The sequence below is a fragment of the Ceratotherium simum genome, chromosome 11 (genome assembly GCF_057802395.1).
Source record: "Ceratotherium simum simum isolate JZ-2026a chromosome 11, ASM5780239v1, whole genome shotgun sequence".
NCBI classification, from domain to species: domain Eukaryota; kingdom Metazoa; phylum Chordata; class Mammalia; order Perissodactyla; family Rhinocerotidae; genus Ceratotherium; species Ceratotherium simum.
The window spans coordinates 1,462,275-1,691,784 of NC_141910.1; the positions used below are offsets into that span (position 1 = coordinate 1,462,275).

Genomic DNA, 229,510 nt, shown 5'->3' on the forward strand with positions numbered 1-229,510 from the left:
TAATATTTTGAAATACTTAACTCTTTTATTCTCCATGAATTTTCCCTGTTCCCTTTCCTCTGTGAAAGCCCCCACTCCCACACCATTGAACTCAGAAGCAACATATGTTGGCTGAAGTGAAGCGGATTACTTTGAAGTAGAAGCTTTAAGAACCAGCATTTGATTCTCCACATTTCCTTTTCCTCTGCCACGGTGACTAACAATATTCCATATGGGGCTGCTCCATCAGCATGGGTCCTGAAGTGAAAACAACATGGAATAGAGACATAGCTTACTCCTCAAAGAACATGTAGCATGAGGGAGAAAAAAAACTTTGCTGCTGTAAACTATTGAGATTTGAGGGTCATTTGTTACCACAGCATAATCTAACTTATCCTGACTGATACACTCACCTAAGGACATATCACTAATAAGCAGGGTTGCAGGGATTCTGGGGCTCAAACCCAGGCAGTCTGGCTGCAGTTATGTACCTGTAGCAATATGTAACACTGCCTCTTTATACACAAGAGTTGCAGCATCCGGCAACTCAGGTGAGCAACAGGTATTAACTTTTTTGATAATTCAACCTTATTCCTGTTTCAAGCCTCTACTCCATCAGGATGCTGTAAACTTCAGTGTAGGATTGCATCTATAACACTATACCGTGGACATACTTATAAGATACTAGATACAAAGTTACAGAGTGATCTTCCTAATTCACATTACTGCCTGTTTAGACTTCTCCAGTGACTTCCATTGTATTCAGAATAAAACCCAAACTCTCAGCATGGCATGCACATCATCTCGCACTGGCCCTGCCACACCTCTGGTCTCTTCTCTCACTACCTGGCACCATCCACACAGGCCTTTAGCCACTTCGTAGGCTCACTAGGCTGGTTTCTACCTAGGACCATGCCAGTTGCAGTCAAGTCTGGAACTTTCTTCTGCCAGATCTTCCCAAGACTGGCTTCCCCTACTCATGCAGGTCTCAACTCAGCATTTATTTCTTTAAAGGGGCCTTCCCTGACAAGCCCCTCTCTGCACTGCCTCCCCTTTCCTCCCTGCCCCCACGAACATGTTTGTTTCTGGAATTTATCATACCTGAAATTATCCTGTTGATTTATTTACCTGTTTATTATCCATCTCCACCCTCCTTCACACACCAAAGAGAGAAGAAATGTGTGTCTTGTTAACTGCAGGAAATCTGGCCAAAAACCCTGAAGAAAAAAGGCCTGGCACATGGTAAATGTTCAGTTGTGGAAATATTATTAACATTTTAGAGTCTTGATATATATTGTCAAAATACTTTCCAAAAAATTGGATAACTTACATTCTTTCCCTGCACTCTTGATAGTATTGGATAAGATTTACAAATTCTGTCTTTGCTAATTTGCTAGTAACCAAATTTGAATCTGGTTGTCCAAAATTTGCTTTTTTTGATTACTAATAAGGTTAAATATTTCTTGCCCTTTTTCTAAAAATCGTTTATTCATATCCTTTGTCCATTGATCAGTTAGGGAGTCAGTGTTTGTCTTACTGACGTATATGCCTTCTTGATAATGACAAGTAGAATTTTAAAGATCAGTAACCTTCTGGGAGCTTGAAATCTATTTTAAAACATCTCACTGGAAACCCAGGATAAACACATGCTCGCAAAGATAATTTGTTTTGTTCTTCTATTTAATGTTTATTAATTCATTTAAATCGTGCTTATTAACTCGGTACACGCGAGCTGTTTTAATGAAAAGTTGATTTGCTGGCCATTTTGTATCTGCTCCTCTAGGTTTGCCCTTCTCCTGTCTGTGTGCCCCAGGAGGCTGACCCTCCCATTGGATAGGAGATTGGAGGGTGGGAGGAGAGAGAGATTGGTGTGTTTATTCTCCAGCCTCTTCTTTCCCTGCTGGGCCCTGGGTTAACCTCATTCCTTTAGTGGGGTCACAGCTCCTGCTGGGTGGCGCTCTCCTACATCCACAGCCACTCCTTCCAGGCCCCAGTAGCCCCTTTCTCCTCTTGCCCCTTGAGGGGAGGGGCGGTGATGGCTCCACATTGCTGCTAGCCTTGGAGTACTGCACTATCCCTGTACTTAACCTTAACCTTGCTCCTCAGTTATCTTACTTGAGCATGCAGTTTGCTGCCAGGACCCTAACTGATCAAGTGATATTCCTTATTAAAAAGAAGGAAGGAAGGAAGGAAAGGAGGGAGGGAGGAAGAAAGGAAGAGGTACAAATTTAACTGTCACCTGGCTAGTGTGGTACTAGTACCAATTGGTGGAATCATCAAGTATCTAAAGAAGAAATAATCGCTTAACAATCAAACTTACAAACCTCAGTAATGATGAACCTAATGACATATCCTCCTTTTTTCCTTGCACAGCTCTCTACTTGTACTGTGTCCCTGTAATGTAATGTGCCTTTCTTTGTCATATATGTTGGCAGAGACAGCTAGTTGTCTCTGCATATCCATTATCCTGTCTTTTAGTAATGAATCCCCAAGTTTTAGCTGGGCCCATAGTGATCCAGCTCAAGATTACATTTCCAAGCCTTCTCTGTAACTAAATGTGGCCATGTGACTGAGTGTTGGCTAGTGGGATATGAGTGGAAATAATAGGTGCACCTCCAGGTCATGCTTTTAGGGAAGGCATGACCTCCACTGCCTCCTCTCCCCCTCCTGCTGGAGAGAATGTTATAGTGTGACCAACGGCTCTGGTTTGTATTGGTTCCTGATATGCAGGACTTTCTGAGCTAAAACTGGGAAAATCTAAGGCAAACTGGGACGAGTTGGTCACCCTAAATGTGGATGTGATGGCAGAGACTAGAGTAGCCATTTTGGAAGCTGTTAAAGACAGAAGAATGCTGGGCCCTGGCCCCATGACTCTTACATATTTTAAAACAAACTCTTATTTTGTTCAGGCTATTGTTATTTTGGCTTCTTTTATAGCAACTAAACTTGTATCCCAAAAATGCATCTTTTTTCCTTCTATAGTTTTTCTCTTTCATCTTCTCTTCTTTCTCTTTTCTTTCATCATCTTCTCCTTGAGAGCTCTTACTTCTTACTGGAATATGATGTTTTTTGTTGAATTTACTTAAGTTTTATTTATGTTGTATTTTTAAAAGATGGCCCATTAAACATGTAATTACTGTATGACCCTGCATTTCCCCTCCTAGGTGTATACCCAAAAGAATTCAAAGCAGGTATTCAAACAAAAACTTGTAGATAAATGGTCATAGCAGTATTACTTGCAATAGCCAAAAGTTGGAAACAATCCAAATGTCCATCAACTGATGAATGGATAAACAACTGTGGTATGTCTATACACTTGGATATTATTTGACCACAAAAAGTAATGTAGTACTGAGACATGCTACAACATGGATGGACCTTGAAAATATGCTAAGTGAAAAAAGCCAGACACAAAAGGCCATATGTTGTGTTCCATTTATATGAAATATCTAGAATATAACATTCTATAGAGACAGAAAGTAGATTAGTGGTTGCCAAGGGTTGGAGGAGGGGGAAATGGGGCATCACTATTGAATGGGTACAGGTTTTCTTTTGTGGTGATGAAAATGTGGTGATGGAAATTGTGGATGTTGAACAGCATTGTACATGTACTAATGCCACTGAATTGTACACTTTAAGATGGATAAGATGGTGAATTTTTGGGTATGTGAATTTTACTACACTTACACATGCACACAAACACACACACACACACACACACGAGTCTATGTAAGTGGAGCTGAGAAAGTATAGGAAGCTAGTTGAATTTTCTTCTTCCTTCGAATGGATTCTTCTCTCCACTTTACCTTTCTTGTGACGTCGTGGAGAGCTGGGGCAGTAACATGCCCAGGGCTCCACTCTTCCATCCCTTTTTGGGGAAGGTTCTCTGTTTGCCACTGGGCTGAGTGCTGGGCCCCACTTTGATAGGTCAAAGGTCAGGGGCAGCATTCTCAAAGACACGTCAGGCAGAGGTCTGACATGTGCCATGGTCCTCTGAGCCAGATCCAAATAATTTGCCCATAGTAAGAGTTAGGGTACCTTAGCATGGATACTAGGCCAATCCTTTTAGGGGATATGGTAAACAGAATAATGACCTCCTAAAGATGTCCATGTCCTAATCCCCAGAACCTGTGAATATGTTACCTCACGTGGCAAAGGGATTTCGCAGATATGATTAAATTAAGGATTTTGAGACAAGGAGATTATCCTGGATTATCCAAGTGGGCCTGTTGTAATCACAAGAGTCCTTATATAAGAGCAGGGCAGGAGGGTCAGAGAAGACGTGATGACAGAAATGAGAGAGACAGAGAGAGAGAGGTTTGAAGATGCTATCCTGCTGGTTTTGAAGATGGAGGAGGAAGGGGCCACAAGCCAAGGTAGCCTCTAGAAGCTGGAAAAAGTGAGTGAACAGATTCTCCCCTACAGCCTCCAGAAAGAATTTAGCTCTGCTGACATATTGATTTTAGGACTTCTGAGCTCCAGAACTGTAATATAATAAGTCTGTGTTGTTTTAAGCCAAAAAAAAAAAAAAAAAAAAAAAAAAGATGGTGTCATTGAACCTTTTCTGGTTCTCCCTCAAGAAAATCCTAACACCTTAAAGTTTTTCTTTTTCCTGTATAGCTGTAAATGGAAATGGATTCTTTTCCCTAGTGAGTTAATAATAAAAGCTATTCTTTATTGATTGCTTGTAACATAATTTGTAAGCTTTATCTTGTGGAGTCTTCCAAATAGCCTTGTAAGGTCTGTATATTATTCCTACTTTTCTCGTGAGAAACTTGAGGCATAGAAAGGTTAGGAAGCTTGCCTAAGAGCACGTAGCTAAGAAGGGTGAGTTGGTGTGTCTTCAAAGCTGGTGTGTCCATTTACCCCTGTCCTATACTGCTTGTGACCCTCGGTGTAAAAGCTGCCTGACTCTGCCATGGCCCATTATTGACTGCTGCAGCTGCGACTGGGCACATGCGAGGGGTGAGAGGGGCCTCCTGGCAGCTCGGTTGGTTGGACGGATTTGGCTGCCAGCTGCTTATTATTGCAGTGTGGTTCCTGCCCTGGAGCAGCCTTTGAGGGGCTCCTGCAAGGGGCTGGGGGGCAGAGGACAGGGGTCCTGCTCGCTTTCTCTGACCCCACCCTGGACCCTCTTTTACCTCCCTGTGGGGCTGCTTCAGCCCTAAATTCCTTCTTAAACACTCACCCTTGACTATTTTTCATGAGTATATTTTTCCCTTATTAAGGATTTAGTCTGAAATATTTTTACCTTTGTACTTTTGTATTGTCTTAGTATGTTTTTTATTCTGATTTATGTTGCTTTGAATTATTTTAAATGATATTATCTTACTTTTTCACCTTTCAAGTCTTTATCAGTTTTCTAATCTTTTTAATCTTTTCATATTTGTTTTGCTTTAAATGTTTCCTTGTTAAACTTTTATTTTGTAAGCAATTTAAAAAATATTTTGTTTTTCTATGACCATTCTTAAAGGTCTTTTGGTACTTTTTGTTGATATTCATTTCCATATTTTACATTATTTTAAATTCCTTTAAAAAATTTATATTTAAGCTGTGCCATTAATTTCATGACATGAATTATTAAGCTGTTTTTGTCTGTTTTGGATTTATTTCATGCATTTGAACCATGATTCTTTTCCTCTCCTTTTCATTTTATTCCTTTATCTTCTTAAAAATATAACTTCATCTTAATAGTTTTATCTATTTCTTCTTATTCTTAACTTCTACTTTTTACTGTTTGTTTTCATAATGGTTATCAGGAAGTTGGTGGGAGGTTGAAAGCTTCAGCAAAAACTCTCACCATAAAATGTGGAGGTTTCTTTTCAGCTCTGGCTACAGCTGTCCCTTCTCCTGGTAGATTTCACATGCTCCTGGGCATTACTCGAAAGATTAAAAAAATAACAGTAAGAGAAACAAATCACCCTCCTGAAATGAACGCCTTTCTGGTCGCAGAGAGCTTGCTGTGCATCAGCTGAGGGCCATGGATTTAACAGACACTGTTACCGAGCTTGGGGAGCAGCGTGTCAGGATGAAGGCAAGGAAGGAGGCAGTACCAGAACTACATATGGAGGCAGGTGGTGGGAGCGCACCAGGGATTATTTTGTGCTGATGTTCACGTTCTTGGTCCTTATGCTCCTGAAAAAAATGCCTTCAGTAAGCAAGTAGGTGTGAATCTTAGTCAATAAATACAGGTATGTAAGAAATCTAAGCTTGTTTACTTCATATAACTCACCTTAAATTTCGTGTCTGGCCTAGCAGAAGAATCTAACTTGAATCCTGGCTGGGGTCCCCATCTGTAAGGTTGTGTCGTGGTTTGGGGACCTTCTGCTGGTCCAAGAAATGGGTATGCAGGGAGCCTATCTGGTCATCTTGTCATCTGAGCCGGGGCTCTGCTGCTCTCCTGCTCCGTGCCTGTTAAAGACACAGGCATCTTTTTGGATCTGACAAACAAACAGGGTACCCGTTCCTTCAAAACCCACAGATCCACTCTCTCCCCAGCCCTCACTTCTCCTCCTCACCCTCCTTCTCCATGGTCTTTCTGGGTTTGGGGATGATCCTTCTCTCATTTGAAATTTCTTCAAGGTCCTGTGTTTCTGCCCATGAGTTTCTGTTCCTGTTAGAATTCACTGCAGACCTGTGGGCTGCTTCTGGTTCTTCTCCAGAGCAAGACAAGGAAGTGAATCACTCAATACCTCTACACCTAAGTTTTCTCATTTGTAAATTGGGAATAATAACAGTATTCATCTAAAAGGTTGCTGTAAGAACAAACTACGAACTGTTAAGACTGTGCCTGGTACATATGTAGTAAACACACGACCCATGAGCTGAGAGTAGCTTGTACACTTTCAAATGGTTGGAAAAAATCAAAGGAAGAATAACCTTTTATGACATATGAAAATTACATGAAATTCTAATTTCAGTGCCCATAAATAAAGTTTTATTGGAACGTGGCCATGTTCATTTGTTTACATACTGTCTCTTGCTGCTCTTGCATTACAACAGCACAGTTGAGTAGTTGTCACAGGGGTGGTGTAGCCCACAAAGCCTAAAATATTTACTATCTGGCCTTTTATAGAAATAGTTTGCTGACCTCTATGTAGACTGAAGCCAGAGAAGGACTACCTGAGGGCAGGCAGAGCAAAGCTTACCTCATGTAGGAGCCTGCCTTCTGTGGGGCCTGGGCCAGAGAGGGTGACCCGGGAGTCCACATTCTGTTCAGAGATTAGACCATGAAGCAGGTTCTGAGAATGGAGAACCCCTAGAGACAGAAACATGATGCCCGCCCATATCCACCCCATGCTGGCGGTCCAGGAATATCGGCTTAGCATGCTACCCGGTACCTGGTTTGAGGCACCAGAAAGAGGTTTGGGGCCAGATGGCCTATCTGCTGTGCAAACCAAGTCCATCTTTAGTCATATATTAAAGCAAAGTCAGAAATCTGCATTCTGGAATTTTAGTATTGTGTTCTTCTCAATTTCTTAGTGTAGTTTTTTTGGTACAATCTGGAGGTTTTTTCTCCAAGGGGTACAACTGACCTTTTGAGTAGGGTAATTCTTGGATGCATAGATTGTTCCTGCTCACTAAATGCCAGTGGCCTTCTCAGTCTTACTGACAAGCAGAACAAAAACAAAAATGAAAAACAACTCTCCCGTATTTCTCAATGCCTCCTAAGAATCAAGAATAGGAGAAGGATTGGGTCCCGGTGTCTTGACCTGCAAATTATTCTGGTATCAGGATGACGGACATTTCTAGAGCCCGGGAAGAGCTTGAGCTGCTGGAATATGTACCCAGAAGGGAAGACACTTTTCTGGCCTGTGACTTGTTTTGACTTTGAATGTTTGAATGCTGTAGAAGTGACACAGTGTGACTTCCAAGGTCAGGTTTTAAGGGCATTGTCACTTTTATTTTCAATGGAATGCTGGCTTGAGTCCACTGTGCACCGAGCAGCCTGATCATGCAGGGACCTCTACAGCATGAATTGTACCACAGTGCTGGTCTTACTTTGAGGCAGGGAGCTGGCTTTTTAAAAAAAAAAAAAAAAACAGCTTTATTGAGATATAATTCACATACCATACAATTCACACATTTAAAGGGTATAATTCAATGGTTTTTAGTATATCCATAGATAGGTGCAACCATCACCACAGTCAATTTTAGAATGCTTTAGTCACATCGGAAAGAAACTTTGCACCCTTTAGTTATCACCTCCCTATGCTCCATCCCTGCCCGCTGCCTTAATCAACCACTAATCTACTTTCTGTCTCTATACATTTCCTTACTATGAATATTTCATATAAGTGAAATCATACAATGTGTGGTCTTTTGTGACTGACTTCTTTCACTTAGCATAATGTTTTCAAGATTCATCCATGTTGTAGCATGTGTAAATACTTCATTCCTTTTTATTGATGAGTAATACTCCATTGTATGGATATACCACATTTTGTTTATTCATTCACCAGTTGATAGAAATTTGGGTATTTTACATCTTCTGGCTATTATGAATAATGTTGCTGTGAACATTTGTGTATAAGTTTTTGTCTAGACATCTGTTTTCATTTCTCTTGGATATATACCTAGACATAGAATTGCTGGGTCCGATGGTAACTCTGTGTATAATTGTTTGGAGAACTGCCAAACTTTATTTCAAAGTGGCTGTACCATTTTACATCCCCACAAGTAGTGTATGAGGGTTCTGATTTCTGAGAATCCTCCACAACACTTGATATTCTCCGACTTTTTGATCCTAGCCATCCTATTGGGTGTGAAGCGGTATCTTACTGTGATTTTGATTTGCATTTTCCTGGTAACTAATGATATTGAGCATCTTTCCAAGTGCTTATTGGCCATTTGTATATTTTCTTTGGAGAAATGTGTATTCAAATCCATTGCCCATTTTATAATTGGATTATTTGTCTTTTTATTATTATTATTTTTTTTAAAGATTTTATTTATTTATTTTTCCCCCCAAAGCCCCAGTAGATAGTTGTATGTCATAGCTGCACATCCTTCCAGTTGCTGTACGTGGGACTCGACCTCAGGATGGACGGAGAAGTGGTGCCTCGGTGCGCGCCTGGGATCCGAACCCGGGCCACCAGCATCGGAGCGCACGCACTTAACCACCAAGCCACGGGGCCGGCCCTGTCTTTTTATTATTGAGTTATATTAATTCTTTGTACATTCTAGTATAAGTCCCTTATCAGATATATGATTTGCAAATATTTTCCCCCATTCTATGGGTTTTCTTTTTACTTTGTTTATTTATTTTTTTGGTGAGGAAGATTGGCCTTGAGTTAACACCTATTGCCTATCCTCCTCTTTTTGCTTGGAAAAGACTGGCCCTGAGCTAACACCTGTGCCCATCAGCCTCTATTTTGTATGTGGGACACCCCCGCAGCATGGCTTGATGAGCGGTGTGTAGGTTTGCCCCTGGGATCCGAACCAGTGAACCCCAGGCTGCCAAAGCAGAGTGCGTGAACTTAACCATTATACCACTGAGCCAGCCCTTTCTTTTCACTTTATTGATGGTGTCCTTTGAAGCACAAAAGTTTTAAATTTTAGTGAAGTCCAATTTATCTATTTTTTCTTTTATTGCTCACACTTTAGGTGTCATAACTAAGAGTTTGCTGCCAAATCCAAGGTCATGAAGATTTACTCCTGTGTTTTTTCCTAAAATTTTTATAGTTTTAGCTCTTATATTTAGGTCTTTGATCCATTTTGAGTTAATTTTGGTATATGTGGAAGTTAGGGTCCAACTTCATTCTTTTGCATGTGGCTATACAGTTGTCCTGGCACCATTTGTTGAAAAGATTGTTCTTCTCTCATTGAATGATCTTGGTATTCTTGTCAAAAATCAGTTGACAAAAGACACGTAATTTTATTTCTGGACTCTCAATTCTGTTTCATTGATCTCTCTGTCTATCCATATGCCAGTACCAACTATCTTTATTACTGTTGTTTTGTAGTAAGTTTTGAAATTTGGAAATTTGAGTCTTCCTACTTGGGTCTTCTTTTTCAATATTGTTTTGGCTATTCTGAGTCCCTTGCAGTGTCATATGAATTTTAAAATCAGCTTGTCAATTTCTACAAAGAAGTCCACTGCATTGAATCTATAGATACATTTGGGGAGTATTGCCATCTTAACAATGTTAAGTCTTCCAATCCATGAACATGGGATGTTTTTCCATTTATTTAGATCTTTGATTTCTTCAACAATATTTTTATAGTTTTTAGGGTATAAGTTTTGCACTTCTTTTGTTAAATTTATTCCTACATGTTTTATTCTTTTTGATGCTATTGTAAGTGGATTTGTTTTATTAATTTCATTTTTGGGTTGTTCATTGCAAGTATATAAAAATATAATTGATTTTTTATACTGATCTTATATGTTGCAACCATGCTGAATTTGTCTATTAGTTCTAAAAGTTTTTTTAGTGGATTCCTTAGGATTTTCTATATACAAGATCATGTCATCTGTAAATAGAGATAATTTTACGTTCTTTACAATCTGGATGCATTTTATTTCTTTTTCTTGCCTAATTGCCCTGACTAGAATCTCCAGTAACAATGCTGACTAGAAGTGGTGAAAGTGGGCTTCCTTATCTTGTTTCTTATCTTAGGGGGAAAGCATCTTGTGTTTCATCATTAAATACGATGTTACCAGTAGGTTTTTTTGTAGACACACTTTATCACATTGAGGAAGTTGCCTTCTATTTCTAGTTTATTTATTGTTTTTACCATGAAAGAGTGTTGGAATTTTGTCAAATACTTCTTCTGTGTCTATTGAGGCAATCACGTGATTTTTGTTTTTTTTCTATTAATATGGTATATTACATTAATTGGTTTTTGGATGTTAAGCCAACATTTCATTCCTGGAATAAATCCTACTTGGTCATGATGTGTAATTCCTTTTGTATGTTGATGGATTCTGTCTGGTAATATTTTGTTGAGAAATTTTGTGTCCATTTTCATAAGAGATATTGGTCTATAGTTTTCTTTTCTTGTGATGTCTTTGTCTGGTTTTGGTGTCAGATTAATACTGGTCTCATAGAATGAGTTGGAAAGTGTTCCCTCCTCTTGTACTTTTTGAAAGAGTTTGTGAAGAATTGGTACTAATTCTTTTTTAAATGTTGGGTAGAATTTAACAGAGATGCTATCTGGGCCTGGGCTTTTCTTTGTGTGTAGTTTTTTATTATGAATTCAATCTCTTTACTTGTTATAGGCATATTCAGGTTGTCTATTTCTTCTTGAGTCAGTTTTGGTAGTTTGTATCTTTCTAGAAATTTATCCATTTCATCTAAGTCATCTAATTTATTGACATACAATTGTTCATAATGTTTCTTTATAATCCTTTTTATTTCTGTATGGTGAGTAATAATGTCCCCTCTTTAATTTTGGATTCTGGTAATTTTAACCTTCTCTCTCTCTTTTTTTTTTTTTTTTGGTGAATATAGCTAAAGATTTGTCAATTTGTTGAGCTTTTATAGAACCAACTGTTGGTTTAATTAATTTTCTATATTATTGTCCTATTCTTTATTATTTTCTGCTCTAATCTTCAATATTTCCTTCCTCCTGATTGCTTTAGGTTTAGTCTGATCTTCCTTTTCCAATGTCTTAAGATGGAAGATGAGGTTACGATTTGAGACCTTTTTTCTTTCTTAGTATAGGTATTTACAACTATAAATTTCCCTCTAAGCACTACTTTAGCTGCATCTCATAAGTTTTGGAATATTGTGTCTTCATTTTTATTCATCTCAAAGTATTGTCTAATTTCCCTTTTGATTTCTTCTTTGACCCATTGGTTATTTAGGAATGAGTTCTTTAATTTTCACATATTTGTGAGTTTCCCAAATTTCTTTCTGTTTTTTATTTCTAATGTTATTTCATTGTAGTTGGAGAACATATACTTTGTATTATTTCTATTCTTATAAATTTATTAGGGTTTGTTTTATGGCCTAGCATAAGGTCTCTCCTGGAGAATGTTTCATGTGCTCTTGAGAAGAATGTATATTATGGTGTTGTTGGGTGGAGTGTTACATAAATGCCTCTTAGGTTTCTAGTGTTGTTCAGGTCTTCTGTTTCCTTCTTGATCTTCTGTCTAGTCATTCTGTCCATAATTGTAAGTGGAGTATTGAAGTCTTCAACTGTTATTGTTGAATTGCCCATTTCTTTCTTTATTTCTGTCAGCTTTTGCTTCATGTATTTTGGTGCTCTGTTTTTATGTGCATGTATGTTCATAGTTGTTATATCTTCCTGATGGACTGACCCTTTTATCATTATTAAATGTCCTTTTTTATCTCTAGTAGCATTTTTTGTTTTAAAGTCTATTTTGTCTGATAGCAATATAGCTATTCCAGCTTTCTTGTGGTTGCTCCTTGCATGCTATTTTTCCATCCTTCTACTTTCAATCTTTTTGTATCTTTGACTCTAAAACATTTCTCCTCTAGATAGCATGTAGTTTACATCTAGTTTACATTGTTTTTTTTTTAAATCCAGTCTGACAATCTCTGCCTTTTGATTGGATTGTTTCATTCATTTACATTTAATATTTTTATTGATATAGTTGGATTTACATCTGCCATTTTACTTTTTTGTTTTCTATATTTCTTATGTCTCTTTTGTTTCTCTATTCCTCCTTTACTGCTTTCTTTTGCTTTAAGTAAGTATTTTCTAATGTAGCATTTTAATTACTGTAATGACTTTTTGCTTTTTTTTTTTTTTTTGAGGTATTTCCTTATTGGTTGTTCTGGGCTTACCATATACATCTTAACTTATCAGAAACAGCTTCAGATTTATACTAACTTAATTCCAATGAGATATATAGAAACATTACACCTATATAGCTCTACTCTCTTTTATACCTTTTTGTGGTATTGTTATATATATTACATCTATAAATGTTAAAAACCCAACAATATGTTGTTATAATGATTACTTTATATAATTTTATGTGTTTTACAGAAACTGAGAGCAGAAAGGAGAGTAAGTATATATTAATAGATTTTGTTATATTAACCTTCTTAATTATTATTTCTGGTTTCTTCTTTTTTGTGTGTGTGGATTTCAGTTACCATCTGGAGTCATTTCCTTAGCCCAGTACAGCTTTGCTCCCACCCACCTCCTTTGTGCTGTTACTGGCAAATATATTACATTTCTATATGTTACAGACCAAACAAGACATTATATACATATTACTTATTTTATTGCTTTTTAAATCAGTTGAGGAAAAAGATGAAAGAATATGCATTTGTATCATCTTTTTAAATTACTTATCTTTGCTGGCACTCTTTCCCCCCAACCACTACCCTTCACCTTGTGGATTCAAATTACTGTCTGGAGTCACTTGCTTTCCGCCTGAAGAACTTCCTTTAGTATGGCTTATAAGGCAGGTCTGATAGCAACAAATTTGCTCAGTTTTTTCTTATCTGGGAATGTTTGTATTTTGCCTTCATGTTTGAAAGATAGCTTTGCTGGATATAGGATTCTTGGTTGAGAGCTTATTTCTTTGAGAACTTTGAATATATTAGTCCACTGACTTCTAGCCTTTATTGTTTCTGTTGAGAAGTCAGCTATTAATTTTATTGGGTTCCCTTTTGAGTGACACATCATTTTTCTCTTGCTGCTTTCAAGATTTTCTCACCTTTGACTTTCAGCATTTTTATTATGATGTATCTGTTTGTAGAAATTTTTGTGTTTATCCTACTTGGGATTCATTTAGCTTCCTGGATGTGTAGATTATTGTTTTTGAATAAATATGAGAGATTTTCAGCCATTATTTTTTCAAAAATTTTTTTACTCCTTTCTCTCTCTCTTCTCCTTCTGATACTCCCATTACATGTATATGGGTGCTAATAACATGCCACATTTCTCTGAGGCTTTGTTCATTTTCTTCATTCTTTTTTTCTCTCTGTTCTTCTGATTGCATAATCTCTATTGACATAGTTTCAAGTCCTTTAACTCTTTCTTCTGCCAGTTCAAATCTACTATTGAGTCCCTCTAGCAAATTTTTCATGTCAGTTATTATACTTCTAAACTTCAGAATTCCCATTTGCTTGTCACAATTTATATCTCTTTATTGATACTGTCAATTTGATGCAACACTAATCATACTTTACTTCTTTAATCATGCTTTCCTTTGGTTCATTGAACATATTTATAATGGCTACTTTGAAAGCTTTGTGAAATGTGGCATTGGGTCACTCTCACAGGTGGTTTCTATTGCCTGCTTTCTTCTCAGTGTATGGGTCATACTTTCCTGGAGTTTTTTTGGTTTTGCATGTCTCATAATTTTTTGTCAGAAACTGGACATTTTAGATAATATATTGTAGCAACTCTGGGTACTGGGCCCACCCTCTGGGGCTTGTTATTATTATTTGCTTATTTATTTGTTTAGTGACTGGCTGGATTATTTTAGTGGTGTCTATTCCCCCTCTGCCCCCCAATGTTTAGCTTCTGATGTTGCTTCTTAGAGGATGCAGGTTCAGGTCTGCCTATAAAGTTACCCAAGGATGACAGTAGTTTTGGCTCTCTTTGACTGTCTCTTTTCCTGACCACACAGCTGTTAAACTCCACTAATTGTCAGCTGATTTCTCTATTGTTTTCAACAATTTCCTGGGGCATAAATTGTTTCACAGACTAAGCCAATAAAATTGAGCTCCTTTGAAGGGATAGTCCCCAAAGGTCACTTTTTGAGATTTGTTCTGATACCAGGAAAGCTCCTCCCAGTTGTCTTTCTCTCTAGTTCTTTTGGTAAAACAAGCTGGCCTCTAGTTTAGCCTCTATGTCCAATGAGTCCACCAGTCTCCTCCTAAGTGCCTTTCACCACAACCTCCATTGTTTTTTAGAGTGCCCTTAGGCTTGAAATTCTTAACACTCTGTTGCAAATAAAGTCAGTTCCTTGAGAAGAGATTAGGAGCTATCTGTTTTATGGCCAGCTTTTCCTCCCAGGCAAAAATCTCTGAGCCAAAGCTCTGGATCTCCGGGTAAAGACCATGGCCCTTTTCTCTCTGAGTGACACTAGGAGTTCAGCATTTGGGAGGGGCGGCAGAAGCCTCAGATCTCCTTCGCTCATCTCTTTTGGAATGAAATCACTGCCTTATGAGCTGGGACAAGGGCAATTGGGGTCCCAGTATTCTCACTGGCATCACATCCAAGGTAGAGCTTCCTCCTCATGAGTTGGGGCTGGGTGGAAGGTGGTAGCCCCCACCAGTCAGCCACACTTACTTAGGACAGGTAGCTAAGGGCCAGATGAGAAATGCTGATGTCCTGCCCCTCTCAGGAAGATAGCTCTCCAACTGGGAGCTAGGGAAGAGGGGAAGGAGCCCCATGTTCTTGGCTGAGCCAGTTTGGAGTGGAGTTTCCATCTTGCTGAATCAGGAAGCCAGAGGCAGGGAGAACATCTGGGCTCTAATACCACAGACTCTTGCTATTCATACTGAATTTTAGTAGGTTTTCTTGAACAGATATTTTTTGCTGTAAGTCTTTGGGACCATTTCCAGAGGCTTTAAGTGTTTTTTTAAAAAATAATTTTCACCAGTTTCCTTGGGGAGTGGGTCCACAGAGCTCAAGTTCCTCTTTCAAGATTTCTCTTTTTGTATCCCCAAGTCAGTAAACATTTAGTTGTGGGCTGCCTTTTGATGGGGAGTGGGAAGGGGGCATAATATCCCAAATGAGATAGCTCCCATTTGGCTGAGGGCAATTCTCTGGAGAAAGAGTCTGCTGTGAGCTGTTAGCAGCTAACTCCACAGCAGCTAGGACATGAATGTCCTATCCATATAAAGGGGTTCTGAGGAAGCAACAACAGAATTCCACTACATTACTCAGGACCAGGCCTAGCGTGAGGTGATTGAAGCACCTAGGATGCAAAATTTACAGAGGCACTCACTCTCAGGGTCATGCAATTGCAGGCCCAACACCTGAGCATGAGAGCCTCTTTAAATTTTGTCCCCTCTGTGCCTCACCCTACCCTGGCCCTGACACTACTCATCCTTTGCTTCCCCTGTTACACCTACCTGTGCCTTTCATCCCACCAATGACTCCTTCTTGAGGCATAACCAATTCCTCATCCTTCTGTGTATCAGTATTACCCTGTAAACGCTTGTGTGGCAATGCATATGGCACTATATCATTTTATTTTTGTATTAGAATTTTTTCTTCATATCTTGCTCACTCACTGGACCATTGCTCCACACAGTCAGGAATAGGGTCTGATTTTTCCTAGCATCTTTAGCCCTGAGGAATAGTAGGCATTCAATAAATGTTGGTTAATTAAACAAATGAATAAATGAATGGATGTTGAGTGAATCTAATCGGTCACTCAGCTTGCACTTCATAGTAAATCTATAAAATAGATGTTAGAGCTGGAGCCTCCCTTCAAAAGCATCTAATCCAGTGTTCTCAAACTTGAATTATATTTACAAATGTTTTAAACAGAAAAAACCTCACAAACTCCTGAGACTATTCTTGTGGACCCACAGGTTCCTTGTTCCTCAGTTTGACAAAAATTCACATAGAAAGTCTTTTTAAAGAACATTTCAGTGATTGTTTGGGGCAAATAGGAAGATATGTCTTTAGAAATGGTTAAAGGATTTTCTTGAGATTATTACCAAAATGAAACCAGAAAATTAAAAATTGCCCTTGGCACTCAGCCTCCTACACGTACCCCCAGATCTCACCAAGCCCCTCATTTTAACTGAGCTTCATGGAGCAGAGGAGTTGGAGTCTACAGTTTAGCTCTGCCAATTTTTAGCTTTTTGGAGATGAGTAAGTCACTTGACCTATCAGAGCCTCAGTTTCTCCATCCGTAAGGTAGTAATAATAATATTGATGTCATAGTGGTGTCATGGGCATTGAGTTAGAAAATCTGGGAAAGTGCTCTGGACACCACATTGGGCTATACACACTGTAGTTTGTTATTGTTTAGTGAAAACTCAATCTTCCTCCTGTGTCTCCTTCACTCTCACACTGATACCAGGCTCACAACACTTCTGACACCAAATGTGTATGGGGTTTCCCCCACAACAAGCAATTCTTTGCAACACTAGCTGAGTGTCCTACAGTTCAACTCAATTCTTACACTAGCTACCTGGAGATAGTGTCAGATCCCATGGGTTAAGGGTTCAGTCCTACAAGACTGCCCTGCTCCCAACTTCAGGCAAAAGTCCAGGTTGCCACTTGCCCTTCTGATCAATTAGCTGTATATTGGAGGTTCCTACGACCCCCTCCTCAGGTTAGATTAATTTGCTAGAGCAGCTCACAGAACTCAGGAAAACAGTTCACTTACTGTTTACCAGTTTATTATACAAGGATATGATAAATGATACAGATGAACATCCAGATGGAAGTGATGCATAAAGCAAGGTATATGGGAAGGAATGTGGAGCTTCCCATGCCCTCTCCAGGTACACCACTTTCCCAGCACCTCCAAATGTTCACCAACCTGGAAGATCTCCACACCCTGTACTTTTGGGATTTTTTATGGCAGCTTCATCATGTAGGCATGATGAACCGTTAACTCCATTTCCAGTCCCTCTCCGCTCTTTGGAGAATGGGAAGTGGGGCTGAAAATTTCAAGTTTCTAATCATGCCTTGGTTTTTCTGGTGACTAGCCTCCATCCAGGAGCCAGCAAGAATCACCTCATTAGAACAAAAGACACTGCTATCACCCAGGAAATTCCAAGGGATTTAGAAACTCTGTCAGGACCTGGGGCCAAGGACCAAATATTAGAACAAAAGATATTCCTAGTGCTCTTATCACTTAGGAAATTACAAGGGTTTTAGGAGCCCTGTGCCAGGAACCGGGGGCAGAGATCAATATATATGTTTTCTGTTATCTCACGTTAATTATTCCTCATGGGTGAAGCATGGCACAGAAAGCTTCAAACCTTTCCATTAGCACTTTGCCAGGCATTATAGAGGTGGGGGTGAGGCCCAACACATGAAATGAAGAGGACAGAGGATCTGCTGTCCCTGTCTTATGTTGCTGGCAAGTCAAGATGGTACTACTTCCTTAGTCAGGAAGGATAGAGGCTTTCCCATGGTGAGGTTCTCGTCTCTACTTTGTTCACTGCCTTCTGTGAACACTTCAGTGGGGCAGCATGTTCTCACGTGTCCAGAGGGCCTGGGGTGCTGGCCTTGGCACTTACAGCACAGCATCGCATTTATCTCCAGACTCCATTGTGAGCCTGGCCCCAGCTCACAGCATAGTTTTCTTGGACAGTGATTCCAAACCTCAGTTATACCATAGACCAAAAAACTCTTCTCCAGGAGAACTGGACCCTTAGGAGTGGGAAAAGAAGAGCCAGGCTATTCCCAGTACCTCTTGCCCGTGTTGGCTGCCCTTGTCTAGCTCCAACATCTTTTTAGTGGCAAACTATAGCTAACTGTTGTTGCCTCCTACTCCCACCACCCCAGGCTCTGGGTTCCAGTCACAGCTGCTGCAGGACTCTGAAAAAGAGGGAGTCTCAAACCAACCCAGCCTTGAAATCCTCAGAAGGGAAATGTTGTACGAAGTTAGGGGATCTCAAAAAAGGCCTGTCAGCCTATTGGGAGGATTTCCCTTTACCCTTGTCTTTCAGACTTGCTCCTGAGGGAAGATGTAAAACAGCAGCTGTTCACTTGTGGCCATGTCATACAGACCCAGCTGCAAACTAAGCCTTCACTTTTTCTTCCTCTGTCAACTGTTCATAATTCCCCATGAAGCCATAGATGTGGGTTGAGAGAGAGATGGTAAAACAGTCAGAGCAAGAACCGTAGTCGTGTGAGTCACCTGCTCATACAATTTTCTTTAGCTTTTAGACCTGTTGAGCCTTGTCATGTATACACCATTTCCGTTGTATGCTGAGTGCTGCTTCAACTTTAGGACTCAGTGAATCAAATAACACCTAGTTCATGGTGGACCGTTTGGGTTGCCTAGTGTTCTGTGTTCAAGATTCAGTCTCTATCAGGGCCCAAACTCAGCCTTGTTCTGAGAATTGGTGCCCAGAGATTTGTGATTTCATGGAGGTTTCTAGACTCTTCTCTAAAGAGGGCACAGGGCTTCCTGTGTTCAAGAGGCTCCCATACGAAAGGTTAATTGAAAATCTCCCTCCCTAATATGGTTTTGTTGCTGCATAAACCAGGATAATAATGACTAACATGGTTTTCACTTCTACTATCTTAGTTAAACTTCATAACAATTTGGTGAAGTGATTTTATGATCTCTGTTTAATCAGAGAGGAAAAGTGACATGCTTTGCTCAAGCTAACACGACTCAAAAGTGGTGACAGCTAGATTCAGACTGCCAACTGCAACACCATCCCTTTGCCCACCTAAAGTAGCTGCCTAAAGTCATGTTTACTTCACAATAGCCACTGGAGTCTTCTCAATGCATGGAGCTAAATTAGATTTACCTAGCTTTGGCCAAGGGGAGGGGCACAGAGTTGGGTGGTTAAAGGTAGGATATTGGTGGGTTTTGGTAGAGGCTGATTTTGTTAACTCCAAAGGACCACATTCTCAAAGGTAATTATTGCATTGTAATATATATTGAAGTATTTATGGATAAAATGATATCGTGTCTAAAATTTGCTTTTAAATGACCAGGAGAATTCACTGATGAAATAAGATTGGCCGTATGTTGATAATTGTTGAAGCTGAGTGATGAAAATATAACTCATTATACTATTTTCTCCACATAATAAAAAGTAAAAAAATGTATCATAATCACCAAGATAGACTGCATTCTGGGCCATAAAACATACCTTAACAGGTTAAAAGGAGTAGAAACCATACAGTGTCTGCTCTCAGACCATAGTGGAATTAAACTAGAAATCGATAACCCAAAGATAGCTGGAAAATTCCAAAACACTTAGAGATTAAACAACACACTTCTAACTAACACATGGGTCAAAAAAGGAATCTCAAGATACATTAAAAATATTTTGAACTAAAGAAATGATAAGCTAGACTTCATTAAAATCTAAAAACTTCCTTTTGGTTAAAGACAATGTGAAGAGAATGATAAGACAAGCCACAGATTGGGAGAAAATATTTTCAAAAGACACATCAAATAAAGGAGTATAATCTAAAATATACACATAAGAGAATGAAGCCAATTAAAAAATGGGCCAAAGACCTGAACAGATACATCACCAAAAGAGATACACAGATGGCAACTAAGCATATGAAAGAATGTTCAACATCGCTTCATTAGGGAATTGCAAACTAAAACAACAACGAGATACCACTCCACATCTATTAGAATGGCCAAAATCCAAAACACTCACGACACCTAATCCTGGCGAGGATGTGGACCAATAGGATGTCTCATTCATTTCTGGTAGGAATGCAAAATGGTACAGCCACTTTGCAAGACAGTTTGGTGGTTTCTTACAAAACTAAACATACTCTTACCATATAATCTAGCAAGCATGTCCCTTGGTATTTACCCAAAGGAATTGAAAACTTATGGTCACGCAAAAACATACACACAGATGTTTATAACAGTTTTATTCATAATTGCCAAAACTTGGAAGCAACCAAGATATCCTTTAGTAGGTGAATGGATAAATAAAGTGTGGTACATTCAGACAATGGAATATTATTTAACACTAAAAAGAAATGAGTTATCAACCTTAAAAAGACATGGAAAGACCTTAAATGCATATTACTAAGTGAAAGAAGCCAATCTGAAAAGGTTACATACTGTATGATTTCAACTATATGACATTCTGCAGAAAGTAAAACTATGGGGACAATAAAAAGATTAGTGGTTGCAGGGATTGAGGACAGTGTGGGGAGGGACGAATAGGCAGAGCACATAGGACTTTCAGGGCATTGAAACTTCTGTATGATACTACAACAGTGGATATATGTCATTATACATATGTTGAACCCATAGAGTGTACAACATCAAGAGTGAACCCTAATGTAAACCATAGACTTTGGGTGATAATGACGAGTCAATGTAGGTTCATCGATTGTAACAAATGGACCACTCTGGTGCGGGATGTGGAGAGCAAAGGAGGCTGTGCGTGCATGGGGACAGAGGGTATATGGGAACTCTATGCACTTTCTGCTCAATTTTGCTGTGAATTTAAAAGTGCTCTAAAAAATAAAATTATTAATTAGAAAATACATATATATATCTAATATATATACACTAGCTTATACAAATGATAATCCACTTTTAAGATGGCTGAGGTAGGAAAGAGGAAGCTACACAATCAAGCAAATATAATGTGTATGAATCTCAGTCTGCTAAATTTATTTTCTTTAAATCAATTTAATTCTGACTCCAAGACCTAGCCCTTCCTACAGGATCCATCACAGGCACTGTTGGGCCCTGCCCCTGCTGGGGTGTCCTGGTGCTCTAGAATGCTGATTCGGAGCCCTGAGAATCAGCCACAGGTCTCTACTCTCCAGTTTATCACAGTTGGCACTGTCCTCCTCATTGTTCAGGCCTGTGGTGTTTCCAGGTATGGTGCCTTCTGGTTTTGAGGTCACTGTGGGACCCAGGGATCTTTTCTGAAGTTGTGAATGCCCTCCTGGGGTCTCAGCCTCCCTCTTTTCCATACTCAATCGTCCTCCTGAGGCCTGGCTACCATCTCAGGGAACCTGGAGCAAAGTGAGAGTGACTACAGCTCACAGGCCCCCAGACTTCCTTCCCATTCAGTTTGAGTGGGGTGGGGAGGGGGTCCCTTCCTGCTTGTCAAAGGCACTGCCCCTCATGCACACTCATCATAATCCCTCCAATGGTGACCTATGCTGTGACAGCAGACAGGCCTCTCTCTTTTTTTAAGTACATTTTTTGTGTGTGTGTGAGGAAGATCAGCCCTGAGCTGACATTCATGCCAATCCTCCTCTTTTTGCTGAGGAAGACTGGCCCTGAGCTAACATCCATGCCCATCTTCCTTCACTTTATGTGGGACGCGGCCTCAGCATGGCTTGACAAGCAGTGCGTGGGTGCACGCCCGGGATCTGAACCCGGGCCGCCAGCAGCGGAGCACGTGCACTTAACCGCTAAGCCACGGGGTCGGCCCCCAGGGCTCTCCCTTAAGGCTGCTTGGTGCTCTGCTTCAAGAAAAGTGCAGATGGGAGGGACCTCTCATCTTGGCCACCTGCGAAAACTAGGAACAAACAAGAGGGAAAAGGGTGTGGGGGAGAAGGGAAGAAAGAGAAACAGTCACTTCTACTTTTTTAGTAGATGCTAGTGCAGATGAGAACCAGGATGAGCCCCAGGGTGCTGCAGGTTCCTTCATCTCCTCGTCTCCCTCTATATCTCAGCTCGTGTCAGTTCTGGGAGGGCTCTCACCACACAGGGCTGCCTCTCAACAAGGACCCTCCTGTCTGTGCCTCACAGCCCTGGCTGGGGCCTCTGTTCTTCTTCCTTTGCCTTAAGGTATAATTATCACTTACCTGCTACCTCTGCCTCTAGACTGTGCACTCCTATGGGCATCTCAGGGATCCAGGGAGCCAAGCCTGGTACCTGGCATGTAGAAAATGATGAAAACAGCTGTGTGGGAAAGGCATCCTGCCTCTTTTTATCCAGCACTGCCGTGAGAGCCAGGGGAGCAAACCCAATCTGCCTCTTCTCAAATTTCCTCACCTTGCAGCTGCCCGGGAGGGCTTGGGCGCAGAGGGTGGTTCCTCTGGCACTGCTGCTCTGCCAGCCTCTTTTTTTTGACCCACTCTGTGAAATTCCATATTCCCACCCCTCCCACACACACCCAGAGCAGCAGGAGCCATGGGCTACAGAGAAAGGGGTGTCCCCAGGCTACTAAAACTCCAGCCTCCCTGAGCTTTCTACAGCCAGACCTACCCGAAGATGCACTGCAGCTGGTGGCTCACCTGGGGCTGCCAGGAGAGTGTGGCCCCATCAGCGCTCAGGGTGCACTGAAACCTCAGACCTCACCCACTCCTTTGCAGAGTTCCTGTGCCTGGCATTCCTAAAGGCCTCCTGAGTGTGTGGCCCCAGGCCTGCAGCCATGGGGACACAGACATGGAGAGGTATGCATTCTGCCCTCAAGGAGACTTTACTCAGATTCTGGGGACTAGACCTGGTATGAAAGAGTTATATACACATTAACTGCTTGGTTACTAATTCCTGGGTCAATGGGACCAGCCTGAACTGCTCAGCCCATCCCAGCTGTGACACCTTTATAGCCTCCACAGGATGGTCCAGGGTAGCTCTCCTGTGACATCTCCCAAGAGTCACCTGCTCCTCTATCTCTTCACTCTGATACTCACTCCCAATGATTATGTTGCGTTTGAAATAGGAATGTGGAAGGTTATAATGCAGAGTTTCTTGTGCATGCACCACCTCTATGATTTTTCCCATACGTGCCTTCCTATGATTTGCTAATTTTTCTTTACCAGGCCTTACTTTTATTTCTTTTTACTTATAATAAACAGAAGAACTATAAAAATAAATATATAGGGGCCGGCCCCGTGGCTTAGCGGTTACGTGCCCGCGCTCCGCTACTGGCGGCCCGGGTTCGGATCCCGGGGGCGCACCGACGCACCGCTTCTCCGGCCATGCTGAGGCCGCGTCCCACATACGGCAACTAGAAGGATGTGCAGCTATGACATGCAACTATCTGCTGGGGCTTTGGGGGAAAAAATAAATAAATAAAATTATAAAAATAAATAAATAAATAAATAAATAAATAAATAAATAAATATATACCTGGCAGTGCCACCATCTTGAATGCAGATCTGCCAAAGTCACTAAGGGTGGAGAAGAGAGAACTGAGATGGCACATAGGTGGTATTTTAGGCCAAGCAGGCAGGTCTGGAAGTGGTGACACCACTTCTGTCTTCAGTCCATTGTCCAGAACTCGGTCACAAGGCTCCAAATCATGGGCAAGTGGCCTGGGAAATGTAGTTTAGTTGTGTGCCCAGGAGCAAAAGGCAACTCTATTGGTGGCCACTTAGCCAGACTCTGCCTCCCTAATGAGTTTAAAAGCATTAGGGTGATGTCAGAAGTTCTGGGTTAGAATCATTCTTTTAGTATTCACAGTTCTCCAGGCCTCAATTCCCTCATTTGGAGGATGGGAAAAATTATACCGCCTTGCCTGTCTCACCAGGTATTTTCAGAGACAAGTAGCATCAGGATGTAGTCTATAAAAATTCTTGTTAAATTGAACTCCAAAGGGCTAAGCCAGGGGTTACTGCTGCTTCTACTAAGTATTCAGGGGAATCTGAGCATTCAAAATTCTCAACTCTGTCTACCTAAATATCCCCATCTTAAGTCTCAGAATCCCACTCCTTTGCTTTTAGGCCTTTGGCTATGGAAGGCCATATAGAAGGCCATCAGGGCTGAGAATTCAGGATTCTCGGATGTTCCATGATTATGATTAAGACCTGAGCTTGAGTCTGGTCCTCTGCTCTGTCTGCCCTCTGGCTGCAGGAGATTAGAGTCTCCTTAAATACTGCCAAGGAGGCCCTCTGGCTTTCACAGTTTGCCTTGAATTGGTGAGTGACCCCCAGTGCTGGCCTTTATCTCTCTTTAGTGATTCAATTGCTCTTAGCAATGGTCAGCCAATTCCGTAGTCCTTCCAAGTCACCATCTCCCTCATACCTCTCCAGTGCTGGGATATTGTACCTGCCAGTGTGTCCCCTTCTACTGGGATCCCATCCCAGTTCACCACCAATGAAAGTTTTAACAATTGCTACAGCATGCCAGGGGCTGTCTATATTCCACCAGCCACCAGTTATGGAGTCCTCATTGCCAGATAGCCAACAAATGATCCACTTCCCAAATCCCTTTTTAGAATTGGCTTCCGGGGCCACTCCTAGCACTGACTATCTTAGAATGGGTTCCCATTCCGAGATGGAGAATTGCACACTGTCCAACCATACAGAGTGTTTATTGGAAAGTGTTTGAAGGAGATGTACCTGTAAGGGAATGAGGAAGGCAGAACTGGGCAGACAGAGAAGCCGGCCTTTAACGTGGTTGCAAGTGAGGCTCAGCACATCCTAGGAAGAGCTCTGGAGTTGGAATGACCCTTTAAAATTGTCCCAAATTGAAAACTGGACAGCCACATGCAAAAGAATGAAAGTAGACCATTATCTTTCGCCACACACAAAAATTAACTCAAAATGGATCAAAGACTTGAAGGTAACATGTGAAATCATGAAACTCCTAGAAGAAAATATAGGCAGAACACTCTTTGACATCAGTCTTAGAAGGATCTTTTCAAATACCATGTCTACTCAGACAAGGGAAACAAAAGAAAAAATAAACAAATGGGACTTTATCAGACTAAAGAGCCTCTGCAAGGCAAAAGAAACCATGAACAAAACAAAAAGACAACCCACCAACTGGGAGAAAATATTTGCAAATCATATGTCCAACAAGGGGTTAATCTCCAAAATATATACAGAACTCATACAACTCAACAACAAAAAAAACAAACAACCTGATCAACAAATGGGCAGAGGATATGAAGAGATTTTTCCAAAGAAGATATATGGATGGCCAACAGACACATGAAAAGATATTTAACACGACTAATCATCAGGGAAATGCAAATCAAAACTACAATGAGATATCACCTTACACCTGTTAGAATGGCTACAATTATCAAGACGGAAAACAACAAATGTTGGAGAGGATGTGGAGAAAAGGGAAGCCTCATACACTGCTGGTGGGAATGCAAACTGGTGCAGCCTCTATGGAAAACAGTATGGAGAGTTCTCAAAAAATTAAAAATAGAAATACTCTATGACCCACCTATCCCACTACTGGGTATTTATCCAAAGAACTTGAAATCAACAATTCAAAGAGACTTATGCACCCCTATGTTCATCGCAGCATTATTCACAATAGCCAAGACATGGAAGAAACCCAAGTGCCCACTGACTGATGAATGGATAGAGAAGATGTGATATATATATACAATAGAATACTACTCCGCCATAAAAAAGACCAAATCAGCCCATTTGCAACAACATGGATGGATCTTGAGGGTATTATGTTAAGCAAAATAAGCTAGACAGAGAAAGACAAACACCACATGATTTCATTCATATGTGGAAGATAAATAAATACATGGACAAAGAGAACAGATTAGTGGTTACTGAGGGGAAGAGGGTTGGGGGTGGGCATAAGGGGTAAAGAGGCACGTTTATATGGTGACCGACAAATAATAATGTACAACTGAAATTTCACAATGTTATAAACTATTATGACCTCAATAACATAAAAAATAAAGAATAAATTATCCAAAATTGAAGCAAGGGAGGCTGGCCTTTGGATCCCTACATCAGGCAGGCACTAGCTGTGGGCTGCTCCCACCCATGGGGCAGTGTCCCACAGCCAGGGCAATTCCCACTGAATACTGGTCAGCCACCAGCATTCCCAGCAGCTAGGGGATGCGTTTGTCCCGCAGAGAGGAATATGGGGGGAGCACCACAGTGTCCACTGTGGCGAGGCTTCAGCTCTTGGTCCATGTCCTCGTACTGCCACAGTCGTAGAGCTCATGCCACTGTCTATGGCAGCATCCCCTCCTATGACCAAGAGACCCTGGAGGTCAGCGTTTTTCTCTTTTCATCTAACTTCTGTACCTCCCAAGGGAGAAGGGCTCAGGAAAATGTGGTTGGCTCTTCCCCCACACTACTTCAGAGCCATGGGAAGTTAGGTGAGGCTGTCCCAGGACCTCTGTGTCCCTGGCATCCCATCCAGCCATTTTTACTCCATGGCTCCCACTGCATAAGGATATAAGAAACTCCTGTGAGGTACCAGAGTCTAGAGAGAAAGAGAGAACAGGGCTCCTCTGCTCTCAGATCTCCAAACTCACTACATCTCTTTCTGTGCTGCTCAAATGGTACCCACTAGCCACATCTAGGTATTTTAATTTAAATTAATTTAAATTAAATAAAATTCAAAACTCAGTTCCTCAGTTGCACTAGCCACATTTCAGGGGCTCAACAGCCACATGTGTCTAGTGGCTACTGCATTGGATGGTGCAGACATAGAACATTTCCATCATCACAGAAAGTTCCAGTGGACAGTGCTAGAATATTGTTTTCCATTCCATTTGGATCTGACCTGGGTAGGAAATGACACCCTCTTCTCTGAGACCCCCACCAGTCTCCAGTTCTCTTGCTTTTTCTCCGGCTGTCTTCTGTTCCACAGGCCGGAGAGAATTTTCATCTCCCCTTGAGAGTGTGTGTGTGTGTGTGTGTGTGTGTGTGTGTGTGTGTGTGTGTGTTGGAGGGGCATGTTGGTTAATGGTTTCAACCCCCCTCCCCTCAGCTTTCCCATTACTCTTCCTCTCCCGTTACTTCCTCAGTGATATCTGTCATTAAATTGCTGATCTCTCCTCAGATTCATCAGAAGAGGAAGGGGTTGGTCACACAGTGATTTATTAAAAGTGTCCTATGAAAATGCAATTCCTTTTATTATATAGGAAGCTATTAAAATGGATATTGATTAATATTCTTTATTATTTGGTGTGAACATTAGATTTTATTGTTATGTTGCATGCATTTCTTTACTATAAATGAGTTCTATTAAAAAACAGGATTCTGTAATGCTGATCTGGCAAGTGAAAATCTGAGAAAAAGGAATCTCATCTTATCCCGGTGATTGTTTCAGAGAGAACATCGGATACAAATGAATTGGTAAATATCTAGCAGAGCAGGAGGGAGGTTTTGAGGGAGGGGGAGGGAGGGAGGTTCTGCAGTCAGTAAATAAACCATGGGATGCTCTGCGGTCGGCTGTCAGGAGAAGAGTTTTATGAAGACCGTGTTATCACACTGCTGCATGTTTTTGTTCTCTCTCTCCTCTTGCACAAAGAGAGGAAAGATTCAAGAGAGATATGAAGAGGAAATGAGAAGGCAGAAATAGACCCCCACCCCCACCCCAGTGGAGCTGTAAATAGGCAGTTAAATGTCTGTGCTCCTGGAGAGAAATCAGCTCTTGAATGTAAGCACCCAGAAGGAATTGTGAAGTCAAGCTTCCCTCCTGCTACTGAGTGCTGGAGATGTGCTTATTTCTTAAAATGAATCATACATTTTAATTATAAAAGTAACAGATAGTCGAGGAAATATAGAAAATACATTTAAATATGAAGAAGAAAAATTAATCACTATCTGGAGATAAATACTCATAATTTCCTTCTGTTTCATTATGCACATATACTCACACCCTTTTTATTTTAACTTAATTGGGAATATACTATAGATACATTATTTTGCTCCTTTTTCCCCTTCTTACATTATATCATGAATATTTTCCCATTTCATTAAAAACTGTTTTAAAATATTTTTAATGACCAAATAATATTCCATCTTGTAAACACACCATAATTTATTTAACCATTCTCCTGTTGTCAGACTTTCCAGTACCTTTTCTTTCTTTTATAAATAGCATGGCAATGAACATTTGTTTGCATTTCCTTATCATGGGTCTTTAGGAGTGGAAATTCTAGATCAAAGAACATGAATTTTCATACAGTTTTTGATGCACACGTGGCCAGGTGCCCATCAGACTCACCTCTACCTGCCGAAACTCTGATCGTAGACAAGATTAAGCTGTTTTCTATAGGTAATGTGAGGCCCATGCTATCAAAGGATACTGTTTTTCAATGTCCTGAATATTCTAAGATAGTAATAGAGTGTCCTGGTTACTAATTTATTGCTTTTCAGCTCCAAAGCTGCCCTTTTTGACTGCTCTGTGAAAATGGCACTGGGACCTTTTAACATTTTTCCTTTCCCAAGTGGTATTAAAGCTCTGCCAGTAGAGGGCACTGGAGAGACACTGCAGAAGGAAAGAGTTTTGCCTCCTGGTTCCAGTGTGCCTGTTCAGCGGGTTCCTGCAGCAGGCACAGCGTCTCCAGCCCCAGGCCCCCGCAGCACCCAGAGGCCAGCAGCTACCTCTGCCACCTCACTTCTGGCAGTTTTGTGGCGGAGTGCCTCCAGTGACACCTCTCCATGAGCAGCTTTCCCCAGTACCCTGGAGGGCTGATTCCCAGCAAGTTCTGTTGCTGCAGCATCTCAGCAACCCTGCCATCCTAGGCACCATGGCAGCCCTGGGGAGAGCAGCTGCTCCTCGTATCTGCTATTCCTATATTCTTGAGAACTCTCTCTGCTTCTTACTAGCCAATCCCTTGTTACTCCAGTCCACTATTATAGTTACTAGTTCTTTATATTAAACTTTCCCTGTTCAAAGTGCTGTGTGGTTTCTCTTTTCTGATCGGACTCCGACTGATCCAGGAGCTGAACTGCCCTGATCTCTCTCATGGTTGATGCAGCCTGACTCCTCAAGCCCGCCTGGATCTCAGCTCTGACCCAGCTCCAAATATTCTATGCTTCAGTATTAAATAATTGAAACTCTGACTTAAATTTCTTTTTAAGCTTTCAGGTTGAGCCTTACTGACATTTAATTTAGGAGGCAAAGTATAGGCGCTACTGAACTATTGCTTCTTCCTCTTTTCTGATGGCTTCTACTCAGCAAGCAGCCACCAAGTTCAGTCAATTCCTCTTCCATTTCTTCTCTCCTCTCTGTTGATGTCTCTCCATTCCCCTCTCCTCCTTCAGGCACCTAACCGTCTACACACAGCAATGCATTCTTGCTGTCACCAGGTAATTCTCCTTTCTGCATATTGCTCCCCTACTCAAAACCAGTGGCAGCTGAGTTAACAGGCCCCAGCCATGACCTTGGGTGATTACTGACCTTGTGAACTAATGAAGATCATTTATTTTCCCTCTCCTGTTATCATCCAGAGCCACCAGCAAATGAGGCTGCCTGACATGTTGGGTAAATGAGATACCAATGGTAACAGCTATTCTGCTCTGTTGAGCACAAAAGAAAACGTTCAGTTTAAGGATGTTTGAACTGCTATTAAGTAATAATAAATTCCTCCTTCTCTGCTTGCTGGAAATCGCACACATCCTTCAAGATCCAAATCACGGGTCACTGTTTTCATTAATGCTTTCCCTCAGCTTATCAGTGGGAATGAATCCCTTCTTTTCTCTGTGCCCTTGTTGTATTTATCCCTTGGCTGTAGAGCAGATCATAGTTTGTCTGGGTTAAAATCAAGTTTCCCAGCAGATTGTGAGTTCCTGCTGAGAAGGTACCATGTCTTGTTCATTTTCGTGTGGACTCCTAAGTGCCTAATTAATGATGCTGTGTTGTTATATTTACAGTAATAAAATCGGTACTATGTAATAAGCATATAGAGGATAAGAACAACCAGCATAAGATGAACTCTAGACAAGTGGTTCTCAGTCTTTAGCTTGCATCAGAATCCCCCGGCCGGGGTGAGGGGGTTGGAGGAGTGGGGTGGCGCCGCCGGGGGGAGGGAGGCTTGTTAAAACACAGATTCCTGGGCCCCACCCATAGTTTCTAATTCTGTAGGTTTGGGCTGGGGTCCCCAAATCTGCATCTTTAACAACCTCCCAGGTGATGCCGAAGCTGCTGGTTGGGGACCACATTTTGAGAACCCCTAGGCTAGTCCAGTGTCTGTGTCCCTGTCCCCCTCCCCACCATGGGGGAGGGCTTGGTGCGGAGAGGCTGAGTTTGACCTGGGTTTGAGCTTGGATTTAACTTGGGCACTTCACTGAATTGCCGTCCCTGGCGAAGAGCCGAGCGCTTGGTGAAGACAGCGGGGTCTTCCGAGCCTCGCCCGCCTCCCCGCCCGCCGCTGTTGCTTTGTTCCGGCCCTCCCTGCCGGCTCCCCCAGGGGGCGCGCCCGCCCCGGACCAGGCCGGGAGGAGTCCGCTTCTCCTCCGAGAACGCGGGCCTCGCTGGGCGTCGCTCGCGCTGGCTTCTCAGTGGGGCCGATGGTGGGGTGCAGGCACTGGAGAGTGGCCCTCTGCTTGGGCTTGCGAGTCAGATTCTGGGTCCTGCTCTGACACTGGGTTCCTGCGTGACCTCCGGCAAGTTACTCACCCTCTCTGAAACTTCGGGACATTGCAGCGTTAGTGTGAGGATTTAACAAGAAAAAGCATTTAAAGCACTTGCCACCAGCCGATATATAACAGTGTTCTAAATGTTAGCTGCTGTTATTAAGTTTGGATCTACTGACTTCCATCTGAGTTGAGTATTTTCTCATCTCGTGCCGGGATGTTTGCAGGAAGGAGCTGGGGCCAGGATTCTACAATTAGAGGGAAGGTGGGTGTAGATGAGGAGCTGCCTTAGCAGGCTGGGGGCAGGGGGAGGAAGCAACAAGAATTTAGTGAATACTGTGTGCCGCTTGCTTTATAGACACTGATATAATCCTCTGAGTAAAGCAAAGGAAATACGAGAGAACCATCCCTATTTTACAGATGGAGGGTGAGGGGTAGGGGTTAAATTACTTGCCTATAGTCAGCACAGGGCAGAGCTGGGGTTTGAAGCCAGGAGTTGGAAAGCTGTGCTGCTCTTCATACCAGCATCCAGTGGAAGCCAGGGCACAGAGGAAGCTCAGGCTAAGGGGCACCTGGGGAAGGGCAAAGGGGACTCAGCAAGGGGGCTTGGGGCTTGGAGGACACCGTCCCCAGTGGGCTGCTTCACAGACAAAGGCAGCCCCAAGTCTGCCTGTCCCACACACAGCCCAGCAAGCCACCTCCCTCTGCCCCTGAAATTGTTGCCAGCCCTCCTGATTACAAACGGATATGTCACTTGATTGAGGCAAAGTTTAATAATCTGTTGCCAGGATCCCTGGGTTTGTATCCCAGCTCTGCCACTAACCAGCTCTGAGCCCTCAGGCAAGTTACTTAACTGTTCTGGGCCTCAGTTTCCTTATCTGTAAAGTGGGAGAATAATAATACTCACCTCCTAGGATGGTCATGAGCTTCAGTGTGATATTTGTGAGGCCCGTAGCACAGTGTCAGGCATAGAGGAAGCGTCAGTCAGGGTTATGGGAGTGCATCCAACCTGTCAAAGATTGGTTTGGCTTGGCTTTGCTACGAGCCAGCCTGGCAACCTCAAGGAGTCATTTCCTGTCTCTGGTCTATACACAGGAGTTTCCTCCTCAATAAGGCAGCAGTAGCATCCTTTTGCTAGTACTCAGTGTCATCACTGTTCTATGCTCCTGACCATGCTGGGAGATAGGTGCTAGTGGTATCTTCATTTCACAACGGGGACACTGAGGGTCAGAGAGGTGAAGAGATGTGCCCAACATCACAGGGCTAGGCGGGGCAAAGCTGGGAATCAGAGTCATTTTTTCAGACATAATCCCATGATGAAGTTCTGTGGGTCAAACAGCTCAACAGCGTTTGGTTCAGGGTGGGGGAGGTAGGGAATGGCCTGGGATCTGTGACATCTGCCTTCTACTCATCCCTCTCCCAGCAACTCCAAGGACCCTGTGGCTCAGGAGACTGTGGAACACTTTCCCAATGACTTTTGTTTTATTTAGCCCTGTATATATCTGTTTTCTTCTTCTCCATGCTCAGCGTAGACACCTGGCTCCAGAATAAAATACACCCGCTCCTGAATCTCCACTTCTCTTTAGATAATCTTTCCATCTTGAAGGCTCTGGCTCTCTGCCCCACCCATTTTAATAATAATTAAAATACCTAATATTTACTGAGAGCTTACTCTATGCTAGACAGTTCAGAAAAAAATCCTTTGAAACGAGCTCATTTGGGCTTCAAAACAACCTTATGAGGTTGGAACTATTTTTGTCTCTATTTTACAGATGTTTCTACAGATTTTTCTGTGTGTCACTTCTCTTGCTAAATCGTATCCTCAGCACATGCTATCTTCAGCTCTGTTGTTTCTTCCTTTCTTTCCTTTTATGGGCCCGTGTCTTATCTGCCCTTTGCTGTGTCTTGCTAGCTTTTTGACCTTGGGCACATTATTTACGTCAAAAGGCCTGATGTGAGGCTAAAATGAGACAATGCTCATAAAGTGCTCAGCACAGTGCCTGGCATGCTAAGTGCTCAATAAATGATAGTTTTTACCATTACATTATTAATAAGAACTGGATCATAACCTCCAAATGGTTTTGCCTCCTTGTTGTCTCCCCAGCACCCAGCCTTGCCTAGCTTTAGCAAAATTCTGCTCATTCACTACTATTACCTGCACACCAGGGCCATATTATTATCTCTCCTATAGAGAGGGGGCAACTGAGATGTGCAGTGCATCCTGGCCCCAGGCCCAAGCCTGGGCTTTGCACAGGGCTGTTTTCAGAGGGCTGCCCTGTGGCTGGCTGTCACAAACTCACGGCCCTGGATGCTTTGCTCATATGATTCCCATCCTGGGCCCTGCAGGTGATGCAGGAAGAGCCCAGACCACAGAGAAAGTGGGGAAAAAAAGGCAGCTCCCTGGGGATTCTGAAGGCAGCCGCCTCTATTAGTTTCCTAGAGCTGCCATAACAAATTACCACAAACTGGGCGGCTTGAAACACCGTAAATATATTCTCTCACAGTTCTGGAGGCCAGAAGTCTGAAATCAAGGTGTTGGCAGGTTGGTTCCTTCTGGAGACTCTGAAGGAGAATCTGTCCCATGCTTCCCTTCCAGCTTCTGGTGGTGGCCGGCGGTCCTTGGCTTGTAGACACATCACTCCAGTCCCTGTGTCCATCATCATGTGGCCTTCTCCCCTGTGTGTCTCTGCGTGTCCTCTCCTCTTCTTCTAAGGACAGCAGTCATTGGAGTTAGGGCCCAGCCTAATCCAGTATGACCTCATCTTAACTGCTTATAGCTACAGGCCTTCTTTCCAAATAAGGTCACATTCGGAGGTCCCAGGTAGATATGAATTCTGGGGACATTATTCATCCCACTACACTCCCTCACTTCCCCATCCCACCAGTGGGCTTGCTGCTGTTCCTAGGGTGTGGTCCTGGGTCCTCACAGACAGAAAGATACATGATCTGCAAAGCTGAGACTGCACTTCGATTCAAAGAAACACAGACAGACTCTCTATTAATTGGGGCATCTTTGCTGGGCTAGAACATCATGTTTGAATTGATCTAATTCTATCATTTACTAAAGGAGGGGAGAGTGGTATTAGGGATGAAATGGAAAAAAAACAGTATAATGTGACAAATTTGGCCTTCACTTCAGATGTTTCTGCACAAATCTCACAGTGCTGGCAGGAAGGCCGCCCAATGATCTTCAGGAAAATGCTGGATAGTATTTAAGGATAAAGTTCACTAAAGACGGATCTAGAGGGAACCTGTTTAAATTCATTCAGGTGCAGGATTTGGATAAAATGTAAAGAAGGCTGTCTTGGCTTGAAAGATGTCAAAAAACTGGGTTTTTGAGATGCTGCCTGAATGTTTGAGGTTTATAACTACGGCCTCTCTGCCTCTTGTGTTTTCTGAGACAATCCCCATTTCAAATATTCCACCCGTTATCCAACACAACATATATATATTTGTCACACTGCTGTCCCAATTTGGGGGCATGAAAAAAAAGTTACCCTGCCCTTAGCACATAGTGAGTACTTCATTCAACACATTGGGCACCTACTATGTGCAGGCACCGGGGAGCCAGTGGAGCTGTTTGGAATGCATATTGTCCCCATCCCAGGGAGCTCGTCAATATCACAAATACATAATCATCAGTGAGGAGCAGACAATGCAGGAGGCTTCCAGAGCTCGGAGGGTGTCCGAGGGACAGGAGCACTGCTCTGATCTGAAGGTTGCAGAGGCTCTCCTGAGGAGAGAATGGCCAATCCAGGAAGAAGAAACAACATGAGTAGACATGGTCTGTGGGCAGTCCTTCAAACTAACCCAGTTCCCCACCAACCAGGCGCTGGCAGGGGTGTGACAGAGCAGACTCCTGCTTAACCAGGAGGAAGATTAACTGTGGCCAAGTTGCCGCAGAGGCTGTGGCTGAGCTTCCTCCGCCACCCGCCCCCCCGCCCCCACACTTTCCAGGGGTAGGGAACCCAAAAACTAAGCTTTGAGGCTGGGCCATGGGGAGGGTTTGGGGCAGAGAGGAGGGGGTGGCCAGCGTCCAGGCCCAGCAGGCCTGGCTTTGCCATACGCTCCCCCCACCCCACCCCCATCCTGGAATGTTGTAGAATAACTGTGCCACACCCTAAAATGATACACAGTCTGGTTGTATCTGTCTGCCCAGATGATCCTCTAACACCTCACCCCCCTCAAGCCCATTCCATTCCCCAAAACCACTGCCACCTGAACTAGGGTGGCAAAACCGTGGTGCATCAGAATCACTTGGCAGGGCTGGTTAGAATGCAGATTTCAGACACTACCCTTCAAGGCTATCTTTTTTTTTTTTTCATAAGAAAGAGGTCAGTTTTTTTTTCTTGTTTTTTTTTTTACAGGGAAAGATTCACCCTGATCTAACATCTGTTGCCAATCTTCCTCTTTTTAAATTTTTCCTCCCCAAAGCCCCAGTACTTGATTGCATATCCTAGTTGTAAGTCCTTCTAGTTCTTCTATGTGAGCCACCTCCACATCATGGCAACTGACAGGTGGGTGGTGTGGTTCTGTGACCTGGAAGCAAACCCGGGCCGCCGAAGCAGTGAGCGCTGAACTTTAACCACTAGGCCATCAGTGCTGGCTCTTAAGGCCATCTTTTGACTGTTGTGGGCCCTGGGCATGTCTACCTTCCTCCGTAAAAAATAGTAAAAATTATATCGTACCACTGTGTTGGTAGAAAGAACATAATCCAGGCTAAATTATGTTCATTTATTTCTTCTCTTTTTTAAAGAATTTAAAACCTTCTCATGGGCCCCTAAAATATCAGGGGCCCTTGGTACTATGCCTACTGTGCTTGGGGGATATGTCAGCTCTGCCACCCCTGGACAGTTTGACTGGGAGGAGCTGGGGAATTTGCATTTTAACATTATGATGCTGATCACAGGTAGAGGAAGAAAGAGATCTGCATCTTTTGAAATGGTCCTAAGTATAAAGAAGCAAGAACAGGTCCCCGGAAATGGCTCTAGAGGAGACTCCCAGGTGGCTGAGAGAGTCTTTGACCTCAGGACCCCCACCTCCTGATAGGGAGGTAAGCAGGGGTCTGTGTGTGGTGGGACGTGCTGCCATGAGGAGAGTCGTCAGGAGGGGGAGATAGAAGCAGAACAGAAGGTGAGAGGGAACCAGACACACACCTGGCTTATTTCAGAACATGGACTAGGACAAGGGTCTCTAACCTTTTGGGGGTGGGGAATAGGCAGAGTTGTCAGTGACACCTCTGAGAGTCATGTGAAAGATTTGGATCCACTCCCTGGAACAATGCATGGATACACATATAAACCAACATTTACACAAACTTTCTGGGGTCAACAAAGGGTGTGCGTGTCCCAGGTTAACACCCTCAGGTCCAGGGCAGCAACCTGTATCCTAGAAAAGAGAAGCAATGCACCAGGACCATCTCCCTCCCACCCCGCAGGCTCCCTGCTCCCAGGTTCCAGAATTCAGGCTGGAACACTGGGCAGCTTTGTGGGTTAATCAGAAGGCCCTGCTGTTTGGGACGCAACTGCTACTGGGCAGCACAGTTTCCATGGGGAAATGCAGGCTCCCCTCCACAACAGACTTCTAAAGGGCAGCACAACAGAGTTTGTCATTTGGGGGTTGGTTGTCCTGATGGTAATCCACTTTAATGAGCTTAACAGTGAGAACAGACAAAGCAGCCTTTTCTGGGCCTTTTCTTGTGGCCCTGGCTCTGAGTTTAAATGCTTCCCACCTCCAAATCCAAGTGTCCCGCAAGCATCGCCCTCCAGTGCCATGGCTTGTCGGTGCTCATCACAACAACGGGACTCTGGGTGGATTAATTAGAGTTTATGGTGGTAATTCACCAGCTTCCACAGAACCTGCTTCTGCCTGGAGAGAAGAAGAAAAGGCTTTATTAATTCTGAATTAAAATTACTGGAAAAAGATCTCTCCAGTCTACCCATCAGAGACAGCAAACTGCAAATGAAGCTAACCGTAGAAGGCAGAACTTTGAGTTTCAGACACCCAGCTGGCTCAAATTATTAATGTTGATCTCATATTTGAAGTAACCTTGTAAACCACATCAATTAAATATAGGAGCAAAAGGTTATTTTGTTAAAATAATAGTACCTGGTCATTGAATGAAAAGAACATAAATATCCGGAATAAATGTGTGTGTGTGTGTGTGTGTGTGTGTGTGTGTATACTCATTTAAGCTGTCATTTATGGATTTTCATTCTCCAATGCACAGGGATAGAGGCTGGTGATGGCAGAGAAGCAGCTGAAATTTATTAGAGAGTGCTTCCTTTGTATCTGTCCTAGTTTGTTACCTGCTTCGTATGTTTTACTTTATTTAATTTTATTTTATCCTGTAAACAACCCTGTGGATCCATTTTGTGAATAAGAAACTGAGGTTCCAAAAGCTACAGTTATTATTATTATTTCTACTGAGGTAGACTCTTCTTTGCTGGATAGCCTAAATGTTATGTTTCCTGAGGGCGGGGGATGAACCAGATTTCTTTCGGTCTGAAAAGTCTCCCCTGTACAATCCGCACAGTTCTCACTTCTGGAGTGAGAGTTGCTTGTTTTCCGGACTCGTCAGCAAGGTCTCCTGGAACAATGGCATTGCAGAGAAGGATGACCTTCCTTCACCTTTCTCAGTGGAACATTACCCTGAAATCTAATCAGCTCACTCAGGGGATCCTGGAGCCTTGGGAAAGGAGGGGTCTGCAGTGGGCTCTACTCAGCCTTTGTCCAGCCCAGCTGTCTTAGTCCATTAGGGCCTCTATAACAAAACACCATAGACTGGGTGTCTTAAAAAACAAACATTTATTTCTCACATTTCTGGAGGCTGGGAAGTCTGAGATCAAGACGCCGGCAGATTCCAAGTCTGGTGAGGATCTGCTTCCTGGTTCATAGTTGGCCGTCTTTTTGCTGTGTCCTCACATGGCAGAAGGGTTGGGGGATCTCTCTGAGATCTCTTGTGTAAGGACACAAATCCTATTCATGTGGGCTCCACCCTCATGGCCTAATCACCTCCCAAAGACCCCACTTCCAAGTACCATCACACTGGGGATTGGTTTCAACATACAAATTTATTGGGGGCGGGGGACACAAACATTCAGTCTACAGCACCAGCTTTGTGGAGTAATAAATGAACTTCTTAGATGCTCACCAGCGAGACTGTAGACACACTTGAAAGATGTCAGGAAGCTAAAGAGGTTGGATAGAGGCTGGGGGTGGGGAGAGAAGACTGATCAGCCTCTTCTCTGGGCTTAATATATATACCTGCAGGAATAGAGGTTCTCTTTCTTCTGGGGCTGCCAACCTGTGGGGATGTAAGTCTGAAGCTGCTGGGGCCATCTGTCTTCAGCCCTCTCTGTGGCCACCACCTCCGTGCAGACACACATAAGAAAGGCAGAGTGAGACACGGCTAAATGGGGTTGATTTGGGTAGAAAAATCCAGCTCTAGTGAAGTAGCCTGGGAGTTTGTCTGGTGTTTTGCATTCATTCATTAATTCATCATACAACAAACTTATATGTAACAACTGCCATATGCCTACCACAGGGCCGTGAGCCAAGGAGCCGGAAACCATCAATGAATAAGCCAGGCTATGCTCTCTCGGATCTCCCAGTCTACTGGGATTGAAAGATGTGTCATCAACACAAGCCATTTCAGCATTCCCTGTTAGGTGTGAACAAAACTTCAGGAGAAACAAATTAGAGAGTGATTAGGTTTGCTCCAGACAGGATCTTTGTGTGAAGGCCAGGGAGATGAGGAAGGGTCTTCCTGACACTGAGCACAGCCAGGATAAGTACTTGGTGGACTCTGTTATGCTCTGTGGTGTGGGGAAAAAGCCAGTGATGGGGGAAGCAATAACAAAATCCACTACAGGAATGCGTGTGCTGTGGACTCAAGCCCCACTCCTCCCCTTCCCACTCACTCATTCCACGAGAATTCATTGAGTGCTTGCTCTGTATTAGGCACTGTTCTAGGTACCAGAGATGCAGCAATGAACACAACAGATTGAATAAAAAAGGACAAAAATCTCTGTCCTTGTGAGCTTACATTCTAAGAGGGAGAAAGACAGCAAATAAAATAAATTAACAAGGTACAGTCAATTTTCTTTATTCGTGGTAGTTTTAGAAAGTCGCCACAAACACTGAATTGGTAAATACTGAGCTGCTGCTCCTAGGAAAAATACAGGGTTAGGTTCCTGTGAACCTCTCGTCACAACTTTTCATCAACCCATCAATACATAACCTTGTTTTATGTGTGTTTCTGTTGAAAGACACCTTGTTTAATATACACTGCTGATTCATGGACATGGAACCCACACAGCCAACAGCACTAGAACTCATGCCCGAATGAAGCTCATCTAAGACACATATCTTCTCCATCAGGCACATCACAGCCTCTTGTCCTTAGGAACACTAGACAGCACTGCAGTACTGCACTTGGGGGCCATTTTAAACAGTGAAATCACCAACAAAAAGCACAAAACCTCAACAAATAAAATGGCACTATTTATAGGCCACAGAAAGCATACTTGTCTACAGTACAAGAACTAAAACAAAAAGGCAAAGCATTGCCTTCTTTTTCTTTTTCTTTTGTGAGGAAGATCAGCCCTGAGCTAACATCTGTGCTAATCCTCCTCTTTTTGCTGAGGAAGACTGGCTCTGAGCTAACATCTATTGTCAATCCTCCTTTCTTTTTTTTTTTTTTTTTCCCCAAAGCCCCAGTAAATAGCTGTATATCATAGTTGCACATCCTTCTAGTTGCTGTATGTGAGACGCGGCCTCAGCATGGCCGGAGAAGCGGTGCGTCGGTGCGCGCCCGGGATCCGAACCCGGGCCACCAGTAGCAGAGTGCGCGCACTTAACCGCTAAGCCACCAGGCCGGCCCCAACGCGTTGCCTTCTTTGACCTCAGTTGGGAATGTGTGCTCAGGGCAACTCAATTTTTCACCACTCTGTACATGTCCACAAATGACGATGAAAGTGCTGCGTGTATTGATTTGGGGGTTACAGGTAAATTTTAGCAAGTAGATGATTCGCAAATACAGAATCTACAAATAATGAAGATGGACTGTGTGTAATATACTAAAAGGTAACAAGTTATGAAGGAAAATAAAGCTCTCTTGAGTGGTTGTCTGAGCTGTGGGGGTTTGGGGGTCTGGGCCGTGGGTGTGGGCATCAGGGTTCCTGTCAGAGAACTGGCACTAGGGGCTTGCCACGCCTATAGCTGGCTGTTGGTGAATATCCCTTAACCTCCAGGGGTCCCCAGCGGTCAGAAAGCCTTTGATGGGAACAGTTGGCCCTTTGCATACCTTTATGTCCACGTGTGATCCTGTTTTCCTTTCCACTCCAGGAGTGAATAAACTTGGGAGTAAAAGGAATTGTTTTAGGACTTTACAGAGCATCCCTTGAGCCTCACAACAACCTCATGAGGTAAGCAGGGCAAAGGTCATTTCCCTACTTTGCAGGTGGGAAATAAAACCTGAAGCTCAGACAGGTTGTAATTTGTTCCAAGGTCAATAGCTCATTTGTTGTGGAGGCAGAACTCTGAAAATTCTGATTTCCAGGACAGTCCACTTGGCTTAATCCACATTGCTTCTCCAGCATGTGTCTTGCCATGTGTGTTAGTAGCTAAACTTGTGTGAAATGAGTTCAGGGGCCTCAGAGGACCCATAGACTCTGAGCAGTTATCCCCAAAGAGCTTCCTTCCATGACTGAGTTGAAGTTTTTGTCTCCAGATAGCCCTTCTTTAAATGCAGGGCTCCTACCTTGAAGACCTTGAAGCTTGGACTGCTATAACAAAAATACCATCAACTGGGTGCTTAAAAGACAGGAATTTATTTCTCACAGTTTTGGAGGCTGGGAAGTCCAAGATTGGGGTGCTGGCTGATTCAGTTCCTGGTGAGGATTCTCTTCCTAGTTTGCACCGGCCACCTTCTTGTTGTGTCCTCGCACGGTGGAGAGAGAGAGAGAGCCCTCTGGTGTCTCTTCTTACAAATCCCATATGAAGACCCCACTCTCATGACCTCATTTAAACCTAGTTATCTCCCAAAGGCCCCATCTCCAAATACCATCACGTTGGGGGTTGGGGCTTCAACATACTAATTATGGGGGAACACAGTTCAGTCCATAACAACCTAATATGTGAGATATTAGCATTTATTAACACAATCTGAATTAGCTGATCAATTTAGCCAGATGTCACCATGGAGAGTAGAATGCAGGATGCTGAGGGAATGGGACACTAGATAGGTCAGTTTTGCCTTCTAACAGATAAGAGGAGAATAGTAGAAGTATGGGCATTATCAGGCAGGAGGAAATGGAGTAGGTTATAGCAAGTGGGGGGTCCTGATATGATAGTGATAGTTATTTCTAGCTTCTTGCCTTGGGTCCTATGATAGGATTGTATTTCTTAGCTCCTCTGTGGTAAGGTGCAGCCATGTGAATAGGCCTGGTCCATGAGACGTGAGCTCAGTGGGCTGATGTCATTTTTGGGCTAGAGAATTTAATCGCCAGTATGAGACTCTCCAGAGTTCTCCTTCCTGAGCAACATTTCAGTGGTGCCTTTTCTGTCAGCCTCAGTCCCAGAGTGAAGAGACATGGAGTAGAGCCCCCAGCCAGCCTGTAATTGTCATATAGTGACAAGTGAGAAGTAACTTTGTGGAAAAGCCATGGAGAGTTTGGGGGTTTTTGTTACTGTGGCACAAGATAGCCTCTCTTAATTGATACATCTGGATCCATAAAACAGTAGGAGGCTACCTTAGGCATCCTGGTGGGAGATAATAAGGCTGTATCTCCATGCTCAGTAGTCGAACACCACTGGAATCGCACCATTCAGGCACATAACTCAGTCCTGCTGACTCAGCGTTCAGGTGGAGGGCCCTTCTCAACGAAGCTTTTGAATTCCTTAAGATTTGTTTTTCTTTTATGGAAACGGACTGTAACTCAATGCTATATGATGACCATGATGATTCTGGAACATTGCTGATATTTAGAAGCCTTAGGCTGGAGGGAGTGTGTGGAGGGTGTCCCACTTCAGACATCCAGGGATGTCTTGTTAGGTTAAACAAGAGTGTATCCAAAGCTCTTTTGTGATGTGAGGAATATCCATTTCTGATTCCTCTTAGAACATTTATTCATTCATTCAACAAATGCTTATTGAGCACCTGCTGTATGCCTGTCACTGTTTTAGGTTCTGAGGCTACAGCAGTGAACAAAATGAACGAAAATCCTTGTTTTCATGGAGCTTACATTTTAGTAATGAGACAGACGATAAACAAGAAAATTAAGTGAAAAAGAGTATGTTGTAGCAGCCGCCTCTTTAGGTCCCCTATAACTCATGTTTGTTGAAGGTAGCCTGGTCTAGAGGAAAGAGCATGGAAGGCTGTCCTGGGTCCCATTGCTGCCCCTTGCTGGCTGGGTGACCTTGAGTCTCAGTTGCCACATCTATGATTCAACATGAGTACAGGCCATAGAGCTCAGGGACAGGTGTAACCAACATTGTTAACTATTATCAAACATTTCAGACATACAAAAATATATAGAGAATAACATAATGAAAAATGAAGTACCTACCTGCCAGCTTTACGACATGAAACCACAAATTCAAATTGGCTTTGTAATGTGTCATCTTGTCTGGGCTAAACTACATTTCCCAGAATCCCCTTCCCTGCAAGTTTCTTCTTAAGGTGGGCCACAAGAGACTTTTTCTGAGATATTGAGGATAGAGCTGAAGCAGCAGCCATATTGTTTTTCACAATGGAAGGTCGGGGAAGTTGTTTTTATTGCACATTGTTGCTTCTCTGGTCACCTTGTTGGCTGGAGCAACATCTAGGCCTGCAATGCTCCACCTTGCCCTGCTTCTTTCTTCAGTTTCTCTCACTGCTGAGCCATATGTGTGCTTAGGTCCATGACAAAGGGTGCCAGCTTCTCCCCCAGGACACTCTTCCTCAAGGTTGGAGGGGGTGAGTGACCGACACAGCTTCCTGTCCATCCTTGTGGGTTTCAGTTCATGCTGTGGTTTCCATCTTGTTCTCATTCTTCCCCACTTCCTAACTGCCTGCCCTGTAGAATTCCAGCTACAGCATCAGAGAAGAAACAGCCTCTCAGAGACTATTTAAGCAGCCCCCACAATTGCACAAGGTCAAATCCTGTAACAAAGAACGTATAGAGATAGAAGTGTAGGTAGGTAGGTAGATAGATAGATAGACAGAAATGGATAGGTATCTTCTTGAGGTTTTGCCTCTCTAACTGATACACCTTGTATGCTTCTACCTGACTACATCCCCCTCCATCCTCTGCCCAGAAGTAACCAGGATCTCAAATTTAGTATTTTTCATTTCTGTTTTTACTCTATATGTGTATATCCATAAATAATATGCAGCATCAATTATTGGATTCTCATTAACTTTAATGTTCAATAAACAAGCACTCAAGCCCTCCACTGCTTTGATTATTGATTCTCAGATCCTCCTATCCACATAAGGTGTCTCCTTCATTATCTCTGGGGTCCCCAAAGGAGCACCTCACATGTGCCCACAAACCTCTCTGACCACTAAGTTCCCATATAGCATCTGCCATGTCCTTCCTTCCCTGTTCCAAAGACCTTAGGGAGTGTCACCATGGCCACTGCCAATGATGCCCTTGGAGATCATGAGCATCATACCAAAAGAGCTTCCTCCCTGGCTCTTGGCTCATTCATCCACAAAGCAGATCTGGGTTCTGTCTGAAGAGGTCAAGGATGTCCTTTCTGGATGTTAGCCCAGGGCCAGCCTTCCTCAACAAAAAGAGGAGGATTGGCAGATGTTAGCTCAGGGCTGATCTTCTTCACAAAAAAAAATAAAATAAAATATATTAGAAAAAAAAAAAGAAAAAAGGATGCCCTTTCTTCCCTCCCCAACACCACACATCTTCACCTGGGTCCCAAAGCAGCCCAGTTTGTGTTTAGAGTCCCACACAGTCTCATTAAATCGAGCCCTTCCTCTTGTCCCATCCACTCCTTGGATCCCACAAGCCACACCCCCCCATACAAAACCAAACCAAAACCCCACCCCCATCACCACAGCAAGAGGCAACCTCTCAAGGAGAGTGTCTTCTAGTTTCATTCACAGCCAAATAACATTTACTCACACACATGCCTTAAAATAAAAGATATACAGAGAGACAGAGAGAAGGCTGGATACTTCCCATAGCTACAGGGTACAAGAACACACAATTTCACATTCTCAACCAGGGCTCTCAAAGCCTGGATCCATATAACAGTAATGCCTGCATCTTCACCAAGAACAAAGAATGCGCACTTGCTTTACCTTTAGGAAATGTAAGAGCCTATCCTGGTCGTTTTTATCAAGACAAAGAAACAGTGTGCCCCAAAGGTTCATTCATTCAATACATGTTAAATGAGTTCCAACCAAGTGTCAGGTACTAATTGACGGATGCTTGGGATCCATCATGGAGCAAAGCCAACCAGGAGCCCTGTCCACTTGTGGTTTCCATTCCAGAATAGAGCTCTAGAGACAGACAACTTCTTGCAAATATTAAATAGTAGTTTACTCCTCCATCCCACATTTGTGTCTTCCCTTCAGAATTCCAAAGATGTTTTTTAAATCAAGTTTCAGGGCCGGCCCGGTGGCTTAGCGGTTAAGTGCACGCGCTCCGCTACGTGCGGAGCCAGGGTTCGGATCCCAGGCGCGCACCGACGCACCGCTTCTCCGGCCAACCTGAGGCCGCGTCCCACATACAGCAACTAGGAGGATGTGCAACTATGACATACAACTATATACTGGGGCTTTGGGGAAGAAAAAAAAAAGGAGGAGGATTGGCAATGGATGTTAGCTCAGAGTCGGTCTTCCTCAGCAAAAAGAGGAGGATTAGCATGGATGTTAGCTCAGGGCTGATCCTCCTCACAAAAAATAAATAAATAAATAAAATATTAATAAATAAATAAATAAATAAATCAAGTTTCAGCCAGAGCATTATATTATATACAAATAGGGAGATCTTTTTTTTTTTTTTTTTAAGATTTTATTTATTTATTTTTTCCCCCCAAAGCCCCAGTAGATAGTTGTATGTCATAGCTGCACATCCCTCTAGTTGCTGTATGTGAGACTCGGCCTCAGGATGGACGGAGAAGTGGTGCCTCGGTGCGCGCCCGGGATCCGAACCCAGGCCACCAGCATCGGAGCGCGCACACTTAACCACCAAGCCACGGGGCCAGCCCAAGGGAGATCTTTTAAAAAATCAACTTTATTGAGGTATAATTTCCATATAATAATATTCATACATTAGTTGTACAGTTTGCTGAGTTTTTAAAAATGTATTTACTATGCAGCCTCCACCACAGTGAAGATATAGAACATTTCCATTATCCCCAGAAATTCCCATGTGTCCCTTCCTAGTCAATCTTTTCCCTCCACCCTATACAAATACAATCTACTTCCTGTCACTCTAGATTAGATTTGTCTTTCCTAGAATTATTCTTCCTATAAATGAATCAGAGTATGCACTCTTTTGTAACTGGTTGTTTTTTTTTTTTGCTCAGCATAAAGTTTTTTTGAGATTCATGCATGCTGTTGCATGTAGCAGTAGTTCATTAGTTCATTCCTTTTTATTGCTGAGTAGTACTCCATTTTATGGATATGCCACATTTTGTTTATCCATTCATCTGTTGATGGCCATTTGGGTTGTTTACTTTTTTAGCTGCTACAAATAATCCTACTATGAACATTCATGTACAAGTCTTTGTGTGATCATATATTTTTATTTCTCTTAGGTAAATACCAGTAGCAGAGTTGTTGGGCCACGTGGTAAATATACATTTTTTTTGTAAAGACTTATGCAGTTTTTCATATTTATAAATTTTGTGTGCATTTTTCATTCATAAGAAACTACCAACCTGTTTTCCAAGGTAGTTATATCATTCTACATTCCCATCAACAATGTATAACAGTTCCACTTATTCCTCATGCTTGCCAGCGCTTGGTACTGTCAGTCTTTTTAATTTTAGACATTCTCATGGGTGGGGCTTCTCATCGTGGTTTTAAATTGCCTTTCCCAGGCACTGTTTTAAGTGCTTTATTAACTTCTCCCAACAACCTTTTGAAGTATGTACTATTATTATTATCCCCATTTTACCTATGGGGAAACAGAGGCACAGAAAGGTTAAGTATTTTGCCCCAGGTCACGAACATACCTAGTAAGTGGCAGAGCCGGGGTTCAATCCAGGCACTCTGACTCCAGAGGTCAAACTCGGAACCTCTCTGCGGCACTAGACTCCCAAGAGGTTCTTGGGCTCCATATGGGTGGTCCTTTATGAAGAGGGCTGGAAAGAGCAGCCAGTCACCTGAAGAGAAGGGGTGTTGCATAAGATAAAGCTTTACAGCCTAAAGATAGGTGTCTGAAGAGCCATGCACCAGGAAACAGAAGCTGCAGCTGCCAGCCTACAGTTGGGGTCTGGGCCAGGATGAGGGCCAAGGGCCCCTGATCTCAATCACTGCCTTTCCCTACTGAGCCCTGCCAAAGGGCAACGTGGCAGCTCTGCCTTCAACAGATAGCGTAATGTCATCCTTCACCTACTACCTTCTGCTGTTTGAATCCTGTCAGCGCCTGGGGAAGGGCCCCGTCTGACTCAGTAACTGTTACAAGAATCTGGGGTGTGCCAGGGGAAACACTATCCTGCTGCCTTGAATCCTTTTTGGAAACAAGTGGGGTATAAATTATAAATGAACACGTATGCTAGTCCTATAAGGAAGTAGGGAACAACCAAAGAAAACTCAACACTCTACAACAGTGTCAAGTTTCCAAGGTATCCACCTCTGATTCTATGATACTCAAGGAATAGCACAGAGCAGTGGCTCCTGGACTTTCACATTTCAAACATCAGTGAAGTTTAAAAAAAAAGTAACTGAAAGGAATGACGTAAGTTTGGTAGTTTTTTACTTTGCCAAGAAAGACATTAATAAAACAATAATCACTAATTGCTATCACCATTGTCATAAAAGAAAGGACATATTGATAACCCTAAAGGTAGAAAAGACAATCTCAGGATGAGAGATGGTTTTTAAATGTAATACATTAGGGCCGGCTCCGTGGCTTAGCGGTTAAGTGCGCGCGCTCTGATGCTGGCGGCCCGGGTTCGGATCCCGGGCGCGCCCCGAGGCACCACATCTCCGTCCAACCCGAGGCCGAGTCCCGCGTACAGCAACTAGAAGGATGTGAACCTACGACATACAACTATCTACTGGGGCTTTGGGGGGAAAAAAATGAATAAATAAAATCTTTAAATGTAATACATTAGCTTTATGAAAAATTGGTTACATTATCCTGATATTTCTCACTGAAAATGCTATCATTGCCTGGTGCTGGTTCGCAGGAACTACTGGTGAAGTGGGAAGTTCATGGTCTAGAGAATCAGAGAAATAAGCTCAAATACCTATTTACTATACCTGGACCTTTACATGGCATTCTGGTCATCAGTCTATTGCTGTGTAACAAACTACCCCAAAACTTAGTCCCTAATACAACTACCATTTTATTATACTTCTGTATTCTGTGGGTCAGGAATTTGGACAGGGCACAGTGGGATGGGCTTATCTCTGCTCCAGTCTATATGGAAACTCAGCTGGGAAGACTCAAAAGGTGGGGATGACTCTAATGACTAGGGGCTAGAATCATCTGGAGGCCTCTCTGCTCACATGTCTGGTGCCTGGGCTGGGATGACTTGAAGGCTGGGCTCAGCTGGGACTGTCACCTGGAGCACCACGTGGCCTCTCCACGTGACTTGGACTTCATCATAGCATGTTGGCCTCACGGTAGTCACACTTCTTTTATGAGCCTAGTGGCTCAGTGCTCCAAGAATGAATAGTAGATAAGACAGAAACTACATGGACTTTTAAGACCTGGCATTGGAAGTCATCTGGGTCTCTTATTCTGAAAAATATTGGTCAAGTTAGTCACATCCTCCCCCAGATTCAACAGGGTGGGACATAGACCCCACCTCTTGATGGGCGGCATGTCAAAGTATTTGCAGCCATTTTTCAGAACCACCACATCAAGGTTATTGCATTTAATCTTCGTAGCAACAGCAACAAAAGTTATGTATCATTATCTCCATTTTATAGATGAAAAAAATGAGTCTCATAAAGGCCAAGAAATTCACCCCAAACTAGTAAAGTGCTGAGCTGATATCTGACTCCCTGCATTCTCCTGTGCTCGTGGACTCTCATCCTGAACCTTTAAGCCAGCAGACCGCACCTTGTCATCTCGCAGGTGAAGGAGCTGCGGATGCCTAACACCGCGTGAAGAGAGGCCAGGGACCTGCCTTCTGCCTTGGCTCATCTATTCCCATGTCAGCTTTCCAGGACCCCAGCTCTGCCTCCCGTTCCTGGGCTCCCAGGCTGCTCTTTGGACTTGGTGTTGGGCTTTGCCTTTCTGAGTTTTAACTATATGTTTGTCTTCAAGGACTTTGCCCTTACTTGTCCCTCTGCCTTCAGCAGGTTGCAGCATGTGTATTGACTCACTTGGCTGGCAGTAGTGTCTACACTGGCCTTGCCCGTGGCCAGGGGATTGAGACAACCTGAGACATTCAATAGCCGTGATACAGGTACGATGAGTTAGCAGTGACAGCTGGGCCATTCCTCACTGAGGTCCCTCAGGAGGTGGGCTGGTCAGGGGCCCAGAGCTCTATAGTCGGGGAATACATTTATTTCTCAGGACTCTTGCTGCAAGTGCCAGAAGCCCACCCTATGCCCAGAGAGGGATGTGTGGTAAAGATACTTACACAACACAGGAAGGGCAGGGATGAGGCTGGACCCCGAGCTGGAACCAGGAACTACTGGTGAAGTGGGAAGTTCATGATCTGGAGAATCAGGGAGATAAGTTCAAATACCTATTTACTATACCTATACATTTACTTTACATGGCATTCTGGTCATGTGTCTGTTCTGTCTAGGTTTAAATGCTGCTGACAACTTTCTTCCTTTCTCTTGTTTTTGTATGTCAGCTTAAATTCCTCCTAATCCTGGTGATCTTCTTCTACACAAAGTGGAAAATGAGGGCAACAGCTTCTGATGCATCCTTCATCAGAGCAGGATTATTACATTTCCCTTATTCCAGCTTAAAAAATCTCAAGGAAGTGTTCTGATTGGCCTGTCTTGAGTCAGGTACACACCTCTGGAACAATCAACTATGGCCAGAGAGGAGGTGTCAACAGCCCAGACTTGACCTCTTGGACCCTACCTTCCCATATCTGGATATTTCCCCATGAGTTAAGCAGCCACCCTATGTGTTGTGTACCTCAGTAGGACATGACCAAAATCCATGGGTATCCTGAGGCAGAGACCACTGACCCTGGCTTAAAATATCAGGCTGAGTATTAAGGAAATGTTGACCATTTCTCATTTCATACCATAGTTATCTTCCTGGTGTCCAGAGCTTCTGGACACAACCTCTGGACAGTGTGAATGGAGTTAGTGACCCTATGATCTACACCTTACATGGACCTCTGTTCTACACAGTCATATCAGCAGGAGTCCATTAACAGAATGAGAGAAAGTCCCACAGCGTGTTTGGGGTGGTATAGAAAGCGCCATCTATTGGATGCCCAGAAATATTCCCACTTTCCAACCCACTAGTCAGAGGCTCCAAATTGCCTTCTCACTTAGTTCCAAAGTGCTGAGAGGAACTTGCTGCCCACATTCACAAGGTTGATCTGCGAGCAACTGTTTTGTTGTCGCTGCTGCCTCATTCTCTGAGCTCAGAACCAAGGGGGGCCTATGGAAGATGGTGCTGAAGTTGCCACGGTCTCCTGGGCTCAGGTGGGTCCAGAGTTGCCCTGGTATAGCCTGGGGACAAAGGCTAGTGTTGGCTATGAGAGTATTGAGGGCACACTCAGTAGGAGGTGATTGAGCTCTTTATATGCTCAATCAGGATACTGGGAAGATGAGATGTGGGTCAAGCAGGCCAGGTGGACTTCAGAGATGTCTCAACCAGGTCTAGGGCTCAAGCTTAAGTTTGTTTCTCCTTTCCTTTCCCCACCAGACCCCTGAGATTGCCCCAGTGCTTAATGCCTTGGTGTGGGTTTTTCTAGATATAGCTGGGAACCCAATGAGTAGCTGAGACCATTGTTTGAAGCCTGTCTTTCTCAGTCCCAATTTTGGCACCACTCTCTTTTTATTATATCTTTCTTCCATTCCTTTCTCTATTTTCCTTTCCTTTTTTTTTTTTTTGGTTATGCTCACCCAGACTGTTTATATTTCCTTCCTCTCCCTTCTTCCTTTTCCTCCTAACCTCCCTCCTTCCTTTCTTCCTCCTAAAGCTGTCAGTAGCCCCCAAAGAAGCTACTTTGACCTAATGGTTTATCTGAGCTTGGAGGAGAGAATTGGCAGATAGGGTGGGGTTATTTGAAGGAAGTTTAAGAATTGCCATTGGATGAGTAAGCTGACAGGAGCTAAGCCATGTGACACATAGGTAAGTCAAATGCTCTAGAGTGGGCTCTAGGAAAGGCTGGAGGCTGGGAGACTGGCACTAACAGAGATTCTTTCGGGAAAACAGAGAGTTTTTAGAACATAAGTTATCAAGACTGCCGTAATGTGGAATAGGACACCTGACTATTACAGCTGAGGCCGCTGGAAGTGTGTGCGGAGGGTCTGTCCTAGGTTCTGTTCTCTCAGTGTTACGTCAGAGATTTGGACATAGGCGTAGACGGTGATTGCTGAGGATTGAATTGTGTTCCGCCAAAAGATATCTTGAAGTCCTAACCCTCAGTTCCTATGAATGTGACCTGATTTGAAAACAGGGTCTTGGGCTGGCCCCGTGGCTTAGCTGTTAAGTGCACGCGCTCAGCTGCTGGGGGCCCGGGTTCAGATCCAGGGCGTGCACCAACGCACCACTTCTCGGGCCATGCTGAGGCAGCGTCCCACATACAGCAACTAGAAAGATGTGCAGCTATGACATACAACTATCTACTGGGGCTTTGGAGGGGAAAATAGATAAATAAATAAAATTTAAAAAAAAGAAAACAGGGTCTTTGCAGAAATAATTAGTTAAGATGAGGTCATATTGGATTAGGGTGGGCCTTAAATTCAATGACTGGTGTCCTTATAAGAAGGCCACATGAAGACACACAGATAGACACAAAGAGAAGATGGCCACATGAAGACAGAGGCAGAAATTGGAGTGATGCGTTACAAGCCAAGGAACACCAAGGACTGCAGCAACCACCTAGGAAGAGGCAGGGAAGGATTCTTCCCTGGAGCCTTCAGAAGGTGTGTGGCCTTGCGAACACCTTGGTTTCAGACTTCCAGCCTCTAGAACTGTGACAGAGTACATTTTTGTTGTATTAAGCCACTTAGTTTGTGATAATTTGTTATGGAGGCTGAAGCAAACTAATACAGTGATATTACGAATCTTGTAGATAAGACACTGCTGGTTGCCCATGGAACTGCCATTCACCATTCCTTCTGACTATCCTACCCCCAATTTTGTTCAATATCAGACAGCAACACGCTCAGGGAAGATGACCCAGCCCCTGTGAAAAAAAATCATAAATGGGTCAAGCCAGTCAGAGTACATTCCTTCCCCCTTGCCAGGGATTGGTTGGGGTGACCATTTGACCCTGCTCTGGCCTCTGAAATATAAGATGAAGTCTGTGGGGTGGTGTTGGGGGGCGTGCTTCTGGGAAGTATTTCCTCCTTATTAAAAATGTGCGAGTCCCCTGCACCTTCCTTCCTGCCTTTGAACATGGTTGTGTGAGGACCTCTTATCTGATGCTGCTGCAGCCCTCTCCTCGCCATGAGAGAAAGGCCAAGTGTATTACAGAGAGGCTGACGCAAGGCCCAGATATCACTGAGCTGTTATACCCACAATCTCTCGTGTATTTCTTGTTACGTGAGAAAAATGAACTATTGTTTGGTTGGGTGTTCTACTTGCAGCTGAAAGCAATCTCATAGATACACTGGCTATAATACTTAATACCACTGATAACAAGATTAATCGTAATTTGATAGGACTGGAACACTTGCCACAAACGACAAAGACAAAATAGAACAGGAATAAATGTAAACTTTCTCCATTAGGGATAAAGATTAGTTGCTGTATTAGGATAAAACATAAATGAATATATATTTTTTAAATCCTGTATGTCAAAAATACCTTAGGTAAATTTAAACAGCAAAAGAAGAGTGGAAAAATTCTAACATACATAACAGACAAGAGGTTTGTATCCTTATACAAAGAACTCTTGCAAACCAATAAGAACATAGCAAAAACACTCCAAGAGAAAAATGGTGAAGAATAAGAAAAGGCAATTCTCAAAAGAAGAAACAGAAATGGCTAATTAACAGACGAAATTCAATCTCACTGACCACAGTAGGGAATACGAATTAAATACGGTACAATAAAATATGCAGGGGCATATACAGCCTTCTGAGGCCTGAAACATAAAAGAATTTGGGAGCTGGTTCCCTCAAAACTATGAATGCAAAATTAAGTATGAATGTGAATATTTTTTAGAATGGAAAAATAAATCACAACAAATTACAAATTTTAAAAAGCTGAAAAGAATCACAAATGTCACTAAAGCCAGTAAAAATAACATAGTATTTTTATTAATTGTCTAATACTCCCTTATAATATTTTTTTCTGTATCTTTTCTGGTTGCATATTCTTTCATCATTTCCTCATTTAACAACAATTTTGTATTAGCATTTTCTATGGAGAGGATAGAAATATAATTTAGTATTTATCCTAGCATGGTTGATTGAAATGTTTTTTATTTACAGTTGGAATTCATAAAATATGTAACTTCACACAGATTTACTCCCTCTTTGTAATACTGCTATAGGTTTGTACTGCTATAAGTTTGTACTATACCATATTTAAGCCATAAAATTTTCAAAAACTGTATAAATACAGGAATCGTGATACATCTATTTCTCATCATGCCCATCACAAAAGTAAAAAATAGATATAGTATATTTATAATTGTATACATTGTATTACTGAGTATATTCCTGAAAGAAGAGAACTGTTTTGACTAGGCAGTTCAGTAAGAACTGAATCCTCCTCTTACAGTTTTATATACCTGATGATTGGAAAAATAGTCATAGACCAGATTTTGGCTCTGTACATTTCAAAACTTGTTCTCTTCCACTATCCAAACATTTCCAGGGCCAAGCCTGCAGGACACATTCACCCCATGCTACAATCTTTAGCTCTGCACCTTTGTGTCACGAAGCTGGGCACAGTGGGCAGTAGGAGTGTTTTTGGAAGCCATTCCTCTACTGGAGAGTAGCCATAACTTAACTAGACATGGAAATGACTGCAACCCTGTAAATATATCTCTCCAAACCCTAATAAAATGTATTCCCGACTCAATTTCACCTTAGTCAGCTCCCCAAAATGCCTTTGGCCACTTGGATAATACTCTGCACAAAAAGAAGTATGCTTGAGAGTTAGAGTGGGAAAAACAGCTGCCTTAACAGATTTTAATTAAAATATTTTACTTTTGCACATATAATCATATGACTATATTACTAGGGTCCTGCTCAGAGCCTTAAAAGAGAAAAATGAGAGGTCCTAAAAATGAAGTTTTATCTTCATGGTAAACCACTTCTGGTGTATCTGTACCTTATGTTAAGTTTCCATATCGATATCAAAGTTTAAAGCAAAAAATTGTATATGGTAAAAAATTACTTATATGGTCTATAATGGTCTAACACAAGTAGCTTTTCCTCAAGTATCAGATCACTTTATACTTGTGTTCATTTCCAGTTGAAGCATTGGAAGTGCTTAGCATCATGTTGTATGAAAAACATGGATGTATGAACATTAGAATCACATACCAGATGGTCATGCTCACATACAAGAGTCCCATAGGAACTGAGATCTACTGAGGAAACAGCAGAGCCACATCTCCCATGTCATCACGATAGGGCACCCTCTCATGAGCTCATGAAGTGGAATGACAGGCAGAATCCCCTGCACAATTTCTCAGTCTTTCTCTCACACACACATAAAATTTAATTCGAGTATGTTATTGATTGTATAATGAGACTTTACTATACCATATTTAAGCCATAAAATTTTCAAAAACTGGAACAAACTTTTTTGGAACTTAATTTAGCATTATGCATCAAAAGCCATAAAATTCAATTTCTGGGAATTTATCCTAACAAAATCATCATGGGCATATTAAAATATGTAGCAATGTGTTCATTGCTAGGTTATTTTGTGTGCGTGTGTGTAAGGAAGATCAGCCCTGAGCTAACATCTGCCAATCCTCTTCTTTTTGCTGAGGAAGACTGGCCTTGGGCTAACATCCATGCCCATCTTCCTCCACTTTATATGGGACGCCGCCACAGCATGGCTTGACAAGTGGTGCGTCGGTACACGCCGGTGAACCGAACCAGCGAACCCCGGGCCGCCGTAGCGGAGCGCGTGCACTTAACCGCTTGTGCCACCAGGCTGGCCCTGCTAGGTTATTTTTAATCAGTAAAAATTAGAAACCATCTATATGTCCAATGATAGGAGATTGATTAAATGAATTATGATATATTTACACAATGGAATATAATGCATTAGTTAAAATGGCAATGTAAAGAAATGTGCAAGATCTACTTAAAGAAAAAATTTAAATGCCATTAAGGACAATAAAAGAAAATTTGAATAAATGGAAAGAAATTCTTGCTTTTGGACAGGAAGACTAAATAGTGTAATGATGGCAATTCTCACTGAATTAATTGACAAATTTTATCTCCTTCTAATTAAAAATAACTGGAAGTTTTTGAAATGAGATAATATGACCCTAAAGTCTTATGAAAGTATAAATGGCAAGAATAACAAGAAAAATTCTGAAAAGAAGTGGAAGGACTATCCCTGCCTAATAGTAAAACATACTACAAAAAGCTATTGTAATTAAAACTGTTTAGTAGTAACTCATGAGTGAATGGACAGAACAGAATAGAGTCCAGAAATAGACTCTTGCATAATAAAAAATACAGTATATGATAGCAATGACCTTTCAAATTAAGGGAGAAATGGTAGATTGTTCAATAAATAGTGTTAGGACAACCAGCTAACCCACACACTAAAATAAATTCCAGGTACACTGTAATATAAAAGGTATGAAATTAAAACCAGAAAACATGGGGAGTTTTTTAAAATTTTTTAATTAAAAATTTTTAATATGTAATTTTTGTGTGTGTGTGTGAGGAAAGTCAGCCCTGAGCTAACATCCATGCCAATCCTCCTCTTTTTGCTGAGGAAGACCAGCCCTGAGCTAACATCCGTGCCTATCTTCCTCCACTTTACGTAGGACACCACCACAGCATGGCTGGACAAGCAGTGCATCAGTGCGCGCCCAGGATCTGAACCTGGGCTGTCAGCAGCGGAGTGCACGCACTTAACCGCTATGCCATAGGGCCTGGCGCCTTTAATATGTAATTTTAATGTAAAATTAACCTATCTAAGCAAAATACAAACCTCAGAAGCCACAAAAAATACATAAATATGACCATATAAAGTTTTGAACACTCTGAAAAGAAAAAAATTACCATGAACAATGTCTAAATAAAAAAGTGAGAAACTGGGAAAAAACATTTTCAGTGTGGATTGACAGGCTTGTTTTCTTAATATACAAAATTTTTAAATCAATCAATAGGAAAAAAGACCAATAAAAAACATGATTACCCAAAACTACTGAGCTTCACATAGCACATGAAAAATTTTTTTTCTAATTTTTAAAATTAGCTTCACTGAGATATAATTTAGATACAATAAAATTCACTAATTTTAAGTGTAAAGTTTGGTGAGTTTTGACAGATGCCTGTGGTTGGTAATTACCGCCACAATCAGGATATAGAATTTTTCCACTACCCAAAAATTCCCTCTGGCCCTTTTAGAGTCAATTCCCTTTCCCATTCCCGGCACCTGGGAACCTCTGAGATACTTTCTGTCACTCTGATAGAGTTCAGGGAGGCAGAAGCACCTAGAATTTGTAGAGCAAAAGGTTTTCTCTTGTCTAGAATTTCATATAAATGGATGGAAGTGGAAGTCTCTTTTTCCTATTTTTAATTTTCAAAATCCGAGGGGAGAACTTGGGCCCAGCTTATGTCCAGTAATTACCCATGAACCAATCAAGGTAGCAAGGACCTGTGAGAAAATAACACTTAGAAGATTGGAGTGTGGGCAGAATCATTCCCCAATACAAAATGGAGAGGTCTTCCCAGAAGAAAGGGGAAGGGTGCGGGGCAAACACAGATAATATGCATTGGCCATAACAGCAGTTCTTGTGAAAAAGGACTTCAAGTGGACCAGCTGATAGGGCTGTAAGAGTCCCATTGTCTAGGAGGCTGTGTCCATTCCCTAGCCTCTTGTTTTCCAGAGTCAAGGACATGCTGGAGGGGTCTAGGATGGAGAGATGTGATACATAATGTAACAATTACACTGAAAGAGATTGAATGAAGTAAAAAAGCAACTTGCTTCTCTCCCTTCATCTACCCGTTGAAGCTTGCTTTGTCAAACACGTTTTTTCCCAACCCTTGAGTGAAATCTGGGGTTGGTCCCACTAGTTTTCTGGTCCTCTTCAGGTAATAGAAAGACCTCCAGACATTTAATCCCATCAATAGTCTCATTTCTTTAATTAAAATATCCAGGTCTGTGGAGTAGTCAAACCTGAGAATTCCATTTACAGGAATAGAGAGCATGCTCCAAGAGGAAAACAGCATGTGATCTGCTTCTCCTCTATCTTCACACCAAAAGGATCTCTGAACCACAATATTCCACCCCTCTCCACCCACAAGATCGCCAACAGAAATTTCTGACCTCTCCAGGGAGTGGCAGGAGGGGCATGGATGGAAGGGAGGAGAGGTCTCAGGAAGGTCCTATTTGCCAGATACTGTCCTGATTTTTCTAGTGGATATTCCAAGCTCTTTCCTGTGGGGGTATTGTTTTGACCATATTACCTTGGGTAAGGTGTGGTGAGGCTAGACATAGATCAAGAGTGAGAAACCAGAAAGTCGTAATTTTGTTACACCCACCGTTCCCTGGACAGAACACGGCATGCCATGCAGGGTCACTCAGGGTCAACACTGGGGTGGCCTACAAGTTCAGAGGGAGACAGGGGAACTGAGGTTTCCTTCTGTGGAAGGAAAAGGCAAGGCAGGACAAGCAGGTTTAGGATTGCTAATTTGAATAATTTCAGTGGGCTCTAGGGCAGAGGAGCTGTCCCTGGTTGTCTGGGTACCTTGCTCTGGGGTAATTAAGGCAGGTGTATAGTTGTCTGATGTGTGAGAGCCTGATACGGGAGTGGTTGGGGGTGTGGACTTAACTGTTGCCTAAGAAGGGGAACTGACCAACCTCTAGCCAGGACCTCAAAACTGGGTCAAGACAGCATTAAAACGAAACAAAACAAAACTATATTATAGGGCCGGCCCGGTGGCTTAGTGGTTAAGTGTGCATGCTCCGCTGCTGGCCGCCCGGGTTCGGATCCCGGTCGCGCACCGACGCACCACTTCTCTGGCCATCCTGAGGCCGGGTCCCACATACAGCAACCAGAAGGATGTGCAGCAATGACATACAACTATCTACTGGGGCTTTGGGGGGAAAAATAAATAAATAAAATTAAAAAAAAAACTATATTACAGGTATTTTATAGGTTCTTTGGAGACCCCTTATCATAGAGGATATCTCATCTGCAGTCCCCTTATTGTGGGCAAGGTGTTTCTTCTGCTTCTCTCTCTCTCTCTCTTTCGCTCTCTCTCTCTCACACACACACACACACACACACACACAGTCTCATTCTACTGGTACATGTAAGCCCCTTTCTGCCAAGGTCTGAATTCTTGTCTCTGCTAGGAAGCCCTCTTGGGCAGGGTTTCTTTAAAGATGGCTTCAAGCTAGCTGTCTCCTGTGCCTCTCACATCTGACACTTAATTATATATGACATGAGCACCAGCAAAGGGGCGTAGTGCTCTGAGAGAGCACCACGGAGGGGGGCGAGGAAGGCAGCAACAGCAGAGCCAAGGAGCAGGGGACAAAGGTTTTCCAAGCAACAAAATAACATGCCAGGACTTACATGATAAGGACCAGGACTAGGGTGAGAAGAGTGAGGCACTGGCCTCAGTGGGAAAATTTAAGGGAGTGCTATAAAATGCAGTAATCAAGGTAAATAATATTTAATGCAATATTTAAAAAATACACAAAAATGTGTATAGGATACATCCATATGTATCCATACATACATATGAAAAGCCTTAGCCTTTGCCTAAGGCTCCAACATGGCTCAGCAGGGCACTGGTGGTAGGCAGCAGCGGCTTCTAGCTTCCTCCTGGCAAGATTGTAGCCCTGAGCCACTTCTACACAGAAATGCTGGAGTGGCCCCCTAGGAAAGGCCTTCCTTAGGAAATAATCTTTATCTGAGTCTTGAAGAAGGAGGTGAGGCATGGAGGGTATGAACAGGGGAGAGGGAACAGCACATCTGTAAGTCCAAAATGCCTGAGGTGAAAGAGCTAGAGGGATATTTGGGGAATGGTGGTGGCAATGAGTTGGGAGGCAGGGACCAGATCACGTAGGGACTCTTTAGAATCTGAACTAGGGGAGACAAGCGCCCAGGTTTGCTTCTTATGCAGATAATGCCGTGTGGGGGACAGATTGGAGGGGTCAGGTCTGGACACAGGTAAGTCCCTTCTGAGGGTAGCGCATTATCCGAGTCAGGGATGACTGTATCCCAATCAGAACAGGTCTAGACAGGTTCCAAAGGTCCAGGTCCAGGCCTCAGTTTCCCCACCATAACACTGAGGGTGGGGCGGCACCCGGGTCTCTGCTCTGCCAATTGGGCCTTCTCTGGGTTCCACCTGTGCCGCCCGAGCATCAGGGCGCGCGGAGGAACCACCCCAATTGAGCCTTGGGCCGGGGCCATCGGGGCGGGGCGGGTCCCGCTGGTGCCCGACCGCCTCGCCGCCCAATCGCCGCGGGCCCGCCGAGCCCCGCGGGGCTGGGGCCGCCGCCGCCGCCGGAACGTGCCGCGGCTGCGCCGACGCTCGAGCGCCGGGCAGGGCAGCGGGCGCGCTCAGTCTGGCGGCGGGGGCCGTGCGCGGACGGACGTGCCTGGAGCGCCGCAGCCGCCCGCAGCTCAGCAGCCCGCCCGGGCCGCGCCCGCCCGCCCGCCATGGTGTCATGGATCATCTCCAGGCTGGTGGTGTAAGTGGCCTTCTTCCCTGCTTGCCTTCCTCCCCCTGCTTCTCCGCCCCCGGCCCCCGGCTGCGCGCCGCCCCTGCAGCACCCGGCCCCGTTCTCTCCGGCTATTAATACCCCGCGGCCGCTAAATTTAGCAGGTACAGTAGCTGCCGCGGACGCCGGCGAGCGGGCGGCACAGGGCGCGGCGGCCGCTGCCCTGCGGGGCCGGGCCCGGGCGCATCGGGGCTCCGGGGGCGCTGCGTCTCGCCGCGCCCGGGCCGCTTTGTTCCCCCGGGGTGGGATTTGCGGAGGCCCCGAATGGGCGCGCCGCGAGGACGCGCGTCTCTCTCCCTTGGGAGAAACGCTGGCTGGGGTCGCCCGCGCCGCCGCGCTTTTGTCGGGTGAAAATGACAGACCGAGCCCAGCGAGCCTGGGGCGCTGCCTGGAGGGGTCAGCGCGGAGAAGGGTGGCCAGATGGAGGCGGGGCTCCTCATGGAGTTGAATAAATACTCCTTTTTGGGTTTTTCAAATTGACAGCGGCAAAGGCAAGTGAAGGACCTAGGAGGACATATATGAATCTTGGGGTAGACGCCTCGCGTCCACATGTCTGATTCCTTTGGCGGGGGTTTGAGGGAGAGATAGGGGCAGGCATCTCCAGGAATTCACGAGAAATTTCCAAGTGACAGACAGCCACCCGGATGGTGGTGATGACACCTCCCAGGCCTTGCTGGAGAGCGCAGAGTCATCTCGGGTGAGGCCTGTATGAAGTCATTGCGGGTGGGCGTGGGGGGCGTTTTTCTCTGTCAAGCCCCAGAGCTGAGAAGACCTTGAAGAGCTCCTTCCCTCGTGGATTTATTTGCCTTTGGAGATAGGCGTGGCTGTCCCAGTTCCTCTTCTTCACTAACCTTTCTTGCCAGAGTCAGGACAGGTTTGCCACCTGCTCAGGGGAGCCGGGGCTGAAATTGGTCTGGGGACCAGACCAATGGTGCACCTCAGGTTTTTTCTTTGTCTGACAAAGAGAAATTCTGGACTCTGGTTGATTGTGCACCATCACGCCCCACGTTTTGAAACATCTCCCATCTCCTATCCTTTACTGATTTCCAAAGAAGCAGTCAGAGGCAGCCTTCTGAAGTCGTTCTCAGCATTGTATCCTGCCCACCGTTCTGGGCTTTCCTCCCAAAGCCAGTGTATATGCCTCTCAGCCCCCAAGTTCATTCCATGCAGACTGCTGGAGGTTTGTGCTGTACCTCAGGGTGGCATGTTAAATATTTTAGAAGACTTCTGCGGGCAGAGCTGGTATGATAATGCAGGGAAGCAGCTGACACGCCTTGCCCCACCCCAGGCCTGACTGAAGCCTTCAGGGTGGTATTTTCTCCCCTGAAGTATTGCTCTGATTTTCACATTCGCAAGTGGCTTCTGGGGGGCCTCAGGGTGGGGCCGGAGAGTTTAATTGACCTGGCTGGAGGGCTTACTCTGTATAGATCCTCCTGGGCTGGGGCAGGAGCACTGGGTAGTGAGGGCTTCTGGTCTGGGGTCCATGTGACCATCAGTAATTTTATTAGCACCCTCTCCCTTATATACAAGGCAGCTGAGGGGGTTGGAGAGGAGAGGCATATATTTGGGAGGGGCCTCAGGGACTTGCTGTTACTTTCTAAAACAACCATACTCCCCAGAAGTGGGGCTTCAGAGAACTTAAATGACCATAAGAACTACCCCTTAGGTCAGCTGGGGACCCTCTGCCCCAAGGGAGAGTTTGTGGAATATGGAGTTGTTATTCCCACTGTCAACTCCAAAAGGTCAAAGATACCGCCTATCCCCCCAATCCCTAATTCTCTATAGAAACCCAACATGGAAGTGTCGGTTGTGAATTATTAAAACCACTCTAATAAGCACTACCTGTTTCATGTAAATAATACCTTGTTCATTATAGGAAAATTAGAAAATATGGATAAATAGACTGAAAATCATCCACATTATTAACACACAGAGATAGCAAATGATAATTTTGAGAGGCATATTCTTCAAGATGTTTTTCCCAATGCATTTATGCACATATATTTACCATTCAGGGAAATTATCAGTTCAGCCCAAATTCCCACAAACCTCTTAGCAAAGAGTAAGAATACCACATTTGGAGTCAGAAAGCGCTTGGTTCAAGTCCCAGTTCTGCCTCTTGCCAGCAGATCCCAGTTCACAGCTCAGATCACAAGGGATCCTAGTTCACAAGCTAGTTAACCTCACGTTGCTATTGCAAAGATTTCAATGACACATGATACATAAATTGCCAAGCAGCATGGAGTGCATCAAATCAATGATGATTTCCTCCTTTTGTCCTCCAAGGTACTTAAGAGAGGGTGTAAGAGCTCTAGAAGGGGCCCTCAGACTTTATCTACTCCTGCAGTTTTCGAACTGCCTTCCCTGAGGGCCGCCCAGCCTAACTGGTTGGGCTCTGGGCTCCCCAGCCCTGATTCAACATGAGCAACTCCCCTTTTGTTTGTTTTATATATTGGGGTTCTATATATTTGGAAAATATATGGGTTTTACTGCTAATGAAAACCACTGATCCAGCAGTCCCCTCATCTGTAAAACTGCAGAGGGTGTGTGCCTTGCCCAAGGACACGAGATGAGCTGGTGAAGAAAACAGGCTCTGGATTTTTGGTCCAATGCCCTTTCCACCTCTGCCTGTCCTTGACAGTTGTCCTAAATGAATCTCTTTCAAGCTCCCAAGACCTCTGATATGGTGTCCTACAATTTTGTCCACAAGTCCCATTTCCTATAAGCAATCTTTTCATGGTTTTGTAAGCGTCACATTAAAGGAGATTTAAGGAAGACCTATCACTGTGTTCTGAGGATGGAGAGAGAGTGTCTTCCTTCCAGCCAGAGGCCTCAAGACAAGCCAATGGCGTCTAGAGACAGCCAGCCAGTGATTATAGATGTCTGTGTCGCCATCAGCTCTGAGTGTTTTTAGGGCAGTGGTTGTGGCTTATTTCCCTCTCCAACCTCTCGTGCCCTCTCAAGGCTCTTTTTGCAGTACCTGGCACCTGAGTGCGCTCAGTAAAGGTGGGTTGTGTTGAAGGAGATCAGAGGCACTGGGATAAGCGGGGGAGCCAGCCAGTGTTATCCCCTGGGGATGGAGGTTAGTGGGCATCAGGACAGGCTTGGACCCACAGCGCAAAGCTGGTGGAGTGAGGGCCAACTTGAGACGCTGCTGTCTTGCCAGCTGTCTTCCTTCTAACTCCCTTGGCTCAGCCTAGGAAGAATTAAGGAGGAGATACTTCGTGCAGTAGCAAGGTTGGCCTTGTTAGGGCCTGGTTGATATTTACATGGAACATGGTAGGTCATTTAGGACTGGCCTGCTTGCCTCCTTTAAAATACCGTGTCTTTACGAACAACTCAAGGCCTAGGCACGAATGAATTTCAGAATGGGGGGAGTATGTTCATGTGCCCTGGAGGGGACACACACAGGTTGCTCTGTGGCTTCTTGAGGGGAATGTAGTCTCTTGAGGCATTTATTCCAAGGAGCAGGTATTGCCTCATTTTCTCTGGACAGAATTTTGGCCGAGGCCCAGAATGTTGGCTAAATGGATCCAGAGCTTCTCACCACTCTTGGGGTTAGTACCAAAACTCCAATTCACTGCATGGGGAAAAAGAGAGTCCTAATTCAACAAATTTTCTAAATAACTGATAGCTATGCAAGGAAAAAAAAACCCTTTTTTTCCACATTGCACATCTTCTAAAAATGTTAGTTTTTAGAAAGTACAGTCTGATGTTGAGAACAGAGTCTTACTTTGATGGCTGAAGGTCCGACTATGTCCTAAGACTGTGATTTGGAGCCTGAAGTCTGTGTGCCCTGTGTCAGGGATGTTCAAGTAGAGGAGACTTTAAGGAATGTGAGTTGTCCTCAAGATGTTCCCCAACAGTTGCAAAACAAATGGAAAAAAAAGAAAAGACCATAAATTCTTAAACATAGCTTGCTTTTCTTTGGAGCCTGCTTTTAAAAAGTGGAATGCAGAAAAATGATCCCGTTAATGGAGGGTTCAGGTTGGTTGAGGATTTATTTGCTGGCACTGTGGCGTGGTACAGGGTAGGAGCTGGGTAAATATTGCAGTTGAGTTGTGAGAGGAAAGATGTTGGGCTGGAAGTCAGCAAACTTGGGTTCTAGTCCCAGTGCTGGTCTCACCCACCATCAGAGCCCTCAGAGCAACTCCCCCTGGGGCCCCACTCCTGGTCTCTGAGACAGGGGTGTTGGCCAGGCTCACCCTGGAGGTCTTAACAGTTCTTAACAGCCAGTGCTGCCCTAGGCCCCTTCCTTCCCCCCACCTCCCCCAGCTGACTCAAGAGACCATGTTTATTTATAAACAAGAGAAGTCTCCTCAAGGAAGTGAAAAATACCAGCTTAGATTTCACTGCTGTTCTGCTGCCCTGTTTTTGTTGATTAATCCTGCCTGCCTGCTGGGAAGGAGCTTTTGTGCACTTCTCCCCACTGTGTCTTATTTGAAGGTGAGCTGACAAGTGAGGGTCTCACCTGGTTATTACTGACTCAGTCCTCCCCTTCCTTCTGAAGTGAGCCATCTTCTTTGGAGAGTGTATTATTTCAGGGGAGGAAGAGCGCTGGGAAGAACGAGAGAAAGGGAAGTCAGGCCCTCAGTGGACACCTAGGGAGGCTGCCATTTTGTATTGTGTAGGTGTGTTGTGTGTGTATGTTTTCCAAGGGGGCTTCAAGAGCTGGGGGAAGGAGAAGACTTGGCCGTGCAGTAGTCACTGCATATGGCACCTTTGGAATTTCATTGCCAAGGGTGAGCCACACACATGCCCAATCAGTTACCAGGATTTTTGGTGTCTGTGGGAATTTTTCTGAGAACCGACAAGAGCTAAGGAGGGTTACATATGGGCTATGAGTATATTTTCTTCTCACTTCTCTGCCTTGGGAAGGCCTTGATGGATTGGAAGATGAATAGTTATATACATATTGTTTGTTCTGAACTTTCAAATCTTATCTGTCTTCACACAGAAGCACATTGTTTTCCCTTTGCATTTTTTTAGTCACACCCGGGGGCTTTCTTGGGATTATAGAGAAAAAGGAAATATAGATAAAGGACCAAATATTTGGCATACAGGAGGGGTGTCTGAAGGAATCTTGACAGACAGTCTGGTATGGGCTTCAAGCATGGCGTGCGTACCTAGACCAGGGATGGCAAATGAGTTGCATCTCTTATGATTGATAGGAGGCTGCCTTGGGACACTGTCTTGAGGAGAGTTTGAAGCTGAGTTGGGCTCAGTGGAGAAAGTCCCCTCAGTGATTCGTGCAGGGAGGATGGTAATGGGGGCACACACGTTGGTTCAGTATTTACTCTACCAGACTTAGCCCATTCCTGATCAGAAAGGCCTGTCCCACTGTCAGAGTTTTACGTGCTTCCCTAAATTAGTAAACAGAGAGCAGCATCCTTTACCTGAGTTGACATCCGCTCCTGATATCCTGCCCTGCACCAGGCCTTGTCAGTCACCTGAAAAATGTTGGCCAAAAGTGTCTTCTTGTTGCCAGCATAGGGAGCTGTCCAGCCTAGTGGCTCTCTAGTCTGCCTCTTTCCTCTCAGGACCATCACACATATACCACATTTTCCCTTTTTTCTTTGCCTTTCACCAGTCACAGCTCAGTTAAATTCTGCCTTTTCCTTCTCTTGTGACTTATGCTTTCACACCTTATCTACTTCCTTATAGGGGTCTGTGGACGTTACCTTGGGCTTCAAAATGAGTTTCCCATTCCCTTCTGGTGCCATACCCCATCCTTAGCCAAAGGAGTGGCCATGTGACCCAAGCCTAGCTACACCTTTCCCTGGGCACAAAAATTGGTCCAGAGGTGAGTGTGTGACCCAAACTGAGCCACCAGATCTTTCCCCAGGGTTTCTTGATTTGAAGCTGGGAGAGGAGAGCCTTGCCTATGGGGCCCAGAGCTGGAAAGATATGAAGGTGAGTGTACTGGTGGCTAAACTCCCTGGCACATGGAGAAGGTCTATTGGCAAAAGGGGGAATATGGCAAAGCAGAGATAAACAGAGATGAGACATGGGCAGAGAGAGAAGCAAGCTGGCACAAGAGTCTTGATTCTAGTTACTCGGGCACCAGTTCCCACTGCTTCTCCTTGAGCTGGTCTGTATCCTAGAATGAAAGCTTTGAATAGTTCCTGTGTTAATTAAACATTTATTGAAGTGGTGAGGATGGACTGCGCTGTGCTGCAGTAACAACTCCCAAATCCCAGTGGCTGAAGACAACAGAGGTTTATTTCTTGCTTTATGCTGCCTATTCACCGTGAGTTGGCAGAGGCGCTCTGCTCATTGTAATCACCAGAGGTCCAGGCTGACTCAGTCTCCTTTGTCTTAGGGGCTGTCGTTGCACATAAGGCACCAGGATTCACTGTGGCAGGGAAAGAAAGATGGAGAATCAGGCACTGTCTCTTAAGTACCTCTAACCAGAAGTGACATGTGTCACTCACATTTCATTGTCCGAAGAAAATCACATGGCCAAGCCTGTAGGTGGAGAAGTATAATCCTACTGAACATCTGTGGCCAGCCCCGATGACCACCATATATGTTGAGTGGATGAATCCTAACCTGCTTTGCAAACCTCTAAATGTCCTTTTTTGCTAAAGTTGGTGTAAGATGGAATTTTTTTTCCCTCTTGCAACTGGGAGAATCTTAACACACTCCTGTACCTCCTTATATTAGAAAAATCTCTCACTCCCCTTTTGATCCCTTTTCTTTATTCTGTTTGTGAGTTTAAAAGGAGGTCTTAATTTTGAGGAGAAATTAGCAATTGTAGAGAACCGACGCTGTTCCGTGGCTAAAGCCCTTGAAGGTGCCCTGTGATTTTCATTACACTCTCCATGTTTGTCCCGATCTACTTTCCTCCATGAAACCTCCCTTGGGTCTCCTAACTGAAGAAATATTTCTGTCCTCTGGGTCCCCAGAGTGGCACTGTTACTTTGTACCTTGTGATGTGGTGGTTTGTACATTTCCCTCCCCTTAAGGACCACGTCTGTTTCTTAGTCTCCCTCATGGCTCTTCATGTGTAGTAGATACCCGATGAGTTGGATCATGAATGCGTCAGGATCTCACTACTTAAAGAGTGGTCTGTGCATCAGCAGCCTTGGTATCACCAGGAGCTAGTTAGGAATGCAGAATCCCGGGCCCCACCCATGACCTGGTGAATCTGCATTTTAACAAGACCCCCACAAAGCTTGAGAAGCACTGAGTCAGGAGACAGGGTACCATCATCTCCCCTGTGAAATGAAAAGAAATGGACTTACCTAAGGTGCCTGTTTTTGGCTGTAAACCAGAATTTAATCCCAAGTCATCCATTTGTGCTAGACTGTGGTTCATCCTTTCCTGTCTGACAGGTCCCAACTCTGACTTTTTATGAGTTCTGAATGGCATAATTGGAGTCTACCAACCCAGTGCCCAGCTACAAACCTTTCGCAGATGGGCTGCTTAATTGTGATCTGTGTAAAATGTAGTTTTGCCACAACTGGGGTTTAGACTGCCGAGGCAATGCTTGTCAGACAGTATATGGAGCTGAGTGGCTCATGCTACTCAGAGGCGAGTGGGATACGACCCACCTGGAGAAAGAGGCGTGGTGAAACACAGCTGATGCCGGGCAGTCACGGTGGATTTACAGGGACACGCAAGGACTTCTTCTCATGACCACATGAGGCTGAGAACCACTGGTTCCCATGTGTCCCTCCTGAGGAAGTTGCAGGATCCAGCGGGATCTGTAAATGCTTCAGGCCAGGCCCCATGAGCTGTGGAATCCAGTCTTATCAGCGAGTCCTCTCGGCTCTACCTTCAAAATACTCTCCCATCCAACTGACTCCCACCTCCACTGCTACCACCCTGTTCCAGCTCAAAATGATTGCTCTCCCAGATCATTTCAAAACCCTCCTAATTGTTTTCCCTGCTTCTAGTCCAGTCCCTCCAATGATTTGTTTAAGATGTAAGATAGGTCGTATCTTTCCCCTGCTGTTTAAAAACTGTCTAAAGACCTCCTATCACCCTAGGAGTAAAATTGACTCCTTACCGTTCTCCACAAGACTCAGCAAGGCCTGGCCCCTGCCCGCTGCCCCGACCTCACCTTGTACTGCTCTCCCTGTACTCACTCAGCTCCAGCCTCCTCACTGTTCCTGGAAGGTGGCAAGCTTGTCCCATCCAAGGTCCTTTGCACTTGCTGTTACCTCTGCCTGGACACCCTCCCCTAGGTCGTCCATGACCTTCTCCCTCTCTCCATTTAGGTCTCTGCTCACATGTCTCCTCTTCTGACCCCTTTTACCAAAATACACCCCCCACACCGGTCTATCCCCTTATCGCTCCCTGAAACTAGGCTTTTTTATTTATTTATTTTTTTATTTTATTTTATTTTTTATTGATGTTTTAATGGTTTCTAACATTGTGAAATTTTGGGTTGTACATTTTTGTTTGTCCATCACCACATATATGACTCCCTTCACCCCTTGTGCCCACCCCCCACCCCCACTGCCCTGGTAACCACAGTCCAGTTTTCTCTGTCCATGTGTTGGTTTATATTCCACATATGAGTGAGATCATACAGTGTTTGTCTTTCTCTTTCTGGCTTATTTCACTTAACATAATACGCTCCAGGCCCATCCATGTTGTTGCAAATGGGACGATTTTGTCTTTTTTTTATGGCTGAGTAGTATTCCATTGTATATATATACCACATTTTCTTAATCCAGTCGTCAGTCGAGGGACACTTAGGTTGCTTCCACTTCTTGGCTATAGTGAATAATGCTGCAATGAACATAGGGGTGCATAAGCCTCTTTGGATTGTTGATTTCAGGTGCGTTGGATAGATTCCCAGTAGTGGGATGGCTGGTGAAACTAGGCTTTTAATTCATTTGTTTACTTTTTTATGGTCTCTCTCCACTAGGATTTGATCTCCATGACTTTTGAGACTTTTATCGTGTTCACAGCTGTTTTGCCAGTGCCTAGGGCAGTTCTAAGCTCATAGTAGGTGTTTAAAAAATATATGCATGATTACTTAGTGTTCCCTTTGGGGTTAGAAGATCCTTTTTAAAACCTAGGTTTGTAGAACCTTGATTTGTGACTGTGGCAGGTAACTTAACCTCTCTAAGCGGTCAGTTTTCTCATATGTAAAATGAAGGATTTGATTTCTGTTTCTGGCAATATGGAAAACTAAATAGTTTGAAACCCCTCCAGTAATAAAACTGAATAAAAAATTTTGGATAAAATATAACATCGATCTCCTTCAAAGCATAGCTGAGCTTTTAAGTAAGAGAGGGAATTTCCCAGGAGACAAGACAGAGAGGGAAACATTTTGCAAGGGTGTAAGCTAGTACTGTAGCAGGTATATAACAGACCACCGTGAAATTTAGCTTAAAACCACAGCTGTTTTGTTATCATCTCCCCTGGCTCTGCGGGCCAGGAGTTAGGCAGAACACAGGACACAATACTTATCTCTGCTTCGTGATATCTGTGTCTAAACTGGGGGATGCAAATGGCAGTGGCAGCCTGGGCATCTTTCTTTTCATGTGTTCCGAGGCCTCCCCATGGTCTTTCCACATGACTTCTCCAGCATGCCGGCCTCAGGATAGTCAAGTTTCTTATGCGGTGGCTCGGGGCTCCAAGAGTGAGTGTCCAAGAAGCATTAGTAGAAACTGCAAGACTCTTTGTGACCTGGTCTCAGAAGTCCCAGGATGACACTTCTGGTGCATTCTGTTGGCCAAGTAAGTCACTAAGGCCATCTTAGATTTGAAGAGGGGGGATTAAACTCCATCTCTCAATAGGAAGGGTGGCAAATAATTTGTAGCCATCTTTAATATACCAACTTGAGGATTGGCCCAACTTGATTTTAATATCTCCATAGAGAAAAGAGGGACCTTGAGTCTGTGAAGGTAATAAGTCAGAGCTGGACATTTGTGTAAAGCTGAGACTTGAAGGGCTATTCTTCAGTCTAGTCCTGAGTGGAAGGATGGACCCATCAGGACAGGGAGATGACAGTGGAGCTTATCTGTCGTGCTCTGGGTTCGTGTAGGGGGAAAATCTCCCTTGGGAATTTGAAACCATCCATGGACCTGTCCTCATATGGATTTGGAGTTTAGATTAACACACCCTGCATGGTCTCAGTACCCCCTGCTGAGAGCTTAACATAAAAATTGGTCCTGGGCCAGTGTTACTCTTGGGCATCTGGCAGAAATTAATCCAGTCTCTAAGAGCTCTCAATACTCCTTATACAGAATTATTTGAATTCACACTCCAAAATTACAAAACACGTGAGGCAACAACCTCCCTAAGCAGGAGTTAACAGCCACTACAAGCAGCAGGATTAGCCCTCCAGAAATAAACAAACAAATAAGTAAGTAAATAGGTAAATAAATATTAGTTATTATTCATATAAAATAAATATTACTTAGAGACCTTAGAATAAGTCTTTCTAAAGTGAAAAAATAAGTAAAGAGTTGAAAATATAAAAAAGCAGCAGATACTGGGGTGGAACGAGGAGAGGACTGGGCCCACAGGAAAAGTAGAAAATAAAGTATTGAAATTAAAAACCCAACGGATAGTTTAGAATGATGAGGGATTGAACACCAAGGGGGTGATGTTTTCTACACTGCATCTTGGAGCTAGAAGGGATCTTAGTGATCTCAGGCTATTGTTTGCCAGATAAGGATGATGGGACTGGAGGGGTCATTCATCAAGGTCAGTAGCCTGATTGGCTCGGCCAAGACTTGAGGCCAGGTGTCCAGTTTCTGAAAGTGTTTTGATGTGGAAGAAAGGAGGTTTGTTTTATGTGGTTAGAGAGTTGGACTAGGACCAGTGGGTGACTAGAAGACAAATTTTTGGCTTGATAGAAGGAAAAGATATCTAGTAATTGGTGCTAATGTGAGGCAATGAGCTCCAGGCTTCCAACCCTAAGACCTTCCAACTCTAAAACTCTATGATTTTAATCTTTTCCCTTATAGTTGTGGAGGAAGAGAGGTAAGAGTTATTGGAAAGATTTTCTTTTCCAGTGGGTAGTCCTTCCATCCTTGTTCAAGATTGATTGATTGATTCATTGGTTGATTGATTCACTGCCCATTTATTGACTCTTTGCTTTGTGCCAAGCACTATACCAGAAACCAGGGATATAAAGATGAATGAGTTCCATCTTTGAGAAGTTTATGAGGTCACATAGCCAGTCAGTGGGAAACTTGGATTTGAATTCAGATGTCCCTCCTGCCTGCCAGTACTCTTTCCATTGGGTGGATATTTTGTGGGTATATGTGAAAGACTTTTCTGGCTTTGCTTGGAAATTGTAGGGAGGAGCCCTTTGAGCAGGGGAAGTGGTGCATCTGATATATGAAGGGATTAAACCACTGTTGTATCTCTCTGCCTGGGAGACAATGTGACATTCAATGTTGAGAGAGAAGGCAGAGGAGAGGGTGTGCTGAGTGAAAACAATCTGGGACAAGGAGATGAGTGAGGTTGAGCATCCTTACCCACTGTATTAGTCCACTATAACAGATTGCTGCTGTAATAGATGACCACAAACAGTGGCTTACAACAACAAAAATTTAGTCTTTTACAGTCTGGAGGCATTAAGTCTGAAATGAGTCTTTCAGGACTAAAATCATGGTGTTGGCATGACTGTTTCCTTCTGGGTGCTCCAGAGGTGAGTCCATCCCTTGCTTCTTCCAGCGTCTTGTGCTCTTGGCATTCCTTGGCTTGTGGCTGCGTTACTGCAGTCTCCACTTCTGTAGTCACATTGCCTTCTCTTCTGTCTGTATATCTTTCTCTGCCTCCCTCTTAGGACACTTGTGGTTACATTTAGTGTCCACTTGAATAATCCAGGATAATCTCTCCTTCTCAAAATCCGTAATCACATCTGCAGTCTCTTTTGCCATATAGTGTAACATTCATAGGTTCCAGGGGTTAGGACTTGGATATCTTTGGGGGCCATTATTCAGCCACCAAACCCATAACTGCTGGCCTGGCTGCCACCAAGCTGAGGGGAGTTCATTTAAGAACAGCCTACAGAAAGGAGGACACTTTGGTGTTCTGACATCTTATTTTGTCTCCATTTTTGGACTCCCTTTGATTTGTAAAAATTATTGAGAAATGGTTAGGATATAATGGATAACAAAACAATAAATACTCCTTTACTCACCACCCACTTTGAAGAATAGAATTGATACACCTTCATTGTATCAATATACCACTGTTTAGGGACATTTGGGTTCTTTCTAGATTTTTGTTTTTCTCTTTTGCTCTTGAAAAGAATTCTGCAATGAACATTCTTATAGGTGTGGTGAACCTGTGCACAAATTTCTTTAGGGATGGAATGGCTGAGGCATAGGGTATATGCATCTTTCACTTGACCAAGTAACATAAATTGTTTCCATAGATGTATGGGTCTGTTTCTGGGCTCTTTATTCTGTTCCATTAGTCAGTTTGTCTGACCCTGCACCAGGACCACATTGTCTTAATTACTATAACTTTATGAAAATTCTTTTTTTTTTTTTTAATTTTTATTTATTTATTTTTTCCCCCAAAGCCCCAGTAGATAGTTGTATGTCATAGTTGCACAGCCTTCTAGTTGCTGTATGTGGGTCACGACCTCAGCCTGGCCGGAGAGGCGGTGCGTCAGTGCGCGCGCCCGGGGATCCAAACCCAGGCCGCCAGCAGCAGAGCGCATGCACTTAACCGCTAAGCCACGGGGCCAGCCCGAAAATTCTTGATATCTGGCCTGGCAAGTCCCTTCCACATTTTGTTCTTCACAAATTGTTTCCCAAAGTGGTTTTCCCTTCAGCAAAATACACAATTTCAGTTGAGCCATATCTTTACCATCACTTGATATTGTCACACTTTAGAATTTTTGCCAGTCTGGTGGGTATAAAATGGAATCTCATTATGGTTTTAATTTGCATTTCTCTGAATACTAATAAGATTGAGCATCTTTTCATATGTTTATTGCCCATTCATGTTCTCCCTTCTGTGAAGAGCTTGTTCGAATCTTGCCAGTTTTTCTCTTGTCCTTATCTTACTGATTTGCAGGAGTTTTTAAAATATTCTGGATGCTAATCCTCTGTCACTTATGTCTTACAAATGTCTTCTCCCAGTCAGTGGTTTATTTTTTCATTTTTTATGATGTATTTTGATGAACAGGAGTTCTTAATATTAATGCAATGGGTTTATCAATTTTTTCATTTATAGTGTATACTTTTTGTGTCCTGGGAAAACCTTACCAACCTGAAATCATGAAGATATTCTCCTATATTGCTCCTAGCAGTTTTATAGTTTTGCCATTCACATTTGATTTCTTAATCCATCTTGAGATTTTTTTTTGTATATGATATGAAGTAGGACTCCAGAATTTTTTTTACCATAAGAAAAACCAGGGGCCGGCCCGGTGGTGCAGTGGTTAAGTGTGTGCGCTCCGCTTCCGTGGCCCGGGGTTCGCAGATGCGGATCCTAGGCACACACCGACACACTGCTTGTTAAGCCATGCTGTGGGGGCGTCCCATTATAAAGTAGAGGAAGATGAGCATGGATGTTAGCCCAGGGCCAGTCTTCCCCAGCAAAACAGAGGAGCATTGGCATCGGATGTTAGCTCAGGACTAGTCCTCACGAAAGAGAGAGAGAGAGAGAGAGGGAAAGAAAAGACCAATTGTGCACTATTTATTATAAAGGTTGTCTTTTCTCTTTAGATCTGCAATGCCCAACCGCATCACAAATTAAGTTTCTATAGATGTTTGAGTCTGTTTCTGGGCTCTTTATTCTGTTCCATTGAGCAGTTTGGCCCTGCACCAGTACCACTGTCTTAATTACTACAGCTTTATGAACATTCTTGATATCTGACATGGCAGGTCCCCCCACCTTCCAAAGTGCCTTAGCACTCTTCTCTTCCATATACATATTTAGAATTATCTTAGAATTATGTGTTGTGTACAACACACACACACACACACACACACACACTCACTCACTCAAAAATCTGTTAGGAGTTTGTTTAGAATAACATTGAATGTATGAGACAATAGAAAATTGATGTTCTTAAGATATTGAGCGTTCCAAACCATAAACATGGTACCTATCTATATTTATTTAGGTCTTCTTTAATGATTTTCAATAAAATTTTATAATTTTTGCTGTGAATGTCTTGTGCATCACTTGTTAGATTTATTCCCAGGTACTTGATATTTGTTGATGCCAGTGTATCTAGTATCTTATTAAAATTTTCATCTTCCAACTGTTTGTTAGAAGAATACAACCTTACTAAACTGTAGATTCTTTTGGGCTTTCCAGATAAATAATCATGTCGTCTGAGAATAACAGTGTTGTGTCTTTCCAGTAATTATTCCTTTTTTTTTGCTTCCTGGTTTTATTGTCCTGGTTAAGATCTCTAGTGCAAGATGACTAAAAGTGGTGAAGGCAGACATTCCTGGCTTGTTTCTAATTTAAAAAAGAATGCTTCGACATTTTCCCATAAAGTATTGTGCTGGTTGTAGGGTTTTCAGAAATATCCTTTATCATTCTACATTTTCTTCTCTTCTGACTTTGCTAAGAGTTTTTATAATGAATGGTATTGTATTTTATCTAATGTTTCTATTGAGATGATAATATATTTTTTTTGCCTTTAATCTGTTAAGTGGCAAATTGTATTAATTAGTTTTACCATTAACCAACTTTGCCTTCCTGGATAAACCCAATTTGGTCATAAAGTTGTTTTTCTTTTTGGTTGTTGTTAGAACAATCCTAGAGTCAATTTGTTAATATTTAGGTTTTTTTTTTTTTTTTTTGAGCTGTGTTTATGATGGATATTGGCTGTATTGTCCTTGTTTGGTTTTGCTATCAAGATTATGCTAGACTCATGAACTAAATTGGGGCTAATATACTCTGGAATAGTCTGTGTAAGATTGGGTTTCCTTCTTGCATATAAAATAGGTGAACTTGCCAGTAAAATCATCAAGGCCAGGTGCTTTTTCTGTGGGAAGATTTTAAACTACTTATTCGATTTCTTTAATTGTTATAGATTTTCTGTATTTTCTTGAGTCAATATTAGGTTAGAACTTCATTCATTTTAGTAATTTTTCAAATTTATTGACAGTTAACAACATTGCTTCTGCACCCCATTCCTTCTTCCCTCTCATGCCAGCACTCTCATTAGACATATCTTAGATGTTCTTACTCTGTCTTCCCTATCTCTTCATTTCTTATTTCTGGTTCTTTTTCCTGTCTCTGCTGCATTATGAATAATATTCTTCATGTCTGTCTCCTCAGCCATATCTAATCAGCTGCTGAATGTATTCATTGACTTTTACATTATTTTAGAAGTTCTATTTAGTTCTGTTTCAAATTGTTTGGTCATATTTTAAGGTCTCTGTTCCTCCCTTGTATTTTAAATTCACTTTTATTCCTTTAAACATATTAAACATTTATTTTATATTCTGAGTCTGATAATTCTAGCATCTAAACTCTTTTTGAAGGTCTGAATCAACTATCTCTTGCTTCTCTTGGCTCTCAATCAAGGTACATTGTATGTTTTCCAATTTTAAAAGTATTTATTTATTTATTTATTTATTTGCTGAGGAAGATTGGCCTTGAGCTAACATCTGTGCCCTTCTAGCTCTATTTTGCATGTGGGTTGCCACGAGAGCAGGGCTGCCGACGAGTGGTGTAGGTCTGCCCCCGGGAAGCAAACCCAGGCTGCTGAAGTGGAGCACACCAAACTTAACCACTACGCCACCAGGGCTGGCCCCTACTTATTTATTTATTTTGCTGTGGGCTTGTATTCTTTGAGACTTCACCTGTGGGAATTCTTTGAGACCTGGTTGAAGGCAGATTCCTCTGGAGATTTACATATGCTTCTGCTAGGTGGTCTGGGACACTACCAACATTAGACCACTAGAAAGTAAATTCTTGAGATTTTTTATTTGACCACTCAGGTACTGTAAATTTGGGCTGCTTACTTGTGTGAGGGCAGGCTAGTGGTTACAGATTCCCAGGGGAAATAATTGTTTTCTCTCTACCCACTGCCATGGCTAAAGAATGGGCATATTCCTTTTCTGTACCTTTGGGCATGGTAGTAGGCTTATCTCTAGTTCACCCTTTTACTGATGGTGTATTTCTTTGGGGTCTGTATTAGTTTCCTAGGGCTGCTGTAACCAAGTACCACAAACTGGGTGGCTTAAAACAACAGAAATGTATTTTCTTACGGTTCTGGAAGCTGTGTGTTATGTGCCATCAAGTTGGCTCTGACTCCTGGTGACTTTATGAATGAGTGATGTCCACAGTGTCCTGTCCTCAACAGCCCTACTCAGCTTCTGTAGACTCATGCATATGGCTGCCTTTATGGAGTCAATCCATCTCATATTTGGTGTTCTTTTTTTCCTGCTGCCTTCTACTTTTCTTGGCGTTATTGTCTTTTCCCAAGACTCTTGTCTTCTCATGATGTGCTCAAAGTAGGACAGCCTCAGTTTTATCATTTTTGCCTCCAGCGATAGCTCAGGCTTAATTTGCTCCAGGACCCACTTGTTTGCCTTTCTGGCAGTCCAGGGCATCTGGAGAGCTCTCCTCCAACCCCATATTTCAAATGAATCAGATTTGTTTCCTGTCACCCTCCTTCACTGTCCAGTGTTCACACCCGTACCTAGTAATCCAGAACACAAGGGTGTGGGTAATTTTGGCCTTCGTCTCTAATGACACTTCCTTACACTTGATGATCTTTCCTAATTCTTTCATTGCTGCCCTTCTGAGTCTCAGTCTTCTCTTGATTTCTTGGCTGCAGTCTCCATTTAAATTGATGAATGAACCAAGGTAAACAAAATCTTTAACAATTTCAGTGTTTTCATTGTCTGCGTTAAAGCTGTATAGTTCTTCTGTATCATAATTTTTGTCTTCTTGGTGTTCGAATGCAGTCCTGCTTTGCCACTTTCTTCTTTCACTTTCATAGAAGTCGTTTCAAGTCATTGCTGCTTTCGGCCAGTAAGATGGTGTCATCTGCATATCTTAGGTTGTTGATATTTCTTCCACTGATTTTCAGTCCTTCTTTGTCTGAGTCTAGCATAGTTTTTCGTATGATATGTTCTGTGTATAGATTAAACAGATAGGGAGATAAAAAGCCCCCTGTATGACACCTTTGGCTATAGCTGTCCGAATTGAGTGCCTTTGCAGGGCCATACTCTCTCTGTAAGGCCCTACGGGAGAATCTGTCCATGCCTTTCTCTTAGCTTCTGGTGGTTGTCAGCGATCCTTGGCCTTCCTTGGCTTGTAGATGCATCACTCCAATCTCTGCCTCTGTTGTCACACGGCTTTCTCCTGGTGTCTGTGTCTCTTTTCTCCTTCTTATAAGGACACTAGTCATATCGTATTAGGGCCCAGCCTAATGACCTCATCTTAACTTGATTACATCTGCAAAGACCGTATTCTAGTAAGGTCACATTCACAGGTACCAAGGGTTTGCCCTTCAGTATATCTTCTTGAGGGACACAATTCAATCCATAACAGGATCCAAGCTCTGTAGAGGGATGCCCTAGGGCAGTGTTACTTAGAATGTAGTCTGAAGACCCACAGCATCACCTCACCTGGTGATTTATTAGAACTGTACGTTTTCAGGCTCCCCAGACCTACTGAATGAGAATACCTGAGGGGGGCCCAGGAATCTGTGTATTAATAAGCTCTCTAGCCTTTCTGATGCAGGCTGAAGTTTCAAAAGCACTGCCCTAGACTTGGGCTCCTGCAGCTGACACCCTGGCAAGCCTTATAATCTGAAGTTCATTACAATGTAATGAACACCTATATTATTCTTACCTTGGCACGCCCACTCCATCTCTTTCTATACAAATACACACTTTCCCCTCTTGCTTAACCATCTGAAAGTGGGTTGCAGACTTCATGCCCCTTCACCCCTAGTACTTTAGCATGTCACTCAAGGACAAGATTATTCCCCTACAGCAGTGGTTCTCAAACTTGTTGGTTTCAGGACCCCTTTACACTCTTTTTTTTGTTTGTTTTTTGTGAGGAAGATCAGCCCTGAGCTAACATCCATGCTAATCCTCCTCTTTTTGCTGAGGAAGACCGGCTCTGAGCTAACATCTATTGCCAATCCTCCTCCTTTTTTTTCCCTCAAAGCCCCGGTAGATAGTTGTATGTCATAGTTGCACATCTTCTAGTTGCTGTATGTGGGACGCAGCCTCAGCATGGCCGGAGAAGCAGTGTGTTGGTGCGCGCCAGGGATCCGCACCCGGGCTGCCAGTAGCGGAGCGCGTGTGCTTAACCACTAAGCCATGGGGCTGGCCCTTACACTCTTAAAAAATTGAGGATCCCCAAAAGCTTTGTCTCTGTGGCTTACATCTTTCTATATTTGCCATATTAAATATTGAAATGGAGGCATTTTGAAATATGTATGTATTAATTAAGGTAACAATAAAAATCCATTATATGTTAAAATAAATAACATATTTTTACTAAAAATAACTATATTTTCCAGAACAAAAAAAAAATGGTGAGAAGAGAGCATTGTAGAGTTTTGCAAGTCTCCTTCATGTCAAGGTTAATTGCAATGAGGAATCTGAAACCTTATGAATAAAGGTTGATCTCTCTCATACTTTGAATAGGTCTTTTATCCATTCATAATTTGTAACATCATGCATTGCTTCACCAAGTTAGATGCAGATCTTCTAAATGTTTGACACATTTTATTATACCATATCCAAAAATCATATTCATTAATATCACCATCGGTCTCATCAGAAAAGTCTAAGTATCGAGATGCTATCAGGTTCACGGTGAGGAGCTGTTGAGGACAAGAGATCAAGGAGGAAAAAGGCAGGACCCTCAGGAACTGCCTCCCCACCACCCCAACACACACTGGGGGAGACAAGAGCAGGTGAGGAGTGCAGGAGTGGCTGGTGAGTTGTTAGTGTGGTTCCGCCCACTTAAACCCAACAGAATCAATTTAAGAAGCTCTTGTCCATCTTCCTTTGTAACAGTTTAGCCCAGTTGCTGGGGTTGCTGTCCTGGTGGGCTCGGCCCCGCCCACCTGCTCACCCCACCTGGGCCTGCCTCATCTCAGAAGAGGTTGACATCCAAATTCTGAGGTTATCCCAGGCCAGCCCTGCCCTGAAGTATCTTCTGGGCCATGACTGAGGCTCAGCACTTCCCTTGAGGCAGCTCATCCAGCTTAATGAGGTGCTGGGTGGGGAGGTGGTTTCCCTGCAGGGCATGGGCAAATTCCCCTGCTGACATGGATACCTAGGCAGCCAGGCAGCCGAGCTGCCACCACTGGGCTAGCAGGCTGGCGGCAAGATGAGGTCGGCTGTGGTTGCAGCATGCCTGGCACCAGGCAAGGAGCTGTGGGGCTGGGTGATGTCACTCAGGATGGGAGCTCTGATCTCGGGATGAGAATTTGGAGACAGTTCCTGGGTAGATGGACCATACCAGTCACTGTGGGTCAGTCCTTCCTTTACACCAGTATGCTACTTGGCAGTTTGCAAACTGCTTTCACTTCTATTCTTGGATCCAGGTCACAAACATGGTCACTCCTAGGCTTAGACCAGCCTGCAGGTGCTTGTTTGCCTTGTGGTTTTTAAGATTTAAACCAGTTGCCAACACTTAAAATTAAGAGATATGACACTGAAATCCAGTTTCTGTCTTCTCTTGAAGAATCAGCGATCTGGCCCCCCAGGGTGATTGCAGCTGGGCAGCATCAGCAGAGCTGAGGAGTGGCTGCCCATGGGGCACGTGCTCCCCGCTCTGCTCAGCCCCCGGGGGGGCTGCTGCAGGCTGCTCGTGGTTACCATTTCTCATCTTACACCTGGCGGTTTCCATCACCAGCCTGATGCAGTATTTCCAGAGCACCCTGGGGAGGCGGGCTTTAGTGTCCCTGTTTTGCCAATGAGGTAACCAAGGCTCAAACTGGTTTCAACATGTGATGTAGGTAAATAGATATGGCCCGTTTCAATCATGGCTCTGCCACTTAACAGTTTTGTGACCTTGGGTGAGTCACTTGTCCTACCTGGGTCCCAATCTCCCCATTCATAAAATGAAGTGTGTGTGGGCCGGGGTTAGCTAAATGCTCACTGGGGTCCTACCTGCACCTATCTGTCGCTCTGAGTAGTCTTTGACAGTGTGCTGCTAGGTGTGGGAGGGACACAAATCTGTGCCTCATTCCCCCAACCTAAAGGCGAAACTTAGGTCCATTTTAATGTATTACAAATAAGTACTTTTATTGACACAGATCTATACTCTGTATCAAATGTTGCACTGGCAGTTTGCAAACATTGTTTCACTGAATCCCAATAATAGTCCTGTGAGGTAGGTAGTGTATTTCCGTTTTACAGATGAGCCACTGAGGTTTAGACAAGTTAGGGAATTTGCCCAGCTCTTAAATGTGAGAGCCATCAGATTTGTGTGATTTCACAGCCTTTGCTTTGTCTTTGCCTGAGTGTTGCTGCATCCCCGGTCTCCGTGGAAGGATTGTTAGTAGTGGAAGGCAGTGAGAGTCAGGGTCCGGTGCTTCTGCAAACAGTAAGACTCATGGAAATTCCGAAGTACTGTGGGCTGGACTGGCTGGTCCCAAGAGGCTGCATGAAAGGGGAGTAAATGGTCTTCCAAATGCAGTTTGGATTCTCTTCTGTGGGGAGGGAGGCACATTCTAGGTAGTATGAGGTTAGGTGTAGGGGTGAGAATGTACCAGTTGTGTTGGAAGGACCAAACTGGCTTGGGTTGAGAATTAGTGTAGTGACATCTTGGGAGTTCAAGTGGGAAAGGTAGATTTGAAGTCAAAATACAGAACTTTGCTTTTAGGCAGGGGTGAGCCAGTGAAGGTTTTTATAAGGGAGAGCGATGTGAAAGCAGTGTATCGATGTCAAGTTTGAAGCAACAAGCATCGAACCAGAGTCTTGGCAGTGGGAATGGAAAGAGAGGAGTAAATTGGTGAATCAGTAGAACAGAAATAATTGAAAGAAGCTTGAACCACACGTGTAGAATCGGAAGGAATTTTGGAAGTCATCTCGTCCCAGCTTGTCCTGGTGCAAGGACTCGTTTGGTGACATCTGTAACAGCTGTGCTTTGAGCCACTTCCAGTGCATGATAGTGGAACACTTTCTTATATGGCCTTTAACTTCTAGCCCATGAGGGTAAGAGTTACTCAGTGTCTGCACTGGGGTGAATAGTGTCCCCCCCAAATTTATGTCCTCCCGGGACCTCAGAATGTGACTTTATTTGGGAATAGAGTCTTTGCAAATATAATCAAGTTAGGATGAGTTCAAACCGGGTTAGAGTTGGCTCTAATCCAGTGACTGATGTCCTTATAAGAAGAAGGAAATTTGGACACAGACTGAGACATGCAGGGAGAATACCATGTGACAATTGAGGCATTTTGGAGTGCTGCCTCTACAGGCCAAGGAACACCAAGGATTGCTGGCAACCACTAGAAACTGGGAAAAGGCAAGGAAGGATTCTCCCTTAGAGCCTTTGGAGGGAGTGTGGTCCTGTTGAAACCTTGATTTCAGACTTCTAGCCTCCAGAACTATGGGACAATAAATTTCTGTTGTTTTAAGCCATCAAGTTTGTGATACTTTATTACAGCAGCCTTAGGAACCTAATGCAGTGCCCATTACCTTGAAAAACCCATAGTCCCCTGCTGGCCTCCCTGTTGTAAGAGGAAACAAGGCTCCCCAGAGTGACAGTTCATCATTAGAGAACCTCTGCAGGTTCCAGGTCCCTGTCTCTTTCCTTTCTAGTGCTCTCAGTCATTTTAATAATCCAATCTAGAATTTGGCATTGATGTTCCAGGTTGTCCACAGTGCAGTTCTAAATGACCTTATTTTTCACTGTTCTCCATGACCATCCCTACATATGTCATGAGCTTTCCATGCTTTGACTTGAGTCATTGCTACCCCTCTCCTGAACACCCCCACCCCCCGCAAGCTATATCCTACGTGTTTGTAATGCCTACTTTTTCTTCTGGACCATTCTAGACTAAAGTGGATTCTTTGCCCTGCAACCTCAAAGCACATACTGCTAGCTAGCACCAATCATTGGGCAATATCGAGTTGTCCTCAGACATCTCACTTGTTTTTTTTTTATTTGTTAACTCATAAATTTGCTTTTTTAACTTCACCAATGTTGATGGCTTACCACTTGGGCTCAGGTCTCAGTCCCTTGAAGGCAGACAGCCTCCTCAATACACTTTGTACATTGTTATTGCTCAACATACATATAGAGGGGTTTCTAAGGAATGGTAGATGACAATTTTCTTTGTCTGAGAAAGAATAAAAAGAAGAAAAGTTGACTTGAAGAGAAATCTTCTTGACTGTTAAGGTGGAAAGCATACTCTGGCTCCTAGAAGGTGATGATATGTCTGTATGTATCCTTGGAGCACAAATTCTTTATCCTTTGCTCAGCAAGTCCAGCCTCATTTATCCAAAAAGCAACAACAGAGTCATTGAACATCTGTGTGCCTGGTTCTGTGATGGGCCATGGGGAGGTGGTGTTGAGTAAGACAGGCATGACCTTTACCTCAATGAGCATTTAGTTTTGACAAGGAGGAAATGAATACTTCTTGACCTGCTGCCCTATGGCTGTTCATTCAGGTGGCAGGGTAAAGATAGGCCTGGAGATCAGAAGAGGCTCTTGGGAGCCATGTTTGTGCTGCATGACCCCCCTCTCCACTTGGCTATGGCTGATTGTATCAGAGGTGGACACCTGACTCGGACTGAACCAATTATATTTGCTCTCTCCTGGCAACAAAGAAGTGAGATTCAGAGGTAGCTAGTAGGTATGGACTGAATTGTGTTCCCCCAAAATTCATGTGTTGAAGCCCTAACCCCCAATGTGATGGTATTTGGAGGTGAGGCCTTTGGGAGGTAATTAGGTTCAGATGAGGTCATGAGGGTGGAGCCCCCATGATGGGATTAGTGCCCTTATAAGAAGAGACACCAGAGAGCTTTCTCTCTTTCTCTCTCTCTTTCTCTGTCATGTGAGGACACAAAGAGAAGGCAGCCATCTGTAAGTCCTTACTAGAACCTGGCCATGGCAGCACCCTGATCTTGGACTTCCAGCCTCCAGAACTATGGGAGAATAAATTTCTGTTGTTTAAGCCACCCAGTCTGTAGTATTTTCTTATGGTAGCCTGAGCTAAGAGACCAGGTATTCACGAGGCAGGAGCTGTAAAGAGTAAGAACGAGGAGGAGTGGAGGCTGTGTTCTGCCACGAAGAGCACGTCGAAGGTGGGCCAGCAGAGAAGGAAGAATGACAAAGATGTTCAGAGAACGCCGAGGTGGCAGAAATGCTGCATGGCTTTCCCAGGACTCTTCAGTCCCTGGTTCCACACACTTACAAGGCCCAGCTGCTGAGTGCTTGCACTACCCCAGTGTCCTCCCCACAAATTCCCTTTATTGCTTACGCCAGCTTGAGTCAGCTTCTGTTACTTAGACCAAAAGAACCGCTACCAAGACCCTCCCACTTTACAGATGAGGAAAACAAGAGCAGAGAGGCTGACTAGCCCAGGGCTCCACTAGTGAGTGACAGAGTTCAGGCTGCAATTCAGGTCTTCAGACCAGTTCTCTACCATTCCAGGCTGTCACAGTGAACTTGTTACACAGACCCAGGGAGGTTCTGAAACCATAAGGATAAATGCTGTTACTCCTCTACCGCCAACCTTTTAAAACACAATCTGCGTTCTGTCATATTTGAAAGTGCCTTTCCAACATCACATGTGTTTGCCTCTTTTTTCTGTAATCCTGTCAAATTAAGTATCAGGGCTGTCACCACTTGCATTTGTGCCTTTGAATCTTGTATTTAAGAGATTCTGAGCAGCGTGTACTGGCTGACAACAAAGGTCTTCCGAATCCTTTGTGTGTTCTTTGCATTTGTCTTCCTTTTGTTCTTGTCATCTGATACACACTTATATCAAGAACAGGTGATTTTTCTCTGAGCTATATGATAGGGAACGCCTGACACCCATGCCCTGTTTGTTTTCTATATTTATTTTAAGATATATTTTAAAAACGAGCTCATCATTGATTGGAAAATATATAAAAATAGAAAGGAAAAGTTATTACTCTTTCCACCATCCCACCACAACTGCCAGTAACATTGTGGAGAATCTTTCTAGTAGTTTTCTACTTGTGAACTTAATTTGTAAAAATATAAAGTTGTAATTATACATGTTAACAATTTTGTATTCCACTTTTTCCCTAAATATGATAATATCAACAGTTTTGTGCTGTTTCAAACATTTTGTAAACGTTATTTGTAATGACTGTATACACAACACAATCAAAAGTTGGGCACAATTAAGTGTATATTGAATCCTTTTTGGCATAAATGAACAATAAATAAATATATGAAATGTGAGAGCCATGCTTCTATTTGTGAGACATTTGTTTCTGATTTTTTTGTGTGTGATGGTAGGTAATGGTACAGTCTTTGCCTTCGTCTTTCAGATGTTTTTCTTATGCTGGATTCCATAAAGTGGAATGAAGGATAAACAGGTGTGACTCTTTGTGGGACTTTTGATACATGTCATCGAATCGCTTTTCACAAAGGGAGTGCCGGTTTACCCCCTGCTAACCAGCAGTGCGAGGGGCCCTATTAGAATATCACTGTATGTCTCTGCCCTAGGCCCTGAATAAGTAACATGTGTAAGAATAAATAGCTGTTCCTATTAGTGTTCTTTGTAGATCAAATGACACTTACCAAGGGGGAGGGAAATGCATTTTGTTCTTTCATTTGGTAAAGTTACAGTAACTGTTTGTCCCCAGTATATGGAAGAATGTTGCCAATGTGATACTGTAGATAGTTTTACATACAAATCCGTCAGTTATCCTTTTTTTTTATGGATAAAGAGTAGGTAACAATTTAAGCAAACTGGGAATATTTTATTACAATCACACTTTTTCAAACAAAAGATGGGAAAATGTGGAACTAGATTGTTTTTACTCACCTGTTTTTGTGTGTTTTGTAAAGAGAGGCCTTTGCGTTTTTAGACTAAGGTGGGTGGGAAAAGTCACAGAAGAGGTAGGACTTGATTTAGAGGGAACAAGGACACAGGGTGAACATAGTAAAGACCGAATTAGAACTCATGTGGTATGTTGGGTTTGGCTGGATTGGCAGGTATGGGCCAGATTGCAGGATCCTGGAAAGGCAAGCCTAGGATTCTGGAAAATAGTTAATACTCTAATGGAGTCACTGAGAGGTTATGAGCAGGGAGGGAATGCAAAATGGTACAGCCACTTTAGAAAACACTTTGGCAGTTTCTTATTAAGTTAAACATATACTTATCATCTGTCACAGGAACTCCACTTGTAAGTACTTACCCAAGGGAAATGAAAACATATGTCCACATAAAGACTTTCAAGGGAAATGAAAACATATGTCCACATAAAGACTTTCCTCAAACGTTCATAGCAGCTTTATTCGTAGTAGCCAGAGGCTATGCGTGGGAGAGTGGCCTGAGGAGAACTGTGCCCCAGGCAGGTGAATCTGGCCGTGATGTGCAAGGTGGACCACTTTTGGTCAGAGCAAAGGGAAAGAAAACTGGTTAGAAGGTTCTTGCAGTCCCCCAGGCATGAAATGAAGGGGGCCAGTGTTGTGAGAAGAATAAGAAAGGGCTGAGTAGAAAATTTGCTACAGAGGAAGAGTCCAAAGCTTGGATCCTGCTAGATGTGGGCGCCAAGGGAGAGAAAGAGGAGATAAATCCGAGCAAGTGGCAGAGGGTGGTACCGAGGATGGAGTGTGGTCCCTGGGCCAGCAGCCGCAGCACCACCTGGGAACTTGTTAGAAATGCAGACTCCCAGGTCCCATCTCAGACGTACTGAATCAGATGCTCTGGGCATGGACCCAGCGATCTGTGCTTTAACAAGCCCACAAGGGAATGCTGATCCACCCTGAAGTTTGAGAGGCACTGCCAGAGGGGAGTCGGCTGAGTGGTGGGGTGTATGATCCAAGAAGAAGTATCCAGCAGGCTGTTGGAGGTAGGGGGCTGGAGCCCAGGGAGGAGAACAGCTGGGCTGATGTGGACACTGGGGCCTGCCCGATAGGTGCCCACAAGAGTGTCAGAGGTGCTCTGAGGGAGGAAGTGGGCACAGGGCCAGGCAATCTTGAGGGTGTCTCAGTGTGACTCCTTTGGTTGCAAGTAACAGAAATCTGCTTCAGATCAGCTTAAGCAAGAGAAGACATTTATAGGAAGGATGCTGGGGCAGCTCCTAGACTATGAGGGTGGGGAGTCCACCTGGACCTCACCAAGGCCTAAAACCAGGAGCTGAGCAGTGGTGAGAAACCAGACAGCTTCTCTCTCTATCTCTCTCTCTTTTAATTCATTGAACCAGTATCTGTTCAACTCCTAACTCTGTGCCTGTTTTAGGTAACAATGATGAGCTAAAAGAAAAAATCTCAGCTCTGCCCTCATATAGCATGTCTGTCTGTCTCTCTGTCTTAGCATGAAATATTATCTCTGCTTCTCTGTGTTCCATTCTTCTTTCTGTCTCTGCAGACATCCATTTCTGCTTTGATGAACATTTGACCAGATGTAGCCACCCCACAGCTGCTAAACCAGTCTTCATTTTAAGTAGCCTGCAGACCCCTCAGCCCTGATTCTAAATTCCTGGGGGAAAAATCTCAGAGGCCCAGCTTGGGCCCAAAGTTGGTGGAATCAGCTCTGGCTGGAGGCAGGGTCCTTGGTACACACCCTGGGGGTGGGGGTGGGTGTGGGTGACCTTTACAAGAGGGGACTGGGCAGCATTGCTGTGCCACACAGTGTCTGTTCCAGAGTGCACTGTTTTCATCTTCATTAGTGTGATCTGTGGGGAAAAAGTGGTTTTTGTTTTCTTTCATAATGAACTTCTTAACAAAGCACTCCAGCAATGATGTGTCTGCATCCAGAGGGAGGACCGGAGGGCCCCGTTGTGGGTTTGTGTCCACTAATTATTAGAAACCCCTGTTGTTGGGGAGGAGCTTGCTGGTGCAGAGGACATTGATGCATTGCTTTTTTTCTTTTTGGGGGTGGGTAGGTACGCTTTAAAGTCACTCCCCCACCCTGGGAGTCTGTAATTATAAATGAAACAACAGAGTTTGGGTATCCAAGCCTGAAGGACAGGTTCTTGGCTTGGAGGGAAGAGGGGAGGAGAGAAGGGTATCGCAGTGGCTTCTGTGTCCTTCCTCTGAGCCAGAGTAGACTCATCTTTCATCTAGTTAGTGCTGTGGTGAATCTGGATACACTCATCTTTCTTTGCTGTGAAATCTAGGGCTTGGTTGCTAATGGTTTTACAGGAATTGTTCCTTTGTTGTATTGGAATACTTATAAGTCCTTAGAGACCACAGGGCATATGTGTGAATGGATCTTTACTCACCTTCCTTAGGGGGGGGAACTTCAACCCACTGGTTCCCTTCGCAGTCTTGGTTGTAATCTGCTTCTCTCTGCCCCTGAGCCATTCATTCATTCATTCATATTTAGTGCACACCTACTATGTGCCAAGCACGGTACTAGGAGGTAGAGTTCTTCCTGCTTCCTATTTTCAGTCACCAGGCTTGCCACTTTCCTCTTTTGTTTTCCCTCGTCCCCACAGCCTTTGGATGGACACTGGCAGAATGTGCTCTGGGGAGTGATAGCTCCCCTCAGCCTATGCCCAGGTAGCCTGGCCCCAGCTGCATTGAGCTACTTGTAGCCCCAAACCTACAATGCTCTCTCCTGTGTCTGGGGTTTGCTCATGCTGTTCTCCCTTCCTGGAATGTCTCCCTGCCCTCAATTTCCTCCCCAATCTACCAACCCCCTGCTCATCTTTCAAGATCTGCTGGAGCATCCCCTTCCTGGAGATGTTGCTGATTTAGAAGCCCAGCTCTGGCTCACAGAGTGGAATTGTGGGTATAATGGTCTCCTTGAGTGCTTTCCAGCTGGACTTGAACCTGGTGATGTCTGGGACTGTCCCACTCATCTTTATATCATGACAGTGATGGATAAAGGATCGAATGCTACTGTGGGGAATAGGATGAGGGAGGAAAAGAAAGGATAAAGAAGAAAATAAAAACCACTCATAATTCCATTACCCAGAGATGCATTCTGGAGGGATCTTTAAGACTTTTTGAACACAAAAATTTTACGTGGTTGAAGTTACTGTGTGTCATGCTTTTCCATTAACCTCAACATATTAATATTTTCTTGTGTCCAAAAGATTTCTAAACAGGATTTTAGTGGTCTCTTTAAATCATATAGTCAATTCCTTTTTTTATTATTGGACATTAATATTATTTTCAATTTTTTGATAGCATAAAAAAGCCATGGAATGAATTTGTGCCTTAGTCTTTGTCTCTGATGATTTCTTTTGGATGGACTCCCAAGAGTACAATTACTAAGTCAGAGGGTAGCAATACTGTTAAGATTTAAGCAATAATGGCAACTTGCCTCTCAGAAAGACTGTGCCAATCTCTACTCCCATCCACAGTTTTTGACAGTTGGGTTTGTAAAGTCTTAAAGAATATGGAGGCAAAAATTGAAGCACTGGTGGCCTCCTAATGAGGAAGCAGCAGCTTTTCCTGTGTTAGGAGTCTGTTGCTTTGCCTTCAGTGACAAGGGCCAGCGCTATCAGCACAGCCACCCTTTTCCAGGCAGGACTCCGGGACTCAGGAGCCTCCTGGAGAGATTGTGCAGATTTCTGAAGCAGGGAGGGAAAGAAGCCGCTTATGGAGCTTTGGGCACGGGACTCCAGGGAGCACTCCACTAGCCACAGGTCCACTAATGAGGAACTCAAGCTTCGGGAAGCACACCTGGCTTTATAAAGGCTACTGGGAATTAAAGGAAAACGGAGTGTGGGTGAAGCATTTGCTGCTGTCACAGTGTGGAGAGGTCACTACTGTGCATTCATCTGCATGGGCCTCCTGGCCAGTTAAGCCCAGGAGCAAATGTGGGTTCCAGGAGGTCAGTCATTTGCCTGATAGGAAATCGGACCTGCCTGGAAACTGAACTTGCAGCCTCTTGGACACGTACATCTGTTTAAGTGTTAAGTATAGTCTGTTGGTATTGCTAATTTTTGCTGACATACTTCTGGAGTTGGTGCTGTTTAGAGGACACTTAGAAAATAAAATAAAATGAGCCCTAATCAAGTTTTTATTTTCCAGCTGATTGTATGTAGTGAGAATGATCTCATAAATTATGTTTTAAAATTCACATTATATTGTCACTTAGTGAATTGAAAAAATTAATTAAGACATTTAATATGAACAAAATGGGAGATGGAAAACTGATACCTGGTGAATATTAAAACTCTCTTGTTTCATTTAATCCTTCAAATGGGAACTATTGTTCTTATTTATTTTTTTTTAATTTTTTTTGGTGAGGAAGATTTGCTCTGAACTGACATCTACTGCCAATCTTGCTCTTTTTTTTGCTTGAGGAAGATTAGCCCTGAGCAAACATCTGTGCCAGTTTCCCTCTATTTTTATGTGGGTTTCCGCCACAGCATGGCTTGATGAGTGGTATAGGTCCACACCTGGGATCCGAACCCGTGAACCGGAGCTGCGGAAGCAGAGCACACCAGGCTTAACCACGATGGGGCCAGCCCCTGTTGTACTTATGTTTTAGGTGGGGAAACTGAAACTTAGAGAAGTTGAATAACTGAATCAAAGTCACAAAGCCAATAAGTGGTAGAAATGAGATGAGAGTCTGTGTCTGCTCCAGAGCCCCCGCCCTTCTCAGTATTCAGGGGTGGTTTTCCTCCTGGCTCTGGCAGGAGCTGGAAGAAAGGGCATCGTGAGCCAGCTGCCATCATCTGCTCCTGGGGAAGGTGGGCTGTGCGTCCCTAGCAGATCCTGTGGTGGTTTCTGCTGGGGCGGGATCTGCTGTGAGACGCGCCAGCTTCAAAGGGAACGCAGTTGGAGAAGTTGAGTGGCTCCCAGTTTCTCTGGCCTTAGACCCTCACTGTGGGTGCTTGCGTTTAGTTGGGGTGATGTGAATTCTTACACAAACATACTCTCTTGGTGGCCACGTGATTCACTCCTGGGTACTGCTCGACTGGATTTCTGGCTCTCTCAGCCCAGGAATTAGATCCTCACCTTTTGGTACCATCATAAGTTCGGTTTGTTGGGGGTACTGAGATGTGAAGGGCTTTATGCACATATAGATGCATGACCTACCATCGGAGAGGCCTCAGTCAGCCCCACTGGACGTGAGTTCAGGTTGGAGAGGAGAAGGCTAAGGGGCCCTGAGCTTTCGGGCATCAGTTGTCAGAGATCTGAGGGGCTGTGTCTCAGTCAAGCCCTCTTCCCTTTTTTGTTTTTGCTGCATGAACTACAATAGATAAAACCACCTGGACTTAGCATGAGGCAAAAGAGGAATTCTTCATTGTAAAGAGGCAGGGAGTTGCAGCTGTACTCCGTGGGGTTCTAGAACCAGGGCTGAGAATCTGTTGAGAATCGTGCTGTTCTCACTTCCTCTCCCTCCCCCTAGACCCTGGTCTTACTTCTCTGCATCTCTAGGCACATCTGCTTTATTTTCTGTGCATGTGTGTGTGTGTGTGTGTGCATGTGTGTTGTTCTGTCTGACTCTTTCTCTCTCCAGACTTCTACTTTTCGTGTATATAGGGCCAAACATAGGTATCCACAGTGGCAGCCCCATTTCTGAGTTTATATCTCTTTGGTCCAAGTATCCAGTAGGAACTATTAACTCAAGTTTCTCAGCCCCAATGCCAACCCCTGGGAGATAGAACCTGACTGTTCAGGGTCAGGGAGGAAGTCGTGTAGTATGAACCTTGCTGCTGGGGCCCACCCTGTGATTGAGAGGGAAGTTCTCAGAGGGGAGGAAAGAGGGTTAGGTCGACACCGTGTCGAGGAAAAATAGAGTGAGTAGACCAATTTGGCTAAAGAGGTAGAATTTGGACCAGGCCAAGGAATTGAGGCTCCCGGGTAACAGATTTTAGGTCAGTAAAAGAAAGAGCTCCTTGGAGTGGTCCAAGGTGGACCAGACTGCTTTAGGTGTTAGTGAGTTCCTGTACATGTAGGGGCTCAAACAGCGTTAGGCGTAGCATCCTAAAGGGGATCCAAGCATCTGCTAGGGTGGACCAGATGGCCTTCAGGGGCCCTTGTGGCCGTGACAGTCTGGCTCCGAGCTGCTGCCTCTGGTGCAGATACTTCCCCTGGACTCTCCATCCGTAGAAGAAGACTGGAGGGACATATACAAGTATTTTATTGGTATACCAGTGTTGGAGGGACATATCCAGTATACCAGTATTTTAACTACCTCATTGCCTGGTGGTGGGGTTGTGGGTGATTTTGATTTTTGTTTTATTCTTTTCTGTATTTGAATTTTTTTCTACAATAAACATAAACAAGTTATGTTAACAGTAAGCAAGTTAAACCCAATGTTTGAGTTTCCCTAGGCCAGTACGTATTGAGTGTCTACTCTGGATGGTACTGAGGCTTATATATGATGAACAAAACTGTGGTTCTTGCCCTGAAGGAACTTGTGGCCTAATGGGATGGGGGTGATGTAACCACACATAAAGCAAGCTAAAAGGAGGCTGTGTTAAATGCTAATAGACTATTACAAAGTATTTGGAATATAACTCTCCCTCTAAGAAGCTCAGGGAAGGGTTTCCCATGAACAGAGTGGCAGTGGATCTGGGTGTAGAGCAGTGGTTCTCAACCAGGGGCTATTTTGCCCCCAGGGGACATTTGGCAGTGTCTGGAGTCACACCTGGGATGGAGGGAATGCTGCTGGCACTTAGTGGGGAGAGCCCAGGGATGCTGCTGATCATCCTGCAATTCTCAAGACAGCCCGCCCCCTCAACAAAGAGTTCTCTGTCCCTAAATGTCAGTAGTGCAAGGCTTCTAGTCCAATGCATTAGAAGCATGCATAGGATTTTGGCAGACAGAGATGGGGAAAGAGACAAAGAGAATGATGGCAGAGCACAGAGGCAGAAATGCATGAGGTGTGCACAGGAATTAGTGGAGGGTACGTGAAGCTGGTGGGGTGGGCTGCGGCTAGATGGTGGAGGCCCCCAATGCCAAGGTAAGCAGTTTGGATGTTTTCCTGTGGGCAGTAGGGAGCCGTGGAAGTTTTCTGAGCAGTGGAATTGCTCCATCAAGAATGGTGTCAGTTCTCATCACCCCAGCTTGGCTTCATTGCTTACTCATCTGCATGTCCACAGAGACTATAACACACCATGTTTTCCTGTTTTCCACCCCACTCCATCCATTCTTTGTTTGCCACCCATCCAAAGGAAAGCTCTGTCAGCACTCTGCCTTGCTGACCCATGATTCCCATCTGCTGGTGACAAAGGGATACAGCCAAAAAATAAATAAATAAATCATCCCCATTTGACCATTCTAGCTCCTGCTGTGATTTCCAGGAATAAGCCATGGATGAGGGTGACTGTCCTGATGGTCTTGTAGCAGCTTTGCTTGCTTTGCCTATCACCCTGTTTGGGTGTTTGCTAACATCCTCACACTATCTCAGGATGCAGAGTGTGGGGGTGGGGGTGGGGTGGGAGGGGCATTCCATGCTCAGCTGTGTCCACACAGTGCAAGCAGCCAAGCAGAGGCCAGGGCTGGACCTGGGTCACACTGTGGTCATGGGATGAAAGAATGCCTGAGCTGGGGGAGTGGGATGCCCCAGAACTCAACAGGGTGCTCTCCCCATCTGTTCACTCCTGGCTCTCCAGCAATAGAACAGTGCTGGCCACCTACTATACCAGGTCAGTACAACATGTACCAGGTCAGTAGGTCAGTGTTTTCTGAAGGAAAGAATGAGGAGACTGAAGTCCAGGGGTTGGATGTGATGGCCCAAGATCACCCTGCCAGTTGAGATCAGAGTCGAGCCTAGAACCAGGGTTCCTGACCCATAGTTGGGAGCCCTTCCCTTATGCCATGTCCCCCCTTCAGTGCACAGGGACCCAGAGATATCATCCTGGGCCCTGGCTGATATGGATCTTCCCCAAGGTTAGGCACCTTCACCCAGCGCTCTGTGCTCCAAACCCCTCCTGTTCCTTGAATTCCACCGCTCCCCAAACCAACCAACAAACCAACCCTAAAAAACAAGTTGCTTTCTCTACCTGCTGCCATGGCAGAGGAGCTTTAGAACTACCCTACACTAAAATGTCAGAGACACCAGTTACTTTAGTTATACCCCCAGGGGTATCTCCAGAGATGCCGCAGCCCAGGCATTTAGATAGACCAGTCGGGGTGGGGGTGGAAGGTAAGATCCTATAGGTGCTGAAGTTTTGGCCAAATTATACCATTTATAGTAAAGCCTTCTTGGGTCAAATGCACATAAAGAAAGGGAGTGGTGTGAACTTATCAGTCATTTGCTCTCTTTATTTTGGGAGGGACCTAGGCTGGACCTCAGGTATCCTCTGAGACCCCTCAGAACCTTCTGGGAAGAGGCATTTTTCCTGATGTCACACACCCAGAATGAAGCAATGAATCAGGATACTTTTATGATTGCGCTGAGACAGTGGCACCCTTCCCCACACCTCAAAAAAACGTCCACATTGAAATGTCAGTGTTCTCTTCCCCACCCCAACCCCCAGGGAGAATCTGCGAGGCAGGCAGTGGCTGTCCTTGGTCTCCCAGCCACGGGGCATTCCTGGGTCTTATAGGCACAAGGGCTTTGACCCAGCCCTACCCCAGGACTGGTCAAGTAACTCCCACCATGGCTCCTATATCCTGGTGGTGGGACACCACCATCCATGGTCCTGTGCTCAGAGCCTCCCCCATTGGGAAAATACTTTTTCAGATCTGTGCAGCATTTCCGTTTTCACAGTACTTTCTTGTATATCATCCCATTTGATCCTCCCACCAACACGTGTGGGGATGCCCCATTGTGCAGAGGAGATAAAACAAGCTAGGCTCCTGGACACTTGTCCAAAGACCCTCATCTGATGAGTGGGGGGTACAGACCAGCGCTGAGGTCCCTAAGCTCCAAGGCCTTGGAGGTTGTCCCTCCTTCTGTGCACAGCCTAGGGTTCAAGCGACCTTACAGCCAGGCCACATCCCCCATTCACAGGTGCTGACCAGCTCTGTGGACAGGGAAAGCCGCTGGGTGTTGTGAGTATGGAAGGAGATCAAGGGGGTTGTTTGTAGACCCATCTGCATGTCAGACGGGCATGTGGCACACAGTCTCTGTGGGCGATCCTAAGGGAGAAGGGGTGGTCCACAACATGATGGGATCGACATGGTCCCTCACTCTTTCATTTGTTTGCAGCAGAACCAAAGCATGTTACAGTTTGCATGAGCCTTGGTCAGTGGGCTTATGTGTTAGATCTCATTTTAAATGAACCAATCTCCATGATGACTTAAGAAGATTTCCTCGGCAAAGCTGAGGATTCATGGCAATACAAATAATGTGTAATCAAAATACTTTACTGATTTTGTGTGATCAGAAAAATGGGACAACAGTGGTTTAGCACCCAGGCTTTGAAATCTCACATTCTAGTTCCAGCCCGGCCATGGACCCACTGTGTAACCTTAGCCCAATTATTTAACTTCTCTGATCCTCATTTCCGGTCTGTGAAATGGAGACTATAATCATGCCTACTTCGTAGAGTTTTTGTACGTGCAAATGCATGTGAAGTGCTTAAAGCCGTGCCCAGCGCACTGCGAGCATTCAGTAATCAGCACTGGTTATTATGTGAGGTTAACATTTTTTTCAAAGTGTGAAGCTTTCCTTCTTGGTGTTGGTTCCTGGATAATAGGACATCCTTCACTAGGACATTCCCTTATGCCCACCACGTGATCATGGCCATTTGGAGCTCACAAATGGAAAGAAACATATTGTTTCATTCTGAAGCAAACAAAATTTCTTATATCTCCATCCTTCAAAGCCAATTCTTTCTGTTATTCTGTCCTGGAATTTTTCTCTCCTTAGTGACCTAGTTTTATCCATTCTCTTCAGATCTGCAAAAGCAAATGACACAGTTGTTAAAGAGTAGTTCTCATTCTGTGCTTGTTGAGAGGAATATCTTTATTTTCTAAACAAAGCAAACTGTTGATATTTCAACTTCCTAACTATTAAGCAGTATTCCACCACACCTTTTAGAGCAGTACCAAGGATTACCTCTCCAAGCATCAAAAATAAACATTTATTAACCAAACCAGGGCCTCACCTTCCTCACTCACTCAGAGCCCATTTGCTCTTGGTGGCCAGGGCCCCCGGAGTTGTGCAGCCAGCACAGCCGGGAGGTCTACGCTGGCTGGTGTTCTCCTGGGGAAGTGGGGATCTTCCTTACGTCATCTGCAGGGCAGGTGTTCTCTGCGAGGGTGCTGCTGCACTGCTCCACGCGTCCCCAGGCTGGCCAGCTCTGGAGCAAGCTTCAGGGGAACGCCTTCTTTTTTCTTTTTTTGTGAGGAAGATCAGCCCTGAGCTAACATCCATGCCAATCCTCCTCTTTTTGCCGAGGAAGACCAGCTCTGAGCTGACAGCTATTGCCAATCCTCCTCCTTTTCTTTTTCCCCCCAAAGCCCCAGTAGATAGTTGTATGTCATAGCTGCACATCCTTCTAGTTGCTGTATGTGGGACGTGGCCTCAGCATGGCCGGAGACGCGGTGCGTCGGTGCGCGCCCGGGATCCGAACCTGGGCCGCCAGCAGCGGAGCGCGCACACTTAACCACTAAGCCACGGGGCCGGCCCCAGGAGAACTTCTTTAGCAGCCGTCAGCTAGGTGTGTTCCCTAACTGTCCTTCATAATTAACATAACTTCCTCATAATTAAGACATGTGCTGGAGATTCCCCCAAAATTTAAATTTCGCTCACTGAAGGAAACCTGCTGCTTTCCAGCTTGCTTTCTTTTCTCAGGCTTTTGTGGTCTAATCAAGGAGGCATTCTGGGCATGAGCCAAACATCCCTGTTTCAGACAATCTTGGTTCTTCCGTGAGCAGGTGAGTCAGGTCTGGACATGGTTTGCCTTCCTCTTGCTCCTCGCTGCCTTCAGGTGAGATGACAACGGTGTTGTTAGCTTCCCTGAGCCTTTCTGTTGACAAGCCCGGTGGCCTGGAACTGTGACAATTTCTTATGAGCCACATGATTACTTATAACCAAGCCACCTGAGATCCTTTCCTCAGAACAAATCAAGGTAGAAAAAATAAATATATAAATTATCAATAGCAGGAACATATTTAGTAGTGTAACGTCTGGATAGGACATAATATACAGCGTTTGTTTTTTCTCTACAACCAGAACCCTTTAAAAAATACGTATTTGCGTTGCTTGTTAATTTTCACTTATGTCATTATATCCTCTATAATGAATTGAGATGAGTTTACAGTGCCTGCTAAAATTGGTAAATTTTGTTTGAAAATTTCGGTAAAATAAATAAATAGCATGGTACCATGAAACAGAACAGATGTGACTTGAAAGATTATATATTCTGTTTTCTTCTAAATTTGTTAGAATAACCTTTTATGGATTAAGTGAACTAATGGCCTATACTAAGTAAATTCTCTTTTTATAAAATTTTCAAGGATGAACAGTTTTAAACAAATATTCATGTAAAGATTTTTTTCTTCATAAACATACATTTATTTTAATTGTGGTAAAAAACACAAAATTTACCATCTTAACCACATTTAAGTGTACGGTTCAGTACTGTTAAGTGTATTCACATTGTTGTGCAACCAATCTCCAGAATTTTTTCATCTTGCAAAATTAAAATTTGAAACTCTATACCCATTATCTAGAGCAGTATCTAGATAATAGTAGACTTACGTAGGGTAGTCCACTCATATAAGTGGAATCATACAATATTTGTCTTTTCGTGACTGGGTTATTTCACTTAGCATAATGTCTTCCAGGTTCATCCATGTGTTAGGGTTTCCTTCCTTTTTAATGCTGAATAATATTCCATTATATATATATATTTTTTGTTTGTTTAGCCATTCATCTGTCAATGGACACTTGAGTTGTTTCCATCTCTTGGCTCTTGTGAATAACGTTGCTATGAACATGGGTGTGCAAATATCTCTTTGAGACAGAACCATTGTTAAATCTCAGCTACATTCTACTCTGTTAAATTGGCTGATTTTAACCATCGGGAAGTGAGTAACAACATACAAGAGCAGCCTCATTTGGCAGTTTTTGTTCACATGGTATCATGGGGTTGTAAGCATGAGGGATACAGCCTCAGTATAGCTGAGTAAGAGGATCAGAAAGACCTGGGTTCATAACTGGGCAGGTGTGTCTGCCACAGGTCCATGTCCCTGCTGCAAGGGAAGCTGGAAAAGAAAGTGAGCATCAACCATTTTCAGCTTCAGATACACAAAGTGAAAACTCCCCTACACAAGGTGGTGGTGGGGCATTGCTATGCAGGGAGCCAGAAGAATGATAAATATTTGTTACACCAGCTTACCAGCATCTAGAATTTTCATGTCCCATTAGCTCACAGCTTTCCTACCTGCCTAGAATAGCTTTGTGTGGCTGAGAAGATCACGGCATGACACATGTGCTTGGGGTGGTGAATAGTGTAAGACCACCAAATTCCCGGTCTCACGTGGTTGTTGGAAACCTTGGAAAACCTCTGCACTTTCTTCCATGCTGGCTCCTCTCCATGGATTGTCTTCCCTACCTCTGTCTGCTAGAACCAGGTCATGTCTTTCTCTAGGGTCCCACTTGAGTCCAACCCCTTGGGAGCCCACCATTCTTCCTTTCTTGATCTTTTCTTGTACTTGTGTTCAGGGATGGATCTAGGTTTCATGGGGCCTGAAGCTTTTACAATGGAGAGGAGGAGATTTTTCAGAAACGTTCATAAGAAATTGATGAACACATTGCTAGGACCCCTCCCAAGGCGCATGCATTTGAGGTGCCCTGAAGCTTAAACTTCAGTAGCTTCACTGTCAATCTATTTCTGCTTGTATTCATTCTTTTTTTCTTTTTTCCCATTTTAAAAATTAGAATATAATTTGCATAGGGTGAAAGTCACCCTTCTTATTATGTACTTCTATGAGCTTTGAAAAATGCATACAGGGCCGGCCCCGTGGCTCAGCGGTTAAGTGCGCGCGCTCTGCTACTGGTGGCCCGGGTTCGGATCCTGGACGCGCACCGACGCACCACTTGTCCGGCCATGCTGAGGCCGCGTCCCACATACAGAAACTAGAATGATGTGCAGCTATGACATACAACTAGCTACTGGGGCTTTGGGGGAAAAATAAATAAATAAATAAATAAAATAAAAAAAGAAAGAAAAATGCATACAGTCATGTAACCATGATCACAGTATAAATATGGAACAGTTCTATCACATCCAAAAATTTCCCCATGTCCTTTTGTAGTCAGCTTATCCCCCCACCCCCAGCCTCTGGCAGCTCATCTGTTTTCTATCTCTTCAGTTCTGTCTTTTTCAGAATGTCATAAGAATGGAGTCATGCAGCCTGTGCCCTTTTCTTTCACTTAGCACGATGCATTTGTATTTCATCCATGCTGTTGCGTGTACCACCCACTCTGTGCCAGTACTGGAGATGCTGAGATGGGGAAGGCCCGGTCCCTGCCCTGAGAGAGCTCACAGTCTAATGGAGGAGGCACTTGGGCCCATTCTCATAGGCTTAGTACTCACAGCTATGCCCTACTAACTATCTTGCTCTGATACACCTGGCACCCCTACCACTTTGTGATTGCCCTGAGGATAGAATCTCTGACTTTCTTGAGGTATCACATTGGATTGGAAAGAGCAAGGAGTTTGAAGCCAGGCAGACTGTTTGAATGCAGCTCACCCACTTAGCAGCTCTATGACCTTGTGTTGGACTCAAATTTTGGCACAGAGTAGGTACTGAATAAATATCTGTTGAATGAATGAATGAATGAATGTAACCTCCTTAAGTCCCAGTCCCTCTTGTGTAAAAGGGGGATAATAGTCACAACTGCATCTGACTGCTGTGGGGGTCAGTGCCTGGTACAGCGCCTGGTGGGCATCGGTAAAGGTCTGTCCTATTCCCCTCACCTTCTCTAGGGCCCTTTGATACCCTCCCCCAGAAGGGCACATGCGCATTGTGCAGACCTCCAAGCTGGCTGGGCAGGACGACACCAGCACCTGGGGGAGCCGGGAGGGGCATGAGCTGAGCAGACAAGTGCCCAGAAAACCCCACAGATACCCTACAGTTACCACCCTCCTGTAGGGTATCAAGTCTAGCTCACAGAGCCCCCACACTAATTGCCCCAGCCCCTCTTTCATGGGCAGAGAGGAAGGCCCGTCAGTCCTTTCTTCTCATCAAATATATTCCTTATAGGGGGCTTTAGAAGAAGTCCACCAGGAGGAGAAAACCGTTACCGTTTACCAGGGGACCCTCTGGCTGAGGGTCGGGTCTCTAGCTCTCAGACCCTGGGAGGAGGCGTGGGCTGGGAGATGGGAGGCCATGGGGCTGTCATTGTAAAGGAATCTGTTTTCTCCTTCAAAATACACTCAGCAGGACCCAACACAATGGTTGTTATTATCAGTTATTTGTATAATTATCTGTTTACTGGCTGCCTTCCCTACCAGAGGACCCAGGGCACACAGTATATGCCCAACAAATAGTTAGTGATTGAATGAAAACTATTTTGTGGTTAAAAGACTTGGGATTTGAAGTTAATATTTCTGTAGAAGGGAAGGGAACTAATATTTGTCATTCATCTGTGGTGTCTCTGGGATATTGAATCTTTACCTACAGTCGCCTTGTTTAACCTGTATAGTGGCTGGTGAAAGTAGGTGTTTCCAGTCTCTACACTCAAGGAAACCGGTTCAGAGTAGTTAAGAAATGCATCCGCAATCCCACAGCTAGTCAGTGATGGAGCTGGATTCAAACTCGGGTCTGATGCCAAAGCCCAGCCTCTGGATTTCTTAAGAATAGAAATCTCTACAATTTACAGTGAAAAAAAAAAATATTCAGATGAGCAGGATTTGAGTGGGTTGGATTGCAGAGTTTAAAGCTTAACAGCATGAATTAAAAATTTGCAGAATACTTGTTTTGTTTTGCGCTTTTCTAAGTTGGGTTTGGGAGTATTTCTGTAATCCAACTTAAATTGGGATTTTTGCTGCACATATTGCCCACGGCTCTTAAATAGGCAGTAAACCCCTTCTCTGTGCTAGGGGTGGTGTGGGCTGGGGAATGGTCGTGGACTTGGAGGCAGGAGGGCTGAGCTTGAATCTTGGTGGATAGGGGAAGGGCCTCTGGCAGATCCCTGCACCACTCTGAGCCTCGGTGTTTCCATTTGTTAACTGGGAAAGTAACCCCAGTTACCTCGGAGGGCTGTGGTGTGGATCAAAGAGCAAATAAGCCAATGAGGTGTTTGTGAGGGGGTTACCCCAGGAAGAGTTTTGTATGTGTTAGTTGTCCCAAATCTGCAGGGAGGAGTAGGTTATCTCTGAAACACACTGGGAAAAGAAAGCCTCTACAGAGAGAGGTCAGCAGAATCACACGCCAAGGTGAGAAAAGAGGATGTGGCTTGTTTCTGTTCTGCTGCGATCAGCTTGGGTTGAGAGAGAACCTCGTTTGTGCCAACAGTTGATGTGCTTGGAACCCTGTAATTATGCTGTCACCTGGTGTCTAAATATATAATTCGGGGCCAGAGTGGAGTTCTGTTACGCAAGGAAGCAGGCAACCTTCTCCCTCCCTCTCTCCTAGTCCTCATTCATTCATTCATTCATTCGGGGATCACCTGCAGGCTCTGAGCCGCGCACTGCAGTCAAGTCAGGAAGGCAGTGCATCGTGGGCAGTGGAATCAGATATACTCAGGAAAGAGTATATCTGGAGAATATATTGAAGGAGACTTTTACCACATCTGTCATGTTTTAGAGTTTTTCCATGTTTAAAATTATTGCATATTTGTTGGAATGCCAAAAGCAACTCAAGAACCAAATGTTACTGGAGTCGAGTCTGGCCTCCTCCCCTAATTGTGCAACTTAATTATTTAAATTCACTAAACCCCAGTTTCCTCATCTTACAAGGGAAACAATAATGCCTGTCTCATAGGGTTATGTGAAGATTAAAAGTGATAATGCCTGTGAAGAACTTTGCACAGTTCCTGGGCATAATGAGCACTCAATAAGTAAAGAGTAGCTTATAGATCATCAGAATATAGAAAAGGAGCCAAATTGCACAGTGGGCCAGTTCTGCTGTTTTCATATTTTATCCTTCTAGCCTTTTAGAAGGTCATGGTGGGGAAGCAGGAGCAGAGGCCCAAGGCTTGGGATCCATGGCAACCACGCCTAGGTGGTTTGCTGTGCCCTGGGAACCTGAGCTGTGCGCCCAGCCTGAGCACCTCTGCCCGGCTCAGCCTCGGGGTAGCCCCTGTGAGTAAGGCTGTTCCCTGCAGCACGTGGTGCAGGTCAGGCTTGCTCGGCTACAGTTGGAAGCCAGGCCCATGGGGTGCCTGAGAGAGTCCTTTTGGGGCTCCCGTGTTAACAGGCCCTGCAAGTGCGTTATGGTTTTTTGGAATCCTTGTTTTGTTGCACATGGACCCTCTGACGTCAGGAAGTTGTCTCAGAGCTTAGAGGCTGATGCCCAGGTTTATCCAGCTTTATCTATTTTTGGATACACACACACACACACTCTCACACTCACACTCACATTTATGAGTGTGAATTCCTCCAAATGCTTTTTTTATAAGATCAGGTTTATTGAAATAAAATTAGTAAAATTCACTCTTTTTAGTGTGATGTTTTTTAACTGTGAGTTTGAATTCTGAGTTTTGATAAATGCATACAATTGTGTAACCACCCCTACAGTTAAGATTTGGGACAGTTCCATCATTTCCTACAATTCCTTCACTCTCTTTTGTAGTCATCCCCTCCCACCACCCTAGGCCCTGACAACGACTGGTCTGTTTGTTGTCTCTTTAAAATTTCCTTTTTCAGAATAGCATATAAATGGAATCATACAGCATGCTGACTCTTGAGTTTGGCTTCCTTCACTTAATGTAATGCATTTAAGACTCCAAATGCTTTTGATTACAGCAAGATAAGTGATTCTGAGATCAACGTGGAAAATCAATAACATTCCAGAATGCCATTAATAACCAATAGAAAATGTAATTTAAAAAATTCATAATACTGGGCCGGCCCTGTGGCTTAGTGGTTAAGTGCGTGCGCTCCACTGCTGGTGACCCGGGTTCGGATCCCAGGCTCGCACCGACGCGCTGCTTCTCCGGCCATGCTGAGGCCGCGTCCCACATACAGCAACTAGAAGGATGTGCAGCTATGACACACAACTATCTACTGGGGCTTTGGGGAGAAAAAATAAATAAATAAAATCTAAAAAAAAAAATTAAAAAAAAAAAAATTCATAATACCACCAAAAAAATCCTGAAGTACTTAGGAATAAATAAAACAAAACATGTCCAAGATCTTTATGGAGAAATTTACAACATATCATGAAAAGACATTAAAGAAGACATGAATAAATGGAGGAGACCATCCATGTTCATGAAGAGAAAACCTGATAACCTAAAGATGGTGATTCTTCTCAAGTAAATCCGTAAATTCAGTGCAATTCCAGTCAAAATCCAGATAAAGTTTTCCTGCAACTCGACAAGCTATCATGAAATTCATAGAAAAAAAACAAAGGTCCAAGAATAGGCAAGACAATTTTAAGAATATCAGAATTTGCTGTAAAGCTATGGAAATTAGGACACTGTAGTATAGGTGCATGGTTAGATGGTAGATCAGAGGAACAGAAGAGAGAGCTGAAATAATACCTGTCCATGTTGGAAAACTTCATCTGTGACAGGTAGAACTGAAAATCAGTGGTAAAGGATTCAGTAAATGCTACTGGGACAATTGGGATCCATACAGAAAAAAATCAAGTTGAATCCCTAACTCATAGCATACATAAATTCCAGATGAATTGAAAACTAATAGTGAAAAAGCAGAAGTTAAAAACTTTTATGAGAAAATATATATATGATCAGGATTTCTTCATCAAGATATAAAAAAACAAGTGATAAAAGAAAAAATTGATATATTTGTCCATGTAAAATTTAAAACTTCTGTACAACAGAAGGCACCACAAACAAAGTTAAAAGAGCTTTATATTGGGGAAAGATGTTTGCAATGCCTATGTCCAAGGAAGGATTTATACCCAGAATTTACAAAGAATTCCTAAAAATCAGTAAGAGAGAGATAACTTAATGGGGAAATATAAATAGGCCAGTTAAGCAGCGCAAATGGCCAATAGGCATAAAAAGTTGCTTGACTTCACTTTTTTTTTTTTTTCTTTTTTTGGTGAGGAAGACTGTCCCTGAGCTAACATCTGTGCCAGTCTTCCTCTATTTTGTATGTGGGACACCACCACAGCATGGCCTGATGAGCGGTGTGTAGTTCCATGCCTGGGATCCAAACCTGTGAACCCCAGGCTCCCGAAGCGGAGTGCGCAAACTTAACCACTATGCCACCGGGCTGGCCCCTTGACTTCACTTTTAATTGAGGAAATACAAATTAAACTGGAGATACCATTTCACACCTATCAGACTGGCAAAAATTTAAAAATCAGACTATATCAGTTTGGCAAGAATGGAGAGCATCAGAACTCTTTAACAGCAGGATGGAGTAGAAACTCGTACAGCCTTTCTGGTAAGTGGTTTTGCGTTAGCTAGTGGAAGGTGCTGTACCCTTTTGACCTAGCAGTTCCATACTATGTGTATACCTTAGAGAAAGTCTCACATGTGCACAAGGAGACATGTATAAGAATGTTCATTATAGCCCTGTTTGTAATTGTGAAAAATTGGAAAGAACCTAAATATGCATCAACAGAATGGATAAATAAATTGTGATATATTCACGTAGTGAAATAGTATACAGTGGTTAAAAATGATCTAGAAAGACAAGTATTGATGTGGATCAAATTTCAAAAACACGAGGTTGAATGAAAAAAACATATTTCAGTGGAATACATGTAGTGTGTTTCCATTAATATAATGTTTAAACAGGTGTAAACAATTTTTTGGTCTACATGGCTTATGTAGTTAATAAAAACATAGTGAGAATGATAAACACCAAATTCAGAATAGTGGTTATTTTGAGGAAGGAAGGAGAGACATGTATCAGGAAAGATATGTAGAAGACTTCAAATATGTCATGTTTTAAAGGTTTTTCCATATTAAAAATTACAGCATATTTGGGGCTGACCCGGTGGCGTAGTGGTTAAGTTCGTGCACTCCGCTTCGTGCGGCCTGGGGTTCACAGGTTCAGATCCCGGGCGAGGACCTACGCACCATTCATCAAGCCATTCTGTGGCAGCGTCCCATATATAAAGTAGAGGAAGATGGGAATGGATGTTAGCTCAGGGCCAATCTTCCTCATACACACACAAAAATTACAGTGTATTTATTGGAATGCCAAAAGGAGCTCAAGAGTCAAGGCGCATCCTTCTTGTTAGACAGCAAAAATGGTCTTGGGGATTACTTCTCATAGAAAGTGATCAGAGTTGATTCATAAGCTTTTAGAAAAAACCTTCAGAGAGCAGTAATTAGAAATTATATATTTTTATTTTATTAAAAACAAAAAGCACAAAAAGTAATCAATGTAAATTTTAATACCTTTTAATGCTCAAAGGAAATAGTGTACCTTCATGACTTGGAAGACTTTTTGTGCAAATTCCTTTTCTTGGATATGGTTCACCATTTTTAAAAAATTATGAAGGGGCCGCCCGGTGGCGCAGTGGTCAAGTGCGCGCACTCCGCTTTGGTGGCCCGGGGTTCGCAGGTTCGGATCCCGGGTGCGCACCGATGCATCGCTTGTTAAGCCATGCTGTGGCGGCATCCCATATAAAGTAGAGGAAGATGGGCACGGATGTTAGCCCAGGGCCAGTCTTCCTCAGCAAAATGAGGAGGATTGGCATCAGATGTTAGCTCAGGGCTAGTCCTCCTCACAAAAAAAAAAAAAAAAAAAATTATGAAATATATACATACAGAAAAGTGCATAGAAGATATGTATACAGTTTAATATACATTTGTAATTATAAAGCAAAACTCTGTGTAACTACCACCTAGGTCAAGAAATTCAGCATTCCAGAAGCCCCCATGTGGTGTACCATTTCTTAAGTTCATTTTGTTTTATCGTAGTGTGAACAACTGTACAAATAGGCCTGCTATTTTTCTTACATTAAAAAATTAATTTTAGAAAAGCTATTGCTAGCATTGATTTATAAATTTTTCAACATGATCTGGGATTGGGAAATGTTGGTCCACCACTAGGATGCCTGAGAAGACTGGGAAATACTGTCTGTTTCATGGTTTGCACAAGTCTTGGCCATAGTTAGCAACCTGGGTACCCCAGCTTGTAGCTGAGTCCAAGGCCAGCGGTCGTTCCCCCGTAGGCTCGGGGCATGGTGAGCAGTCCTCCCGTGACTGTAACTGGCATCACAGTTACAGTTAACTTGTGAGCAACACCTCTCTTCTCTTGGCTGGAGCTCCAGGAAGTTGATAAGTAGCTTCCAAGTTATTTTCCCTGACACTGACAATGGAGTAGGTGTGTGGTCTTTGCCATTTTGGGCCGTCCTCTCCTAGCTGAGCATTTACTGTCTTGCCTGGGCATTTTTTAAAACTCTTGGGGCAGATTGCCCTTGATGATCGGGTAAAGAGCCATGGCCTGAGGACTGGGGAGCAGCACACTAGAGCAGGGGTTCTCCACCTTCACTGCTGACATTTGGGACTGGATAATTCTTTGTGGTAGGGGCTGTCTTATGCATTGTTGGATGTTTAGCAGCACCTCTGGCCTCTACCTACTAGATGCCAGTAGCATTCTCTCGTTGTGACAACCAAAGTATTTCCAGACATTGCCCAGGTGTCCCCTGGGCAACTAAATCACCCCCGGCTGGGAACCTCTGCCTTAGAGGCTAGTGTCCACATGAGACTCACGGTCCCTTCTAGATGCTGCAGCTGTGGAGGCGGGGGAGGCAACCCGGCTGAAGGCCCCTAACTTGAGCAGAGGAGGAATGAAGGACAAAGATAGGAGAAGTGTGGTGGGCAGATAAATGGAGCCGTAAGTTAAGGTTGGGGAGCTTCAGAGTAGCAGTAAATGACAGTGGAGAGGAGGGAGAATGGGCGCAGAGCTCTGAGGCTGTGAGGTGCCGCGCGAGGCTCCTTTCACAGGTAACTGGGAGGAGTGTGTTAGCACAGAGCCCGTCTCCTCTCCAGAGGATGGCACTCAAGCCCTTACTTCCCTCTCTTGAGCCACCCTGGAGCACTTAAGTAGCTTTAGATCCTCCTAAGTATTTTACCGCTATCCTCCTGACCTTCTAGAGAGACTTGTGTGAATCTATCAAGTGGGTTAAGTTCCTCGGAGAGAGATTGCAGTTGTTTGATCTTTCTTCACTCAACAGACATTTACCAAGGACCCACTTGGGTAGGGGCTGTACCAGGCACCAGGGACCCCACTAATCACCCAGGACTGTGTGGTCTGGATGGGGAGACCGACAGCCAGCACAGGCAGCCCTGGGAGAAGAAAGAAGGAGGGCCCTGTTGCCAGGCTGCCCAGGTCCACGTCTCAGCTCTGCTCTCGGCTGTTGTATCTCTGTGGGCCTCAGTGTCCTAGTCTATAAAGTGAAGTAGTAAGAGTTCTTATCCCACGTGAGCGTGGAGAGGGTTAAACAAGAGAATGTGTAAGCCTGGAGAGCAGTGCTGGGCATTAGTGAGCACTCAGGGATGTTAGTTATCTTTTTTTAATGTTTTATTATTACTACTACTACATAAGGGCTGAAATATAGAGTGTCAAGAAAATTCTGAGAGACAAGTGATCAAAGACTCAGAAGAAGAGGCTTTTTTGAGATGGGGGTGTTAACAGACTGGTGGGACTTTAGCAGGAAAAAAAAATGTGGAGTTGTGGGAAGATCATGCAGAATTCAGGCAGAAGAGCGAGCAGGCAAGAAGTCACAGATTGTGAGCAAGCACAGCTTATTCGAGGACAGCTGCTGGCTGGGAGATCTGGAGGCTGAGGGAGGGGTGGGCCGTGAGGCCGGGAAGGAAGGCGTGTGGGGCCGGTGGAGGAGGGTCTTGCGAGGGAGACTTGGGCTGAATGGACATTAGGACCAGACCCCTCTGGCTTGGACCTCCTCCATTTGTTGTTTCTTTTCTCCAAAATAGATTTAGAAGAACTTGTCATTTTACTCCCATTCCCCCTTCCCTGGGCAGTGACGTGCTAAGTGTGCTCTCTTACATGCCTTTTGAGAGATAGAAAGCAAATTCATCTTGCTGTCCCTGTCGAACGGGAGCCAGGTAGGGGGATGCTGGCAGCCACTTCGCATCAGGAGACCAGCAGGCGGAGCACAGGCTTCCCCGTTCAGTGACCTCTCAGAGGGTGTCGCTGCTCGTGGAGTTCACAGAGGAGCAAATCAAGGCTGGGGGGTCACGATGCACTTCCCGCCTGTCTCTCTTCTGCTGCTCGCACACTGCGTCAGGGCAGGGGCTGGAAACCATCCTGACAGATGTGGCTAATAACCAGGGCATCTGTGCCAAAGGAGCAGCGTGTTTATTTCTCCGGAGCCTGTGGCATTGGCCTGAGGCTTTGCTGAATCAGCCCCGTGCTGTCTGGCGTCCTCCTCGCTGCTGAGACCTCAGTCCCAAGGTCACGAGTGTCCCCTGGATGGCCCTGACTTTTGCTTCACCACTCTCTGAAATTTCACACAGTGAACACCACATACTTATTAAGTACTTGCCAGGCCCTAGGGGTACGGTTATGAATAAGACAGACACCATCCTTGTCTTTGTGGAACATGTAGCCTTGTGGGAGAGACAGACATCAAATAAACCATTGCAAGTGTTATGGATAAGGGCTAAGAACGGGGAACATCCAGGAAGCGTGGCAGTGAAGAACGGGTAGAGGAACCCAATCCTCAGGTGGGTGGGGTGACGAGGTCAGGAAAGGCCTCACGGAGGAAGAGGACTCTCCGTGATGTGTGAGAACGCCTAGGGGTGGGCAGGGTGGAGCTGGCTCATGACCGGACCCTGTGGGCTTCCCCAGGCCGCATCCCCTTCGGCCTCCCTGGTGTCTTTGGCACTATTGCCTTCCCTCTCGTTCTTAAATGTCTTCTCTATCAGCCCCAGTCCTACTTGTTTTCACTTTCTTTCAGACTACTCTTTTGTACCCTTTGCTGGCTTATCTCACTCCCCACACATAATTCCGGCCTTCCCAGGGGATGACATTGCTCTCCACAGGTGTGGACAGTGGTGGAAAGAAGCCAGACTTGGAGGAGGCCCACCTGGCTGGGTCCCAGCCCCTGCTTTACTCCTCACTGGTCATGGAACCTAGACAAGCAGGTGACTGACCGCTCCATGCGTTGGGTCCTATCTATAAAGGAGGCTCCCTTTATAGAGGCTGCCTGAGGACTGAGGTTTTGCCTGTAAAGCTCCTAGTGCAAGGCCTGTGTGAGTCAAGGTTACAGGACCCTTTCTCTTCTAGCATCAGAAGCTACTTGGTTCGGTTAACCTTGTTTTTTTCCTGAAAACCTGATGAATGTGGAATGTCAGGGTGTTACCTGGCCACAGCACTCATGGTAAAGCTGACCCCTACTTGGTAAACTGCATCTGGACTGGGAGTTCTCTGTATGACTTCTAAACACTGATGAGGGAGCTGTGGCTTTGGGCTTCCTGAATGTGGTGTCTCCTTGTAGAGACCCTGGAAGCTCTGTCTGTGGGGTTGTCACATGAGATGTTGGCTCCTGTGGGGCCTGGTGGCTCCCATACCCAATCACTTGTACCTGAATTGACAGCTAGGGGTGACCTCATCTCTCAGGTGAAAGGATTAACCCTTCCAGTTCCAACATTTTGTCCATGCATTTAAAAATATCCCGAGAGGGCCGGCCTCATGGCTTGGTGGTTAAGTGCACGCGCTCCGATGCTGGTGGCCCAGGGTTCGGATCCCGGGCGCGCACCAAGGCACCACTTCTCCGTCCATCCTGAGGCCGAGTCCCACATACAGCAACTAGAAGGACGTGCAGCTATGACATACAACTGTCTACTGGGGCTTTGGGGGGAGAAAATAAATAAATAAAATCTTTAAAAAAAAAAAATAAAAAAATAAAAATAAAAATATCCCGAGAGCCTATGCTGCGGTAGTGCTGGGGGCACATTTTTTTTTTTTTTTTAAGATTTTATTTATTTTATTTTTTCCCCCCAAAGCCCCAGTAGATAGTTGTATGTCATAGCTACACATCCTTCTAGTTGCTGTATGTGGGACTCGGCCTCAGGATGGACGGAGAAGTGGTGCCTCAATGCGCACCCGGGATCCGAACCCGGGCCACCAGCATTGCAGCGCGCGCACTTAACCACCAAGCCACAGGGCCGGCCTGGGGGCACATTGTTGAACAAAACAGATCCATTCTGTGCTCTGAAAGTACTTACAGTCCAATGGGGAGATGCTGTCAATCAAAGAATCACACAAATAGTAGTAAACAAGCACCCTGATCATGTGGACGTTGTGCTGAGAGGGTAGTCAGGAGATTTAACCTAGTCAGGGAGGTCAGGGAAGGCTTCCATGAAGAAGTCATGATGGAGCTGGGATCTGATGGATGAACAGGCATTGACAAAGAAGGGGGAGGGAAGGTTCCAGAAGGAGAGAACAGCATGGGCAAAGTCTTTGTGGGGATGGTGCAAGGTGGAGAGAATGAGGGCAGATAGAGCTATGCCATGAGCTCCTTAGAGGCAGGACCGAGAGTCAAATTATTTAATGACCTAGCACGGGCCTGGGCATGGATCAGTGAGTGCTGATGCCCAGTCATGCTGGTGACAGTTTTTGCTTCTTCATCTTAAGAGCAATGAGAAGCAGGTTAATGCAGGGTGGGGATGTATGTGGCAGGAAGAAGGGTTGGCTTGATTCAATTTACAATTTGAAAAGCTTATTCTGGCTGCAGGATGCTCACACAAAGTCTGAAAGGAGTGAAATTGGAAGGATCTTTGAGTGAAAAAATTTGGATGGAGAAGGAAGCCCACGGTGTGGGTAGGCTTTATAGAGCATCAGATGGGGATTTGCAGCAGGAGAGGAAGGTTTGGCCTTTCATTTCAGGAGCCTTGGCTGCTCAGCTTGGCTTTCCATTCTTACCCCCTGTTCCACCATTTTTGGCTTCTGTGACCTCAAACCACCCTTCCGTGTTGCCAAACTACTGGTTGAAGGAAGGTGGGTGTGGAGCTCTAACAGGAGACAGAGGTTGCTAAGCACATCCCGGCCATGAGCAGAAACCTTCAGGGCATTCATAAAAATAAATCAAGCCCCACAGCAGCATTTTCTGTATCTTGGAGAATAGCTCCTGGCATTGAAGACAGACCTTTTCCATCAAAAAGGATGAATGAAAATCACATTTCTCTCTTTTTTCTCTTTTTTCCCTCCAGCCTTATATTTGGCACCCTTTACCCTGCATATTATTCCTACAAAGCTGTGAAGTCGAAGGACATTAAAGAATATGTAAGTAGCACTTTTTTGGGGGGTGGAGGCTGATGGGGTTACGTGGGGGAAGCTGGGCGTGGAGGGAGAAGGCGGGCACTCTCTTTGGTGTGGGCACTGGTAACAAGGAGTCCGTTCTTCTCCTGAAACTTTCCTGGTGTGACCCAGGAGTCCTCTCCCCTGTCTAGACCTCCTCTTTAGAACTAGAGTGTAGAAGTGAGGAAAGCAGGGAGGTAGGGCAAGAGGAGGTGGCACCTGGAACCGGAGGCCCCCCCAGTCTGCCACTTGCCACTGTATGGCCTTGGACGAGTGACGTCACCTCTCTGAGCCTCAGTTTTCTTGTCTGGAAAACACTGTGTAGACCTTAAAGCACCATTACTGGCAGACAGTCTGGCCTTGGGGGCAGGAGCATGGGTCCTAGAGCCCAGCAGACCTGGTGCAGCTCTTGGCTCTGAAACTCTGGCTCTGATCCCCATTTCCAGTTCTGTGATTTGAACACCCCATGATTTAAGCCCTGTTGCTTTAGAAGCTTTAGAGGGCAGGAACTATTCATCATCCTGTGACTGTTTCCCACAGCACCTAGCACAGGGCTGAGCACGTGGGAAGGGGCTCTGGAGTGCTTGCTGGTTGGAGGACCATATTCCTGCTTCGGGTGCTGCAGTCATAGCCCTAGACGTGCTGGGCACCTCTAGGCAGGAGAACCATCAGACCACCCCCGACTGACAAAGACTTGCGGGGTGGTGGTGAGGAAAGGGTTCCCCTTCCCATGTGGGACAGACACCCTGGTCAAAGTACAAAGGATATGGATTTCGTCATCAAAAGACTGCAGTCAGGTCCTGACTCTATCATCTGATTGATGCAATGCTGCACAAGAAGCTTAACTTCCCAGAGTCTTGGTTCCCTAATCTGAGCAGTGGTGGATAGCAACAATCCTAGCCCCTAGTGTTGTGAGGGACAAAACGTCTTTGCTTTCTCTCTTTTACTCAGAAGATGTCACTTGGCAAGTTTGGCACAGGTAAAGAAATAATTGAAAGTGGGTTCGGTGAGTCATTATTTTCTTTTTCCCATTTCCCAGGGATGTCTTTATGACAAAACCAGCCACCAGAAACTGCAACCAGAACTCACCCCCCACTCTCAGTTTCCCAGAACCGCTTGCCTCGGCTTGCATTTGCTGCTAAGCAGGGGATCAAGACAGGCCTGTTCTCTGGAGACTGGGTCCCTGGTATATATGCAGAAATCTCGGCTTGTGAACTATAAATAGCTGTTACGTTGCAGGCGAAGAACCTCATGATTCTCAATTGACTTGGCACAGGGGTAAAGCATTGGACAGCCTCTTCCAAGTCTCCTTTCCCCGACCCCTTCCAGCCTAGGGCGCAGGGAAGCTGTGCCAGGGAAGGAGGCAAAGTTGGGGTCACAGAGGTTCAAAGTCTCATCTTCCGCTTTGCAGGGGTAGAAACTCAATTCTGTTGGCTCATCTGGGAGAGATCAAACCCTGGTAAATTGTGTTGCTCTGACTAAACTCACAGGAGCCTGTTTTATGACTAGAATGGCAATTCATTAATTTAGAGTGAAAAATATAACTGACAAGCAGAGCAGCTGTTTGTGTTGGCTGGTGAGCACATGCTTGCTTGCGAGTTAAGATTAGAAGGTTTCTTGGTAAAAATGGAATCGGAAGAAAAGAGCCCAGTAGTATTAGGGGAGACCTGCCTCCTCTTTCTGTGCTTGCTCGCACACCCTCACTGTCACACTGTCTCACATATACTGTCTGACAGACAGTCAAACTGACAATCACACTTCTTTCCCTCCTTTTGACCAATAGACCCATTTAGCCAACCCGTGAATTTCCTCCCACTCCTGCGTCTCCCTCACCGCCCAACCCCATACACCCACCTGGTTGGCGACTATGTCCCTTCATCTTCACCCCCTAATAATCTTTCAAACCAGGGCTCTGCTTCTCTGCTGCCAGTCTCTTAAATGAGGTTCTCATCATTTCTTCCTGGAATGTTGCAATAGCCTCCTGTGTTCATTCTTTATTGCCACTGTAACAAATTACTGTGAACTGAGTGGCTTAAAATAACACAAATTCATTATCTCACAGTTCTGGAGGTCGGAAATCCGATGGTTCTCCCTGGGCTAAAATCGAGCAGGGCTGTGTCCCTTTTGGAGGCTGCAGGGGAGAATCCATTTCCTTGCCTTTTCCGGTTCCCAGAGGCCACCTGCTTTCCTTCGCTTGCGCCCTTTCCTCCATCTTCAGAGCCAGCAACGTTGCATCTCTGATCATTCTTTCCTAGTCACGTCCACCTCTGAGCACAGCCGGGAAAGGTTCTCCACTTAAGGATTCGTTTGGTTACATTGGGCCCCCCTGGATAAGCCAGGCTAATCTTCCCATCTGAAAGTCCGTAACTTAATAACTCCACAAAGTCCCATTTGCCATATGAGGCAACATATTCACAGGTACTGGAGACTAGGACAAGGACGTTTTGGGGGGATATTCTGCCAACCATACATCCTAACTGGTTCCCCTGCCTCCTGTCCCTCATCTCACAACTCCATTGTCCACATAACTTCTAGAAGCCTTTTTAAAATGGAAAGCTATTCATTTTATTCCCCCTTGATCCTTTAATGGCTGCTTATCACCTGCAAGATCAAGTCCAAACTCCATTATACAATGTTTAACACCCTTCTTGATCTTGATCCTTCCTCCTTTCCAGCCACTTCTCTACAAGCATTCAGTGCTCTTGATCTCAGTACCCAAAGTGTGGTCTGTGGACCAGCATTATCAGCAGCACCTGGGAGCTTGTTAGAAATGAAGAATCTCAAGCCCTACCCAGACCTCCTAAATAAAAATCGGCGTTTTTAACAAGATTCTCAATTTGAGAAGCAGTGCTGTTGACATTCCTAGCTTCTTATGTCTTTCCAAACATACTGCACTAGTCAAGATTTTTGGATGAACACTTAAACAGAAAGGAATTTATAGGAATTCGTAGAATTAACTAGAAGGCTAGGGAAAGATACTCAGAAATTGGGGAGGATCTGAGAAGCCTGGGTGGTAGTGACAGCTAAGCTCATGCCACAGGACAGGTCTGGTTAGGAAGCTGCTACCGATGTTACCACCATGGACAGTCGCTGCCAGCTGCCCATACCTTTGGGGCATTCCCTGTGTCCTGTATACATGTGTCCCGGATAGGGGCCTTTGATTTTTCCAAGCCTAGATAACAGGCCTTGCCTCCCACAAAGACCCTCATGCGGGGAAACTCTCCCCAAAGTGGAAGGCTTTGGATGCTGGTAGTAAAAAAATTACATACACACATACATATATATATATATATATATATATATATATATATGAGACATATATAAAAATATAATGTAATATTAAAATATAATAATAAAATATAATACATAATAATACAAATATATATATTTATCCATGGATATATATATATATATCCATATATCCACATATATATCCATTAGTTACTTCTTTGGCTACCCAACATCCACATCCTTTACCCAGATTTTGGCCTTTATAAAACCTTCCAACAAGAATTCTATACAACTCATTTACTTGCCAAATCCAAATTTCTTCAGCTGAGTTGAGCTCCAGGTCCAGTATCTCTGGCAAAGTCCTTGCCTCTTCTGGCTCTGATGGGATCCAACCTTAATATTCAGCACTCTAAAAATTAAATTGTGAAGTGAACCATCACTGATACACTCTATATATTATATTAGGGGGAGAAAGAGAATAAATAAAAATAAAATTTGTTAAAATATTTAAATCTATACATAACACAAAAAAGAAGAAATATGGATAGAAGCTACAGTCCTTAGTCATGCAAGTGGTCATGAGGTCATAGCTGGTATATATGTCTTTTGTTAAAAGATAATTTTTTAGAAAGGGTAAAACCATGACTCTTGTACAAATTAAAATTAACACGTGTCACATATTTTACTTAACTCACTAATTAATGAAGGAACCTGTAAGGTGCTAAAAAGCAGTTCAAAGGAGACTTCGAAGAACAGACATATTAAGCAATCAGGAATGATGAAATGAACTTGTTAATAGATATTCAGCTGATTTCTTAGGAAGGTGGGGAGATCAATTGTACTTCCATTGGACAAAATTCATTTGCATTGCAATCACTTTTCTATAACTTACAAAGTTGTAAAATAGCTCACAGTCATTGAAATACAAGATACCTGTAGAATCAAGATAATTCAGAAGGATGCTCAGGACGGGGCATCTAGCGTTCCACAGGACCCTCATTCCAAAGTCTTTCACAGTTTTTCCATTACTTCCCTCTTCTACCATCCAGTACATGCTCCCTCTGCCTTCTAACTAAAGTTAGAGCTTTAGTGAGTGGGATTCCTTTTCCAAGGGTGTGGCCCAAGTCTTCATTCCTGAGGAATCTGAGGCCTTAGTGACCTTGCCTCTGTAGGGTTGTAGTAGTGATCCATTGACTTTCACCTCTCAACAAGACAGGACTGGAGATGCCCCAGAGGATCCTTAACTTCCATCCACCCTCCTTCCTGCTACATTGTGTAGCAGCAAACCTGAGTTCCCCTTGATAATCAGGATCAGTCACCCCATCAAAGCCCATAAGTCCCTTTATTATCTATTTCCTAGTGGTGTGGTGGCCCCAAAATAGCCAGGTGAAAATCTAGTCTCTGCTTCTGCTTCATTGGAACCATTTTGTATCCCTGGTGGAAGTATCTGCCCCTCAGATACTAAAATTATTAAGGAGCAGAGCTCAGAAGTTTGGGATTGAGAAGCAAAAATGTGAGTCAGTTAGGGGCCGGCCTGGTGTTTTAGTGGTTAAGTGCATGTGCTTTGCTGCGGCGGGCCCGGAGTTCACAGGTTCGGATCCCGGCACGCACCGATGCACTGCCTGTTAAGCCATGCTGTGGCAGCATCCCATATAAAAGTAGAGGAAGATGGGCACAGATGTGAGCTCAGGGCCAATCTTCCTCACACACACACAAAAAAAATGTGAGTCAGACCAGTGAGTCTCAAACTTTTACATGCATATGAATGAAAAGAGAATTTCATTAAAATGCAGATTCTGATCCATTAGGTCTGGGGTAAGGCCTGGGATTCTGTATTTCTAACAAGTTCCTAGATGATTCTGATGGTGCTAGTCAAGCACAGGCCATAAATATCTGTATTCTGTGGGTCCATTCACATCATTCCAAACTGTGATCACACCTCAACACCAGTCTCTCATCTTGTCCCTTCCAAGTGCCTCATCATCTAGCCAAATCCTCACTTGGTGATTTGTTTTAATCAGGTATGGTGTGGCATGCAGACACAGAAATGACTGTCACGAAGGAAGAAGTTTTTACTCCCAGTTCCCTAGAAGTAGGAGGCATAGCATGCCGTGCAGGGCCATGTGGGGGAGCACCAGGGCTGGTCAGGAGTCAGAGGGAGAGCAAGTGGAAAACACAGGCAACAACCCTTATTGTGGTTTCTGCAGGGAAGTCAAGGTGAGGCAGAGTAAGCAGGCTTAGGATTGGCTGGTTTGAATAATTACAGGAGGCTCTGGAATATGGGGTCTGCCGTTGGTTGTCTGGTACCTGGCCCTGGGGTGGTTAGGGCAGGGGAATATTGGCTCAACCTGTGAGAGCTCCATAAAGGAGGTAGTTTGGAGTATGGGCCCTAGATTGGTCAGTCTACATACAAAAGGTGCCCTGCACTGGGGTGGGTGGGGGTGCTGGGCAAGTCTTTTGCTCTCTAGGAATTGGCTAGTCCTGGGAGGGGCAATCTCTCCCCAAGTCAGTGAGGCCCCAGATGCCAGAGTATCAAGAATATAGAAAATAAGAAAATACAGTTAATATACTTGGTGACAGTGTAAACCCATTACCTTAGAATATTTCTCCTTCCAGGCTAAGTGATCTGCTCAAAGTTCTGCCTGCAGGGGAATTTCACTTCCTGACTCTCTCAGGGCCACCCCTGACTATATATCCGTCCACTGTGAGCTCATGCCAGCAGATGGTGCAGACTCATCTGTAAACCAGGCTCAAATTTTTTCTTTCTCAGTCGTTTGGCATAGGGAATTCCCTGTGAGGCTGAAGCAGAGCCCAAATGCAAGAGGTAGTGTGAAAGGCTCAAGAAATATTAGTGTGACTGGTGTAGGGGAAGGTCTCAGTAGGGTGAGGCTAAAGAGCTGGCTAAGCCTGCTGCCTCCACAGCCCATGGGGGAGGCTGCCAGGAGCCCTGGGGGCAGGGTGTGATGGCCGTGGGGTCTCAGCCTGTCTCTGTGGCTCCTGGAAGGTCTCCAGGCTCTGCTTCCCACCCTCTTGCTATGACCTAGGGTCACAGCTTCTCTCCAATCTCCTCACTCCTGGATCCTGCCCCTGATCAGTCCAGAGGGATTCCCCAGTCCTGCTGTCGACTGTCCATTCCAGAATTGCTCCTGGTCATTACTTCTCAAATCAGCCATAGCTCCCTCTCTCTGTTCGGGATGCCGGCCCGCCCGGGCTCCCCTTCATCTTGCAGGGAGTTTTGGATAGAATCCCTCGAACCAGGCAAGTTCTATTTCAAACCTTAGAAAAAATAACCTTCATTTGGTTTCTCTGTGGCATGATGGGGAAAACTATTTCCTGGTAATTTATTTATGGTTTCCGTCTCTGCGTCACCAGTATTCCATTTACCTTGTTAGGCTCAGTGAATCATTCTCAGACCCTTCTTTCTGCATGAAGGTATTTTAAAGTGAAGGAGCGCATGATGGAAACTTCTTTAGGCTAACACTTCAAGCCCCCTCTCTGTGGTGGCTCCCTCATCTTTGTTCGTAGCCCCAGTCTGTCTCCTGAGATTTGGTCTTGCCTTTCCAGAGGCCTGTTGGGCATTCTTGGATGTCCTCCTGGACCCTTAGACTGCCCTTGGCTTCATGGAGCTCAACCTCCTATCCCTAAACTTTCTTGCTGGAGTGAGTGGCTCCGTATCGCACCATGCCCTGACTTCAGCAGGCCTCTTTCCCCCATGCTGTCCATTCAGCAGGCACTCATGGGGAGCATCTGTTACCTTGCAAGCTGTCTAATTCTGTCTTTTCTTCTCAAAAAGCCACTTAGACCAGTATTTCCCAAAGTATATTTCTTCTCAACCTTTTTGAAACCATCCTTTCTTTCCCATTCACAATGCCAACATTCTAATCCAGTCATTCAAAACATATTCGTTGAGTGCCTCTCTGTTTTGGGGCTGTTTTTGGGTACTAGAGATAAAATGATGCAAGAAGAACTGGTCTCCACTCTCAGGGAGCTTACAATCTAGTAAGAAAAGCATAGGAATAAACAGGTACTTTCACAGCAGAGTGGTAAGTGTTATGATAGGGAGCATGTATGACACCGTGGGACAAAGCAAGGAGAAATTTACCCAAACTTTGGATACCTCCTGGAGGAAATGACGTTTAGGCTGAGATCTGAGGGCTGAAGTCTGGAGGCAAAAGAAGATGCATTGTTCAGGGAACTGAACGAGGTTCTGGAATGAAATTATAACTGGGGTGAAAAATTCAAGAAAGTATGGGTGGGGAGGAGAGCTTTTTATGGAGATAATTAGGGTCTAGTTCATGCAAGGACTTGTAAGCCAATTTAAGGAATTTGGGCTTTATTTCAACAACAATAAGGAACTATCAAAAACCTTAAGATAGGAAGGAAAATCATCAAATTTGGATTTAAGAAGATCTCTATGACTGGAATATGGAGGACAGATTGGGAAGTATGTTACAAAGTAGAAACCCCGGTGAGAACAGTACTGATGTAATGGATGCAGTGCACTGAGTAAGTAGGGGGTGAGAAAGCAGATACTGCAAGTATAGATGACTCACTGGAGACATTTGTGAGCTAAGGGTTGTGTCAAGGAAGGGATTTTTTTGTTGTTGTTGTCGTTGACCTTTGTTTTAATTGAAGATACTAGAGCATGTTTTGAATACTAAGAAGAAAAAGCCTGTAGAGAGGGAATTCAGGCTCTGGCTGTGTGTCTGGATGGATACCAGTGTTGGGAATTCCTGGATCCTGGGCCTTAGCATGCCATGGACTTTACAACTGGACAGAACCTTATTTGCCCCCTGCTAAGGAGCCTGTTCTGCTGATGATAACCTTGGCAGCATGTGGAAATTCCCAAATGTTTACCAAGCTCCTCTAACTTGGCAGGACTTGAACCCCAAACCCTGTTTCTCCTACAGTGGGAAGAAACTGAATCTCTGCTCAACTCTTTCAGCTTTCCAGCTGTTTTTTTACTCAGCCACCTTGGAGTATCACCTGATTTTGTGCAACTTAGGGGCCAGCCAAGGATTTGACGGAATTTTATATGTGGATTTTGGGGCCTGCCTCCTCATGGCTTCCCACTTTCTGGGGTTTTTTTTCCTCTTAATTTCCAGCATCTCTAGCAGTCTCAAACTTCATTCTCCAATTCCTCAGGCAACTAAGACTGTGAGTTTCTTCTTGAGTTCTATCTGCCTCATGATTTGCAGGTGGGGAGTCCCCCCAGCATATCAACATACATCTATCCTGGTGTGGTTCCCTTATTTCAAGAGTTGAATCCCTTCTAGTTTCTGCCAGCTTTTGATAGCTTTCCTAGTACCTTAAAATAGTTGTTTTTAAATATTTTGTTCAGAGTTTATTATTATTGGCAAGAAGGTTAGTCCAATATAAGCTATTCCACCAGAAGCCAGAAGGAGCAGACTAAGGAATTTGGACTTTATTCTGCGGGTTGGAAGATTTTAAATTGGGGAGTAGTCTGATGAGTTCGTGCTTTTGGGAGATTAGGATGGGGGTGGTTTGTAGGATGGGTTGGTGAGGGGAAAGCCCAGAGACAAATTAGGAGACTCTTGAGTAGTTTCAGGAGAGAGGGGACCAAGGCGTCAATTGGGGAGAGAGGCAGTGAAAATGGAAAAGAATGGTCACGGGGGAGAGATTTAAAAAAAGATCCAGTTTCTGTGAGGGGCTGTGGGGCTTTCCCACAGGAAAAGGTTCTTAAGTGACTAGTGAGGATTACCACCATTCCATCCCAGAGAGCCTGGCCTGGTTAAAATTCGTTCCAGGATGTCTCTGTGAAGGCCTGGAGAGTTTACTCACCTAGTTTTGTCTTGGACAAATGACCTGGCTGAATCCTGAGTCATTCCTGGTCTGAGGGTCTCCTTGGATCACCTGAGGGCTATTGAAGGTCACCCATGGTCTACTTTGACCTTGAGCCTAGGTCAGTTGTGGAAACAGCCTATTTACCTCCAGCCCCAAGGTTTAGGGTATGACTGGACATGAGCTGGGGAAGCATAGGGAGAAGGGGTTACCAGTGCAGGATACACTGCCTGGACTTGCCTCAGCATCCACCGCCTCCCCATGCATCCTGTGCTTCTTGATGTTGGGCCTTGACCTTTTGATTTATCCTTGACCTTTTCTACCAGCTTTGTTGCTTTCTCTTTCAACAGGTCAAATGGATGATGTACTGGATTATATTTGCACTTTTCACCACAGCAGAGACATTCACCGACATCTTCCTTTGTTGGTAAGTTCTGCAGGAATTGGGACATTTCAAGGGAAGACGTCTGGTGTTGGGGGACAGATGGGAAAGATCTGAAAGCAGTCTCAAATCTTACTTCAGAACAGAGGAGCAGGTGCAGAGATGCTAACTGGAACACTTTTAATAAATTAGTCTATAAAGTTGTTCTTCAAGTCAATATCTATTGAATAACTTTGTAAGAGCAGGTATTGTTCTTATAGTATAATGATATGACAATGGACAAGATAAACAGTTCCTCAGTTAATGGAGTTGGTAAAGAAGCATTCATATATTAAAAAAAAAGGGAAAGGGGTTGGCCCGGTGGCGCAGCGGTCAAGTGCACACACTCTGTTTCGGCAGCCCAGGGTTTGCAGGTTCGGATCCCGGGCGTGCACCGATGCACTGCTTGTCAAGCCATGGTGTGGTGGCGTCCCATGTAAAGTAGAGGAAGATGGGCATGGATGTTAGCCCAGGGCCAATCTTCCTCAGCAAAAAGGAGGAGGATTGGCATCAGATGTTAGCTCAGGGCTAATCTTCCTCACAAAAAAAAAAGAAAAGAAAGAAACAGTACACAAAAGTGTATGACAAAACTGTTTCCCTCCCACACCATTCACTCTCACCATAACTACTATTCAGAGTTGTATATACTTTTAAAAAATTTATGGGTGTGTATATATACACACATTTTTTCTTTTTTTAACAGTTCTCACTTTGTTTATTAAATTCATTTTTGAAATGCTTTCATATAAACATAAATAGATCTACCTATTTTTTTAATGGCCACGTAGAATTTCTTGGTATAGATGGACCGTAATTTAACCAATCCCTTTTTGATAGACATTTGTTTTTCTCTTTTAAACAAAGCAGCTATTACAGCAATGGAGCAAGTAAAAATCATAAGCTAGGTCTGTGTATCCTTGTAGGTGAAAAAGCTATGAATAATATATGGTATCCTGTTTATATTTAAAAGGCCTGAGTTTGTGCACATGTGAATGTATACTAAAAGTAGTGTGGAAAATCCCCATCAGTTAACCAGGGTTATTTCCACAACTTGGGATCGTGGGGTTGGTTTTGCATTTACTGTGTTGTATGAATGTTTTACCTTGATCAAATCTCATCAGAGCAAATCATAAAAATATTTCCATTTTGGAGAAAAAAGTCCTGACCCAGAAAGGATCAGTATGAACTTACCCTCCAGGATGTCCTAGGCCAAGGACCAGACCTGACCACCACTTCTCTGAATCTTGTTTTGGGTCAATGGCCTTAATGACCTTAGTATGTAATTTTACCCCTGAAGGAGCCTGGCTTTCATCTCCACTGGGAGAAATAGATGTCTCAGCCGTTGCAGCCTTAAGCTGTAGGGAGGGAATCTGGATTACCTAATTTAATATGCTTGTGCCATCCTGCAGTACCGTGTGCTCAGATAAATAACAGACTCAGGACAGGGCTGAGTCTCCAGGAGTGGAGACGGAAACTTGCTGAGCTGTCCTTTGTCTTCCCCAGGCCCCAGGGGCTGGCACTAGGAGTCAGACCCTATTTTGTGGAGAGCTACAGTAGGGGGCTCCTGTCTCTCCCTGGAGATGAGAGTAACAGGCCAGGCCCAGTGAGGATTGTGCAGTCGATTAAACACCATGGCCAGCACCTCATGTCCTCCTGTCTTCCCTGTTAACGGTGTCCTCTGTCTGTTGCTGGGTGGCCTCCTGCTGTCCTCCCCTCCCTTCTCATGAACGTCGGGGGGAGTAGTGTTAGTTTTATGAGCTCTCTCCCAGGGGTATCAGCATTTCAGCCTCGCTGCTTTTGGCTAAGTGGAAATACTGTCTAACGATGGATGTGCCCCTGCCTGGTAGCTGGAATATGTCCTTACCTGTGGCCCTGGAATGTTAGAGTTTCATAACTAATCAGTGCTCAACAACCATTTCTGGAGTTGATTTGATTTTGATTTTGGGAGGTGAATTAGTTAACTATTGCTTCTGTAACAAATTGCCACAAATTTAGCAGGTTAAAACCACAGAAATTTATTATTTCGGTTTCTGTGAATCAGAAGTCAGCTGGAATCAACTCAGTCCCCTGCTCAGGGCCTCACAAGGCCAAAGTCAGAGTTTGGGCTGGCCTGGGCTCTTGTCCTGAGGCTCTGGGGGAGATTCACTTTCCGGCTCATTCAGGTTGTTGGCAGAATTCAGTTCCTTGTGCTGTGAGACTGAGGCCCCCATTTCCCTGACGTGCACTGCCCCCCTTCCTCTTCAAGTGAACAACGGCATGTAGAATCCTTCTCAGGCTTTGAATCTCTGTCTTCTGCTACCAGCAGAGCAAGATCTCTGCTTTTACTTTTAAGGGATCGTGTTATTAGATTAGGCCTACCCCAATAATCCGATATAATCTCCCTATTTTAAAATCAGATGATTAATAATCTTAATTTCATCTGCAAAATCCCTTTTGCCATGTTAAGAGAACATATTTATGGGAGTAACACCAGGACAAGAAGGTCATGGGACCACAATTCTGCCTACTGCAGGAGAGCATCTGATACCTGCTGTCGTTGGAGCATGTGCTCAGGTGTGGGTAGAAGCCTCCTCTCTTCCTGACCCACGTGGAGGCCTCGTCTGGTCCCTCTCAGCTGGAGCTGTCCAGGCAGTTTAAGTGGGAAGTGAGGGTCTCTTGCCCCTCTCCTGTTGCCCTGAGCTCCGCTTCTGCAGGGAAGGTGTTCCTTGGGAACCTTCCCAGCCTGCTTTAGCCCGTGACCTGGTCATGCCCTACTTTCTCTTTTTCTGCCAACCTCCAAATATTACAGATCATAGTCTTCTCTTGGGAGAGTCCTCCATCTCCCTCCTCCCTCTTGCCCTGGAAATGGGCACAGGACAGGCCCATCAGACAGACAGAGCCCTGTTTCCCTTCCAGGGACATGGACACCAGCTCAGCAGCTCTGAGCTCTCTTTACAATCAAAAAAAGAGAGGTGTCTGTCCTAAACTGGACCTTCTGGCTTCCTAGAAGCATCTTTAACTTTTGTTCACTTCCAGGATTGGAGATCACCCTTCATGTTTATATTCTTTCTTTCACTCTTCCCTCATCCCTTTCCCCTCTTCCCACCCCTCCCCTAGGGCAGTGCCCTCTTCATAGTTTAACTTTTTAAAACTTTCTATCTTGATGAAAACAGCAATTATGTATGGTCACAGAAGAGAGAGGATGGTGGCTTGGTTCACAATTTGTGTAGATGATTTCATTTAGTTTTTAAAAAATTATAAAATACTGCATGCATGTGGCAAAATAAAGTGAAACACACTAAAAAGTGCGTCTCTCCTCCCCTGGCCCTCAGTCTCTCTCCCCAGAGGTACCTCTATTAGAAGTTACTTGTGTTTTCTTTCAGAATCTTCTATACACATTAATTGCCTGTATTTTTGACAATTTCATCACTCGGTCCAATCCTCTTAGAAAACATTTACCCCTCCAGGGTGTGAAGAGGTTCTATGGGAAGGGTGGGGAGGCGACAGCTGCCCCATGCAGCCTAGTGCTGTGCATATGCCTTTGGAGCTATGGAGGAAATGTGATGGGTGCAGCTGGCCTTTTCTCCTCAGATACATCCTAGAGGTCAGGATGATTCAAGGGCTTATCCACACGGAATGAGCAGGGTTCTTCTCCACTTCTCGGGTGAAGGCTGGGATGCTGGTAGGTCGGCTGGGAGCAGACTTGTTTGGTTGGTGGTGATTGTGTTGGTACAGCCAAGAGACCCCAAGGCCAGTAGGAAACACAGGTTCTGAGTGGCTCAACCTGGAGACCCTCATGATACCTGGCAAGGGCTTGGTCGTGGTGCAATGATTCTGGGGGCAGTGTGAGGTAATATCCAAAGTATCCTGTTAGTTGTGTGTGTGGTGAGGGGAAGCAGGTGTAGGAGGGGAGTGTAGAATGCCACTGTGTGTGTAGGGGGGTGTTAACGGAGTCATTTATACCCACATGATTGTGTATCTTGGCCCTAGTCTACTTCTGGAAGGATACACAAGAAACTGGTAATGTTTTTGCTTTTGGAAAAGGAACTAGGGGTCTGGGATGGGAAGGAGACTCTTTGTTGTACACTCTTTTGGACATTTAGAATTTTTAAAACTATATGCATGCATTACCTCTGTAAAAAATACATTTTTTTACATAATAAACAACACAGCTGCAGTGCAACAGATCCCCTTGGGATTATCTGCATATCTTGTGTTGAGGCCTGAGCTTGCCAGATTCGTTTGCTTTCCCCTTGGGGCTGGAAAATACTTGTTTTCAAGACAAAATTTCCTCCATTATTAATCACTAGAGTGTTGAACTGTGGGAGAATCACTCCTCTGTTCCATCCCCTTCTCTGTTCTGGCCGTGAAACATTAAACAACCTTAACATGAAAGTGTCCTCTAGGTGCTGAGGGAATATTCAGGAAGAGCCTGCCAGAGACAGAAGGCAGTGGACCAGGAGACCTTGCTGAGGAAAGAAGGAGTGGGTGGAGCTGCTGATTTGGGGGTCTGTGTGGGAGTTAAAGGGCTTGAGATGACTTGCTAGCAATTGCACTGTATTTTCAGCTTCCTTATCTGGGGAGAATTGACTTTTCTGATTCCTCAGCCTAGCACTGGTGTCATTTGCCCTCAGAGCATCATGTTTTAAGGGCATCCAGGATTTGTTTTAATCAGGTCTGGGAAGACACACAGACATGGAAATGACTGTCATGAGGGAAGAAGTTCATTATTCTCACAGATCCCTAGAAACAGAAGGAACAGCGCTCCACGCAGGGCCGCACGGGGAAGCACTGAGGTCGATCAGGTGGCAGAGGTAGGAAATGTGGGCAAGCCTTTATTGTGGTTTCCATGGAAGGAACAGGCAAGGCAGGGGAAGCAGGCTTAGGATTGGCTAGTCTCAATAATTTAGTGGGCTCTAGGGTGTAGGGGTGTCCCTAGTTGTCTAGCACCTGGCCCTGGGGTGATTTAGGGCAGGGGGACAGTGGCCCAGAGTATGAGAGCTCCATAAAGGAGATAGTTGGGGATATGGGCTCTGGGTTGGTTGGTGTGCATATGAAAGGCTTGCTTGCAGGTGAGTTGTTCACTATCTTTAGGAATGGGCTAACCCTGGGAGAGGCAGTCTCTCCAAAGTCAGCAAGTCCCTAAGATGTCAAAGCATCACAATACAGAAAATAAAAAGACAAGGTTAATACCCATCAGGACTGGGCCGGCCCGGTGGTGCAAGCAGTTAAGTGTGTGTGCTCCGCTGCGGCGGCCCGGGGTTCGCCGGTTCGGATCCCGGGTGCACACCGATGCACCGCTTGTTAAGCCATGCTGTGGCGGTGTCCCATATAAAGTAGAGGAAGATGGGCACGGATGTTAGCCCATGGCCAGTCTTCCTCAGCGAAAAAAAGAGGAGGATTGGCATCAGATGTTAGCTCAGGGCTGGTCTTCCTCACAAAAAAAAAAAAAAAAACATACACATCAGGACTGCCAAATATGGTTGCACAGGTTGTTCATAGCACAAGATATCTGGCCAAGGAGGCCAGATGAAGACCTGTTTGCAAGTCTTGTGCCTACAGGACTGCATCCAGTTGAAGGGCTAGCTTTTTTTAACATGCACAAAGGTACCACATGGATTAGCAGAGGCCCATTATGGCATTTGTCTCGGTTGCTATTCTCATTATTTATAATTATTTGATCAATCTCTGTTTCCCTGACTGGACTATCAGTTCCAAGGATCCCAGAATCTTGTCTGTTTCCCACTAGACAGGAAGCTCCAAGAGAGCAGGGAGTGGGTCTTCTTTGCTCACCATTGTCTCCTCAATCTCAGCACAAGCTGCACGATTGGGTGCTAGGTAAGTGTTTATGGAACGAATAAACGAATGGTGTGCAGGGCTTCAAACTCCAGAATTATATGTACCTTCACCCCAAACTCTTCTTTCTTTTGGCACCAAAAAGGTTAGGTGGCATCTCTTCCCTGGCAAGAGTTAGGCCCCCATCCCTGCCTCTTTTGGGGATAAGAAGACGGCCGAGAAGGTGAGGCTTTTATTCCCAGTATGGAGGTTCTTTGTCAGCTCCGCCCTGCTGTAAATCCTCCAGCTGCTTGTGCCTTCTTGGCCGTGAGTAATGAGTGAATGACTGGGTATCTGACAGGAACATGGCCTTCTGAGCCTGCAGGCTGCAGGTGGAGCCCTGGCTCCCCGGTAAATGAGCGTGGCCTGCAGGAAGTGCCAGCTGTTGCCAGGCATGGCCTAAGGGTGATTGCTGGAGAGAACCTGGGCTCCTGAATTGCTTGGGCAACAAAAGAAAACATGAACTGGCTTTCAGAAGAGGCCCTGGGTTTGTGCTGTAAGTGTGTACACACCTTCATGGATGAAGAAAGGAGGAATCAGGGGGCCTTGCAGCCCTGCGCAGGCAGGAGAGGTGTCTGTCGCCGGGTCCCATCCTTCACAGGCCCAGGGCAGCGTTGCCGAGAACGTAATGGAACGTGTGTTTTCGCATTTCTCTCCAGGTTTCCATTCTATTATGAACTAAAAATAGCGTTTGTAGCCTGGCTGCTGTCTCCCTACACAAAAGGCTCCAGCCTCCTGTACAGGAAGTTTGTACATCCCACGCTGTCTTCAAAAGAAAAGGTAATTTATGCTGCTCTGCCTTTTACTCCTTCCAGCCAGCGAAAAATTTAAAAGTGATAAAGAAAAAGGGCATGCAGAAATAGAAGTGTAATGATGTACACCTGAAATGTATACAATGTTATAAACCAATGTTACTGTAATAAAAAAAAAAGAAAGGGCAGATTATTTTATTGCAGGAGACCTTCGATTGGCTCTAATTTGCCCCCAACAAGTTGTTCCTTCTAATCTTGTTTTTAATCTATTTTTCTGATATGTTTAGAAATAGTGGTGAAATTCTCTAAAATATGTTATCATCATTTATTATATAATGTTTCCATAAGTTGAAACAAAAGTAGGAGAAGATTCACTCATACTTCAGTCACCAAACTGAATTTCCTTTCTTTTATCGTGCTCCGCCCCTGTCCTTTGGCAGATATGATTTTTACATCAATTACTTAAGAAAATACCTTTAAAACTTAACATAGGTAGGGAAACTGAAGCATAGAGAGATTAAATGACTTAAACTTGTACCCAGATAGCTGCTAACAGAGACTGGAATATAATAAATTTCTAGTACAATGTTTTTTATTTTATCATTGAACTTGATTGTTCAATGATAAAATGTATGCTACCAATGAAATGCCTGCCACTGTGGTAATTTTCCATCAATAAGTGTTAATGAGAATAGTCGTAATGATTTGTTTCATGCCAATTTACTATTTGTGTTTGCTTTGCCTCAGAGTACTTCACAAACATCCTTGAAATGAAAATGTAGATTTGTCTAATGTTAGAGATGGAAGAAGTCAGACAGGGAGAAGTTCAGGAAAGGACCAGCAATAACTAACGATTCAAGTAGGAATTAAAGCTTGTATCTCTTGAAAAGAAATTTAATTCTAAGCTACTTATAAGATAATGTCACTGTCTATAAAATTAGTTTTTGTGTAACATCTCCACTGAACCTAATTTACCAGATTTTTTTTCAATGGATTGTTCTATTGTTTTGTTAAGGTTTCATACAATAATAAATGCAAAGACAATTAACATAAACATTACCCCTGTCTTACTAGTTTGTTTGATAACTTCTTTTTTTATGCATACCAGTCTATGTAACTTTTCTGTAAAATACAATTTTAAGTGCACCCAAAAAACCCAAAAACAACAACAAAAAACCTTAACATAGATACCACAGTTGTGTTCTGAGATCTTAAACTTGTTTGCACATAATCCATCTCTACTCGGTCTTCATAATGACCCACAAACACCCACCATGCGTGGAGTTTAGTTCCTTCTTTTTTTTTTTTTTTTTTTTTAAGATTTTATTTATTTATTTTTTCCCCCCAAAGCCCCAGTAGATAGTTGTGTGTCATAGTTGCACATCCTTCTAGTTGCTGTATGTGGGACGCGGCCTCAGCATGGCCGGAGAAGCGGCGCGTCGGTGCGAGCCCGGGATCCGAACTCGGGTCGCCAGCAGCGGAGCGCAGGCACTTAACCACCAAGCCACGGGGCCGGCCCCTCGTTCCTTCTTTTGACTTGTTATCTTAGAATAAATTCCCAAGAGTGGGATTACGTATTGGGTCCAACATTGTATAATTCATTATTATATGACTTTCTAAACTGATTGTATGATAGGATTCTTTAACATAAAATAGGAGAACTATAGGTGGCTTTATATATTAATTTCTATTGTTTCTGAAAGTTGAATGCTTTGAACTTCTTCTAGGGGAGGCTTTAGGGGAACATATCAATTGGATGAGCAGACTACTGTAGACATTTCTGAGAATCCCTTGAGGAACTAGGACACAGCACTTCCTGTCTCAGAAGGGTGGATTTTGAGGAATGGCAGTCCCTCTCTTGACCTGGTTATCAAATCCCTACTGTTTCTACTTCCCTTTCCCCGCACGCTGGGCTTACCCCAAAGCCACCAAAGTAATTTCCATTGAAGTGAAGGTGACTGACTCTTATGAGCTGCCAAGAATCACTTCCAGAGTCAGTCAGGGATCACAATGAAAACTTACTATCGTGACTTTCTGGGGAAGCTTACACAAGGAATGAGCAGGGGGTTTTCTGCCCCACTGCATACCTCAAAGCAGAGGAAATGCACTAATGGGCTGAACTTAAGTGAGACCGAGGCCAAATGTCATTGTCTTACTGAACTCTGAAATGAGCTACTATAGTTACAAAACAGCTGTTTTCTTAAAATAATGACAACAAAACAACCCAAAACAAACAAACAAAAAGAATAAGCCAGAGTTGATCCAAATTTGAATTAAACCAATATTTTACTTGGTTTTGGTCTGTGAAGGAGACCTCAGTCCTCTTTCGCACCCCACTTTTACCTTGTAGTGTGATGCTGGATGACTTCTAATTTCTGCTTTTATTTCATTATCTGTAAAATAATCTCCCTTAGCAAAAAAAATAACACCTATCTCTGCATCCTAGCCCCTCCCATTGATACACACATAGGGAGGTAGTTGGATAGAGTATGAAATAGCTATAGCATAACAGAATTTTAGAGCTGCCAGGGCCTGACCCCCATGAGATAAGGAAGACGACAGTGGTTCTCACTTACTGCAACCAGCCCTTGTGTCAGACGCTTTACTGGAATGATCTCATGTGGTCCTCACTGTGCTGCGTGAGTTAGGTGCTGCCACCGTCCTCATTTTTCAGAAGACGAAACTGTGTAGAGGGTAAGGACTTGCCAAGGTCTGACAGCTGATTAGAGGCAGCTCTGAGGTTAGACACTCCATTCTTGGCATTCTCTCCACCCCAGGTTCCTTCAGTGTCTTATAGAGTGGCTGGGTGTAGAAGGCAGGATTGTCCACATCCAGGACCCCCTGGAGCCTCCCTGGAAGGTTAGAGGACGTTAGGACCAATCCTAGGGTATTGCTTGAAGAAAACCTTCCTGGGTCAGTAAGCTGCTGTTTTGTCAGAATCCCTTTTTCCACTCCCCTGTATCTCTTCGGTCTCTCTCCCTCCTCCTGTCTATACACACACACCCTCAAATGCCTATAACTTTCAGTCCCAGCAGGAATCAGTGGCCGGGCAAGCTGCCAAGACCAGCACTCAGGAGAAGGGAAAAAGAACAGAGATTTATTTGAGCCTTCCAACTGAATTGTGCCTCTGTTTTTCCTTTGACAGGAAATCGATGATTGCCTGGTCCAAGCAAAAGACCGAAGTTACGATGCCCTTGTGCACTATGGGAAGCGGGGCTTGAACGTGGCGGCCACAGCAGCAGTGATGGCTGCTTCCAAGGTACTGTGCCGGACCTTGACCACCCTGGCTGCATGAGCATCTTGGTCCCTCCAGCACGAGGGACCTGCTCATCACCCATGCAACTCACACAGGACAGGCTATGGACCAATCAGTGGTTCCTCATCCTTTTTGGGGTTCCTTTGAAAATCTGTTGGAAAAATTGGTGAATCTTGCCCCCAGAAAATTGCACATGTACACACACATACCCATACACACAAATGATGTATGTAATATTGAGAGGTTTCCAGAGCCCTTGAAGCTCATCTGTGGGTCCCAAGTTAAGAACCTCTAAATTACTTGGAGCTTAAGCCTAGGAGAAAAAGAGGAAAAGGGAGGGAGTGAGCTCTTCTCTGCAATTTCCCGGGGTGCACTGGGCGTCACTTAAACTCAAAATAGATACATGGAGAGACTACCAGAGTGAGTGGGTGACCTCCAAGCTCATGTGGCCCAGCAGATCCAGGGGAGAGAACCCAAGGTCCCAGAGTAAGTTGAGTGGTTCAAACATGGAGGACAATGATGTGTGTAGCAGTAGCAGCTGGAGGTGCAGAAGGTTTGAAATAAACACTGGTCTTGTGGGATATTGTGATGTGAGCATTACTTCCTTCTCTTTCCCATCTAGCCCTGTTCACAAGTCCTCTGTGTTCCTTCCTAGCTTCTTCTCACATCACATTCTCCTTGTCACTGTGTCAGTTTCTCATTATGTGCTCAGCCCTGAAAAATTAAATTGGTAGATGTTTACTCTCCGAGTACATTCAGCAGATTGCCCTAGTGTTTCTTGGTGACAATCCCTTCTCCAAAACCAAATGTGGAGTAGGGGTCTACAATCAGCTGTTGGTGGAGGAGAGGCAGTTGTGCTGATGTTTGGTTTTGGGAAGACACACTGGTTGGGAGTGAGTTGGATTAGCAAAGCGAAGCTATACATCCTGGATGGTGATGTGAGGGTTTTAGGGAAGGGGGTAGAGCTGTGAAACGGTTTGGAAGAGGATGATTAATATAGATCTTGGTGCTCCATGGGCTTTGAGTGGATGGTAGGATGGAGGGTGCTGACAGCCCGCTGGGTCAGAGGACTGAGCAGGATTTTCTGTGCTCTGATCCAGGGAGAAGCACATTAGCAGTATCTCTGGAATAAAGACTTAGCACCTTGGGCCAGCCCCGTGGCTTAGCAGTTAAGTGTGCGCGCTCCGCTACTGGCGGCCCGGGTTCGGATCCCGGGCGCACACTGACGCACTGCTTCTCCAGCCATGCTGAGGCCGTGTCCTACATACAGCAACTAGAAGGATGTGCAGCTATGACATACAGCTATCTACTGGGGCTTTGGGGAAAAAAAAGGAGGAGGATTGGCAATAGATGTTAGCTCAGAGCCTGTCTTCCTCAGCAAAAAGAGGAGGATCAGCACAGATGTTAGCTCAGGGCTGATCTTCCTCACAAAAAAAAAAGACTTAGCACCTGGGGCTGAGTGTTTGTTTGAAAAGCACTTTCCAGCTGAAATCAAGGAGTTCTGCAGACAAAGGCTGGGAGAGACAGGAGAACCAAAAGGGGATGCCTCCTATTTCAGAGAAGGACCAGCTCCTTCTGGAACACAGAGCTGTGGTGCAGTGCCCCCGCTCCATACAGCTGGTACCTGGAGAGCCCTGCCCACCTGAGGACAACAGGTGCTGGCAAGATGATGGGTCCCAGGGAGCATCTTTGGAGAGGAAATTCCACTTTGATATTCCAAGGAGATGTATCAAGATTTACAGAGAGCAATGAATTCCAAGATCCTTCTTTTTGAGACACAACCATTTTATGCTTTTATTTTTAAGCTGAAAGAAAGAACTCAGAATTGGTAAATTCTGAATTTATCAGACCACTTTGCAACATAAAGCTACAGAAATCTTCTCTCTGCCCCTCTCTCCACTCCATCTCCTCTGCTTCTGAAGCCTGAAGGAGGATGGGTTACCCACTCTTTGCTCAGCTCAATCATAGAGCATAAATGTGGTATATTTATCAAGGTGACTCAATACAGGTCACCTGGCCACTCAGCCACAGGTGTGTACATTTTATTCTGACGGTAATTCCGTACGGCCATCCTTTTCCAGGTTTGCCTCAAGCTGCAGCCTCCAGAGTCTTGATAGCATCTTGGCCAGCCACCACCGGCCCCTCAGACCACTGGGGAAGCCCCTGAGCCCAAGCCTCCAGCCAGGCACCTTACAACAACTAACCCTGAAGGAGGATCCAGACAGTGTGAAACTTGCCTCAGGAAATAACTACACATCAGTTCTTTCTAGTTGGACTAAAGTAGTGAGGGATGCCTGCTTCCTGCTGAATTTGGTTTCAGATGAGAAAATGTTCTGCCTTTTGGGGGTTTTGCTTTTCCTCTCTAAATATAAATATCTTGAGACAGAAAACACGTCTTTCTTCCAAAAATAATGCCCTCTATTTTTAAAACAAATGTGGACTAAAAAAAAAAAGGTAAAATCCAGTCTGGCTGAGGAGTCAATCAGTGGTTTCCATAGCAACAATTGATAGCTCCAGGCAGGGGTCAAAGGAAGATGACTCAACCAGTGGGTCCATTTCTGCCTCTTGTGTCCAAACCACCTGGAAAATTTTGTTCTTTGTTTTTAATAGATTCTCAGATATGCTGAACCAGAATCCCAGGCAGTGGGCCCATGAATCTCTATTTTTAACAAGTTCTCCAGATGTTTTTTAAATAGCCAGCTCTGTACGGATCACTGCCTGAGGCCCCATCAGAACCATAAGCGCACAGGTGATTAGAGTTAAAACAGTTCCCTTCTTTAACATTCCTGGGATGCAGGTTTAGCTCCTTAGGAGCGTTAACCTTGAGAATGGAAAGTGGGGTATGTGTGTGTATATGAATGTTTGATTTCCTCAAAACTTAGTGCCAGTTGGGAAATATTATGGTGAGAATACACGTTCGTCCATCTCTGTTGTAGTGCTCCAAATAGCCCAGCTCAGTGCACTGCGCCCAGGTCAGCCCTGAACAGCAGCCTGGTCGATTACTCCGGGGGAATAGTCAGACCAATTTTGTGAAAATAAGACACCCTCCAAGTCACGCATGGCTAGGGTAAGCATATAATTTAATGCCCAAACCAGGACACATCTGAGGGTGAAAGGGGGGCTATAATAATTATGCCAGGACAATAGGTATAAATGAGGCCTGTCCCAGGCAAACTGAGATTTATGGTTGCCCTACACGTGGCTCCATCTTACATCTCCCTGCCTGTCTCCTCCCAGAAAACACCCTCAACTCATGAATCAGCTGTCACTCTAAATATCTACTGCATTTAGCCAAATGGACACAAGAGAATATGAGGTAACTAAAAGACTCTCTCAGTTCGGACAGATTAAAAGGAGGCTAGGGTCAGGTGACTGGATGAGTGGGTCACCCTTCCCCACATCTTCTGCTCTTTTTTCCATCCTTTGATGGCTCCCAAGTGTGGAGCTTAAAAGATCTTTTGGCTGCACTTTTTTAAAATTGAGGTTTAATTGACATATAACATTATATTAGTTTCAGGTGTACAACGTAATGTGGCTACTCTTAATCTTTTTTTTTCTTATGTTGAGCCCTCTGAGCCCTTTCCCTGAAAAAAAAAGAATATTTCCAGGTTTTTTGCATCATTGTGAAGTGTGAAGAAACTTTGTAAACCATATCATTGTACAAATACAAGTTGTTATTAATGTTAGTATTTTATCTGAAAGTGGAAAAGCTAAAACAAAGAAATGACACATGAGAGATTTCTCCCAGGCTTCCCCAAAGTCTAATCTCTCTCCCTGGAAGTGTTGATGCATCTTTTCTATGAAAACTGCTGTCTCCTTCCTGAAGACACACTTCTCTAGCACCTTCTGTCTAAGCGTCCCTAGGCTCTTGGCAGGCTCCGCGCCTAGATCTTAACTGTTTCCTAGCCAGTAATTCCACCCAGAGGGTAAATTGAGCCCCAGGTCTTTTTAAGACTAAAATTGGAAATCTTTCTCCCTTTTTGAAAACAATGCTAGGCAAAACACATTCTCACGTGAAGGAGAAACCACAGTGAGAAAAACCAACTGATGAAAAGTTTTAAAACTGTGAGGTATCCCAGCCACCTTATTCCTCTTGAAATTTGAACCACATATTAGATCTCTCCCACCTGCCCAGTTCTCAGACCTGGTATACCGACCTTGCTTTTTACTTGTCTCATCACTTGAAAAATAATGTTGTTTGCCTTCCCCTGGAGATCCTCTCCCTAGAACAGTTCCAATGGTACCAATACTATTATTCAAGCCACCTGTTTAAGACAGCTGCTCCAAGTAGAGCCAGCATTTGGTGAATTAGGGATTCTTCTTTCCCAGATTGTATGTGGTTCTTTTCCTCCTAGAATCTAATATTTCCTGTTAGATTGTTAGCTTCTGGAGATGAGGGGCTCTGGATTCTTCTCCTTTATTTCTTGCTTAGAAAAAACAAAATAAAAAACCAGCGGCGCCTACATGTTTAGTGTTTTGCACTCATAGCCACTCATTAAACCTTGTTGACGGATCTGAAGAATGAACCTTTTTGATTCCTCGTATCCTGCTGTGACCAATATGGTAGCCACTTGCCACATGTGGCCATTTAAATTTAAATTAATTAAAATTAAGTAAATTTAAAATTCGGTTTCTCACTTGGTTACTAACCCCATTTAGATCCTTAGCAGCCACCGTGGCTGGTGGCTGGCACAGATGTAGAATGTTTCCATCACCGCCATTGGAAAGTTCTTTTGGGCTGCACTGCCCCAAGCCCTGTGTTAAACCTCTTGGGTTCTCCTTTGTTTTATTTCCACCCCTTTGCCGGCAGTGCTCTGGCTTTGACAAGGACCCCTTCCTTACCCAGTTGGCACTTTGGGACCTCTGTATTTGAGGTTCCAGGAAAATAGGGAGATGGAAACTCAGCCTATAGTATCACCCGTGGTGTAGCTTCCATTTCTTCGTCTTCTCTGGTCCAGCCCTGCCTTCACACCATGACCTTTCCTGCCTTCCAGCCAAAACTCAGGCACTTTGCCTGCAGTTATGGTCAGCGGCCACCAGCGTAGAGCCAAGCCTTGGTTATAGCATCTGAACAGCTAGGCACAGTCCACAGAGAGATAAACTATGGTGTTTTCCTACTCATTTTTTTAAAATTCTCACTCAATTTTGCCTCAACAAATAAAACAAACTCTACAAAACAGTCCAGCATAAATAGTTACCAAAAAAAAAGCCCCCTCCCTCTTTTCCTTATCTTTTATCCATCACTGCTTTGTCTAAACCTCTTGCTTGAATAAAATACTGCCTTCAAACCACCATGAAACTTTATTTTTGGAACCAGAAGCTCATTCCAGGAAATTCATAAGCCTAGTGATCTGGGGCTTCTGATCAGACTGGAACCATTTGCCCTGGCCTTTGTTTTCTTTCTAGCAAAAAACTACTTGTTTACAGTTAATCAGAGGGCAGGTATTGATTTTCTTTTTATAAAATCTCCCAGTATCAGCTCATGCTTAGAAGGCATTTCTAAGGAAGAAGAGAAGACCGCTGTTCCCTTCATGTCCCTGTGTCTCATGTCTCTGGCTTCACACCCTCATGTCTGCGGAATCCAGGTGGCTGAGGACGCCAAGAAGCCTCCACGCGATCTCGTCACCCCTCCGAGGAACATTCCAGCCACTGTGCTGGCTTACACCAAGTTAGCCTTCTTTCTTCTATTTTAGCTGAAGACTGTGTGACATAAAATTAATATTTAGAATTCACCCCAGCAACTGGTTTTAAACACCAAGATTATCTAAACTGTTATGGACAACCTGCTAAAAAAGTTTGGAAGTATTCCCTACCCTCTAGTCTCCCGAACAAGTCAGCTTACACCTGAACTGACTTTCCAAAACATGTTGAAACAGAGTCAAGCAAGACTTTTGACCAGTGTGGTTCTACCACGCTCGCCTTTGTCATTCAACGCCCCGTCATCCTGGATTCCTGTCCTCCCAATGTTTCTTCTTGGAATGTTGCCTCACCTCACTCCGTAGATGGTTAGGTGGATTAAAACAAACAAAAGGCCCAGCATCACAAGTCTGCCCAAGAGGAAGGGCCAGGGACTCACGCGGAGTTGCTGGTCTGATGTGACTTGCCCCCTCTCTGTTGCAAATTTACCTGTGGAGATTATATGTAGCCAGATGTGTCAGGGTCCATGTGGAAAGAGAGCAGTCTACCCACCTCCCTGACCTCTGAGAAGAGCCTGCTTGACCTCGGAGGTCTGAGAAAGCATTTTTAGGATCACATGTGAGTGGGAAGAGCTGTTTCTTGACATGGCACCTTCTTGGTCACCTCTTCCTCCCTGAATCTTCTCTCCTGCTCACTCCCTTCCTCCTCCCCTCACTCACTTAGTGTTGGGTGGGATTTCTCCAGGGCCCCGCCCCTCACTCTCTTCTCCCTCCCAGAACCATCTCATCCTTTCCCTCACCTTTGGCTGTCACCTGATGCACTTGGTTCCCAGATCTGCTTCTCTGCCTGGGGCTCAAGTCCAGCGTTTCTGAATCTCTGCTGAACTTCCTCTCCCCTTGTCTCCTTGGTACCTCCAGTCAACATTTCCCTAACTCCAAATCTCCCCCTCCTCTTGTGTCACATCTTTCTGATGATAATGAAATCACCATCCTCTCAGGCCCCCAGCCTCCAAATCTCAGTCATCTTCGATGACTACTCCTTCCTCCCACTTATCTTCAAGTCCTGCCCATTTGACATCCTTTCCCTCTTTCCTGGCCTTCTTCCCAGTTCCCTCCCTTCTAGCTTGGACTATTGCAGTAGCCACCCAAGTGTTCACTGCTATTCTCCCTTCCTGTTTGAGGCCTGTGCAGTCCAAACTGGATCCCAGCCTTCCTATCTTGTCTGCCCTTACCTTTTCGGCTCTTCTTGTGCCGCACTCACAGCACCACCTTCTGTGCTGTTCTAGAAATAGCAACTCTGTGCACTATTTCTAGAATTTTCTTTCCTGCCTCTGCTCATATTGGCCCGTCTTCTGCTCCTGTTTCCTGTTTGAAATCCTGTCCACTCTTCAAGGTCAAATGTTGCTGCCTCCACAAAACCTTCTCTGCTTCCAGGTGGAACTGGTCTCTCGCCCCTTGGTCCCCAGTGGCACTCTGTTGTAGTCATTTATATTCATGTCTTATCTGCATCCCTAGTAGGTGCACAGTAAATGTTAAAGGAATGAAGGATTGTTGTGCATATTTTTAGCTGTCCCGGCCAACAGAGCAGTGCTTAGCCTCAAGTGTGGGCTTTGGAGATAAGCAGACTCGGGTTAAAAGTTTCAGCTCCCCCACTTAACTGTTGCACCTCTGTGAGCCTCAGTTTCTTCACCTGCAAAGTGGGTGTGATAATGGTGCCTACCACAAAATATTTATGAGACGATGTACATCAAGACTTCACAGAGTGCAGAGCTCATATTAAACGCTTAATAAAGGTTACCTATTGTTCCCATCTCCTCAGATGTCAGCTTGATCTCTGAGGTTGATCATGATCTTCTCTTCACTGTTGAACCAAATAAAAGAAACAAGTCAGTTGCTGGCATTGGGAAGTTGTTTTCAATTCAGACTCTTCTGGGGAGGAGGCTGTGTTTCCCACTTTTGTGGATCTAGGCTGCCTTCTGTCTTTTCTCTGTGGTGTGGTAGCGTGAGCACGGTATTGGGTGTTGTCCCGGTCCGCCTTGCCTGTGCTGTGTCTCCCTGGGCAGGCCAGTCTCCCACCATGGGCTTCAGGTCCCCCATGCCTCTGGGCCTCTTCAGCCTCGAGGTGAGTGGGTCCCTGAGGGGCAGCTTATAACACGTGATCACCTCCCATTGCGAAGGGAGAGGGAATGTCAACTTGTGGGTTGCTAGAGCAGGAGGGAACCTTAGATGCCATCTCTGTAACGCCTTACTTCACAGGGGAGGACACTGAGACCTGGATGTTGAGTGACTTGCCCAAGGTCACACAGCTGTTAGTTGCCAAGCTGGGATCAGAGCAAGACTCTCTAGCTCCCAGTCCAGTGTTCCCTGCATCGCTCCAAGCACCCCCACAGCCCCCTCCCCGGCCCACTCCCTGACCCCCAACACTGACTGACACTTCCTGACCATTTTCGACTTGGGTTACACCACCAGGCCCTGAGGACCGTGGCTGAGTGCCTGAGAGATGACTGTCTGCCACGGAGAATTTCAGAGTCAGTGCGGCCCTGGATACTTTTAAGGTTGTCTGACTGCCCTTCTGACCATTTTATATCAGACACTTCTAGGAGTTAAGCAGGTGTGTTAATATGCAAAAGGCAGCCAGCAAATCCTGCCCATGACAGGCAAGGCTGCGGCAACACTTAAATGCAGGAAGAGGTACGTACTTGGTAACGGAATTTGGGTCACCAATATGTGTTACCGTAAGATACAGTTCCTTTAAAGCTTTGTCACTTGTGATAACATGGGCACATTTGTAACTGTAAGGAGAGCTATAGCTTCACTTTTCACTAACAGCTGAACAAATTTGTCTTGTGGATGCCCCCTCCCCCTTAGTCCTTTCTCTCCTCTCATTGTCCCTTTCCAATAGGCCTCTGGTCTCTGGTGTGTCCCCCTCACCGTCCCCCCAGGAAGAGAGATCTGCTACCACATCAACCTCCCCTCAGGGCCTTGTGTCTTCAAGGAGGAAGCATGGACAAGGCAAAGCTTCCAGCTGAGACAGTTTGTCTCAATGGTGGACTTGTACATGTGAAGGCAGGGACTGCTGCTGTGTGTGGAGTCCTTCCCGGTGACCCCGAAAGCCCACCACCTGAGTGCTGGCCTGCCTCAGATGACCAGGCCCTGATCTCATGTGCAGGGACGTGATTCACGTGCACTGTCATTATCCAGCACGGCCCTGTCCCCTCCCAGCTCCTGCTCCGCACATCCTCAGCAGCTTCTGCCGGCTCCTCAGATCCAGCCAGCGTTCCAAACCAGAAGCACCAAACCAGCCTTCCCTCGCTGGTCAATGTCTGTTTACACACTCTGTCTACCGTTAAGCGTACTTCCCATAAGAAAGGCTGAGAAATACGGTCTTTATTCCAGACATCCGTGTGCCCAGCTGCAACCTGAGAAAGGAGGGGAGAGCAGATACCGGGCACTGGTTCTCAGTGTGTGCCACACAGTATATCCAGAATGTTCTCATTATTCTAAAATCCTGCTGTCTTCATATTGCTCACTGCTCAAAAGCCTTCAGTGGAGCTCTCATCTTGTCCAAGTCCAAATTTAGGCAGCTGGAGTACAGTTTTTCCAGGTTTGTCTCCATTATTCACCAGCACCAGAGCCTCTTCTCCTCACACGGGTCAGTCTCAGTTTCCCAAATGTTCCTCGGGTTTCCACTCTCACACCTTGGCTCAGACCACTCACCAGCCCACAATATCCTTCCCCTTTCTCCGTGATGATATAGCCCTTGCCCCACTCCAGTTTGAACGAGGCCTCCCCTGGGTGTTTCAGCCAACAGTGCTCTCTCTTCGTCCCCTGAACTTCTGTGGCACGTTTTGTTGTCTCTGTCATTTGCTGCCTTGTACACACTTGTGTCTTGATGCTCTAGCTAGATTGTGAGCTCCTTGGGAGCAGGAATTGTATCATATTTGTCTTTGTTCCTCTGTGGACCTCCACACAGAGCTTTGTAAACACTCCATCAGCATTTGTTGTGAATGAATGAATGAAGAAACCTGTGAGTGAGTGAGTGAGTGAGTGAGTGAGTGAACGTAGGAGGCGAGGGCAGCACAGCTTGCTTCAACCCGTTTTGTAGGCTTGGTGCCCATGGCTTTTTTTTCTTTTCCCCTTTATCAGGTGGCTCGACTCTTGCATTTTGTCTCCTCTTTGGACCTCAGAGAAGGGCAGGTAACCCCGTGGAGAGGCGTGACTAACTCCAAACTGATCCAGTCGGGTAGAGCGGCCAGCAGCCACCTCTGCCCACCAGCACATGGTCTGGATCCGAGCCAGGTGTCTCTCCTTCCAACACCTGCGTGTGTACGTGTGTGTTAATCCTAGAGCCATGTCCCACTTCGATGTCCTTCCAGAGCCTCTTATTGTGTTAAGTTGGTAGCATCTAACATGTGATTAACTTATTTGGGTTTTTTTCTTTGTTTGCTTAATGCCTGGAGAATGAATTGAATTTGATGATTGGTGCTATCCTGGGAGAAATCCTATCTCTTTCTCTCTTTCTGTTTTGTTTGTTAGTCCAATTTTATGTCACAAGCAAGGTCCCCCCTCTTCATCCAGCATGTTGATAAGGAGCCTGCTTGGCATTGATATGGAGCGTGTGTAGCTGTAGAGGTTAACTCTGCCAGCGAGGTGGGTACCACTTTAGAGGGAAGCACTAACTCTTTTTTGAATTAACAGTGGGCAGTGTGGTTATGCTAGTGGCTTTGTTATCAATTGCCTGACTCACTAAACCTTTTGTCTTTATTCTCATTGTCATCAGTCACAGGCATTAGATATATATGAGCTGAGGTGGGTTAAAATTCCTGCTCTGCTGGGGCCTTCCCCTGTGACTTGGTGTGTCCCTCTGGAAAAGAGGGCCTCATCAAGGGCTTACCACCAGGCTCAGCTGCAGTGTTGAATCGGGGCCCTATGGACCCTAATGGCAGGCATTCTGTTGGTGGTAAATTGTTTTACTTGGAATACCAGATTATCAAAGGTCTAGGTTTTCCCAGGAACACACACCCCTCCCACCCCCCAACTAAGAAAGACATCAAAACATACAAAATTTGGTGTGCGTTGGATACATGGTTTTCTTATTCCTTACAAATTGGGAGGAGGATTAGAAATTAAAATTTCAGATTAGTAGAATATTCACTGACACAGTTTACCTCTTAAAGTCCAATTTTCTAAGAGATTTAGCCAAGAAAAAAAAAGATTAAAATAATCAGGAATGGATTACCCTCCCTTGCCCTGAAGATACTTCTGCAAAATTTCTGGGGTTCTAGGAGTACAGGTGAAAGAACCCCTTGGCCACGTTGTATTGACATGCCCAGAGGGCCACCAGGTGAGTCTGTGAAAACAAACAGCAAGTAGACAAGTAACAACAACAAGACTGGGTAGACCATGCTTATAATGCCGTCGGGGATAAAGAGGTCAAGAGTACGACAGACTGTAACTAGAAGATTCGTTTTCATGGAAGGCCGAGTATGTCTCCCTTTCCAGTCCCATGATGCTAAGCTGTGGAGAGGTTCTTCCAGGAGTGGGATGCTGAGGACAGTACTGACATGTGGTGTGAGAGCCCCAGGGGCAGGTGCCCAGATGTACCTGAAGTAGGCTGACCTTGGTTCATGAAAGGAACCCAGAATTCTTAGCTTTTCCTATGGCTCACATTGTAAAGTCAGTGTTGGCTGAGGAGGAAATTGATAAAGACTTTAAAAACACACACACACACACACACACACACACACACACACACTGGAATTTATTCACCCTTCATCTGAGTTACCTAGGGAAGCTCAACATTTATTCAAGAGATTTGCAAATAGTTCTAGAAACTCTTATTTTGGAATTGAAATTAGAGCCAGATGGTGAGCCGTAGAAGAGGTTCATGGATTCTTGAACTCAGAATTTTCCAGTTGGAAGGGAATCTTGTTTAACCCTTTAATTTCCCAATGAAGTTGCAAGGCTGAGAAAGACTAAGTTGGCTTGGTCAAGGCCCCCATTGCAGAGTTGAGACTAGGGTTTCAGAGCTGGAGAGTGAATACATTGCAGTTTCTGGGGACATCACTTCTTCCTTTTCTGTTCTTGTTTTTTTTTGTTTTGTTTTAATAGTTCCACGTTGTTTTTTTTGGTCTAGATGGCATTTTTCTACCCTATGCTCATCCAGGGTAGAACGAAGTGGCAGCTTTCAGTCATGACAGATACTAAGAAATATACTTCTCTTTCTATCCGGTCCCCATCTTTACACACCTAAGACCTCCAAGGCCAGGTCAAGTGCAGTCTCCTCTGGGACACCTTGCCTCTCAGATGTGTGCCCTCTGTCCTTTGCACCCTGCAGCCCTCTGGCATCTCTCATACACTCCTTGTGGACAGAGCCCAAGTTCCTGTTCAACAAGATGCTCCTTCGGGTCTTGGACCCTGGCTGATGCATTGGGGTGGGGTGTGGGGATTTCCTGCTGCTGCACTTTACTCAGAGGATTGCTCAATAAATGGTCATATGTTCACTCATTCAATTCCTTGAATGCCTATTGCATATCAGATAGAGTGGCAGATGCCAAGTCTGCAATAGTAAATAATCTGGAGGGTGGGGCAAATCAACAAACAATGCCAGTAGTCCAATATAATTGTATGGAGTACAACAAAGAAGTGCAGACTGCACTGAGAGCACGTGACAGGGAGCTGAGATGGTTAGAGAAAGCTTCTCTGAGAAGTACAACCATATTGCACTGAATCTAAAATGCTGTGGTTTCTAAGACATCATTATCTTATATACCACTAAGGAAGAAAATATTGTCAATTACGTTGGGACATAATGCTTTTTCACTTAGAATTTTTACTTCCACCTATTAAAAAGACTCTTTTAGACTTGTTTAGACAGACTTTTTTGGTGTCACTTTTGTACATACATTTAAAGGAACCAATAAGCACAATAAATTGATTGAGGTCTTCCTAACCTCACTTCTTCACTTTCAGAGTCTGACTCTTCTGAATCACTTTTCAGCTCAGCTCATCAGTATCCATTTATGACCATGCCGTATCATTCTCTGCCTTCCAGAGCCTTAGGGATGCATAGCTCTTGCCTCTGGGATTTTTATCCATGCTGCTGATACCCGTTCTGCCAGTTTGGATGCTGCTGCTTTCTTGATCTTACCAGAAGGTATCAGTGGAATGTGTTTTATACAACACATTGGACTCATATTCCTTCCTCAAGTGGTTCTTAAATGGTTTGTTAATTGAACACTCAGGGGTTTCAGTTGTCCGGTCATGCCTTGGGGAATAACAACCAAGTGCATTCATGTGTGGGCAATGACAACGATGTCCAGGCAACAACAATTGCAAGACCTACCCCGATTTCAGAGATGAAAAAATATATGTGGGGCCGGCCCGGTGGCGCAAGCGGTTAAGTGCGCGCACTCCGCTGTGGCAGCCCAGGGTTCGCCGGTTCGGATCCCGGGCGCACACCGACACACTGCTTGGCGAGCTGTGCAAGCCATGCTGTGGCGGCGTCCCATATAAAGTGGAGGAAGATGGGCACGGATGTTAGCCCAGGGCCAGTCTTCCTCGGCAAAAAAAGAGGAGGATTGGCAGATGTTAGCACAGGGCTGATCTCCTCGCAAAAAAAAGAAAAGAAAAAATATATGTCTTGGAATTGATGAAAATCATTTACAAGAAGTCTAGGCGTAAATGAGTACTGTTATTATTCCAGTGACTTAGTGATGTCAAGGCTCTGTGTGGATGTCTCTGTGAGTCTCCTAGTCACAAGATGGCATTTCCACCACACTCAATGGCAGAAAGCAGGGACAGGGTCAGGCCTTTTTCCTCCTACTTATCAGGAAGGGAAAATACCTTTCCCAGAAATCCCTTAGCAGATTTCCCCTTATATCCCATTGGCCAGAATTATACCAGGTGGCCATCCATAGCTACAAGGGAGGTTGGGAAATCTATTTTTTCTCACCATTTCAAGAATTGGGTTTGAGAATGACTTTTGGATCATCAACTAAAAGTATATCCCACTGTAGTCAAATACATTTGGGATACACTGAGTGAAACAATAGGACTTCTCAAAGCTTTTAATATGGTAACATGGCTCATTGAATTATGGAGAATATGGTATTAAGCTTTTCCAAACTTAGGGAATCCAAATTTATTTTCCCAAAATAGGTAACCCAATTTTGCAGAATACCAGTGAACAACTCTTGGTTGTTCCCAGAATAACAAATGCTGTTTCTCCAGAGCAGAGCCAAAGTGGCAGGGTGGAATGGGGCTGGAAGGTGAATGGAAATGAGGTTTTGAGTAGAGACTGAGCAGGGCTGAGAGGTTTACAAGTGAGACAGCCATATTGATTTTCACCATCTCAGATTGTTGTGGTGGGTACAGGCTAATTTGTTTTCAAGAGCCCTGTATCCATGCCGCTGTGATTTCCCTTGAGTCAGGCCTAGGTTGATACCGAGCTATTATTATATCCTTCTCTTTCCTGACCTCTGCCACTTCCAGTCTTCCTGATGCTAGTGCTATGGGAGCGAGGCTGGCTGGCTTCTGGGGGTGGAATTGAATGCTTTGCTAAAATGGACACATATGATGCCTGCTGCTGCTGTCTCTCAGATACACTGCTGAGCGTTTGTAAGAGCTGGAGACACATTGATCGAGTTAGGCCACACATAGCTGGCCTGACCATTTATTTGGGCTCGGGATCATGAAGCCCCTCCTAGTCCTTTTGGCCAGAAATGACCTTTCTATTTTTTATTCCAACAGCAGCTTGTGTGTCTCAGGCAGCAGCAGTAACATCATATTATAATTGACAGTTTTTGAATACTCACTGTGCACTGGGCTTTGTAACGGATATTTTATGGGCATAATCTCATTTGATCCTCACCACTGTCCTGCCATGTGGATGCTAGTCTGCGGATGCGAATAGTGAGGTGGAGAAGGGTTAAGGTCACCCAGCTGTCAGTGATAGGACTAGACTCTGAATCCACGTCTGCCTCTAGAACTGTGGTTCTTAGTCTTCACTTTCTGTAGTTCTGGTGTGGCGCTTCTGTGTGGTTATTTGTACGTTGTCTTTTTACATTTTGTTGGAGTTCGAGCTGTTTTTTTGGTATTTCTTAATAACACCCAGAACCATGTCTTGCCCATAGAAAGTCCTTGATAAATAATTGTTGAAGAGATAAATGAATAAATGGGAGGATTAATGAAAGAATGAATCAGTGAGTGGTTTTCCTGAATGTTAACCTAACATTGAATTATTCCATTATAGGCCGGCCCCGTGGCTTAGCGGTTAAGTGCGCACGCTCCGCTACTGGCGGCCCGGGTTCAGATCCCGGGCGCGCACCGACACACCGCTTCTCCAGCCATGCTGAGGCCGCGTCCCACATACAGCAACTAGAAGGATGTGCAACTATGAAGTACAACTATCTACTGGGGCTTTGGGAGGAAAAAGAAATAAAAATAAAATAAAATAAAAGAATTACTCCATTATAATTATCAGAATATTTCAGAATCAGTTTTTGTTAGAAATTAGTCATCTAATTTCTTCTAAATTCTAGATATCGTCTAAAATGTTTCTCAGTAAAATAATCATGGATCATTGGCTGATAGATTTGGAGGGAATTATACCGGGCAGCTGGGCCCACCCTCGTGTTCTTGGCAAAGACCACTCAACGGCTGTTGTCCAGCAGGTGAGGCCTCGGGCCACTCGCCCACAGTGGTTCCAGAGCAGAGCCTGAGGCAACCAGGGTGACTTCCGTCTCTGTTCACATCATGTCCTCTGAACACCCCTGTGCCTGCATCTATAATTCTAATTGTATATATTTGGTTAAGTACTTTTCTTTTTGTTGTTGTTGGTTTCCTGGAGACATGGTTTTTGTATCTTGGGTAGGTTGAGAACTTATCTTTTTCATATTTTACTGCATCTTTGTTTTATGCTGACATTTCTTCTAAACCTGTCTGCAGGCTCCTCTGTTTTCCCCCTTCCTGCTAACGAACTCATTCTGCATTTGCTCCTTTATCTAGGGGCTCCTTCATGAACTAAAGTCACTTCAGTGAATTGCTGTGCTTTGGTGGCACATTTTCATTACCATTTTTTTAATTAAGTAAAATGAAATAATCCCCTAAACACTTCTGCCGTCTCTGAAAGCTTCTTACTAAGCTGTTGTAGCCCTTGCTTGTTTCATCAATCCCGTCCCCAGCCCAGAGCCCTCTTGTTAGCTGTTCTCATCGATTTTGTGCTGATTTGTTGGTTCTCTTATATCTGTTGTGCCTTATTGACCCCAAGTCCTCCAGCTCTCTAGGACCACTCTCCTTCATTATCCAAATAAAATACCTCCTCGCCCAGCCCCTGCTGTTCCATGTACCTGTGGAAGGTCTGCATGCTGCCCACTACAGTCACACGTCACTTAACAACAGGGACACGTTCTGAGAAATGCATTGTTAGGCGACTTTGTTGTTGTGTGAACATCATCGAGTGTGCTTACACAAACCTAGGTGTTACAGCCTACTACGCACCTAGGCTATATGGTACTAATCTTATGGGAGCACTGTCATATATGCGGTCCGTTGTTGACCAAACCATCGTTATGCGGCTCATGACTGTTTCTGAAGATGCCCGTGTTCATTGATTTGTCTGGTGGTTACTTGCCTGTCACCTTTTGCTCACATCCCAACCCAATTCTCAATAACCCCAGTCTCCTGCCAGCCCCGCCACTGCTCAGGTTTCCTGTTCCCCCACACACGAGTCTCCCTCTCCAGCCTGAGGCACCTAACGCAATGCCACCAGCCCTGAGCCTTCATTATGATCATTTTCACTCTCCAACACAGATTCTCTCATCCAGACAGCGAGGACCCTTTCATGAGTATAATGGATTGATCTTGCTTTCCTAAACAAAAGAACAATTTCCCCCTGAGATGAATTCTGCGGCTCCCTCAGAATGTAAAATGGTTACAGTCTGCGGGGTTCGTTTGGTTGGTTTTTTTTAATATCACTTTTTTCCTTCCTGATTCAGTACCTTTTGGGTATTTTATGAAGCTCAAATGCAACAGTGGAAGTAAATGTGCCTCATAAACAGTAACGTGAGCAGATAAAAGAAATTGCTGTTGTCATACATTTAAAAAAATTCTGTCTCTATTTTATTTCCTTAGAAAAGAGTAAGGACTGAGCACATAGATTATTAGGTGTTGAGTTTCTGACCAGCTTCTCGTGTCCTGGGAACTGAGAACAGTGTAGCTATGTGAGGGTTTTTATTTATGTAAAGCCGGAGAAGCAGCAGACAACCTCTGGAGAGCAGGACCTGCAGACGGCAGGCATTTCTGTGGCCCTCGGTCTGTCTGAGGCTCTAGCTCCTCATGGGGGCATCTGAAGGAGAGGAAGGAGCTGGGATCCCCACAGGAGACCCTGGAATGTTCTGAGCCTTGACCCTCTCAGTGTTCCCAGCAAGTACACCGGGTGCCTGGCCTTCTGCAGCCCTTCCAGGTCTTGATCTCCACCTTGCTGACTGTCAGCGCTCCTTCTTGGCCCTTGTCGTGTCTGCCCACTACTGCGCACGCTCCGTGGGTCAGGCCTCTGACGGGTGCCCTCCTGTGTTGTATCCAGGGACAAGGTGCCTTGTCGTGTCTGCCCCTACTGCGCACGCTCCGTGGTCAGGCCTCTGACGGGTGCCCTCCTGTGTTGTATCCAGGGACAAGGTGCCTTGTCGTGTCTGCCCCACTACTGCCCACGCTCCGTGGTCAGGCCTCTGACGGGTGCCCTCCTGTGTTGTATCCAGGGACAAGGTGCCTTGTCGTGTGTGCCCTACTACTGCCCATGCTCCGTGGTCAGGCCTCTGACGGGTGCCCTCCTGTGTTGTATCCAGGGACAAGGTGCCTTGTCGTGTGTGCCCCACTACTGCCCACGCTCCGTGGTCAGGCCTCTGACGGGTGCCCTCCTGTGTTGTATCCAGGGACAAGGTGCCTTGTCGGAGAGACTCCGGAGCTTCAGCATGCAGGACCTCAGCACCATCAGGGGAGACGGCGCCCCTGCTCCCTCGGGCCCCCCACCACCGGGGTCTGGGCGGGCCAGCGGCAAGCATGGCCAGCCTAAGATGTCCAGGAGTGCTTCTGAGAGCGCTGGCAGCTCAGGTAGGTGTCACCTCACTTCCCCTCTTTTCCACCTCGTAGGCCTCACTTTCATTGAGACAGGCCCAGTCCACCAGGTGGCATGTAACCTGGCCCTTGCCCCGTGGACTTGCCACCAACACAGATGTCCATCAGACCGTGCCAGGCCAGCCAAGGGGCAGAGCACCACTCAGGCCCGGATAGGAAGCTAGCCTGGAGACTCTGATGGGGGGCAGGGTTAGGTCACCTGCACCGAAGGGTCCTGCCTCCTCCATCTGATTGTCTGGGGGGTTAGGGGTGGTCGGGTGGTAGTACCTGGACCAAACCTAGAGGCAACAGGCACAGCTGGACCCAAGAAAGCCAAGGCAGCTTTCTCTGTTCTCTTCTTCTCTGACCCCACACTCCCAGGAGGGCTTACCTGTCTTGAGCACCTCAGTGGCTTCTCCCACCCACCTGGGGCTTATAGCTCTTATGGTCCCTTTTTCCTGCACAATTATTTCCCATCCTCTCTCTCACTCTACCTTCCCCTCCCATCCCTGAGCCCGCATTCACCACGTACACCCTCAGCCACCACATGGCCAGGGCCACACTAGCTCTGAGGTCTAATTCCTGTGGAGGCCAGGGCTTTACGGGAACTGTGCCTTCACCTCTGCTGTCTCCCTCCGGTTGTCAAATCCCTGGCAAGAGGTTGCCTGTATGGGGATTTGACCTGGGGTCCTAGTTAAACACAGAGTCCCAGGTCCATCCCCAGAGGATTCATAGCACTGGGGTGAGACCCAGATGTGTGATGCCGCTGAGGTGCAGCCGCGTTTGCGACCCACTGATGTCTGATCCGTCAGTGGGTTTCAGGCTTATGGAGGGTAGGGGCATGGATTACAGGGATAGGGAGCTGGCCCAGGACTCAAGGTTTTCCAGACCATTCCCTGGGGACATTACGGGGACCTTGGCTTTCAGGAGCTGAGCATTGCTGCTGCCAGCAAAGAGTCGATGGCGAAGAGGGTGCAGGGACAATTCTGGGTCTCCATCTCTGCCCTCACCCTTGGGGGGAGTTGAACCTGAGGGTGGGAATTGGGCTGCTCTTTTGGAATTGGTGGCTGTGACATGTGCCTGGTAGCTGCCTTGCCCTTAAATGTACAAACAGGGACATCCAGGCCAGCTGGACCCTGACTGTGTGCTGTGAGGTGCAGCCTGCAGGGGGCACCTCAGCCCCAAGCCCCGGGGATCCCACCTGACTTTTGGGGGTCTTAGACATAGATGGGAAAGAAGTAGCCCTGGGGCTGCCCTGGGAATGCGGACTCATCTCGCTGCCAGGCAAAGGAGACAGCTCCGAGCCAGGCCTGGCCTCCATCAGTTTCCTCCCCTCTCTGGAATAATCCCTTTAACTCCAGTTCTAGGTTTGAAGATTGTGGCTTTTCTATTGGAGGGGAGATGTTTTAACCCTGGTAGGGTTGGGGAGAGGGAGGTTTGGCCATAGGGGGAAGGTCCACCTCAAGGAGGGGGTATCTCCTGAGGCAACCTCCCCAGGGGAACTTAGAATGGAATCACAAAAGGCTGGGCAGGAAGGGACCTCAGGGATCATTCAGTCTAACTGTCTGATTTTACCAATGAAGAGACAAAGGCCCAGGGAAGGGAACTGTCTCCAGGGTCACCTGCTGGTGGCGTTCTCCTGTGGCCTCCTGACTCCTGGGCCAGTGCCCTCTATTCGCTCACCCATTGACCATCCGGGTTTCCTTGAGCATCTACAGCTTCTGACCTACTGGGCACTGGCCCAGAAATAGGGTTACAAAATGGAATTAGGTATTGCCTCCACCCTTGGTCAGCTCACTGGCTACCAAGCCTCAAGTGAAAGCTGTCATTTGGAAGGAAAAACGCCTCAGTTCTGTGAGGCTCAGAGGGCAGAGTGAGAACCACTGGGGTAAAGTTCAAGGGGGGTAGCCTCTTACCACTGTGTGACCTGGGCAAGCTGTTTACCCCTCCACACCCTGGATTCCTTATCTGCACATGGGGAATGACAATACCGATTTGTGGGTTGTTGTGGGATTCAAATGAAATAACCCATGTAAAAGTGCTGGGATCATGCACTCTGTGGAGTAGCTGCTCTTAATGTTCTTGCTGTTGTTTAACTCACCTATGAAAGCACTCTATAACGTGAAAGTGTCCAGGGGAGAAATGGGCTGCCTTGTATGGTAGTGAGATCCCTGACATTGAAATGGCCCAAACCAAAGTTGAATGATCATGTACCAAGGCTCTAGGGAGGGATTCTTGCTTTGGCTAGGAAGTGGGCCTAGGTGGTCCCACAGTCCCTTTCCCGGTAAGATTCTATGTTGTCATTATAGAGGTGAACCAAGCAGAAGGAGTAGGCTCAGAGAGCTTGTGCACTGGGTTAAGGTCTCAGGACCAGAATCCAGGCCTCCTGCCTAGATCTCGCCTTGGTGGATTATTCAGAGCAGCCTCAGAACCAGGCAAGTGAGAAGTCTGGTGTGATCTGAAAGGCCATGGGAGGCATCTCCTGGGCTTTGAACATTTTCCCACACCAGCACCAGATAGAAACGGCTTTGGGATGATTTGTTTTGGTGCTGGCCCTGCCATTAGCAGTGCCGTCCTCTGCTAGGCCCCAGGGAGGTAGCAGGGAGCGCTCTGGTCGCCGGCCCGAGCAGGTGGAGTTCATGGAGAACCCCCACTGTGCTGCAACATGAGACGGCTCTCCTCACTGGCCGCCCTTGGCCCCGGCACCTGTGGTCTCAGGGGGCAGAGAGGGAGGTGCTGACCCGGCAGGGAGGACAGGGGCCATGCAGCACTTGCCCCAGCTGTTCTGGGGCCTAAAATAAAAATTATCTCAGAAAGAAAGACAGGTGAAAGGTGGCCCGGGGCCTGGGCATGGGGCAAAAGCGCTGGGGTCAGAGGCCGTGGGGCTGTTGTAACCCCTGAGTTGAGGGTGAGGGACCCTGGGAGGAAGTCTGGCAAAGGAGGCCCAGCTCCACGGGGCTGCGTGCCTTCCCAGCCCCCAGTGTGGGCCTGGGACACCAGGCGTGGTTGGGTAGGGGAAGGGCCTCTGGCTTCCGTCCTGGCTGGGTGACGCTGGGCCTGTGCAGAGACAGCAGATGCAGCACAGCGAGACAGACATCACAGAGCAGTCACCACACTGGTTCCCACTGGGCAGAGATTCAGCCTCAGAACCTTTCTCAGAATGATAGCCTGGGTGGTCACTCCAGCACGGGAGATAAGCCCAATTCCCTTCAGCTTTCTCCTCTGAAAAAAGGGCACAATAATCCCTATTCAGCCTACGTTTTAGGTTTGTGAGGAGAGCAAACAAGATAATTTGCAAACCCTGGACAGGTGGCAGAAGTTGCAGGCAACCTGGGAGAGGACAGGTAAGAGGTGGTGGTACATCCCGTGGAGTTGGATGCAGCCATCAAAAGCAACAGTTTCAGTGTACATACAGGTAGATCTTGAAAACAGGATGCCTAGAGAAAAAAGTACAAAACAGAATGAGATACTATGTAACAAGTTATGTAAAAATAAAAATATATGCCCATTGTTCAAAATATCAATATGGAGTGTGCAAGAACACATTGCCCTCCCTACAGAATGAACTGGGAGGTATTTTGCCAGCCACCATCTAGTGAAAACCTGGCACTGGACCCTAGGAAGGGCACAAAGGGAGCTGAAAGGATGATCCTTGGTGTCTGTGAACTTGGAGACACTCAGCACGTATTTAGTGAGCACCTACTGTGTATCAAGGCCTGGATGAGCACCAAGACCAATGGAACATGCAAGGCGGCAGCCAATTAGGCCTTCAACCAAATGGCCAGACACTAAGCTCTTCAGAGGTCAGTCTGAACTGGAAGGCGTAGAGAGGAGGGGCATCTGGGCAGGGGTGGTTGGAGTTATTTCCTACAGGAAACTTTGACCCCATCCCCTACCTTTCCCAGGGCTGCAGGATATAAGGACTGACCTCTGTGGGCCAGCCAAGGGCATTTTCTAGCACCGGAGAGGAAGCTGAATCTGAAGTGATCCCCTCCCCCACCTTGGCATCTCTACAGAGACCCACATTCCTGGGACCCCTATATTGAACACACTGGGACCCCACACCTCACTGGGGCCTCCCTGTTTGCCTGGGGCTGGTTCCTGTCGAGTGGGGGATATCACTGATGGTGCCCCCGTCCCCACAGTATGTACCTGCTGCTCCAGCTGCAGGACCTGGAAAGGTGAGTAAGCAGCCAACCTCTGCAGCATGCTGGACTCTCACCTCAGGAGGAGGTTCTAACCGTGAGCTGGCGCCTGACCTCGGGGCTCCCTTTCAGCTGCATCGTCTAGGGGGAGGGGTCAGGAGGTTAAGTTCTTAAAACAGCAAACATGTATTATCTTACAGTGTCTGCAGGGTAGGAATTTGGGAGCAGCTTAACCAAGTAGTTCTGGCGCAGGGTCTCTCAAGAGTTGTAGTCAAGATGATGGCCAGAGCTACAGTCATCTGAAGGCTTGACTGGGCCTGGAGGATGAAGGTGGCTCTCTTGTGGCTTTTGGCTGCAGGCCTCAGTCCTTACCACATGGGCCTCTCTGGGGCTGCTTGAGCCTCCTTACAACATGGCAGCTGGCTTCGCCCAGAGTGAGTGATCTGAGAGAGAGGGCAAGCGGGAAGCCATAGTACCTTTTAGGACCTAGTGTTTGAAGTCACACAGCGCCACTTCTGCCTCATTCTGTTTGTGGGAGTGAGTCATTAAGTCCAGCCCACACTCAAGGGGAGGAGAATTGATCTCCGCCTCTTGAAAAGAGGAGTATCGGGGGCCGGCCCGGTGGCGCAGGTGGTTAAGTGCGCGCGCTCCACTGCGGCAGCCAGGGGTTCGCTGGTTCGGATCCTGGGCGTACACCAACGCACCCCTCGTCAAGCCATGCTGTGGGGGTGTCCCGTATAAAGTGGAGGAAGACGGGCACGGATGTTAGCCCAGGGCCAGTCTTCCTCAGCAAAAAGAGGAGGATTGGCAGATGTTAGCTCAGGGCCGATCTTCCTCACACACACACAAAAAAGAGGAGGATCACAGAACGTGTGGAGATACTTTACAACCACCCCAAGGTCGTATTCCCTTGTGCTCTGGCAATGACACAGGCACTGACCCAGGTCCTCTGAGGTGACGAAGCCCTGGAGGTCCAAGGGTTTTGGTCCTGCTGCAGCCAAGGGAGCCTGTGCTGCTTTGCTGCTTACTTACCAGCTGTGTGACTGTGGTGACTCTCCTAACCACTCAGAGCCCTGGCTTCCTCGTCTTAACATAGAGATAAAGATCCCTGCTTCCCCACCTCACTGCTGTTGTGAAAACGGCTGCGTGAGGCTTTAAGAAGGATGATGATGATGATGACGATGACGACGATAATAGCCCAAAGCAGCCAGGAAACCTTAGGGAGAGGGGATGAGCCTGGGGTTTCCCAGTCCTGGACAGTCCTGTTGCTGCCCTCCCTGTGTGTGAAGGGAGAACATGGACACCCCACGGTTGGCCATATTGTTCTCTCCTGACCTGCTCCTGCTGTTTCCCTAACCTTAACTAGACACCTAGGGGATGAGAGATGGTGCTGGACTAACCCAGCTCCCTTTTCACCCCTGTGGAGGAGCTGCCTTTGGCTCAGAAGGCAACAGGGCCCGCCCCTGGCCCGCAGCTGCTGGCTCGTGTGAGGGGAGGAGGAAGGCACACATGGTGCTGGTTATTGCCTGTGCCACCAGCTCTGGTGCCGCTGAGGCGTGGCGTGTCCCTCCCACCTCTGTGGAGAGCAGGAGGACATGACACTGGGTTATTAGAAGTTTTCTGTTTTCCTTCCATTTCTTAATTTTTAAGGCTTCTCAACGCTAAGCTTTTTTAAGGTCCATAGAAGACCTGGGGGTTTTGGAGGCCGTAAGCCCAATATGAACTGACAGTCATAGGAGTCCTGAGCAGGGGGACAGTGGAGAACAGCGTCCTACCCTGGCTTGGACTCTAACCAGGTCCCTCGAGGCCTCCCAGTCCACATCAGGAACAGAAGGACTTACTATATATATATATATATATATATATATATATATATATATATATATGAAATCATAATGTTGTACGCCTAAAACTAATACAATGTTATATGACAATTATATCTCAATAAAAAGAAAGAGAGAAACGGAGGGGCTTCAGGCTGCAGGCAGCTGTGTCCAGTGCTAGGGGCTAACACTGGGGGCTGGTGGATGGACTAGTTCATGGGAAACAACCACCAGTCCCAGTGGCCTCAGACGACTGTGGTTATTTCTATCTAGTCACCCTTTAAAATTCTGAGTTTGTAAATTCCCTGAGCCATTCAGAAAGCCTCTAATTCTGAGATACTGTCACTTGGGGGACCAGGGAGAGTAAAGCTGCCTTCTCTGTTCTTTCCTCATGGGATGCTCTGTGCAGCTCTCTGGGAAGCCCTCACCTCCCGTGACACCTGGTGGTTTCATAATCAGAGGCTGCATTTCCAGTGCATTTAAATATAATTGCAGTTGATGGTAGGAATCCAGTAGTTTGTTCTCCCTGGGAGCTGCGGAGCTGGGGGGTTGTTGGGATGTGGGCAGTAGGTGGGGCTCGGTGAAGGCCTCAGGCTGGAGTGGCCCTGCTCAGAGTCATGATCTGGGGCCCTCTGCCCCAGCCCTTCCTTTCTAGGACCCTCTTAACCCCCAGTCCCCTGGAATTCCCACCCCCTCCCACCCCCGCCACCCTGGTCTACTTGCAAGGAACCAGCTGATGATTCATCTACACCATTTCCTTGTGTGTTGGTGGGAAAGTCCCCCCGCTTGAGGCCTCAGTCCACTCCTCTGTAATGTGGTGGGGTTGGGCTAGGTGCCCCTGGGGCCCTGCCAGCTCCGCCCGGCTTTGCCAGTGAAGGGTGCTGGGTTGGGGAGTATCCGCAGATGCTGTTGGGGGGGGTTTGTCCCGCACCCGGGGCTGGAGGCCAGCTCTCGGGCAGCGACGCCATGAGAGAGGATTTCAGGGGTCACAGACGCTTTGTTCAGAGGGGCCCTCCGGGTCCCCTGAAATGGTTTTCATCTGCATTTCAGATCCCAGGAGAGCATTCTCTCCCCACTGCTGCCCCATTCCTGCCCCTCTGTCAGTCGATTCCCTATTGCTTCCTGCATCTCTCTGACTCTCGCTGTGTTTCTATTATTCTCTTCCTCTCGTCCCTGCCGCCCTTTCTCCCCTCTTTTCTCTCTACCTCCCCTGATGTAACATAGAACTGAACACCGTATTACTGCTTGGAATTAGTCATAGAGGTGGGTTTTTTCCTTCCTTTTTTTTTTTTGATCAAATGTGTGAGACATCATTTTAAAAAGCAAAGTCATCCCTATGTACCTTCTCTATTAAAGGGGGGAGAGAGAGAGAGAATTGCGTCTTCCTTGTGTGTGGCCCTGGGGCAGTGTCTTTCCTCTGCCAGCAGCAGCAGCTGTCAGAGGTTTAGCGTGTGGGAAGTGTGTGTACGTGTGCACGCGTGCTTGCACATGTGTGTGAGTTTCATTTCCAAAGACCCTTCCCTAACAGAATATTCTTTTCTTTCTCCTCGGTGGCTGTCGGGGACGCGGATGTAAGTGTTCCAGATGGGCGTGCTCTTCTTCAGACACGTTTGCTGTCTTCCATTAACGGCTCCTGCTAATGTGTGCTGTGTGTGATGTGTTTGCTAACCTGGGGGTTGTTCTGCTGTACAGGGGAGTGGGGAGACCTAGGGCTCCGTGTAGACGATCTCCTTGAGCCTTTAAGGGCTCAGAGTCTCTGCCAGTTTCTCCCTCCCTGCCCTCCCCACAGAGGGAAGAGGTGAGGCCGCTCCCCAGCCTGCTGTAGTCCCACTGACACATTTGCTAATTCAGAATGTCAGCCAAAGCCGCAGACTCATTCCCCTGCTGTGGAAGACAGCAGGACCCCTGCCCTTTCCTAGAGGCCACTCAGCCTTGGGCACCATGGTGGCAGCTCTGTGGGCTCAAGGCCTTGGCTGCAGTCACCTGAGGTTTGGAGGTGGTGGTTGTAGCCACGACTTTGCATGAGAGACCCTCCTCCCAAACAAGTTCTCCCTGGAGTGATCAGAGTATTAAGATGTGGACAGCAATACCCTTTTAGGCCTATTATCTGGGGTGAGGGCCCATTGAGTCACACATTCTAGTTAGATCTGCAAGGAGAAGAGTGCTGAGGAGGTACACCCCTGAATTTTCTGCCCAGCCACGCATCCTCATTTTTGTCCTGGTGCCTCTCTTGGTGGGACCATGTTCTGTGGGGTTTATTTCTTCATTTATACTACTCCCTATTCCAAAAAGGATTTAAGTCTACTTGTGGAAATATAGATGATATATCAAACCAAAGTAAGAAAAATGAAGCTTGAGGGAAAGGGAATAGTAGGCAGGTAAGATGGAGTCAGAGGTGAAAAGAAAATTTTAAATGCATGCCATAAAGTTGTAGACTGCCAAAGATGCTGGGCTGCCATGCAGCCACTGCAAAGAGGGAAATGCAGGTGAGAGATTCGATGTCACAACAAAAGAGCCAACCAGAGGCTCAGAGGCCCAGCTTGTCCAGAATGTTTTTTCTCACGGGTCCCGAGAGTAAGGCAGAATATGATGACAACATTCTTGGCAAAAACCCTCAGTGAACACGGTGACCAGCAGGGTTCTTCTCTTTTTTAGTAGGTTCTCTCTGTGGCTTCCATCTAAGGCTACTTCCAGCCCTCCGGGCTGCCCACACTAGCCTCCTTTGCTCCCAGCCTCTGCTGAGTTGAACGCTTGTTTTCCATTCCTGCCTGGATATCTGGGCGCCCCTTGATCCATCACTCCTACTAGGCCAGAGGGTCACTTCTTTCCTGCCCTTTAGTGCATGCTCAAGGATGCAGTGGAGAACAAACTCAAAGCCCTTTGGTTTCAGTCCTGAGGTAGTGGTGGTAGTTATTATTATTATTAATTTGGTAATGTGTGAGTTCGTTGCTCCATCTCAGTGAATTCAGACTGGGTGAGTAAGTTGACTTGTTAGATCCTTGAGGATCTTGTGGTGACTCTGGGCTGCCTCCTGAACCCCAGAGTGATCAGCACGGGGAAAGCCCTGGATCCAGATTTAGAGAGAACTGCATGCGCAGAGGCACGGACTCAAACTATCCCCAAGCCTGCTTCCAGGATGCGGGGTTCTGTGCTGGGGTGGAGCTGGCCAGGCTGCTTCTGCAGTGTCTTGGTCTAAGGGCTTTTGGTCCTGGGTAGGCCTGTCTCTTGTTCGTCCTGTCAGGCAGGAGGTATGTGTGGGCAGAAGGAGTTTCCTCGTAGATGGGTGTCGAGTTCTGATTTGGGAAAGAGCTGAGCTCTCTGAGACGATGTGAGTATTCCACCTCGTTTAGTGGGCGAGTGACCACTGTGTGCTCTGCCCTGGGTCAGGTGCTCAGAGAGACCGAGGGAGGATCAGCTGTGGTCCCTTAAGCTCAGGATGCTTTCTGTTGGGCTCAGGCAATGAGACTGACGTGAGAATCAGGGCACACGGTACAAGCTGTGCAGTAGATTCCAAGTGCAGTTGGGGTCATGGAGTGGGGAGCCCAGCGAGGGCCAGAGTATTCAGGGAGCCCTCCTTGGAGTTGCCAGTCTTCGTGTTCGACAGAGTCCTAAGCGTGCAGCTGATTCGGGCAGGGGAAGGGACCAGAGGACAACCTAAACCTGGAGTAAACAGGCTAGGGGATGCAGAGAGCAAAAAAATCAAAGGAAGCTTAATCATCTCTGGCTCGGTTCTTTCTAGGGCTCTGTCTGAGCTGCTCACTCCCAGCCTACAATTCAGCGCTGAAATTCTTGGTTAAGACAACTGTGCTCTCGTGCTGCCTCCTGCTGGCTGTTGGGGAGCACAGCAGCAACTAGGAAAGCTGCTCAAGATCAGGGTTCCGTTGTTAGTTTCAATCCATATCTGGTGCTGTCATAGTCCAGCGAGTCCCCTTTTGAGGGAGGGAACACATTTGGTGGCTGAACATGTTTTTAGGAGCAGTAGAAGGATAAAGAGCTCTGGTTTCTATCTGCAGGCCTCTGGGTGGTTAGACCAGGTGGTCTGAGGGCCCCCTAGCTTTGCATTGTTATTCTGGGTAAAAACAATATATGAAGCGTAGAAAGATGGATCTATGGGTGTCAGATAAGCCAGGTATGGGCAGGAAATATTTTATATCTCAACTAAAATAGGACCACCTGGCCAGATGACATGGAATATGCTCAGCATTGAACATTTAAAAAATAATATGCATTCAGTGGCATGAATTAGTCCTGGAGCTTTTCCTGGGGATTAGTCAAGGCAGACTAAAACAGGAATCTCACTGTCATTTTTGAGGGGAAGGCTACTACTAGATTCTCCTCCCACTGGGCTCCTTTGCTTCTCGAGGACTTGACCTTTGAAATGAAAAATCAATGTAGTTTTGCTTAAGGTTCTCTCTGAAGGCTTCCTGGCATTTTACATCCTGTCTCTTAAAGAATGCTTGGAGCTGAATATGCAAGTGTAATGCACTGTCAACATTGCTTGTGTGTATAATGTAGAAAACTGCTATTCCCCTCTTGAAATCACTACCAGTACCCTTTCTGGAGGAGATTCTTTCTGATTGGCATCACAGGTCTAAGCTGCACGGTTTGACAGTTAAGGCAGTGTCTTTCTTCTCCCAGGGAAAACGGTGCCCTCACCTCACTGGGTAGCCTATCGGTAGATTCCGCAGCCTGTTGTTCCTGTGCACAGTGCCTGACCAGTCTCACAGCTGCGCCCTCACAATCCCGGATCCCCTGCAGTATCCCCAGAGGATGCTGGCTGCTGCTTCGGACACAGGGCCCTCGGCTGTCCTAACAGGCCTGGCTTGTCGTGCTGTGTGCCTAACCGTGCCTGTGCCTACCCTTCCTTGCTCCTTTCTACACTGATCCCTCCTCGCTGTACTTTGTCTCCTCTGTGTAGATGTAAATGGACATTAAGTGGTTGAGGGAGATGTGAATGAGGGTGGTGTGAAGGCATGGGAGCCCCACCAGGTCCAAAACCCATTGGCGTTTTCTGATGAGGAGGAAGAGGAGGAAGACCTGCTGGATTTCATGTACAAGTATAAGGCCCCTCGAAAGACGGAGTTCCCCCTGGAGGTACACGGTGTCTGGGGCTGTGGGTTGGAGCATGTGTTTGCACAAGGGCTTTGCCCGGGAGATCTGCGGGTCCTGGGAGCTGCATCTGTTGAGGCACCCAGCATCTCCCGAGTGCCTGGGGTGGGAATATCTCCCTCCATCAAACAGGTAGGACAAGCCACTAGGTAGCATCTAGCTACTTGCCAAGGGGCAAAAAAGACCCTACTAATTTTACTTAGAAATAGGAGAGGAGATATAGTGTCTAAAATTAAAAAAAACAAAAACAAAAAATTAACAACTACTAACCTGAGATATGTGAGTGAAAGCAACCCAAAGGAGTGTTTTGTGGGAAGAAAAACTCAGACTGTGTTATTTGACAAGTTTTTATAAATAAAGCTTGTTCATTACTGTATCTCCAAGATACAGCATCGTACCTGGTACAAAGTAGGTATTCATAAAATGTTCTTAACGGGGCACAGCCCTTTAAAATGACCGAAACAATACACTTGATATACGTACTACTGCCAGTTGTAGATGTGGATGGAGTTTTGGCGGCAGGAGGGCCAAGCCTAGAGTCTCATGGGCCTTGCTCTGTGATGTGGGTAGGGAGTCACCAGCCTCCGGCTCAGGGGCAGGGCCAGAAGAATTGGATGACCCCAGAGTCTTCCTCTCGCCTCCTCACTGACGTCTCCTATTCCCCATCTGCTGAATACTGCGGCCTGAGAATCCATCTGAGGCAAGTTGGGAGTCCCTTGTCCATAGAGTAGAGACCCCATGAGACTCAGATGAGGAAATGCATTGAAAGGTTCCCCTACTCAAACACAATGGCCTGTGGCCCCTATTCATGCTAGGACCGCAATTATTACCACTGCAGTATGCATGAGTTCATCAGATTCCTTTCCAAGGTGGGGCACACGTGGGTCAATTTTGAAGTTTGAGGTTTTGATTAAAGATGTTCTGGGTTTGGACACTGCTTGAGGAGTCCATTACAGCCTGGGCAGCCCCTTGATGGAGAGAGGGGCCCTATCCAGAGAGCAGGGAAGGTGCCCAAAACATCCTAGGGCCTGAAGGTTTGTGCCAAAAATACCCTAGGACCTGAGGGTTTGTGCCAGAAACATTCTAGGGCCTGAGGGTTTGTGCCGTTTTGGTTTTGTTTTTTAAAGTTGCACAAGCTGCCTTACTACTTACTGTTAAACAGCCTGAGGCAGGTTACTAAAACACAGACTTCACTGATTCTGTTTTTACCCTCTGTCCAGAGGTGGCTGGTAAACATTTCCTAGTCATAAAGGTATAGTGTGAGGACTCAAGATGCGGAAGGTTTGAGTCTTCTGTTCCCGACTTTGTTCCCTCCCCCTCCCTTCTGTGTGCCTGCTAGGCACTGAGCTACTCTTTGGGAAAGGGTGGTGAACAGGGACCTGCCCTCAGGAAGTTCACAGTGTGGCGGGGGAGACAGTGAGCAAGCACACTCTCCCGTGGGTGCAAAGTCTTCTGATGTCCTCTCATGTGCAAAACACTATGAAAACAAAGGAGGTTAAGCTCTGATGGCCTAGTGGTTAACGTTCAGCCCTCTCACTGCTTCGGCGGCCTGGGGTCCAGTCCCAGGCACAGAACCACACCACTTGTCTGTCAGTTGCCATGCCTAGGCAGTGGCTCAAATAGAAGAACCAGAAGGACTTACAACTAGGATATACAACTATGCACTGGGGCTTTGGGGAGGGGAAAAAAAACAGGAAAGAGGAAGATTGGCAACAGATGTTAGCTCAGGGTGACTCTGCCAAAAAAAAAAAAAACAAAGGGGGTGACAACCCCAGTTGTGTGTGACTGGCCCATGGGGAGAGGGGCTCAGGAGTGACTTTTGAGCTAGGTCCTAAAGAGGACTAGAAATAGCAAGACAGAGAAGGGAGGAAGGAAGAGCTTCCAGTCAGAAGGAACACAGGTGTGAAAGGCAGTGTGGAAACGTAAATTAAGTACAGGGAAGTGGACAGAGACGGGTTGAAGGTAGGTTGGGGCCAGTTGTGTGAACCCCCTTGAGTACTATGCTAGGAGAAAACATTTTCCTTCTTTCACTGTAATAGTAACTCCTCTTGTGATATATGGGTACCATGGAAGGAGGGTTCCCTTGATAGTCAATTGTAGGGGAGATGAGATGGAACTTCTTTATACTTAAAGACAATGTTTCCCTTTGTTGTGTGATATTCTGTGTATTAAGGGATTTCACATCCAGAAAGAGGATGGGAAATTTGGTGATGGAAATTTTAAGTAAGTGCCAAGAAACATCAGACAAGGGAAGAGATGGGGAGGCATTTTTCTCTGCTGAGTCACTTGTTAAGATCATCTTGCTCCCAAGGCAGAAACAAGATGTGTCATCCTTCTGCGCAACCATTTGCTTGGGACATCCAGAGACTTAGGAGAGCATGAAGAGGAAGGCAGTGGCCTTCTCAATTGGCTCAGCTTCACGGATGCTTGGGATGTGAATCTGATTCCTGTTGTGGAAACTCAGTGAGCCCCCAGCCCCAGCCATCTGCCTCACACACGTGCATTTGGCCAAAGGAGCTGGAGGTCTCAACATAAACCATCTAGGTGCTGTCCTCAAAAGATTCGTTTATGCCAAATTAAGGGATGCCTTTTTCTGTTTTTTCTACCAGGCACCGCCTAGAATCCTTCGATCTCGCTTCAGGAAGAAAAGTACCTCATCCTTGGCCACTGAAACCACGTGAGTGAGATGAGCCAACAGCAACGGATCCACAGAATGTTTGTTCTCTGCCTTAAAGAGCTACTCACTAATAACATAGAAATCCGCAAGCTGGTGTGCTTTGTGTGTGCAACCTCACAGACACGGCCTTTTCTCTCTCCCCTCTTCCAAGATTTTTTCCCCCTTCTCTTTATTTTGCTGGGGAGAGGCTAACGGGAAAGGTAGTGTGTGTGGGGGGTGATCTTTAAGTCTTCTGAGGTTAACACTTTTCCAGTTGGGTTGTCATTAGACAGCAGTGTGTTTTTAGCACGGTAAGAGGATCCCCCCTACACACTTCTGAGATGTACATTTGTAATTTATTTGTTGCATACTTTGTTTTTAGTCCTGTAAATGCAAACAAAGCAATTTTTTAAAACTTTTTTTGTTCTTGGTACTAATACTTTGGACTACAATGTACATACTTATGGCTTTTGGCTTAAACTAATGGACTCGCAAGGGCTGCCAGAGGTTCTGATATGTAAGACAACTGCAAAAACAGAAGTGTAAAAAATTTTTTGATTCTAGAGAATGTCTCAGACGTGCTTATAAAGCTTCCAAATACAACTCCAGTAAAACATCCCTTTTCCTGCAGGATGATGGTCCATGTCTTCAGACAGTTGTTTAGTCAATATACAGAAAAGTTTAGAATGAAGAAAAACAGTATTTTAGTGACAGAGAGGAGTGTAATAAGGTCAGGAGAACAGTCTAGAATAAGAGAAGAGTCACGGAAAGCTTGTCTCCCTTTTGGATTCAGGATTAGGAGCCTCTGAATCCTTTGGGAGATTTACCATTGCCTGAGGCAGGTGGTCACCCTTGATGAAACTTCTTGGGGGATGTGGACTCAGCAGTTGTGAGGAGTCATTTGAGTGCTTCAGAAGTGCTTGCCGAATTTCTCCTTCATGGTAACCAGTGCTGTGATTTTTCTCAAGGTGGAGGAGCCTACAGTCTGAGCACCTTGGTTTAGAGAACACTAAGCAAACACCAACCCATCAACCAAAACAAAACCAAACCTAGGACTGTGCTTTTTTTCAGATGTGCTATAAAATACATCTGAGACACATGTGTAACAATCAAAACGCTGGGTTCTAGGAAGGTTTCAGAGATTGAGATCTTTAAGGATATGACTTGCTGCTCAGCTCCATGGGCAGCTGTGGCTCACGCCCTCCTGTTCCCTTCCTGGCTTGTGCAGAATGTGAACAAGAGAGAAGTCGCAAGCTCACAGGCACTCCAGGTCTTAAGTGACATTGTATACAAGCCCAGATCAGTTAGTAGGAGAATCAAGCACTATCTGAGGGGACTCCCTGCGTAGATTGAGAATTTTATCTGAAAAGACAAATCTGGTTTAAATAGCATTTGGGTCCGAGGTAGCTGCTCTCTCCTTGTAGAGTTGAGCCTAAATGTAGGACTCGTATTTTTGTGCTTAGAGTTGGTGTTTTCTTTCAGTGTAATGCATGCAGTGGTCACAACCCAGTTACTTATAATACTTGGATTGTGTTTGTTCATAGATATGCCCTGAAGACTAGAGAGTTAGTGTTACGTACCACGTAGAACTTACTGTCAACCAGCTGTAAACAGGCCCAGTTAGACTGTTCCATTACTGAGCTACACAAACATACACCGGTGGTCTCTGCTGATGACATGTTGGCTGGATCTTAGCCATTTCAGAAAGGGTTTTACTTGAAGTTGATTGTTACTAGATATGCATAATTAAATCTCTTCTTCCCCCAATTCCTCTGAAGGTGACTTTGTAATTTACAAAAGGATTTAGGAAAATAAATCTAAAAGCAAATTTGTGGTTCAGAGGGCAAATAGAGGCTGTGTGTTCGTTGTCTGTGCCCCACACCCACCAATACCTAAACCCCTTAAGGAAGACAGAAAATCTGTTTGCTTCAAGCTCACCGAATGGTTTGAGAGGAAAAATATACACTTTAAAACATATTTACCTGTTTAGTTGGGAGTACCCAGAATTATCAGAAACAAGTGCAGAAAAAACTTAAGCAGCTTTTTAGCAACTTTTTGCCAAAATAATAAATGCCTTTAGCAGCAGAGATTAAAATCCTATCGTGTTGGGCCGGCCCCGTGGCTTAGCGGTTAAGTGCGTGCTCTCCGCTGCCGGCGGCCCGGGTTCGGATCCCGGGCGCGCACCGAGGCACCACTCCTCCGGCCATGCTGAGGCCGCGTCCCACATACAGCAACTAGAAGGATGTGCAGCTATGACAGACAACTATGTACTGGGGCTTTGGGGGAAAAATAAATAAATAAAATCTTTAAAAAAAAAAAAAATCCTATTGTCAACAAGCTATATTTTCACCATTTTACAATGGAAAATATTAGCAGTATAGGCTATCAAGTTTGCACTCAACTATGCCAAAAACAAGTTTGAAGCACTCTACTCTCAGACATGCTGTATTACTGCTCATTCAAGATTTTAAAAATATAAAGGTATCCAAACTGCTGTCTTAATGTAAATGTAACTATTTTTCCTTCAAGTGTTGATTAGGGAGTTGGTTTCTCTCTTAAAAACACTCACTGTACAACTGAGAGCAGCTGTCATATTTCTGGCAAAATGTGTTTACTTATCCAACAAGCTGTATATTTGTGTATGGACTGATATAAAATGTGAATGCCTCCAAGTGTATACATAGTGGTGTGGTATTCTGTCTAGAGGATATAATTGAATGTTTTTAATTTGCTGATTTACAGACACAGGCTGTTTACAAAATGCTAGCTTGAAAGTCTGATTTTCATGCATTAACTTTTGATTATTTGCCATTGAGCACCTGTTCTGTTTCTGAGGAGGTGAGATGTGGTGTTGTATTTATAAACTGGAGAGTTTAGTCCCTCCTGGCTTTGTGTGAATAGCTTGCTCACTTCGCTGGCCTTTGAAACGTGTGTTCTCTGTAGTAAACTGTCCATGTGTTTGTGATAACAGTGCTTGTCAACCATGCCCACCATTGAGCACCTTCCTAGTTCTTCACCTTGCACAGTATTTGAAATGGTAAAGGATGTGCTTCATTCTCAGACAGCACACACTCAAAGAGCTGACATCCTCGATTGTGACTGTGCATATTTCCCCTAGTTTATTTCTGTAGGCCCTATAAAACGATCTGTAATAAAATAGTATACTGGACTGTGCATCAAAGGGATGTAAAATTACAGTATTCCAAAGGTTGAAGTTCTGCTGTTTTGTTACAATGCCTGATATATATCTTGAATAAAGTCTTAACATTTTTCTTTTAAAAAACATCTATGTAATGTTGGGCTTATGTGGAAAAAAAAAATACTTAAAAAAAATATGGACATAGCAAGGATTAGAAGCTGAATGCTCAGCCACAAACTGGCTTGGTGCCTGATGACTTGGCCCCAAGCCTACTGCAAAGAATTGTTGCGAGGAAAAAAAATTAAATGATATCAGGGTTTTGAAAACTAGTTGAGCACATAAATACAGATCTGGTAGGCTGTTTGTTTTACAAAGGTCACCAGTGGAAACCGGGTAGCTGTGAAAATAGAGTAGTTTATCTGGTAGGCAGTTTTAATTCTGCAAACAGATCTTTGGTGCATCCTTTTCCTTCTTGGAACCTGTTTCCTCATCAGCAAATGGAAGAGTATGCGTGCAGGTCAGAAGAGGGTGGTGCATGTGGAGGTGCACTGGGCAGTACGGACGCCCTTCACATGGCTGCAGCCCTTGCCTTTAACATCTGAACAGGCACACGTAAGCTTCATCGGCTGGTCACAAAGACTTGGAAACTCAAAATTTGCAACATCGAAATGAAGCACTCATTTTCTTTACCTTTATAGTCCTATATTCTACATGCTTGACATGAGAACTGTAAAATAAGGCAGCAGCAGGTAAAGAAGCAGATTCAGAGGACTGGAAGAAAGAAGACGAGATGGAAAGAAAGGCTGAAAATCCATTAATTTATTCACTTACTGAGCCAAGTTTAATGTCAACAGAACTGAGATTAACCGGGTTAAGAGCTGACAAATAACAGAAAAGCAAAGTTATAAAATTTAAAAGCGGACTTGGTACAGTGTCCAGAAGTATTTAGTATTTATAGTGCTGGGTTACAGTCACTTGTTGATTTAGATATGAATTTTCATATGTTGTTAGAAGACTCAGAGAAATACACAGGTTTCCAAGGTTTCAGACCTGGGTTCTGTGACTTGTTAGCTATATAAGGTTTACTTAACCTTCTATAAGCCTTAGTTTCCTCAAATCTAAACTAGGGATAAATAATATCTCCTTTGCAAGGTTAGTATGAGGATTAGCAGTTTTGTACAGACATGCTCATCCCCATGCTGGGCATAGTAGGTGTTTAATAACTTATTATACTTTTACATATACCTGAGTGTCATTTGGGTAGACCCTTTAATTTAATGAAAGATGTGTTGTTGTCAAACTGTAATATCAGTGTTGATGATAAGCCTTGCTACCCACAAAACAAAAATCATATAAATGAAAATTCCCTTTCCCCTAACTCATGTACCCGTCAGCCCTTCCACTGCAGTCCAGCTCGGGATGCCGAGGCCTGGTTGCTGGTCCTTGTTTCTACCTCACCTGTCCCTGGCCTAGAGGAGAAACCAAGGTGCCTGAGGCCCCTGTCACAGAGACCCTTGTTGTCCATATTTGCACTAGAGAAGTCATGAAGGCAGTGGGAAAGTGTCTTCCTCCTCAACTTCTTCAGGCATCAGTTCCATCTGCTACCAGGGGTCAGTGAGAGAGGGCAAGAGCCACACAGGTGAGAAATGATGTGGAAGCCTAATAACTGGTTGGCTTCTGCCATCTCAGAAGTATGAGGAAATGAAAACCCATCAAAACAGAATGCCATTCCATGCTTTAGGCTCTTACTGCATCTCAAATCAAATGTCTGTTCTTTATTAATCGGTCCCATAAACAGGAACACACTTGACCTTCTAGTTTTAGAACACTCTATTGTCACCCCTTTTCCTTTTAATGAACACACACTCGTTTCAAGGAATTCCTCAAACAATCCTAGTTGACAAGCCACAGAATTTCACTTTGGTTATCTTTTATCTTATTCTATTAACAATAGAGGAACTTCATCTTATCATCATCAACTATTATATTAAAGGATTTGAAGCAGTAGTTGAGATATAATTTTACTTAATGGTGGTTTTTCAACCAGGCAAAGTGCTCTGTTATTTGAAAATGCTTCCCAGATAATTCTGGTGGGAGAGCTGAGAACCACTACCCTAGACTAGAATCACTTAGTCAACTGAATTTTCCTCAGTGCCTCTCACCTGTCCCTCTTCAAGCGAACAATGCTTAACTCACATCATTTCTCAAATGATTGAGGTGACTTTTTCTTCCGTAGTTTCTACAATGTTGTCTTTGGAAAATTTTGGAAGAAGTTTACCCTCACAATTAAAAATATGAAATCTCAAGAGGATAAACAAACTTTAAAAAAATACAGTATCTTTCAACTCTTGGGTAAAAAGTTTTGTCTTCATTTGTATAGCCTCTTCTGTTTCATGAATGGGCATACTTCATGAAACGCTATTTCATTTACTCTTCTCTCTATAAAAAAGCCTGTTCTAAAAAACTAAGTGAGAACTGTTATGAACACAATGAACCTTGGATAACTAGATGTGTGTTGCCACCCCATGCTCACCTCTAAGTGAAACTGCTCACATAACTATTTTTTGTTCCACGCAAACCTGGTAATACAACCAAGTAGGCCAGGGTGGGCTTCTGACCTAAGAAGAGCCAATTTCTACACTGGTCAGTGACCCCTGATGAGACCTGGTATAAAAAGGTAAGCTGGCCCAGTTACAGTCTCTTGGCAATTAGAGATTGGAGATAGGAGCTAAGGGTCATGATGTAGAAAAGAACCTCAAAGGTGCAAGCTAGAGTTATTATGAGGCAGCAGAAATCAAGAGTGAGCAAAGCTGTGAATCAGAGAAGTTGGTGAGTAGAGAGAGAATGGAGCCAGCAATGTAAAAAGAACTGAGCCATGTGCATGGCACACCTCAAGCATAAAGACCCACCATTTCCTGCTGCTGAGGCCCCTGGAGGTGCCTCAGATCTAGGCTCACCATATAACTTCTGCTCTTCCTGAGGCCAGGGGGTTAGTTCTGGGTGGGACATGGGGGTGGTGAGGTGGTTCCTGAGTTCCCAGGCACATATGCTTAAAATAATGTCACACTGCTTGAGCTAACTTGTTAGTGATACAGTCTTTTATATCTGTCCTAACTTGAGATTCCTTGCAACTAAATAAGCCTAATTGGAACAAGTAGTTAAGCCATTACCATTTGTTAAAAATAATCTACAATTTTAAACTTCTATTTCCCTGAACAAATCTGGGAATGTTTAATCCATTAAGTTTTAAAACTTTAATGTTGGTACTGTATGTTTCCGTATCAGTGGGTACAATTTACATCAAGTTTTATACTATTTCATTTTTGCAAAGACATCATATACACAAAGATACATATTCAGTAACGGAAATCATAAAAGTTCTGATCTATACTTTCAGGTTTGTTCGATCATGATACTTCTGATAAGGATCATCAGCGTACCAGTTTCGCCTCTTCCAGAAAGATGTTGTCATTTTATCTAAGAGCTTACTCTGGGTTTTATTGCAGAACACAAATTCCCTCAAGCGTCTTTTTCTTGCAGTCGTCTTTTTCCACAATTTTTTCTTATAACCAGCCTGTTAGATAATATTACAAAGACATTTAAAACATTATATCATATAGGAAACAACAGCTAACTTCACTACTCATGGTTTATAGGTCCAATGGCAACAAAGACCAGACTTTCTTTTTTTTTTTTTTTTTGGTGAGGAAGATCAGCCCTGAGCTAACATCCATGCTAATCCTCCTCTTTTTTTGGTGAGGAAGACTGGCTCTGAGCTAACATCTAGTGCCAATCCTCCTCCTTTTTTTCCCCAAAGCCCCAGTAGATAGTTGTATGTCATAGTTGCACATCCTTCTAGTTGCTGTATGTGTGTGACGCAGCCTCAGCATGGTCGGAGAAGCAGTGCGTCGGTGCACGCCTGGGATCTGAACCCGTGCCGCCAGCAGCGGAGCGTGTGCACTTAACCACTAAGCCACGGGGCCGGCCCAAGACCAGACTTTCATAGGAGCTAGTATGTTTTTCAGAAAGATGAGATTCTCAATGGCAGGTAGATAGAGAAGGCATGTGTAGTTTGAAAAAGAAATATTAATAATGTAATATTCTGAAAAAAGATTATTTAAATTAAAACCATAGAAAATAAGCTAGATAAATCTTTGTGGCTGATGTAGTAAGGGTAGTGATATATAATTATAATAGCTAACTTCATCTGCATTACCTTATTGTCTCTTCAACAATCTTTAACAACATACTATTATTCTCATTTCACAGATTAAAGAAAAATTGATTAGAGAAGGTAAGTAGCAGACTGAGGTCAGAGAACTAGTAGGAATTCTTAAACCACTACGCTACTATTTTTCCTAACGTGGAGGATGATGAAGGGTGTACTGGCTAGGTTGATAACATTTATGTTCATTTAAGGAGGCTAAGTATTACAAGGGCTGAGAAGCACAGTTCTCAAATACATTGCTTCATTTATTCCTTTCACAAAGTAGGGACCAATTTCTATAGTAAGCACTTTTCTAAGGTATAATGAATACAGTAAAATATTAGGAGTGGTGAAGGAATGGTTAACCCGTATGTTTAACCCAGGACTGCCATATACACCATCTATGCATTATTAATTTTGAAGAAACAGAAAATCAGCTTGAATATAAAAACTACAATCATAGCCTGTTTATACTAGAAGAGACCTTAGGTACCACCCAGGTTAATGATAGACTAAAACCACACAGTATGTTACAGGGGAGGTGAGACTAGAACCCAAGCTATTGTAAGAGCCCTTGGGTCCTTTCAAGCCCAGGGCTCTTTAGGGCACCACACTAACTGAACAAAACCACAGCTCTCTGCTGAGAAGTGCCTTGGGTTGCTTTTTGTGTGTGTGTTAAGAAGATCAGCCCTGAGCTAACATCAGATGCCAATTCTCCTCTTTTTTCCTGAGGAAGATTGGTCCTGGCCCTACCTTGGGTTTCTGACATGTCTTAGTGTCATCATTGTGACAAGCAACTTCTATAGGACAGTGCTGCTCAGAAATAAGGAAAGGTTATTTAAGAGTTCTGGTTTTAAAACGCCAGAGGGCCGGCCCTGTGGCTTAGCGGTTACGTGCTCACGCTCCGCTGCTGGCGGCCCGGGTTGGATCCCGGGCGCGCACCAACACACCGATTCTCCGGCCATGCTGAGGCCGCGTCCCACATACAGCAACTAGAAGGATGTGCAGCTATGACATACAACTATCTACTGGGGCTTTGGGGGAAAAAAATAAATAAATAAAAAATTATAAAACGCCAGAGATCAGGGGCCAGCCCCATGGCCCAATGGTTAAAGTTCCACACGCTCTGCTTCAGTGGCCCAGGATCACGGGTTCGGATCCCAGGCACGGACTTACTCTGCTTATCAGCCACGCCATGGAGGTGTCCCACATACAAAATAGAGGAAGACTGGCACAGATGTTAGCTCAGGGCTAATCTTTCTCAAGCGAAAAAAGAGGAAGATTGGCAACAGATGTTAGCTCAGGGTGAATATTCCTCAGCAAAAAAATAAAAAATAATAAAAAAAAATAAAATGCCAGAGATCAGATTTTTACTACTCATTGCTTACAATTTTAATTGAAAGATTCAAACCAAAATTCCCATTTTTGTGTAATAATTTTCTAGTTTGCAAGCCACCCTGGGTCCCTCTGGATCTCTGACTTAATGACAGCTAATTTGCTGTCCCAGCCAGCCCTGGTGGTTTAGTGGTTAAGATTCAGCACTCTCACTGCTATAGCCCAGGTTTGTTTCCCTGTCAGGGAACCACACCACCTGTGTGTTGGCTGTCATATTGTGGTGGCTGCGTGTTGGTGTGATGCTGAAAGCTATGCCACTGGTATTTCAAATATCAGCAGGGTCACCCATGATGGACAGGTTCAGCTGAGCTTCCAGACTAAGATAGACTACTTAGAAGGACCTATGCACCCATTTCTAAAAAAATTGGCCATGAAAACCCTGTGAATAACAGTGGAGCACTGTCTGATATAGCCCTGGAAGGTGAGAGGATGGTGCAAAAAGACCACGTAGGTTCCGCTGTGCTATACACAGGGTTGCTAGGAGTTGGAATCAACTCGAGGGTACTAACAACAACAATTTGCCATCCTGCCCGTCACCACCAGTATACTTTGAAGATTATTCTGTGGAATGCAACCACTGTGAAAATGTTTGAAACTTTTTAGACAATCTCTAGGTTCAGAAATGGCAAGGAGGGGGCCGGCCCCGTGGCTTGGCGGTTAAGTGCGCGCACTCCGCTGCTGGCGGCCTGGGTTTGGATCCCGGGCACGCACCGACGCGCCGCTTCTCCAGCCATGCTGAGGCCGCCTCCCACATACAGCAACTGGAAGGATGTGCAGCTATGACATACAACTATCTACTGGGGCTTTGGGGGAAAAAATAAATAAATAAAATTATAAAAAAAAAAAAAAGAAACAAATGGCAAGGAGAGAATAAACAATAAAAACTAGAGACACCTGGATAACACTATGCTAAAGAAAATACTTTCAGTTTGGGCCAGCCCCGTGGCTTAGCGGTTAAGTGCGCGCACTCCGCTGCTGGCGGCCTGGGTTTGGATCCCGGGCGCGCACCGACGCACCACTTCTCTGGCTATGCTGAGGCCGTGTCCCACGTACAGCAACTAGAAGAATGTGCAGCTATGACATACAACTATCAACTGGGGCTTTGGGGGGAAAATAAATAAATAAATAAAATATTTAAAAAAAAGAAAATACTTTCAGTGTTTATACATTAGTGTAAGTTAACCCACCTAGATATTTTGTTTTCTTCTTAAAATTAGATTTTGATGAAACAGGACATTCTGCATATGGAATATTTTTGGGGCCCTGAATGAGGACTAGGTATTATGACTGGAGAATTTGATCAAGTCCTTTATAACAACATGAGGGCTTCAGGGCCCAATAAAAGGGACATGGAAAGGAAGGCAAGGAAAACCACCCATTTCATTTTATCTAGGGCCAGATGAGGACTTGGAAATACTTAGTATGATAACAAAGGGGAGGAAATGTTTCCAATGGTCTAAAATTGACAAAACGCAGGGCCGGCCCCGTGGCTTAGCGGTTAAGTACGCGCGCTCTGCTACTGGCGGCCCAGGTTCGGATCCTGGGCGCACACTGACACACTGCTTCTCCGGCCATGCTGAGGCCGTGTCCCACATACAGCAACTAGAAGGAAGTGCAGCTATGACATACAACTATCTACTGGGGCTTTGGGGGAAAAAATAAATAAAATTTAAAAAAGTAAAATAAAATTCACAAAATGCAGAGCTATTAGCTGAAGTACTTATACTTAGTTCAGCTACTTATGGATTACATGAGCTTCCATTGACCACTGTAGGAAATTAACTAGTTATACGTTGCTTAATGACGGGTATACGTTCTGAGAAATGCATCATTAGGCAATTTGGTTGTTGTGTGAACATCACAGAGTGTACTTACACAATCCTAGATGGTATAGCCTACTACGCACGTAGGCCATATGGTACTAATCTTATGGGACCACCATGGTATATGCAGTCTGTCGCTGACCCAAATGTCATTATGTGATGCGTGACTGTACCAATTGTTCCAATGGAGAAATGAGCTGAGAGTTCTAATCAACCTATTTATCTACAAGTTCAGGATTGTTTATTAGAGAGGGGCTAATCCTTTCAACCTTTTAAATAGTGACAAAGTCCTACCAATTAATTATTATTTTTACAGGGAAACAAATTTTGATCTTTAAAGAATCATTTGTTAACGTGTAAGTAGTAAAAGGGAATTAGGATTTGAATAGTTATCAAAATTCAAAGGTGGTTTTACAAAACTCTGGTCTTTAGCTGCTTTCTAATTATTAGCTATTCTGTTTCTATGAATAAGGATGTGAATGAAAAAGCCCACCTTCACGCTCATGACATGCACTATGGGAGAGGACAGAGCAGACAGAATTTGTCAGAGTCCTCCTTGGAGGCTGTGATCCCTGGCCAGAGTAAGTATTAGAGTTCTGTCTGATATGGTGCCCAATCACACACACCAACAGAGAGAAAAACTTATAAAGTTTAAAAAAAAAAAGTGCATGTCAGGTTAATGTTCTGCCATAAAGATTAAGCCACCTGGAGAATCCAATCCAAGGTAGGCTGAAAGCTCTTCAGTCCCCAAATCTGAGCCACGCAACTAAGTCTTTGCTGAAGTCTGCTCCACTGTTGTAACAGTCTGGTCGTAAACAGAGCCTCCCCACAGGTTATTACACACTGGGGGTTTTGAAGGGCTTCTGGTAATCATTAGAAAAGCCAGACATGGACAAGACCAGAGATGAACCTGTCCTACAGTGAAGACCTTCGCCACTGTGAATAAGATTTTGTTTTATGAATGCTTAAACATGTTTTCTTCATATGGATTCACTTACATGAAGAGACGCCCGCCAAGCCGGTACTTAAGCACAGCACTGTAAAGGCGGGTGGTGAAATAGGAGGAAGACTGTTAACGAATAGGCTAACAAATCCTGCTTCATTCTAGTCTGCTCACAATCCTTTTTCAATCAAGTACCAGTGTGAAGACTCACCTTCCTCCTTAGCCAAAGGCCAGAATGAAGTCGAAGAAACCTATAGATGACAGCTTTCACAGTCTTTCTCTTGCCTTTTCGTGAACTGAAGTATGTTACAGTTCTGACTGGTAGCTTCAGGATATTTGGAAGCAAGGGGACCACTCTAAAATATATTTTAAAAATTTTAAAATAAAATTTTATCAGCAATAAAGCTTGGAAATTTTGTCCAGTTATGTTTACTGAAATATACTCTACCTATTGAAGATTCTTGCCGTATGCCCCCATGTCAGGTTTCTGACACATGTGATGAGCCTGGGAGCAGAGGAAACAACTGGTGTCTGCACATGACTAAAATGTCGGGTGGACAGTGTAGAACTAAGACAGGCATTCCTGGTGCAGTTTCGATAGGCTGAAGACGCCAAAATATTCAGGGGCCGTAAGATTCCTGTAAAGAGAGAGAAGTATACACATTTAATAAAATACTCCAAAATATGCATCCAGATATTTAAAATTAAGTAATATATCAAAGCAACCAGGGGCCAGCCCGGTGGCACAAGCAGTTAAGTGCGCGTTCTGCTGCGGCAGCCTGGGGTTCGCCGGTTCGGATCCCGGGCACTCACTGACGCACCGCTTGGCGAGCCATGCTGTAGCGGCGTCCCATATAAAGTGGAGGAAGATGGGCACGGATGTTAGCCCAGGGCCAGTCTTCCTCAGCAAAAAGAGGAGGATTGGCAGATGTTAGCTCAGGGCAGATCCTCCTCACAAAAAAAAAAAAAAAAACAAAGCAACTAAGTGTTTACATAATTAATGTGTCCTGAGCATCAGACTCACTTGTGGAGCTTTTCACCAACTTTACTGAGGTATAACTTACATACCACAAAATTACCCATTTGTGTACAATTCAGTGCTTTTTAGTAAATTTAGCGAGTTGTGCAACCATCACTACAATCCAGTCTGACGTGTCCTAGTTCTGTGTTCAACAGTAGGGAACAAAATATATGTAACAGTAATTGCCACCTGCCAGATCTTATACCCTGATGAGACAGACCTCCAGCACATACTGCCATGGCAGGGCAGAGACATGAAAGCCTGACAACTCCCTGGAGAGAAAACAGAGTGGCAAGAGAAGGATTCAGAAAGAAAACAGAGGGTGGGCCCCATGGTTTGGCGGTTGAGTGAGCGCGCTCCACTGCTGGCGGCCCAGGTTCGGATCCCGGGCACACACCAACGCGCTGCTTCTCTGGCCATGCTGAGGCCGCGTCCCACATACAGCAACTAGAAGGACGTGCAGCTATGACACACAACTATCTACTGGGGCTTTGCGGGGGGGGGGGAGGAGGAGGATTGGCAATAGATGTTAGCTCAGAGCCGGTCTTCCTCAGCAAAAAGAGGAGGATTAGCATGGATGTTAGCTCAGGGCTGATCTTCCTCACAAAAAAAAAAAAAAAAAAAAAGAATGTGCATGTTGAAAGAACTCCCCAGGATGATGGAAATGTCCTAAAACTAGACTGTAGTGATGCTTGTACAACTCACTAAATTTACTAAACCTCATCAAATTATGCACGTAAAACAGGTAATTTTATGGTATATAAATTATACCTCAATAGTTGGTTAAAAAAAATTCCACAGGTGAGTCTGATGCTCAGCCAGGGCTTAGAACCACTGCCTTATTGTCCACTGCACTGATTTCACATAACAAATGACGGGCAGTGTGGGGTAGAAGTCAAGTGCTAAGGTTTCAGTCAGACTGTTTGGGTTCATATTCTAGCTCTACTACATACTAACTATGTGACCACAGGCAAGTTACTTAACCTTTCTGTGCCCCAGTTTCCTCAAATTTAAATGAGGTTAATCATGGGGAAGTAATAAGAATAAAATGAGGTAAAACATGTCAAGTGCTAGGAAGAGTGCCTGGCACCGAGAAAAACATTTAATGAATGCTAATAGTAGATAATAAAGAAGAGCTGAGGAATGCTTAGCAAAGATGGTATAATGTTAACAGGTGGCAGAAGGAAGACAACACTTAAAACCTTTATTTTGCTTTTCTGTTTTCCATCAAAGATAATAACTTTCACACTGAAGAAGGCAGCATAAACATTAATCAGTTAGCTGAAATCCAAGATTCAAGGGACTGGTGAGAGAGCCCTTATACTGTGCCCTTGCAAGTCAAGTTCTCTACTCAAGGCCAGCATTCAAGTCTCCAGGTATAAATAACTTATATCTCAAAGAACTGAAAATATCTGCAGACATGCTTACAAGCCAGGAGGTAATCTTTGAAAGATTAAGTCAATCCAAGAGGAGGATTAAAGACAAGAAAATGTCCTAATTTTCATAGATCATCAGAGCTTGATATATCTCAGTTAAAAAACAAAAACTCATAGAAATTCTTGGAAACCAGCCCTGAAGGAAGTGAGCAGATAAACTACAGGCTCATCTGTAGGAAAAAATGTTAGAATGGATAAATAAATAGGAAGTATAGGAAGTGCACAGGAAAAAAAAATATCGTCAACTGGGAGTGAATTGTTCCTTAAAAAGAACTTCACCTCATTTTTTGATGCAGTCACTAGCCTGGGAAATCATGGGAATGTCTAGACACCATGTATCTGACTTTAGGAAGGCATATGAAAGGTTTCTTTATATTCTAAAGAAATACAGAAATGTGGGCAGGATAATAGTACAGTTAGGTAAATTCCAAGGTGACTGGAAACTATCCCCAAGTTAGCTGATTGCTGTTCTCCTGGTGAAAAGTCTCTTCCTGGCTCCCTAATGGACTCTATTTTTTCCCCAATTTTTACGAAGGTGCTGAAGCTGCATAAGGCATGTTTATCAAATCTGCACACAAACCAAGCAGGGAACCATGACTTATTGACATATACTATCTGGACTCAAAGTGATTTCAGTAAGAGAGAGAAATGGATCAAAATTAACAAGATGAAACCGGGGATAAACACACTGAGGCTAGAAAAAACGGTTACTGGAACAGCAGGAAGGGTGAACCTGGCTTGAAAGCAGTTCCTGGGAAAATGACTTGGGGGTCTTTATCCACCATACCCTCTGATGGAGCAACCATGTGATCTGGCTTGTAAAAACCGAACAGAATCTTAACTCAGACTGTGTTAACAAAACAGCAGACAAATCAAGGGCAGTAATTAACTGCTCCTTCAGTCTTCTGCCATGTTTGGGTATTTTAATATAGGCTGGCTTTCGATAAACACACTCTTGTATGGAGAACACAGACATTTTCACAAAGTGACACAAAACCAGAGTTTTGAAGAAATAAGAGAGGCAGAGAGAACAGGAGGCACACAGACGAAGAGACAAAAACTGTCTAGTACGTTTGGGGAATTACAAATAGCCCCGTGTGGCAGGAATCAAAAGTATGGTGGGGGGTGGGACGGGGAGGTGCGCGTGACAGTGCATAAGTAGTGGTCTTCAAGCTTTTTCGATCCCATACCCTCTAAAAGAATTTTGAAAAATTATGTACCCTTTCACAAAATTTTACGTCATATCTAAAATTTTAAATTGTTTAAATTGCTATAAAGGGGCCGGCCCCGTGGCTCAGCGGTTAAGTGCGCGCGCTCCACTGCTGGCAGCCTGGGTTCGGATCCCAGGCGCCCACCAAGGCACTGCTTCTCCGGCCATGCTGAGGCCGAGTCCCACGTACAGCAACTAGAAGGATGTGCAGCTATGACATACAACTATCTACTGGGGCTTTGGGGGAAAATAAATAAGTAAATAAATAAAATTTAAAAAATAAATAAATAAATTGCTATAAAGGATATAATTTCCAGTATATTTAAAATACTGACATTTAAAAATGTCACATTGGGCCGGCCCCGTGGCTTAGAGGTTAAGTGCGCGCGCTCCGCTGTTAAGTGTGCGCGCTCCGCTGCTGGCGGCCCGGGTTCGCATCCCGGGCACGCACCGACGCACCGCTTCTCCGGCCATGCTGAGGCCGTGTCCCACATACAGCAACTAGAAGGATTTGCAACTACGACATACAACTACCTACTGGGGCTTTGGAGGAAAAGAAAGAAAGAAATAAAATTATAAAAAAAATAAAAAATAAAAATAAAAAATAAAAATGTCACATCACTCTTTTAAATGTTTTCAATGGAATCTGAATTGATACCCACCTACATCATCTACTTAAAAAAGACAAGGACAGGGGCCGGCCCCATGGCTTAGCGGTTAAGTGCACGCGCTCCGCTACTGGTGGCCCGGGTTTGGATCCCAGGTGCACACCAACGCACCACTTGTCTGGCCATGCTGAGGCCGCGTCCCACATGCAGCAACTAGAAGGATGTGCAACTATGACATACAACTATCTACTGGGGCTTTGGGGAGAAAAAGGGGAAAAAAAAAAAGGAGGAGGACTGGCAATAGATGTTAGCTCAGGGCCGGTCTTCTTCAGCAAAAAGAGGAAGATTGGCATGGATGTTAGCTCAGGGCTGATCTTCCTCAAAAAAAAAAAAAAAAAAAGACAAGGACAATAAATTCAAGTTGAGGAAAATAAGAACTTCTTTTCATCAAAAGATACTTTAAATAAACCAAGAAGGCAAGCCAGAGTGGGAGAAGATATTGGAAACACACTTATATGAGAAAGGACACATATAAGAACTACTATAAATCAATAAGACAAAGAACTCAATAGAAAAATGGGCAAAATATTTAAGTGGATATTTCATAAAAGAAATTCAAATGGCCAATACACATGTGTAAAGGTATTCTGACTCATTACTAATCAGGGAAATGCTATTTAAACCACAATGAGACACCACTAAATACCCACTAGATTGACAAAAATGTGTAGGTCTACCAATACCAACTGTTGGTGAGGGTGTGGAGCATACAGTGCTGGGGTGACTTTAAATCAGCACATCACTTGGGCAGTATCAGGCCACACTGAATATATACATACTCTGATTCAGCAATTCCACAGCTAGTTTTATATGTATACATACACCCCTTAGAGAAACTCTTGCACTCAGAAACTACCAGGACACAAGGTCAAACAGCTTTGTATCTAATCGCCCCAAACTGGAAACATCCAAATGCCCATCAACAGTAAACTGGAGAATTGTGGGGTAGTAACAGAATATTAAATAGCTATCAGAAAACACTACAGCTACATGCAAAATGAATGAATTTCACAAAGTAAAAGAAGACACAAGAGTACATACTGTGTGATTCCATTCATGTATAGTACATAACAGGCAGAGCTAAACAATATGTTATGCAGAGATGCACACACACATGTTAAAACCGTTACAGGAAAAAAGACAAGGTAATAATAAAACAAAGATAGTGCTTATATTTGGCAGAAATAGGGAATTTTGACTGGGGAGGCACACGGGTGAAGAAGAGGATCCTGGTAGTGTTCTACATTCTGACCTGGGTGTTAGTTATACAGATGTTTGCTTCCAAGTTATTTGTTAAGCCACTCATATGTTATATAATTTTTTCTTTAAATGTTACACTTCACAATTTAAAAATACCCCACATAAACAAGTTCTTCTGTAACAGATGGAAAATTTACATTGTAGCTTTTTTCTTCTTCTATTCTTCCACAGAATTTTACCCTATTTTGTGTGAAAGTAATTTACTGATAATCTTATCATATTGGAACGATTTTGAACTTTTTGCAAAAGTCCTTAGGGTGAAGGCAACTTAATTTAGCTACCTTCACTCCTGTAATCTCTCTCCGTCAAAAAATCCTGATGTCTACAGGGGACTGAGCGAATAAAACAGCCACATTCCCCGCACTTTTTGTGAATCTCGTACATACACACTTATTAGAATATGCCAGGCACTACGCAAGGCGCTAAATGTGCACGAGCTCATTGAGTCCTCAGGTGGATGGTATGATCCCTATTTTAGCGTTGTAGAATCTGAAATTCAGAGAAATTAAGTAACTTTTTCAAGGTCAAAGTGGCGGGTCGTAGCCTCTAAATCAGAGAGTTAGGTGGGACTTTTCTGTCTCCTCGGCCCCTCTGCCCCAATTCTTCTGGTTTGTTTTCTAGGGAAGGCGGGATGGCCGGGAGCCGGTAAGGAAGCGGAAAACACGGGACACTCAGCTCCGCGTGTCTCGGGATCTCTGGTGCGGGAGGCCGAATATAGGCCGCCCTGGAGAAATTTTGGAACAACCCTCTGACCTCAAATAACGACCCCCCCCTTTTTTTCCCCCGATAACCTCCACGCTGACCGCCCACTGTATCCTGCGCCAGCTCCCCGTTCTGTGAAGGCATAAATCGAGCACGCCGCTTTCCACTGACCTGATGCTGCTCTCACCGTACCGGCAAAGGCAGAGGCCGCCATCTTGCTACCCCGCCCTACGGCAGCCGCATTGGGTCTAACAGCTTCACGGCAAAAGGGAATTAGGGAAAGGAATTCGGAGGGCGTGGAGGCAGGGGGAAAAAAATGAATAAAGGAACGGTCAAGTTGACCTTTATTGAATGTCTTCTCTATGCCAGGCTGTCCTTCACAAGCTGTAAAACAAGAGCCTATAGAATAGTGCCTGGCATATAGTAGGCTCTCAAATTTTTATTGAGCATTTGATTGAAAAATACATTTAAAGTACACAACATACTTCAAACAATTCTTTTTGCTCATTTTATTATTTGAGAGAATAAAACTTATTATCCTTCCAAAGCTGGTAGATGTTAGGCTAAATGAATGGGAAATAGCAATGTTATTAAAAGTAATTTTTTAAAAAAATTGAATGCCACTATAATCAAATGAATGTAAATATCCTAAGGATATCGCGCACACACACATTTTTCTACGCAGTAACACTGATTGCCATTTGTAGAACAGCATCTCAACTCTTCCTGAACAATTCTATGTTCCTTATTTTATTCCTGAGAATTAGTGATCATACATTTTTTTTCTAATGTTCAAGCAGGAAAAAAACCAACAAATCTCTCTCCCATCCTTGTCCCCTAAGATTTTTCATGCATTTACTATAAACACTATTTACTGGTTGAAATGGGTAAGGGTTGAACACTGGATCTTAAGGAGTTCACTTTTAATATGGAGACAAGTACAGAACATGAATACAAGGAAGATAAATAACTAATAGGGGCAGTTCAAGTTAAGGAGAGAAGGCTTCTGATTGGAGTGATCAGGGATGAGGAGGTAGAATATAAAATGGGTCTTAAAGAATGGGGATGATTTTAACAAGGACAAGGTCAGTCTTGGCAGTAAGAACACCAAGAGCTAAGGTGAGGAGAGAGGGAACCAAAACAGAAGGACGCAGGATTTATTTAGGGCAGTGGTTCTTAACCGTTTTGGTCTTAGAACCTCTTTACATGCTTAAAAATTGAGGACCCCAAGGAACTTTTAATTATGTATTATACCTATTATTATTTACTGTATTGGAAATTAAAACGGAGAAAAATGTAAAATACTTATCGTATTGGTCTCCTATTGCTGCTATAACAAATTACCACAAATTTAGTGGCTTAAAACAACACAATTTTATTATCTTACAGTTATGTAGGTCTGAAGTCCAAAATGGGTTTCATAAGGCTAAAATCAAGGTCCAGGGCTGTGTTACTTCAGGAGGCTCTAGGGAGAATCTGTTTCCCTGCTTTTCCTAGCTTCTAGAGGCTGCCTGCTTTCCTTGGCTTGTGGCCTCCTTCCACCTTCAAAGCCAGTAATCACATCACTCTGATGACTGCTTCCATTGTCACATCTCCTTTTCTAACTTTGACCCTCCTGCCTTCCCCTTTCACTCATAAAGACCCTTATGCCCACACAGATAATCTAGGATAGTCTCCCCATATCAAGATTCTTTTTTTTTTTTGTGAGGAAGATCAGCCCTGAGCTAACACCCATACCAATCCTCCTCTTTTCGCTAACATCTGTGCCCATCTTCCTCCACCTTATATGGGACGCCACCACAGCATGGCCTGACAAGCGGAGCTTCGGTGCGCGCCCGGGATCTGAACCCCGGCTGCCAGCAGCAGAGCGCTCGCACTTAACCGTTTTGCCATGTGGCCGGCCCTCAAAATTCTTTTTTTTTTTTTTTAAAGATTTTATCTATTTATTTTTTCCCCCCAAAGCCCCAGTAGATAGTTGTATGTCATAGTTGCACAACCTTCTAGTTGCTGTATGTGGGCCGCAGCCTCAGCATGGCTGGAGAAGCGGTGCGTCGGTGCGCGCGGGATCCGAACCCTGGCCGCCAGCAGCGGAGCACACGCGCTTAACTGCTAAGCCACGGGGCCGGCCCTCAAGATTCTTAATTTACTCACATCTGCAAAGTTTTTTTTGTCACGTAAGGTAACATATTCACAGGTTCCAAGCATTAGGAGAATGTGGACATATTTGCTGATAACTATTCTGCCTACAGCACTTAATTCATTTAAAAACAATTATAAACCTATTACATGTTAACATAAATATTTTTATGAAAAATAACTATTCTCAGTTAAAAAAAAATCAGTGAGAAGAGTCTATTGTTTAACCTTTTAGCAAATCTCTTTAAGGTCTGGTTTAATAGAAAGCCAGGGGCTGGCCTGGTGGCGCAAGCGGTTAAGTGCGTGCGCTCCGCTGCGGCGGCCGGGGGTTCGTCGGTTCAGATCCCGGGCGTGCATCCAACGCACGGCTTGGCAAGCCATGCTGTGGCGGCTGCCATATAAAGTGGAGGACGATGGGCATGGATGTTAGCCCAGGCCCAGTCTTCCTCAGCAATAAAGAGGAGGATTGGCAGATGTTAGCTCAGGGCCGATCTTCCTCACAAAAAAAAAAAAATAGAACGCTGGATTCTGAAGTTCACTCATGCATTCAATCTGTTGCAATATCACTTGTCATGTAGCCTCTGGAAAAACTCTACTGTACAATTATGAGATAATGAGTGAAAACAGCAAATAATATCTTAATATTATGAAGATTGTTTTGATTTTATGGACCCTCTGAAAGTGTTTCAGGTTCACCAGAGAGTCCCAGATCACACTTTGGGAACCACTGAGATGGTTATCTTTTATTTCTCTGGATTATAGTGTATACAAGCAGGTGATAAGCTTGGATGCTATTGTTGCTATCTTGCTCTCCCACCTAGTGTGGCCACTTTGGGCCTTTTTTATTTTTTTTAATAATTTGATTTATTTTTCCCCCAAAGCCCCAGTAGATAGTTGTATGTCATAGCTGCACATCCTTCTAGTTGCTGTTATGTGGGACGCGGCCATAGGCCGGCGAAGCAGTGTGTCGGTGCGTGCCCGGGATCCGAACCCAGGCCCCCAATAGCAGGGCACAAGCACTTAACCACTAAGCCATGGGGCCGGCCCTTTTTTTTTTGTGAGGAAGACCGGCCCTGAGCTAACATCTGCCAATCCTCCTCTTTTTGCTGAGGAAGACTAGCCCTGGGCTAACATCCATGCCCATCTTCCTGCACTTTATATGGGACGCCGCCATAGCATGGCTTGACAAGCAGTGCGTCGGTGTGCACCCAGGATCCGAACCCACGAACCGGGCCACCGCAGCAGAGTGTGCGCCACCAGGCCAGCCCCCACTTTGGGCCTTAAACATCCACATATGCTGCAAAAGTACTGAGACATTTTATGAAGGCTCTTTGAATTGGCAGTGGGAGTCACTGCACATTTTTGAACAGGGGAGTGCCTTCAATTTCTGAGTTACTTTAGGAGAGTTCATTTTAAAGCAAAAAAATTTTCATAAATTGCACGTGGAGGATGAGGATTTAGGACTTGGTTAAATGAGAGGTTACGAAACTATAGAAATTAATTTTGGAGTTTGAGATCTTGAAGCCGGAGAAGTTGCTAATGATGTGCAAGGTGTGGCTGTGCCATACATGGCTGGAGCAGACTGAAATTGCACAGCAGCATCGAGAGGTTTATGGCCAAGTTATCAGAAAAGTCATCACCCTGGCATGACTCAGCATGACAGCAGTGGACGGGGATGGAGTGGGGAGATGACAATGCAATTGCTAAAATTACTAAAAAAGACGGAAACCGCTCTGGAGGCTATTAGGCCATGGCGATATGAATTAGAGAGTATAATGTAATTACTAAAGTACCCTAAAAAGCATTGAACATATACAAACATAAGGAATTATTTGATTTTAGATAACTTTCAAATATATTTCTCCATTTTACAAATGGGATCAGTAGCGTTGTCTACCTCTAAGGAGAACACCATACTGTAATACATAACCTAGTTAAGACTTGAAAGGACTTTGCAAACACAATAGATATACAAGTCACTTAGTTTCTATGATATTTTGATGATGATCATTAGTAATACTAATAGTATTGAATACTGTGTTTAATATTTAACATGTGATACCTTAATCATAGACTCAGTGGAATAATTTGAACAGTGCTTTTGCACTGACCTCCTTATCTTCCAACCCATCCCACAGACTAAAGCCAAAATCATCATTCTAAAATAAAAAATTGCTGGAGGAAGTAGTCTGGTTTAATTTGAAAGGAGTAAAAGCTGTGGAACCCCAAGAGTCTAGGTTCCTATCCCCGTTCAGCCATTTACTAGATACGTGAATGACACACTCCGCACTAAGGTCTCTCCTGTGTTCGTTCACCCAGTCTCCCGAAAAGTGGGTGACTCCCTTAAGAAGTGCCGTCAAACGAAACAAACGGCAAACCCAGACACCACCATTGTTCACGTAACTCTGGCCAAATCGATTCCCTTCTACGAAATTTCCAGCTGCCAGTGACGGCTGAGACGCTTTCTTGCACGCATTCTCCAAACAGTCACACCAATCCGTTTTCCGCGCGGATCGAAGCCCGAGTATCACACGCCCTCCCTCCCCTCCCGTTCACCTAGTAACCCCGACTTTGGGTTACAGCCAGGAACCCCGAGCGACCCGGAAGGAGAAATCGTCCTTTCCGCCGGGGAGGCCCCACCCTGTCCAAACTGCCTGCGGAGGGCGAGAGAGAAGGCTGCGCGTGCGCAGTGGCGTTGGCTGCTCTTCCGGTACGCCCGGCGCGGAAAGGCGGCACGGACGCAGGCACGCACGCAACGCACTCCCTCCCCTAGTCGCGCGCCGCGGCTGTTCCCGCGTACGCTGGTAGCGCCGTCCATCGTGCCGAGATGCTGCGGGCCTGTCAGTTATCCGGCGTGACCGCCGCCGCCCAGGTGAGCACGGGGCGCCGGGAGAGAGCGCGTGGTGAGGCTGATCGCAGACAACCAGCGGAAAATGGGGGAGGCTTTGGCTCTGCCTGGGCCCCGGGACAGAGGCGTGTCTCAGGGGCGCCCTCATTGCGAGAGAACTAGGCGGGCCTGTGAGGCAGTTAATTCGGGAGTTCGCGCGACAGGGATGACTTGAGGGTTATTGCAAAAGCGGGTTGGGGTGTGGAGAGAAGGTGGCGGGGAGGCGGGCGTAGGACGGGAGGCAAGGCTTCGGGGACGTTTCATCCAATCAGCCCCGCGCTGCCCCAGTCAAGGCCCGTGGCTGCTGGCGCCCGGGTCGCCGGTTGGGCGCGTGATAGGTTTAGCGCAGGCAGTGGTTGAAGGTCGAGGAGAGAGAACTACAGTTCCCAGCAGGACTTGCATGGCCTTGGCTTGTTGTATCTTAATAAGGAGGTGGCTGGACTGCTCGAGTCCGCGTTGTAGGGGTCAAGGTTGTAATTATCCAGGAGGGACTACCTTTCTTTTCCTAGCCGAGAAAAGCTGTTCTTACTCTAAACAAAAATGGAAGATGGTAGTTTATGGGGCTCAAACTCCTGGTACTTGAGGAAAGTCAGGAGTTATGACCTTGTTCTCATTTCTGAGATCAGACTGGGGATCTGTGTCTCTAGGTGCCGAGACATCTTTGGCAGACGTTCAAGGAACCTAAACACCCAGTTACATTTATTTATGCATAATTATTTTATTTTATTTTTTTTTGTGTGAGGAGATCAGCCCTGTGCTAACATCCGCCAATCCTCCTCTTTTTTTGCTGAGAAAGACGGCCCTGGGCTAACATCTGTGCCCATCCTCCTCCACTTTATATGGGACGCCGCCACAGCATGGCTTGCCAAGCAGTGTGTCGGTGCGCACCCAGGATCGGAACCAGCGAACCCCGGGCCGCCGCAGCGGAGCGCGCGCACCTAACCGCTTGCGCCACCGGGCCGGCCCCATATGCATAATTATTAAAGTAACTTTCCAGAATTAAAAATAAAAAGGTAAACCTGTTTCCATTGCTCACAATTTAAAGAAAGTTGATATTTTGGCAAAATATTGTATTGGAAAACAGCTACTGTGACTTAAGCAGTAATTGGACAAAATCTCTAGACACAATGGGTTAAAAATCATAAAAGTCAAACTTCCTTTTTTTTTTTTCTTTTTTTTTAGATTTGCTTATCTCTCCATTTGTTGCCAGGGTAAGAGAAACAGCCTTTTCCATAGGAAAGTGGGGTCTGTATTAGTCTTCTATCGCTATGTAACAAATGCCACAAATTTAGTAGGTTAAAACAACGCCTATTTATTATCTTATAGTTTCTGGGCATGAATGATTGGAGTTCTCTGCTCATTGTCACAAGGCTGCAGTCAGAGTGTTGGCTGTGCTGTAGTTCTCATTTGGAGCTCAGGGTCCTCTTCCAGGCTCATGTGGTTTGTTGGCGGAATTCAGGCCATTGCAGCTGTAGGACTGAAGTCCCTGTTTTCTTGCTAGCTCTCGCCTTGCCTCTCCTAGAGGCTGCGTGAAGTTCCTTGCCACAAGGTCCTTAGAGGCAGTTCATAACATGGATGTTTGCTTTCTTGCTGGCTACTGGGAGCTTGTCTCTCTGATTCAAAATCTTTCTTAACTTCCCTGTTTCTGATCTCTACACCCAGATTTAAAGGGCTCACATGATTAGACCAGGCCCACCTGGATGACCTTCCTTTTCAACCCCAATTCAAAGTCAACTGATTAGTAATCTGAAATACATCTGCAAAATGCCTCTTGCCATACAACCATAATAATGGGCTAACAGCAGAGGCTGGAGATCATGGGGCCATCTTAGAATCTGGCCTACCATCCTGCCAAGTGGGGGTAGAAGGATGGAGGGAGCGAGCTGCCTTGCAGGGGAGCACTGTTGAAGTTTATCTTTGGAGCCCTCCTTTCATGACACACTCTTCCTTGCTCTGACCTCAGGTTACATTATGGTTGTCACTGATCTGTCCCTTCTGTCTGCCCTACAGTCCAAAATTACTTTTTCCTTCCTTGTCTTCATCAAAATTTTTTCCGTTTATTGAGATTTCGATTAGGAAATTAGAAGAAAACTGGTTAAAACTTCTCACTAAAATATGAACCCTTTTCTAGCCTGCAACCAATATTTCTTACCTCCCTGAAATTGCTGTCTTGTAAAATTCATTGGTTTATTCTTACTATCTCCTCAGTCATTCTATAGCATTTGATGTTGTTGATTTGTGAAACCCCTTTTGCTCTTGTGGCTTTTCTCGTGTAGTACCTTGGGTCCCATCTTACCCTTCATTTCATTTCTCTCTTGTTTCCCTTTGTTGAGTTTGCTTCTTCCTTGACCTCTAAATATACCCCCAAAGTATTCTCTTCCCATCTCCCTTTTTTTTTTATTAAGACTTTATTTCTTTAGAGCAGTTTTAAGTTCACAGCAAAATGGAGGGGCAGGTACAGAGATTTCCTATATACTCTCTGCCCCTACACATGCATAGCCTCCCCCATTATCAACATCCCCCACCAGAGTGGTACATTTGTTACAATTGATGAACCTACATTGATGTATCGTGATCACCCAAAGTCTGTAGTTTACATTAGGGTTCACTCTTGGTGTTGTACATTCTATGGGTTTGGACAAATGTATGATGACATGTATCCATCATGGTATCATACAGAGTATTGTCGCTGTCCTAATAATCCTCTGTGCTCCACATAATGATCACTCGCCCACCCCGCCCCTTGGCAACCATTGATCTTTTTACTGTCTCCATAGTTTTGCTTTTCTCAGAATGTCATATAGATGGAATCATATAATATATAGGCTTTTCAGATTGGCTTCTTTCACTTAGTAATATTCATTTAAGGTTCCTCCATGTCTTTTCATGGCTTGATAACGCATTTCTTTTTAGCACTGAATAATATTCCATTGTCTTGATGTATCACAGTTTATCCGTTCATCTACTGAAAAACATCTTGGTTGCTTCCAAGTTTTGGCAGTTAAGAATAAAGACGCAGTAAACATCTCTGTGCAGGTTTTTGTATGGATGTAAGTTTTCAACTTCTTTGGGTAAATAACCAAGGAGTGCAATTGCTGGATCACATCGTAAGAGCATGTCTAGTTTTGTAAGAAATTGTCAAACTGTCCTAAAAGTTCTGCACCATTGTGCATTCCCAGCAGCAGTGAATGAGAGTTCTTATTGCTCCATGTCCTCACCAGCATCTGGTGTTGTCAGTGTTCGGGATTTTGGCCATTCTAATAGGCATATATTGTTATCTTATTGTTGTCCTATCTTTTTTTTGTTTTCCTTTGGTGAGGAAGATGGTCCCTGAGCTAACATCTGTGCCAATCTTCCTCTGTTTTATATATGGGACGCCACCACAGCATGGCTTGATGAGCCGTGTGTAGGTCTGCACCTGGGATCTGAACCTGCAAACCCCTGGCCACTGAAGCAGAGCGTGCAAACTTAATCACTATGCCACCAGGCTTGCCCCATGTCCCATCTCTTTATATACTGTCTCACTTGGGATTACATCAATTCCCAGAACTTTAATCCCTAAGCAGATGACTCTCTAGCCTCGTCTTTTGAACTTTGTACTCAAATTTCTAAATTTTTGTCAACTTTTTCCAGAATATTCCACTTGTCAAAATCCTTTCTACTCCATCAGATGATCCTAAATGTCTTCCTGCTTTTACTATTGCCCTCAGAGTCGGTTCTTTTTTTTTTTTTTTTTTTTTTTTGTGAGGAGATCAGCCCTGTGCTAACATCTGCCAATCCTCCTCTTTTTGCTGAGGAAGACTAGCCCTGGGCTAACATCCATGCCCATCTTCCTCCACTTTATATGGGCTGCCGCCACAGCATGGCTTGCCAAGCAGTGTGTCGGTGCGCGCCCGGGATCCGAACTGGCGAACCCTGGGCCGCCGCAGCGGAGCGCGTGCACTTAACCGCCTGTGCCACCAGGCTGGCCCCCGAGTCGGTTCTTTAGCTAGTAGTTAATAAAGGCTTTTAGAAAAGCGTTTAGATCATGTCCTGCCCTTCAGTGACATCTCATCACATTCAGAATAAAATTTAAACTCTTTACTACACCCATCAGGCTTTTCATGCTCTGGCTCTTTGCATATTTCATTTTCCTACTCTGCCTCATTCTATTCTTCTGGTATCTAGTACATCCTCATTGCCTTTTCACTTACTATTTCTTTTTTTTTTTTTTTAAAGGAGTGTTTTTTTTTTTAAATCGTTTTTTTTTTTTTTAAATTTTATTTATTTATTTTTTCCCCCAAAGCCCCAGTAGACAGCTGTACATCACAGCTGCACATCCTTCCAGCTGCTGCACGTGGGACGCGGCCCCAGCGTGGCCGGAGAAGCGGCGCGCCGGTGCACGCCCAGGATCGAACCCGGGCCGCCAGCACCGGAGTGCACGCACTTAACCACTAAGCCATGGCGCCGGCCCTCACTTACTATTTCTTTTGCCCTGAAGTCTTCCCACACATCTTTGCTTAGCTCACTTCCTTCATTCAGATAATTTCTCAAATATCACCTTCCTTCAGAGATGCCTTCCCTATCTAAAACAGACCTCTGACCACTCTCTTTCCTTGATCACTCTGAACTTACCCTTAGCCTTTGTTTTACTTTGCAGCTCTTTTTTTTTTTTTTAAAGATTTTATTTATTTATTTTTCCCCCAAAGCCCCAGTACATAGTTGTCTGTCATAGCTGCACATCCTTCTAGTTGCTGCATGTGGGACGCGGCCTCAGCATGGCTGGAGGAGCGGTGCCTCGGTGCGCACCCGGGATCCGAACCCGGGTCGCCGGCAGCGGAGCGCACGCACTTAACCGCTAAGCCACGGGGCGGCCCTACTTTGCAGCTCTTACCAGACTTGACATAACGTGTATTTATTGTATGTTTCCCATATTAAAATGTAAGCTCCACAAAGGGACTGTGTACATATTTTTTACTGCTGTATTTCCCACACTGGCAATCGTCCCTGGCTTCTAATTGTTGCTCAGTAAATATGTGTGACATGTTTGAATGAAAGATAAATCTGTTCTGTAAATTTTTCTTCGTCTCCATAAGTGGATGTGACCTCCCTTAAAGCCCTATAGGTTTTAGAACCTCTGATAGTATATCAGGGTTCTCCAGAGAAGCAGAACCAAAAGGATATGTATGTAGATAGAAAGAATTAGTATAGGGAATTGGCTCATGCGGTTGTAAAGGCTGTCAAGTCCAACATCTGCGTTGTAGGTTGGCAGGCTTGATATGCAGAGACCCTGGAGAGCCTTTGGTGGAATTTCAGTCTGAAGGCTGGCAACCTGGAGACCCAGGATTGCTGATGGTGCAGTTCTGGTCCAAAAGCAGTCTGCTGCAGAATTCCCTCTTACTTGGGGAGGCTGATCTTTTTGTTTCAGGCCTTCAACTGATTGGATGAGGCCTACCCATATTGTGGAAGGCAGTCTGCTTTACTCAGTTCACTGATTTAAATGTTTTTTTTTTTTTTTTTAAAGATTTTATTTATTTATTTTTCCCCCAAAGCCCCAGTACATAGTTGTCTGTCATAGCTGCACATCCTTCTAGTTGCTGTATGTGGGACGCGGCCTCAGCATGGCTGGAGGAGTGGTGCCTCGGTGCGCACCCGGGATCCGAACCCGGGCCGCCGGCAGCAGAGCGCACGCACTTAACCGCTAAGCCACGGGGCCGGCCCGTCACTGATTTAAATGTTGATGTCATCCAAAAACACCCTCCAAGTTGACATACAAAATTAACTGTCACAGTTGGCATCTACTTTATTCTTTATGTCTCAACTTCTTCTTCTTCTTTTTTTTTTTTTGTGAGGGAGATCAGCCCTGAGCTAACATCCGTGCTAATCCTCCTCTTTTTGCTGAGGAAGATCGGCTCTGAGCTAACATCTATTGCCAATCCTCCTCCTTTTTTTCTTTTCTCCCAAAGCCCCGGTAGATAGTTGTATGTCATAGTTGCACATCCTTCTAGTTGCTATCTGTGGGACGCGGCCTCAGCATGGCTGGACAAGCGGTGCGTCAGTGCTCGCCCGGGATCCGAACCCAGGCTGCCAGTAGCTTAGCGCGCGCACTTAACCACTAAGCCACCGGGCCGGCCCTGGACTTATCATTCTTAAATGTGGATATGCAGCAGAAATGAATTGCTCTCTTTGTGTTCTCTTTCTTTCCCAGAGATGTGCTTCAAAGCTCTGGTTCTTCCTCAGTTTACTTCCCAGACCTAGCACCATCTGTCTTCTCTTAGTCTCAGTATTGCATCACTAGGCCCAGCCTTTTTTGAGGTTGGCATTTGGTTTGGAGGACCTGGGCTTTCAGCCTTGCGTAGCCCTCTTCCAAACTACAGATTTAGGAGTGGTCGTCGGCATATGCAGTGAGCTTATCTGCTTATAACTTAAAAAGAGGAGAAAGAAACACCACTGTTCTTGAGGGTTGACTAAGCTAGCTTATGTCACTAAGACCTAGTTTGATACCGGGGCTAGTTTAGGATTGAACTTGTGTGTGGACATTTTTAGCTATCATCTAGAATTCTTTCTTTCCCTTAAGGTTATAAACCACTGTGTTACTCAATAATAGAGGTAGGCAGCCAAACATACATGGTAGGAACTTGTTTAGTATATCGTGCAGCCTGCTGTTTACTCTTACCCGTACTAGAATCCTTTTTTATTATTCATCATTTTCATTTCTCCAGATCAGTAGCTTTCAAGCCATTTTGAAGTACATTTTACATCATAACTTAGAAAATATGAGTGAGAATATATAAGTAATACATATTTGGATATATATGCAGGGAAAACTAAAGAAGTATCAACTTCCTGCTTTTGCTGTATAGATTAATACCTACCATTTCCGTGTTGTAACTGAAGAGCACTTTTTCTCCTAGATATAGAATATATTTATACTGAGAAAGAATACTGCTTCAGTACCAAACTTACTGCATTTTTTGGTGCGATATATTTTTAACCTTAATGCATGATTCCTGTGAAATATTTTAAGTTAACTGTAGAAAAAGTTAAGTTGTTGCATATTAATCTGTATTTCAAATGTAGAACTGGCCATTAACTTCTGGATGTCTTTTGTTTGTGTGGGAGGAATCCTTATGACAAAATCTCAAAACCAGATTGTTAGTGATAGCAACCAGCAAAGTCTAGAGAGGAAACCTGGAACTGCCGGACAGGGTTTATATGAGGGACTTGTGTTATAGTCTGTTTCCAGGTTGTAACGCTGGACTGTGGTTTCTTTTTATATGGTCACTTTAGTTTGGTAGAGCTATGGAATAGGTGGTATGTGCAAGAACATTACATTGGAGTTGTGTGTTTTATCTTGCTTTTTTTTTGTTTTTTAAAATCATCTTTCTATAGATTAGAAGCAGCAATGCTAATCTTGTTACATTTATTACAAGGGTATATGTCAAGGCAAATTGTTTTGAAACAATATTGTCTTTTCTACAGCATAGGTTATTATTAAAAAGGAATTCCAGAAATAAGTATCCAATATTTTGTGTGTTAAGGTAGGATATTTAGTTTATGTAAATAAAGAGCTAGTTTAGCTTGGTTCTTAAGAAAGTGAGCTCTGGAGGGAGACCTTGGATTTGGCAGTGGTTTCTTAGATATGATGCCAAAAGAAGCAGAAGATAAATTGGATTTCATCAAAATTAAAATTTTTTCTGCATCAAAGGACACTCGAGAGTGAAAGAATGGGAGAAAATATTTTCAAATCATAGACTTGATGAGGATCTTGTATCCGGGATATGTAAAGAACTCCTACAACTCAACAACAAAAAGACAGCCCAGATAAAAAATGGGCGAAAGACTTGAATAGACATTTATTTAGAGAAGATACATAAATGGCCAACAAGCACATGAAAAGATGCTTGACATCTTTTGACATTAGGGAAGTACAAATCAAAACTGCAATGAAATAGCTACTTCACACCCACTAGAATGGCTATAATAAAAACAGAAAATAACAAATGTTGGAGAGGATGTGGAGAAATTGGAGCCCTCATACATTGCTGCGGGGAATGTAAATGGTACAGAGTTAAACGTAGAATTATCATATAACCCTGCAGTTCCACCCTAAAGAATTGAAAACAGGTGTTCAAACAAAAGCTTGTAGATGAATGTTCAAAGCACTGTTTGCAATAGCCAAAAGATGGAGACAACCCAAATGTCCAGCTGGTGTCTGGATAAACAAAATCTGGTATATACATATGATGAAATATTTCATTCAGCCGTAAAAAAGAAATGAAGTACATGCTACATACATGATACATTTTACAATATGGATGAACCTTGAAAACATACCAAGTGAAAGAAGCCAGGCACAAGGCCACATATTGTATGAGTCCATTTATACGAAATGTCCAGAATAGGCAAATCTGTAGAGTCAGAAAGTAGATAGTGGTTGCTGGGGGCTGGGGAGAGGGGAAAAGGGGGAGACTGCTTAGTTGGTACAGGAATTTCCTTTTGGAGTGATGAAAATGCTCTAGAACTAGATAGTGGTCGTGGTGGTTGTACAGGATTTTGTATGTACTAAATGCCACTGAACTGTACACTTTAAAATGGTGAATTTTATAAGTGAATTTTACCACACACAGAGAAAAACAAACACTTGCCACCAGGTATTTGCAGATGGCCTGAAGGAGAGACAGAGCTAGACTTAAAAAAGATTATATATATGTAAAATAATTAAAGTAATATAAAATAATATATATATTATGTAATTAACGAAGTGGCATCCATTGTCCAATGATGGGACAGTTTGAGTTTTCAAAAGGGTAATAATTGCATCTGGTTGAGATCCATCAAAAGTGTTTAAATCCATGAATTCATAGATGCTGTTTTCGTTTGCTCTAGCTACATAAACCATCTTGAGCTTGGGGTAAAATATTTACTTATTGCCTCACTTGGTTCTGGGGGTTGCCTGGGCTCAGCCCAGCAGTTTTTGCTCAGTGTCTCTCGTGAGGCTGTAGTCAGACAGTGGCTGGGACTAGAGTCATCTGAAAGGCTTCCTCACTCTCATGTCTGGCAGTTGATACTGGTTGCCACTGAGACCTCGACTGGGACTGTTGGCTGGAACACGTATATGTGGCATCTTTATGTGTCTGGGCTTCCTCACAGTTTGGCAGCTGGGTTCCAAGAGCAGGTGTGACTGGAGACAGAGCCAGGCAGAAGCTGTATTCTCTGTATCTCCCAGTCACAGAGCATCACTTTGACTGCCCTCTGTTAGTAAATTAGTAAAAAAGGCCTGCCTTTGTTCAAAGGAAGAGTACATAGAACTCACTTTGATGGGAGAGTGGCAAGATTCTGGAAGAGCATGTTACAGGAAGTATTGTTGCAGTTGATTTTGGATAATACAATCTGCCCTCTAGCCACAACTCACATCCCTCTCACATGCAAATACATTTACAACCTTCCTCAAAACCCTCCATAACCTCATCCCATCACAGCATCAGGCTTAGACTAAAGGACCAGGATCTTGTCACCTAAATCAGATCCCTATGCAGATAAGACATCTTGGATGTGGTCCCTAGGGTACAGCTCCTTAAGCACTTTTCCTTTCAATTTAAAGACCTGTGAACTAAAGAGACAAGTTATCTGCTCCCCATATATCCAGAATACAATATAGTGTGACAGGTACTCTAGACACTCACATTCAGAAAGACAGGAAACAGGAGGCACATGGGCAAGACAAGAGGCATCCAGGGGGCCTAGCGGATAAGTGTGTGCACTCTGCTACTGGTGGCCCGGGTTCAGATCCCGGGCGTGCACTGACGCACCGCTTGTCTGGCCATGCTGAGGTGGCGTCCCACATACAGCAACTAAAAGGATGTGCAACTATGACATACAACTATCTACTGGGGCCTTGGGGAGAAAAAGGAAAAATAAGGAGGAGGATTGGCAATAGATGTTAGCTCAGGGCCAGTCTTCCTAGCAAAAACAGGAAGATTGGCATGGATGTTAGCTCAGGGCTGATCTTCCTCACAAAAAAAACAACAAAAAAAGAGGCACCCAGTGTTCCATAACAAATGTAAAATCCAGTTGGGCACATGTTGCTAATTGCTTAATTAGGACTTAGTCCTACTGCTTGGGAATGATTCTCCATAGCTCTTGGTTCTACCCTCTGGGCTCCAGGTTTCACCCCTTGAATTATCCTTCCTTTTCCAGAATGTAACCTGTTTACAGCTGAGTCATTTTCTCAGACTGCTTCCTGTCTGTAGAAGTTTGAGTCCAAAGGCCTCTATTCATTTTGTACTCTTTTTCCCTTTAAATCCAAGCTGGCAAGTTTTTCATCAATATAGTTCTCTTAACAACTTCGTGGGTTTCCTATGGGTCTTATTGGGGTTTTCACGTTAGACAAAAGCCACACCCACAAATCTTATCAAGATAAGCCCTTCTTGGGCAGCTGAATAGAAATGATAGGATTAACCAGTCAAATGAGGGCCTAGGTCTCATTAATGAGATAATCATAAAAGAGACTCTGGTAACATGAATCTACCAACATACCTCTTTCCAAAAAACTTACTGGCTCAAGAACAACTAATATTCAGTGAAAAATACTATGAGATAGGAATTACACTGCCTCAGTATATTTTGTGCTGACAGCTTCAGATGATTTCAGAGGGTATGAAAATTGGGAACTATATCTTTTAATACTTAATGTCTTTATATGAGAAGAAAATCATCTTGAATATGAAGCCTACTTCTAGGAGTACTATTAAGCTGTCTTGAGAAGTCAACTTAGAATCTTTTTCAGAGGGAATTTTAATCTGATTAGTGCTGATTTCCCGTAAACGATGTGTCTGTCAACCTTCATAGGAGATAGGAGGACATTTGAACTTAGATCATAAAGTGTGTTTGGGAAAATCCTAGGTGATATCCTGAAGGACCTAACAAGGGGCAAAAGAGACAATAGACTTCCTGTGTTTGGATGTAGCCTGCATGCCCCTTGCATTAATGCTGTGGCCCTCAATACAATATTGAGAATAAATAAAACATAACAAATTATTAAAAAAAAAAAAGAAAAGCCCATCTCCGTTTTGGGCTCCCTGTGAGGTGGCTGTGGGTTAAAACCCTTAAGATTCTCAGTTGCCCTGTTGTTTAACAAAAAGAATATGAGAAGCATACCCTTAAGATCCTTACTGGATCTTTTGGATCTTTACAGATCCTCTTCTGGCCTTTCTCTACGTAAAAAGGTTCTGCGAGGAGCACCTCCTTAGATCTTTCTGAGGTCTTAAAGGATCTTTGCTAACTAGAGAGGCTGAGACTGAGAAACAGTCTTATTTTTGAACCCACCAAATCCTAGCTCCTATATGTTTCCTTTAAATATTGCTTGAAAGCTAAGCAGTTTTTTTGGTTTATTTGTTTGTTTTTTAGAAGCTCATCTCTATCCTTATCATACTCTGCTAAAAGAAACCAGTTGGCACTTTTGAACATTCTGCTTGGAACTCTCTTTAGCTAAATCTGTCAGTTCATTAGGTATAGCTGGAGCTATAGCTATATAGTTATAGGAATATATATAATTTTCTATTTTCCATGTCTCACCACAGGTGACAATTTTGATAAACTTCTGCCATGACATAACAAAGATCCCTTTTTCCTCCAGGTTCCAAAAACATTGTTCTCAAACTGTCACCAACCGCCTCCATGAAGGCCACCAGACTCCTGCTAACAGTCTCCTCAAGTCCCTTCCAACTTCCATCCTCACCCCCGAGTCCCCAAGTCATTACCACGTGCTTTATGTTTTGCAGCAGCATCCCATTTCCAGCTACAGGCATCTGTTTGGTTACAGCTGTATAACAGATCACCCCAAACTTAGTGGTGTTAAATAACAGCATCGTTATTATTTTATAACCATACATAACATTTAATATTATATAGATAAAATTATATATATTATATTACATATGTAAATAAATAAATATTTATTCTCTCTCAATTCTGAAGTTTCTGGGCTCTGTTAGGAGGTTCTTGAGGACTCATGAGGTCACAAGGCTCTGGGGAAAGTGACAAGGTTCTAGAAATGCGTGTGGGATGGGAAATGTAACAATTTTTGGAAAACACAATCTGCCACAATTAATAAATGAAAATTGGAAAAGCCCACAATTGGTCGTCGTCAGAGGATAACTATATAAAAGGATAAAAAGAATCAACCAATTACCCTGCCTTTCCTCTATGAACTGTACTATTGGGTAACCAAATTGTAGATAAAGGGAAGCATCTCTTTATAAAATATGTCATATAATAAATGAAAAATAGTAGAATTAGAGACCACTTTTTGCAGCTTCCAATAAATTAAGGGGTCTAGACATTGTACATCAGCACAATTGATAACATCACAAAAAGAAAGACAACCAGGCATTGTGTGCCTTCTGATGAAAGAACACACCACCTGAAGTCTTGCCAAAGAGAACAAACTTGAGTCTGAGCAAGTGTCTGGTTCCAACTCCACTTTGCAGGACATACAGAGGACAGGAACATGTTAAATTGTACCTTGAACAAAATCCAGTCTGTGGAAAATTCTACAGCTTAAACAACCCAGATTCTTCAACAGATTAATTACTGGAGAGAAAACCTATAGGTTACAAGAGACTTAGAAGACAACAATTTTTTTTTTAATAGGCAGTACTAAACTGTGGTGTCTAGGGATTCATACTTGGGTGATAAAACCATAAAAAACTTAAATTTTATGACTTTTAAAGCTCTATTTAGAATATTAAATACTACATAGAATATGAGGATAAGCTAATGAGTAACATACTTAAATTTTTTAAAATCAAGAGCTACTGTTTCAGATAAAAACCATTTTAATTTGAATCAGGATACAGTCATCATTTCTACTTTTTTTCCATGTAGAAATATGAAACATTTTATTGCCACCAGTTTTTGGTCATCAAAGATAAAATTTTTCACGTTTTATCCCCTGTTAAGTTAAGGTGTCTTTTACAGTTGGTGCTTTTACAACTGTTGTTTAATTGAAAGCTCAGCTTTCAAAAAAAAATGGCAAGAATATCCAGAAAAATTCTGAAAAAGAGTAGTACTTGAAGAGAGGACTAGCTCTGCTAGATTGAAACCTAATTCTAAGATGCAGTAGTTAAAACATTGTGGTATCAGTGTATGAAAAGGTGGAATAGTGGAACAAAATAGGAAATCTAAATGCATTAAGGAATTGAATGTGTTTTAAAGGTGGGATTTCAAATCATTGGGAAAAATGGATTATTCAGTCTATGATTTAGGGACAACTGAGTAGACATTTGGAAAAAAATAAAGTTGAATCCATACCTTCCACTTTACACTGGGTTCAAAGATTTAAATATAAAAAAATGAAACTATGAGAATAGAAGAAACTGCAGAAGAATTTTTTTATAATTGGAGGGTGACTTTCTAGGAATATGAGGAAACCGAAAAGCCATAAAAGAAAAGATTGGCAATTTTGACTATGTAAAAGTAATTTTCTGCGTGGCATAGGCTACCATAAGCAAAGACAGAAAGCGGATCATAAACTGGATAAAAATATTTGCAATTAGCAGACACATGGCTAATTTCTCTTCATGTATAAAGAGCACTTAAAGAAAGGAGTATGAAAAAGACCAGTCTTGTGTAAAAGTGGTTAAAGGATACACTCTGATAGTTTATAGAAAAGGAAATAAAAATAGATCATAAATATATTAAAAGATGCATAGTCATAATAAAGGAAATTGTGATTTAAAACTTCACTGAAAGTGTGTTGGAGAGGCTGTGGGAAAAAGATATTCTTCTCCTATTACTAGAGGATAATTGGCTAATTTGGAAATATTTATCAACATTGCAGATTTTACTTTTTTTTTTTTAATTTTATTTATTTTTTTCCCCCAAAGCCCCAGTAGATAGCTGTATGTCATAGCTGCACATCCTTCTAGTTTCTGTGTGTGGGCCGCCGCCTCAGCATGGCTGAGGAAGCGGCGCATCTGTGCGCGCCCGGGATCCAAACCCGGGCCGCCAGTAGCGGAGCGCGCGCACTTAACCGCTAAGCCACGGGGCCGGCCCTGGAGATAAATATTTTCTTGAGCATTTACAACATTAGTTAAAATGTTTTTCTTAAAACTATTGGCTTTTAGTCTAATGATACACTAGGATAAACCAAGAATGAAATTTTAGATTTAGATGAATGCCTCTGGGAATTGATGTGTTACATAGTTATCTTAGAGATGGGAAACTTGGTTTTCTGGATAAATTAAGCTGAGGTTAGATCTCTTTCCTGAGTGGGTTCGTATGTATCCTATAATGCAGTGTTGTTTGTGAGACTCTATAGGGTATTTTTCAGATGTCTAAATTAAGTTTACAGAGTAAAAATAGGTATTTTACACTATTGTTTTATTTTTTCTCCCCAATTAAGAAATTTGCATATGGCAAATCCCAATTGTATCCAAGAAATAATTAGTATACAAAATACTTACAAAAGTGCAAATCCATCATAGTCTGATGATCCTTTTTTTGAAATCTTAAAAATAGTAATTTTATATGAGCCTTGGGGTGCAGAAAGCAAGCATCACTGTTTTTTAGACTCTATAAATATGTTTCATGGTAAATTGATTTCTGAAAGTAAAATAAATTTTTCTTTAATGAAGACATTTGTAATAAAAGTATTACATCTGAGTTCCCAACCCTAAAAGCTTCCCAGATTCCTTTAACTGTATTGGTTGTGATGTTTTCTCCATCTTCTCTAGAGTTGTCTCTGTGGGAAGTTTGTCCTCCGTCCATTGCGACCATGCCGTAGATACTCAGCTTCAGGCAGTTCTGGGTATGTAGTGTCTCTCTGTAAACAGGCTTTTTAACTGTGTGCTAAGGGGTGTCTCTGTGTGTATGTATGTGTGTGTTTCTTTTCCTTGAATGTGGGAATAGCGGCTTAAACCCTTTTTTGTTAAGGGGTACAAACATTGGAGCTTTGCTAAACTATCTTTGGAGCATTATTTATTTATAGGTGAAAATTTGTTATGATGCTGCTTTTGATTCTTTGGTAATTGGGTGGCATCCAAGGTAGACTCCCCCCTCATGTGCGATCTTCCATTCCATGGTAAATATATTTTTTTTTCCTTTGGTGAGGAAGATTGTCCCTGAGCTAATATCTGTGCCCATCTTCCTCTATTTTGTATGTGGGACGCTGCCACAGCATGGCTTGACGAGCAGTGCGCAGGTCCACACCCAGGATCCAAACGCTGCCGAAGCGGAGCACATGAACTTAACCACTATGCCGCTGGGCCGGCCCTAATGCAAATAGATTTATATCCAGAACTTAGCACTTTGTAACTTAAAAAGTATTTGTTAGTTCTATTTGATATTTGTATTATCTTACTTTTGTAAAGGGTTTGTTTTATAGTATTTACAGAAATGTCTAATTAAGGGAGAGGAGCTTTGAAAATTAGTGATACTTGTTTTTTGGGTTCAAAGGAAATGTCATGATTGTAAACATCTTGAGTTTTAAGTGTTAAAGGGTAGATTGCTTCATTCCTCCTATCCTAGATATTACAGTATTTTTTAAAAATTTAGTTATCCATAAATAAATGTAGTTATTTTTTATTGCAGACATATTAAATCAGGGAAGGGTGATGTGCAGCTGTAGTGATAAACTTGGCTGCTGTGATCAGAATTGGTAGTAGAGAAGTAGAGATTGGAGGTCTTTGAGACTCTTACATTGATTTAGGGAAGTGGGTTTAGGAGAGCCAAGAAATAAAAATGTGTTTCCTGTTTCTTTCACTTAGGTTGTCTGCTGGCAAAATTGCTGGAGCTGGCCTTTTGTTTGTTGGTGGAGGTATTGGTGGCACTATCCTGTATGCCAAATGGGATTCCCATTTCCGGGAAAGTGTAGAGAAAACCATACCTTACTCAGACAGACTCTTTGAAATGGTTCTTGGTTCCCCACCTTATAGTGTTCCATTGCCAAAGAAGCCGGTAAGAGTTTTAAACAATATTTCAATGTATCCTATGGAATACTTTGAAAAGCAAGTTGTTTTCATCTTGAAAATATCTTGTATGTATAATTCAGTAGAACTTGCCAGATATGTTTGTCATTTTTCTTTATATTGAACTAATATTAATGTGTAGAGTTGGATTTTTATCCCTTTGGAGTCTCATAACTACTCTCATTTAGTACACACCACATAAAAAATAATTGGCAGCACACGAGGGTAAATGGAAGAGGCAGCTCGGGCAAAGGTAACCCTAGCTGCCCTGTGGACTTAGGAGGTCTGTGTCAGCCTACGTGTTGCAGCTGTCAGGCTCTGACTTACAACACTAAAAACGTAAACACAGAATGGTCACGACACAACCCAAATGTTAGAGTTAGTGATGGCTCCTTTTAGACCACAAAATAGAGTACAGACTTTTCAGGTACATAGTGATTCATTGATGAGAATATCTTCCAGTATTCCTGGAACTTGGTGCATATTCTTCATAGTTGTATCCTTTTTTTTCCCCCATTAGGCTTACAAATTTTTTTTTTTTTTTTTTTGCTGAGGAAGATTTGCCCTGAGCTAACATCTGTGCCAGTCTTCTTGTATTTTATATGTGGGTCACTGCCATAGCACAGCTGCTGACAAGTGGTGTAGGTCCGTACCCGGGAACCAAACCTGCGCTGCTGAAGCAGAGCATGCTGAACTTAACCACTAGGCCATGGGGCCAGCCCCAGCTTACAAATTTTTTTAAACATCTTATTTTTTTTTTTATTTTTATTTTTTTTAAAGATTTTATTTATTCATTTTTTCCTCCCAAAGCCCCAGTAGATAGTTGTATGTCATAGGTTCACATCCTTCTAGTTGCTGCACGTGGGACTCGGCCTCGCGTTGGACGGAGAAGTGGCGCCTTGGGGCTTGCCCGGGATCCGAACCCGGGCCGCCAGCATCAGAGCGCGCGCACTTAACCGCTAAGCCACGGAGCCGGCCCCTTTTTAAACATCTTAAATCTTTCTTTCAAACAGCTGCTTGAAAAAAAATTTTACAAAAGAGAGCAGGGATTTTTGCTGATTTGGTATTGGGTATTTCTTTATGCTATGATGCTGGACATGGCCTCTATCTGGACGTGGTCACTATCTACTAAAGGAAGGCTTATGGACATGGCTGATTCAGTTCTTTCTTAGAAACTAGATGGACTTTTTTCTCCAGTATTTGGCATGGTCTAGAGACCAGTCCTATAACAAAGTTAATATTGAGGAAAGCAGGTGTCCTCTGACTCCTACCCCCACCCCAATCATGCTTTTTCAGAATGTTCTTAGTTAGTCTTCTACATCATTTATTCTTCTATATGAACTTTAAAATGTCTATGCTGGCTGAGAGAGATAGTGTTGCAGTCAAGGAGCAGAATCCCGTGGATTCATTCTAAAATCCTGGGTCTGTTTTAAGCTACATGATCCAGGGGAAATAGCTGGAAGCAATTCGAGGAGCATGGAGTCAGGCTGAACAGTTCGGAGTAGTATTCTTTTCTCACTTGGCATGACTTCAAGTGTCATTCTTTGTAGATGATTCTTTTACCTCTCTCAATAGCCTTGGCCTTTTCTCAGTCCACTTTAGCTACCCTGCTGAACATTTCCACTTGGATAACTTGGCATGTCCATACTGCACCATCTCAAAATTTACATTCTTCCTGATTTGCTTTTTTGTATTAAAGATAGTACAGTGTTGTCAGGTAGCTAGGTTAGAATTCTTGGATTCATCTTCATATTTGCCCATATTTTGTTAGCTATCCTATCCTGTTTAATCTCTAATATTTATTCTTTTTCTTGCATTACCATCATCCTTATCTCATTTCTGACTTTTATCACTTGATATCCAAATTAGCTTCCAAACTAGACCTCTTCCTCTCCACACACACAGCCTTCCCCATCTTCCTCCCAGTCCGCATCCCCCAGGTCTCTCCTCCTAACATAATTGGGGCCATCCTCATATCAATATCAGAGAATCTTCTAAAATAAGAACTACCACGTTTTCATAATATTTTCATGTCATTTATCAGGAACTTTCATACATTTTCTATTGTTTATAAGACAGAAGACCACAGAAGATAAAAATTAGAGAGACTTTACAGATTGTCTCGTTCTGATTAAGGAAAGAGAAGCCAGGAGTGGTTAAATGTTAGCTTAGGATCTGGCCATTTGTTCCTTTATTTCTGTAGTCTGTGGTCTTTGCTGGTTCTTAGGTTGACATTCAATACCCTTGGTAGTCTGGCTCTTATTTACCTTTCCATCCTTATGTCTGAATGATTCTGCACATAAATCCTTAGTTTTGTGCCAGTTTTCCTTACAAATATGCATTGTGCTTTCCACTTCATTCATTTATTCAACAAAGGTCGATCAAGTGGTTATTTTGTACCAGGCAGTGTTCCGACAGCCTCGATTAAAGCAGAGAACTAAACCAAGATCCCTTCCTTTTGCACAATTTTTCCCATGGTGGTCTTCTACCCAGAACGACTTGCTCTCTTTTGCCTACTAATGTTCTCTTCAAGGCCTGCATCCTTCACTACACAGACCAAGGTGAATTTTCTCACCTCTGAATTACAATAGCAGTTAGTGTTTTTATTTTTTAATTTGTACTATTTATTCAGCATTCTCTGTCTGTTGTGTGTTGTTACCAACTTGTTGCTTTTAGAAACCATGCATTTTATTTCATGGTATCTGTTTTAGTGCCAACATGGTTATTTATGCATAGATAGTAAATATTGAGAGAAGATAAACCTAAAATCTTTTGATGGATGTGGAATAAGACCTGCCTGAATGGAGACAAATGTTATGTTCCTGGATGGGACTTAATATAAAAATGTCATTTCTTTCAAATATGTGCATTTCTCTCAAATTTCTCTTAAATATTTATCTATTTGAGAGAAATGATGTTTTTCTTTAAGTTGAACTAATGTGTAGAGTTGGATTTTTATCCCTTTGGAGTCTCATAAGTCTCATACACACACACGTCTAATAAGAATTCTGATGGATTTTTCTGGAGGGTGAAGAACCAGACAAGATGATTTTTAAGTTCATATGGAAGAATAAATAATGTACAAGACTAGCCAAGAACATTTTGAGAAAGTGTTAGGGTGGGGAGGGGTCAGAGGACACCTGCTTTTCCAGATACTGACTTTGTTATAGTCTTACTTTAATAAAATATAAGGTTTTGACACAGGAATAGAAATTAGAGGAATAGAACAACTGAGTCTGGAAATAAATCATATTTATACACAAGCACACATTTATTGTGAGAGTGTCAGTTGTTAGAAACTTCTGTGAAAATGATCTGTTAATATCTGCTAAAAATGTACAACTCCTTTGACTCAGCAATTCCTCTTCTGGCAAACTATCCTACAGATATCAGTTTTGTGGACAAGGATGTTTAACAAAAAACAGGAAACAACTTGAATGTCAATAAATAGGGGAGTAATTGACCAAATTATGGGATTTGCAGCTACATTAGGTTATGCAGTTAAATTAGGATATCATGCAATGCAAAAGAATTTCTTGACCTGGAAGAGAATGTCCATGACATATCGTTAAACGAAAAAAAGCAAGTTACTTGGTAATTTGTGTAATATAAAATTATTTTAGTTTGTTAAAACAAATGAAAAACTGTGTATGTATATACCTGAGCTTATGCTAGAAGGATAGATTTCAGGTGTTAGCAGTGGCTACGTGAGAGTGCTAGAAGGGGAAGCAGCAGTAAAGAGGCAAATTAAAACCGTTGATCTATCTTGATATTATTTTGCTGGGTGCAGTGAGCATGTATTTCATGATTTAAAAAAATAATAAAATTTTAATAGAAAGAAAATGGATATATTTCTGGTTTCTGGTAGTGACAAAGTTCAGAATCATTTCTATTTGGGTTGAATAGTCGTCTTAGGGATGTCTGAGTCCAACTGCCAAGTTCTGGCAAAAAGTGAGACAACATGGGTGGTAAATGAAAATATTTATATTCCCTAGTAATTTTCTCTGGCACATCCTCTGGCAGTCCTGTTAATGAACAGTGCCTTAAACTTAAGGCAGGTGGTTATTGAGGAAGAGGAAAGTGGGTGTTACTCACAATTGGATCATATATCTTAGTGTGTAGTTGCATGAGTCTTGGAGATTAAAGAAACAAAAACCTAATTTTCATTTTTACTCAGAGCCTTTAAAAATCGTTTGTTTCTAACTGAATGTATACAGAAGACAACCATAATTTGATTTAGTAAGCAAATGGAAATAGCTTCTCAATGTTGTATATGTAAAAGGAATGCTGTTTAAAAGGAAGGTCATGCATCACGTGCTTTATTAGTTGCCCAAAGAGAATTCTTTTTACTATTAAAATATGGACTAGTCATTTGGAATGAAATTTTTGGACTGCGTTTTTCTAGTATGGTGGCTTCTTTTACTATGGTTAATACAATACATTATGTTGTGAAATGTTGATAACTTTATGTTAAAAGCCTGGAAGACTTGACTTTTGAAATAATACAAGTGACTGTATACAACATCCTTTTAAAAACAGTATTATATCTGAGATGTTACATGTTTTTTATTTCCAAGATTCAGTCTGGTCCATTAAAAATCTCTAGTGTATCAGAAGTAATGAAAGAATCTAAACAGCCTGCCACACAACTCCAAAAACAAAAGGGAGAGACTCCAGCTTCAACAGCAGGTACCTATATTTAGAATCATTCTTTTAAAATTATAGATAGATGAATTGTTTTAGTGTATTTGTACCCACGGTCAAGAGGGGGGCCCTTCCCCATGAAGGACTTTTCTGGTCCCTAGCTCTCACGCTGGGGAAAAAGTATTCCACCTGTCGTTTTGGCTCTCATTTTAGGGATGGAGCTAAATGTTTCTTTTCCCTCTGACTCCTAGCTTTTTCCCTCTTTAGATTTTAAGATTTATTCTCTTTTTCCACCTCTTCACCAGTTCTTTCTCCTCTCTTCTTTCTTTGTGATGAAAGTGTCTTGATCTACAGTTATTTTTTCCCTTTATGATTTACCAGTAATCCCACATTAATTTACAGCACTTACCTAACTCGAACCTGTTCAGTCTACCTTTAAACTTCTTATGTTTCTCCTTAGTCACTTCTGTCCTTGATTAAATCACTTGACTTTCTTTTTTTTTTTGTGAGGAAAATCAGCCCTGAGCTAACATCCGTGCTAATCCTCCTCCTTTTTTTCCCCCTCAAAGCCCACCAGTAGATAGTTGTACGTCATAGTTGCACATCCTTCTAGTTGCTGTACGTGGGACAGGGCCTCAGCATGGCCAGAGAAGCGGCGGTGCGTCGGTGTGCGCCCGGGATCCGAACCCGGGCCGCCAGTAGCGGAGCGTGCGCACTTAACCGCCAAGCCACGGGGCCGGGCCCTCACTTGACTTTCATTCAGCAAATATTCATTATCTACTCTGTGCCAAGCTTTCTTCTAGGCACTGAGGCTATAGCAGCCAACAAAATGGTAAAAACAAACACAAACTTGGAATATTCCTTAGTGGGATGAGGCAAGGGAATCATATAAATACACAAAGTAAAATGTAGAGAATGTCAGACAGTGGTAAGTGTGGGAGGGCATATTGTAATTTTAAATGGAGTTGGTAAGGAAAATCTCACTTGGAAGGTGTCCTTTGATAAAGACTAGAAAGAGATGAGGGAGTGAGTCACTTAAAAGGCTGATGAGGAACAGCATTCCTGCCAGAGAAATTAGCTAGTGCAAAGGTTGGCATATTCTAGCAAGGAGCAAACGAAGCTGGAGTGGAGTAAGAAGAGAACAGTAGCAAATGAGGTCAGAGAAGGAGCAGAAAGCCTATTGTGGCAGTCCTGGGGGCCATCATAAGAATTTTGCTTTATATTCTGAGTGGGATGGGAGAGTTCTGAGCCAGAGGATTGATATCGGATCACTGGCTCTTGTGGAAAATAAAGAAACCAAGGGCGGAGGAGGGAGATCAGTTAATAGACTTTGGGATAATCCAGCTTTATCTCTTAAATGGGACCTACAGTTTGTTTAAAATTTTTTGTCTCTATTTTGTTGCTTTTTCTTTCCTCTAGTCCACCTTATTTTCTCTTCCATCAACACTTCTATTCATAATTTACAATCTCTTGATTTTTTTCAACCTTTCTTTCTTTTTTTTTTATAATTTTATTTATTTATTTATTTTCCCCCCCAAAGCCCCAGTGGATAGTTGTATGTCATAGTTGCACATCCTTCTACTTGCTGCATGTGGGACGCGGCCCCAGCATGGCCGGAGAAGCGGTGCGTAGGTGCGCGCCCAGGATCCGAACCCTGGCTGCCAGCAGCGGAGCGCGCGCACTTAACCGCTAAGCGACGGGGCCGGCCCTCAATCTTTCTTTCTTTAAAAATATGCCTATGAAAGTTTTTTTTTAACTGAGTTCTGTTCTTACTAATTTGCCCTCTTCACTGTGACCTTGTCTTCTTTATGTTTAAAACTGTCATCTTGTTCTTGCTCTCACCTCTTCTTTCATCTCTACCACTCTTCAGAGCAATTAAAAAATATTTTTTGGTTACTTTCTTTTGTCTACCTTCTTCATTACTGGCTCTTTTTTCCTTTGTTCTTATTTTTCCATGTTATATGTGTCTTATGTCAGCTTCTCATATGTTAAGATTTAGTACCATTTAGTACTGTTACTAGAGGCTTTGCCTGAGAATAGTGATGGTTAAAATGCAGGTGGATGCTGACAAGACTTCTTTCTTGTGTGCTTTCCCAGCCATTGTTCATCTTGTGTGGATTTGTGTATGCTGTGGACAGGACCCCTGTCTATTTCTGTGTTTGAATAGCGGCAGCACATGCATTTTGTCTTCAAGAAGTCAAGTGTGAAGTGGGCGGTGGTAAAAGTAGTAGTAGATTCCTGTGTGTTTCTCTGTTAACCCAGGAATCTATAAATACCATGAGTAACATATATTTATGGCACCTACAGAGGCAGCTCAAATTATTTCTGCAGCAGGTGATACACTGTCCGTCCCAGCCCCTGAGGTTCAGCATGAGGAATCTATAAAAACTGATCACCCTGAAATTGGTGAAGGAAAACCCAAGCCTGCAACTTCAGGTAGTTTAATTATTTATATTTGTGGTTTTATAAATTATATACTCATGGAACTCTTTAATGCCTAGCCAAGCCTTAGACACTATGTAAGTACACAATTATACTAGTTTTAAGTCTACAGACTTGCTTAGGGAATTTTTAAAATTTCAAAGCCTGAATAAATCTTTGAAAACAACTGATTTAAGAGCTGATCCCTTATTTCTTCATGTTGGAATTATTGAGTAATGATGTGGTTTTAGAATCCTTTTTACGAAAATGTCCTTGGTTGATACAGCTGACAAATACAAATGATGGTGTTTTTGTATCCTCATTAGCTGTTGAAATTCTGTGCTGAAATTTGATTTCCTCTTGTTTACTTTTGCTGCAAGAGGAAGCATCCTCAACTTTTGTAAGGGAGCGACCACCTGAAGAAGTTGCAGCTCGTCTCGCACAACAGGAGAAGCAAGAACAAGTTAAGATTGAGTGTATGTAAACCAGACGGCTTCTTAAGTACTTCGGCTCCTCTCTGTTAGTTGCTCTCGTCTTCAGCCATCGGCACAAGTTTCGCATCTATCAGCTAGTTGTGGTTTTTTTGTTTCTTTAGTGGCATTGCTCTGTTCACCACCTTTATTTCATCGTGTGTGTTCTTTCCATCTAAACTTTCCTAACCCAGGTGACAAGGGCTATTCTTAGTGTACAGTTGGTGAAAATTCCAAATAATACATCTACCTTCTTCATTTGTTTTTATTATGGTTAGTGCTGAAGATTCTTTATACTTTGGGGAACAGAAAATGTTTATATTTTAGCAACTTCCCTAAGAGTCTTTTAATTGTTAAACTCACGGATTTATTTGTGAAGGTCAGAATGGCTCACGCTCTGGTTTATTACCCAGCCTTTGGACTCTCACTCTGGTAGCCCCTTTATCTGACATTGGTGGGGGATAGAATGTTCACGCATTACTGTTTTCCAGCAAACTAAAACATGTTCATTTTTAAGTTCAATTTTATGTTAAGCTTTTTGATGGTTTAAAAAAAATTAGATATCTAAAAATGTATTTTCCTGTCTTAAGGCACATGGAAGATAATTTGTTGTACTGTGCTGCGATATATTGATGGCTCTGGAGGTAGGGGGTATTTAGCTTTTTGCTGGATTGAGGAATGTGTGTTTTAAATTCTTATGGCAGTTGTTTATTATTTTATTTTATTTTTTTATCTCTTGTCATCACTTATGTCTCTTTGCATTTCTGCCTTGAGTGGTTCCTGTTTCCTTTCTGATGTGTTGGTTCTGGCCCGCTTTGAGGAAGCAAGTTTGTTAGAATTGTGTAAGGAGTCGAAGGGACAGAATGAGCATAGGTGTAGGGCATTAGTTTGGCAATTTGGATTTTGTTTTTGTTTTTGTTTTTTTGCATTCTTCTGAGTTCTTGGCCGTGTTACTAATAGTTGAGAAAGTTGAATAAATGAAATATTTCTATACTTTTTTCCCCACTTCTTAATTTTTTCTGAATTCTCTTACTACTTCAAATCAAGATCACTTTTTTCTTTTATTCATATTTTTTCTTTACTTTTCACTTTTCTCCTTTTAGCATATGGACACCTTGAAGTAAGTCGTAAATGTAAGGTGGCGATGTCTGCTGTTTCATTATGCTCCTTGTTCTTTGTCCATGTTTCCTGATCTTTCATTTTGGGCAAAGTGAACATTTTCACGATTTTGTCTGTCACCTCTTAGTTTTCTCCCAAACTTTACTTTAAAAATGTGTGTGTGTGTAATTTTTATCAAGAATCAAAGCACAAAAAAATCAACAAATGGGACTATATCAAATTAAAAAACTTATGTACAGCAAAAGAAACAATCAGCAAAATGAAAAGACAACCTATGGAACAGGAAAAAATATTTGCAAACCATATATCTGATAAGGGGTTAATATCCAAAATACTGTATTGCAGCAGCCCAGTCTCCTGGGGTCTGTGGGCCTCTGTAAAGTGGTTTACTGTTATTTGCTCTTGGATGTCCCACCATTAGCTCATACTTGTTCCCTCCCTAGCCTCTTTCTCTCCCCCCTTTACATCCTTATCTTTGTATCCCCTGTGTCTTCAGGTGAACTTGAATCTCACACTCATGTCTTAGTATTTTCTCATTATCAGCTTTTTCTTTTTGTCTGTGGTACAGTAGTACCATGTGTGGTTCATCAGGTTCCATTTGTTCATCTCTAGCTTATGCTTCTTTTGCTCAAAATCACCTTTTGTTTTTGTCTCTCCTGCCAAATACGTTTTCTCTTTTTTTGTCATCTGATATCTGATAAACTTGTATTCTCACTGGCCTTCTTTCTTCAAATGACCATTTTTCCATTTTAGTATTATATCTAAAATCATCCCTTGCTTTACTTTAAAAAAAAAAAGGTTTCTTTCTGATTCCTGAAGCAGCATATAGAAATATGGTCTTAAAGGTGATAGCCTGTTAAACACTGGTGTTTGCTATTTTTTGAGTCCTTCTATGGAAAAACACTGTCCATTTCCAAGCTACCTTTTCTTTTGTTTGCATGTTTTCTTGCTTATCTTTTTCTTTCTCTTGTCTGTCTGTTATCTCCTAATATCTTGGTGATATAGATAATTTACTGTGAGTATCCCTTTCTGCTGAGGTGAAAATGAGCACGTCTTTTTCCCTATGGATCTTCATGATCATTATTTAAAATGAAAAATGCTGGTGGTTATGCTGAATTTTCAGTTTCTGATAGGTAAAAGGGGCTGTAGTGCCCTAAACCTTGTTCCTCCCATTTGAAGTATTTGCTAGCCTTCCTGAAGCAATTTTTTTCTTAAAAAAACCCCGAACACTTTTTATTTTGAAAAAATTCAGATATACATAAAAGTAAAAATAGTATGATGAACCCCCATAAATCCAGATTCAGTAATTATTAATCTTTCACTATACTTTTAAATTGTCTAAATCTGTATGTTTTTTTGTTTTTTTTCCTTTTTTTGGGGGAAATACAATGGAAGACTCAGTAGGGAAAGAGGGAAAGTTTAAAATAGGTCGTTTGATAGGGAGGGATCTGTTTTTTAACTGTTGTTTTTACTTCAGCTCTAGCCAAGAGCTTAGAAGATGCTCTGAGCCAAACTGCTTGCATCACTCAGCAGGCCATTGTAGCTCAGAATGCTGCGGTCCAGGCCGTCAGTGCACACTCCAACATATTGAAAGCAGCTATGGACAATTCTGAGGTGAGCCGAAGAATGATTAGATGTATAGTATTTAGGAGACTGATTTCTTCCTCCTAGTATGGGCTTCCTCTCGCTAAGCGAAGACAGTGTAGGGTAAATTGTCTTTTAAAAAAACAAACAAGAAAAACCTTTAAATGCTCTCTTTAATGACACTCATTTTATATATAGTACTGTATCTCACAACAGTGATATGGTATAAGAATTGGTTCAGATTTGCTTTCATATTTTAATAGTGCTTGAATGTATTTGTTGTTTGCTTTTATTTTTTTGCTTTCAAATCACCAACCATTTTTTAAATAAACTTTTTATTTTGAAATACTTTTAGATTGACATACAGTTGTAAGAAATAATACAGAGAGATCTCATGTACCCCTAACACCAGCTATTTTAAATGTTTATGCTGATTATTTAACTTACATTGAACACTTCAAAGAATAAAGTAATTACATTGATTTAAAAATGTGATAATGGGACTCAGTAAATTTATTTTATAATTATATTCAGTTATTCAGTATATAAAAATGTATCTTGACACCAAGTTGTTTAAATAATAAAATAATATACATAAACTGTAAATCTCAGGGATCAGGATCATGCATGATTAGTAAAGTTACCGTGCCACCATAACTGTGATTTTTAGAAAACTTAAACACAGTTCATATTGTTTTAGTCATATGTACATACATCACAAAAGTGTTAAATTAGACCTCTTATAAACAACTGGAAACTACAGTCTTTGAAAACTTAAATAAAATTCTATTTTATTCTGAGTTCAAGAGAAAAATTTAAATTTCAGTCAGTTCAGTCAGGAAAGTGGAAACCACACAGAGAATATTTAATATGCTGGTTAATCGGGTGTGGGAAGGCTGGAAGTTGCATGATATCAGGAAGTTGGGTTCAGACCCAAGTGGACCAGTATCTTTCAGGACACTAATTAGAAGCTTTAAATGTCCACAATGCTATTTTGGTGGAAGGCTATATAAGATGATATTTCCTCTTCTCAGTGAACACATTAATGTGTAGTATATGTGGATTAGATAGTATGAAATCTGCTGCAATCAAGATTTTACAACTAAAGGACACCTTATAGTAGCAGTTAACTAGGTTAGGGAGTATTAGCTGGTATTACAAAATAATCAGAAAAATGTATGAACACAAGTTTTGAAATGTTAAAAATGAATTCCAACTTCTGTTTCTTCTAGTAAAAGAAACTGCAGATGCACATGGGCTCTATAACGTACTGAATTACTTTCTCAAAGCAGTGTTTGGAAACAGTTGGGCTTGGCTTAGTGGTAGGGGAATCTGGTGTCTGTGTTACAGGGCAACTTATCTTTGTAAACAGGAACACCTTCAACAAAGAGAGGCACATTTTGGCCCCCAGATATGTCACTGACATTGACATGATTTATGAGTCTATTTGGGTTAATTGTGAAGAGTTCTGTTAATACAATACCAGTTCTTCTAACAGCATACTATAGAATCTTGGAAAATTTGTTATACATGACAAGATATTGATACAGCCCAAATCAGCATCCTTTCTTGATGTATTTTGTTTTGCAAGATGGCCAAGGTGGCAATTCACTGAAATATCAACTTCAATTTTCACACCATAAAATTAATTTGCTTTGTCACTTTGCAACAATTTATGTAGAATATAAAAACAAAAAAAGTGAGATATAGAGATGGAAGAAAAGTACCAAATATTTCGTCTAAAAGCAGGGGTTCTTAACTTGGAGTTGGTTCTGTGGATAGAATTCAGGAGCTTATTGAACTTGGTTGGACAATCTCTTTATTTTCCCTAGCCTCAAAACCTTTACCTTCAGTTATGAATATTGGCAGCAAATCACAGTAGTGTCAGCAGTATTCGTAACTTTCTCACCAATAGAAAGCACAGGTGTTTATCACACTATAGTTCTTGCTAATCTCTTGAAATATCATTTATGCTCATCACTACTTCTAAATTAGGGTATTTATCAGTCTTACCACTAGATCTTGATTTATATTTCACAAAATTGAGAAGAAATATTTTATGACCATCCTTCAATGTATTTGGGTTCCTTTGCAATCTTGTAGTTTCATTTTAAGCATTTAAAAATGGTTTTCTGAGAAGCTTCCTCAGACTGCCACAGTGGTCCAGTGGCAAGGTTAATCCTGCCACTGGTTCTTTAAACTCTCCATTGATAATAGATGTGTTTTTACAATGGAGACCACGCTAGATGTCAGTGAGAATGTAATGTGGAGAATTGGTTCTGAAGGAGAGTTCTGAATGACCAAAATCAGAGGCATTACTTTTGCTGAGCCATCCTCCCAAAGTAGCAGGCCTAGGGCTGCAGAGGTTTAACTCCTTGTGTTTATGACAAGGGAAGATACAAGTTGGGCGTCCAAGGCCCAGGACCCCTTACTGAGATAGCAGTCATGTTCTGGGTGTGCAGCAGCCCCTGCAGTGGCCCTCTTTGGATGATTTGAAATATAATTATTGAACCAATTCAGCTGTTTTTTTCCTAGATAAAAGTCTTTTATTCTTTGGTAATTTAGTATGTTCCTGTTCATCTCCAGGGTCCCAGCACAGTGTACTTTCAAGATAAGCCATAAGGTGGTTTTGCTTCGTATCTACACCTAACACACTCACTTTAAACTATGTGCACTTGGAAAAAGGAAAGAGAGAAAATAATCATTTACAGTAGTTAATTTAAAAATAATTTTAAATAGTTCAGACACTTCCAAATAACATTCCACTTGTTGGGTACATGATGCAGAATGAGGAGAGGGTGGAAGTTGGACTCATCTATGCCTTCAGTGATCTGGGTTCTTGTACCCTCTCATTGTGTGACCATCTTGATGCACTGAGTGTGATTGTAGTGTTAGAGGTGGGTTTCTTTTGTTTGTTTGTTTTGAAGTTTTTTTGGTCTGATGTGTTCCCTGAATATGAGCCAGCTCTGCTTCGTCAAAGAAGTAGAAGTAGCGATTAGTTTCAGTGGTGGAGCAAAAACATGCTGGACCTGCCTAGGGAATTTTCACGGGAGTCTTTATATATATACAATTTTTTTTTTTTTTTTTAAGATTTTATTTATTTGTTTTCTTTTCCCCCAAAGCCCCAGTAGATAGTTGTATGTCATAGCTGCACATCCTTCTAGTTGCTGTATGTGGGACGCAGCCTCAGCATCGCCGGAGAAGTGGTGCGTCGGTGCACGCCCGGGATCTGAACCCAGGCCGCCAGCAGCGGAGTGCGCGCACTTAACCGCTAAGCCACGGGGCCAGCCCACAATTTTTGATATATATCTATAATATATATAAATATAATTTACATTCTATAAAATTCAGCTTAATGGGGGGTTTGACAGTAGTTTATTTTCACCTTATATATTACAGAGGGTCATTTTTTAGGATAATGTTTTGGATGAGTAAGGACCCTACAAATGTGTGAACTTCGTATCCTTAAACAATGATTTTGGTAGACAGACCTGCAGTTAAGAAAATTTTAAGTATTGGTGCTTCATCGCAGAATGATTTAATCAACAAACATAGTTCATGAGAAGTTTTTGTTCTTATTAACCTTTTCTGTTTCATATCTGCTTTTGAAATATAATAAAAATATCATCTCTTCTTAGAAAATGGTTATATGCACTGGAACACAATCCTTTGCAGTTTTGGTTGGGGGGATGGTTGACAGGAGGTAGTGGGACTTCTTTGAACCTAACCATGAACGTTAGATTAAGAGTTCCTACTCTGGAGAAATATTGTATATAAGTTTTTACTTTTGAATTTAATGGCACTTGTTCCTGCATTTAGTCATGTTGGCCTGTCCTATGACAATAATAGTAGTTATTCATGTTTACATAATTAAAACTTTTTGTTTAGGTTACAGGTGAGAAGAAGTCAGCTCAGTGGCGCACAGTGGAGGGTGCGTTGAAGGAACGCAGAAAGGCAGTAGACGAGGCTGCCGATGCCCTTCTCAAAGCCAAGTAATTACTCATGGACTTTAACAAGTAATTAGGGCCTCCTGGTGACTTTCTTTGGGCTGGGTTTTCTTTGTACTGTTGGTATAGAAAGAGGAGGCAGAGAAACCCTTATCTCCCCTCTCTACCTGTTCTTGATACTATTGGTTTCAGGAACACAGAGGTTTAAAAAGGAGAGAGGGAATAAAATGTAATTAAGCCAGAATAAATTTGGCAGAAACCTATATAAGGATCTTGTATAAGAAGCGATGTTTCTTTGGGTTATTGCTTAGGTGATGTATCTCTACAGATTTACTGAGATTCTGCCATAATTTCAAGATTTTTCTGGAATGGTTTGAACTGTTTTATCAGAATTTAGAAAGTATGCCACAATCTCTTTGCCTTAACTACCAAAGTAGTTAGTATGTATCAGTCTAGTTTTATGCCACCTCGACCTTGCTTCCTGGAAGTTGTCTAAAACTAGGATCAAGCAAGCAAACCAAGGACAGATCAGCTTCTGACGATAGAAACCTACATTTCAATAAAGGTTTTCATCACCATTATGGAATCGTTATATTTCATTCAAAATTTTGTTGTCTTTCTTAACAAAATATTTGTTACTGATAGAGAAAGAGAAGCCTTCTAATAAAGCCAGCATATGTCTTAGGAGATTTAAGACATGCTCATATCACTAGGCCATGAGTCAGGGCTCTGAGATCTGTTTTGTGGTTTTGATAGACCATAATCCATCTGACCTGTGGAACAGTCTTGTGACGGCTCCCTAAGACCGAGCTGTTCGCTCAGTGAGCTCTTTGGTCTCCTCCCTTGCCTTTGCCTTCCTTAACTCTCTCATTGGCAGGGGAGTCAGCCTCATCCTTGCAAAAGCTGCCATTTATTGAGTGCTCTCGATGTGGCAGGCACTGTGCCAGGTATTTCTTGTGAATTACCTCTAATCCCTATACAAGGGTGTGCAGCAGAGGAGAGGCTGATCTGGAGCTGGATCCAGGCCTACCTGGTTCTGAAGCCTGTGTCTTTTGCTGCACACCGTGCTACCTCGCTGATTCTCTGTAGTTAATCTAGCTTCTGACCAAGGTGTTTTCAGTTGTTGGTGAAGAAAGCTTTTCTGCCTATTGACTATGAAAAAGCATTGAGTAATTTTTTTTCAAATTATATTTATTTTGTAGACTTTTAACAATTATATGTTGTATTGACTTCAAACTCTTTAATAAAGTTGACAAGGGATAATACTAAATCTTTGTTTTGTTTTATTGGTTTTCAGAGAAGAGTTAGAGAAGATGAAAAGTATAATTGAAAATGCAAAGAAAGAAGAGATTGCTGGGGCCAAATCTCATATAACTGCTGCAGAGGGGAAACTTCACAACATGATAGTTGATCTGGATAACGTGGTCCAAAAGGTGTGTTTCTTAGGTCTTTTACAAATATTTTTTATTTTTAAATATAATCCTTTAGTCAAAGGATTTTAAGAATTTAGGAAAACAATGAAATTCCTACCATCTCTCTCCCTTTTCCCCTGCAAAGAATATTAGCTGTTACTAATTTTAAAAATTTATCTTGGACACAGAGTGTTCAGTATCATTGATACTTTTTATAATAATAGGTAACATTTTTGGTCATGGCTATTGCCACTTAGGAAAATTGCCATTTTGTAGCAGATCTTGTGTCTGCAATTGTGCGATCTCTATGGGTAGTTTTCTGTGACCCAGAGAAAGAGGGACAGGGGCATGGTAAGATGGGCAAGGGCTTGTCTGTGGTATTTGAATAGAATTAGAAGGAAACCAGGACAAGGTTTATGTTCTTTTTTCTGGGTTTTAGATTTCTCTCGATTTATTGGTTATACGATCCCAACCAAATATAAATAAGTAATGAACATAACTTCTGTTTTTTGGAATGTTTATGGTATTCTTTGTTCACTTTATCCACATACCCCTTGTGTTTGTTCAGGTCCAAGCAGCTCAATCTGAAGCTAAGGTTGTCTCTCAGTATCATGAGCTGGTCGTCCAAGCCCGGGATGACTTTAAACGAGAACTGGACAGTATAACTCCAGAAGTCTTGCCTGGGTGGAAAGGGATGAGTAAGTACGAATGAATGTTGGTACTTTTCTTTTTTCGTTTTTTAACACCTTATCAACTAATCTAAACTTGCTTCAACTCCATTCATCTAGTCCAAACCCATCTGGCATGTGTTTCTCATTTGGTGTACAGTACAGTGTTTTCAACATTTTATTTCAGTCACAGCTGTGACAGGTGACACACCTGTGACAATACGTCCATGGTTTTAGCCATGGTAGACACAAGTTCCAGCCAGTGTTTAATTCCATAATCCGGGGCCGGCTCCGTGGCTTAGCGGTTAAGTGTGCGCGCTCTGGTGCTGGCGGCCCGGGTTCGGATCCCGGGAGCGCCCCGAGGCGCCACTTCTCCGTCCAACGCGAGGCCGAGTCCCACATACAGCAACTAGAAGGATGCGAACCTATGACATACAACTATCTACTGGGGCTTTGGGGGGAAAAAAACTGAATAAATAAAAAATCTAATTCCATAATCCGTGATTCCATTCTAGTCTCTGCTACTCAAAAAAAATTTTTGGAATCCAAGTGAGTGAGAGTGACATTGTAACCTTGGATCTAATAGAATATTAATTACATATATGTAAAATTATTCAAAACCTTTGGTACTTTAAAAATATTTCTGGGGGCCGGCCCAGTGGCATATTGGTTAAGTGTGCGCGATCTGCTTCAGCAGCCCAGGGCTCGCAGGTTGGGATCCTGGACACAGGCCTATGCACCACTTATCAAGCCATGCTATGGCAAGCGTCCCACATAAAATAGAGGAAGATGGGCACAGATGTTAGCCCAGGGCCAATCTTCAACAAAAAGAGGAGGACTGGCAACAGATGCTAGCTCAGGGCTAATCTTCCTCACCAAAAACAAGAACAACAACAAAAAACAAACAACAAAAAAAATATTTGTAATAAGTTACTTAAGGCACACCTTATGACTGCTCTGTGACAACACTGGTTGAAAACTCACCTAGGGACACTAGTGACAAGGAAACCAGCTGTGTGGCTCTTGACTTGCAAATAGCTCAGACTGCAGGGAACTTTGATGGGTAAGCAATTACACAGTGTAACTGCAGGGAATAGTGCATTTCCCTGAAGTCCTGTGAGAGTAGGAAGAATTACAGAGGTTACCAGTCTCAACAAAATCAAATACTTTTTACATACCAGCGTCTGTTAGAAACAACATCAGGTAGGATTTGAAGCACTGGTGTTATCGGCCTTGCTGGCCTGAAGGTGTCAAGTTGCATCATGGAACCATGGCTGGTCTAAGGAACTAAGGTAATAATGGCCAACCAGGGAGATTTAATGGCAAGAGGTTGAGTCAAAGCTGTCAAAAAATAACTCAGACATTTAGTTAGTTTTTTGAATGCAGTCGACTCACTTAAGAGGGAGATATCAGACTTTTATCAAAAAATTAATAATAATAAAAGCAGGATTTATAATAGAGGATAAAGTAGAGAAATAAACACGCCAAGTTCAGACCGGGAACAGTGAATTTTGTTTGCACATTGTTGTTTAATCTGATAAGCAGCTAGCAAAAAGGGCAGGCAGTGTGGACAGTCTGTTCTTGAGCGGGCTTTATAGTTAAGCCACATCTGCACCATTTCCCTCATCAGAGTTTCCCAAGGGCTGGGCTTCCTTGAGGTTACAACTGAAACAAATGTTATCACCCCAGAGACGTTTCCTGACCGTCTTCCACAATCACTCTACCACATTACCTTATTTATCCTTTTGAAATTCTTATTCACTGGTTTTTGTGTTTTTGTTGTTTATCTCTATCCATTACATGTAAACTCTTTAGCATACATGTGACATTGATAGATAGTAGGGAGTCTAGGTTAGATAAAATAAGGTTAAAAGAGCAGGGCAGGCTTTGGTTGTGGAGAGTTAGTTATGAGTGCCATCCCTAGGAATTTGTATTTTCTCATCTAAAATATTTGTCTTTGGTCTTCCCACTAGGCTAAATCCTGCTAACTTTTCCACGCCAGCCTCTGAAGTTTTTTAATTTTTAAAAATTCTTTTGAAAATGCCCATTGTAAAACATGAAAACATTAAAGCAGTCATTCTCAACTCGGGGCATTTTTGCCCCCCAGAGGACATGTGGCAGTGTCTGGAGACATTTTTGTTTGCCACATTCGTGGGGGGGCTGCTACTGGCATCTAGTGAGTACGGGCCAGAGATGCTGCTAAACATCCTACACTGCACAGAAGAGCCCCTCACAACAAAGAATTATCTGGTCTAGAATGTCAGTAGCACCAAGGTTGAGAAACCCGGCATTACAGAAATGTATCGTGTAGAAAGTGCAAGTCCCCTGCAGTGCAATCTCTGAATTATTTTTACATAACCTCCATTTAATTTTTTACTGATTTTTTAAATAGATAATACAGACACATGATAGAAAATTTGAAAGGTACAAATGGCATCTGGTGAAGTTTCCCTTCCACCTCTGCCCACACCACACAGTTTTCTTCCCCGTGTCACTATTTCTTGTGTTTCTCTGGAAATAGTGAATTATTCCATGCTTACCCCAGCCCTCAATAGATATCCTCACCTCTGAAATCTGAACTCATTTAAGACCTATACCAACTGGGAATGGTTTGTGTTATCCATTATTTTGCTCTTATTAGTCTTATTTCCCTAAGTTATAAATGTCCTGGTGGTATTCATCTATCTAATACTTTTTCTGTGTCCTCCATAGCTGAGCAGTGTCAAACACATGATAATAATAGCTAACATTATTGAGCGTTATTTTATGTCTAGCACTGTGTACTAAGTGCTTCACGTGTATTAACTTATTTAAAGTTCATAACAGCCCTATGAGGTAAGTTTTGTTATTATGCTCATTTTATATAATAGATGAAAAAACAGAGACACAGAGAGAGGTTAAGTAATTTGCCCAAGGTTGAGGACAGAGCCAGGATTTCATTCTCATCCACTAGCCTCAGTGTTCTCTGCCTTACTGATTTGTATTGGCAGCGTAGGACCCCCTTTTGGGCTTTTGAGAAGAGGAGCGATGTGATTGTAATAAGGAGGATAATTCATTTATATGAGATTGAAGGTGTTGGGGGGATGCCAAAGGGCAAGGAAGCTAGTGAAAAGCTGCTGGAGGGATCTGAGGGTGAAGTGCTGTGGGCCACGTAGCGTGTGTGCTGGGGCTCTGGACATGAAGACTAGGACAGAAACTTAGAAGTAATCATTTAGGCCGGTCCTGTGGCTTGGTGGTTAAGTGCGCGCGCTGCAATGCTGGCGGCCCGGGTTCGGATCCCGGGTGCGCATCGAGGCACCACTTCTCCGTCCATCCTGAGGCCGAGTCCCACATGCCGCAACTAGAAGGATGTGCAGCTATGACAAACAACTATCTGCTGGGGCTTTGGGGGGAAAAAATAAAATAAATAAAATCTTTAAAAAAAAAAAAAAAAAAAAAAAAAAAAGAAGTAATCATTTAGCAATTGATTTGTTGAACCATAGCTTATAATACGTCTAGTGAAGTTGACAGCGTATATACTCCCTGGTCCAGCAGTTCAGCTCCTAGGTGTGTACTCAGGAAAACTCACATGGGTGCTCGAGGAGACTCATAAAAGTGTTTAGCAGCACTGTGTTTGCAAGAGCAGAAAAATCAGCAACAGCTAAATGTGCCTCACATATGGTAGTGCAAATGAATGAACCAGAACTACATCTTCCAAACATAAATGTTAAGAAAAGCAAAAAGTTGCAGAAGAATACATAGAGTAGAATACCACTTACATGAAGCTTAAGAACATGCAAAACTAAACTATATATTGTTTAAGGATGCATACATATGCAAAATGTAACAAAATGAAGGATAAACACCATCTTCACATAGTGGATACCACTGTGGGGGAAGGGAGGAGGAGCCCATTAGGAAGCATGCATGTGAGTGTTGCCAGGATGGGAGAATGGGGTCCAAGTTGTAGATTGTCAATATTGCCAGCAGACATTTCCTTTATTGTTTATGGCCTAGTGTATAGAGCCATATGTATGTGCCATATTGAGACTGACATCTCTCACCTTGTCCATCTTTGCCAGTTCTTCCTGCAACGTTGGGACAGATCCCTGCTTCTTTGGTTGAATACCAGATTAAGTAGTTGACTTTTAGAGCCATTTTGGATGAAAAGTACCTGTCTTGGAACTTGTTGAATCCAGGAGCATTCCCAGGATGTTAAGAAGCTCATACTGAGGGGCAGGAGGCTGGCTGCGGTTCCCCCTCCAGTCAGGTGCTCACTGGGTGGTGCTTGTGATCATGGTGGGCAGGATCATCCAAACTATTCAGAATGTTATTTTTTTCTTCCTTCCCGTCAAATCAGGCAGTCGTAGTTCTTAGTTTAATTTGCACAGGTTAAATACAAATTTAATGTGAATGCACTGTTTTCAAATTTCCAAAGAAGAAAGATTAATTTCTTAAGTATTTGAAATGTTAGGAGAGGCCTGGTACTGAGAATAGTCAGGACTGTGACTTAGTGAAATACTCTATGAACTAATGCAAATGGGGGGATAAACAAGAATTGTAGTTTCTATGTAAAAACTAAATTGATTGCTTTAGCAAAAATATTTAGAGATGAGTCCCTGGAAACCAAAACTACTTTTTTATTTTATTTTATTTTTTTCTGAGGAAGGTTAGCCCTGAGCTAACATCTGTTGCCAGTCCTCCTCTTTTGCTGAGGAAGACTGGCCCTGGGCTAACATCCGTGCCCATCTTCCTCCACTTTATATGGGACACCGCCACGGCATGGCTTAATAAGTGGTGCATAGGTCCGCGCCCAGGATCCGAACCTGTGAACCCTGGGCCGCTGAAGCAGAGTATGTGAACTTAACCACTACGTCACTGGGCTGGCCCCCAAAATTACTTTCAATATCAATAACTCTCTTATTTTCTAACATCATTGTTTAATTTTCCTTTCAAATTTTAGGAAATAAACTGTTATTTTGCTTTCCAGTATTAAAATGTGCTTTTTCTACTACTACTTTCTGGTTCCTTTTTGTTTCCTTTTGGATGTTACTATTTAATAATTAATAACTGAAATATGTATGTTCTTTTTTTCAAACTGTTCTTCTTTTCTTTGTAGGTATTTCTGACCTAGGTGAGTAATTATGAGTATTTTATGTTTAGAGGCTTTTGTTTTGAGTCTTAAAAGACTGAAGTCTTTTTGTTTTGCCTGAGATTCTTATAAACCGTTTAAATAATACAAAGTAGATTCATGTGATAAATCTGATTTGGATATTTTTTGCATCCGTGTGCTCTCAGGAACAAATATGTTTCACCAAGTGATTGGAAACATGTAGATGTGTGATAATATATATATTTTAAGTTTTTATTTTGTACAATTTCAGACATTAAAAAGTAGGAAGAAAATTATAATGAACTATGGCTCCATCATCCAACTTCAGCAATTATCAACACATGGCTAGTTTTCTCATTTATTCCCCCAGCTTATGTTGAAGCAGATCCCAATATCATCTTCTTTCACCTGTAAATACTTTCAGTATGTTTTTAAAAAAACATAATCACTATACCATTATCACACCTAAAACAGTAATAATACCATAATGTCATCAAATGGCTATTCAGTGTTCAAATATCCCCTATCATTTCATAGAATGATTTTTTTAGTTGTTTTATCTGAATCAATATCCAGAGGAGTTACACATGTTGAATTTGGTCAATAAATCTCTTATCACCACTTTGTGTTTTAATGTATTTATTGTGGAATTGAGTCATTTATCATATAGTATTTCCCACCTTCTGTATTTTGCTATTAGAGCCATAATTCTTAACCTGTGGTAATGTATCAGAACACTTTTGGAGTGTGAGATTTTGAAAAAAAGTGTTTAAGCCTAAATCAGACTCTTTGGGCACGAGTATTTTAAAAAGCTCTAGAAATGATTCTGATGGACAGTTCTGGTTGCAGATCACTATCCTAGATAATATCATGTTTAAGAAAAGGTACAAAAACTCTTTTAGGGAAAAGTCTGAGAGAATTTGAATTTGATTCTAGTTTTGGCAGAAAAGAATCTTAATTGGATGCCTGTTATCACTAATTGTAGTTATGCATGAAAGAAAATATAGAAGTGATTATATATATAAGCTTTGTCTTCAGAGGCAAAATTATGATGAGTTATAAAGCCAATTTATAATTAGTTCAGATTCGAAGTACTAAATTGGATTCCTGGAAAAGAACTGATTATATACTTGAAGGCCTACCTAAATTACTTTGCTTGGAATTGAAAATGCCTTAGTTGTTGGACATGCGCTGTGAATTTCTGATTGCACTGGATAATCTAAATATCTTTCCAAATGTTAGCTACTCTTTGCTTTTCTTTACAGCTGTCAAAATTAAATTGCAAGCAATTGAAGCAATCAGTCAAACCTTGTAGATGTATAATTTTGGTGAAATCATTAACGTTTTAATGTGGCTTTCTTTGTAGCTGACAAGCTGTCTACTGATGATCTGAACGCCCTGATTGCTCATGCACATCGCCGCATTGACCAGCTCAACAGAGAGCTAGCAGAACAGAAAGCCACAGAGAAGCAGCACATTGCATTAGCCTTGGAAAAACAAAAGCTGGAAGAAAAGCGGGCATTTGACTCTGCAGTGGCAAAAGCATTAGAACATCACAGAAGTGAGATACAGGCTGAACAGGACAGAAAGGTAGAAAAAAGGAAAACAATTGCCTAATATTTAAAGTGAATCTAGGGCCGGCCCCGTGGCTTAGCGGTTAAGCGCGCGCGCTCTGCTCCTGGCGGCCCGGGTTCGGATCCTGGGCACGCACCAACGCACCGCTTCTCCAGCCATGCTGAGGCCGCGTCCCACATACATCAACTAGAAGGATGTGCAGCTATGACATACAACTGTCTACTGGGGCTTTGGGGGGAAAATAAATAAATAAAATCTTTAAAGTGAATCTAACTTGATTATCTACTTCTAGAGATAATACCAGCAGTCACCAACTTTAAAATACTAGAAGTAAGTCATGCCAACCCACCTCTTGAATGGAGCTTTGGCCCTTGTTCTCGTCAGAACTTCTAGGGAAGGACTGATCTGGCAGAGTTCCTTTATGTTGAGCAGATGCCGAAGTGTGAGACAGTAACAAGCTACTGGCTGTTATCCAGGATTATCTAGCTTGTCTTTCCCAGTGGAGCCTCTGTCCCCTAAAGCAGTGCTGAAAGAATCTCGGTTGGATTCTGAGTATATTTTTCTCCATCCATGTTTTTAAGGAGTGGTGGTAAAGAATGGATTTTCATCCATCATCATCATGTGTTAACTAGGTGTCTGCAGGCGGACTTGGGAACCTGACTACTTATTTTACCTTCTTGTCCTCTCAGCTACACAGCTGACCACTCTTTCCTTCTTGAAGCTCTTTCTTCTGTAGACTGCCAGACACCACACTCTTCTGGCCTTTCTCTCACCTTGCTGGCCACTCCTTGGCCTCCTCCTTTGCTCAGCCTCTCAAATATACTGGCATGCCCTGGCATTGGTTCTGAAACCTTTTATCCATCTAAACTGTCTCCACGTGCTCTCATCTAGTCCTGTGGCTTTTAAGTTTAAATACTATCACTGACACACTAATATTGCTAGCTCTGACCTCTGCTTTGGCTTCAGGTTCCTGTCCAGGCTTGATGTCTCCCGCTGGATTTTCAGTAGTTGTTTCAGACTCAACATATTCAAAACAAATTTCTTGATTCTCTCCAACCTGTCTCCCAGCCCCTAAGCTTGTTTCTCTCTAAATAAACCTCCATCTACCCAGTTGCTCAAGCCAAAAATCATGCTTAGTTGTTTCTCCATCAGCTTTCACATCCAGTCCACTAACAGATCCTGCCAGTTCTGTATCCAAAGTAAATCCCAAAGCTGTCCATTTTTCTCTTTCACCAATACCACCACCTTAGTCCAGAGTATGATCTTAACAGGTTCCTTGTTTTCATACCCTTCTTTCTACGTCTATTTACACAGGCAAGTGGTCCGTGTAAAACATATTTTTATCAGCCACTAGGCTGCTGAAAATCCTCTACTCACTGCCTCCTGTATTTAATATAAAATCCAGATTCTTACCCTATGCCAAAAAGCCCTCTTGATCTCATTCCTACTTGCTGTGAGGCAGGTGTCCCTTACCTACCTTATTTACCAGGTGCCCTGGGTTTTTTTTCTTCTTTCTTCTTTTTTTTTTTTGGTGCCTTGACTGCATCTTTTGCCCTGGCGTATTTGCTCTGCCTGGTACATTGTTCTGGCTCCTCTCTCTCTCTCTTTTTTTTTTTTTGTGAGGAAGATCAGCCCCGAGCTAACATCCGTGCTAATCCTCCTCTTTTTGCTGAGGAAGACCGGCTCTGAGCTAACATCTATTGCCAATCCTCCTCCTTTTTTTTCCCCAAAGCCCCAGCAGACAGCTGCATGTCACAGCTGCACATCCCTCCAGCTGCTGCATGTGGGACGCGGCCCCAGCAGCATGGCCGGAGAAGCGCCGCGTCGGTGCGTGCCCGGGATCCGAACCCGGGCCGCCAGCATTGGAGCGCGTGCACTTAACCGCCAAGCCACGGGGCTGGCCCTGGCTCCTCTCTTTAAACCTGGGCTCTAAGCTTGAATGTCACCTTCTCAGCAAGGCTTTTCCTATCCCTTCAATGTAAGTTAGAGTCTCTGTATTGCTTTCTCTTATACTGCCCTATTTATTTTCTTAAAGACAAGTATCACAGTCTGGGATGTCTGCTTTGTTTGTTTACTGTCTGATTCCTCCATTGAAAAGTACGCCACGTGAGAGCAAAAAAGTTTCTCTGCCTTGAGCACCACTGCATCCACGCACGTAGTGGGCACTGTCTGGCACAGGGCTAGCACTTGATAAATATTTATACACAGACTGAATGGATTCATTCATTAATTATATTGTTTCTGAGAAAAAGACAGTCATGAATTCCAGGTAATCAACGTTAAATAATTTGTACTATGACCCATGGCTAACTGTAGGCAAGACATGATAGGCTTTTCATATTTTGTTTTGATTTGGCCCATGTTAAATCTACATTGATATTAAAGTAAGCAGTTTCAGAGCAGTTTTCTTTGTTTAGAAGAAATTGTGTTCAGTAATTGCCAGATATTTATTAATTTTCTTAACAGTTCTTCACAATAGGCATTATTATTCAGATAATAATGAGAAAATAATTTGTGATCTTGAGGAAATAATTTCCCCCAAGATCACACAGATGGTTTGGTGAAGCTGTTTCATTCCAAGTCTTTGTAGTTATTTTTTTCCATGATCTGGAATTTGTTAATTCTCAAGGGAGTGTGTGATTTGGGAAATTATAAGGAGGCAGCCTGGTGATATGGAAGAAGCACAAATTTGGGGGCCAGAGAGACCCTTATTTGAAATCCAATTTTTGCCACAGCTGTGTGACCTTGTTTGAGTTGCCATCCAATGTTCAGTGTTCTGATTCATGTAAGAATGAGAAGTAAAGAATGTGTAGACAGGCATGGCACATCATAAGTGTTCAGGACATGGAAGCTGCTACCATCATTATTACTAGTCTTTCTCTTTTTCAAAAAGTATATGTGGAGAATTGAGAACTAATCTATTGTATTTGGTCTTGCAGGTAGAGGAAGTCAGAGATGCCATGGAGAATGAAATGAGAACCCAGCTTCGCCGCCAGGCTGCTGCCCACACTGATCACTTACGAGATGTCCTTAGGGTACAAGAGCAGGAACTGAAATATGAATTTGAACAGGTGAGGACCTGTCGTAAAGCACCAGCTCCCCTTCAGCCTCTTGTTCCCCTTTACATTATTAACAGTCTCTTCCTTCCTTTTTTTTCTTTTGTGAGGAATATCGGCCCTGAGCTAACATCTGCCAATCCTCCTCTTTTTGCTGAGGAAGACTGGCTCTGGCCTAACATCTGTGCCCATCTTCCTCCACTTTATATGGGACGCCGCCACAGCATGGCTTGACAAGCGGTGCGTCAGTGCGCACCCGGGATCCGAACCGGCGAACCCCAGGCCGCCACAGCGGAGCGCGCGCACTTAACCGCTTGCGCCACCGGGCAGGCCCCTCTCCCTTTTAATGTGCTCTGTATGTCATTTCCTCTGAGGATTTGGAATAATGGGGAAAGATTCCTAATGATACCTAGCCTTGGTAGAGTGGGGCTTTTGTATATTTGCAAAACTGCTCCTTTTTACATAAAGATGTACCTATGTGTTATCGATCAAATGCGTTTTGTATCTATTTCCTAGTCATTTGGAGCCTTCAGAGCTTTAAGGAGGGTTGGTACAGGGGTTTCAGGCATGTACATAATAATACTTGACACACGTATCTCCTGCTTTATCTCCACAAACTCCGATGGATTATGTGGTAGTTCTCAGATTTTTATATCTGAGGAAACTTCCCAGAGAGAAGTAAGTGATCAGCAAATGACAGTAAATCATCAGGATACCTTTAATCATAATTTGTTTCTACTCAGCAAGTCATTTATAATATATTAACTTATTGTTTTGTCTCACAAGAAGGGAATGAGGTTTTCCACATAAGGAAATCTTCCACAGAATTGAAATTTATGCCACTATGAAAAGGTATTTTACTTTAATTTCTATTTGATGAGTATTCTTTTGAGAAAAATGAATATATAAGCTCTTAAACAGAGACTACTGAATACAATTCAATCTAATTATTATGTTTGGGTGACAGTACAGTTATTTTACTTTCTAAAGTTGGCATTTTCTCATTTTAATAGCCTTTTTCTCCTCTTGGTCTGATTCCTCTAATGTTAGGTTCCATCAGTAAATTTGTAGAAAATTATACATCAGATAGGAGTTTTAGGAAATTTTTGAAGCCTTACACATAATATAGGAGTTTCATAACAAGTGTCTTGAGATTTTAAAGGCTGTTTTGCTGTTGGAGGTAGCAGTTGCTGGAAGACTTAGTGTCTGGATAAGTGACGTGCACTGAGGCAGCATCATTTTTTTCTCTATACTATTTTTGTTGTATTTCAGGACCTGTCTGAGAAACTTGCTGAACAAGAATTACAATTTCGTCGGCTAAGTCAAGAGCAAGTTGACAACTTTACTCTGGATATAAACACTGCCTATGCCAGACTGAGAGGAATTGAACAGGCTGTTCAGAGTGAGCACATTGACCTCTTATAATTTTATTCAATCTTATAATTTTATTCAATCCAACTTCTTGGATAACTTCTTGTTACAAGGATAGTGGGATACACGCATCGACATTAGGGCATAAAGATGCTGAAGTCACCCCAATAAATTTTATTCATTTCTTAGAAAATCAGCCCCAGATTTGATAAGTTTGGGACAGAGAAAGTTGTGAGGGGAAATTAAAAACAATCTAAAAATTAAATATAAATAACTTGAAGTTTTACTCCTTATGTGACAGACATGAGATCACCATTTACGAGGCAGTTTACCAAACACATTTTGGTTCTGTTTCATGTGCCCTGAGAGGAGAATAAGGTCAGCGTGGCCCCATGCTCACCCTCCAGGCTCTGCTGGCCCGTCTCCAGTTCTCTTACTGGAGGGTTATCTGGAGGCTGGTGATTTGGTGGGCTCATTCCACCCACCACATGGACGGTGGTTGTGCTGATGCCTCCAGGTGCTACGCCGAAAGGGAAATGTCCTGACAGAATGTTGATAAAACGGGTTTCTTTGGGATGTTGTGGAATCTTTTTATCAGATAAAGATAAAAATAAGCTAAGTACTCATGAAATTTCAAGATCCAGTAGTCCATTAAGTTTATTTGAAGCCTTCCATTCTTTTGCAGGAAGTTTCTGATGGCCTTAGCCTAAGCTTTAGCTTTAAGTGTCATGTTTCTCAAACATTTTTAAAGATAAATATATCTGAGTTAGATACCATGCATTGTCCTCAGTGTCACAGGAAGAGGGAAGGGAGACTCGTGCTCGTGCACATACATCCTCCCAGTTTTCTCCATGGCTTTAGTAAAAGCAAGTCCTCATCAAATTATGTCATGCCTTGTTGCCCCATATGAATAAGCCAGCTAGGAGAGAATATGCCAGAAATAAGTGGCGATGGGGTTGGAAGAAGCTCTCTTGGGCCCCGTCTTCCTCATGGGCGAATTTAGCTTATTGAAGGTACGTCAGTTCTGTGGATGTATGAAAAGGACATGTAGTCAGATGGAGAGAAACATGTTTTTCTTTGCCTTTTTTGTTTTTATAGGTCATGCAGTTGCTGAAGAGGAGGCTAGAAAAGCCCACCAACTCTGGCTTTCTGTGGAGGCATTAAAGTACAGCATGAAGACGGCATCTGCAGATCTGCCCACCATTCCACTGGGTAGTGCAGTTGAGGCCATCAAAGTCAACTGTTCTGATAGTGAATTTGCCCAAGCTTTAACCGCAGCTATTCCTCCAGAGTCCCTGACCCGTGGGGTGTACAGTGAAGAAACCCTTAGAGTCCGTTTCTATGCTGTCCAAAAACTGGCCCGAAGGGTAGCAATGATTGATGAAACCAGAAATAGCTTATACCAGTACTTCCTCTCCTACTTGCAGTCCCTGCTCCTATTCCCGCCTCAGCAACTGAAGCCACCAGCGGAGGTCTGCCCTGAGGATATAAACACATTTAAGTTACTGTCATATGCCTCCTATTGTATTGAGCATGGTGATCTGGAGCTGGCAGCAAAGTTTGTCAATCAGCTGAAAGGGGAGTCCAGACGAGTGGCACAAGACTGGCTGAAGGAAGCCCGAATGACCCTAGAAACTAAACAGATAGTGGAAATCCTGACAGCATACGCCAGCGCCGTAGGAATAGGAACCACTCAAGTGCAGCAACAGTAAGGTCTAGGAAGAGTTTTGTCAAGTCATATTCCGTGTCAAAGGAAATCAGTAATATATGGAGGGTTTGCAACAGGGTCCCAGAATTGTCTAGAAACGAGCAGGTTACAAGTACTGTTGTAAATGTTAACACCTGTTGCATTTATGTTATTTCCACTTGCTATCATGTCAGTGAACTCCAGGAGTACTTTTCCTTGCAACTTGTGTAATAACATTTTCCGTTTTTCAGGTTTTACTGATCAGGCTTGTGAGCCAATCAAAATAATGTTTGTGATCCCTATTACTATTGATTTTGCCCTTGGAGCAAACTGAATAAAACAAAAAGATGAAAACTCAGTAGCTTATCCCTTTTCAAAAAGTACCATTTCTAGTTTATTGTGTGTATAGGCAATTTCCTTGAGAAACGGGCAGCAAAAGTAGGAAGTCCTGGGCACTCAGTTTCCAGGCTGTGAACTGGGTCCCAGAAGTCCAAGGCATGTTCTTGGCTTTTAAGGTTCTGGTGAACTGATTCCTGCTCGTCAAACTCAGAAGAGTGATGTACAAGCCAAAATGCCAATATATTTATAATTGTAGGTGTAGCATTCTAGTGATTGAAAGGCACTAGACATAGTATGTATCCAAAACTTTTTTGATTGCTACCACAGGACACCCCCCCATGCCTGCGCGCGCGCGCGCACATACACATTCTCAAACCACTGCTTCCCCTTTCTACTTGTGATGCACTGTTTCTGTTTTATGGTCTGTGGCATTAAAAAAACTGTTGGTCTGTTCTCTACCCACAAATTAACAGCCCTCAAAATGGGTCACGGCTCACAGTTCTGAAATACTGGTAATTGACCTTACTCCTTTCTGGTACTTGGTCTGTGAATTTCTTCATTGAAGTGGGTGGGGGTCGTGAGCCTGGAATCTTAAAAAGATTCAATAATTTTCTGGTATATTTGAACTGGATTGCCATAAAACCCAGAGAACTTAGTTTCTTGGTTCACTTCTCTGAAGATTAGGACAATTAACAAATTCCTTTTAATTTTTACTCCATGAAAATACTTTTTCAAAATTATCATTTTTTGTTGGGGTTTATGTGTTCACAGAGATTATTGAGGAGGCACTTTTATCTGAGCAACTTATCTGCAAATCATGAAAAAAGGGGAGGGAGCTTCTGTTTTATATTTCTGCAGGTGTATGCCAGCCCCTGGATTTGCATTGTTAGATTCAAGTCTGCATGGCACTTGACTTTGTTCTTTGATTTGGGGATCCATTGATCCATTTTGGCCTGAGTTGACATTGTTAATATTCCTTATGTTCCTCCTAAGGGGATTTTTAATTCAACAAAACACATCTAGTTTCTCTGGTTGGAACAAATGCTTAGTGTAATGTCCTTAATCTCTGCAGGTAGAGTCACTCTCAGCACCTGTGGGCTATTAAATTTTAACTAGAAGATAATGAGGCTGTCCTAAATTCAGCCTTTCTTCCCCTTTGGAATGGCATGAAATTGCAAAATACATTAACTTGCAAAGCTGACTACTTACATATTTGTCAAATTAGAAGTACTTGTAATTTCTATTTTACT

At 43.6% G+C, this 229,510-nt stretch overlaps 3 protein-coding genes across 7 annotated transcripts; 2 read left to right on the forward strand and 1 right to left on the reverse strand.

Annotated features, from left to right (window-relative positions):
- Nucleotides 1-58,891: 58,891 nt before the first annotated feature.
- Nucleotides 58,892-162,365, forward strand: REEP1 (receptor accessory protein 1). Its single transcript, XM_014792751.2, has 10 exons — nucleotides 58,892-59,000; nucleotides 109,255-109,327; nucleotides 118,726-118,802; nucleotides 125,270-125,390; nucleotides 128,508-128,621; nucleotides 138,401-138,553; nucleotides 146,185-146,362; nucleotides 150,511-150,546; nucleotides 157,270-157,427; nucleotides 160,052-162,365. Exons 1-10 carry the CDS (start codon nucleotides 58,969-58,971, stop codon nucleotides 160,121-160,123), a joined length of 1,014 nt encoding a protein of 337 aa, XP_014648237.1. The 5' UTR covers nucleotides 58,892-58,968; the 3' UTR covers nucleotides 160,124-162,365.
- A 1,676-nt stretch (nucleotides 162,366-164,041) lies between these two features.
- Nucleotides 164,042-178,134, reverse strand: MRPL35 (mitochondrial ribosomal protein L35). Its single transcript, XM_004437229.2, has 4 exons — nucleotides 178,074-178,134; nucleotides 172,054-172,243; nucleotides 171,817-171,961; nucleotides 164,042-166,811 (listed from the first exon to the last, which is right to left on the reverse strand). Exons 1-4 carry the CDS (start codon nucleotides 178,114-178,116, stop codon nucleotides 166,623-166,625), a joined length of 567 nt encoding a protein of 188 aa, XP_004437286.1. The 5' UTR covers nucleotides 178,117-178,134; the 3' UTR covers nucleotides 164,042-166,622.
- A 4,623-nt stretch (nucleotides 178,135-182,757) lies between these two features.
- IMMT (inner membrane mitochondrial protein) lies at nucleotides 182,758-228,279 on the forward strand. Of its 5 annotated transcripts, none has more exons than XM_087436469.1 (15): nucleotides 182,758-182,910; nucleotides 197,643-197,716; nucleotides 198,675-198,864; nucleotides 203,453-203,564; nucleotides 205,827-205,955; nucleotides 206,321-206,416; nucleotides 209,007-209,143; nucleotides 213,002-213,105; nucleotides 214,358-214,493; nucleotides 215,041-215,170; nucleotides 220,239-220,253; nucleotides 221,599-221,822; nucleotides 224,747-224,878; nucleotides 226,136-226,265; nucleotides 227,333-228,279. In XM_087436469.1, the coding sequence occupies exons 1-15, from the start codon at nucleotides 182,866-182,868 to the stop codon at nucleotides 227,944-227,946; spliced, it is 2,268 nt and encodes a 755-aa protein (XP_087292595.1). In that variant the 5' UTR covers nucleotides 182,758-182,865; the 3' UTR covers nucleotides 227,947-228,279. The 5 variants fall into 5 exon arrangements, with proteins under 5 accessions (XP_087292595.1, XP_004437283.1, XP_087292596.1 ...); XM_004437226.3 differs by having other exon boundaries at nucleotides 205,851-205,955; XM_087436470.1 differs by lacking the exon at nucleotides 220,239-220,253.
- The last annotated feature ends 1,231 nt before the right edge of the window (nucleotides 228,280-229,510 follow it).

Coding starts and splice junctions, on each gene's coding strand:
- IMMT (XM_087436469.1), top strand. CDS start 182,866: ATGCTGCGGGCCTGTCAGTTATCCGGCGTGACCGCCGCCGCCCAG. Junction 209,144..213,001: donor CAGCTATGGACAATTCTGAG/GTGAGCCGAAGA, acceptor CTTTTTGTTTAG/GTTACAGGTGAGAAGAAGTC. Junction 214,494..215,040: donor TGGATAACGTGGTCCAAAAG/GTGTGTTTCTTA, acceptor GTGTTTGTTCAG/GTCCAAGCAGCTCAATCTGA.
- MRPL35 (XM_004437229.2), bottom strand. CDS start 178,116: ATGGCGGCCTCTGCCTTTGCCGGTACGGTGAGAGCAGCATCAG. Junction 172,244..178,073: donor TACGGTGAGAGCAGCATCAG/GTCAGTGGAAAG, acceptor CTCTCTTTACAG/GAATCTTACGGCCCCTGAAT. Junction 166,812..171,816: donor GCCTTTGGCTAAGGAGGAAG/GTGAGTCTTCAC, acceptor ATTATCTAACAG/GCTGGTTATAAGAAAAAATT.
- REEP1 (XM_014792751.2), top strand. CDS start 58,969: ATGGTGTCATGGATCATCTCCAGGCTGGTGGT. Junction 146,363..150,510: donor TGAGAGCGCTGGCAGCTCAG/GTAGGTGTCACC, acceptor CCGTCCCCACAG/TATGTACCTGCTGCTCCAGC. Junction 150,547..157,269: donor CAGCTGCAGGACCTGGAAAG/GTGAGTAAGCAG, acceptor ATGGACATTAAG/TGGTTGAGGGAGATGTGAAT.